Genomic DNA, 288,358 nt, shown 5'->3' with positions numbered 1-288,358 from the left:
GCAGATTGAAACTGAAGAAACTGGAAAAAGGTGGGAATTTAAGGAGATGGGACCTGGATAAACTGAAAGAACCAGAGGTTGTAGAGAGTTTCAGGGAGAGCATAAGGGAACAATTGACAGGAATGGGGGAAAGAAATACAGTAGCAGAAGAATGGGTAGCTCTGAGGGATGAAGTAGTGAAGGCAGCAGAGGAACAAGTAGGTAAAAAGACGAGGGTTAATAGAAATCCTTGGGTAACAGAAGAAATATTGAATTTAATTGATGAAAGGAGAAAATATAAAAATGCAGTAAATGAAGCAGGCAAAAAGGAATACAAACGTCTCAAAAATGAGATCGACAGGAAGTGCAAAATGGCTAAGCAGGGATGGCTAGAGGACAAATGTACGGATGTAGAGGCTTGTCTCACTAGAGGTAAGATAGATACTGCCTACAGGAAAATTAAAGAGACCTTTTGGAGAAAAGAGAACCACTTGTATGAATATCAAGAGCTCAGATGGCAACCCAGTTCTAAGCAAAGAAGGGAAAGCGGAATGGTGGAAGGAGTATACAGAGGGTTAATACAAGGCCGATCTACTTGAGGACAATATTATGGAAATGGAAGAGGATGTAGATGAAGATGAAATGGGAGATAAGATACTGCGTGAAGAGTTTGACAGAGCACTGAAAGATCTGAGTCGAAACAAGGCCCCGGGAGTAGACAACATTCCATTAGAACAACTGATGGCCTTGGGAGAGCCAGTCATGACAAAACTCTACCATCTGGTGAGCAAGATGTATGAGACAGGCGAAATACCCACAGACTTCAAGAGGAATATAATAATTCCAATCCCAAAGAAAGCAGGTGTTGACAGATGTGAAAATTACCGAATTATCAGTTTAATAAGTCATAGCTGCTAAATACTAACGCGAATTCTTTACAGACGAATGGAAAAACTGGTAGAAGCGGACCTCGGGGAAGATCAGTTTGGATTCCGTAGAAATGTTGGAACACATGAGGCAATACTAACCTTACGACTTATCTTAGAAGAAAGATTAAGGAAAGGCAAACCTTCGTTTCTAGCATTTGTAGATTTAGAGAAAGCTTTTGACAATGTTAACTGGAATACTCTCTTTCAAATTCTGAAGGTGGCAGGGGTAACATACAAGGAGCGAAAGGCTATACAATTTGTACAGAAACCAGATGGCAGTTATAAGAGTCGAGGGGGCATGAAAGGGAAGCAGTGGTTGGGAAAGGAGTGAGATAGGGTTGTAGCCTCTCCCCGATGTTATTCAATCTGTATATCGAGCAAGCAGTAAAGGAAACAAAAGAAAAATTTGGAGTAGGTATTAAAATTCATGGAGAAGAAGTAAAAACTTTGAGGTTCGCCGATGACATTGTAATTCTGTCAGAGACAGCAAAGGACTTGGAAGAGCAGTTGAACGGAATGGACAGTGTCTTGAAAGGAGGATATAAGATGAACATCAACAAAAGCAAAACGAGGATAATTGAATGTAGTCGAATTAAGCCGGGTGAAGCTGAGGGGATTAGATTAGGAAATGAGGCACTTAAAGCAGTAATGGAGTTTTGCTATTTAGGGAGTAAAATAACTGATGATGGCCGAAGTAGAGAGGATATAAAATGTAGACTGGCAATGGCAAGGAAATCGTTTCTGAAGAAGAGAAATTTGTTAACATCGAGTATAGATTTAAGTGTCAGGAAGTTGTTTATGAAAGTATTTGTATGGAGTGTAGCCATGTATGGAAGTGAAACATGGACAATAAATAGTTTGGACAAGAAGAGAATAGAAGCTTTCGAAATGTGGTGCTACAGAAGAATGCTGAAGATAAGGTGGGTAGATCACGTAATTAATGAGGAGGTATTGAATAGGATTGGGGAGAAGAGAAGTTTGTGGCACAACTTGACTAGAAGAAGGGATCGGTTGGTAGGACATGTTTTGAGGCATCAAGGGATCACAAATTTATCATTGGAAGGCAGCGTGGAGGGTAAAAATCGTAGAGGGAGACGAAGAGATCAATACAATAAGCAGATTCAGTAGGATGTAGGTTGCAGTAGGTACTGGGAGATGAAGAAGCTTGCACAGGATAGAGTAGCATGGAGAGCTGCATCAAACCAGTCTCAGGACTGAAGACCACAACAACAACAGTTAATACAACCTCAAGATTGAGGAGGATCTTGTTTAATAGGCACCAGAAGGAGAGATTAACTAGGAAGGGTCCCTTAACTGTAAAATAAAGAATGAAATACAGCAAAAGATTGTCCCCCATGTTTAAAATAAGCTTTTTGCTCCGGGAAGAAACTGCAGACTCCTACATCTACATCCATACTCCGCAAGCCACCTGACGTTGTGTGGCGGAGGGTACCTTGAATGCCTCTATTGTTCGCGGAAAGAAGGATTGTCGGTATGCCTCTGTGTGGGCTCTAATCTCTCTGATTTTATCCTCATGGTCTCTTCGCGAGATATACGTAGCAGGGAGCAATAGACTGCTTAACTCCTCGGTGAAGGTATGTTCTCGAAACTTCAACAAAAGCCCGTACCGAGCTACTGAGCGTCTCTCCTGCAGAGTCTTCCACTAGAGTTTATCTATTATCTCCGTAACGCTTTCGCGATTACTAAATAATCCTGTAACGAAGGGCGCTGCTCTCCGTTGGGTCTTCTCTATCTCTTCTATCAACCCTATCTGGTACGGATCCCACACTGCTGAGCAGTATTCAAGCAATGGGAGAACAAGCGTACTGTAACCTACTTCCTTTGTTTTCGGATTGCATTTCCTTAGGATTCTTCCAATGAATCTGTCTGGCATCTGCTTTACCGACGATCAATTTTGTATGATCATTCCATTTTAAATCACTCCTAACGCGTACTCCCAGATAATATATGGAATTAACAGCTTTCTGTTGCTGACCTGCTATATTTTAGCTAAATGATATAGGATGTTTCTTTCTATGTATTCGCAGCACATTACACTTGTCTACATTGAGATTCAATTGCCATCTCCTGCACTATGCGTCAATTCGCTGCAGATCCTCCTGCATTTCAGTACAATTTTCCATTGCTACAATCTCTCGATATACCACAGCACCATCCGCAAAAAGCCTCAGTGAACTTCCGAAGTCATCCACAAGGTCATTTATGTATATTGTGAATAGCAACGGTCCTACGACACTCCCCTGCGGCACACCTGAAATCACTCTTACTTCGGAAGACTTCTCTCCACTGAGAATGACATGCTGCGTTCTGTTATCTAGGAACTCTTCAATCCAATCACACAATTGTTCTGATAGTACATATCCTCTTACTTTGTTCATTAAACGACTGTGGGGAACTATATCGAATGCCTTACGGAAGTCAAGAAACACGGCATCTACGTGGGAACCCGTGTTTATGGCCATCTGAGTCTCGTGGACGAATAGCACGAGCTGGGTTTCACACGATAGTCTTTTTCGAAACCCATGCTGATTCCTACAGAGTAGATTTCTAGTTTCCAGAAAAGTCATTATATTCGAACATAATACGTGTTCCAAAATTCTACAACTGATAGACGTTAGAGGTATAGGTCTATAGTTCCGCACATCTGTTCGACGTCCCTTCTTGAAAACGGGGATGACCTGTGCCCTTTTCCCATCCTTTGAAACGCTAGGCTCTTTTAGAGACCTACGGTACACCGCTGCAAGAAGGGGGGCAAGTTCCTTCGCGTACTCCGTGTAAAATCGAACTGGTATCCCATCAGGTCCAGCGGCCTTTCCTCTTTTGAGCGATTTTAATTGTTTCTCTATCCCTCTGTCGTCTATTTCGATATCTACCATTTTGTCATCTGTGCGACAATCTAGAGAAGGAACTACAGCGGAATCTTCCTCTGTGAAACAGCTTTGGAAAAAGACATTTGGTATTTCGGCCTTTAGGTTGTCATCCTCTGTTTCAGTACCATTTTGGTCACAGAGTGTCTGGACATTTTGTTTTGATCCACCTACCGCTTTGACATAAGACCAAAATTTCTTAGGATTTTCTGCCAAGTCAGTATTTAGAACTTTACTTTCAAATTCATTGAACGCCTCTCCCATGGCCCTCCTCACATTACATTTCGTTTCGCGTAATTTTTGTTTGTCTGTAAAGCTTTGGCTATGTTTATGTTTACTGTGAAGTTCCCTTTGCTTCCGCAGCAGTTTTCTGACTCGGTTGTTGTACCACGGTGTCTCTTTTCCATCTCTTACGATCTTTCTTGGCACATACTCATCTAACGCATATTGTACGATGGTTTTGATCTTTGTCCACTGATCCTCAACACTATCGGCACATAAAACAAAACTTTTGTGTTGAGCGGTCAGGTACTCTGTAATCTGCTTTTTGTCACTTTTGCTAAACAGAAAAATCTTCCTACCTTTCTTAATATTTCTATTTACGGCTGAAATCACCGATGCAGTAACCGCTTTATGATCGCTGATTCCCTGTACTGCGTTAAATGTTTCAAATTGTTCGAGTCTATTTGTCACCAGAAGGTCTAATATGTTATCGCCACGAGTCGGTTCTCTCCGCGTGACTTTTGGCCTCAGTTTACTTTCTGCGCAGTCATAAGCTAGATTTGATGTCGTATTTCCAACAGGTGCTATGATACATTCGTACGAACAACCCGCGAACGACACGTAAGCCGACGCATTTGATTAGCAGTTATCGTTTGATGTCGTGGGGTAGGTGGCGGGTTTACGCTTCCGGAGCGGTGAGCACGGCAGGTGACGAGCGCCGGCGCCCGGGGGCACGTGTCGCGTCGCGGCGCGGCCGCCGGGTGGAGGGGGCGCCGCGCATGCGTAGTGCAGCGCGGCGCCGGCCGGTGGTGGGGGGAGCGGCTAGGCGCGCCGCGGCGCCCCCTCCAGCCGGCGGCCACATGTTGGCGCGGCGCGCACTCCCGCGCGCGACCCCGGCAGCGTCCACGGTTGCGTCGCCTCCGCAAACCGCGACGCCCGCACCGACGCCGACGCCGAAGCCGACGCGGGAACCGACGCCGCCGGAGCAGTGCCGGGCAGACTCGACCTGAGCGGCGGTGCGCGCGCGAGAACCCCGAACACGCGGCGGTCGCATGTGTCGCTAGGTACTGGACGCCTCTTACTGCGCTAGTGTCAGGCAAGGCGTTGCGTGCGCGCGGTGCCCACACTGACGACTCTAACGACACCCACCTCGACATTTCGCGTACGGTGTGTTTATTATTTACTTCTCTTACTCGCACCTGCCCATTGTGCTTTGCGTGCTTTAGACGGCGCACTCTTACGGAACAAAAGCACTCTGAAAACAGCTCTGTACAGTCCCTGTGCGGCAACTCGAAGAACGTTACGGGCTAGGGACTACCACAACTTTACGTCAACTTTCTCTGATACTGTTTCCTCCTGCCAAAAAGTACACTTCTGCAGAGTTCGCTGCTTCAATAAAAGTAAATATCCCGTGTGGCATACTGTTCTGCATTTTCCACCGATATTCCCGGAATGCGAACCTATGAGGACGAAGGTCCGAGGCAAGGCTTTCTGTATTATTATACCACTATGCACTGATGGTTTGTACACGAAATGTTCAACAAACTGCACACATAGTATTCTCTTTCGAGTACTGACACTTCCTCTCCCTCCTCCTAGTCCCAATGAAACAATAATATAAAAGTAAGTCCTTATTTTTCTTACACGCTCTAAGGAATGTCGTGTGTGCATACCATCACCGTGAAGAATTCCACCTTAAATAGATTTCATAATTTTGCGGCATTTAACGTGTCGACACCAAACGCCAGGACGACTTTTTTTGAAAAATCCAGTGATAATATCACCTATCTTTTTATGGTCAATTCGTCAACGTTCAAGATGAAAAGTTAACATTGTTTGTCGGTTAAGACAACAGTCTAGATCGCGATAATATTCTGCTAATGACTGACGTAGAAGTCATCTTCACTAAATCAACACCATCTGGCTGCTGCTGGTGGTACTCATTTCCTGAAGATGACTTCTGCATAAAGTCGAAACCAGTCATATGCAGAATATTATAGCGAGCTACCCTGTCGTCTTAACCCACTTATATCACCAGATCGCTGTTACTCCACTTGGCCATTTGTCCAGACTTATTAAAACTGCAACTAGAGAACTATAATCATTTCTGATATTACACGATGTCCATTGTGTAAAACAGTCTATTTACCACTGATACTAGGTTTACACACTTTCAGCAAGAATTATAACAGACACTTGTAGATGATATTTCGTTAACTGACAGTTTTGCCCTCTTCTACATTTTTTCAGAAACTCAGCGTTCACAGAAACAAAGCAAAGAAATTACCACTTCAGATAGATTTCCCTTACATTATATTCACCCATATCAAATTACAATATCATCGGTGCGACGCTAAACCTGGATTTTCCTTCCTTCCATGTTGCCCTCCGTTACTTCTCCTTTCCCGTAAACGGCAACACGTTGTAGTACTTCGGAAGTAGCGATGTTTACTCAAACAGCAAGCGTTCAGCTCATACGTCTCATACTAATTGTGTTGTGAGGTAACGCAGTTTACACTAGGTAAAACCGTTACATCTCCCGGGTGCTTGTAAACGAAATACAGAGTCCAAAATAATAATAACCGTAACAACATAACATCGTTTCCATTTGGTATTTCACAGGTACAACTGAAGAAATTCACAAGAAGTAAGCATTAAAGAATATATAGGAGGAAATCAGTGTAACACGAAAGTGTGACATATTTGCATAATACTGTAGCATGGTGCTAGTTGGTGACCGTGTGAGGATCCATCGGACGTCAGAAAAAGGTCTTATTATAGTTTACCCCCTATAATAATAATAATTGTTTAAACAATCGCAAAATTCATCTTTGGCTTGAATCGTGAAATCGAAGACAAAAAGTTGTACTGCAGATTAGATTTCACGTAAACCCGCAGATCCTTTAACACGGTTCTCAAGCTACAGGGGGACAGTGGTTATTAAAGTATTGCGGTTTCAAGCAACCTTCTACATAACAACACTTCCAATGTTTCTCATACTTTAGAGGACTGCTTGTTAATATACTTTCCATTCTGTAGGTAGAGAGGAGCGGTAATCCATTGTAGAGGCAGAGGCTTGTCAGTCAAGTAGCAGATGAGTTGTCAGTGGATCTAATTGCCGTTTGGGAATATCTGAAACGTTCCAGCACTTGTCTTACAACAAGCGGAAGCCTCCCAAAAACTTTGCACAATCGGAGGATTGGAACTATTTTTAATTTAATTCTGAAATAATCTGAAAACAAAAGTTAGTGAATGTGTAAGCGTACTCGGCATGTGTGCACAGAGTACAATGTCGAATTTGACATGTGGACCGTACCTGTGTCGCCACCGTTTGATGCCGATACGTGCGAGCATCAAAGCTACATCGAAAGACAACATTTGTTTCTCGTTATTCGCACATCGACATGTGTGAGAACAAGCACCGATTTCGATAACTTAGCTGAAAGCGTAAAGCGACAAATTCGGAGTGTCAGATGGAGGTGTTGAGACAAGCCGCCAGGAATAATATATCGCGAACACTTTCCGTGCAGCGCTTAACAAAAGTTACATTTACGCGGCGGGCGCCGTGCGCAGACAAATAGCTGCGCATTAAAGCGCTGCTATTGCCATTACGCCGGGCCACATGCCACCGCTTTTCTCTACTGTTTGTTTCACGGTTAATGAGCATACAGTAAACACGAGTGCGGAATTTGCCTCTACTACCGCTCTCCTCGTGCCCCTCTTCCTCTGACAGCAGTTTTTCCTCCCACACACGGAGAGACACCCACACGCACGCCCACGCTCTCTCTCTCACACACACAGACACACACACACACACGCACACATATGAACACCTGCGCGCAATACTTTTTCTGCGAGCCGGAGCCCGAAATTTGTTCCGCAGGTGCGCGCGACGCAGATGCCCCTACTGTGTGCGCGGATTTCGCAGGCAGGCCGCGAGACAACGGTTCTTGTTTACCCGGCAGCGTAGTTAGTGCTTTATGAAGGTGGGCAGAATGCGTTCGGAGCGAACGGGTAGTCAGTGACGACGTGCGCTCTGTCTTTTGCTTAGGAGGGTCGCGTAGCGCGTAGCAGGTGATGCGAGGTGCCGACGGCGGGCCACGACCGCGACTCCACGCCGCCGCGATATGATGCTGATGGGGGGAGCGTCTCTGCTGGTCGCCGCGCTGCTACAGCTGCTGCTGCACGCCGCTGGTGAGTACCCTCGCACTCCGCTAACCACTTGCTGCTCGCCGCCCCGTTCGTACTAGCAATGCTCCGGTGCTACACCGTCCACCGTATTGCTAAACTACAATAAATTACGATGCCGTCTGAACCACGCCATCTATCTTGGAAAATTTTTATTCACAATTGTCTCGATGTCGTAAAGTACTTAATGAGTTTCCTAAATAGCCTTGCGACATGGTGTCTATTTGTGAATAAAGCAGACTAGGTATTGGGTGATTCAGATGCCCCTACCGATTTCGTTTTATGCAACCCGCTATTCTACACCTGGCCTTCAAAAACCACGCGCGTTCTCTCGCTCGCTAGTCCTATGAAACAAATTGAATAAGGCCTTTTTGTAGGAACTCTAATACATTTAAATTTCGTACTGGGACACGTTTTCGCTGGTGGCCAAGGTTTTCGAGCTATCCTACATCTACATCATACTCCGCAAGCCACCTAGTGATGTGTGGCGGAGGGCAGTTTTTGTACCACTATCTGAGCCCTCCAACACTGTTGTACTCGGGAATAGCTTCTGGGCAGAGTGACTGTCGGGAAGACTCTGTACTGGCTCTAATTTCTCGAGCTTTCTCATGGTGGTCATTAGAGAAAGCTTCTGACAATGCTGACTGGAATACTCTGTTTCAAATTCTCAAGGTGGCAGGGGTAAAACACAGGGAGCGAAAGACTATTTACAATTTGTACAGAAACCAGATGGCAGTTATAAGAGTCGAGGGGCATGAAAGGGAAGCAGTGGTTGGGAAGGGAGTGAGACAGGTTTGTAGCATATCCCCGATGTTACTCCATCTGTATATTGAGCAAGCAGTAAAGGAAACAAAAGAAAAATTTGGAGTAGGAATTAAAATCCGTGGAGAAGAAATAAAAACTTTGAGGTTCGCCGATGACATTGTAATTTTATCAGAGACATCAAAGGACCTGGAAGAGCAGCTGAACGGAATGGACAGTGTCTTGTAAGGAGAATATAAGATGAACATCAACAATAGCAAAACGAGGATAATGGAATGTAGTCGAATTAAATCGGGTGATGCTGAAGTTATTAGATTAGGAAATGAGACGCTTAAAGTAGTAAATGAGTTCTGCTATTTGGGGAGGAAAATAACTAATGATGGTCGAAGTAGAGAGGATATAAAATGTAGACTGGCAATGACAAGGAAGGCGTTTCTGAAGAAGAGAAATTTGTTAACATTGAGTATAGATTTAGGTGTCAGGAAGTCTTTTCTGAATGTATTCGTATGGAGTGTAGCCACGTATGGAAGTGAAACGTGGACAGTAAATAGTTTAGGCAAAAAGAGAATAGAAGCTTTCGAAATGTGGTGCTACAGAAGGATGCTGAAGATTAGATGGGTAGATCACATAACTAATGAGGAGGTACTGCATACAATTGGGGAGAAGAGAAATTTGTGGCGCAACTTGACTAGAAGAAGGGATCGGTTGGTAGGACATGTTCTGAAGCATCACCAGTTTAGTATTTAGAGCAGCGCGTAGGGTAAAAATCGTAGAGGGAGACCAAGAGATGAATACACTAAACAGATTCAGAAGGATGTAGGTTGCAGTAGGTACTGGGAGATGAAGCTTGCACAGGAAAGAGTGGCATGGAGAGCTGCGTCAAACCCGTCTCTGGACTGAAGACCACAACAACAACTATGTGGGGGGAAATAATATGTTGTCCCACTCTTTGCTGAAAGTGTTCTCTTGAAATTTAAATAGTTAATCTCCGTGATGCACAACGTTCTCCTGTAACCCCTGCGAAAGGAGTTTGTTGAGCATCTCCGTAACGCTGTCGTGGCGGATAAACGATGCACTTGACGGTTGGACCTTCGTTATCTCGTCTATCAGTCCTTCTTGGCAGGGATCCCAGACAGATGATTCGGTCAAACAAGCGCGTTATAACTCACTTCCTTCGTGGATGAGTTACATTTCCATAATACTGTCTGGCGTCTGCTTTTCCCACTATTTTTTTTATGTGGCCATTCCACTTAAGGTCGCTCTGGATAGTTACTCCTAGATATTGTACGGTAGATACAGATTTCAGCGGTTTGTCATCACTAGCACAGCTGTACAGTAGTGGATTTCTTTTCCTCTGTGTGCCTAATATGTAACATTTATTTAGGGTCAACTACCAGAGCCTGCATAATTCATCAGTTCTCTGGAGGTCATTCTGCAATTCGTTACTATCTTCTGGTGTTGCTACTTTGTTATAAACAATGGCATCATCTGTGAACAGCTTTAAAGAGCACCTGGCCTTTTCTTTTATTTCATTTATGTATGTTGTAAACAGTAACGGCCGGCCGGGGTGGCCGAGCGGTTCTAGGCGCTACAGTCTGGAACCGCGCGACCGCTACGGTCGCAGGTTCGAATCCTGCCTCGGGCATGGATGTGTGTGATGTCCTTAGGTTAGTTAGGTTTAAGTAGTTCTAAGTTCTATGGGACTGATGACCTCAGAAGTTAAGTCTCATAGTGCTAAGAGCCATATGAGCCATTTTTTGAAACAGTAACGATACTATCACAAATAATTAACTTTTCATAACTGGGTTTCACAGTCTTATGAAAGACATCATGTTTACATCAGTGACTGCTAAACTTTTTATTTCCACTATTTCGAAATTGCAATAGTGGAAATAAAAACTTTAATTGGCACTGGCGTAAATATGATGTCTTTGAAGAAATATCCTATCAGACTTCCTTCACGTTCTCCAGAAATTACCTTTACATCAGTCGATTTTGTTCCGTTACGAGCAACGTTATTCTGGAGAAACGTACAAAGCTGACCTTCAAACACACCTCCTCCCCCACTCTTATCCTTCACTAGTTATGATTACTAGTATGTTTTTCGTGGCACTCCCTGCTACCACTGTCGAAAAATCCTCAACTACATGAACTATTACCGATATTCGACATTTTCTTGGTCTCTATTGCTTGGGGTATTACTCCACCTGCTTAGTCGGCTGTTTCGGTAGCATTATTAATTGAAACGTGTCCTCCAGCGTAATGAAAGAAAAAACGACTTTTGTAGCCGTTGCGCTATACTAATTACGTTGACAGTTCGATCAAAACTTAATCTTTTCAAGAGCGGGAATGTCGCATTTAGATGGTGAGACAAATACAACGGTTAAATTGTTTATTCTATGCTGTTAAAATTCACATAGTTGTTGGGTAAAATTTAAACAAACGTCAATTTCACACTTTTTAAGAGCTCGACTAATCCGGTGGTGTAATGGCAGTCAATTAAGACCAAAACAGTTCGAATATGAGAACAATTCGTTCAGTCGCAAATTTTTGTAGATTTGTAGGACGGAGTGTCACGAATAATACATCAGAAATCCTGACTGGTGAGGAATACGTGCGGGGGTCGAGGTGCTTCTGAAAGTCATTTTTGTAAGTTTTTCTTCAACAACACGACAACCGTGGCCTCCAGCGAAAACGTATCCCAGTACAAAATTTAACTGCATTACATTTCCTACAAAAACCGTTCATTTTTTCTGAAGGGACAATAGTCTGTGCGTAGCGAGCGAGGAAATATGAAAATGTCATGTGTGGTTTAGAAGGTTAGATACAGAATTGCTTGTTGCATCAAACGACATCGCTAGGGACAACTGAATCACACTGTACATTCGTTTAGTCGTAATAGCAATTTTACTTCTTCCTCTCTTCTGAAATTTTAGTTCCGACTAGTGACCAGTACCGGTTTTACACGAATATTACTGACATGGTTCACCAATTTTGATCACGTTTTGCAAAACCGGTTTCTATGTTTGAGCGATCAAAGAATTAATCTACCAAACCTCTGCTTGCTGTTCGATTCTTGGCTTTCTTCTTCATTTGATACTTTTTCCGTGTGTCTGATAATGTTCTGATAATGGGAATACCTTTCTTTCCTTCATTTGAAGATCGGGAGATGTGATTAATAATCAAATAAGTATATGTAATATATTGTCAATTAGTTTCACCGTGATACATGACGCGCTAGATACGACTTTCTTAGGTGATGATACTCGAACCACCTGCACCGTTAAAGTGATACCATCGAAACGTACCTCTCTTTGTCAGCTGTGTGAGGTTTACTTTTCTCCGAAAAGTGAAGAATTTCATAGCGCGACTTCAAAATCATATGACGTCACAGCAGAGCAGAGTATTACTAGGTAGGGCGGATGCTGTTAAAATTCGTACGTTGGCCCACAACCAGTTGTCCACGTCCGTCTTTCAAGATACGGTTTTATACGCTTGGTACGCATCCAAATTGATATATGATAGATATGCTTTTAGCAACATGGATCAGATATGTTTTCTAGGATAATATACCGGAAAACTTGTCGTCGTTCGTGTGTTGCGCATGGTGCGAGCAATATTTATGTTTTGGCTTTTTCTATGATAAGTTTCACACCACTGATTGTGAGAACGCTCACGAATATACGATCAGTTAGGATTACGCACTAATATACTTTAGATGTATTTTTATACTAGACTATGTATCACTATGAAAATAACTGTCAGTATATATACACTTACTTGATCATTAATCATACTTCTAGATGTTTTAATTCAAAGAAAGGTATTCCCATTATCAGAATACTATCAAATATACAGAAAAAATATCGAACGAAGAAGAAACACATGACCAAGAATCGAGTACGGACCAGTGGTTTGGTAGACCACTGCCCTCACTCTGCCAGACACCTAGAATGATCGGTACAAAAGCTATAGCATGAAAACGTATAAATGTTAATGACTGTAACATTATTAACATTGGACCCGTACTATAGTTAAAATATTTGTTTTTATACGTTCTTTCCATGTACAGCACTGAAAATACGATTTTCCGTCATCAACTTTGATCTCGACTTTTTCAAAAACTAGGAAGCGCCTAGCAAAAAGCCGAAACATCTGCATCTCTGCTTTCAATATAGAACGCTCTTGCAAAACTTGATCAAAAACGGTGACCCAAACTTCAGATGCTCCCCTAGTACGTATCTACGCCCGAACTACTTTTCTGGCGTAGCGGCAGCAAAATAACGTACACAAGCATTCCTCGTTAATCATCCTGTCTATTAGTAAAACCGCATCGTCATCCATATAGTACGTCCTGGGATTACTCTTTACCTAGCGACAGAAAAGCACGCGTGTAATTTTAACTCATCACAGTTCAACCAATTTTCAAGAAATATTTGTAAATTATCTGCACAAATCGTTCTCGTGAATCAGTCTATTTATCCGGGAGAACTATATCAAAATCTCTGCAGCGAAGCTTTTTATAGCTGATGATGGCGCATAAGGCACCGAAACCCATGACACGCTAACGAAGTGCTATGCGATCGAAACAGAAAATTCTCTTATTACTCTCTTATATTTATTATGACTGTTCCGATAAACACGACCAGTTTCGTAAATCGATGGTTTTAGCATAAAAGATCTCGTTGCAAAAACACTTACACAGATGCGGTGTTTAAAAATTTTCGTCCACCAAAAAGAAAATGTAAATACTTAGGCAACTGACATTTTCGTACCGATCTGTTTAATTATACAAGTTTCAACCCTAAAGACGGCGAAAAATTTCTGTAAGTTGTGGATGGAAAAAACGAAATAACCTTTCAACCCCTTCTTCTGCCATTATGTGACTTATAAATCGTTCTTGGCAGTTTCATGGTAACTGGATTATGGTATATATGCGACGAAGGTAGCTGTCAAAAATTTGTATCACATGCGTGTTTTTTTCTGCACTAACAGTGCAGCAGACGTCATTGATCCATGGTCTGTAATAGAAACCGATAGTACACAAAAGGTCGTTTAAAATGCAGGAATGTATGAGATTAATCCAAATTTTGTACATTGAAAGACCCAATCAATAAATTAAAAATTAATTCAAGACATAAAAAGGCTCTCCACAATATGCTAGCGCAGAACCCTCATATTCTTAGAAAACATAATACGGGGACGAAATGGAGAGAAACATACTGAAAGCAAAGTGTGAATATCAAAGAGCGCAAGGCATACGTCGTCTGATGGATGACACGAAATGGAGAAGGAAATTCAACGAAGAGAGCGAACAGGTCCACGGAATTCACTGGCAAAGTTGTGCACTTTTCTCAGTGTTTCCAACAAATTACCCCCCCCCCCCCCCTTGCTTCACTTTCACCATCAGCTTCATCATTCACATGTCTTCAACGACGAATGGTATGTCGGAGATTCCTTTTGACTGGTTGTCTGCCTGGTCTGACTGAAAGATGTCGCAGAGCGTAGCTAGATGTAATAGCATGTAGCTCTCGTTTGTGTAAATTACAATATAGGATATCGTCTGACAATTATGTTCGTCTTTGTTGAATTAGTTGACTCGTTAGAAAAGAATACGTCTCAAACATTTGTGACATTGTTAAGACTGTCTGCTGGGCCAGGAGTCGTACACGGACACTTGCCTTCTGCAGGCATTTTCTTACCAACAGTGCTATACGAGTACTATTTATGGTCCGAATGAAAACATTTTGAAACTTTATCCTGGCGCTTGCAAAGCACGAGAGGAATTAGTGAGGGATTTAAGCTATGAATCGATCCGTAAGACGTGTAGCCGACCGCCAATATTAGTGGTCGCAAATGGTTTCTGTTTCGTCGCTTATCATTAAGCTGTGTTTTACTGCTGTTGTACGATTATTCAGGTTTTCTAAAACTCTTTCTGTTAACGGGAATTGAGACCATGTCTCAAATTTGCTCATTTAAAGGGAAGAAAAAAATTTATGCACTGCAATATTAAGCTCTGCAGGTATTCGGATTAGTGTATTGTGTATATGTTTCATTATGCAAGCTGTATGTAGTTAGAGTTTTTTAATGAGGAGTACGACTTTTTTCTGTTTATAATGACGTTTCAGTTACTGCCAACATCAGATTGAAATTTACCAGTTACAATAAAACCTATGCCTTACAGGGGTGTCGATAGTATAGGTATAATTGAAGCAGGGAATGATCCTTATTTACCAAGTTTTATCTTTGATATCATAACGGTAGTAGACGCAGTTTAAAACAAATAAATAAATGGAATAACGTAGATCACTTCATTGACAAAATAAAAAAAAATCTGCATTGAACTCAGACTCATTTAGGAAAGGTATTCCCTTTATTAATAAAATTGTAAGTACTTCATTACGGACTATAATTCAACACAATAAAATTTCAAATATTCCCTGCTGCTATTTTAGACGACATAATGAAACATAATATTAGGTCGTAAATGAATTTTGTACGATAAATAACAGTCAACAAAACAGCAATTGACTACTATATGAGAGCTATTTATAAAATAACCTCCGTTATTTTCTTAATAAAAGGGAATGAAGTTACAGAATTTGTTGTACAATACCGTGAAAATGCACACACAAATTTATTTTGCTACAGAGTTTCCAGCCATGTTGCGTCATTTGTCACAGTATTTCACGCGCGTTGAAATTACAACTGCGAGTTAAGCCATCCTACGGCGCTGGTTTTGTACAGAAGGGTTTGTGACAAAAGCAACTGAAATCCACCGCGATCGTTGTGAAGTTCACGACGCAGATGTGACTAGTGACTGTGGTTAAGACATTGGTCAAAAATGGGCGATCCAGTGTCCGCGATGAAGGGAAAAGTGGTCGACCGGGTATCGTAAATGCATATCTGATTCCTTTGATTGACGGAAGGGTTACAGGAAACTGCAGATTCACCATCTCGAGTCTTTGCATTCATTTTCCACAGTTTATTCGTATTCTTCTGTACGGAACGAGTATCGTAATTTCGCATCAATTGCAGGCGGCAGAATTCTACGACGACGCAATTTCAAAGCCCATCGAACCCTTCAAGGTATGTATAAATGTGACTGGAAGTTATGTGGAAAAAAAAATAGCCTGTGTAATTTCACAGTATCGTAAAACAAATTCTGTAACTTCAGTCACATTTTTTTAATATTAATAAACGGGCGTTGTCGTATGAATAGCCCTTGTATATAATGTTATAACTGTATCACAAAGACTCTGGGCATTTCCTGCTTAAGTCCATCGTCAAACAAACACTCAGGTTATATTAATACATCACTACAACATTGTTGTAACAAAATTATCGAGACATAGTTTTCTTATAACAATAAAGAAAGAACACGTACTGCAAAATTAGTCGGCATACATTTAGACAGTAGCTTATTTCCTCTCCTTGTTAAGCATATCGCGAGCGAAATTGTTGAAACTGCTTTTCAGAGGAGAGCAGGTGATTACCTCGTCCCCGTGTTCACATGTAGAGCTTACAGTAAAAAAAATGCCACTCCTCCAATGCTATGCTGAAGAATTCGTCACTTCGAATTTCAAAATTTTTCTACCATTACAAAATCATTCCAAGTGTCTTTCATAGATTACATTACAATCTTACAATGTATTTCTACTGACAATATTTCTTATTTGTCATGTTTTCTTTTATTACAGCTTTTCTCATAAACTAATTTTACTAACAGAAGTTTACAAAGTTTTCTAGACTATGCACAACACTAATAATTTCGGAAGATGTAATGTTAATACTAATATTTTATTAGAAGTGTGATATTATGCAACACGTATTTTTCGTAAAGTAAATTAGCAAGCCGCTGCAAATGAATTTAGAAACACCACTACTAGTTTCGTTGTTCTAACATAGCGTCCGCGGCTAACCGACCACTTTCCACTAAGTGAGGCCGGGGTTCTTCCTCAGCTAAGCAACGTAGCTTGACATGGTACCACGGTACGTTAGCTTTTTATGTTTGACCGTGCCTTATTCTGGCATGAATTAGTTTATTTTATGCTTCTGAAGAAGGCTAGATTACTCTCGCTGAAACCTGGGTGAAGACCAGTAACATTTCGCAACTGAGGCGGATCTTTGACATATTAATTTATGACAGTTGCTGACAGGGCTGCAATATGTTAAAAATTCTTATACAAATGTTATTGTTATCTTGATTAAGTGATATTCGACAGCTGAAATGGAAAATGTTTCCAGATGGTATAGGCATTATGCAGTTGCCCCTCGCATATCGCGTCTATCAGGTTGGAATAGACGACTGCGAAAGTAACACGTAGTGTGATGTCCAGTTCTGGCGTCAATAGTGATGGAGCCGGAAGAAACCGTAACGTGAAACCGTTGTCGAGGCCTTGTTTATTTATACAAAAAGCAAAGAAACGCCCATAATCTTACCCTCTTTATCTAGTGTGAATTGTGCCTGTCGTTCATAGTCTCCAGCAGATGCAAATTAATACATTATATGACAACACGAGGAACTGTATGTGAATCCCCATTCCCCCTTCCTTTCCACCGTACTGTTTAAAAAATAAAATCTTAATCTCTCCCTCTTAAAGGATTTGCGCCACCACTTTGTGACTAAGCTTTAAGTATAACTGCTTCAGGAAGTCAGATATTCACATAAAAAATGAAACACTACGAGAAGAGCTGCTGGATGAGTTGCATGATTTCTTCGCATATACATTTAAACATGGTTCTGTAACATTCCAGGTGCATATCACAAGCACAGAAATACATGCTGGACGCTGCAATAAGATTCAGATCAATGGAAATCAATATGATTTTTAAGACTGCATATCTCATATTCGTAATTTGCGTGAAAGTCATAAACGATGGTAAGTGAAATAATCTTGAGCATTGAAATATACTTATATTCTGTAAAATTTGCAATCTGCGAACAATAATTTTCACCATTAGGTTTTTCACGGCCTGTGTGCACTATAAGTATTTTTATGTAAACGCGGTAACTGGTGCTGAATGATTTGCTAACCACAACTTAAAAGAATGTAATCACCACTGTATACGAGTCACACATAATATAAAGAACACAAGAAATCAGAACGATCACTAGCGAATTATTTCGAACAAGAAGAAAATGAAATTATTACCACCCAATAGGAGAAAATAAGGATGGACGGTATAGGTAAATGTTTAAGAGGAGATCTCAATCTTAGCTTGCGGGTTCTTCGAAGTTATGTTACACGAAAGCTTTGTTCGTTTCCTATGGCTAATAAAAGGGATGGAAAAAAAGAGTCTTTCTTGAAACTTCACTTGTTACTTTAGTAGATTATCCATTTCAAGTAATTTGTTGCTGACTCTTTTCTCAACAGTTCCCAAACGGATTAGTTATACTTCAAAAACCCGGAAGTTAGTCATAAGGAAGTATTATTGAAAGTAGTTAATTTTCTCCGAACAGTTTTGTCCGTAAAAACTAATTTCTTGCTAATCTTTTGTACAAAATATTATATTAAAAGTCCTCTACTGTATTTTCAAGCCATAAAAGCATAATGGGTGAATCCATTTTCCATTAATTAAAGGCCAATCCTCTAACACTAAAATACTAAGTCGATTAAATTTCTAACTTCATCACATTAACTTGCATAAATTCTCTCTCATTTTGTGAAAGTAATACACAAGATTTAATATCGATTAAGGTGTTCACTGGAATTCTTCTCCTGTGGAATTCATGTTACAAGAACAGTGCCCATTGCTTAGTGGCATAATAACCGTCACCACACAAATGAATTCGTCCCATCTACCTATTAATTTCATAGTTTAAATAAAATCTGCTGTTAAAAGAGAGTTTAGAAAGTTATTTTAGTAAGGCTGACCTAAATTCCTGCACGTCAGTGATAGGAGATTCTGCTAGTTGTTTTTGAAATCATCGTGCACCAGCAACAACAGTGTATGAGTAAGAAATTGCAAACTACAGTACAAATGTTACATACACCACACTATTGTTTACAAACTTCCTCATTCATTAAAGGATAAAAGTTTTACGAAAAACAGAATGAAACCATCAGGAACAGGTACGGAAATTCGCATCGCTGCCATTATGGAAATGAGGATAACCTTAATATACTATTCTAATATGCGTACTGAATCGTTGTCTACTCATTATTTGAGGCTTGAAAAGCTTAGGTGCATGATTTTCTTGGTAGCAAAACCATAACGAAAAGCTTCTTTTTTCCGGCATTTTTATTATAAAAATTTAACGCATTAAATGTGAAAGGACCACGTAACTACTCCATTCAAACGGGTCATTACTGCAACTCAAATCAGTAAATTTTGGGCTTAACATTCGTTTAAACGTATTTACCTGCTGGTACTAAAATAACAAAATGCATAACACAATCCGAACTGTGTACATTATTTTTAGTACCTGTTCTTAGGAGTGTCCATAAACACATATTACTTTTGCTTTAAAAGGCAATAAATTACTCAAATTTGCTATTAAATTCCCTCGTCTACGATAAGGTTTCTTTTGATAAACATTTACAAACATTGTCTCCTAACTGGAACATTAACAACGGATTTACATGCACTGTGTAACAGTTACTGCTAAACAGACGGTTTAGAACCTCAATTTTTCCACTTTTTTTACGTTTCTTGACCTTAAATCAACATCTTCAACGTACTTCACAATTATAAACTCCACTCTTAAGTCTGAAGGAGCATAGTAACTAATAAGAAACCTCAATGTTCGTAAAGTTTTTTTAATATACTTCTGGAAACTCATTCAGCGGTTCTTTAATGTGTAAATGTCTTAGAAGGCCACTCTCTTAACACCAAAAATATATAAACATTCTAGCGTCACTTCATCAGTACAGCGTGAGAAGGTGACGTTACTTCGTCTTTACAGTGTGAGAAAGTGATTTAAAACGTGTAAGTAAATGATTATCTTCTTCAACACAGGAGTTAACTGACAACTTGGGGGAGTAAGTAGTGGAGTCCAACGACGGTCAGATTAACTTCGAGTGCACAGTAACTCAGTGGTCCTTTTGATTCAGTGTCAGCTGTTTCTTAAAGTATTCAAATTGAAGGTGATCATGTGAATTATTTTTCAACCTTTTGAAAAGGACATATATCTCTTTCTGTCACTAAGGATCAAATTGGGTTGATGTTTCTGTTACGAGTGTCCATGACCTAGGTACCAGAATCAGGAAGGTGGTTTTAATCATTTTAGAATTTATTTACTTTCTGTTCCAGACAAGATAAATACCGAATATAGTAATTATACAAACGATTCTTTGCTGTGTGACCTTAGTTACTCCCTGTAAGTTACGGGAATGCAGTCGGGTGACGTCGTCGACGGCAGTTTTGTCCCGAAAATGGCAGGCTGTGCTCCTGTCGGAATGTCGCCGCTTGTTGACGACGTCACCCAGCTGCATTCACGAAGTTATTTGAAAATTCTTTTACTCCTCCTTGAGAAGAAAAGTTTTCTAGTCCTCTTTCAGTTTCTTGGGATTTTGCAAAATTCCTGGAAGTGTTACGTAACGGATAGCAATGAAGTGCCCAGTTTACGCCCTTAAAGTATCCCGGTGTATATTTTACTGAGAAAGTGAACGAACATGTGTGACATTCTCAGCAAGCATCTGGCAGTCACCGAATTGTATGTGACCGTAATTATTATATTGTATGAAATAAATGGCTTCACCTGATCATCTTCTTTCAGTCACTATGTCACTGAACTAACCACACAAATCTTATCCTGAAAGGTTTTTCACATCACTTTTATTGATGGTCTATACGTTATGAATCTAAAAATAGACAACAGCAGTTTATGACACATGAAAAACATACGCCTGATTGGGTTTATACCCACGTGGGCGACAATATTTTCACCTTACGTCAGGTTTACTCCTTGTAAAAATTCTGCTGTGACTGAGTGATTCAAAAGCGTAAACAAAGTAAGTCCGAGTTATTTGAACAGCATTCCATTGTTATCAGCAATCATGATTCTCTATTCCACAATTTAATGCAGTCATGTCTGAAATAAAAAAACGAAGAAAATGTAACATTCATAAACGCCAAATTTCCATTACGTAGAATTTCTCCACGATGATTATGAGCAGTGTGCTAAAATCCGTGTAACCTGTAACGTGTTGAATAATCAAGGGCATATATAGATAATGTCTATATTTTTACGGAGGTGTAAATATGCACCTCTAGAGTGAAGAAGCAAATGAAGGTTCTAACCACCAAATATGAAGTTTATAGCGTTGTCAGTCAGGAGAGGAGACCTAGAAAAATCAATAATTCCCTATAGATCAAACAACTGATGTTCCTAAACCCGTGAGTTTCCTGGTCCTGTCGCTGCATTCAACTGTTGCTCAGTTTCATTTACCTGGATTTATCACAGAACGCGTTTCACATTACCTTTTAGTTCGGTACATCATTCAAAGCAAATAAACCACTCATGTTTTTAATGGTGCACAGCTAACCACTTAAAGGCGTATAGCTCTGTACTGTTGTATTGGTGTATCATATAGCCTGTGGTTAATTTTACTAAGAAAATAATTTTGTATGGTTTGGTACGAGTAAGCCCGTGAAGTACTTCATGTGTATTGTGTTGCTCACCGTGTCAGAGTCTCATAAATCTGACGTGTGTATGGGAAGTCGTAATGCAATGTCAACATATCCGACGATCAGCCGTGCCGTCCAGCCGTGTTTACAAGACCGTAACGAGGTGACAACTCATCAAATTTTCTGCAGCCGTTTAACAATACGTTCCCGGGGTTGCACCGGTGCCGACGTACTGTGCGTTACAACTAAAGCGGAACGCGCGAAACTCTCATCTGCAACGTCAAGTACGTTCTCAACACTATTCTGCCAGAGTAAAGTAAAAACTGTCAAAGTGTATGTTCCACCGAAACAATATTTAACTTAACCTTGTCTATTAAACATAGAGATCTTGAGTATATGTCGTCACGTCGTATTGTGAAGTAACTGGCAGCGAATGAAACAGATATTTCGGCCGCAACTGTAGTGCCCTTCCTCTAGATCTGCTGAAATTATAGATCCAGAGAAAGCTCAATGAAAGCCCGACGAAAACGTCGGCTTTATTCAGTGACAATATAACACAACAACATGTCTAGAAAATATTTATAATAAGTGGAACAGAGTGAGAAAATTTACGCAGTTACGTAAACTTCACTGTTTCTCGAACTTTGAAATAACGGTTTGTAAGGAGCAACGATAAAAATGTTTTTTCTTTGAGTTAAAATGGAAGAATACTGGAACACTTGAGAAAAAATGTTCGGCAGCGCTGTGACATTCTCATGGTGTTCAATATGGTGTTGGTTAGGGTCAAGTAGTTCTAAGTTTCAGGGGACTGATGGCCTCAGAAGTTAAGTTACATAGCGCTCAGAGCCATTTTTTGAACCTTCATGGATCCAAAGCAACGATTCGGTACACAGTAACATTTTTATCACACAGAACTGTCCTTATTTCTATCTCTTCCAAACAATCTAAAATATTGCGTAAATACACATTTACAGCCAATAAGGACGATATTAATTACGTTAGAGTTAGTAAGTCTTTATTTTCGTCATGAACGTTGTATTTGTACCAGAACTTTCAAAATAACTTTGATATGCAGTGTTTAAACCAAATAAATGCTACACGTTGTAGTTAGAATACCTGCTTTTTGTCACTACAGTAAATGCACGGTTGGTAACATTTTGCTGCAGTGGATTGCGTACGCTACATTTATTAACTACAAATATCTATTCGCACTAAATTGGTCCTAAGGGTTCGCAGATTGGTTGCTCAGCCATTTTATGTTTCCTTACTCCTAATAAATGTCATGCAACTTCACTCCCTTCTGTTTTTAGGGACAGATGTTCACATAATATCCTTCCCTACAACAAGTTTCGATACATGGAGTGCAAAAATTTTCCTCTTTATGCGAAACTTTCAGTGTCTTTTCCAAGGGTGGCCACCTTCGATGATTGTGTTATTTATCACTAATTGTGACAAGATTCACATTACGCATTTCTCTTGACATTCTTACTAATTTCGCACACAAGTGAACAATACATGGCAGCAAACTTTTTCTTTTTTTACTGAAATATCTGTATTTCGTGTCATAAAAATTGTTCGAAGAATAGAAAAAGTTACAGTTAAAATAGAAACGGAAATTAGGTAACAGGATAATGACTTTGAAACGGAGACATATGAACTGAAATTATAGACAAATACAGTTCTAAATTTACTCTCACTTAATAACCATCCATTGCCTGGTTTTTCTCTTCTGTATTTTTCCATGCTGTAAGATCTAGAGAGACACTGCTCCTCCACATTATCTAGCGTCATCTGTCCCCTCCCATTAGATAATTTCATATCTCATGGAATCCTGTAAAGTAACTGCTTACTCTATCTACCGTAATCAGCTATCCTTTACACCCCGTTCACCCTCATTTAATTTTCATTGTAGTTATAATTACGTTTCTCACTATCGCCTGTTAGCTGACCCATTAACTTGTTTTACTATATCTTGTAGTACTTACGATCGTGCACATCTGAATTTCCTGCTGAGTGTCCCTCTATACTTGAATGTGTTTCACGCTAAATGCCCTTGAACAACCTATCAGAAATTACATACAACAAACTGTATTTCACTGCGTTTTCACAGCCTAATTTTAAATATTAGGTATGAATGTAACATGTAACAAGGGCATTATTGACAAATACGTTGGTGAAAGAAGTTTCGATACCAAGAGATTAAAGCTAACTCCGAAATCCCATTATATTTGGAGTCTCATGGAATAACTGATTCTTCTCGCTAGGTTACTCGTAATGAACCGAGAAGAAGAAAATGCTCATTTGAAGGAAAAAGCGGTAACGGTGGAGAGCGTCAAAAATTCGTTTTGAGAAATTCGCTATACACGGTCGTTGTAGGTACAGAATGGTAATGAAGCTCGTAAAAAGAACGTCTTTGTTTAATTATACGTCATGGACATGTGTTATTTTTATGAAACAACACTGCGTAAATTTTTACACATATCTGTGCACCACTTGTTACTCAATGCAGAAAACCCAAGAAGATCGTTTGTTAAAGTGTAAACTTCTAAAACAAAATTTCCGTCAAAATTGTCTGTCACATCGAGGAATCATAAACTTAGTCTTAATCATATTTATTCTCAGAAACACTGCTTCAGAATCAAATAAGGTTTTTTTTTATTTGGAATTTGGTAACATAAATAAAAGTGAAGAAAAGTGTTGAGTAAGTAAGTGCTGATTAAATGTCTTGGATTTTTTTCAACTCAACTATGACTGCACAGGACTACACAGAGGAACAAATCCTTCAAGACGACTGCTTTCGATCATACTGAACCCATTTAATGGCCGAGTTCCTTCAACAGCAAACTTACCGTACGGAATATTGGGTCCGCTTCTCGCTGTGGGTCGTACAGGGAATGATTACGAGTCTCTCTGGACGTGTGTTATTGCTCGCAGTCCACTGGCTCTCGTCGCTCTGAGATTAGCGATGCTAGACGAATGTTGTCCTTACACGTTTCATAATCCCTTTGTTAATAGCAGCACATGTCGCTGGCGTGCTGCACAGACAATTGCACGACATGCTGACGTTACGATTTTCATCATTTTATCACATTGAAAGATGGTCTTATACGCTGGTTAATTTTTAAACATCTGTTAAATGAGGCTGTGATATATTTGTGTTTTCATTTGTTCTTACATACGAATGTAGTATTCTGGAGAGGAATAAGAAATTATTTTACATGAGGGGTGATAAAATTACTCATAGAAACTGTAACAAGTATTAACAAAAGTCGTGTAGAAAACACCGACAGTTCCTATGAATAATCTAGGTTGCTAGCGATTTCGATCATAAACGGCACAGAAACCATCATCTTAGCATTCCAACACATTGACAACCATCTCTTGAGAAATTATCATTTGTGTCAAATTTGTTTCTAAAACGTGATATCTAGTTCAGAGATTTTTATCCTTCGTAAAAACACGAAGCTTTGCGATAATATGTGTATTATCTATGGTGATTGATCTCAGGTCAATCATAAAAAAACGAAGTCTATACGAAGTGTCCTTATCGATAAATAACAATGCTACTAGAAATGTCGTATTTTGCAGCTGATTAGAACGAAATACATTTCAACAATGTCACCGTCGGCATATTTTGGTTATTCTTTCCGGCGAGAACTGATATCTGTTTGTTAAGAGTATTCGGTATAGGTTTTGCCTTTTGTAATGAAACATGAATTAGTAACGTTAACGACATATTCTTAACATGCGCTGGAGATTAGACCCTACAGTATCCATTTCAAAACGAAATTAGCATTTGCGGCATCATGACTTGTTAAATATAAGGATGCTTCCGTGCCGGATCTTGATTGTTTATAACAAAATTAAGGCATTCACCTTAGCAACTCTCAGTGTTTCAACATAACATCCTTAAACAGGTTATGAAAATATTAATTAATTTATAATTGTATTATAGTTATGAAATATCTTAAAAGAACACAAGATTTTATATTTACGTAATTACATTATTTATACTACTTATAATAATTACTTTTAATCATTCTCTCGGCACATAGGTAATTTAAAAATCTGAACAGCGGATGTATTGTCACACGAAATGAACGTCGTGTGTAACACGTCAAGCAGTCATTTAAATATATAAATAGAGGAAAGCGTAAAGATTCCTTCAGAATACAAGAAAACAATTTTAATTTATTTGCTAGCCACTAGTGCACTCCAAGTCCTTTGCGTATGGTATGGAAGGACATTCGGATGAAATTATTAAACTGAAACTAAGAATAAGACCTTGCAGATTAGTTGAATACGCTCGTTTAATACTGTGCTGAGTGCCACTAAATAGGCTGTATATTCGTTGCAAATAATGCGCTACGCCGAACAATAGCTCTCAACACAGCTTTGTTCCAGTATACAGGTTACTTGATGTGTACTTGAACAAGTTTCGACGTAAAATGCGCGCACCCTCCCTACAGGGATCGACTAGAGTAATTGGCAATCTCAGTTTCCAGCTGTTCTCAGTATTACAAATCCTCTTTCACAGGGAATAATTTACAGAAAACGGTACGTGCTCCAGGCGAAGCTGTATGGCGGGTGGGTCTACACGTAGCGTATTCTGCAGGGTAATGCACTGTTTATTTTGTTCTTCAAGTAAAGGTTTTTACCTGGGAGTATATTTCTCGCTGAACTGTGTGAAGGATGCGTGTACAATGCAGGTGACTTTGTTTCTAACAGAAATACAATGAACGAATAAGCAAAAAAAAGTAAGTTGTTACATATTTTATTTCTAAAGTAGCGGTGGTAGGAATTCAAACTGTGGAGACAGTGAATCACTTCCGACGTACCAAAATTCAATATCAACTATTGAGAGCTTTATATGAAGATGGATGAGAGCAGTTTGAGCTTCATTTTCGTAACTCAGAACGATCTTCTCTAACATTTTAGACACATTGACATAAAAGGCAGTTAAAAAACCGAAAATGATACGATTTGTATCAGCTACTGCGTGCATCATGATAATATGGCTCTGAGAACTATGGGACTTAACATCTGAGGTCATCAGTCCCCTAGAACTTAGAACTACTTAAACCTAACTAACCTAAGGACATCACACACATCCATGCCCGAGGCAGGATTCGAACCTGCGGCCGTAGCGGTCGCGCGGTTCCAGACTGTGGCGCCTAGAACCGCTCGGCCATCACGGCCGGCATCATGATAATACTCAATATCGTATGATATTTGGCTATATGGATTTATCATCGTGTGAAGCCCTCCTGCAGCAATCAGAGCATCTAATCCAAGGAGCGGTTAGCTACGTTCCTTCTTGAGATTTATGTAAGACTGGCAAAGAGTCAACACAGGTTACTAGAGGACCACTACCAGCAAGTAACTAGCCAACCGTTTCCGAAATACACGCTGACAAGGGAAGCTGTGGTGTGCGTAAATTCCTCGAGTTAGACTTTCAAATTCCTCACTACATACAGCTGATCACTCTCCAGCTGAAATATGACTGGGTGGGGAGAGGGAGTGGGGGAGGTGGGTATTTTGATACTGCCTCAGCATGTACTCAGTGGACGTCGCACATGAATCCAAGTGATAATCAAACTTGCATACCTGACGTTTCTTGGCTATGCCACTCTACAATACAAGCTGCTTAACCATGGTCAACCTGTTAGTGCCTCATACATACGGACCATAGGGCGGAATGAAGTAGGACTCTTCCGAAATAACTACATATGTCATTCAGGAGAGTATAAATGTTGAAAGGTAGCTGCTTCTTCTTTTCTACTTGCATCTCACTGGCCGTGTGGTAGAGTCATCTGTACTCCCAGACTTGCACAGTGAGTATACTTGAACTTAATAATGTTTACTGGTTCACCAAGAGCATTCTAGTATAATGAACGAAAGCTAATAAAGAAAGCACTCAATACTTGGTGAGGCTCATAAGAAATTACACTACGTTAAACATTTAGATATTGAAATCAAACAGAATGGATGTTGAAACCGCTTGCCAGCTAGGGCCATATCGACGTAAGCTCGAAACGGAATCTTAGTCATCTCTGAGCAAGAGAAATATCTGATCAATTTAATCTCATAACAGAAGAATTTCGAATCAGTGAAATTTTACCTCAATTAATTTAAACCGTAACAGAAGCGCAACTGCTCCATCTTCGATTCTTTTCTGCGGCAGCTGCCGTGTGCTTAGCTGCTAGCAGATATACTAAAGTACGTTAACACAAATATGTCTTTAAGTAAAAGAAAGACGATAAAATGGAAGTAAGAATGGTGTAGTTCTGGGAAGACAGTGGTCTGGAACCAAAATTATAAAAACATCTGGCACTTGCTTTCTTGAGCTTATAATCAAAGAAAATCATTGTTACATTGCGAATTCAAAAAATGTTCAGCTGACATTAATCGAACAAGCACGTTTGTACAGGCTCATTTCGACGACTGTGTGAACTGAAGAATCGCATATCTGGTAATGCAAACGCATGAAGTGTTTGTTGTACTTGCAGAATTACAAAATAATTGGTTACCGGGGTAAGCAAATCTGTCTGCATCACATGCACTTGCACGATCGATCTCTGCAAGCCAAACACCGTAAGTATCTAATGCAGTTTACTGTTTGAACAACATCAAATGGAATAGTTACAGAACTCCCGGGTTACTATGGGTGATGATTCAATACGACTATTGCGAAGCGATACATATCCAATAATAACGCGTTAGAGAAACCAAGTGGCTTGATTTCAAAAACATAAATTAAAATCAGCGTTGAGAAAATGAATTACTACAAGTGTAAACTGAGTTGCACTCTATTTCAAAAATTACGTAAGTTAATCTGACTATTGAGAGATTATCGATTTTGTGTCCACGCGATACTTAATGCACGCTAACGGCGTCAGTCATGTGATCAGAGCAATTGTACCAAACTGTTCGTTGATACCAATGTTCTTTCTGTGACGACTGTGAGAGCAGCAAGCAATGCAAACGTAAACTTTGCCATAGGGCTGCAGACAGATACATGCAACAGGTGCATCCCCAGTTGATCGCAGGAGGACAGAGAGACAGAGATATTTCAAAAACAACGATGGTAATCTCCTGTTGTAAGACATTAGTACGTGAATATCGTAAACGTTCCGACGATGAAAGGTTGCGAAAGATACAGCCACCGTACAAGCTGATGAATTTGTGATGTTCGCACAAAGAAGGTAGGCGCAGTGGAATGCCTTCCATCAGTCCAGTTCACAGCGTACGGTGTTGGAACGTTGGCCCAGACAACTCCATAAGCATTGCAATGAATCAGCGCCGCACATGTGAAAGAAATTATCGCTTGAAATAACAGTTACACCAATTTTTTAATCCCTTCTTAGCTATTAGGGGCAGAAATTATGAAGATTACAAGATGGTAGTTAGGCCGATCTGAATGACAAGGACCCCTTGAGTAACGGGTTGCTGCCGGCCGGGATGACCGAGCGGTTCTAGGCGCTTTAGTCTGGAACCGCGTGACCGCTAAGGGTCGCAGGTTCGATCCTGCCACGGGCATGGATGTGTGTGATGACCTTAGGTTGGTTAGGTTTAAGCAGTTCTAAGTTCTAGGAGATTGATGACCTCAGATGTTAAGTCCCATACTGCTCAGAGGCATTTTTGAAGCAACGGGTTGCATCCCCGAAGCTAGTAGTGAAGAATTGAAGAAAATTTTCTCGAGTTTAGATGCGAAACTGTTATTTCCAGGAAAGTCTTTATGAGGTAAGTGGATAAGATCATTGAGAGTTGCGACTGAAGCTATGATAATTTGACACTATCCTCAAATTCTTGTTATCTCCACCTTCAAATGGATAGTGGGACAGAACCTAATAAATATATGTCAAGCAATGAGTAACACGGTCAGCTGTGGGTCTATATTTATCACTCATTGCTTCACATATGTAATTTCACATTGTTTGATCCAGCAGTGGTTCCTCGCTACGGACGGCGATTTGCCCATTTTTTCTACGTAAGAATAACATCCTTAGGACGAGTGAAAACGTGACAGTATGAAAACCTGTATTTTCGGAACTCCGATCAAAATGCATCCCGCTCCATTTCAGTCACGTGTTAATATTGGACGGTTTAACCTGACGAGGAATACTGGGTATTACTTTTGCGTTTCAACGTCATATACAAATACTTACAACGGGCGAAGAGAGGCAATCGGGTGCGCCCTATCTTTCTGCAGAAATAATTCCTTATTGCCGGTACACCGTTCTACACGTACGGAGAGGCACTAGTCATTAAGGCATTTCTGTCTAAAGCACTCCGTCGGCAGGCCACAAGTGGCCCATTGGGACCGTCCGACCGCCGTATCATCCTCAGATGAGGATGCGGGTAGAAGGGGAGTGTGGTCAGCACTCCGCTCTCCCGGTCGTCATGAAGATTTTCTTTGACCGGAGCCGCTACTATTCGGTCTAGTAGCTTCATCAGGCAGAGTGCACCCCGAAAAATGGCAACAACGTATGGCGGCCCGGATGGTCACCCATCCAATTGCCGGCCACGCCCGACAGCGCTTAACCTCAGTGATCTGACGGGAGCCGGTGTACCCACTGCGGCAAGGCCGGTGCCTCATTTCTGTCAAGGTTCTCCTATCTTCAAACGCTACTGCCGCGACGCCGCTTACTAAGTCTCCTTTTACCATAATTCTCCGACGTAGTGTTATAGGCACTCAACAGTTCCTAAACTACGTAAACAATTCACGAGCGAGTCTGAGCAACGCTCTTAGATTGTTTGAAAACGATGCTGTCGTTCATCATCTAATAAAGTTATCAGAAATTCAAAATCAATCGGGAAATAATTTAGAAGTGATGTCTAAACAATAAAAAGTTTGAGGTCATCCACATGAGTAATAAACGGAATCGTTATAGTTCGATTACACGATATATCACAGAAAAACATAAAAGCTCTCACCAGGGCTTAGAATTACGAACAACTTAAACTCGAACACACAAAAAATGCTGTGGGTAAGGTGATCCAAAGGCTGCATGCGTTAAACTGGCAGAACACTAAGAAGAGCGTCGGCCATGACGTGCCAAACGGGCTGCGACTCGGTATATGTCGGCTTTGCTCGCAACTTCTCTGAAGTATTCGGTACAGCGCTACATTTCATGTAGCATTGCCTTGCGGCATTCTTCGGTCGGCTCAACTGTCTTCAGTTCAGCAGAATCGTGGTGTCAGGGCTGTTTACCCTTCGCTGTTTGCTCGTGGTATGAAGTAATCTCCCAGGCCCAGTGGCTGTTGGCTCAAAAAGCGGCAGTCTAGCGATCTATCACCATAAGACTTTAAAAATGAATTGGCATGACAGAAGTGGAGGATAAAAATTCTCAATGTCTATTATGAGGTATACAGTCGCATAATAGACAGGTACCGCAAATTTGCATAATCGACAGGTACCGATAATTTGCTATGGAACGACATTACAACACCATGCAGAAATAATTTAAAATTTTGGTGTGAACAGCAAATTTTCTGAAGTCACACACATTATTGTACAGTCAGTATTATACAGGTTTCGACTGAACTGAACGAAGAGAATGATGAGTTTCTATACTACTGCAAAGTTCCTTAAGTAGAAGGGCCTGCTTGGAACGAAAAGTAGATGAGCCGGAATGGAGTACACTACTCGCTTTTTATGTGGACGTGGCCGCACATTGCCCACAGTAAGACAATGCAAGGAAAAAAAAACTAACTTTCGATTTGATGGGGATATATTTAAAATGAAAATCGCCTTGTGGAAGGGACAAGTTCTGACAAAAAAACACTATCCAATTCCCTAAGCTCCCTGGTATTAAACAAAACGTGACGTTTGAAGAATTCATTGTGGCCTTGAAATAATTAGAAGAATAGTTTCATAAACGTTTTGAGGACACTGTCGATCTTACAGCTGTTTTAGAGACTGCCAATTCAGTGGAAATTGCCCCTTGTGCATAAGCAGATGGAACTAATTGACTTGCATGGTAACTCCCGTTTAAAAGACAACTTCTTTTACTTGTCCAAGATCTCTACGTTGTTTTCTTGGGAAGAGTTTCAATGTCACCATAATGAGGCTACAAACACGATAAATATTTTGATCAATATATATATGTGGAAGACATTTTTCCTATCGAATTAAATCAATCGCAATTACATTGCAATCTATGTGCAAAAATTATGTAATTTTCTGCGCCTGTCTGTATGGAAACAGGTCGTACCACATAAAAATTGTGTCTTCAGACACACCAGAAGTTATTAAATAATGCTGAAAATTTGTTTTGTTTGGTATCCACGTTGTTGAGAAGTACGATGTCAAGTTGTATGTAGTGCGACTACATAGCCAATTAAACGTAGTGCGGTCGCAATCTGCCCCTCCTCACACTTGACAGCGTGGTTTGGCGGTGGCCGTGTGTCTAGTGGGGTGAGAGACCTATGGCACGTGAACGGAGTCCTGCTGGCGTGCTAAATTCTTGGCCTTCCCTGCCTTAGAAGATGCAACGGGTCCACTAAAGAGACTGCCTACACTAGCCTATACTCTTCTGGAGTAAATCTTTCTAGATTAATGGACCACATCGAAAAAAAATATCAGTGAAAGGTAGCTCGTTCTATACTATTGTGAAATAGGGGAGAGAGTGTTATGAGTATGATACATGAGTTGAGGTGGTTATCATTCAAGCGAAGGCGTTTCTCGTTGCGGCGAGATGGTTTCACGTGAAGTTCAGTCATCAGATTTCTCCTACGATTACGAAAATATTTTGTTGATGTCTACTTACGTAGCGAGAAATGATCATCGTGATAAAATAAGAGAAATCTAAGGGCGCTCTGTTCAAGGATGAAACGGTATACAAATAATTTGACAGTGGTTCGAAGAGCCCAGTGCCAAGCACGAAAGTCTAAAAAGAAGCGCTGGCCGGAGTGGCCGTGCGGTTCTAGGCGCTACAGTTTGGAGCCGAGCGACCGCTACGGTCGCAGGTTCGAATTCTGCCTCGGGCATGGATGTGTGTGATGTCCTTAGGTTAGTTAGGTTTAATTAGTTCTAAGTTCTAGGCGACTGATGACCTCAGAAGTTAAGTCACATAGTGGTCAGAGCCATTTGAACCATTTAAAAAGCAGCGTAGTCATGTAGATTTAGATACCAGTTCCACGTCTAAAAACACAATGCAACAGAATGGTAACCAGCAATAGACGAGTGAAGTGCATGAGTTCCTTATTTTATTCCTAAATCCTGCATTAGATGTCCCAACGGCCATTTTGTTCGTCTAGCAATAGTGTACTTCTTTCTTCATATATTCTTTGTAGTGCTTCTTAATTTCTCAATTTCACAACCCATTCAACTTTTAACTACCTTCGACAGCACTTAATTCCAAATATATCCGTTTTTTCTTCTCCAGATTTCCATTCGTGCTGTGAGGTTTCACACAATATTGTGCTCCAAGAGAACATGTTCAGAAACTTCTTCTTCAGCTTCGTATCAGTGTTTAATGTAACAGTATTTAGGAAGTCCTGTGCCAGTCTACTTCTGATACGTTCGTGCCGTGGCCTTCTTATGTACTCTTTCTTCATCTATTTTCTCCTTTTTTCCACTTCTTTTCCCAATATATTATTACCACAGTCGTCCATCTTCTCTCCACTACCCTCCATCACCATCGTCTTTCATTCGTTTGTCGGTAAGCTATGTTTTCTCAGAAGTGTACTCCTTTCAACATGTCGTCTTTCTTACCTCCGTCTAGGATGATGATGTCGTCTACGAACCTTAACACAGATGTCTGTTCCTCTTCAATTTCCGGAGGGCCGTGAGGTTCTAGGCGCTACATTCTGGAACCGAGCGACCGCTACGGTCGCAGGATCGAATCCTGCCTCGGGCATGGATGTGTGTGATGTCCTTAGGTTAGTTAGGTTTAATTAGTTCTAAGTTCTAGGCGACTGATGACCTCAGAAGTTAAGTCGCATAGTGCTCATAGCCATTTTGAACCCTTCAATTTTTACCATTATTCCGCAAATTCATTTCGTTATCTTCAATTCCTTCTACGACGTTAACTCATGTGGAACTATATTTGTGGTCTAAAATCGACATCAAACAGAAAACACAAAAGTTTTTTAGTGTTCCGTGATGAAATATTCACTCTGGAACTCAAGTCTTTCATAACACTCATCTAAGAAACAAACGGGAAATTTGAAGTTAGTAAATTTTAAAATTAGTTTATGTGTGGTAAAATACATCATACGACATTGCTAGTCGTGGCATGGTATCACCATTGTTACCAATAGCATCAAAGCTGATCTAACCCCTGAACGTTCAAGGTACGTAGTCAGCAGCGAGCATCGTCAATACTGCGTCAGTGTATATATTTTGTTCGAAAACGAAATGCTTACGCTGCCTGATAAAAAGTTTCCGGAAACCTATTGGTTGACATTAATATGGTAAATTAAAAGGATTTATCTTGGTATTTATATGACCAACCGGCCCTTCAGTTTAATGAGAGCGATTAAGCTCAACATATTATAACGTTGCGTAATAAGCTGAACCTAGTTATCGACAAAGATATTTTTGTGATATTAACATAGGATTTTCAGTTTTTTTTTTCATCAGTCTACTGACTGGTTTGTTGCGGCTCGCCACGAATTCCTTCCCTGTGCTAACCTCTTCATCTCAGAGTAGCACTTGCAACCTACGTTCTCAATTATTTGCTTGACGTATTCCAATCTCTGTCTTCCTCTACAGTTTTTGCCCTCTACAGCTCCCTCTAGTACCATGGAAGTCATTCCCTCGTGTCTTAGCAGATGTCCTATCATCCTGTCCCTTCTCCTTATCAGTATTTTACACATATACCTTTCCTCTCCGATTCTGCGTAGAACCTCCTCATTCCTTACCTTATCAGTCCACCAAATTTTCAACATTCGTCTATAGCACCACATCTCAAAAGCTTCGATTCTCTTCTGTTCCGGTTTTCCCACAGTCCATGTTTCACTACCATACAATGCTGTACTCCAGACGTATATCCTCAGAAATTTCTTCGTCAAATTAAGGCTGGTATTTGATATTAGTAGACTTCTTTTTGGCCAGAAATGCCTTTTTTGCCATAGCGAGTCTGCTTTTGATGTCCTCCTTGCTCCGTCCGTCATTGGTTATTTTACTGCCTAGGTAGCAGAATTCCTTAACTTCATTGACTTCGTGACCATCAATCCCGATGTTAAGTTTCTCGCTTTTCTCATTTCTACTACCGCTCATTACCTTCGTCTTTCTCCGATTTGCTCTCAAACCATACTGTGTACTCATTAGACTGTTCATTCCGTTCAGCAGATCATTTAATTCTTCTTCACTTTCACTCAGGATAGCAATGTCATCAGCGAATGGTATCATTGATATCCTTTTACCTTGTATTTTAATTCCACTCCTGAACCTTTCTTTTATTTCCATCATTGCTTCCTCGATGTACAGATTGAAGAGTAGGGGCGAAAGGCTACAGCCTTGTCTTACGCTCGTGTTAATACGAGCACTTCGTTCTTGATCGTCCACTCTTATTATTCCCTCTTGTTGTACATATTGTATATGACCCGTCTCTCCCTATAGCTTACCCCTACTATTTCAGAATCTCGAACAGCTTGCACCATTTTATATTGTCGAACGCTTTTTCCAGGTCGACAAATGCTATGAAAGTGTCTTGATTTTTCTTTAGCCTTGCTTCCATTATTAGCTGTAACGTCAGAATTGCCTCTCTCGTCCCTTTACTTTTCCTAAAGCCAAACTGATCCTCATCTAGCGCATTCTCAATTTTCTTTTCCATTCTTCTGTATATTATTTTTGTAAGCAGCTTCGATGCATGAGCTGTTAAGCTGATTGTGCGATAATTCTCGCACTTGTCAGCTCTTGCCGTCTTCGGAATTGTGTGGATGATGCTTTTCCGAAAGTCAGATGGTATATCGCCAGACTCATATATTCTACACACCAACGTGAATAGTCGTTTTGTTGCCACTTCCCCCAATGATTTTAGAAATTCTGATGGAATGTTATCCATCCCTTCTGCCTTATTTGACCGTAAGTCCTCCAAAGCTCTTTTAAATTCCGATTCTAATACTGGATCCCCTATCTCTTCTAAATCGATTCCTGTTTCTCCTTCTATCACATCAGACAAATCTTCACCCTCATAGAGGCTTTCAATATATTCTTTCTACCTATCTGCTCTCTCCTCTGCATTGAACAGTGGAATTCCCGTTGCACTCTTAATGTTACCACCGTTGCTTTTAATGTAACCAAAGGTTTTTTTGACTTTCCTGTATGCTGAGTCTGTCCTTCCGACAATCATATCTTTTTCGATGTCTTCACATTTTTCCTGCAGCCATATCGTCTTAGCTTCCCTGCACTTCCTATTTATTTCGTTCCTCAGCGACTTGTATTTCTGTATTTCTGATTTTCCCGGAACATGTTTGTACTTCCTCCTTTCATCAATCAACTGAAGTATTTATTCTGTTACCCATGGTTTCTTCGCAGCTACGTTCTTTGTACCTATGTTTTCCTTCCCAACTTCTGTGATGGCCCTTTTTAGAGATGTCCATTCCTCTTCAACTGTACTGCCTACTGCGCTATTCTTTATTACTGTATCTATAGTGTTAGAGAACTTCAAACGTATCTCGTCATTCCTTAGTACTTCCGTATCCCACTTCTTTGCGAATTGATTCTTCCTGACTAATGTCTTGAATTTCAGCCTACTCTTCATCACTACTATATTGTGATCTGAGTCTAGATCTGCTCCTGGGTACGCCTTACAATCCAGTATCTGATTTCGGATTCTCTGTCTGACCATGATGTAATCTAATTGAAATCTTCCCGTATCTCCCGGCCTTTCCCAAGTATACCTCCTCCTTTTGTGATTCTTGAACAGGGTATTCGATATTACTAGCTGAAACTTGTTACAGAACTCAATTAGTCTCTCTCCTCTTTCATTCCTTGTCCCAAGCCCATGTTCTCCTGTAACCTTTTCTTCTACTCCTTCCCCTACAACTGCATTCCAGTCGCCCACGACTATTAGATTTTCGTCCCCCTTTACATACTGCATTACCCTTTCAATATCCTCATACACTTTCTCTATCTGTTCATCTTCAGCTTGCGACGTCGGCATGTATACCTGAACTATCGTTGTCGATGTTGGTCTGCTGTCGATTCTGATTAGAACAACCCGGTCACTGAACTGTTCACACCCTCTGCCCTACCTTCCTATTCATAACGAATCCTACACCTGTTGTACCATTTTCTGCTGCTGTTGATATTACCCGATACTCATCTGACCAGAAATCCTTGTCTTCCTTCCACTTCACTTCACTTCACTGACCCCTACTATATCTATATTGAGCCTTTGCATTTCCCTTTTCAGATTCTCTAGTTTCCCTACCACGTTCAAGCTTCTAACACTCCACGCCCCGACTCGTAGAACGTTTTCCTTTCGTTGATTATTCAATCTTTTTCTCATGGTAACCTCCCCCTTGGTAGTTCCCTCCCGGAGATCCGAATGGGGGACTATTCGGGAATCTTTTGCCAATGGAGAGATCATCAAGACACTTCTTCAATTACAGGCCACAAGTCCTGTGGATACACATTACGTGTCTTTAATGCAGTGGTTTCCATTGCCTTCTGCATCCTCATGTCGTTGATCATTGCTGATTCTTCCGCCTTTCGGGGCAATTTCACACCACTAGGACAAGAGAGTGCCCTGAACCTCTATCCGCTCCTCCGCCCTCTTTGACAAGGCCGTTGGCAGAATGAGGCTGACTTCTTACGCCGCAAGTCTTCGGTCGCCAATGCTGATTATTTATCAAAATTTAGGCAGTGGCGAGAATCGAACCCGGGACCGAAGACGTCTTGATTATGTATCAAAGACGCTACCCCTAGACCACGGGTTATCTTTCAGCTCGTACATTTTAATATTTTAACTACCGAGGTACAGTAGCTTTATTAGCTGGACTGCTGCTAGCACTTTGGAACTCCAAGAGTGATACCTTCCGCCAATTTCGTAGGATACGTACAACCCCCCTTCGAAGTGCTCTATGGTCCCTGTCCAGCAGTAGACGGAGCCTGTCGCCTCTTGGTTTAGCTGCGGTTGCTTCTTGGATTTTCATTCCGCTGTCACAACGGCAACAGTCGGCATGGGTAAGTTTAGAAATGTTTCATTGTCCCTGACGAATCTGTCACAAGAGTAATATCCAATAGCAGACCACGCTAGAGGTCGCTGAGCTCTCCTCACCGATCCATTCTTCCCTTACCGTTTCTTTACTGGTAACACAGCAATCCCTCCTTCCTTTTATGGTTGTAGGTCTGTCATTCATGGCATTTAGTAGTGAGTGACAGGTGTTTGCAGAGCACATGGCTGAACGAGTGGGAGGACCAGACCCATTTATGAATACAATGTAACAATAGCTTTTTTACCATAAGATAGCAGCATAATAACACTTATCCGGTAAAGTTCGTTCAAATAAGATTTGGCAATAAAATGAAAAATCAAAACTGACAAGTTACTGAATTCATAGTTTGGAGCCACCTGTAAATACAGAGAAGCGGCGAAGAAACTGGTATAGTCATGCCTACTCAAAGAGATACGTAAACAGCCAGAATACGGCGCTGCGGTTGGCAACGCCTATATAAGACAACAAGTGTCCGGCGCAGTTTGTTGATCGGTTACTGCTGCTACAATGGCAGGTTATCAAGATTTAACTGAGTTTGAACACGGTGTTATCGTCCGCGTACGAGCGATGGGACACAGCATCTCCGAGGTAGCGATGAAGGGATTTTCCAGTATAACTATTTCACGAGTGTACCGTGAATATCTGGAATCCGTGATAAGATTAAATCTTCGACATCGCTGCAAGAACGGGACCGACGACGACTGATGAGAATCGTTCGGCGTGACAGAAATGCAACCATTCCGCAAATTGCTGCAGATTTCAATGCAGGACCATCAACAAGTGTCAGTGTGAGAACTATTCAACGAAAGATTATCGATATGGGCTTTCGGAGCCCAAGGGCCGCTCGTGTACTCTTGATGAACTAAACATGTACCACCCACTATTTCATAATAAATGGAAAAGACAAGAACTGCACTTAAATGTGAATTTACCTATATATTTTATCCCGTTTTATAGTTTTATCGCATCCATTCTGGTATCTTAACATAAGGTATTGTACGTTATTGATTTTTTGCAATTTAAGTGCAAGACTGATTCTGATTAAAACCATAGGATCACTGACACTATACCACCCCCCCCCCCTCTTTGATCTCTTTTCCAACTCTCAATCCCCCTTCGCTCCATTTTATAATATTATAATATCACAGCTTTATGCCGTTTGCACTTTACATATCCATTGTTCTACACTATTAGTGTTTGAACGAGAATTTTTCCGTGATTAAACGTTCTATAGTTTTAGCACGACCTCTCTTGTTAAACTTGTAACCTCTCCGCAAGAAATATTGATAAATGAAAATAATGTGAAATGGAGCCAAATGTAACCCCCCAACAAAATAATGTTTCATAAAAAATGTGAAATGGAACCATGCATAAACTCCCCAGAAAATTGATAAATGAAAATTGACCAAAAACCCACAATAATATCAATTAAATAATGAACCATGAACGAAATGTAACCTCGTAACAGAAATAATAATATCTGGAAAAATTTTATAAGGACAGCAGCGCTGACCTTCGGCCCTGTATTCTGAATAACAAAAGCAAAATTCTTACCTCAATAAAAACTGCAACTATATCTGCTCTTATTTATCGACACAGCTTCGTGCAATGCTGGCGTATATTTTTTTTTATTTTTAAATTGAAATGAATGCTTTTTCTTCAAAATAGTGGAAAAATTCTTTCAATTGAAATGAATACTTTTCTTTAAAAGAGTTACTTTATAAAAAAAATTATTATTGGGGCATTTTTTGAACAAATTAAATTACAATTAACATACATTATTAAATATGCGCAATGCTGCTTCTTTACCTTCTACAACAATACTTATCCTCCAGAGTGCTGACCAGAGTCGCGACCAGAGCACACAGCCGACGCATGCCGACTCCCGCAGACTACTGTATCCGACTGACTAGTACTGCAGACAGACTCCGACAGTCGACTCGTGCAGGCTAGTGCAGACTCGCAACAAGCAACAACTAACGATAAACTACTCTCTGGTCAGAGATTCTGTCATGCCTCGCCCATCGCCGGCGAAGCATACGCCTTACATAACCCTCCACCGGGGAAGGCAAAAATTTGGCAGCGATGGTGAGTCAATTGGACTTGCCATGAGCAACAAATTTTTCTTAATTAACTAAGTTTACAATCACAGAATATTTACACATATATAAGTGCAGAACATGAAATAAGATATAGTGCACACGCACTGAGTACAGAACATATCAGGCAATGACAAAATGTATACATAATGAGTACAAAATATATTAACAAATGGCAAAAGTGCACATGCACTGTAAAACTCTCTAATATTTTTACAAATGAGTACAAATCATATTGACAAATGATAAAAGTGCACACGCACTGAAGTTCAGAACATATCAAATAAAGACAAAATGTATACACAATGAGTACAAAACATATTAACAAATGGCAAAAGTGCACATGCACTGTAAAACTCTTTAGCACTCTTACAACAAATAAATATAATGAGTACAAATCATATTGACAAATGGCATAGAGTGCACACGCACTGTATATGTCTTTATCATTTTACAAGAATTAGGAAAGGAATGGGAAGGATTGCGTCATGGTTGTAGCACTTTAGGTTGCACGCAGCTGCACTGAAAGTCCATATCTTTCTACAGAAGCACAACACCAAGTGAGACAATCTGAAGCTCTTTTCCTTGAAGTATTAATCAGTGTAGCCAAGACACTGAAATGTCGTAATAATATTCCATGCTATCATTTTGGTAGTACACTAGGTACACCAAACAGTGGGACCATAATAACACCTCCATCGCTCAAGGTGGTGGACAGCATGTCGTGTCAACACCATGTTCTTGTCAAGTAGACCAACGTAGAATTAGTGCAAAAACCAAATATAGTGCTCCATGATCGTGAGGATAGACCGGACAAATGGATATTGCAGTAATTTCTGGTAATTAGGTTAGAAGGTGAAGAAAATCAAGTCACATAGTAGTCTTCATCGAGAATTGCACTAGTCTAACAACTGATTTGAGTAATTGGTGGCACTCATCGCCCAGTTACTGAACATTTCTGATAATGAATGGCATAGTATTAACATAATTCACTTAATTGTAGTAATCATTGGCATAATAGGTCATCTTATTACAGTAATCAGTGGCATTCATTGGCCAGCTACAAAGCATTTTTTTTTTGTATTCTTCAGAAGTCATTATTCAAAATGAGTTAATTATTGGCATAGCATTTATACATAATTAATCTAATTACAGTAATCATTGGCATCATAGGTCATCTTATTACAATAATCAATGGCATTCATTGGCCAGTTACAAAGCATTTTTTTGTATTCTTTAGAAGTCATTATTGAAGTGACATACTATTCAGAGCTGATCAGTATTACTCGGAACTCTCTTAAACTAGTAGCATTATTTGGGACTGGTAATTACTTTGTTTGCTTTTGAGTTATTGCTGCAAATGAAGATGTGTAACGTCATTCGTCATGAGTCAGCTGTAGCAAGGTTATGAAACAAGTAGAGTATATGTGATCACATTCATAAACGACATAAGTTTAATGAACAACTATTTATACCACATTAATTTCATGAATAATTTCTCCTGCAAAATATACAAAATGGATTATGAAACTGAAAGAAGAAACGCATATTATGCTGAAAAGTAATGAACTTCAAATTAACAGGTAGTGAAATGTGTATAAAATTATATATGTTCTCTAGCTGTCCTTTCCAAAACCTTCAGTCATCATACCATGCGATATAAGACATACTGTCAAAACGAACTGCAGCAAATACTTAAATAACTACATAGCATCTCTTAACTAACAGCAAATATATAAACTTCAACATTATTTTCATCTGCAAAGAAAAACGTCATTATCCATATAACCATAACTCCATTATTATCATCACCTGTAAAGAAAAACTTCACTATCCATAGTAGCACATTCTTCATCATTATTCATCACCATTCATTATCATCTGCAAAAAAGTCACTTCATTATTCATTATACAACTATTCCTTATTTCTAGCACATTTCATCACTAAAACTAAGATTTGTAGTTCTGTCTGACAGCCTGCATCAATCGCCTCGTATTCTGAAAGAAAAAATTAGTCAAGACTGGTATCATATGATGTGTATAGTATATTCTTGTTAATGCTTGTTAATTCTGATCCATTTACTCTTCTTCACGAGGTATTGTATCTTCTTTCGGTCATTCCAAAGGTGAAATTCCCATTTCTGTTTAATTTATTTCGTTTACACGTTATTTCTTTCTGAAAATGATAAACAAAGATTAATGTCTTGCATTTAATTCATATACCCATTAGATAAAAGCTGGTTTATAGCAATATAATTGAGCATACAGTATAGCATGACAGAAAACGTAATATGTCAAAAACATCGACAGTGTTCAGAAGCAAAAATGTACACAGTGTATCACAATGTAGCAGCAAAAAAAAAAAAAAAAAAAAAAAATGTAAACTACTCACGATGTTTAGCTATCATAAGGCAAAATGTTAAAGTCAACTGGTGTTTGTTATATCTTAAATATTTCATAGTACATACAAACAAAACAGGAAAAAAATCATACATACATAAAAAATGGAAAATATGCACGGTCTGATGTGTAACGACAACAAAAGCGACCTGCCAACCTTACCTTGCCGGGCACTTGCCAAGAAAAAATACGACAATTATCAGTAAGTAGTCACATAAATACAATTGCATAAGTGGTCATAAAATGTATAAGTTCATCTGGAAAAATATACACGGTCTGATGTGTAACGACAAGAAGAGCGACCCGCTAACCTTACCTTGCCGGGCACTTGCCAAGAAAAAATTACGATAATCATCAGTAGGTGTTCATGTGAATATAATTGCGTAAGCCGTCATAAAAAATTAGGAAATGGCATTACAGTGTGGTAAATCATAAAGTATTTTCATTCAATAAAAGGTTTGATGTTGGATATGTGGTGGTTCCCTTTGGTTTTTCTGGTTCTCAAAGTTTCGACGTGTACTACATTGGGGTGAGGAATGCTGCGAATCCGATATGGACCTGCGTATAGAAGTTCAAATTTACTGCACCTACCTTCTCCTCTATTCGATAAATAGTGTGTACGTACTAATATCTTCTGTCCAATGTGAAAGTCACGGCGTATACAAACCTGTTTTTGCTGTCTTCTCCGGCGCTCTGCGGCGCGTTTGATGTTGTTCAGCGCAATGTCAATTATTTCATGGTGTCGTAGTCGACGAGATGTAGGAAATATTACTAATTCTTTAATTTTGTTAGGTGGTTCAACATTTTTCAGCATAATACACGGAGATAGCATAGTAGATTCATTTGGTATGGAATTAATTACATCTTGGAATGAGAGTATGTGTGTGTCCCAATCAATATGTTTTTTATGGTAGTAAATTCTACACAGTTTAACAATTTCTTTCATTAATCGTCACAAGGGTTCGAAGAAGCATGGTACCTGGATATATAGATCGGAGAAATGTTTCTAGCTCGTAACATACGCGTCCATATAGCAGATCGAAACTGTGGTCCATTGTCGGAAATTACTTTCAACACATGCCTACATGAAATAGAAAATGTTTTACAAATGCTTTCGAAACAATTTTAGCAGTAGCTTTGCGTAACGGAGTGAAGGTAAGAAATTTTGAAGTGAGTTCAACAGCGACAAAGATGTAACAAAAACCCCTATTAGTTCTGGGAATCGGACCAAAAATGTCTACAGCGGCCATATGTCTCAATTTAACAGGTACAATAGGATGTAATGGAGGAAGATGTGAAGTCGTATCTGATTTAGCTTTCTGGCAGATTTTACATGACGCTAAAACTCGTCGTATACGCTTCTCCATGTTGGTAAAATAACAGTTCTGTCTCAGTATAAGAAAACATTTTCTGGCTCCGTAATGTGCATAACTTAAATGGGTATACCAGATTAAATTGTTAACAAGTTCGTCAGGAATGCGTAATAACCAATTGTTGCTGTCAGGATGAGAGCGGCGAAAAAGAATGTCATTGCGCACAGTGTAATGGTTTCTAATGGTAACATTATTCCTATCTTGCCAAAGGTGTTTAATCTCTTTCCATACGTTGTCTTTATTCGGCTCTTGTGCTATGTCTTATAATGACGACGAAATAAATTTTCAAATGCAACTTGTTGAATGTACATGATGCTGAAATTTGCTTTGCAGAAGTTGGTTGCGATGTCTTGCTGATTGTTGCTGAGAGAACGAGATAGTGCATCTGCTACAATATTTTGTGTCCCAGGAATGTGAACAATTGTAAAATTAAATTCCTGCAAATAAAGTTTCCATCTACTTAATCTGTCGTGTGTAAATTTATCCGAAAGTACAAATTGTATCGCTCTGTGGTCTGTGTAAACTGTAGTGTGTCTTCCATAAAGAAAATGCGTAAATCTGGTAAAAGCCCATACAACACATAATGTTTCAAGTTCTGTAACAGAATAATTTCGTTCAGCAGGTGACAGAATGCGGCTCGCAAAGGCGATGTTTTTAATTACTGTAGAACCATCTTCTTCAATTTCCTGAAAAATGTGTACGCCTAAAGCGGTGTTAGAACTGTCGGTGGCAATAGAAAAATTTCTAGTAAGATCTGGGTGCGATAAAAGTGGTGCATTCAACAAGGCTTCTTTCAGGTTCACAAATTCAGAATGTGCTTACCTATCCCAGGACCAAATAGTGTTTTTACCTGTCAATTGACATAATCTAGGGGTGTCTAAAGCAGAGTAATGAATAAATTTACGAAAAAAGTTAACTAAGCCCAAAAAACTGCGTAGTTGTTTCTTCGTCGTAGGAACAGTAATGTCACGTGAAGCTTGAAGTTTTTCTGAGTCAGGCATAATGCCCTTTGCTGAAATTACTTGTCCAAGAAATTTTATAGAAGTTTTACCAAAGTGCGATTTACTGAGATTAACTGTGAGTCCTTGTGCACGAAAAGTTTGCAACAGTCGTTCAAGAATGAGACTGTGTTCAGACCAGTTTGCTTCTGCAATAAGAATGTCGTCTACGTACGTTGTGATTCTGTCTTTAAGTTCTGTCGGAAGTATTGTATTCAAACCGCGAATAAAAGCTGCTGAAGAAATTGTTAAGCCGAACGGTAATTTACAAAATTGATAACAGTCACCAAAACGAAGAAATGTTGTGTACTTTCTGCAGTTCGGATGGAGCTGAATTTGCCAAAATCCCGATTTCAAATCTAATGTGGAATAAATAGCAGTACCATGAAATTTCTGTAGAAGTTTTTCTAGTGTTTGAGGGCGATCTGTTTCATTAATAATAATGTCGTTGATGTGACGCGAATCAAGTACGAGGCGAAGTGAACCATCCTTTTTCTTAACAATGTGGAGCGGGTTTATGTACGGACTAACTGCCGGTTCAATAATTCCTTGGTCAAGCGTAGCTTGCAATTCATTCCTAACTTGTTCTCTGTGAATATACGGAATGGGATAATGTTCGGCTTTAAATGTGTCATGCTGTTTAACTTGAAATTCATACATAAAACCGGAAATAGTACCAGGAACGTTGTCAAAAACTGGAGCTTGCTGTAAAAGAATTTTGCGTAGTTGTGTGCGTTCGTCGTCTGTATTTGCACTGCTCTGTTTAACTTTATCAGAAATCATCTGTATAACGTCCTAGTCGGCTTCGTCTGGAGTATTATAGTTGTGTACGTACGTATCTGTGAACAATGTGGAATTACAGTCTATGTTACGTGATGCAGAAACGACCTCTGTCCGATTAATTGTTTGTTCTTCTGCAGATAAAGAGTGCTGAAATTCTAAAGCTAGTTGTACATTTTCATCCTTCAACATTAAATAGGAGTTTTGAAAGTCAATAATGGCATCGTGTTGTACCAGAAAATTCGTACCTAAAATAATGTCTGTCGTCAATAACGGAATAATCCAAAAATTTGAGTGAAATGTATGACCTGCAATACAAAATGATAAATGTGTCTGTAATTTTACATCTACTCTTTTTACTTTCGTTTTGCCTAATGGTAACGTAGGATAGGTATTCTCTTTGTTACACTCGTTGAAAGTTTCTTCATTTATAACTGACATAGGTGATCCAGAATCGATTACTGCTGAAAATTTCGATGATCCAATTTTAACTTCGATGACAGGGTGTGAAATGGTTCTTTGAACAACTGGTCTTTCCTGCAAACGAGTGTGTCGGATGTCGTCAAAAGTAAAAACATTTTCGTGAACAAGATTCTGTGTATCTGAACTATTGCTTACGTTGCTGGAAGATGCAACCTGTACTGTATCTAGTCAAATTCTATCTGACGTGTTATTATTTTCGGGAGGATGCTGTGGCATTTCAACTATTTGTACTGTTCCGTTATTTCTTCCTGACGTATTACGTTCGGAATGATACCTACTGTCTGGTTCATTCATGATAATATGTTGTTGCGTATCTTCTTGCTGCTGATAAGACCGACTGTTATTAAATGTACGCTGATAATTGTGTTCATTACTTTTACGTCTCTCACGATAGTCATTTCTATACGGCGCATTGCGATAGGAATTGAAATGGTGTGTATTCTGTACGTAGCTATTTCCTTGTTGCTGAGCGTTACTATTTGCTGGGGCCGACGCTATACGTGTACGCGGCGAAACATTAAAGCTTGGTTGACCTTGTGCATTACATTGTTGGTTAGGTATGCTAACCGGTTGGTTTTGTTGCTGTTGCGGAGAAAAACGTCTATTGTTACCAAAATGTGGTTCCCTTGCTGATAATTTTGTCGATACTGATAATTGAAATTTTGTCTGTTATTAAAGTTCTGGTGGTTGTCGTTCCTGAAGCGTCTATTAGCTTTGCTATTGAAATTGTGTGGCTGATCGTAATTGCTGTATGTTTGTTGACCTTGGTTATTATATGAAAAGTTTTTGTTTATAAAGGAATAATCTGATTGCTGCACTTCCAAAAGCTGTAACAGATCTCTGAATGTCGAAATATTTTCTTTTTGCTGATCCGTTAAAAGTGACACTCTTAATGATCATGGTAGTTTAGAAATGCATAATTGAATAAGTGCAGATTCACTATATGGTTCACTTAAGTACTGGTTTTGTTGGACCATGTGTTCAAAAAATTGTGTGACACTGGGAAAATTTGAGTTCTCATAATTCGGTAAACTAATTAATTGATCCTTAATTCCGCGCTGTGTCGTCTTCGACCAGTACGCTGACAGAAAAGCATTCTGAAATTCTTCTACCGAGTAGCATTGTCTCGCGATCGGTCTCGTACGAGTTGCCGATTCGCCTTCTAAAAAACTGCAAATAAGTACAAGTTTGTGCGTTACAGGCCAAGTCGGTGGAAAAGCAAAGCTAAATTGTTGTATCCAATCCAGGGGGTGAATCTGTCTTTTGTCATTTTTAAATACTTTAAATTTTCTCTCGGATAGAAAATGCTTATAATCAAAATTATCGTCTCAGTATGTCTGAACAGGTTCATGATTGTATGAGAATCTATTTGTCTGTGACTGTTCGGAATCCAACTCACGTACTCTGTGTAAATTACCTAAGTTATACTGGCTGTGTGAGTCTGACAAATGTTTGTAAAGTGACGTCTGCTGTGATGTATTAAACGCTGAAACATTTTTCATCTCTGTTACCTCTTGCTGTAAAGTTGTCAATTTTCTGCGTAATGTATTATTAGACGAATCTATCTCACTGATCGTCTGGTGTAAATTTTGGAATTCAGGTGTTTGATTAAACGAAATTGGCGAAGTGTCGTCTGATTTGCTGTCATTATTACTTTCAATAACGTCAATACGACTGGCCAATTCATCATATTTTTCAGTCAGTATTTTTTCCTGATCATCGTTTTTAGTGTCAGAAGCATTAATTTATGTTTGTATTTTGCGTGTGTTTTCGATCAATTTTTTAACATCAGCTTTGATGACATCGGAATCCTGTGGTAGTTCTAATTGTTCGAGTCTGTCGGTCACTGTTTGAAAATCTACTGTGTGTGTATCTGTTTTTGATTTAAGATCGGAAATTTCATCACGCAATTCGGTGTTCAACTGTTTGATGGTATTAATTTCGTCCGATACTGTAGCAATATTGTTGTCTATGTATGTTTTTGCTTTCGCAAACAATTTACGTTTATCTTCCTGTCTCTGTGCGGTAATTGTTTCCATAACTTGTCGCTTTACTTCATTTTGTTCCTGTATAAATATACGGAAACGCATTTCACTGTTTTGTAGGTGCTGATTAAAACGTTCGTCAATTTGACTGTTCTGTTGGTCGAATTTCGCGTCTACTTTTGTATCCAGTGTGCGCGAAAGTTCTGCTGTCATTAATTTAAACTCGACGCGTAACTGTGTTGCTTTTTCAGAGCATTGTTTACCGACTGCACTAATTTCGTCTCTAAGTGTTTCTGTTGTAGCTGTTTGCATATCCCTTAATTCTTGAGCAACAAATCTAATTTCTTCACTACTTTTCCTAGCGCAAGCCTCAATTTCCACACGTAATTATTCTCTAGTATCATGACACTGCGCGGCAACGGCTGTAATCTGTTCACTAAGCTGTCTGGAATTGTTGTCTAATTTTTCATTAAGGTTGTCATGTTTTTCATTAAGTTGTTTGAAATTTTCATTAAGGTTGTCTTGTTTTCCATTAAGCTGTTTGAAATTTTCATTAAGGTTCTCTTGTTTTTCATTAAGTTGTTTGTTCTGTTCACTAATTTGTTTGACATTTTCATTAGTTTGTAGCATTAATGCTATAATTCGATCCATGTCAAAATTAGCTACTGTATTCTTTGTGCTGTTTAATGTCGTACCTGCAATTGTAACGTTTTCTGTAACCATTTGGTTATTTTGTGATTCTTGAAAATGTATGCTAATCAGATGTGCACTGTTAGTCTCTACACCGGAATTAAATAAATCTGACGTACTTGGAGTACACTGTTCATTTTCATTAGAAAAATTTGTCTTGTTCATCACGTAAATTTTGCAAACCGGGTGTGTCATGCTGGGCAGCGCTCACTGCAACAGAACGCCCAGCGTTTTCAATTGTCGTTAGATTAACAGAGGACACAATTAAATTCGTTTGTTCATCACTAGGATAAAAATCATTACAAGTGGTCGGTACGCACTGATTGTCTGTAAATGGAGGATTGTCATCATTACACTGCATGTCGCAAGTACTATCGGTCAAGTTATTTGAGTCGGCTATTTCGCTCATTATACATCGCGATGTACTGTTAACAGTTTTTTGCGGCATCTTTCACTAATCAAAAATTATTCACAAATGAAACAAACACAATGCAAAATGCAACAAACACTATTACCACAAAGAGCAACAAATAGCCGATGATCTGTGGAAGAAAGAGTGACAAATTAGTAAATGCGCTGCGCCAAATGCAAACCACGTTCAAGCAAATAAGAGCAGATATATGACTACTTCTCAGAAGATTCACAAAGAAATACGATCCTGTCCGGATGTCGCCAAGTGTAACCTCCCCAACAAAAATTATTAAATGAAAATTTGAGATGTAGCCAAGCTTAAACTCCCCACAAAAATTAAGGAATGAAAATTGACCATAAACCAACAACAATATTAATGAAATAATGAACCATGAACGAAATGTAACCTCCTAACAGAAATAATAATATCTGGTAAATTTTATAAGGACAGCAGAGCTGACCTTCGGCCCTGTATTCTGAATAACAAAAGCAAAATTCTTACCTCAATAAAAACTGCAACTATATCTGTTCTTATTTATCGACACAGCTTCGTGTAATGCTGGCGTATAATTTTTTTTTATTTTTAAATTGAAATGAATGCTTTTTCTTCAAAATAGTGGAAAAATTCCTTCAATTGAAATGAATACTTTTCTTTAAAAGAGTTACTTTATATAAAAAAAATTATTATTGGGGCATTTTTTTTAACAAATTAAATTACAATTAACGTAAATTATTAAATATGCGCAATGCCGCTTCTTTACCATCTACAACAATACTCATCCTCCAGAGTCCTGACCCGAGTCGCGACCAGAGCACACAGCCGACGCATGCCGACTCCCGCAGACTACTGTATCCGACTGACTAGTACTGCAGACAGACTCCGACAGTCGACTCGCGCAGACTGGCGCAGACTCGCGACAAGCAACAACTAACGATAAACTACTCTCTGGTCAGAGATTCTGTCATGCCTAACCATCGCCGGCGAAGCATAAGCCTTACAAACTCATGACCTATCAACCAACCCCTCCATGCTTCCTTTCCCTGGCCCAATCAGCCTCACTCCACTTCCCCTTCCCCCGTGCCCCCGTACCTCCAACGTACTATTTAAAACACTGACCACAGCTGCAAAACACAGTATTCTGATACGTGGCTCTGAGCAGACAGGACGGCTTCCGAGGCCACTACATAGGTAAATTCTACATTTATGTACAGTTCTTGTATTTCCTACTTATTGTAAAACATGAGATGGTACATATTGGTTTTACTTTGTTTTACATCTGAAGGTGGTCCAGAGAGCTCGAAACATGCAATCTAGTTAAAAATATGCAACTGAGACGTAACAATAAATTAGAATTATCTTATGTATAGGATTTGTTAAAGCAGCAGGTACGGTCAGCATAGAAATGAGCACCTCTACCTGGATGGAAGTGTTACCAGACAGGCGCAAGTACCCCTACGTAGGGATACACGAAAGCAACTATAAAGTATCCTCTGTCAATCGTTACCTGTAATTTCTAGGTTCCCTTATCTTTCCGACAGTGAAGTTCTTTGCTACTTTATTCTCTGAAAGTTAGCTGTGAAATTTCGAAATTCAAATATCCAGTTATATGATAAAGACGAATGTATTTACACTGAAGAGTCAAAGAAACTGCCACACCTGTCTAACATCGTGTAGGGTACCCGCGAGCACGTTGAAGTGATACAACTGACGTGACATAGACTCGACTAACGTCTGAAGTAGAGCCGGAGGCAATTGACACCATGAATCCTGCAGGACTGTCCATAAATCCTTAAGAGGACGAGGGGGTGATCACTTCTGAAGAGCACTTTCCAAGGCATCCCAGATGCGCTCAGTAATGTTCATGTCTGGGGAGTTTGGTAGCCAGAAGAATGTTCCTGGAGCCACTCTGTAGCAATCCAGGACATGTGGGATGTCGCAATGTCCTGCTGGAATTGCCCAAGTCCGTCGGAATGATTCGAGGTAAATGGACACAGATGATCAAACAGGACGCTTACGTACGTGTCACCTGTCAGAGTCGTATCCAGAAGTATCAGGGATCCCGTATCAGGCCTTAGATGTGGCGAGACAATTCATGGCCCATGCATCACGATAACGCATCCTACCTTCATTCCTGTTGGTGCATGATTATTGCACAAAAACGAAAGCACAGTGCTGGCTCATCCGCCATACTCTACAGACCTGTCCCCTTCGGAATATTTTTTATTTCCGAAGTTGAAAACCCCATTGAAAGGACGAAGATTTGCTATGATAGACGAGATAAAAGAAAATTTGCAGACGGGGTTCGCGCGATCCAGCAAGAGATGTACCAAGACTGCTTCAGGAAGTGGAGACAGCGTTGTGGAGGAGAGTATTTTGAAGGAACAATGCGCAACAAGCAAAACTTTAGCGTAGAAAAATTTTGTGAACAATGTTCCGGAATTTTTATACAGACCTCGGATTTATTCTTGGCTACTAAGACAGCCCTACAGTCGAGACAACTTAAATAACAAATATGAACAAAGTACGGGGAAACTGCAGAAGGTTGTCTTTTGAAGGGTAAGGAATGAATGAAACACAATTAAGTAATATTCGGAAACGTATTACTTCCGTACAAGATAGCTGAAGCTGTGCAGAACGTTTCAATACAGACACGCCAGCACAGGGCGGTACTGTTCCCCACTAATGGAAGTGGTACCATTCTTTGGAGCTTATTTGTGCCTCATACGGATCATAGACGTTCCAAGAAGCCACGTAGGTGACGTATTCCTGCGCTTCCTGTTGGACTCATTGTCTCTTCTGCTGGATGAAGGTACGAATGGTCGTGAGGCTGCCCTGTGTTGTTTCGGGCCACTTTCGGAAACGGCAGTGTATTTATTCCGGAATATCATACAGCGTTACTCGTGGTGCTATAAAATGGCCTTTAGTGACGAAACCCTGCGTTTTCATGAGGTCCTGTAGGCTGTATAAGTATAGTCATCTGGACAGACAAAACTTAACATGATGTTCCTAACGCTCTATCATAAGATCCATTAATAATGTATGCAGTGTTGTGTACGATATGTATTTTGATGTTGTTGTGAATAGTAAAACTGCAATAAAAGTAGACGTTAGTGACATGTAGACAGACCTGAAGGCGAATGACATTGGTTCGAGTACTGTAGCTAGTCCTGTTCGAACTTCTCCTCACCGATTTGATTCATACTGACAGGTCCGTAGGGCGCGACTAGGACTTCATCAACCATAATCAGAAAGACACTATTCTCGACCGTTTTCGAGTTGAAAGAAGTTGAAAATTTTAGGTGTGCTTATTTACTTTGTATGTTTCACAAGCTGCGACGTAGTCGCGAATTGAACAGTGGCCCGAATATAGACTAAATTCCATTTACTTTATGTCTGTGTTCACTAATTTTTTCTCGTCAGACTACCGGTTTCGGTCTATAATGACCATCTTCAGATCTGTTTTTGAAACATATCTGAAGATGATCATTACAGACCGAAACCGGTAGTCAGCTGACAAAAATTTGTGACCATAGACGTAAAGTAAAGGAAATTTTTTACTCTGTATGGTCACAAATATTCAAGCAGTCTGGAGTCGAGAGTTGACTGAATGTCACTGCTGATACTTCCTTTCAGTCGCACATAATTGTAACAAAAATTTCTTATGAATGTGCTAATTATCAATATTCAATGATGAACTTGCTATTTACGTAATATTTATCCTGAAAAAAGCTTTTTTCGTAATGAGACTGGATACATTAAAATTATACACACTGAATACTTACAATCAAACATGCAATCAAATTAATGTAGTCACTTTGTTTAAATTATTGTATATACATTTCTCACAAGTACCCGCCAGGTTAGCCGAGAGTGCTAATGCGCTGCTTCCTGGGCTCGGGTACGCGCGGCGGCCCCGGATCAAATCCGCTCGGCGGATTACCGACGAGGGCCGGTGTGCTGACCAGCCTGGATGTGTTTTTCAGGCGGTTTTCCACATCCCGCTAGGTGATACCGGTCTGGTCCCCAGGTCCCGCCTCAGTTACACGATTCGCAGACATTTGAAACCCGTTCGCACTATTTCATGATCTACACTACATGCAGATAGCTGGGGTACACTGATTCCATCCCGGGTATGGGGGTATGGGGTGGTGGCAGGAAGGACATCTGGCCACCCGTTCAAACTAACATTGCCAAATCCGATTGTAACCACGTCCACCCTGCGTCAGTTGCGGGACAAAGGAGTCAGTGATAGATACATTTCTCACAAGTATGTTATTTAACCTACGGACTTTTCAATGCGTATGATTCTTGAATGTGCGTGTTCGGAAACGAGCCTGGTTTACACTTATAAATTGTTCTCGGTCATTACATAATTGAGCGGCATACAATGCATACCAAAGCATATCACCAAGTAATGGTGCAGACGAACAAGTTGTGCATGACTGATAGTATTTTTATTTTCTCTTCTATAGAGGCAATCTCTCTATTCTGTCCGAAGATGCATGGGTAGTTTTGTAGTCGTTTTATAGTTATTTGCCTACATGTAAAAATAAACGTCGCAAGGCTGCTGCAGTGGAGTACATTTTTGAGGGATTACATTAATACCACACTTTGTCAGAATAGTGTGGGAATGAGAAAAAAATACCAGTAGCCAGATTCGATCCATGGAACTGGCGCTGATGATATTAACGGCTTACTCGCTCAGGTGCGGACTTATTGGATGCTAGTGGTCACACGAAGTATTTAAGCGGGTGTAAAATTTTCAAACCCTGTTTTATGTGAAACGGTTGGGCCGAGAGGATATTCGGCGAATGAACTGGCCTGTCCGCTCACCAGACTAATATACCATCAGGACATGTGGGATGCGTTAGAGTGAGGTGTTGCAGCTTATCCACATCCACCAACGACCATCCACAAGCTGTCAATCGCAGTTGCGGAGAAATTTATTGTGGAGAAATGTACCGCCTTCCCACGGCCTTGCGGCAAGTATAGGAGCACATTGCAGAAATGTGCTGCCTTCCGTAATGATCACTAACCAATTGCGAACGATGTCCCGCCTTTTGCAAGTCCAGGAGACCATAATAAATCACGTTGACTTGAGTGTATATGTGGATAAGAGTGTCATTTCTACTCGTCTCATTGAGCATTTGTTTCAGTTACCTTCTGTACAATATTGTAGCCTTTCTCTCTGAGCGCGGTAAAGGTTTTATCGAGCAGTATGACTTGCCAGTGACACATCATGTGGAAGTTACTTACCTCCTTATTTACACATCAGTGCACTAATTGCCTGTGGCACAATGGCCATTTGAGTTTCAATTGGACACCACTTTGGAGATTTACGTGTCCCTCATCTACTACAGCTAACCAACGAGGAAAAGGGAAGCTGCAGTTAAACGTTGAATCCAAACCTTATGTCGTTTCAGTAGCCTTCCCATGTCCCTGACTAGTGAGGCATTGATTAACTGCAGCCACAATTTCCGTGGTCTCTCTGTTTCCAGGCACGCGCTTTACTGTTAAGCAACTAGGCCCGGCTCAAAGGACATCAAATAACTGTTAAAAAATCTATAACAACGAGAACCGAACTTGGAATCTCGAAGTTACGAGATTTACGCTATGCACTTTTTTTTTACAACATCAAACCAATTTTTCACAAAATAGGTATCTTCTAGCATTTTCAGTTCTACAGACTGATGCAAAAGTAACTGTACACACTTCTTTGGTGCAACTGATGGATCAAAATATGTGTAAAGATTTAAACAGAGTTTTGTCTGAAATTCCTTTATTTCAGAGTTTTGCAGCAGAGTAGGGAGCCCGAGTGCTACACGAACAACATAAAATTAATTCTTCTCAGAAAGCAACAACACGAAGGGACTGGACATTTTAACACAACTATGTACTGTACATTTATTTTAGAAAATGTTCAAAATGATGTCCACGTACATGAAGACAGTGATGTGCTCGACGTCTTACCGCTCTAGGAAGTTTGCAGGTTCAGTTCATCTCATTCCAAACAGTTGCACAACCACTTTCACTTCGCTGCTGTGTTTGTGCTACATTCTCAGTTGCAACACCATATACGAGCTCCTTGAGAAGGGCTCAAAAGTAGAAGTAAAACGGGCAAATATCGGGATATATGGCGGGCCAAGGATTTGGTCCAGCGTGACTTATGCACTTACGGAATAAGCAACAGTGAGATACTCCCTTTCCTTCCCACTGAAGTGTGCAGGGGCAACATCGGGCATGAACCGTAGGTTGGTTCTTGTAGCTAGTGGGACACCAGACCACCCAACTCATTTTCCAAAGGCCGTCCCTGCACTCTGCCCGTCAGGCACTATGGAATAACATGCATTTCAGAGTAACTGTTTGTCCAACATACCAAACCAAAGGCTCACTACGAAACGACGTTGATATCGTCGTGTTGTAGTTACACGAGGGTTCTCATACCCATGTTACAAACGTTCACCAAACCCGCACGGATGAAGAGGCTCTCATACATAACTAGCACCCGACGACCGGACTGCGTATCAGTAGCATGACGCTCGAATAAACACTGACAGAAATTCCGACGTCTATGGTAGTCTACAGGTGAAATGGGAGGCATTACGTACTGCGAAGCTGATTGAGGACAGGGGCACGAACACCCATTCCATCCAGCTGAGGCCGACCTCACTGTGGGACACAACGACTGCCATATTCCGCAGAACGCATGTCTCTGTTTGGAAATATTTGCAACTACCGTCGTATTACTGTTCGTGCATTGCCTTCTGCTGCGTCATAAAGGAGGTGCATATCCAGGTATACACCATTTCCGTACCTCATCGTGCCGCATACAGCTATTACAGCCAATGAACTACCGACAAAATGAACATATGTAGTACGTTTAGTGCCGTTACACTACAACAGCGGCATAGAGTACAGCGGACCACATCGAAGTGAAGTAAACAGAGGAATTTCGTGCCAGAGTCAACTGAGCAGTGTAGAGTCGTGTTCAGAGCAACAACAGTCGATGTGTAGGAAACACGACGCGCCAAAAGCCTATACTGGCCCACGAGTAATGCCTACCGCAAATGACATTATGCGTCATTACTGGGAAATAATGAAGTTTGAGGCGAGTTTTAAATGTGATAAATTAAACAGAAGTGGACCCCAGATCATATTCTCCTGTTCCGAATATATGTTATACTAGATTAAATGTTTTGTATTCAGCATCTCTCAAACATCTTCAATTACAGGATGATTCAAAGATACGCAAATATTTTCATATGTTATTCTACAAGTAATAGTAAAGAAAAAAGTTCATACAACCATAGGTCTGCAAATGTTTAGTTACAGAGCTAAGGGTAGTAAAAGATTTCGCCTGAAATTTAGCAACTTCGCTAATCTGAAGCCATCTCATAACTGTACGAGGTTAAAGTGAAGCACACTTTCCATTTATTTTGTTGTTATTGGTACGAGGAATATAATAAAACATGATCCAGACCTGTGCCTGCAGTAGTTTTCCAGAGCATCCAGAGAAGCAAAGATTATTAGACAAGTAAAGTTGTTTACGTTCCATTAAGAATGTAGAAATGCGTATGACATTTTGGCACCGTTTGTGAGTCAAATACCAATCAGCAGTTACACAAACACATTTTAATTACTAATGACGTTCAGTTTATTCGAGATGGTATAAACAACTTACATAACGAGCAACTATGGTCTGTAGCAAATACACACACAACAGTGCTACGCAATTTCCAGCAGCGATTTAGCATAAATGTGTGGTGTGGTATAATCAATACACACTTTATTGGACTATTCATTTTCCCAGGACGTCTAACTGGCGAGAGGCACTTACAATCCCTTCAAGAAGAAAGGCCTGCTTGCTCGAAGATGCTCCATTTTCTGTGCAATTGCAAATCTATTTTCAACATGACGGGGCACCTCCACATTTCACCAACGCCGTTACTACACATTTAAGTGAACGTGTTCCCAGAAATGGATTGGTCGTGGTGCTACACGTCTGTGGCGACCCAGATCGCCCGATTTCACACCAATGAATTTTGTGTATGGGGGTAGATGAAAGACAATTTATGAGGACAAAGTCAATACACGCGAGGCATTACTTGTCGCATTATGAATGCGATAGACGAAATTAAGAACTACTCTGTGGAACTGAAAAGAGCAACAAAATCTTTTCAAACACATGCAACTAAATGCATTGAAGTCGGTGGAGATATTTTTGAACATTTTTTTTAAATTTATTGTGGCACTGTGTGTACACTATATAACTTCCTTAACACTGAGCTTTGTTTTTTTCGGTTTAACATGATTTCATGTATGCTATGGTATTAATAAAAGAAGATTATCTGACACATTCATAAGGTTATAGTTAACGTTATTGCCATCACTTTTACAAAATTAAATTGTATGTTATTTCTGTTGAAAACTTTGTGCAATTGCCTGTAATTTAAACAAAAAATTGGGGCAAGTATTAATAAATTAAAAATTTTACGAAATTACTTCTTTGCCTCTCCGGATCTTCTGGACAACTACTTCAGATACACGTCAGGGACATGTTTTATTAGTTTCACCAGATCAATAACAACAAAATAAACAGAAATCGTGCTTTACTTTAACCTCGTACAGTTATACGATGGCTTCATACTATCGAAGTTGCTAAATTTCTAGGCACTCCAGTCTGGAACCGCGCGACCGCTACGGTCGCAGGTTCGAATCCTGCTTCGGGCATGGATGTGTGTAATGTCTTTACGTTAGTTAAGTTTAAGTAGTTCTAAGTTCTAGGGAACTGATGACCTCAGATGTTGAGTCGCATAGTGCTCAGAGCCATTTGAACCATTTGTTTTGCTAAATTTCAGGCAAAATCTCTTATGAGCCGTAGCTTCGAAACTAAACATTTGCAGTCCTATGTTTATATGAATTTCTTTCCCTAGTTTTACATGTAGAATAACATATGAACATATTTGCATATTTTCGTGAATCACCCTGTATTTGAAGGCGGCTTCTTTCTTTCTTTTTTTTTTTTTTTTTGAGTCTTGTTGAGAATCACGTTGTACCGCATTAATCAACTGATGTGTATGCACTGACCCTTCAAACGCCGTAAAAATGAAGAAAATCGAAACGGGCCTGTCAGTTAGACACCACTGTCAGCACAAGCAGCTGGATGGAGTTGTGTCACAAAGAAGACAGCAGATACCGATCAAGCGGCCGTTCGGCGTGGCAGCGTTCGCCGCCGGTGCGCCGTGCGGCGGGCAGGCAGAGCGCCAGGGGCGATGACGCCTGCGGCCCCATCTCGGCCGACTCTCTCGCTCTCCCGGAACCTCCGCTGGTGCCCTCCCTCGCTGCCACCCCGCCCCCGCACTCGCCTTATGCAACGCAGACCCGATTAGGCTAATTAGTTTGCGCTGCCGTGAAAAGTGAGACGCTGGCCATTACGACGGACTTGAGGGGACGCCTGCCGCGGGCGACTCGCCCGGCCCTCGCAGTTAATTACTTAACCTGCGGCCACCGCTACCGACCGGCGCTGCACACCAATTTAATATTCGGCCCTCTGCGGCGCTGCCTGCTGACCGCGCGGGACACCTCAGCGATTTCCTCCCCCCCCCCCCCCCCGCCCACCCCCTCTTCGCCCTGCCTCGTCCGCTCGCCCCTTCTCCCCCTACGCTTTCTCTGCACTGGTTGACCCCCACCTCTACAGCTGACCAACCTGCCAAACAGCTAAGGCTCATGTCACATTGGAACCGACGTCGACAGAGGTCGTCCGATGACATCGCCCGACAGCTGCGTCCGATTTCCTTCGTCAGTTTTTGGGGCTGTGAAGGAGTTTACGTTATCGAATGAAACAACAAGTTCACTGTTACGAGTCACTGGTTATATATACCCACGACGTGTTTTGAAGGTTCAAACCCCCATCGTCAGATGGATTTACAGGTGCTAGTATGACATGCATGTGTGATTTTTGGGGTAACTTGTGGCGCTATCTTCATTTGTCACAGGTTCCTTTCTCTGTCGTAACATGTCACATCTGAAATGTCGTGTTTTGTAAACAAAGACTGGGCTGGAAACTAGTTGCTTGGAAGCTCCTTGTTTCATCTGGGCATTGAGTTACTGAACAGTTGCATGTCTATTCACCGGTACACAACTCCGCAGCCGTCGCTGACCCCAGTGATCTATGGCCCTGATGCACAACACTTGCCTCGTCACTGCTGTTGAACAGCTCTATTTTGCCAAGTAAACTTAGCCGTTTAGGACGTGCTTCCACACTTGGTCCGAAAAGCAACTGTTCTTCTCTTTTTGGAGGTCGGATAAATCGCTCCGTTTCTGTATTACGATAACGACTACACTTTTCTCCGCGCCCCCAGACACGCTCTATATACACTCCACTGCTAGCGCTGACCCATGCAGTCTGTGAATGGTTATTGCAAATTGACATCTAACTTAGGAGGTGGTTACTCTGATGTGACTGGACCATGTAAAATCCTTATATCGCTGTACGAATGTTCTGTGTCTGTCCATCCATTTCAGCCTCATGTCTATAGCGTCTGTAGTTAATGCAGGACGTCTTCTGCAATACAGGAAAAATCTGTATACGAAATCTTAGGCCTACATTATACTCTCAAAAAATTGTGTATTCAAGTGATAATGATGATGCATGTCAATTATAATGCGTAAATGTACTGTAGTGAATGATCTTTTTAGGGTTGTGGTAGACGGGCATTAGCTGTCTACGAGCTATTATTGCTACTTACTAATGTTTTATAGTCAAAATGATGGTGACTCTGGTATATGAGGAGGTTTTCAATTGTGGTGATATATAGGTGTTACTATTTTTCAGTGCTTTATGTGTACAGAGTATCTTATTCAGAATTTTTTTATCTTTCACACATATGCTTAATAACTGTCATTGAAGGTTAATTGATACTGTCTCTTTTACTGAATTTGGTAGAAGTAGTGCAGATTGTCTACAGTCTTGCTTTTGTATGTCACCACGAAACACCTCGAGCATGTCGAGCATATAGTAGAACGTTTCTTTCTTCACATATATTCGTAAAACTTATTTGGTCATTTCAATAACTGAGGAACGAGTGTACAGCACGTTCATTTCGCCACGTAGATTCCGAGACGTATATAGTGGGACAAACCTTTTCTATTTTTGCTGATGATAAAAGCTGACTTCTTCAATCCAACCAAAATAAATTATGATACACAAATTTCATCAGCATGCGATAATGTTGGGATAGTTCCGTCCATTAGGGAAGTAATAACGAGTTTTTATTCCACCTTTGTGGAATATAAACTGCATTGGTTTCACATTCTCATCGACATTTATAACGAGCAGTGCAGATTCGTTTAATTGAAACAGATTTCGAGGGTCATGTGCCGTCTCTTCTGGCATTCGATATCTTTGCTGACAGTCAGTTTGTACAGCATCCTATAGAGATTCCGGTGTCAGCTGCATTCCAGCTCTTATTTCTTTTTATTTGCACTTTCACACATGTGTGAAGTTCTTGTTTCTTTTTTTTATCTCAAATTGTAAACACTGTTTTTCCGTTTTGAAATTTTTCTAACGCTCTTTAAATGACTACATTGTACTCTTTGCCGGGAACCCATTGCCGACAAGCACGCAATGACGTGAGCATTGCTTTTATTTTGTACGATTTCATTAATTTTCTCAATATATATTCTGTTTGTTGTGCTACAGATCAGTTGTAATTTATTTAATTTTTTCTGTGATTTTCATTTTAATTGGAGAATATTGAACATTCTAACCTTATTAAGTATTAACATTTTTATCATTTGGTGAACTTTTAGTTGTTTTACTCACACAGTTTGTGAAACTCTTTATCAACACGAAGTGTTTATCGAAAGCAGTTATCGTACTCGGTTTTGAATAGTGAGTCTGAATGGATCACAGCAAACTAATCTGAAGTTAATTCATTTACTTGAAGCCTCACGATACTGAGATTATCATGTTTCGTTCAGAATGTTCTCTCGAAAGCTGGTCATACCCTTCGTGGGAGTTTCCTTTTTATTTTATTTTATTTATTTATTGCTGACTATAACTTGATCTGCCCGAAATCGCAGGTAAATTCAAGTAAAGTGAATCTGTGTGGACAAGACTTAAAACAATGGTGACTATTCTGAAGATCATTTCATCAGATGTATATCATTACCATTATTAAAAAGTACTCAAGCAAGTAGCTAAATCTAACTTGAATACTATCTCTTGCGAAATAGGTACTAATGAAATGAAAACAATGTTCATTGTATTAAATGAATTTTTTGAAATGAAATTTTTTTCATTCCTCTCTGACTTAGTGCACAGTGCATCTTAAGTGGAATACAAGACTAGAACATCGCTCCGCAGCATAAAAACCTGCGGTCGAGTAGTCCGGACAAATGATGAGCGGGGAACAAGATATGTCATTATCGGCCACTGCGACGTGTTGATCACAATTGTTGGTGACCGTAGCAGTCATAGTCCAGTCACATCCCAATCGTTAAGTTCTATTTCGTCAACTAAAAACGTCTCGACCTTGATACACAAATCTTGTTGAAGACTTTACGCAAATCGGCACAAACTTCCAAATGCGCATTCACTCTTGTGGTTCACTGAAGTGAAAGTAGCAAATCTGATTCCGGTTTGCTCTGAAACTGAGAGTGTAGGAGTCAGCTTAGTGTTATTCTCCGCACAACTATACTGGTGTGCCATATCCATCGCTTTATTAACCAGAGCAGTTGGAATGCGGATTCCTCAATTACTTTTATTGCTGCTACTAACGCCACAGTCGCTCTGAAATTTTCATTTGGTGAGTCAACGTTTGCTGTAATTAACTTGGTGTGTTTAATATAACTGCGAAATTAGGTTGTAATTAGAAGAAAACAATGTATATTATCGTCATTGTGTGAATTAATGTATGATAAAAGTACCAAAAATAAAAGCTATTGAGTCTTGGCAAATAATTTCGTACTAGAATTTCTACATTAGTCGTATCTCTCAAGCTGATATGCGACTGTAGTAATTACAAGCGTTGTCAAGAATAACGTACACAAAAAACGTACAGAAATCAGTTTATACATAGCACTTAAGAGACCACGTAGCCGTGTAACACAAACTGCTAGTGTTTACTGACCGTCGCAATTGCCTAGAGAAGTGATGGAGTCGTTAGAATAATGGATTTGGAGGGGGATGTGGAGGCGGGGGAGGGGAGATAGAGAGGGGGGAGAGAGAGAGAGGGGGGGAGAGACAGGGAGGAACACGGCTCAGACACCATTCGTCATTCAGATATAGGTTTCTCACAGTCTGCCTGAAAATATTATGGTGAATACGAGGTTCTTTTGAAAATAATGCCTTCTTTTACTTTCTTGATTCCTGTGCTATCCGAGCATACACTCCGCCTTCATTAACGGTATGGTACAACCCTATAGGGGGGGGGGGGGAGAGAGAGAGAGAGAGAGAGAGAGAGAGAGAGAGAGAGAGAGAGAGAGAGAGAGAGGTACCCGTGGTCTAGGGGTTGCGTCTTTATTCACAATCAAAACGTATTCGGCCCCGGATTCGATCCCAGCCACTGCCTAAATTTTGATAAATAATCAGCATTGGCGGCCGAAGACTTCCGGCATAAGAAATCAGCCTCATTCTGCAAACGGCCTTGTCAAAGAGGGCGGAGGAGCGGATAGAGGTTCAGGGCACTCTCTTGTCCTAGGGGTGGGAAATTGCCCCTAAAGGCGGAAGAATCAGCAATGATCAACGACATGAGGATGCAGAAGGCAATGTAAACCACTGCATTAGAGACACGTAACGTGTATCCACAGGACATGTGGCCTGTAATTGAAGAAGTGTCATGATGATCTCTCCATTGGCAAAAGATTCCGGAATAGTCCCCCATTCGGATCTCCGGGAGGGGACTGCCAAGGGGGAGGTTACCATGAGAAAAAGATTGAATAATCTACGAAAGGATAACGTTCTACGAGTCGGGGCGTGGAATGTCAGAAGCTTGAACGTGGTAGGGAAACTAGAAAATCTGAAAAGGGAAATGCAAAGTCTCAATCTAGATATATTAGGGGTCAGTGAAGTGAAGTGGAAGGAAGACAAGGATTTCTGGTCAGATGAGTATCGGGTAATATCAACAGCAGCAGAAAATGGTATAATAGGTGTAGGATTCGTTATGAATAGGAAGGTAGGGCAGAGGGTGTGTTACTGTGAACAGTTCAGTGACCGGGTTGTTCTGATCACAATCGACAGCAGACCAACACCGACAACGATAGTTCAGGTATACATGCCGACGTCGCAAGCTGAAGATGAACATATAGAGAAAGTGTATGAAGATATTGAAAGAGTAATGCAGTATGTAAAGGGGGACGAAAATCTAATAGTCATGGGCGACTGGAATGCAGTTGTAGGGGAAGGAGTAGAAGAAAAGGTTACAGGAGAATATGGGCTTGGGACGAGGAATGAAAGAGGAGAAAGACTAATTGAGTTCTGTAACAAGTTTCAGCTAGTAATAGCGAATAAACTGTTCAAGAATCACAAGAGGAGGAGGTACACTTGGAAAAGGCCGGGAGATACGAGAAGATTTCAATTAGATTACATCATGGTCAGACAGAGATTCCGAAATCATATACTGGATTGTAAGGCGTACCCAGGAGCAGATATAGACTCAGATCACAATACAGTAGTGATGAAGAGTAGGCTGAAGTTCAAGACATTAATCAGGAAGAATCAATACGCAAAGAAGTGGGATACAGAAGTACTAAGGAATGACGAGATACGTTTGAAGGTCTCTAACGCTATAGATACAGCAATAAGGAATAGCGCAGTAGGCAGTACAGTTGAAGGGGAATGGACATCTCTAAAAAGGGCCATCACAGAAGTTGGGAAGGAAAACATAGGTACAAAGAAGTTAGCTGCGAAGAAACCATGGGTAACAGAAGAAATACTTCAGTTGATTGATGAAAGGAGGAAGTACAAACATGTTCCGGGAAAATCAGGAATAAAGAAATACAGGTCGCTGAGAAATGAAATAAATAGGAAGTGCAGGGAAGCTAAGACGAAATGGCTGCAAGAAAAATGTGAAGACATCGAAAAAGATATGATTGTCGGAAGAACAGACTCAGCATACAGGAAAGCCAAAACAACTTTTGGTGACATTAAGAGTGCAACGGGAATTCCACTGTTAAATGCAGAGGAGAGAGCAGATAGGTTGAAAGAATACATTGAAAGCCTCTATGAGGGTAAAGATTTGTCTGATGTGATAGAAGGAGAAACAGGAGTCGATTTAGAAGAGATAGGGGATCCAGTATTGGAATTTAAAAGAGCTTTGGAGGACTTGTAAGTAGGCTGTTTATGTTTTCTTATTGGAAACGTTACGTAGCGCTCTGTATAAAAATCACTGACTGTGCTGTGTGCAGTCTGTGGCTAGTTTGCATTGTTGTCTGCCATTGTTGTGTTGGGCAGCGGCAGCTGGATGTTAACAGCGCGTAGCGTTGCGCAGTTGGAGGTGAGCCGCCGGCAGTGATGGATGTGGGGAGAGAGATGGCGGAGTTTCGAAATTTGTAAGACTGTCATGAACTGCTATATATAATATGACTATTAAGGTAAATACACTGTTTGTTCTCTACTAAAATCTTTCATTTCCTAACTATGCCTATCAGTAGTTAGTGCCTTCCGTAGTTTGAATCTTTTATTTAGCTGGCAGTAGTGGCGCTCGCTGTATTGCAGTAGTTCGAGTAACGAAGATTTTTGTGAGGTAAGTGATTTGTGAAACGTATAGGTTAATATTAGACAGGGCCATTCTTTTGTAGGGATTATTGAAAGTCAGATTGCGTTGCGCTAAAAAAATTGTGTGTCAGTTAAAGCACAGTCTTGTATAATTCTTCAAAAAGCGGACGTTTGAGACTTATGGTCAAATAAGGCAGAAGGGATAGATAACATTCCACCAGAATTTCTAAAATCATTGGGGGAAGTGGCAACAAAACGACTATTCACGTTAGTGTGTAGAATATATGAGTCTGGCGATATACCATCTGACTTACGGAAAAGTGTCATCCACACAATTCCGAAGACGGCAAGAGCTGACAAGTGCGAGTATTATCGCACAATCAGTAACAGCTCATGCATCGAAGCTGCTTACAAGAATAATATACAGAAGAATGGAAAAGAAAATTGAGAATGCGCTAGGTCACGATCAGTTTGGCTTTAGGAAAAGTAAAGGGACGAGAGAGGCAATTCTGACGTTACGGTTAATAATGGAAGCAAGGCTAAAGAAAAATCAAGACACTTTCATAGGATTTGTCGACCTGGAAAAAGCGTTCGACAATATAAAATGGTGCAAGCTGTTCGAGATTCTGAAAAAAGTAGGGGTAAGCTATAGGGAGAGACGGGTCATACACAATATGGACAACAACCAAGAGGGAATAATAAGAGTGGACGATCGAGTACGAAGTGTTCGTATTAAGAAGGATGTAAGACAAGACTGTAGCCTTTCGCCCCTACTCTTCAATCTGTACATCGAGGAAGCAATGATGGAAATAAAAGAAAGGTTAACGAGTGGAATTAAAATACAAGGTGAAAGGATATCAATGATAGATTCGCTGATGACATTGCTATCCTGAGTGAAAGTGAAGAATAATTAAATGATCTGGTGAACGGAATGAACAGTCTAATGAGTACAAAGTATGGTTTGAGAGTAAATCGAAGAAAGACGAAGGTAATGAGAAGTAGTAGAAATGAGAACAGCGAGAAACTTAACATCAGGATTGATTGTCACGAAGTCAATGAAGTTAAGGAATTCTGCTACCCAGGCAGTAAAATAACCAATGACGGACGGAGCAAGGAGGACATCAAAAGCAGACTCGCTATGGGAAAAAAGGCATTTCTGGCCAAGAGAAGTCTACTAATATCAAATACCGGCCTTAATTTGAGGAAGAAATTTCTGAGGATGTACGTCTGGAGTACAGCATTGTATGGTAGTGAGACATGGACTGTGGGAAAACCGGAACAGGAGAGAACAGAAGCATTTGAGATGTGGTGCTATAGACGAATGTTGAAAATTAGGTGAACTGATAAGGTAAGGAATGAGGAGGTTCTAAGCAGAATCGGAGAGGAAAGGAAAATGTGGAAAACACTGATAAGGAGAAGGGACACGATGATAGGACATCTGCTAGGACATGAGGGAATACTTCCATGGTACTAGAGGGAGCTGTAGAGGGCAAAAACTGTATAGGAAGACAGAGATTGGAATACGTCAAGCAAATAATTGAGGACGTAGGTTGCAAGTGCTACTCTGAGATGAAGAAGTTAGCACAGGAAAGGAATTCGTGGCGGGCCGCATCAAACCAGTCAGTAGACTGATGACCAAAAAAAAAACCCTATTTTCCTCTGTAGAGGAAGTAATAAATAAAGTGAAAAAATATTGAGGATAGGAACAAATAGTAGACAAGCTAAATCTCATCCATATTCAGAGTTTTCAACTAGAAAAGCATGACGTAAAATCTTAAAATCCATAAATGAAGCTGTAAAAATCCTCCATACTACGCAAAAGGGAACTGTCAAGAACATCCTTGAAGAAACGGAAATATACTCACATGCACAAAATAAATGCAGAAAATAACCCTATGCATTTACTGAACGAACAAACAGATCTCAAGAACACAAAATATATTGAAAACTTTTTGATATTATAAAGCATGGACCCAGATAAAAGAAACAAACCAGAAATGCTGAGTAACATATATCCATAGTGACAGCATAAACACTGTAAGCTGCTTCTCACATAGAATTCAGTACTCATTCTGTATCGATTATTTTCGTCCCTGTATTTAGTGCCCTAATAGTGGTACTGAGGTCATTCATAAATTTCAGCAATATCCCATATCTGTCTTTTCGTTCGTATAACAAGATTGTCCATCGTGTGTGAACAACGTAAGCGTCATTCTGCCAGGTAAACCGCAGAAAGGCAATTCTATTATGGTGAAGCTGATGTTGATAACTGAGAGATTTGTGTTAATTAAATCAAACTATATAAGAAACGCCACAATCTCTAGTTTTTTAAAATATGTTGTTCTTGTTAAAGTCTTTAGTCCGAAAACAGGTTATTAGAGCGCACTGTTGATATTTGCAACGACGGCCTAGGATTTTAGCTTACATAGACCAGTTTGCACCCTGTTTACTGAGGAGCAAATTTTGCAGAGAGTGCAAGATGATCTTACATCGATGCAAAGAAGTGAGCATGCTGACACTTTTGCATTGTCAGTCCCGCATAAGTAGTTACCACACGACGACGGTAAGTGAAAGTAATTTCATGATGATCTCACTACTGGCAAAAGATTCCTGACTATTCGTATCTCCGGGAGAGGACTACAAAGGGGGAGGTGCCCGTGAGAGAAAGACTGAATAACCAATCAAAGGACAATGTGCTAAGCGTCGGGTCGTGGAATGCCACAAGTTTGAACGTGGTAGAGAAGCTAGAAAATCTGAAGAGGAAATGCTTAGGTCCAGCCTAGAGGCAGTGAGCGTCAGCGAAGTGATACGGAAAGAAAAAAAGGATTTCTCGTCAGACGAGTACAGGGTAACATCAACAGCAGGAGAACATATTATAAAGGAAGTAGGATTCGCTATGAACAGTTCAGTTATAGTGTTGTTCTCATTACATTTGACAGCAAGCCAATACCGACAATAATATTACAGGTATAGACGCCGACGTAGCAGACAGAAGTCGAAGAGACAGAGAAAATGTATGAGGATATTGAAGGGGTAACTGAGTACAAACATGGAGATGAGAATCTAATGGGGGAGGGGGTGAACAAAGGTCTTCATACTGGTTACAATTAAACAAAAACGAAACTGGAATATTTGCACATGAATTTATACACGAATTTCGGAACCAAATATTAGCCAGCTACGTATTTACCATAGTGGTTAAGGCCTGAGATACTCTGGCATGTATCGATGGTTCAGACTAACACAAAACAATGACAATCAGACTACACTCCTCCAGCGAAATTTAATGACAGGATGAAAATCAGAGAACTTCGACTCACTTTTCTAACACAAGTAATGTTGAAAGGAAAAGAACTGAGTGATTCTACAACTTAACAATGGTTCTTATAGATGTATACACAAATTAGACAAGACAGCCCTACTGGGTCATGGCGGGCAGCGGGAAACGACTCCTGTTACCAATAGTGATGGGGGGAAGACGACCCGTTGAGTCTGGCAAACTATCGCACGATAGAGGTCTAACCTTCATATCTCTGACTCCTCGACTAGGCCTCGAACTTTGCTAAAATAGCTCCTGAAGCTAGGCTGGCAATGGACCTACTTTACCCGGTCTTCTCTAGTAACCCGTGTAAGCATCCAAACTGATACACTCATTTTCAGTCAATCATAACTACAGAAAATAAACGCAAACACTGCAAGGGATGTGTAGTAATAAATGAATGAACAAATTGGCCCATCTCTCCTCCAGAAGCAACTAGGCTGTAGAATAATTAACTCCAAATGAAAATCAGTGTGACAAATATGCAGCCTGCATCAGAGAATCTAATCATAATAAAACGGGACACACGGATCCGTTTAATCGTGATTAATGAACGTGGCTTATGTCTAGTTACTCTTGTATCAAAAACTCTTATAATACAGGCATTGTATGTTGTTGCTTGTAAAATTTATCAGAAAAAGAATTACGGAATTGTCGCCAAAGGTCTAGTCATTCACGTTTGTTTTCATTTGTGGTGATTTAAATCCATTTAAAAGTAAAATGAATGAAACAACAAACTGCTGTTCGCGTAACAATGTACAACGGTTGTTTGACCTGGGAATTTACATGTTTATGTGGAATAAAGCTTTAAAACACTGCAAGAGAGTTGGAGAGCCTCTGACTAATTAACTTTACACAAGCAGTTTTCCAGGAATTCATTGCTCCGAGAAAGAGGGAATAAAATGACCAAAACTGAGTTTTGGGCGTACCTGAATTTACTCGCAGTGAAATCAGCACAGTTACATGGTGAATTTTTCTCCCGTTGCGGATATGTGCTACGCACGAAAAACCAATACCAGGGAAAAATTCGGGTTTTGTTCTTAATGACATCCTTTCTGAATGTCCAGGAAAAAATCCATGCATCCTGACATGGAACCACTTTCAGTTGTTGCAGCTTGAGTACGTTTTGTGTAACATCCCATCTATAAAATTTGGCCACAGGTCTCTTGGTTCTGTTTTAGTGTCTATATACTTTGTAATGAAAATTGTGCTGTGTCTTATGTGTCCTCCAAGGGTCTATAATTTTGCAAAGATACGGATTGTATAAGACAGCCCAGAGGGGTGGCTTGTAACTTCTTATGTGACATTACAGTCCACCTATCTCGGTAAGCTCGTTGCTGTCCACTCCCTTTACTGTGCCTTGGTAGACACTCACTCAGCCGAAGAAAAGCACTGTTGAAGAGACACAGACCAAATATCTACCCAACAAAGGCTGTACAACACAAGCTTGAAGGCAGAATCTGTAAGTTCGTAAAATTTAGGACGTTATGGATGCAAAATAACTTGCTTGATAACGTTTAAAGTTCAACTACTTAGTCTTTATTGCCTCCAAAACATGTTGTAATTGGATATCAGGTCCATATCAAGTGCCATACTATTATTGGTGAAAGTTGGTTAAGGTTTTCTTCTAAAAATTCTCCAGATGAAAAAAGCCAAAATTTGCCAATAAGACTCGAATTATTGTAAAATGTCAACTTTCACGGCCGGAAATGTCACAATTAATAAAATATTCCGGGCTATTATGGCGCGTCGAACGGATCTGACCTAAGAAATCAACGTTTTCTTCCCATCTGCGGAGGACGTCTTCAATGGGGATGGTAGCTTCTTCGAATGTCCGATTCGGAGCCTGGTTCACTACTAACTACAGCATATTTCCGCTTCCCTGTGCTTCCGCGCAGTGGCGTGACGTCACATGTTTTGAATACGCGAACGCAGTTGGCCGTTGCCGAAAGCTGTAAGTCGCTGTTACTGTCACCCCATGGTGGAAGACTGCTACGCTGCTTCCTCAGAATTGAAATTCAGATGTGATTCAATTTCAGGACCTCCTCCTTCCTTCTGAAATTCCTTGGTTGTTTTACAATCTCTATGGCCTCTCTGTATAACCTTTCGTGATATCCGCTTGAGGCTGCTAGTACTTGAGTCCTACCGAAATGAGTATGGTGGTCTCCTGACCGCAAAGTACGTTCCGCAGCAGCTGGCCTATCAATCTCCCCTCTTCTCCAATAGTCCTTATGCTCTTTTAGTCGTTTTTTGACCGCTCTTTATGTAGTATTCACGTACACCTACAAACAACTGCACGGACTCCTATAAATTCCAACTTTTTCCAGCGGTTGGCGAGCATCCTTGATTGATTTTAGGTGATCTTGTATCTTCCGGGTGGATTTTAGATTAACGCGATGTTCCTCTTTTTCAAAATTTTCCCTCTGCAGTCACTGGTGTCGTTAGTGAAAGGCAGGAAAACTTTCGATTTCACCGGCGCCTGAGCATCACTATGATTTCTACGCCATGGTCTTAATGCTCTTTTCGCCTGAGCGAACGAATAACCGTTCTTCAACAATGCATTGGTGACGTGTTTTAATTCAGTGTATTTAACAGTCTGTGTGCCTAGGTTTCCGGTAAACCGCGTGGCCCAACCTACCATCTTCTTTCTTGAAAACTAGCCCATCAAAAAAATTTAATCCTCGGCCAGCATACTCCTACACGGTAAACTGATCCTTTGGATTGAGCAAGTTGAGTTGTTGGTGTAAACGACCGACTTCCTCTCTGCCATGCCGCCACAAAACAGGAGTATCATTCACATATCGGAACCAGATATTCAGTTTCTTATTCGCAGTTTTCAACTACTGCTCCTCGAATTTTTCCGTAAACAAGTTCACTATAACTGGGTTTTGAGGGGCTCCCCATAACGATGCCATCAGTCTGTTCACAGAACTCATCGGTCCATTTGAAACACGTTATTGTGAAGCAATATTTAAACAGTTATGCAACATTCAACTGTTCCAACAGTTCACTGAGCCGGTCGATAATGAATAGCGATACCACATCAAAAATAGCTAATATGTCCTCCGGCTGTATCATTTTGCGTTTAATTTACTCATAAATTGTACCGAATTCTTGATATACGAATCCGATCGGCTCACATAAGATCGTAATACTATTGTCAAGAACTTGTCAATCGAATATCTGGGCGAATCAGAAGCAGTCGAGTAGGTGGGCGAAAAAAATGGCTCTGAGCACTATGGGACTCAACTACTGTGGTCATAAGTCCCCTAGAACTTAGAACTACTTAAACCTAACTAACCTAAGGACATCACACACATCCATGCCCGAGGCAGGATTCGAACCTGCGACCGCAGCGGTCGTGCGGTTCCAGACTGTAGCGCCTTTAACCGCTCGGCCACTCCGGCCGGCTAGTAGGTGGGCGAATCAATAGCTCTGACTATAGGCCTTTCAGAAACATGTTCTTTGTGCACCTTGGGCAATCTATAAAGTCTTGGTGGTGGCGCAACTGGATTGAACAGACTTTCCTGAACTCTTCGTTCAATAAAGCACTTCTTTAATAGTCGCGTGACAGCCCTAAGAACTTCAGTGCGGTCTTTACTCAGTTTCCTATATGTCTGTCGATATAATAAGTCGTTAATCTCACTATCACAGTCGTTCACATTCAAAACAACCGCTGCATTTCCCTTGTCAGCGGGCAGAATGACAACACTATCGTCTCCCTTCAGGTGTTTTATGGCATTCCCCTTACCTACAGTTAAATTACATTGTGGAGGCTTTGCACGAGACAATACTCTTACAGCTTTTATATAAATTTCTACAGATGTAACCGTGTCCACACTACGAATGCCTGCTTATACACTTGCTATTATTTTTTCTGTGAGCACAACTGTCGGGCTAACGGCAAAATTTCCTCCCTTGGCAAGCACAGGTCTCTCATCGTCAGATAACGAATGTCCGGATAAATTGATAACCGTGCAGGAAACGTCTAAATGGTGAATCGTCTAATTAGGTTGCAAATTATCGAATATCTTCCTCTGTTAGACATTGCCAACATATGTTTCCTAATGCTATCGTGCAATGTCTGTAAATTCTATACCAGTCACCAACATAAAAATTATTGCTGATAGTAATATGGAGAGATATTAACTTACAGTCTGTGCTTGCCAGGTTCCGACGGGTCTGTTGACAGCTGAAGGGTTGTGGGTGGCTGTACAAAAAGAAAGGTCACAAAACGAGTAGAAGAGCACAAGGGCAACTGCAGAAGAGGGGAGACTGATAGATAAGTTGTTGCGGAACGTGATTTGCAGCAAGGAGACAACCACATTCATTTTGATGGGACACAAGTACTGGCAGCCATAACCATGAAAGGTTATACAGAAAGACTACAGAGATTGTAAAAAATTCCAGGAATTTCAGTAGGAAGGAGGACGGCGTGAACTCTAATGACGTTTGGATTCCGATTCTGAAGAAGAGTTATAACAGTATTACACCATGGAATGATAAGCAATAGCGGATGACAACGGTACACAACTGCCGAATGCGATCGCGTATTCAAAACATGTGACGTCACGCCACTGAGCAGAAGAATGCGGAAGCGGGATTTTGCTGTAGTCAGTAGCGAAACAGGGTGTGAGTCGGACATTCAAAGAAACTACGATCTCCCTTGAATATGTCCTCCGCAGATGGGGACGAAACCTTGGCTTTTAAGCTGAAATCCATTCCAGACTAAGTTACTCGAAATTATCAGATCACTGAAGCGTTAAAAACTGTAGTCGCTTCACATTTATGATAGCTTAAGGGACTGAATGCAATATTTTCTTCATGTTCAGAAAAATATGTGTAGCGCGATTCCACATTCATTTGTACAATAACACCGTTTACAATCGGCTTCTAGAGATACAGAACTGTATCAAAGCACTAGGCAAAGTGCGAGTATTGCTTAACCCCTACTGGCTGACAATTTAGGTAACCAACCAGTACAGCCCCCAACCTCAAATACTCGTGGTAATCTCTACGTCAGACAACAGCATTAGAGAGATTAATTTATAAAAGAAATTCTGCATTTATTAAACTATGTTTTTATTTTCATGAAAGAAAGCATCAGTTACCCACATAAACGAAATACTAATTGATTTAACACCTAACAATGACTGAGGCTGTTTTTATACAAAATTATGCACACTAGGACATACATCCCATGATTCATGACTACTCACGAGCGAGGTGGCGCAGTGGTTAGCACACTGGACTCGCATTCGGAAGGACGACGGTTCAATCCCGCGTCCGGCCATCCTGATTTAGGTTTTCCGTGATTTCCCTAAATCTCTCCAGGCAAATGCCGGGATGGTTCCTTTGAAAGGGCACGGCCGACTTCCTTCCCTAATCCGATGAGACCGATGACCTCGCTGTTTGGTCTCTTCCCCCAAACAACCAACCAACCAACTACTCACGAACATTCCATCCCATATATTAAATACTTCTTGACAAAAGAAAACATCCACACCTTACGTACTCCTTCCATACACTCTCCCACTCTCTCCACAAAATTCTCAGAACAAAACATAATTAAATAATAATTTTGAAACGGTTATTTTTAATGTAATACAAGCAAAGAAAACTATAGAAAATTAAAATGAATGCTTTCAGTTATAGCTTCAACTGTTATTATAAACCCAAGATTTGATGTGTAAGACATCCGCAACTGTGCGGGAGGGGGGGGGGGGAGGGGGGGGCTCATGATAATTAATTTAGAGAGATCAGCTTCAGTTGCAGTAATATTTATGTAAATCAAGGCCAGTTTCGGGGTTTTTGCAATCTCCTCTTTAGCTGTATGAAAATTGACCACCGCTGAGCAGCCGTCGGTAGCAACTCCAACTACTGCTCTGATAATTCAATATATTACAATCCCTATCTCAGTAGAGTAATAACGTTAGACTTATTTTAGTTTTTAGGTAAAATATAAGTACTGTGGAATTGTTCGTTTTGTAAATAAAAATGGTATTTTATTTCTTCCATATGAGTTTCGCCTTCTTCTTTAAGGCATCTTCCGTGCAACCTAGAAAGATACAGTTTTGTTTTGATATGCGACATTTGTTGATTACAAAACAATTCACGTCTTGTTTTTTTTAAGTAAATAAATGATTACTTACAGTTCTTTGTGTTTTTTGTTGGCACCTGTGTTTCCTCTCACATAGTTACATTCCGGAGGCTGCATTATACGAGGGTTATTCCAAAAGTAAGGTCCGATTGATTGCCAAATTGAAACCACAGTGAACATCAGAAATGTTTTACTTGTAACAATTAGCTACACCTTTCAGCTACTTCTCTACGTAGTCGCCGTTCTGACCTAGACTTTTGTCATAGCGTTGTACCAACTTTTCAATAGCCTCATCATAGAAGGCAGCCGCCAGTGCTTTCCGCCAATTCTCCACGCTGGCCTACACCTCGTTGTCTGTGTCAAAATGTTGTCTTCAAAGACAGCGGTTCATGTGACCAGAGATGAAACTCAGGGGGAGACAATTGCGGACTGTATTGTGGGTAATCTAACATTTCCATTTGAAAACGATGCAGGAGCATCTTCATTGCCCCTGCAGAATGCGGCTGAGAATTGTCGTGAAGACGAAACAGCACGACAGTTATGTAATGTTGGCTGCATAGCTTCAGGCGAAATTTCTCACCAGGCCCTCGTACTTGGCGGCAGACACTATTTTCTAGACATCTTTACGCACTCACTGCGAGCTCAGAAATGAGAAGAGCGACGTGATGCTAACTGGGGTTATACTAGAGACACTACCCAACACATCTGTGCAAAGCTTTATCGGATTTTCATAGTCGTTTCCATTTCGCGACCGATCGGACCTTACTTTTGGAATAACCCTCGTAAATTCACTTGCGAAACATATGCACGTTTTCATCTTATAAACTATTTTCTTGAAAATATTTGTATCGTTTGCACCAATTTCTGTGGAGCACTATTAGTCTTCTGTCGCTAGTTATAGAAATTTTTTGAAAATAGTGATTTAAAGTCGTAACTACTCTATGTTCATTTTAGGTTTCTTTCTGTTTTCGGTAAAATATCTACAAATTGTGGCGTAAGGCAAATAGTACTCGACAGCTATCAGCGAAAGCAATATGAAAATTGTGAAGAAAAAAAATTAGTAACAAGAAAGTGTGTTTACAGTTCTAAGAGAAGTTATAGTGCAACCTCCAAATGTGACCAGATGAGGGGAAACGCAGACACCGATCAAAAACGCGAAGAATTGTAAGTGTGAGCTGTTGAGCCGTGCTGCAGCTCGAATTGGTGCTGTTTGAAGATTTCCGCCCTCTATTGGAAGCCAGACGGTATCCTTTAGTTGGCAAGGTTGCGGTTGTTTCTCTTCTTCTCGTCTTGACTGGCGCCACTCGTTTCGCAAGCATTGCCTGTCCGGTAGTGGCAGCAGCGGCGGTTATCAATATGTAGTAACTGTTGCCCTATCTTTGGGGCGACGTTGTTGTTTTTCCGTGTCGTGTGAGTCTGCCAATTTGGTTGGGGACTCAGGAGGAGCCAGGTCCGCACAGTGCGGGAACATGTCGGGTCCACAGGCAGCATGCATGGACTGCCAGATGGAAGCGTTCAAATGGCTCTGAGCACTATGGGACTTAACTTCTATGGTCATCAGTCCCATACAACTTAGAACTACTTAAACCTAACTAACCTAAGAACATCACACACATCCATGCCCGAGGCAGGATTCGAACCTGCGACCATAGCGGTCGCGCGGTTCCAAACTGAAGCGCCTAGAACCGCTCGGCCACCCCGGCCGGCAGATGGAAGGGCTGTGGTCACGAGGGTGCACGACCTCGTCGTAAACCGGATGATAATATTTACAAAAATATCTTCTGTAGGTTGCAATGAATGCAACACACATAACGTGTTTGGCTTCATTGCTGTACCATCATAATATTACTGCAACTGTTCTGAAACTTATACATGAAAATTCAGCAGAAAATTAAATCACATTTTCATTACACCTCACTGACGTAATGTCAATATATTGTCTACTCATCAGCAGGTAAGTATATACTCGTATTTATGTTCTGACTTCTACAAAATATTCTCCACATATGTTCTGTCGTTGCTTTCAACTTCATCAGTAATAAGCGTTGAACAACTAATATACCATACGTAATAGGTACACTATTTTCACAATCAGAGAATGAAAGGCGATGGCAAAAGTTATGATTGAAGAAGAGGTAGTCTGTCACTACGAATCGAATATCAAGTGCCAATGTCAGCAACTCAAGAAGCCTGGTGTTCGTCAAACCCCCAATGTGGAAAAGATCGCTGCCCCCGAGACCAGTTAGTTAGTACTCTGTACATCATTTTGCCATATGTACTTCTTGAGGCCAAAAATGTTTCAAAGCCCTAAGGGTTTAAGTATCTCACAATAGTCCAGCTGACATGCATTAGCATAGGGCTTATCCACAATCCTAAAAGGACTCACATATTATTCGTCTTAGAATTCCTTGGTTTCCACTGTCTGCTTCCTTGATGTCTCCTTAATTTTAAAAAGCACCAAATCGCCAACATAAAAATTTGTGGGAGGCGCCATTGCAACGTGCTTCCGTTTTCTTTTCAAGGCTTTCTTCCTGATATTTGCCTCTGCTATTTTCTTTTTCTGTTCCGTAACAACTTCAGTAAGTAAAAGTTTTCGTAGGTGGCTCTCTACAGCTGTTGAATATTTCGAAAAGTCATGTTTGTGCCACCAGCTGTACAACTGTATGTTTATCCTTTACCAGTTTTGGTTATTACAACCATTTTCCATTGCTCTATACTGTTTTTCTCCTGTGAAGAAGGCGTAATAACTGAAGCCATTAGAGGATAAACATAAGATTTTACAGTTGATGGCCAAAATATTTTTTTTTCAAAAATGTCAGTAACCTTAAGGAATTCATCTAGTTCATACAATAAGTCATTAGATATAAATCCACTCTTGGTGCAAAACTGATGGCTTCATCCTTTAGGTGACTGATCACCTCTTAGAAATATTTGGCCCAAGCTGAGTGTTTCTTGTGACGATATGTTTTCCAAAGGCGATGCAGTTCTTTTATTATTCGTTAGTACATGTTTCCTTGAGGGAAACTGGCAGCTATCTTTAAACGTTCAACATTCCTTTTCCTTAGACACTCTTCAAACGTCTTAGATACAGAGTGTGACCCTTTATCCGACAGTTTTGCTTTTTTCACACGAATGATCACGAAATAGTCCTCCACTTCGCTAACAATTATTTTGGAAGTTCCTCTTTTAATCGGCTAAACCCTAACATATTTAGAGAACCCATTAAGGAATAAAAATACACATTCACAACCCCCTCTTGACGCAGACAACGGTCCGAAAGGTCAATGGTCACTAAATCCAGTCTATTCTGAGATTCTACTGAATAGATCTGCCCCTGTAGAACCGTATTGTTAGCTCTCATATTATGACACTGTTTACAGCTCACAAGATTCCAACTACCTTTGCACTCTCCGCCAGATGTTGCTGAAAATTATCTAAGCATTCAATTTCTCAATGCATTTTTGGGCGCCATAATATCCATACTTTCGATACACTTAGTCTGTTAACAGACCCACATTCTAATCTGGACAACAAATTCGCCAGTTTTAGTTTTTCCTTGTTTCTCCCCCCGAACAGTTTACCATGATGCAATTTATAAAATTCCACTACATTCAGGGAAATTGAATGTTCCAATCTGCTTGTCACTAATCTTGGTTCTGTTTTGTCCTAAGGTTTTTGCAAAACTTTTTCAGCTATCCCTCTTCCTCAGTTTGTATTGTTCTGCTAAAATATGAACCTCTTCAGGCCCTCATAGTGGTTCTGTTATTTCCCGTTCTTATTCTACACTCTGAGACAATGCATCGGTTACTATGTTCTCTGATCCTATGATGTATTTTATTTCTATAGTGAACTTCTGAAAATATAACATGCACCTCATCAGTTTCTCGTATTTTAACTCACAAGTCTGCAAAACTAGTCACTGTAGATAACTACTTAGTTAAATAGTAGTTCATTTAGGAATTTTTGTAGTTCAGGTACGAATGATAGAGCTTCTGTCTTTGCTATGCCATAGTTCTTATCCAACTGTTGCAACGATCTACTGACAAAACCTAATGTTTCTCTTCTCCTTCGTTTTCAGCTTGAAACCATTCCACCCATAAGCCACGCTCACAGCAGCCTGAACCTGGACAAAAGGGCTTCGAAAATCAAGGATGATTCAAAATTTGTTTGCCAATGTTTCCTTAAATTCTTCAAAAGCCCTCTGACGTTCCTCTGCCCATTTACATCTCGCTTTCTTTTCTAATAGTTCCTTCAAACAAGATGCACTGTATAATTTTCCCAGCACAAATTTTCGATAAAACCCAAATAATTTGAACATATCTTTCCATTATTTTCAGCTTGTAGGTGCTCAAAATTCTCTAATGACTTTTAACTCTTTAGGGTCTGACAAACTACCTTCCTCATTGACAATTCATTCCAAGAATTTTATTTCTTTCGTTATAAATTACAACTTCAACTAGATTCTACCCATTTCTTAGCTTCTAAAACTCTATCTACTAACATGCAACGTTCTTCCCACATGGGAGCTGAAATCAACACATTGTCCACAGAGACTCTAATCCTGTTTAACAATTCGTCACCTGTCACTTGGGGCATCAGCCTGACATAAGCCAGACACTGATATTCAAACCAAGTGGCACGCCTTCACATTGATAACACCCTCCCCCTAAAAAGAAAGCTGTGTACTGCCGAGACTCTTCTGCTAATTCATAATTCCAGTAACCATATGTAACATCTGGAGAAATGAAGAATGTTGCACCATGAAATTTCTTTAATAATTCCTCTGTATGTTCAAGCCTATCATTTTCTGGCAATACTATTTTGTTTGAAGCCTTTCCATGTGACACAAAACTGACTTATCTGCCTTTCTCCCAAATCACATTATGGTATCACTATTAACACTAATACCCTTTCCGACATTGGTGCATAGTTCCCACTGTTCCATTTGACCATTTTCTGAATCGAATTCCTTACTGCTCCTTTATGGGCTTTTGCAATAATAAAACGCTTTTTGTAAAAAAATTGTCTTTTATGGTTAGCTAGCACTTATAATATCTAACTAGCTCTGGCTGGTCCGAAAATACTTCGTGGTGTTTAGGTAAAACCGTTTTAGATAATTTTCCTGGATTTCTGTCAAATTCGATGTTTCCTGTAGTTTCCTTCAAATCCTGACTCCACATTTAGCTCTCTGACTAGGAATGGAGTAAATGTAACACCAACTTCAGATTCTGATTCCCTGTTCACGTCACTAATGGTGTTAACATCATCTTCCACCCCGTCTTGTTCGTTTGTCGATTTATCATTAACCGACAGTAATCTTGGACAGCCCATATTCTTTTATCCTTGCATGTTAAACTGAGATTCATCATTTACAAGTATAGAAGTATAGAATCCTTGTATCCTCTTCAGGTTTTACGGAATTATTGTTTTACCCCATATCCACGAGATTTTCTCCACACTCACAAACCAATTAAAGTAAAACACTGCATAGTCGTCAAGGCGAGATGATACCGCGAGTCCGTCCGCCAAGCACTGCCCACGTGTTATAGCATACGGCTCAGTGCTGTCCTGGTCCGCCATCTGCACCTGTTGCCAGTCCCCTGCGTCTCACCGCTGTTAGCTGCTTCAGTCGCTCTCGCCGTGGTTCACTGCCCACTAGCCAGCTGAATCTTGACACGTAGCTGACATTGTTCTCAGCACACCGTATCTGCACCGAGTTAAGCCCTTTTCCTTTCCTTAATGTGCAAAAGTCTATCTGCACACATGTGCTCTTTCTTTTTCGTGTTTCACACTGCTGCTCTTAAAGTTAACACTGACTTGAACTATACTTTTTCTGGACGCTAAATGCGCCATATTCGGCGGGGCCGGGTTATAGCTTCCCATCCCTGTGTGACATTGCAGTCCATCTAGTTCGGTAAGCGTCTTTCTGTACACTCAACTTTGCGTTAGTACGTACTCACTTGGCCGGCCGCTGTGGCCGAGCGGCTCCAGGCGCTTCAATCCAGAACCACGCTGCTGCTACGGTCGCAGGTTCGAATCCTGCCTCGGGCATGGATGTGTGTGATGTCCTTAAGTTAGTTAGGTTTAAGTAGTTCTAAGTCTAGGGGACTGATGACCTCAGATTTAAGTCCCATAGTGCTTAGACTCATTTTGTACTCACTCGGCCGATGAGAATCGGTGTTGAAGAAACACCAACTAAATATCTGCCAAACAAAGACCGCGTAACTCAAACTTGGAGGCAGAATCTGCAAGTTTGTAAAATTTTGGGGGTTCTGGATACTAAATAACTTGCTTGATAACGTTTTAACTTCATCCAATTAGGCTTTATTGCCTCCAAAACATGTTATAATTGGCTATCACGTCCATATTTACTACCGAACTATTATTGGTGCAAGATGAGTATGTTTGTTTTCTTTTCTAAAAGTTCTGCACATGAAAGTAGCCAGAAGTTTTCCTGTCTGGTCCGAATAATTTTTACGCCCTATACAGTTACTGACCCATAGTTATTCCTGAGTTGCTATATCAAGTCGTTCAGTAGTCTTCTTAGAAAGAAGTGCTCGCCCTTGTCTTCGACATGTTCGCGAAACACGCCACGCTGAGTTTTAAGTACGGCGAGAAAGTTCACAAGCAAATAGAGCTGTGCCGAGGTGATCCGGAGCCTTTGGCATAGCTGCCAAAGCTACCGCACTCCTCCCTCCCTCCCCCCCCCCCCCTCTCCCCAGAAAACTCTTTTTCAATAGTTTTTTACACATACTTACAGAATTTCGTAATTATTGGGGTAGGTGTATTACAAATTAAGCGTTAGTAAAAAATATTAATAGCATAATCCGTAAAAGTGAAAAATAGTACACACAATATATTAAGTATCATTGTAGGATATCAGTTACAAATTTTATGATCTTTCTAAAAACTGAAAGGTTTGGTTTATGGCAGCTACTGTATTTTAATATGCTGTATCAGGAATATCAGATTTTATTTGCTCGTAGTAAATTATTAATGTGCATAAATTATTAATTCGAAATAAAATAAAAACGGGTACAATTAAGTGCTCAAAATACATTCCTCCGCAAGAACTGAGTTTTTAATATAATTTCGCTTTCCATTTTTTTACTTTGTGCAACGCAAATTCATTGATTACGGCACTAAAGTCAAATTTAGTGTCTGTGTCATATTCTACCACACGATAACAGAATTTGACCTTGTACTTCACCTGTACTCGACTGTAATTAGTTAATTTGGTGAAAATTCTTTGACTAGATGCTGCAGTCACTAAAATTGCCATAAATGTTCTCAAAGCTATTTCCATAGTCACCTCGTAACCCTCACTTTCACCAAAAAATAAGTAAACGAATAAGTAAATAAAATTAAAAAAAATTTGAAATGCCCAAATGGGGAGCTGTGTCTGTGTTTCATGACCTCTACTAAGTGAGGTTCCAGCGATAAACTTCATACGCCAGCAGTTCACGGATTTAGTTGTTATTGTGAACAGGTCTACGGCGGCGAGACAGGACGTCTTATCAACAAACGTTTTACGGAGGAGGAGCTGCTAGCCATTAAAACTGCAGTAACAGGAAGGATACAAAACAATTACATTTTACTTATTGTTCGCAGTACTGTCGTAAGCATACATGATAATATCTGAAGATCATTTGGGAATATTCTCAGAGCTGCTCTTGTCGCAACAACAATTGCTGGGCGTCGATTCGTATTGACATGCCAGGTAAAGCCAGATCATTCCATGCTTCTTTAAGAAAACACTGAGATGACAAAAGTCAAGGTAAACCTCTTAAAATCTTGTCGGACCTTCATTTGCCTGGCGTAGCGCAGCAATGCGATATGGCATGGACTCCGGACGATGTTGGAAGCTCCCTGCAGAACTATTGAGCCTAACTGCCACCGCAGACGTCCATAAATGCGAAAGTGTTGACAGTGCAGGCTTTTGTGCTAGAACTGACCTCTCGAATTTGTCCCATGAATGATCGATGGGATACATCTCGGACAATCTGGTTGGCCAAATCATTCGCACGAATTGTCCAGAATGTTTGGACATGGAGCACTGTCATCCATAAAAATTCCACCGTTGTTTGGGAACATGAAGTCCATGAATAGCTGCAATTTTTCTCTACGCAGCCGAGCATAACCATTTCCAGTCAATGATCGGTTCAGTTTTGTAAACACAGTACTCACCATTATCGGGCTACCACCACCTGCACTGTGTCTTGTTCACAACTTGGGTCCATGGCCTCGTGGGGTCTGCGCCACTCTCGAACCCTACCATCAGCTCTTACCCACCGAAATCGGGACTCTTCTGACAAGCCCCTGTTTTCCAAAGTCTATGGTCCAAACAATATGATCATGAGCCAGGAGAGGCACCGCAGGCCATGTCGTGTTGTTGGCAAAGGCACTCGCGCAAGTTGTCCGCTGCCGTAGCCCTCTAACGCCAATTTCTTTTGCCTTGTCCTAACGGATATGTTTGTCGTACGGTCAACATTGATTTCTGCGAGTATTTCGCGCGGTGTTGCTTGTCTGTTAGTACTAACAACTCTGTGAAAACACCCCTGCATCGTTAAGCGAAGGCCGTTTGCCACTCCGTTGTCTGCGGTGAGAGATAAAGCCTCAACTTTGATATTCTCGCCACATTCTTGACATTGTGGATCTCGGAATATTAAATTCCCTAACGATTTCCGAAACGAAATGGCTCGTGCCTTTAGCTCCAACTTCCATTCCGCTTACAAAATCTGTTAATTCCTGTGTACGGCAGTAGTCACATCGGAAACACTTTCGCGTCAGTCATCTGAGTACAAATGACAGCTCCGCCAATGTACTGCCCTTTTATACCTTGTGTACGCGATACTACCGCCACCTGTATATGTGCACATTGCTATCCCATAATCTTTTTGTCAATCTTAGAGCCCGTGCCTATGTGTGACAATGAAGAACGTAATCTAGCAAAACTAGTTCATCTCAGAGGCTCCACACATGGATACATCCATACGTCTGTTGTGGTCCTGTATGCAGATCCGGCTTTCTGAAAGGCCAACAGTGTGACAATCTTGTGTCGAATATCGTCACTGAGCAGTCAACTTTGGCCTGTCTGTCTCTTCTATCACGTCGCGGGTCAAAACAATGGCAACCGTGCTGTTCGTGGTGTTCCAGATGTCGTCGCACTGTCCTTCTGGATGCTCTTGTTGCTCCAAGCAAGCCCATTTCCTGACTCAAAATGGCTGTTCGATCCTGTGCTGTCCAGCGAACTACGTCTAAAGGAACGCGCTGAAAACTAATGCCTCCGAAATTTTGTGTGGAAACTCTTAAAACTTTTTAAATCAAACAAACTTTATTAACATTCTACATCTTTATTCCTCATGCCTTCATATTTACTTCTCAACAATCGCAATGGCGACAAACGCATTTCTCCCAACAAGACACCAGTTTGTTGATACCATCACTGTAGAATATTTGACTTTGTTGATGGAGTCACCACCACACCTCTGCTTGCCCCGCTTCATCACTTTTACAGTGGAGTACTCGAAGGTGTTCTTTACGTTTTGGAAAAGAATGACAATGGCATGGGGCCAAGTCGGGGTCATATGGAGCGTGATCGATAACACTGAACCAAAGGCGTCGGATTGTTGCAGATTTGTGTGGTCCGCCGGCCAGAGTGACCGAGCGGTTCTAGGCGCTTCAGTCTGGAACCGCACGACCGCTACGGTCGCAGGTTCGAATCCTGCCTCGGGCATGGACGTGTGTGATCTTAGGTTAGTTAGGTTTAAGTAGTTCTAAGTTCTAGGGGACTGATGACCTTAGATGTTAAGTCCCATAGTGCTCAGAGCCATTTTTTTGTTGGTCCGGTACCGTAATGCTGAAAGTGACGTCAAGCCATGTCTGGATCAAGTCTTCTACGACAACGGAAAACGTCTTTCTCTTAACGATTGTCACCCAAATTCCTGTATCATATCCGTAGCACTCTCTCCCCTATTTCGCGACATTACAAAACAAGCTGCTCTTCTTTGATCTATTTCGATGTCCTCCGTCAATCTTATCTAGTAAGGATGCCACACAGTGCAGCAGTACTCTGTCAGAGGACACACAAGCGTAGAGTAGACAGTCTCTTTAGTAGATTAATTGCATCTTCTGAGTGTTCTGCCAACAAAACGTAATCTTTGGTTGACCTTCCCCACAAGATTTTTTATGTGATCGTTCCAGTTGGCCTTAACTGTGATTCCTAGGTATTTAGTTAAATTGACAGCCCTTTGATTTGTCTGATTTATCGTGACCCGAAATTCAACCGATTCCATTCAGTACTCATGTGGAGAATCTCACACTTTATGTTTTTCAGGGTTTGTTGTCAATTTTCGCACTGCAAGAATATCTTGTTTAAATCATTCTGCAATTAGTGTTATAATGACTTTACTGGATGCTAAACAACAGCATCATCTGCAGAAAATGCAAGATGTCTGTTCACATTGTCCAGATAGATTAGATCTAGCAGGTCTGTAACACTTTCTGGGCGAACACCATACATTACTTCCGTCTCAGTCAATGACTTCCTGTCAGTTACTTGAAAACGTGATCTTTCTGATAGGAAATCACGAATCCAGTCGCACCTCCATTGGCGTACATTGTGATTAAAAGTCGCTTATGCGGAATGGTGTTAGAAGCCTTCTGAAAATTTAGGAATATGTTGTCGACTTGAGACCCCCTGTCGATAGCACTCGTGTGAATAAAAAGTCTGTTGTGTTCAACAAGAACGATATTTTCTGAATCTGTATCTAACATGTGTCAAAGGATAGATTTCTTTGAGGTACCGTATTTGTAATCTAGATGTGGCTTTCTAATTCGACTCTCAGGTGCTAGGTTCAGGAGGCACCAGAGGTACAACATGGCGTTGAGTCTGACTCAGCAGAAGCCATGTATAATATATTCGCAGGAGGTTAGTGGGAGCCCTGCTAACGATAGCAGTAGCACTGCGTAACAATGAACCACATTCCAGAATGAAATTCTCACTGCGCAGTAGAGTATGCGCTGATAAGAAACTTCCTGGCAGATTAAAGCTTTGTGCCGGACCGAGAGTCGAAATAGGTACCTTTGCCTTTACCGTGCAAGTGCTCTACCAATTGAGCTACCCAAGCTCGACTGAAGACTCGTTCTGACAGCTTTATTTCCGCCAGTACCTCATCTCCTATCTTCCATACTTCACAGACGTCCTCCTGCGGAACTTCCTAGATTATCTGTCCTGGAAGAAAGAATATTGCGGAAACGTGGCTTAGCCACATTCTGCGTAATGTTTCCTGAATGAAATTTTCAGTCTGCAGCGAAGTGTTTGCGCAGATAGGAAACTTCCTGGAGCATTAAACGGCGTGCCTGGAACTCAGGACCTCCGCCTTTCGCGGGCAAGTACTCTACAAACTGAACGAACCAAGAACGGCTCATGACCCGTCCTCACAGCTTTACTTCCGCCAGAATCTCGTCTCCTACCTTCTATTCTGCATTTTATAACAACACGGCCCTTTGCTGTTGAATTCGGACCGGCGCTAATACTCGTAGTCGGTCCTCTTCCTTACACGAAGCATAACACGATATTCTCACAAACTAACAACATCCAAATGTGGGCTTCGAGACAACCCTACAATAATCTGTCCTTACATACATAATATAGACAGTACTACACCCACCTAGTTTGTGATGTTGCTCTGAAATGATAACAATTGCATAATCAAGTATGTAGCACAATTCATGCCTTTTTTTGGCATGTGTCATACCGTCTTCGTGGCGTTGAAATTCTTATGACCAGCCGTACATATGACTTGGTCAGCCAGCATACTACATCACTGTGGGAGTACATAGAACAGAGTCACAATTTAAACAAGCCTATGTTATGGCCATGCAAACACTTTCCATCACGTGAAAAATCAGAGAATCTTTTGAGATCGAATAGCAGGCACCTACAGTTAACCGCGAGAAAGGCCGCAAGCTCTGGCGGTCGTGGTTGCTAGTTGTTGTAAGACTCTGGGCCGACCATGATTTCGGAGCTGATCCACCGCACTACTATACCATTGATAACAGAAAGCTCTGACAGGCCTCACGCGCCATCATGGGCTACGTATCAGTACTACATCATGAAGGCAGTTTGCATTGTATTTGGCGACAGCAAGCAACAAAATGGGTCTGAGCACTATGGGACTGAACATCTATGGTCATCAGTCCCCTAGAACTTAGAACTACTTAAACCTAACTAACCTAAGGACAGCATACAACACCCAGTCATCACGAGGCAGAGAAAATCCCTAACCCCGCCGGGAATCGAACCCGGGGTCCCGGGCGTGGGAAGCGAGAACGCTACCGCACGACCACGATCTAGCAAGCAACAAAAATTTTGATAATGTACTCTTAGCAATAAGCGTCCGATATTCCTGAGTCATGATCCCGTCATCTTATGGACACAGTAAAGCAGAACACGTAGTTGTTTTCCAATGGAGTAACCGGGATACAGTAGTACATATATAAACAGTACCCAAGAATCAGTTAATCTCGATGAAAGCTGCAGTAGTATTGGAAAAACTGGTTGTTTTACCACATCGTGGTACAGCCACGCCGAGACAGCGAGAAATTTACTTGTTGCGTGTTAGACAGTGGTCGGCTGGAGTGGACACATAATATGGGCCCATTTTTGTACTTTAGTAATCTCACAAACATCGAAGAAGCACAGACTATGGTGTAACTCTGTTCAAGACTTTGTAGCCATAGACAAGGAACATAAATTTTGTTTGTTAGTTCGACAATTATTAAAAAATCATAATAAAACGTTACAGTAAATAATTTGGAAACCTTAACTTGAAATGTTTTCTGAAGTTTCGTTAGCCAAAGTACTAAAACACAACAAAGAAAGCTACAAGATTTGCAGGTTTGAACAATGAGATTTCAACACACAGTGTGTAGGCCAAGCTTTTCGTACAAATGGACACTAAATTATCCCAGACATATAAAGATGATGAAAATTATGTTCGGGTACAATTCGACCTACGCCACAGAGAGTACTTTGCTTCCTTCTCGGTATTATTTGTAAGACGTTTAGAATAAATCAAGACATCTTTTAGAATATGTTTTACATCGATCCTCTAACAGAAATTAATTTCTGTATCTTATTCCAGTGCTAAATGTTCAAATAACAAACAATCCGTTTCGTTTTTAGGAAGTTCTTGGGATCATTGAAGGCTTTTAGTGAAAGCAGAAAGACTAGACGTAATTGTGTTGTTCAGTAAAAATCTACTGTCTACTAAAATGGATAGAAGAAATGAAAGTCTAAAATGTCTCCTTTTTCTAGTTTAGTGAGCCATTTAAATAATTCTACACATTATTTCTCTTTCCACTGGAAAAAGAACCATATAAAAAATTTAATTTTATATTAACGAGTTAAACATGTCACTCTTCAGCAGCGTAAGTTGTATGTTACAAGTGATGAAAATTACTAGTAAGTAGTTAAATAACAGAAAATTTACCACAAAACTAATTGAAAATTAATAAACATAGTCAGCATCGTTATTTATGCAAACGAAAAGGAAAACAAATTCATTTATGACACGATACAGAAGCATTATTAAATAGCATTGGGATATGACTTGTTAAAGCGGAGGTGTAGCAGAATGTTCTAAGGGACATGGGAATGTAAGTTGCAATCGGAATACAGCTGCCGGCCATATTGTATTGTTAAAACTACCACTTGCGCCAGAAAACGGCTCCCGCAACGAACCTTGCAACCCGTGACCAAGTAACAGCACTGCTAAAAGATGTCTGCAACGTGACCACCGGAAAAGTATATACTGCATGAAAAAAATGCAGCACCATGAACGACTGCATTCTGTGGCATTAAGGTACAATATGTGCTTGCTATAGTTTCACTGATCCATTTGTAAAGGTCTCGGCGATCAGATGGAGCTCTCCCCCCCCCCCCCCCCTCCCCACCCTTCCAAGCACACTCTGTTTTGACTGTGCAGCCAGAAGCTGTACATTTGTAAATTTGTGGTAAGTTCCTATGGGATCAAACAGCTTAGGTCATCGGTCCCTAAGCTTACACATTACTTAAACTAACTTACGCTATGGACAATGCACACACACACACACACACACCCATGCCCGAGGGAGGACTGGAATCCCCGACGGGGAGAGGCCGCGCCGACTGTGACAAGACGCTCAGACCGAGCGGCTACTCCGCGAGGCCCCAGAAGCTGTGCTGAGTTTAGCGGTGAATTACAGCAATCATTATAGCGTACAATCATACCCCATCGACGAGTACGTCCTGCTGTTGAACAGTTTTATCCACATGAACAGGGTCGCATTATGCGACAGGGGGAAGCTGGATGGAAATACAGACGGATTGCTGCAGGCGTAGGGAAAAATGTATCTGTTTTGTGTCGCTGCTTTCATCAGTGATTTGTGGAACATTGCCTCACCTGTAGATCAGGTTGTGGACGTCCGCGTAGTACAGGCACATGCCAAGATCGACGCACTGTAAGAACAGTGGTGACAGACCAGGACGAAATCCAGCAACATGTCGCACTTGATGTGTCGACTGAGACCGTTGAGAACCGTCTGCTTGCGGCAAGATTAATATCAAAAATGGTTCAAATGGCTCTGAGCACTATGGGACTCAACTGCTGAGGTCATTAGTCCCCTAGAACTTAGAACTAGTTAAACCTAACTAACCTAAGGACATCACACAAATCCATGCCCGAGGCAGGACTCGAACCTGCGACCGTAGCGGTCTCGCGGTTCCAGACTGCAGCGCCAGAACCGCGCGGCCACTTCGTCCGGCCAAGATTAATATCACGTGTGCCTCTGGTCAGCCTACGACTAACACCACAATACCGCCAGCCATGGTTGCTTCGGTGCCCGTGAAGTGCTGACTGGAGACTGGAATGGCGAGATGTTACTTTCAAAGGTGAGAGAAGGTTCTGTCTGTATGCAAGTCAAACACGTATATGTGTATGGTGCAGAGCTGGTGAGCTGCCTATTCCGCCCTGGGGGGTGGGGAGGTGGAGGGGGTGGGGGGTGGGGGGGGGGGAAACGGCATTAGTTTCAACACGCGGTCGCATCTGGAGTTTCTGCAGGGTAAAGCAACCAGTATCCTCTGCATTACAAAGGCTGTTATCCACGTGATACTGCCATTTTTTCTACATAAAAGTGATGTGCTTTTCAGCAGGACAAAGCATGTCCAATTTTGAGTGCTTCGAAAAAACGTGCTTTTCGTGGTGTAGAACAAATACTCTGGCCTACAAGCTCAGCAGATCTCTCGACAAGTGAACACTTACGGGACAAGATGGAGTGGTACTCCTGCTCTATTGGCAAGATGCAACAAAAGGCGCAATATGTTTGGTACAATCTAACGTAAGATGCGATTCGGCACCCTTACGATCGTTTCCATGCGAGAATACGCATTTACGTTGCCGCCAGAGTCTGGTACGCAGTGTATTACAGAGAGGCCGAGCGGAGACACATCTGCATGAAGTCAGGATTACAGCTGGTTACCTAAGAAGCGTATTTGACGCTAGCATAACATTGTCGAAGTTCGATTATTTACCAACCATCTTTAAATTCATCTTGTTCGACATTGGCCTTGCAGCCGATAACTCATATAGCTGCATGTTGGGTTCCCGCTGACGGCTGCCGAGGCAGCTCCTCGTCTGCAGGTCTAGGCAAAGAGTGACCGACCTCGATCCGCGCCGCGCTGCTGGCTGGGGTATGATCCAGCAAGAACGGTCTAGCTGCAGGAGTGTGCTCGATCCCACTCCGAATTCTAAATTGACGAATGAAGACCCATCCGCGATGTAGTGTTGTCTGAAGACTGTCAGATTCTCCATCAGTAATGGTAGGCGGCAAACAGTATGAAGTTCATCAGGCGACGACTGTCATCTGAGGTACATCTTCGACTGGTTGGTAGAGTGTTCCGGAGTATCTGCTACATTATCGAAGTCGTGGAACCGAGTGCTGTTACTGTGAACACCATCGATCCCAATGATCAACTCCTTGAGAGCTGGAGTGCTCGAATATTTGAAGGGAGCTAACGTGAGGCTATGACGCAATTCTCGTTTCCTAATGAACCTCATGTGTCCTCCTTATTCTGCTATACTCACTTAACAAGCCTTAATTGTTGTGTAGGTTCTCTCATACCGGTTCTTACGAAATAGGTATAGATTCTTTCGACATCTCTTACGAGATCGGCAAGATACAAAGAAGAGCGGCGCGTTTCGTCACAGGGTTATTTGGAAACCGTGATAGCGTTACGGAGATGTTTAATGAACTCAAGTGGCAGACTCTGCAAGAGAGGCGCTCTGCATCGCGGTGAAGATTGCTCGCCAGGTTTCGAGAGGGTGCGTTTCTGGATGAGGTATCGAATGTATTGCTTCCCCCTACTTATACCTCCCGAGGAGATCACGAATGTAAAATTAGAGAGATTAGAGCGCGCACGGAGGCTTTCAGACAGTCGTTCTTCCCGCGAACCATACGCGACTGGAACAGGAAAGGGAGGTAATGACAGTGGCACGTAAAGTGCCCTCCGCCACACACCGTTGGGTGGCTTGCGGAGTATAAATGTAGATGTAGATGTAGATAACGAATATGCGTGTCACGTTTCCGTTGATTTTCTGTCCTATGCCATTTTCTGCTAAGCTCGTCCTCTCCCTCTCTCCTGCCGTGATGCTGTAACGTGCTACTGCCATTAATTCGACAGAAAAGTGCTGTGATTTTGAGCAGGACAGACGTACGATATACCGCTTATTTCCTGGTTCTGTCTCTATCTCTGTCGTCACCGCACTTTGCTTGTATCAATGATTTTTAATAATTTTACTTAATTGTCAACTTCTTACTGTTATGTGCGGTATCGGTGTTGCTGCGACCGTTTGGGCAACTCTTACTATGATGAGTGTGTTTCATTTGGTATGATTTACATATCATATACTCCTACAATTATGACTACTTATCTACACTACTGGCCATTAAAATTGCTAAATCAAGAAGGAATGTAGATGATAAACGGGTACTCATTGGACAAATATATTGTACTAGAACTGACATGTCATTACATTTGCACGCAATTTGAGTGCATAGATCCTGAGAAATCAGTACCCAGAACAACTACCTCTGGCCGTAATAACGGCCTTGATACGCATGGGCATTGACTCAAACAGACTTGGATGGCGTGTACAGGTACAGCTACCCATGCCGCTTCAACACGATACCACACTTCATCAAGAGTAGTGACGGGCGTATTGTGACGAGACAGTTGCTCGGGCACCATTGACCAAATATTTTCAATTGGTGAGAGATCTGGAGAATGTGCTGGCCAGGGCAGCAGTCGAAAGTTTTCTGTATCCAGACAGGCCCGTACGGGACCTGTAACATGCGGTCGTGTATTATCCTGCTGAAATGTAGGGTTGCGCAGGGATCGAATGAAGGGTAGAGCCACGGGTCATAACACGTCTGAAATGTAACGTCCACTGTTCAAAGTGCCGTCAGTGCGAACATGAGGTGACCGAGACATGTAACCAATGGCACCCCATACCATCACGCCGGTGATTCGCCAGTACAGCGATGACGAATACACGCTTCCAATGTGCGTTCACCGCGATGTCACCAAGCTCGGATGCAAGCATCATGATGCTGTAAACAGAACCTGGATTCATTCGAAAAAATGACGTTTTGCTATTCGTGCACCCAGGTTCTTCGATGGGTACAGCATCGCAGGCGCTCCTGTCTGTGATGCAGCGTCAAGGATAACCACCGCCATGGTCTCCGAGCTGATAGTCCATGCTGCTGCAAACGTCGTCGAACTGTTCGTGTAGATGGTTGTTGTCTTGCAAACGTCCCTATCTGTTGACTCAGAGATCGAGACGTGGCTGCACGATCCGTTACAGCGATGCGGATAAGATGCCTGTCATCTCGACTGCTAGTGATTCGAGGCCGTTGGGATCCAGCACGGCGTTCTGTATTACTCTCCTGAACCCACAGATTCCATATTCTGCTAACAGTCATTGGATCTCGACCAACGCGAGCAGCAACGACGCGATACGATAAACCGCAATCGCGGTAGGCTACAATCCGACCTTCATCAAAGTCGGAAACGTGTTGGTACGCATTTCTCCTCCTTACACGAGGCATCACAACAATGTTTCACCAGGCAACGCCGGTAAACTGCTGTTTGTGTATAAGAAATCGGTTGGAAACTTTCCTCATTTCAGCACGTTGTAGGTTTCGCCACCGGCACCAACCTTGTGTGAATGCTTTGAATAGCTAATCATTTGCATATCACAGCATCTTCTTCCTGTTGGTTAAATTTCGCGTCTGTAGCACGTCATATTCATGGTGTAGCAATTTTAATGGCCACTAGTGTATTTGCCATCTCACTTGTAAATAAAACGACCTTGTACTTGAGAGTTTTCATTTTTTGCCTGCAGTTTATACCTGCTGGGCTGGACACCCATAAATTCGGCAGTGTCAGGCGGCTGCTTTCTGCCAGTTTCTCTTCTCGCTGCTAGTGGATGCTCGCTGCACTGCCGACCGAAACAAACTCCTCCGCCTCGTGCTGTCCTCAGGGACACCAGGCGGCGCCACATCAGGGCAATGACAGCGCAGTGGCTGTGAGCCAAGTGGGAATTTACAATCTGCTGAAAGATCAGACTTCACATAATCACAAGCATCTTACTGAAATTGACTGTCTGTTCCCTAACATTTACCCTGTGGTATGGTGTACTCTGTTTTATGGAAATTTTAACTTTGTGATCAGACGCCCTTCCTTTAGGCACAGTCATCAGTTAAACTACGAGAGGGACTTCACGCTCGCTTTCTATCTATAAATCGTGTGTAGTCTGCTCGAGTGTTCTCGTATTTTAATATTTGCTAAACGGCCATGAGAAACCAACTACTAACCACATTCAGGCTGATTGGTGCACGAGACCAACGGTCGTTAATCCACCATGGAGATTCGATCTCTGTTACGCAGGTTAAATCTCTGAGCGTTAAGCTATAGAAACATATCAGTTTCTATTCAAGTATGTCATCTTTTACACTAGACTGTTACAATAAAACAGTGCTTATTAACCACTGTCGACCGCTACGGTCGCAGGTTCGAATCCTGCCTCGGGCATGGATGGGTGTCATGTCCTTAGGTTAGTTAGGTTTAAGTAGTTCTAAGCTCTAGGGGACTGATGACCTCAGATGTTGAGCCCCATAGTGCTCAGAGCCTTTTTTTTAATCACTGTCAGCTAGTTTGGAGCTCTGCTCAAGTGCCGAGTGATGTGGTACACTACTTGAGAAATTACACTCGCATTTGGGATTCCTGTAAATCGCAAAGGGCAAATTCCGTAATCGTTTCTGTGAAGGGGATGACCGCTTCCCTTAGCCCATTCTTCCCCAATTCGAGCTCGTGTCCGGTCTGTAGTAAATGACGGCTGGAGTTACCCTCTAATTTTTCTAGCTTCCTTTCATTCTCAAGTTCATAATTCTCGTAAGAATGAGCTAAGTTCGATACTAGCTAATGATGTTTCATAAAGTAATATTTTAAAATAACAGCCTGGTAGGGACTGTGTCAGTATTCTCATTTATCGAGGCTGTAGACTACCGCCGTGAGGGATTAGCCTAGCGGTCTAAGGAGCTGCAGTCGACTGTGCGGCTGGTCCCGGCGGAGGTTCCAGTCCCCCCTCGGGCGTGGGTGGGTGTGTTTTTCCTTAGGATAATTTTTTTTTTTTTTTTTTTTTTAGTTTTTAGACTACCACTGCGAAAGCCAACGCTGACGTATTACAGAATCTGTTCAGAAAACACATTGTAACCTCCCAACAGACAAATTCCTTAACCTACCAGTAATGAAATGTGACTAATCTCTCAATAAAATTGTGGCTCACACACAACCTTTCAATAATTAACTGACTGTGAATCTAAATTGGTAAATTTGGACTTCAGCAGTGCTGCGTCATGGCCCTGAAAGATCATTCTGAATAAACTGAAAATTCTTACCTCAATGAAGTTGCCGGATAATGCGTATATATCTACTCTTATAAGAAATTTTTCTGGCACAGCCAACTGCAATGCTGGCCACTAGATTTGTTATGTATAAAAAGAAGCAACTGATTTTTCTTTACGATAATAGGGATGACCATGGATTGGAGAAATTAGTAAATTCTTTAAATTCAGATGAATGGCTGTCAAAAGTTAATTTTATAAGAAAGATTATTATTGATGTAACAATAGTACAAATTTAGTTGTAGCTAATTATATATGCGCGCGGCTTTTACCTTATACTACATCGTTCAGGCACGACCGCCCCAACCGGTAGACTGCGAGCTACCACCTCTACTGCCGACATTGCTCCTACTGCCGCCGACACTGCTCGCTGGTCTGAGATTCTCTTATAGCTTACATATCGACAGGCTGCGCGTGAGCAATCCATCGAAATTACATCTGCTCGAGTGCGCTAGCAATAAATTTCTTAGACATGGACCTCTTATAACATTCTTGGAATAAAATAAGTATTTAGACCTGGAAACCAAAGGCAACAGCAAAAAATGTTCCAAGAATGACGCAGAAAACAACTTACTGTCTCATGCAGCTCCCAGCTTCTAGACAGTCACTTCATATACTGGGTGATCAAAAAGTCAGTATAAATTTGAAAACTTAATAAACCACAGAATAATGTAGATAGAGAGGTAAAAATTGACACACATGCTTGGAATGACATGAGTTTTTATTAGAACAAAAAAAAAAAGAAAAACTAAGTTCACAAAATGTCTGAAAGATCGCGCTGGACAGCCGTGACGGGTGAGAGGTATGCCGAATCACATCATTCCCAGCTTGGCTGATAAACACCTGCTGGAACATACGATGTTTACACAGGATGGCGCTCCATTCCATATTGCTAGACGCGTGAAAGATCTCTTGCGCGCGTCGTTTGGTGATGATCGTGTGCCCAGCCGCCACTTTCGTCATGCTTGGCCTCCGAGGTTCCCAGACCTCAGTCCCTGCGATTATTGGCTTTGGGGTTACCTGAAGTCGCAAGTGTATCGTGATCGACAGACATCCCTAGGGATGCTGAAAGACAGCATCCGACGCCATTGCCTCACCATAACTCCGGACATGCTTTACAGTGCTCTTCACAACATTATTCCTCGACTACAGCTATTGTTGGACATATTGAGCATTTCCCGTAAAGAACATCATCGTTGCTTTGTCCTACTTTGTTATGCTAGTTATTGCTATTCTGATCAGATGAAGCGCCATGTGTCGGACATTTTTTGAACTTCTGCATTTATTTATTTATTTTTGTTCTAATAAAACCCCATGTCATTCCAAGCTTGTGTGTCAATTTGTACCTCTCTATCTACATTATTCCGTGATTTGTTCACTTTTCAAATTTATATTGACTTTTTTATCACCCTGTACTTCCAGAGGAATGGTAGATCCTAACTACCAAGACAGTAACACAATGAAAAGTGAAATTATTCTGTTTATAACTCATTTAAACAGAAATCGAACTTTTTGGGTCTAGGGAAAAGATGTCTGAAGATTACACGTTTTCTTCGTTTACAAGAGAACTGAGAAATGCTAGAAGATGATAGTAATGAGAAAAGAGGAATAAGAGGGACTTTAGGGGACGTATTGAGACGAGGGAGACAATGCAGAGATGTGCATCATCTACGGACTGTCGGGACGGTTCCACTTTTGTTTTCTGGCTGAAACTTTCGAAATCGAGTTTTTTGAAACACAGTGGAGTTGCTGTTATCACTGCTGACGTCCCATGTAACCGTGCTCCCAGATAATAATATATTACCACACTGTTTGAAAACTGTCCCGTTATTATGCTCCATCGGAAACGAAACTCCCGAGACGAATCACAGTATCCAGAAAGTTCGCACGATGTTTAAAAACTAACGACCGTCCGCTCGCAGCGTACGCCCTCTAACTTCTGTCACAAAGTTGCCGCGCGTGACCGTCAACTTGGCGGCGCCGGCGCTAACACAATATTGTGCGCACCGTTCTGCTGCTCCCTCGAGTGCAATATTCCCCCCCCCCCCCCCACAGGAACGTCTTCATCAATAATATCACGTACTATAGCCGCCTTTACGAGCCGTGTAAGCGTTTACAGGGCACTTAGAAGAAATATTGCACGGCTCCTGGCTATTAGCGACGGGATTCTTCTTTTCATGGAGCGCCATCACCCGAGCGGTCTCTCGAACCACGGAGAATGTTTGCGGTAATACATCTTTCATGGGTGTATTTCCTGATGAAACAGACGCGAATAGAGTGTACGGACAGTGATAATGGCACTCCTTGATATGTATACTGTAATCGTAGCAACTGTATTGATTTGAAACGTGTAAAAAACAAAATATCATTGAGAGAGAAAAAAATTCTCTATTTTGTTTTTCAGCCAGTTATCCCACTCGCTTGCTGCAGTTCAGCGTATCAGACATATTGTTGGTGTTTCTATTTCAGTTGAGTTACGTCACTTTTCTCGTGTCTCATTTTTCCTTGTTGATTGATCTCCTAATAAACGACATCAAAAAGCTATCGTTGGCGTTTGTAAATTACGTCACAGATGAGATTATATTTCCTTCTTAGAGGGTCAGTTTAATTTTTATTTATAAATTTTTATAGTGGAACAGCCGACAACAAGTGACATTTCCTGCGAACAAAGGTTATCTCTGACACTGCAGGTGAGCATACAATTCATAAGTTAAGTCGTAATGCTAATTATATACACTGAAGAGCCAAAGAAACTGGTACACCTGCCTAATATCGTGTAGAGCCTCCGCGAGCACTCAGAAAGGCCGCAAAACGACGTGACATGGTTACAAATGGTTCAAATGGCTCTGAGAACTATGGGACTTAACATCTGAGGTCATCAGTCCCCTAGAATTTAGAACTACTTAAACCTAACTAACCTAAGGACATCGCGCATATCCATGTCCGAGGCAGGATTCCAACCTGCGACCGTAGTGGTCGCGCAGTTCCAGAATAAAGCGCTAGAACCGCTCGGCCACAACGGACGGCCGTGGCATGGACTCGACTGATGTCTGAAGTAGTGCTGGAGTGAATTGACACTATGAATTCTGCAGGGCTGTCCATAAATCCGTAAGAGTACGAGAGGGTGGAGCACGGCACGTTGCAAGACATCCCAGATATGCTCAATAATGTTCATGTCAGGGGAGTTTGGAGGCCAGCGGAAGCGTTACTCTGTAGCAATTCTGGACGTGTGGGGTAATGTATTGTCCTGCTGGAATTTCTGTAGTCTATCGGGTTTCATAATGGACTTGAATGGATGCAGGTGATCAGACAGGATGCTTACCTATGTGTCAACAGTCAGAGTCGTATCTAAAGGTATCAACTGCACACATCCCACACCACTGCAGAGCCTTCACCAACTTTAACAGTCCCCTATTAATATGCAGGGTCCGTGGATTCATGAGGTTGTCTCCATACCCGTACACGTCTATCCGCTCGATACAATTTGAAAGGATACTCGTGTGATCAGGCAGCATGTTTCCAAACATCAACAGTCCACTGTCGATGTTGATGGGCTCAGGCGAGGCGTAAAGCTTTGTGCCGTACAGTCATCAAGGGAACACGAGTGGGCCTTCGGCTACGAAAGCCAATTTAGATGATGTTTCGTTGAATGGTTCGCAAGGCGACACTTGTTGATGGGCCAGCATTGAAATCTGCAGCAATTTGCGGAAGGGTTGCACTTCTGTCACGTTGACCAATGCTCTCGTCTTTGGCGCCTTCTTGCAGAATTTTTTCCCGCCGGAGCGATGTCGGAGATTTGATAATTTACCGGATTCCTGATATACACGATACACTCATGAAAAAAATAATCCACAATTCATCGCAACCTCAGAGATGCTGTGTCCCATCACTCGTTCGCCGACTGTAACACCACGTTGAAACTCACTTAAATCTTGATAACTTCCCATTGTAGCAGCCGTAATCGATCTAACAACTGCGCCAGACACTTGTCTTATATAGGCTAAGCCGTATTCTGCCCGTTTACCTATCTCTGAAGCGCCAAAGAAGTTGGTGTAGGCCTGCGTATTCAAATATAGTGTGCCGCCTGCATTGAATATTATCCATCTAGACTATACCTTTTCCACCCCAGTAATTTTTATCCCAACACAGATCAAGAGTGATCTAGCTATAGTTCCGCTTGAGACGCGCTAATGTGAGGACGATAGGTCGTGCTACGTACTTTAGCTTTCTAGTGTTGTTGACCAGTTTCCTTTCATCTACGTTCGCGTTTCGTGTCTCTGTTCGTGATTATTCTTGATCCATCTAGTGTGTTACTTGATGGTCATTAGCTAATAATCGCACGGGTTGATTAGCAAAATGTCTGTCATGTTTCCAAAGAAGAATATCCTGTAATTTGATTACCACAAATCTACAGGTGGTGTGCAACTAAGTTCGCTAGAAATCCTCGATTACAGATGTAGCAGAGATCGCATATGACCAGTTCACACTGCTTATTACGACCTTGAACATGGCAGCTTTATCGTAAAGCTGATGAATCCTGTGTTATTAGACCTCTTATTTGACAAGCACGGAGACAGAACTGAATTTCATCATCGCAGCGGAACTGTAAACGAAGTTTTTCCTTCTGTTTGCAGCACAGAAATTGATTATAAAGTTTTTCGTGTCGTTAACTTCCCTTCTCAAGCAGACAATTGCTCTCTAAAAGACCTACTAAGTAAGTATGTTTAAATTAAAAATGTTAGAAATGATCGCTCGTCTAGTCATCATAAGTTGGAAAATTTTAGTTTCGTGAAGTCGGTAGAAATGGCGGCAAAAGTTAATATTACGTGGCTGAGCATACAAAGTGTTGATTTCATACTCAGACTACGTTTTTATGTGCTTTATACGCATAGAGCCCATCGGTGAGCCAAACGATGTCCCCCGTACGGTGTCTAACTGTTTTTTACCACTGCTCCCTAATCACAGAGGCTGAGTACTAGAACACCTCCTGTCAGCGTAAGATGTCTGCCTGCTCAGCACTGGAGCTGCAACACATTTCAGTGCGGCCCATGGAACATACTCAATTATTGATCTTATAGTTTGGAGCGTGAGTGTCTTAAAACTGATTCAGTTGTAGGTCCGTGGTGATCTTCGTAACAGAAATCATTTTCCTTTCATTATCTCCCAATCCACTCACATATATCTGGAGCATGCTCCACGTTGGCCACTTCAGAAAGCTGACTGGCAGTCTTGCTCCTCCACAGCCACTTTTGCAGCCAGTTGAGGGACAGGTATTGACAAAGTGGTACAGGATACTATTGATACTGTTACTCATGCTGTAGCAGAAACGATACCCTACTCCTCCGGATCATCTTGACGGCTTCTGGTGCCATAGGGGTCTCAAGATACTGCCACAATTATCAGGGAATGCTGCAGGGTACTTCAATGGCACACGTGACATCCCTTTGTGGATAATTTAATAGTATTCAAGAGACTCTGGGTGAAAGTGCAGTTTTTAATAAAGAAGAGGAAGCAGGCATCTTGGGAGCATCACCTATGCAATGCCACATTCAATCATCCCAAGCATGGACTAAACTCCGCTACATTTGTGGCATCCAAGTCAGTGGTAACAATTGCTCTGATCCCGTGGTACTTGCCGAATTTATTACATCACACTTTGCTGAAATGTCTGCTTGCAGCATCGTCTTTGCATGGGCGGCACTAAGTAATTACGGCTAAAGTTTTCCCGTCAATCTGTCTATCTGTTAGTGTAAGTCGTATTAAAATACTTGAAGTAGTTCCTGAGATTAGCTTTCACACACAATCAGAAAGAGGCAACAATTTTAATTTGTAGTATTTATAGACGAAATCTGTCACCTTCGTCAAAACTGTGTTAAAAAGGTCGTTACAGCCATATAAGGAAATTATCCACTGCTGATGTCATAACTGCATGCATCTATCGAATTTAAGACAAATCTGTCCGGAAAAGCATAAAACTCTATCATATTGCTAGGAAGCTAATGAGACATAGGACAGTGTACTCCTAAAAACGCTGCGTGACATATAATAAGAGACGTCGAACGTAGGAAGGAAACAGTTCCGACGACAGCATTACCGAAAGGGGACAGTGGAGTAAGAAGAGCACTCGAGAACCAGCATCAACACGGTTTTAGATAAAAGTTACCAGTGACTTCATGATCAGTTACCAGAATGACAACAAGAAGACGTGTCGTCACTTCACACAAGAATCCCAGACCCCAACCCCCACACACACACTTATCCAGGTCGTAAGACAGTAGATCGATGCCACGCAAGTAAGGAAGACAAACAAGTCAAGGAATTTTTTGACAGTAGATAATAATTATAGTTCCATCCGAACGTCTTCAACATTTTGAGCAGGGCAGCCGTTGTACATAAACGAGAGAAATGTGAAAGTACAGACGGAAGGAAAAGACACCCAAGTTGCACACATGCGAAGTAACAGACGAGCAGCAGGAAGAGGACCTTCGGATGATCTTCCCGTCACCTTCAGCTGTAGAGCGACGTAAGAACAGTACACGAAGTCGTACTTAAGCGCTGCCCTACGTGAAAAAACAAAAACTACTAAATTCACAGAGAGTGAACGTCGTGAAGCTGACTCTGCAGTAGACACTACAATGAAGTGATCCGTGGACCGAGGACATATAATAATCTGGCAGAAATCAAATCAAGCTGATTATGTAATGTGAGCAGGCATAGAAATTTACTATCCCGTAAATCAGTAAAACCACATCCGACATAAAAAAGGCTGTACGACAGCAATTCATATATTAATCAGAAGGAGGCATTATTATCTTACAGGAAGTGATATAAATAACCTGAGACGTACATGGTTATCAAACAGTCGTGAACTTCGAACATAAGGACGGCCATCTTTGTGAGTAGAAGTATTGCAGCCAAGCTTATTGACGAGCTACAATCCGGGAAATGGATCGTATGCAAAATTTACGACTTTACGCGTCTAACCGCTGACGCGGAACGGCGGAACGAACAACCGTCTTTAAAAACGAAATTATGTTTCTAGGACATTATGGGGCAACTTTTGCTCCTGAAATCAGAGACGTCATTCCAATAGTTTTTGTAACCAATATAAATGCAAATTCTTTTTCGTAGTTTTGTATAAAGCATTTAATCATGTCACCCATGAACAAATAATGAGAACAACGGTGAAAGCTTGACTGGAGAGATTGCAATAAAAGTTATTCGGAATATGATCCTTGTCTTTTTCGCTACGGAGAAAGTTACGGACAGCTAACGATATCTTTCGTATTAAATTTGGAATGTATCCCACAAAAATATACACTCCTGGAAATTGAAATAAGAACACCGTGAATTCATTGTCCCAGGAAGGGGAAACTTTATTGACACGTTCCTGGGGTCAGATACATCACATGATCACACTGACAGACCCACAGGCACATAGACACAGGCAACAGAGCATGCACAATGTCGGCACTAGTACAGTGTATATCCACCTTTCGCAGCAATGCAGGCTGCTATTCTCCCATGGAGACGATCGTAGAGATGCTGGATGTAGTCCTGTGGAACGGCTTGCCATGCCATTTCCACCTGGCGCCTCAGTTGGACCAGCGTTCGTGCTGGACGTGCTGACCGCGTGAGACGACGCTCCATCCAGTCCCAAACATGCTCAATGCGGGACAGGTCCGGAGATCTTGATGGCCAGGGTAGTTGACTTACACCTTCTAGAGCACGTTGGGTGGCACGGGATACATGCGGACGTGCATTGTCCTGTTGGAACAGCAAGTTCCCTTGGCGGTCTAGGAATGGTAGAACGATGGGTTCGATGACGGTTTGGATGTACCGTGCACTATTCAGTGTCCCCTCGACGATCACCAGTGGTGTACGGCCAGTGTAGGAGATCGCTCCCCACACCATGATGCCGGGTGTTGGCCCTGTGTGCCACGGTCGTATGCAGTCCTGATTGTGGCGCTCACCTGCACGGCGCCAAACACGCATACGACCATAATTGGCACCAAGGCAGAAGCGACTCTCATCGCTGAAGACGACACGTCTCCATTCGTCCCTCCATTCACGCCTGTCGCGACACCACTGGAGGCGGGCTGCACGATGTTGGGGCGTGAGCGGAAGACGGCCTAACGGTGTGCGGGACCGTAGCCCAGCTTCATGGAGACGGTTGCGAATGGTCCTCGCCGATACCCCAGGAGCAACAGTGTCCCTAATTTGCTGGGAAGTAGCGGTGTGGTCCCCTACGGCACTGCGTAGGATCCTACGGTCTTGGCGTGCATCCGTGCGTCGCTGCGGTCCGGTCCCAGGTCGACGGGCACTTGCACCTTCCGCCGACCACTGGCGACAACATCGATGTACTGTGGAGACCTCACGCCCCACGTGTTGAGAAATTCGGCGGTACGTCCACCCGGCCTCCCGCATGCCCACTATACGCCCTCGCTCGAAGTCCGTCAACTGCACATACGGTTCACGTCCACGCTGTCGCGGCATGCTACCAGTGTTAAAGACTGCGATAGAGCTCCGTATGCCACGGCAAACTGGCTGACACTGATGGCGGCGGTGCACAAATGCTGCGCAGCTAGCGCCATTCGACGGCCAACACCGCGGTTCCTGGTGTGTCCGCTGTGCCGTGCGTGTGATCATTGCTTGTACAGCCCTCTCGCAGTGTCCGGAGCAAGTATGGTGGGTCTGACACACCGGTGTCAATGTGTTCTTTTTTCCATTTCCAGGAGTGTATTGTTAATGGAAAGAGTGAAATTGAATGATTATAGTAATCATTCACGTTGACGGCAGCCGGAGTGTAAGAGTAGCTTGGAATTACAGATTCCTTGTATTAATGATAAAATCGAAACTCCTACCGCATCAAATAAAATTTCATTACCTGAGATTACAGTTTCTAGTAAAATCCAAACCCAGGAATCTTCGTTAAAGAATGGAAAAGCTTAGTGATACTGAACCGTGGAAATACTAAACTGCGATGTAACAAATGATTTGCATGACAACAGCAATAACATACTGACTTCGTAAAAAGAAAATTAGACTGCAGGCTCAATTTTCATCTCACCAAACAGGCCACTTTCAAAGGCTTAATTAGTTGAGAACATGTAAATGGTCCACAGTTAGTACGACATGATCACAGTGGTTACCAATCTAATGAAATAGGTACGTTTCTAATTATTCAGTATGTTACAAAAGAATTAAATACAGGTCCTGTCTGCCCGCTCGTCAGTTCGAGAGACCGAACAAAGAACAAAAGGCAAGTGATGAACCCAGATATGTGGTACATCACTTCTTTATACAGGTGATACACATGCCTTACACCGATTTTGTCATATACACTAGTGATGTACTCTGTGAAGGACAGCTACATTGCTGACTTTAAATAACGATTAGTTACAAACCGCTTGTGCCGCAGGACGTTTCCCTCACTATGCTTCACTTCGTAGTGTCGAAAGGAGCTATTGCTACGACTTCTTAACGAAATGTTATCAGATATTTCAATATCTGTTCTCAGATGTGAAGACGAGATAGCACCGCAACGTAACGCAAGAGATCGAAAATACAAAAGCCTAAATATTACGATATTCAACAAGTGAAGCATACTGTTCGCATAAGCTGTTGAAAATCACAAAACACAAGGAGTCTTCCTACACAGATGCTTTCAAAAGACGATGGCAAAAAATTGGAGAACTGTGAGTCACAAAATGATAAGGGAAATTGTGGAAAATGACTGGCGCAACTTGAACCTAACTGAAAAAATTGGAATTACACTTAAGTCTTCTCCAAAGCATACTATGTCGCTCAGTTCTTTACAATTCCAAAAATGCGTGACAACAGGATAATGTGGCTAACTAGCTGATTCATTTTAAAGGGAAGCGTATTCGAGCTGCCACACAAAACGCTAGCCAAATCGGAGGACGTTTTCTGGGCTCCAACTTGTTCACATCTTGTTTTCCAAGAGAGTAATAAACACTGTTTAAAGAAAAGTGCAGCCAAAATCACAACAAAGCTTTTCCAAACCCTGCGAGCAGCAAGTGTACATCATCCGATCGAAGTAAGCGAAACGAACTACAAGTTGAAACAAATTAGAGAATTCTACCTCAAAAACCTTAGTATATTCTGGAGGAACCATCCGACGAGAGATTTTCCACGTGAATGACAAGAGGCGCAAAAAGTCAATAATAAGAATAAAAGCCACAAGTCACAGACTGTGAGTCAGTGTAGGCAAACATGACCCTTAAAATACATACATGTTATGTCATCATGGCAAAGGGTTGTTCACAAACCAATTTCAAAAAACGATAAACTCCACAAAATAGATCTTAGTGACTCAGGTAAATTCCCCTCATCTGATTTGGTTTAGTCCGTTCTTCACCGTTTCACTTGCTGTCATCATTCGCACAAATAGAAATGGATCAGGAATAGACTTGAACTGCTAACAAGAAGCTTCGGAACCAACTACACGAGATATATCCCAGTAAGGCCTAACATCGAACTGTATCCTACGTGACACTGTAAAGTGTTGTCTAATTATGTCAATTGCGCGGTTAATATCAGAGGGGATGACTACTTCACCAACATCACTATCTACATTCAGATGTTCCACAGGGAAACGAAAAAGGATCGATAACTTATTATAAGTCTTAGGGAACATACGGGATTACAATTGTGAAGTTTGGAATGGGGCCGGCCGCGGGTCCCGAGTGGTTCTATTCGCTTCAGTCCGGACCCGCGCGACTGCTACGTTCGCAGGTACGAATCCTGTCTCGGGCATGGAGGTTTGTGATGTCCTTAGGTTAATTACGTTTAAGTAGTTCTAAGTTCTAGGGACTGATGACCTCAGCTGTTAAGTCCCATAGTGCTCAGAGCCATTTGGAATGGGCTACCTCATTGGAGGACGGAGAGACGGGGAAGAGAAAACACTTTCCTTTAAAAGCGGAAATTTAAATCTCGAAACAGAAGCATTTTATCACTCAAATACGTTATTTTCTACCGTTATGTTTTTTTTCCTTAAATTACTTTGTTTCAGAAAATTCTAACTAATGAAGACACTGTTTTAAAAATGCGTTACCCACTAGTTTGAGGAACTTAACTAATTTGGATTTGCACCTATTTTAGAAGAGAATTTATTTTGTTGAAGGAGGAAATTACAACTTAAGAAATAAATCAGTCTGGAAAATCGAGATTTCAGGACTATGCTTCCATTCGGTTCATTTATAATTATAGCAAGCGAAGACCGACAATGAAAGCAAAATTGGAGAGCGAAGGTTGTACTAAGAGAGGTCGCTCTCGAACCCTGTCCAGGCTTAAATACTGGTTGAAATTCATCAGCAATGGCGGCCCGAGACCTGAGAGTAAGGCATCAGCGGTCTTGTCAGAGAAGTGTGAGTCGCGAACAGAGGTTCGGGGCTCCCTCTTGTCAGTAGCGTGGGAAATTGTTCCTAACGGACGGAAGAATCAACAATGATTGCGGCAAGAGGATGCATACCACTACATTAAGGCCCCATAATGGGCGTTCACAGAACATGTGACCTGTAAATAAGGAAGATGATGATCTCTTCATTAACAAGATATTCCCAATTAGTCTCCCAGTCGGATCTACTGAAAGGACTGCCCAGAGGGAGGTGACCATGAGAAAAAGAATAATCAAGAAAAGTGTAAGAACCTACTATTCGGAGCGTGATAAGTCAGGAGTCTGGATGTGGTGGGGAAGACATAAAATCTGAAAGGGGAAGCAAAATGTCAGTGTCGTGGAGGTCAATGAAGTTTAATGGAAAGAAGATAATTTCTGGTTGGCCAAGTATAGGAAATCATCAACAGAAGCAGAATATGGTGTAATGGGAACAGGATTCGTTATTAATAGGAAAGTAGGACATAGAGTTACTATGAACTGTTTGAGTCATATGCATCGACAGCAAACGCACTCCAGCAACAACAGGGTGTACATACATGGCGACGTAACTAACAGAAGACGTGTTTGAAGACACTGAATGGGTAATAATTTTCGTACAGGGATACAATAAATATAATAATGGTGGGGAATTGGAACACTGTAGTCGGGGACGGAACAGAAGAACTGGGCTCGGCAACAAGAATCAGAGAGTAAACGATCAACTGAATTCTGCAACAAATATCAGCTTGGTATTAGACAATACACTATTCAAAAGGAAGAGGGGGTGGAGACATACGTGGCCTGGAGCCAGGACAAGATTCCGGCTGGATTACGGCGTGATTAGACAGATATTTGCAAAACAGGAAGTGGAATGAATGACGAAACTAGGACTTTATTCTCACCAGAACTGAGAAAGACTAGGCTAAAGTGCAACAAGAACGTCCGGAAGGATTAGTGTGGAAGGAAATGGGATACTGAGCCACTGAGAAATGATGATGCGCGTTTGCAGTAGTCTGAGGCTGTAGAAACTGCGATAGTGGATACCACGCCTGCTCGTTCAGAATTTTTACTGACAAATGTCCGTACAACTTAGTCAACTGCGAGGAAACCTTGGGTAACAGAAGAAAAGCGCTTATCGACGAGAGAAGATATTACAAAAATGTTCGGGAAAGACAGGAATGGAATAAATAGGACGCTTAGAAAGGTTAGGCCGAAATGCTTGCTGGAAAGTGTAGAGAAAACGAAAAAAAATAGTCGTTGGGGAGACTGATTCAGCTTATAGGTAAGTCAAAACAGATATCGGCGAAATTAAAAGCAAAAGCGTCAACATTAAGAGAACAAGAGGAATTCCACAGGTAAACGCAGAAGCAGGTGCAAAGAGTGCTTTCAAGACACGAATGTCGCTGTGGTATACACAAGGGGTCCAGTACTAGCATCCAAGTTTAGGTTGAGACCAAATAAAGCAGAAGGCACAGGTAACATTTCTGCGGAATCTCTAAAATCATTGGAAAGAAGTCGCTACCAAATGAATTTTCAAGTTGGTTAGCAAATTCCATAAAACTGGAGGTATAACTTCAGACTTTCGAAAACATGTCATACAAACAGTCTTGTAGATATCAAGGCCAAATATCTGCGAAAGGTATTGTACATCAGGTTAACAGTTCATCCATCGTAGATGCCGTCAGGAATAATATACAGAAAAACGAAAAAGCATAATTAGGATCTGCTACATGAAGATCAGTCTGGCTTTTGGTAAGGTGAAATGGAAATGAGCGTACGGCATTGTGGGCCGCGAGTCACTCATTCGGGGAAGTTCGGCCGCCGAGGGCAAGTACTTATTGCATTGGACGCCACATTGGGCGACTTGCGCTTTGGAGATGGGGATGAAACGATGATGAGGACAACACAACACCCAGTCCCTGAGCGCAGAAAATCTCCTGCCCCAGCCGGGAATCGAACCCAGGCCTCTTAGGGTGGCATTGCGCGCGCTGGCCACTCAGCTAATGGGGGCGGACTTTGGAAAGGTAAAGGAAGCAGAGGGGCAGTTCTTAAGTCACGCATTTTGAGAGGAAGATTTAGGACAAATCAAGACATGTTCATAGAATTTATCGACCTACAAAAAGAGTTAGACAATGTAAAATGGTGTGAAATGGTGGGATTCGCAGAAAAATTGGTTTGAGCTACTGCGAAAGAAGAATAACAGGCAATATGTACAAAACTAAAAACAAAGTGCACTGAGTTAAAAGTATGCAAGACAGGGATTATGTTTTTAGCCGCTGTTGTTCAGTATATAGATCGAAGAAGCAGTGACGGAAACAAAAGGTTTAAGTGTGAAATCAAAATCCAGGATGAAAGGATATCAGTGATAATCCAGAATTAGATTTTCACTCCGCAGCGGAGTGTGCGCTGATATGAAGCTTCCTGGCAGATTAAAACTGGAAAGGTAGGAGACGAGATACTGGCAGAAGTAAAGCTGTGAGGACCGGGCGTGAGTCGCGCTTCGGTAGCTCAGATGGTAGAGCACTTGCCCGCGAACGGCAAAGGTCCCGAGTTCGAGTCTCGGTCGGGCACACAGTTTTAATCTGCCAGGAAGTTTCATTAGTGATAATATTTGCTAACACAATTGCTGTCTTCAGTGAAAGTGAAGAATAGCTACATGACATGTTGAATGGAATAAACAAACTATTAAACATAGAGTACGCATCCGGATAAACAGAAGGTAATGAGGAGGAGCCTAAGCGTATCGAAATTAGTGATCGAGAAGTGGAAGATGAGAAGAAATTCTGCTACCTTAGAAGTAAAATATCAAATGACGGACGAAGCAAATAGAAAAGAACCAGATGATAATGGTAGACGAAATGGGATAATCGTAAAAAAAAGAACTAAAAAGAACTGACAGTATCACATTTCGGCCTTAATTTTCGGTCAATCATGGATTGTAAGAAAATCGTTAAAGAAGAGAACAGAAGCGTTTGAGACGATGAGTGTTGAAAATTAGGTGGACTGATAAAATACGAAATAATGTTGTCTGCGGAATCAACGAGGAAATAAGCATTTGGAGGGCACTGACAAGGAGGGACAGGTGAAAGGAGATGACCTAAGACACTGGAAACAACTTCCATGGTAGTAGAGGGAGATTTAGAGGGTAAGAACCGTAGGGAACACAGAAACTGGAATATGTCCAACAAATAACTAAGGAAGTATTGGGCAAATGATACTCTGGGAGAAAGAAGTTGGTAAAGGAGAAGAACTCGTGGCAAGCCGCATCAAACGTTCTTTTTCCTTTAGCTGATTTGAATGTCGTTTCTGTTGCTTGTAATGTCATCTGCAGCTACTTTTCTGCTGTTTTCGCGGCCGGCGTAGTGTTTTCAGTGTAAAAGTGCAGAATTTTCCCTTTCTGTCACACGCGCTGCACAACTTTGTAGTCACAAGTGGTAGTCACTTTGCCGAGAATTTCTCGATAGTTGGCTGATATCGTTTCAGTGCCAAACGATAAGAACTTCTTAAGGTAACTGCAGGTGTCTGGAGGACGTCCGTTAGCTACGACTGAAGATTCTGTAGCGTGTTTCCCTGTCCTCAGAGGAATAGACAATATTCAACGAAGTATATTGTACAATAAATCGTAAGAAACATAGCTAATCGATACAATTGATAGGTGATAATTGAACGGACTACAGGGATGTCAGAAACAGCGTGAAAACATTGTAATGTTGTTGCAGGGCGACTCTGTTGAGAAATAACTGTTAAGAAAATCATACGGTATGTAGCGCCATTACCGAGTTCATTAGCATTGAAGCAGAGTATACCGCTTCACACATGACCTTATGGATAAGGAACTGAGCCATAAGTTTCTGATAGGGCTCTGGATGGGTCCTACTGAAAAATATAGTACTGTGTGCCTTGTGTGATCAGTATACGCCAAAATTTTATAATGAGTCGCCAAAAGTTATGGGAAGGCTCTGGATGCTATGATAGTGCATCGCTCCTTAGTGAAACTCCAAGACTGCAGTAAATCGTTGAGGCATGGACTACACAAGATGTTGGAATCGTTCTCGAGAGATATTGATTCACACATCTTGGAGTGCCGTCTGTAATTGGATCCGCAGGTATTGGCATCATCCCATAAACACTCGATTCGTTTACGATTTACTGTTCTAGGGGGAATTCACTGGAATTTTCATCAAGCCACTTCCATCCATCAAAGAACAGTGACATGCAATATCCCGTTAGAACCTGTTTTCATCACCCAGGTAGTGTAATGATAGGATGGTTGATCACATTGATGATCTGCAAGAATACTCACTCCGCCATTTGGTCTCTGCAATCACACTATGCGACTACTATGTAGATGCAATCTTTATGTGGCGCCTGATCCACAGCTTCGCGGAGTATACGCCATGCTCCCAAGCAGCCATGAGTTAGATAATCTTCAACAGGGATTTATCTAATAATTCTACACGTCGTCACTTTCCCGCGGACCATTTAAAATATTTCATGGGCCCATGCCAGTTGAGCTCTGTTTCGAGGTGTCAGAAACAGCTGCTAAAACTTATGCGGGGATTTTGGGTCTTTACACTCCTGGTAAAAATCGATTCCTGATGCACCATATTCCAATCGACAGTGACGCCCTGAATGCCCCTAGGGACATTCGGCCAAACATGTAGTCGTTCCGTGCTGCAGCGATTTACGTTGTTTCTCCCATGTTGAAAACCCACTGTAGACACTGCTGAACACGCAAAAATTGAATTCTGGTGTAATATTCAGTACGGTATGACGAATGAGTCTTGCACCGACTATCACCCTGTTTAAAGGCGGTTAAATCAGGATGTTCTGCCATGTTCGCCTGCCGTATGCTGCTTCTAGCCGGAATATTTGGACATCGGTTAAGGCGCATCTTCGACTGGGACAATCCAGCACATGACTTTTGGCTACGCAGTATATAAGACTCTACCTTAGTATGTTGGGTACATGACCGAACAGCTAATTGCTAATAATAGCTCTCTCCCTGTTGTGGACATCTGTTGCTCATTCATCAGTTCCCGTGAAAGTGTACAGTGCGCTACTTGGGTCTTCCTACAGCGCTATGAACGCCTGTATGCGTCCTCAGCTGCCAACCTCTCACTTTTGCCGACACGTTACTTCAATATCTCGATCAATAAAAAAGTTTATTGGTGTTAATCATACAAAATATGTGCGTCTTTGTGTGTTATCATTTGCAAAAAAGCCTTGTTTCGATGTCGTGAATCGTTATGAGATACGATTGTTATGACAGCATAATTCGCGATGTCCAAAGACGTATTAAAAGGGAGCGTTGTGCGCCACTGCGCGTAGAATGTAAAACCAAATAACTCGAGAACTAGCTAAGGTACGATCCTGCTCTCAATTTTAAATAAAATTTCAGTATCTGATCTACATTTCATTCGCTGCAATGTATGAGCTAAAATCATCTACACGCCAAGTTTAATAATTTCGTTTTCGCCTCAGAAAATTCCTTAAAATTTCGTGCATTATTTTATTTCATTTAATGCAGTGCAATAAATATGACAGATAATGGAAATAAATTCAGTTCTTTATGGAGTGAAGATATGAAACTGTAAGATGTATAAAAATCTAATTTTTTCACCAAATAGTTTACGAAAAATCGTATTAGAAGCATCTCATATCGGCTTAAATGCCGTCTCTCGGCATAGCTATCAGCATTTTGCGAGCAGTACAGCCATAAGAAAACCCACCCTCAGCACGGAATTCAGAGTGCAAGTGTGTATCAGCGAAAGGGATGGTAATACAATTAAAATTAGGAGTATCACATGCAAGTATCGAGTGCACTCGATGTTGAGGGTGATGACGTTCAATCTTCACCATAATTTAGAACATACTAGTACATTTCATTACGCTTTTCCTAAAACGCATCCCTTAAATCTTGTTGCACTGTTGTGAGTTACTCAGCTGAACTTCGAGTGAATTACGTTATCAAGCAACGCTCTAGGTGTCGGCTTAACAGAACGCTTGACAACTAATAAAAAGGAAAGAGAAAAGGAGAGAGCTGAGCAAGAAAATTAACCCCCGCGTAGAGGGCCGGGTGCTCCGTAAATAATCCACAAGTTCACTCCCACCCGGTAGCGGCGCCTGGGAAGCAACTTGCTTGACCTGTATACTTTAACAGCCACACGCGGAGTTGTTTAGCAAACTCTAAAAACTAGTAAATAATGGAGCGCACGCAGCGGCCGCGAGAAGACTCGTAAATACATCACAGTTTAAGGTGGTAGTTGCCCGGCTGGGGAGGGGGTGCTGCTGGAGCGTTGCAGGATGGCGAATAGGGCTGGCGCGGGGGTTGAGGAGAGGTAGTGGGGTGAGACTCATCCACTTTCGTCCCCCTCTGCCACCCCTCACACGGCGGCACAGTATCCTTCCCCCTCCTCACGCCGTTCCTCCTCCCCTCCTTCCATCGCCGCTCCCACCAGCAGCCCACAACCCCTACAACCCTTTAAGCAACAGACTGGGCCACCGCAACGTAATGAGTGTAGGTGTAAAGTAAGGAGATGGTGTGCAGCAGAAGGGAGCTATCAGGATCCTTTTAGCCACAACATATAAAACGGTAATTTATTGCGGGCCGGACCTGGCTACTGGCCGGTTCACTGCTTCCCTCAGCGTATGCACTCGTCGCCGTTCCCTCGGTCTGCGACATTACGTCACCTCTGCTGGAACGGAATGAGCTAAATTACGTGTCCCACTTCGAGACGACGGTTCCACAATTTCTTTCTGCTAGCAGAGGCTTCGCAATTTGAACTACTTCCCCTGTAATCGTTGTCTTGTGTCCTAAAGTGTGACGTTTCCTCTCTTTATCATGGGCCTAATGATAATTTTTATCATATTTCTTTACGGCACGAGCAGGTTTTCCAGAGGCTGTTACCAACCACAAGTTTCCGTCAACTACCTTTAATTATTTAATATTGTAATACTTTTCGAGTAATAACGTCATCTTCAGGCAGAAACAATTAATTTTTTTATTTTTTCCCCTTATGTTAGTGAGTGAAAACCCATGACGTCAAGACCTCAAATGAAATCTCCTCTACTTACACTGATTATTAGTTTCGGCTAAAAGCCTAGCCACCTTCAGTCCATAAAACATTCTTGATTAATGTTGGCCTCATTCCGGCTTCACAGATCTATTTATTTATTTTTTTAAGTAAAAACATCCATACGTGACATATGCATAGTATAGTAACTTCCTCGCTACAGCAACATATGTATGACTGTCTCTGTTACGAAATGATGTAAATATTTTTTGTCTCAGATACTTGCAACGGCATAACGCCTTTGTTTTAGCAACATCGTTCAATTACACTGGTCAAGAGTGACGGAAAGCTGTGAGACCTGAGTTTCTCCTGGAGTATACAACTTGGTCTGCGTAAGGCGGGTGTATATCGCATTCCTTGTAGCTGCGAAGTGGCATATATTGGTCAAACTATCAGGACCGTCGAGGACCGATGTACTAAGCATAAACGGCACACACGATTACAGCAGCCAAGTAGATCTGCTATTGCGAAACATTGCTTGGATACTGGGCACCCCATGTTATATAATAACACCGAGATATTGGCATGCACGTCCAGCTGTTGGGACAGTGTTATTAAGGAGGCAGTTGAGATTAAATTAGCGAGCAACCTCGTTAACAGGGATAGAAGTTTTTGTTTAAACTCTGTTTGGAATCCATCACTCTCCCTTGTCAAAAAACAGAGGGATGGAGTCGATGCTACCTCACCTGCGAGTTCGTAGTCTCACTATCGACATCTCTGGTCATCTTTGGTGGCACTAGTGTTCAGTGTGTGTGTTATCTTTCCTGCATCAGTGAGAGAACTGAGGTTTTAAATTTGCATGTACGTCGCCTGCCCGCTGCAGTTTGCCTTGAAAATGGCGGGGTGTTCTCTCGCCGAAATATCGGCAGTCATTGAAAGTGTTACCTGGCTGAATTCCCGGAAGTTATTTGAAAGAATGACGAAAAGCTGTTCTCAGTTAGGTCATGTATGTGCTAGTCATCTTAATAAAGATTTGAAACATGTGTGAAGCCGTAACGGTACCCATAGTAATCAAGAATGTTTTGTAGTCTGAAGTTGGCTAGACTGTTAGCCGAAACTAGTAATCAGTCCAAGTAAGGAAGGTTTCATGCGTCATTTTGACTTCATAGGCTTTCAATCCATAACATAAATTTAAAAAAATTCAACAAATCGCGTGTCTCCTGGTTGACAGCTCCGGCAAACTTGAAAAACAAGTGCCATGAATACAGATAGAGCTTAAAGTAGTTGTATTGTGTTTGATACGTGCAGCGCCCTGCTCTGTCAGTCCGAAACTTCTGCCCTCTTGTGAGGCAGTTACGTTAACAGAACAGACCACAGCCCACGCCAAGACAAAATACAACTACTCGAATTTCCGTATGAATAGATGTTAAACGTTTTTGTACGGCTGTTTTTTCACAAGTCCGAGGTTGCACCTAGAGAAATGTAGCAATGTTAAATATTTGAATCAGGTTCACAATAAATGCATTCATTCATATGGATTTTATTTTATAGTTTGGTTGGGTTAGTCCCATAATTTTCTGTCCTTTTCCATTTCCTTTCAGTCGTTGTCATGAGGTGTGACTCGGTTGATAAGTGAGTGACTATCAGATTACAGATATGGGTGCAGTGCGCCATCGGTCCAAGGATCTTTTTCTGTGACATGCAGGTCCTTTCGATCTCGATATGATCTGTATACGTGGGAAACGTGAAGGAGGTTCTTAGTCCCCGCTATATTATATGTCCCCTATAACTCTCCGGGTACGTAAATTCAAAGGCTGGGGCAAGGCAATGGCATACAATTTCCAATAGATCATTCCTAGCAAAGTTCTGAGAAGTCAATATAACCTTCGCATTAAGGACAGTTTTACCTTTTACCTAATCATTTCTCATAACTCAAGTTGCTAGTTGTGTTTGGTAGCTCTTGTGTTATATATAGATACTGTCATTAGGAAATTAGGTACAAAATTATAGCACCCATACTTACACCAGAAATATAGTTTACAGCTGTTACTAAAGGCGAGAGTAATAGAAAAATATACAGAGTGTTTTATTATAGTCTGGGACTTGTACTATGGGCTGGGCAGCAATTAATATTAGGGCAGCCGGTACTGACAGGTCGAAAAACTGCGGAGTACTGCCTAAAGTTAAAGAAAGTAGGATAAAGATGAAGACAGATGTAAAATGTCAAAAATAGAAATGACAAAATGAGTTTACTGGAAGAAATGGGAATTTATTTCTCTGCTGGACGAAGAGAAACGACCATAATGTCAATTTTTCGTAGGTAAATTACTGGGTCTACAAAAGTAATTGCTAAAGTAATTTCTTTGAATTAATGAGTATTATAACTAAAGACAAAATTCAAATGCACTTGGACGCTCGTTGCAGTTGTTTGTCACATAAAGTAAATCACTTCGAAACCACTTTCAGCAACAATGAAGCCTTCATAAATTGCTTGCGGTCAAGTGTTAATCCATCTGTGAGACTGAAAAGGTAATAAAGAAATAAAATTTTTCTTTACGAGGATGCTAGAGAGGCACCTACCTATCCAAAAATAAAAGTATCCCTGGCGGTGCAACATCCTACAATAACGGACAAGATGATCAAATAACGATAAACACTTCTTGCACATTTCATGTACGATTTAGAAGTTGTAGGTAGTCTTTCTAATTATTCGTCGGATCACTCAAACAGCACAAACTGAGCAACAAAACAAGACTAATATGCCTGCCGGAAGATAGATTGTCGAATTATTTCGTCTTTCATTGTAAGAATCCTTGTAGGAGTTCCCAGTTTTGACATATCTTGTATATCAGGATAGTGTAAACAGCGCGCCACTGTTTCTTCTAAAACTATTTTATTACTTTAATGCCCCCAATCGTCTCTGTGCATGGCGGTGACAATCACGTTAGTGTTCTGTATCATTAACATACAGAGTGATGCCAACTGCCAATTCTGCTGGTGTAGATGTTATCCACCATCACAATTAAAACAGTGCAACAACATACTGACTGCCGTTACAGTGGTATCATTAGTGCCATTGCGTGAAGAAGCAAGCTACTTGTGACTAGACGCGAATGTTTCATGCAGCATTATTTGAAGAGTCCACAACTAACTAAGATAAATATCAGGGTAAAAGTACTTCTGCTCTTCCCTGTATTACACAAAAAACCTCTGGATTTCCACATACATCGGGAAATATTGACCAATCTGCAGAACGCCGGCAGATGTGCGGACCGACGGACAAACTCAATCACGTACCCTATGAAATCAGAATACGATTTATGGTCGTACTCTGACCAACGATCCAGCTTCTTCAGTAAGTTGTGTGAATATGATAATCGTAGTTTATGTCGTCCGCAGCTCGTGGTCGTGCGGTAGCGTTCTCGCTTCCCACGCCCGGGTTCCCGGGTTCGATTCCCGGCGGGGTCAGGGATTTTCTCAGCCTCGTGATGACTGGGTGTTGTGTGATGTCCTTGGGTTAGTTAGGTTTAAGTAGTTCTAAGTTCTAGCGGACTGATGACCATAGATGTTAAGTCCCATAGTGCTCAGAGCCATTTGTACCATTAGTTTACGTCCTTTCCGTTTATCTTCTGGTTTTTCAACTGTTCTGAGCACTGGACAGTGAGACTGATTTCAGATCCACTTAGGAAGATTCAGTTGTTGAAACTTAGTTGGCTTTTTATAATTCTTAGTACCTTACGTAAGTGATCATATATGATAAGATTTGGTATAAAGTAATACATAAAATATAAAAATTTAATTGCAACTGAAGCTATAAGACGACCGCGGTGGCCGAGCGGTTCTAGGGGCTTTATTCCGGAACCACGCGGCTGCTACGGTCGCAGGTTCGAATCCTGCCTCGGACATGGATGTGTGTGATGTCCTTAGGTTAGTTAGGTTTACGTAGTTCTAAGTCTAGGGGACCGATGACCTCAGATGTTAAGTCCCATAGTGCTTAGAGCCATTTGAACCATTTTGAAGCTGTAAACTTGCGATGTGTTCTCAAATGACATTCTTTACTTACATCTCTTGTTTCTGGTGCTACATGTCTGAGCTCACGACGACTTAGTCTACGAGTCTGTTTTGGCAATCGCTCCATCTCCAGCATATGATACATCTTTAAAGCTTCGCGTGAAGTTCGTTTTGGGTAAACCCATCTCGACATGTACATGTACATCTACATCTACATACATACTTCGCAATCCACCATACGGTGTGTGGCGGAGGGTACCTCGTACCACAACTAGCATCTTCTCTCCCTGTTTCACTCCCAAACAGAACGAGGGAAAAATGACTGCCTATATGCCTCTGTACGATCCCTAATCTTTATCTTGATGTGGAATTCGGCCGCTGGCAGAAATGAAGCTGTGAGTACCGAGCGTGAGTCGTGCTTCGGTAGCTCAGATGGTAGAGCACTTGCCCGCGAATGGCAAAGATCCCGAGTTCGAGTCTCGGTCAGGCACACAGTTTTAATCTCCCAGGAAGTTTCATATCAGCGCACACTCCGCTGCAGAGTGAGAATCTCATTCTGTAAACATCCCCCAGGCTGTGGCTACGCCATGTCTCCGCAGTATCCTTTCTTTCAGGAGTGCTAGTTCTGCAAGTTTCGCAGAAGAGCTTCTGTAAAGTTTGGAAGGTAGAAGACGAGATACTGGCAGAAGTGAAGCTGTGAGTACCTGGCCTGACACGTGCTTCGGTAGCTCAGATGGTAGAGCACTTGCCCGCGAAAGGCAAAGGTCCCGAGTTAGACTCTCGGTGGGGAGCACAGTTTTAATCTGCGAAGAAGTTTCATATCAGCGCACACTCCGCTGCAGAGTGAGAATCTCATTCAGCAGTTGACATGTTTAGCACACGTGTGCCAATGCTGTCATCCGTAGACACAAAAAATGTACTAATCGAATACTCTTTTGAACGTTCTGAATATTGTGGCATCCGAGTTAAGAAGGCGTTATCCAACGAAGGTGCAGGACAGGGAAACAAATTATTCTTCAAGATCAAGAATATGAAAATTCGGACGCCCTATGTCTTAGGATGTTGTTGTTGTGGTCTTCAGTCCTGAGACTGGTTTGATGCAGCTCTCCATGCTAATCTATCCTGTGCAAGCATCTTCATCTCCCAGTACCTACTGCAACCTACATCCTTCTGAATCTACTTAGGTATTCATCTACGACTTTTACCGTCCACGCTGCCCTCAAGTACTAAATTGGTGAACCCTTGACGCCTTAGAACATGTCCTACGAACCGATCCCTTCTTCTAGTCATGTTGTGCCACAAACATCTCTTCTCCCCAATCCTATTCAATACCTCCTCATTAGTTACGTGATCTACTCACCCAATCTTCAACATTCTTCTGTAGCACCGCATTTCGAAAGCTTCTATTCTCTTCTTGTCCAAACTATTTATTTTCCATGTTTCACTTCCATACATGGCTACACTCCATACAAATACTTTCAGAAACGGCTTCCTGACACTTAAAACTTTACTCGATGTTAACAAATTTCTCTTCTTCAGAAACGCTTTCCTTGCCATTGCTAGTCTAAATTTTATATCCTCTCTCCTTCGACCATCCTCAGTTATTTTGCTCCCCATACAGCAAAACTCCTTTACTACTTTAAGTGTCTCATTTCCTACGCTAATTCCTGGAGCACCACCCGATTTAATTCGACTACATTCCATTATCCTCGTTTTGCTTTTGTTGATGTTCATCTTATATCCTCCTTTCAAGACACTGTCCATTCCGTTCAACTGCTCTTCCAAGTCCTTTCTGTCTCTGACAAAATTACAATGTCATCGGCGAACCTCAAAGTTTTAATTTCTTCTCCCTGGATTTTAATATCTACTCCAAATTTTTCTTTTGTTTCCTTTACTGCTTGCTCAATATACATCGGGAGAGGCTACAATCCTGTCTCACTCCCTTCCCAACCACTGCATCCCTTTCATGCCCCTCGACTCTTATAACTGCCACCTGGTTTCTGTACAAATTGTAAATAGCCTTTCGCTCCCTGTATTTTACCCCTGCCACCTTTAGAATTTGAAAGAGAGTATTCCAGTCAACATTGTCAAAAGCTTTCTCTAAGTCTACAAATGCTAGAAACGTAGGTTTGCCTTTCCTTAATCTTTCTTCTAAGATAAGTCGTAAGGTCAGTATTGCCTCACGTCTTCCAACATTTCTACGGAATCCAAACTGATCTTCCCAGAGGTCAGCTTCTACCAGTTTTTCCATTCGTCTGTAAAGAATTCGCGTTAGTATTTTGCAGCCGTTACTTACTAAACTGATTGTTCGGTAATTTTCACATCTGTCAACACTTGCTTTCTTTGGGATTGGAATTATTATATTCTTCTTGAAGTCTGAGGGTATGTCACCTGTCTCATACATCTTGCTCACCAGATGGTAGAGTTTTGTCAGGACTGGCTCTCCCAAGGCTGTCAGTAGTTCTAATGGAATGTTGTCTACTCCCGGGGCCTTGTTTCGACTCAGGTCTTTCAGTGCTCTATTTTGAGACGTTTGTATTCCTTTTTGCGTGCTTCATTTACTGCATTTTTATATTTTCTCCTTTCATCAATTAAATTCAATATTTCTTCTGTTACCCAAGGATTTCTAATAGCCCTCGTCTTTTTACCTACTTGATCCTCTGCTGCCCTCACTACTTCATCCCTCAGAGCTACCCATTCGTCTTCTACTGTATTTCTTTCCCCCATTCCTGTCAATTGTTCCCTTATGCTCTCCCTGAAACGCTGTACAACCTCTGGTTTAGTCAGTTTATCCAGGTCCCATCTCCTTAAATTCCCACCTTTTTGCAATTTCTTCAGTTCTAATCTACAGTTCATAACCAATAGATTGTGGTCAGAGCCCACGTCTGCCCCTGGAAATGTCCTACAATTTAAAACCTGGTTCCTAAATCTCTGTCTTACCATTATATAATCTATCTGATACCTTTTAGTATCTCCAGGATTCTTCCATGTATACAACCTTCTTTTATGATTCTTGACCCAAGTGTTAGCTATGATTAAGTTATGCTCCGTGCAAAATTCTAACAGACGGCTTCCTCTTTCATTTCTTAGCCCCAATCCATATTTACCTACTATGTTTCCTTCTCTCCCTTTTCCTACTGTCGACTTCCAGTCACCCATGACTATTAACGTTTCATCTCCCTTCACTACCTGAATAATTTCTTTTATCTCATCATACGTTTGTTCAATTTCTTCGTCATCTGCAGAGCTAGTTGGCATATAAACTTGTACTATTGTAGTTGGCATGGGCATCGTGTCTATCTTGGCCACTATAATACGCTACTATGCTGTTTGTAGTAGCTTACCCGCACTCCTATTTTTTTATTCATTATTAAACCTACTCCTGCATTACCCCTATTTGATTTTGTATTTATAACCCTGTATTCACCTTACCAAAAGTCTTGTTCCTCCTCCCACCGAACTTCACTAATTCCCACTATGTCTAACTTTAACCTATCCATTTCCCTTTTTAAATTTTCTAACCTACCTGCCCGATTAAGGGATCTGACATTCCACGCTCCGATCCGTAGAATGCCAGTTTTCTTTCTCCTGATAACGACGTCCTCTTGAGTAGTCCCCGCCCGGAGATCCGAATGGGGGACTAGTTTACCTCCGGAATATTTTACCCAAGAGGACGCCATCATCATTTAACCATACAGTAAAGCTGCATGCCCTCGGGAAAAATTACGGCTGTAGTTTCCCCTTGCTTTCAGCCGTTCGCAGTACCACAACAGCAAGGCCGTTTTGGTTAATGTTACAACGCCAGATCAGTTAATCATCCAGACTGTTGCCCCTGCAACTACTGAAAAGGCTACTGCCCCTCTTCCGGAACCACACGTTTGTCTGACCTCTCAACAGATACCCCTCCGTTGTGGTTGCACGGTACGGCTATCTGTATCGTTGAGGCACGCAAGCCTCCCCGCAAACGGCAAGGTCCATGGTTCATGTGGGGAGGATGTCTTAGGTGTGTTTTGCTATTTCCTCACAATATTCCTGGTGATCAATGGTTGAAACACCCAAGCCTTCAGCCGTGGGATCATCTTTCTGTATCATAAATTATCTGAAAGGACTTCCTTATATGTCAAATGAAACTATATGGTTCCAGTGACCTCGAGTCACAAACACCTATGATATATCTATGCAGGATGAAGAGACGAATGAAAATTTGTACCAAGGCCGGGATTCGAACCTGGGTCTCCTTCTCACGAAGCAGATGTGCTAACCACAACGATACTGTCCTCCAAACGTACGTTCTCAGAACTTTCATGCTCAAATTAAGGCCTATGTTTGATATTAGTATACTTCTTTTCGCCAGGAACGCCCTTTTTGCCTCGACAACTTCTTACGTCCTTATTAATCCGTTCATCATGGGTTACAACCCTTCCTTTCATTTTCTCCAAAGCTTATTTCGACTCTTCTGTATGCTCAGTAAGTCCTTCTGATAATCACTTGTTTTTCAATTTCTTCACATTTTTCATTCACCCATTTTGCCTTAGCTTCTCCACACCTTCTATTTATTTCATTCATAACTGACATGATTTCTGTATCCTTGAATTTCCCTCAACATTTTTGTATTTCCCTCTTGCGTCGATCAGATGGAGTACTACTCATGCTACCAATGGTTTCTTCACAGTTACGTTCCTTGTACCTATTTTTTTCTGTCCAGCTACTGGGACTGTCGCTTTTAGAAATGTCCGTCTCTCTTCAGATGGTTCAAATGGCTCTGAACACTATGGGACTTAACTTCTCAGCTCATCAGCCCCCTAGAACTTAGAACTACTTAAACCTAACTAAACTAAGGACATCACACACATCCATGCCCAAGGTAGGATTCGAACCTGCGACCGTAGCGGTCGCGCGGTTCCAGTTGTGGCGCCTAGAACCGGCCCTCTCTCTTCAGCTTAAATGTCTACTCAGCTATTCATTAACGGAGTATTTAGAGACTCAGAGTAAGCGCCTCTAGTTATTTCTTAATAGTTCAGTACCTTAATAGTTTAGTATCTCACTTCTTTCAGCACTGATTCTTCCTGACTGCTCTCTTAAATTATGATCTGCGTCTACATTAGCTCCTGGGTACTCCTTACAATCCAGTATCTGATTTCAGAATCTCTTCCTCACCAACACGTAATCTGGAATCTTCCCGTATCTCCCGGCCTTTTCCAAACTTTCATCCTCCTCTTGTGACTCTTGAACACCTTGTTCTCAATTATTAGCTTAAATTTATTGTATATCTCAATTAGTCTTTTTTCTCTCTCATTCCTACTACCAAGCCCATATTCTTCCGTTGTCCTACCTTCTACTACTTCCCATACAACCGCATTCCAGTCCCCCATGTCAATTACATTTTCATCTCCCTTTACGTACTGCATTACACTTTCAATATCCTCATATAATTTATCTATCTCTTCCGTAACGTCGGCAGATATACCTGTACTAGTGTTGTCTTGTTGGTACGCTGGCGATTCTGATGAAAATAAACCTATCACTGAACTGTTCACAGTAACTCACGCTGTGCGCTGCCTTCCTATTCATAACGAATCCCACTCCTGTTACACCATCCTTCCCTACGCTCGTCTGAACAGGAATCCTTGTTTTCTTCCCCTTTCATATCACTTACCGTCATTATTTCTAGATTGAGCTTTAGCAGATTCTCCAGCTTTCCTGCCAGGTTCCGACATCTGACGTTCCTAGCCCCACTTCGTGAAACGCCACCTTTTCTTTGGTTATTCAGACTTCTCGTATCATGTAAAGTCATCAGATGAACAAAACGAATAGCAAAATGAATTAGATGAGATATCTGTATAGCGTAAAAATGGCAATTGACCCTGAATATAGAAAAGTGTGAAGTTATTCACATTCGATTTTAAAGAACTCCGCTAAATTTCTATTACGTGGTAAGTCACACAAATTCAACTAAATATTTAGGGATTACAATTAAAAATAACCTAAATTGGAACGGTCACATAGATAATGCCAGAGGTTGAAAATATCGCTTCAGTTGTAAAATGGCACCCCATACCAACACGCCGGGTGATACGCCAGTATGGTGATGACGAATACTCGCTTCCAATGCACGTTCACCGCGATGACATCAAACACGGATGCGACCATCATGATGCTGTCAACAGAACATGGATTCGTCCGAAGAAATGATGTTTTGCCATTCGTGCACTCAGGTTCGTCGTTGAGTACACCATCGCAGGCGCTCCTGCCTGTGATGCAGCATCAAGGGTAACCGCAGCCATGGTCTCCGAGCTGATAGTCCATGCTGCTGCAAACGTCGTCCAACTGTTCGTGCAGATGGTTGTTGTCTTGCAAACGTCCCCATCTGTTGACTCAGGGATCGAGACGTGGCTGCACTAACCGTTACAGCCATGCGGATAAGATGCCTGTCATCTCGACTGCTAGTGATACGTGGGCGTTGGGATCCAGCACGGCGTTCCGTATTATCCTCCTGAACCCACCGATTCCATATTCTGCTAGCAGTCTTTGGATCTCGACCAACGAGAGCAGCAATGTCGCGATACGATAAACCGTAAAACCGCAATCGCGATAGGCTACAATCCGACCTTTATCAAAGTCGGAAACGTGATGGTACGCATTTCTCCTCCTTACACGAGGCATCACAACAACGTTTCACCAGGCAACGCCGGTCAACTGCTATTTGTGTGTGAGAAATCGGTGGGGAACTTTCCTCACGTCAGCACGTTATAGGTGTCGCCACCGGCGTCAACCTTGTTTGAATACTCTGAAAAGCTAATCATTTGCATATCACAGCATCTTCTTCCTGTCGGTTAAATTTCGCCTTTGTTGCACGTCATCTTCGTGGTGTAGCAATTTTAATGGCCAGTAACGTAGCTATAATTCTTAGTCCGCAGATGACGTAAATTCTGTAGTAATATTGTTCAGACACAGTCCTCAGTCACCAATAGAAATATATGTACTTATACCCGTTATATCCTGTATATTATGCCATGATTTCCGTCCCGACTCAGCATGTGGCGCCAAGACCGCAGTTGCTTACTGGCATTGCCAGGAGGACGCTGGAGGATGGAGTGACGGAATGTCAGTCTGTTGGGGAATAGCGGTACAGCCCATTCTGGAAACGTAGGCCTGCGGAGCTGAGTGACAGCTGCCGGCTGTTGGGTTGTGGACACCGACAGACCGGAGACAAACACAGCCGGAGGGTGTTTACTGGTGCCCGGGAAGACTGTGCCGAGAATGCATGCATGTGTTTCTGATTAGGGGTATGTACCCTGCCGACAGGATTGCTCAAGGAAGCATTCTAGCATTGCAGTGTGCAGTTAGCTGGAATTCGTGGTCCACCACTGTGGACTGATTAAATTGTATGCTTCTTGTATTTTGGAATTATATGGCTGACTGCCCACTATCACCCCACAGGCGATTGCAAATGCAATATCGGTAGCACATTGACCTTGCCTTCTTTGTCCCGTCTCACTGTTACCGTTTGTGGGAAGACGTTAAGGCCGATTCGTGTTTCTGCCACTAAGACATTATTCTCTAGTTTTGAGATTCATATGACGATGCGTTTCAGAATTGAGATTCAGGCATTTTAAGTGTTTATCGTATTCTCACGGTCTGATACTATTCATATTGGCAATTGACATATGTGTATGCAAGGAATATTTTGAATTTATGTAGAATTTTGGCTTAGGTCAGCATTATGTTGTACCTGGCTGATTGTCTTGTTTTCATTTTGTGTAATTTATGTTTTAATTTTAATATTATTATGCCTCTTACGCCAGGGTTTTAGTGTTAACCTGTTGATTATTCTCTAATTAAAAGATTCGAACAGAATTGAGTTTGAACTCATGAAATGAGACACTTCTAGTAAACGTGCAGGGTGATTTGGTTCCACTATTTGTGAACTACTAGTAATGCTATTCCTCGCACTAAATATTTTTGTATTGTTGTTTTGGAAATTATTATTACTGCATTTTTTGTATTGTTTTGGGAGTTATTATTACTGAATGTTTCTGTATTGTTTGGGAGTTCTTAACCAGTACGTTGTTTGTATTATTGCTCTTTATTAAAATAATTGTTTTAAAGGAATTCTAGTTAATAGTTTAGTTCTCTCTTTTTTTTTTTTGAGTCATCGCTCTTCTGTCTGGTTTGATCCGGTCCGCCACGAATTTCTCTCCTGTGCCAACCTCTTATTTTAGAGTAGTACTTGCAACCTACGATCTCAATTATTTGCTGGATGACTCCAAACTCTGTCTTCCCCGACAGTTTTTGCCCTTTACTACTCCCTCTAGTACCATGAAAGTCATTTCTTTATGTCTTGACAGATGTCCCATCATCCTGTCCCTTCTCCTTGGCCGGCCGGAGTGGCCGAGCGGTTCTAGACGCTACAGTCTGGAACCGCGCGACCGCTACAGTCGCAGGTTCGAATCCTGCCTCGGGCATGGATGTGTGTGGTGTCCTTAGGCTAGTTAGGTTTAAGTAGTTCTAAGTTCTAGGGGACTGATGACCTCAGAAGCTAAGTCCCATAGAGCTCAGAGCCATTTTTGAACCGTCTCCTTGTCCTTGTTTCCAACATATCCTTTCCTCTCCGATTCTGCGCAGAACCTCCTTATTCCTTATCTTACCAGTCTACCTAATTTCCAACATTCGTCTCTAGCACCACATGACAAATGCTTAGATTTTCTTCTGTTCCGGTTTTCCTATAGCACATGTTTCACTTCCGTACTATGCTCTGCTCCAAACGTACAGTCTCAGAAATTACTTCCTTAATTTAAGGCCTATGTTTGATACTGCTAGACTTCTCTTGGTCACGAATGCCCATTTTGCCAGTGTTAGTCCGCTGTCGATGTCCTCCTTGCTCCGATCGTTGAGTCATTTTGCTGCCTAGTTAGCAGATTTCCTGAACTTCATCTAATTCGTGACCATCAATCCTGATAAGTTTTTCGTTGTTCTCATTTCTCATACCTCTCATTACTTTCATCTTTCTTCGATCTACTCTCAGTCCATATTCTGTACTCATAAGGGTATTCATTCCGTTCAGCAGATCATGTAATTCTTCTTCACTTTCACTCAGGATACCAATGTCATCAGTGAATCATATCACTGGTATTCTTTCACGTTGATTTTCAATTCTACTCCTGAACCTTTCTTTCATTTCAATAACAGTGTTATTAATAAACGATATCACTGCTAAAATATTACATTTTGACATCTCCTACCTACTGTTACTCCGCAGCCTATGTTGCTGCAGTGCCAGGTCATCAGCACCAAAATTAAGTAAAACCATGAATTTAATACTAGTGCGGCTAATTGTGTGTGATTGGGACTCCACAACAAGTAGGTATGACCGGAGATAGAACAAGTTCAGATACATAACTCTAGGATAGTAACAGTTAGGTATAGCACAGCCGAGACTGCCACAGGCACCCCCAGGGAACAGAGAAGCTAGTCGACTTAGTTTCTGTGTAACCTCGTTGGATACATTAGAACCGATATGCGAGGATAGCTCTGTCACATTTCAACAGCCACCATCGTAAATCTCGCTACGATTCATGATACTAACGGAAGAGAAAGTAGGGAGCTAAACGAGGCAAATAGAGAGTAATTTTCCCTTGCTTCGCACACGAAATGAATGACCTTCAATACGTATTCTGTAGTGGCTTGTGGTGTGTGTGTGTGTGTGTGTGGGTGGGTGTGTGGGTGTGTGGGTGGGTGTATGTGGGCGCGCGCGCGCGCACGCAAATGTTTCGAAAATCAGCTATTAAAAAATTCTCCATAGCGTGTAAGCTCCTTGTCTATTATTGAAAATCAGATTACCTACAAGAAGTAATTCCGAGCTGTATCCTGAATTAAAATGCCCTGTCTCATTTAATTTTTAGGCCCATGATTTTTTGAAGTAATGTGATCCGATTGCAATACGTATTTAGAAAATATGACCTGGAACAGGAAATATTTGTTTTGTGCTATGTTTTAGAACGGGCAGAGCAAATAGTGAACCAGTTCAGTTGTAGCAAACACCTACATTTACTTGAAAAATGTGTAGGCGAGTCCAATGAATATTGTGTACCGAGACGCTTAGTACAATTCACAAATACAAGGCGAAAAATAAGGACAATTCATATATTGTGACACTTTATATGAAAATTATGAACTACATTTCTGTCACCTCCGTCTTCCGCATCGCTTTTCTTCTTTTGTGAAGAGCTGTGCGCAGAAAGGCGGTACGCACCGATCATTGTGATTGGCGAATAGGTTGAAATAATTCGTAGAACGAATTTCGGATGGAAAGAATTGTATTTGCTGACAGCAAAATACATTCTATGTTGAGTGTAAGTCTGGAAACTGCAAAATGATACTATGCGCAAAAAAGTGATGGAACGGAAATTTAATTCATTTAGAAAATATTTTAGTAAAATATAAAGTAATTTCTTCCAGGACGATATCACACACAATATTAGGTCGCATTAGAAAACGTGGCGCAAGATCTTAAAACACATAAAATCTTGAACCAAAAGAAATTCTAGATATCTCGTACAGTATCCATACATCCTACAAAAATGTATGTATGTTAAACATCTCCGTCTAAACCACTGGGCGATGTCAACCACACTTGGTACAAATACCACTTACTGTCAGGTAACAATCGCTGTGGAGTTAAGAACCATCTACTTATCATAGTTCTGGAGACATGACGTCTTAAACTACATCTACATGGATAGTATGCAAATCACATTTAAGTGTTTGTCAGAGGGTTCATCGGACCATGTTCGCAATTCTCTATTATTCCGATCACATATAGAACGCCTAAAGATCGAACACCTGTATCTTTCCGTACGAAATCTGATTTCCCTTATTTTATCATGGTGATTGTTTCTTCCTATGTAGGTCGGCGTCAAAGATATATTTTTGCATTCGGAGGAGAAAGTTGGTGATTGGAATTTCATGAGCAGCTTCCGCCGCAACGAAAAACACCTTTGTTTTAATGATCTCCATCCCAAATCCTGTATCATTTCTATGACACTCTCTCCAATATTTCGCAATAATACAAAACGTGCTGCCCTTCAGTGAAGTTTTTCGATGTACTCCGTCAATTCTATCTGGTAAGGACCCTACACCACGCAGCAGTATTCTAAAAGAGGACGGACAAGTGTATGTAGGCAGTCTCCTGAGTAGATCTCTTACATTTTCTATGTGTCCTGCCAATAAAACGCAGTCATGGGTTTTCCTTCCCCACAACAATTTCTATGCCCTCCTTCCTGTTAAAGTTGTTCGTAATTGTAATTCTCAGGTATTTAGTTATATTTACGACCTTCAGATTCGACTGATTTATCGTGTAATGGATTCCTTTTAGCACTCATATGGATGACCTCACACTGGTCGTTATTTAGGGTCAATTGCCAATTTTGGCACCTTACAGATATCTTTGCTAAATTGTTCTACAGTTTGTTTTGCTCTTCCGATGACTTTATTAGTCGATCAACGACAGCGTCATCTGCAAACAACCTAAGACGGCTGCTCAGATTGTCTCCCAAATCGTTTATATAGATAAGGAACAGCAAAGCGCCTACAACACTACCTTTGGGAACCCCAGAAATCACTTCTGTTTTACTCGATGACTTTCCGTCAATTGCTACGAACTGTCACCTCTCTGACAGGAAACCACGAATCCAATCACATACCTGAGACGACAATTTCACTACAAGCCGCTTGTGTGGTAATCAAAAGCCTTCCGGAAATCCAGATATACGGAATCAACTAGAAACGCCTTGTCAATAGCACTCAACACTTCATGCGAGTAAAGAGCTAGTTGTGTTTCACAAGAACGATGTTTTCTAAATCCGTGATGAGTGTATCTCAATAGATCGTTTTCTTCGAGGTAATTTGTAATGTTTGAACACAATATATGTTCGAAAATCATCTGTTGCATTTCATTTCTTAGGTAAATACCGTGTGTTAAATATTAACGTAAACCAATTACTTTTGTACTTTCTACGTATTTGTTTGGTTCGTTATCATCACTGCGCAACTGGTGGCTGCCTGGCGACGGAAGCGGCTACGAAACCTTCGCGTGTTGGAAGTGACGTCACGTCAATCACGCACAGTGGCAGCGTGTGTGTGGTCTTCCGGCTGCCTCGCGCTGCCCCCGCCGCCGCCGCCGCCGCCGCCACCGTCATATACTCGTGCGCCTAAACAGCGACGCTCGCCGTGCGCGCCAAGGCGCACGTACGGACATGCCGCCGGCGGCAGCGTCGGCGTCGGCGGCGGCGGCAGCTGGAATATTTAGAGCTCGCCGCGGTCGATACGCTATCGTATTCACAGTTGGCAGGATGCGGACCCTGCGGCGGAAGGGCTGACAAAAAACCGAAAACGAATTCTCCTATTGTCAGGATGGAGGAAAAAAATGTCGAAATGTGTCTGTGAGCTTGAAAGGAAGCCATTACTGGTATTTATTTATTTGCATATCTTCCCTCTGAACAGTCCAGTAGACAGCTCTCTCGTGCGTACGCAGCAGCTTGAAAAGTTTTGAGTTTGCGGTTATCGCGTTAGGATTTATTTTCACTACTGTCAGAGTCGACATGTTAGTTGTGTGAGGAACTCAGAGAGTTGCTACGTGCGTTGCCCCGGTTGATATCTTGTTACGCGCAGATGTTTGGCGTTGCAGACTATTGTTCCACGCTGAGGTTGTGGCGTGGAAACAGGATTCCTGGTTTCTATATCAGCCGTAAAGTAAGTACGGGGTACCCAGTATAGAGGTATACAATAACAGTTGTCTCAGTACTTTTTGGGATTTATAACTTTATTTTTCCAACAAGTATGCAGTAGCTGAAACACATTTATGCACTTTGGTGCAGTTCAACGTGAGCAGATTTCGAAACGGTAATCCATTTCTTGCCATATGTTCATAAGCTTGACTGGTGTTATGGTATCTACTGCGGCGTAGATCCGTTCTCTCAAATGTAACAAACCTCCAACCTTTGTTCTGTAAACACTGTCGCCGGCCGCTGTGGCCGAGAAGTTTGAGGCACTTCAGTCCGGAACCGCGCAGCTGCTACAGTCGCAGGTTCGAATCCGGGCTTGGGCATGGATGTGTGTGATGTCCTGAGGTTAGTTAGGTTTAAGTAGTTCTAAGTCTAGGGGAATGATGACCTCAGATGTTAAGTCCCATAGTGCTTAGAGCCATTTGAACCATTTTTGTAAACACTGTGTTTCATAAAACCCCATGCACTGAAAACTAGAGGAGGTAGATCGGGCGACGGAGGGGACCATAAATTTCAACTCTTCCCCTCCGCTGCTTCTGATCTAAAAATCAGGAAACATCTCGTGGAGAAATGTAGTAATATCTGTATGACTGTCGGGTGGGGGACTACTCTGCTGAAAATGAAGTCGGAGACTTCTGTGGAACTGCATAGTTCCCCAACATTCCGCGAAAGTTGAGCCCTGTCACTGTAGCCTCCATAAAAGAAGTAACTACTCACACCATGCTTATGTGATCGCAACCGCACAATAAGGTTCGGTGTGTCCCTCCCCTGAACAGTCACTTCTCCTGGACTCCAACTTCCCCATATTCGATCGTTATGTCGGTTAACTTTGCAGCAGACGTGGATGGTAGATTCATCACTGAACAGCACTGCATTGATGTAGCCGTTGTCTTCGTGTATGCGATGCAACATTTCAACTTCAAATTCATGCCGTCTGCGGTGTCCTCAGGCTCTATGTCAATCAAAATTTGGAGTTTGTAAGCACGCAAGCAGAGCGTTTGCGCCCAATGCCGTGCACCTTCGAACGTGGGACGGCTAGTTCCCCACTAGCTTGTCTAAAGACCGTACGTGGGTTTTTAGCGAATGCTTCGCGCATGCGTTCCATGGTCTCTTCATTCAAATGCGTTGTACGATGTTTTCCTGCATTTGAATTGAAACTTCCCGTTTCTCGAAGACTTCTAATGAGAAACGGATTTACGTGTGGGAAGACCCACGTTCCATTGTCTTCTGATCTAAAAATCAGGAAAACTTGTTACGGATCTTAGCTCTGCTAACTATAGCACACACTGTACCTTTCGTTGTGTTATCCTCACATTGACTGTCAGGAGTACATCTACCCGCTGCACAGTAAACATTTATGCGCATGCACCATACCGTTCAGCACTGTTCTTGAAAAAGTGAGGTCTTGGAGAGTATCTCTGTCGATTTCGTATTCTTTCCAATTATTTCATTATAAACTTTTGTTTGTGTATACCTATATCACGGAAATCCTGTACTAACTGACTAGAAGGCTATATACAACGCGCTTTTAACTGTGGTTTAACGCTTGAGTTATATTCGTCTCTAATGACTTCCACGCCGATATGGCTTTCATTGCAGAAGTTCTTCCTGTTTGAGACTTATTGAACTTTGCTCTGAGGGCTGAATCTATCGTCAGCGGAGCCGTTTCAATTGGACGGTAACATTGTCTTTGTACATGTGCAATAGGAAAAAAAGTGCGTCAAACTGCAGTCGTGCGCAAGATTTTATTAACTTACGCAACTCTTGAGGATGCGATTCCATTGACACATAGATCTTCTGGGAGCGACGAATCTTGTAAAAGACAGTACTGAATCCATATTTAAAATACTGATTCAAAAGCTTAGGTTTAACTTCCATTCCTTTGATACTAAGCAGACTTGGAAAAAAATAATAATTTTAGCACGTTTGAATAGCCATCGAGTTGGCTAGAAGAGGATCAAGGCAGTCGAAACGTCGGTTTCACAATGCGCTGCCCAACATGCAAAAACTTTTATTCAAAATGAAAATGGCTTTTGAAGCCGAATCACTTCACTTTGAGCATATTTTCATTTAGCATAACTATTGCCAAAAACGCTTAAGTATACTTACACTGAACAGCATAACCGTAGTACGCATGGAATGGCAGAGTACATGAGAAATGCACATGGTGATAACTTACGCTAGTGGAAACAAGAGGTAAATCAATTACTAGAACTGATGAATGAATACGTTGATATACATGAAAAAATATTAACTGCTGGAGCATTCGCAACAGATTATCTCAACTCACTCCAGCAAGTAGAGCGTACATAACATGAAGCAGAAACAGTACAGCGAAATCTTAGTGAAAAAACTAAAAAAACTTAGACCCTCGTAGGTTAAATCATGGAGGAAGGTCAACGTTCCAGTTCAATCTCTGTTGGTTGAGTAGGGTTTAAACCGAATACAGCACATGGAAAGCTGACGTGTTGTATTCCTTCTTTAAAAAGGTATTAACTTATCAGGATCCTACAGTCCCGGTATTTTTTGACGATATACACAAACGAAGCTTCCTCGGTGACCATGACACCAAACCCTGACGGAATTTCTGTTCGATGTTACAATTAATATTCACCTGCAGTAACACCATTACCATTCATGCCGGCCGCGGTGGTCTCGCGGTTCTAGGTGCGCAGTCCGGAACCGCGCGACTGCTACGGTCGCCGGTTCGAATCCTGCCTCCGGCATGGATGTGTGTGATTTCTTTAGGTTAGTTAGGTTTAAGTAGTTCTAAGTTCTAGGGGACTGATGACCACAGCTGTTAAGTCCCATGGTGCTCAGAGCCATTTGAACCATTTTTTTGAACCAATTCATGATTACAGAGAATCTTTTGCGCAAGAAAACACAGGACCAGCAGGAGGCGCTATATAGCACAATTGATAGTAATCATATTGTGCTGCCTCGTATAGGGGCATTCCATCTACGAGTCTGTATAGTGACTGAGTTTTTCCCGTGTCCTTCCAACTTTGTCATGCCGTGACTACTTTGATTCGGAGCAAATAGCTGCCCCCACAGATGTCGTGGGCAACAAGTCGCCAGTGAGAAACTAAACCGAAGGACGGATCATTTGAAGTCGATCACTCAAAATATATGCCGAATGTATAAGTTGCGATTTTTACTGAGTTATAATAGACAATTGGATAGTTTTCTAACATACTCCAGCAACTTTGAACGTTTTGCAGAATGATGACTCCAGTCTGTTTTACGAAACTACATTTTTTTTTTGTGCCATCCGGAAGAGAGTTTGGTGATGACTTTTGTGACGCAACAGGCATGAACCTTCATCAAAGCCCACTTTCATTTTGGTGGGTTCGTCAATAAGCAAAACTGGCGCATTTGGGGGACTGACAATCCGCATTCTGTAATCGAGAACTCTCTTTACTCTCAACGGGTGACTGTATGATGTGCAGTGTCCAGTCATGGAATAATCGGTGCGATATGCCATGATGGCAGCGTGACTACCGAATGTTACGTGAACGTTTTGGAATATGATGTAATCGCCTTATCCAAAGTTACCTTGATTTTGACAAAATGTGGTGCATGCAAGACAAAGCCCGACCCCATCGAAGCAGGAGAGTGTTTGAAGTCCTGGAGGAACACTTTGGGGATCGCATTCTGGCTCTGGGGTACCCAGAGGCCACTGGCATGGGCCTCGATTGGCCGCCATATTCTCCGAACCTGAGCACATGCGCTTCCGTAAAGACAAGTTGTATAACAATAACCCAGAAATCATTGCTGAGCTGAAAACAGCCCTTCGGGAGATCATCGACAGCATCGATGTTCCGGCACTTCAGCGGGTCATGCAGAATTTCGCTATTCGTCTGCGCCACATCATCGCCAATGATGGCAGGCGTATCTAACACGTCATAACCTAATTCCGAATATCTGTAGTGACGTTTACATGTCGAATAAAGTGTGTGCACACGGTAGTTTGTAACTAATATACTTTTCTTCATATAGTTCAACAACTGTCACCCTATATATAGACTGTTACGAGTGACGACCCGGATCCACGAACTATACGTCTTCCATTGTGTTTCCCCTGCGAGTGACCTCCCGGAATGCACTGTGCACAGGCTTTATCGCCAGCTGTGCAAAGATAGCCCCTTTATATTCTGTGGTCATACCATTTCACTGTTCTTTAATTGTGTTAGGATATTTCCAAGATGAATATTTCAATCTGCAGTGGAACGTGCGCTGTTTTGAAACTGTGTGACCAGGGCCCGAACCTGTAACCTTATCTTTCGCGAGTAATTCTCTTACCGACTGAGTCATCAAGGCATTTCTCACGACCACCTTAATACATTCACTTTCTACAGCACCTTTCTCCTGTGTTCCAGACTTAACAGTTCTGATGCCTCGAAAGCAAGTATATTGCGGAGGATTAGATTAGCCATAGGCAAGGGGGGAGGTGGGACTGTTTCCAGAACAAATTTTTCACTGTGTAGTGGAGAGCGCGCAGTTCTGAAACTCTGGCAGACTCACATTGTATTCTAATGGTTTGCGGAGTACGTCAGGGACATGGTGCCTACGTGGTCTCTGAGTTCACTTTCATGTAATGCAAGTAAGCGCACCTGCAACGGTAGAGAGAAAGGTGTTCGTATCTTGAGCCGAACTCCGAGAGTGGTGGGAGACTACTGAGCGCCCGCAGGCCCGAATGGCTTCCTAGAAATTTCGATGCCTCTTGGAGTCTATTGCGTCACTTCTGTCATACGTCTGGCAGGGAATTCTAACTCTCGTTGATGACTGTTACTGTTGTACACATGACGGACTTACAAAGTGTTTTGGCCTTAAGATGGGCCTGATATACATCATGAAAGTTATATTCGTAGTCTATTGAATGGAGAGAAAAATTTTCTGTTAATATTTTAATTACGTTGACACTTACATAAAAGCAAGAAACCTTACAGTGACGATGCTGAGGTTATAGTTACAAGCCAAACTATACAGAAACTGGGGCCTCTGCCCCAGACGACACAACGCGTTCTAAGTTTCAAAAGAATGTACAATTTTCATTTAAGTTTTGCATTTATGTTGTAAGTTCGCTGCTGTGTGGTTCTGTACAAAGTATAGCCCAAATTTACTTCCCACTCTTTAGAAAGTCTCCATATTAAGAAAATTACATACCTATAAATTGTTGTCCATCTTAAGTTCATAGGCTAACCTTTGACAGAAAACAACTTATTTTGAACTGTACTGTAACTATTCTGAATAGAACTTGCCTTTATATTAAACACGCAACTTAAATAAAAAAATTATCTAGCTGTAATCACTTACGTCGTGTCTTGACAAGATCGTTGCAGATTTCTCTGATACATAACAGCAAACAGGAAGCATGCAGCGTCTAAGGTATATTTCTATTCTCAAATTGTTGCATAATACACAGTGCGAAGTTGTAACGCGTAGTGATAAAGCTTCTTTGAACTGTGGTATAGGGAAATGAAATTCCAAGTCAACCATCTGAAATGCCAGATTTAAAGAACATACTACTGGAGCAGCACGTAATAAATCACTCTTCGGACAGCATTTAGATATGGAAAAACATGCAGAAATCAATATAAGGGAAAATCTGAAGATACTGCATGTAACCCAAAAAGGACCTATGATGGATATTCTAGAGAGCCCGGAAATTTTTATTCATAATCAACGGAATCCGAGAGTGATGCTGAATGAAAATTTTTTCGAGCTATTCGAAAATATTATTTGTACACAATGATGCTACTTTTCCTTTTATTATTTTAATACTTTAATTTCTTTAATGGGTACTACAAACGTGTTGTAAACTTTTATCCTATCTTTAGATGTTTTAGGTTATCCTTGATTGTCGATATTTCCATAACCTCAAATAAGTGACAACTTCTCTGTGGATGAAGAAGAGCCGTGATATACCGCTACCATGGCAACTGACGCCGTGACCCGAGCAAAGATAACACCATACGGACACACCAGCTGCTACCATGACGACAGCGTCGTCGCTACACAGACTAGAGGGCGCCTGATATACGCTTTATAATCCATGGCAACGGCGTCCTCACCACAAGGAGTAGAGGGCTTTTTAGTCCTTCCATATTAGCCTTATTAGTAAATTGACTCAAATGTTTTCTACGTGAATGTACGAATAGATATAACACAAGATGACACCAGTTTTTGTGTGTCACAAATTGTTTTACTTTATATTATGGCGCATAATATAACATAATTTTACGAGTTGACTACGGAACATTTGCTGTTATTTTATAACCAACACTATAACTGTAACTCTTTTTAAATGGAATGGTTCCGATTTCTGTTATTTACTGTCACTTAAATTTATGTTAAACCAAGGTGACTAGTAATTACATGATAAATTGTATCATATGCTGTTGATCGTTGCTGGGGGTGTTGCCGTCTGTTCACGTGATCTCAGCACGCTCTTTAAGCCTATACGAAGGGTTAGTCTCGCAGAGTTTCCTGCCGTTATGTAGACAGGAGTGACACCACCAGCAGTCGACAATGGGTAACATATTTTAAATTTACGTAATTTTGTCTGTTGTATAATGGAGTCTTTCTGACGGATATCAATAATTTCACAGTGTAAACGCCCAGAAGATGACCCGTACGTCAGGTTGAAACGGGTTGGGGGTATAATAACAATAATAAATGCGAGTAAGACCGTTTTTGAGTTATTGAATAATCATACTAATCGCTGCTTCATCTCCACAACTATGTTGTCCAAAAATCATTTCAAATAAAGTATGTTTTCAAAAAGACAGAGTAAAATTTCGGGTGACCTATACACACAACATTGGTGTGAGCAGTACTATGCGTAACAAACGAACAATCGTTTGAATGGAGTACAATGTTAAGAGAAAATTTCTGTAAAAACCATGCTGCTTAATCAGTTGATTTATTAATGTATGACTCATGGAGGTAGGTGGTCTTTCTCTCAGCTCTGAACAGGTGAACAAAGTTAACTAACTGAAAACAATCATTCCGACAAACTAGTTGCGCAGTGCTACAGATAATTTTTTAATTTTTTTTAAATTCTTCATATAACTGATACAATCAAGCCAACACAGCACTACTGAACAGGTTCATCACTTACCACACTTCAACTAAGAATGTATCAGACTACGAAGAGGCAAAGACTCAGCCACAACAAAACCAATGATTCTTCAACAGTAACTTACTCTATCTCCGACGTGGGTATCGGTAACTCACAAAAGTCAAAATGAGATACCCATATCACAATATGTTACGTTGCGGAGGGTAATTTATGTACAACTCACTTCCCCCTTTCCTGCTCGAGTCACTGATAAAAATGTCTTCCAGCTCACTATCATAATCTTTTAAAGGAATGCTCGTAGGGGAAGAAACGTATTGTTTGACTCTTCTAGGTACGTAAGCTCATGGAATTGAACAGCATACTAAACCGTGAGGCACAGTTCCTCCCGCCCAATGGGTGCCCCTGGAGTTGATGAACATCTCCTTGACGCTTTCGCGCTTACAAAACGAATCTGTAACGATATGCTCTGCTCTTCTTTAGATCGTCTCTATTTCTCCTATCAGACCTTTCCAGTACTGGCACCAGACTCACGAGGAATATTCCGTTTCGGTCAAACATAATAAGTTAGTCTTTCCTAGGGATTGTTCCAACGAATCCTGTTCTGGCATCTGCCTTTCCTGCGATTTGTTTCAAATGATCGATACATTTTAAACGGTTCTTCAAGCTTATTCCCAGACTTGGGCTATCATTTTATCATACAATAACAGGTCATTCCACCCGTTTATGCGCAATTTATAAGATGCGTTTATGTTAAGGATCTACAGCTAATAAGTGCATCAAGAGTCAATCCTCTGCTGGTCTTTCTGCATTTCGCTACACATTTTTAGCGTTATGATTTCTCTACATACAAGAACTTCATCGACGAACAGGCCCATGGAGTTTCTAACGGTGTTTGCTACCTGATTTGTACTTACACTAACTTTGCAGTACGGCCAAGTTACTTTTTTGTACGTTTGGAGATTTATTTCAATTGGGGTTGACACGTGAACGAAACACACAAATATGCGGTCACATACCGGTACCGTACATTTTAATGAGTCTTGACTTTTTTAGAAGAACTTGAACTCGGTAAGCAGGTTTACCCAAGAGTGTCCATTTTGGTAGTGTTAATTTATTTACAGTTGGTTTCTTCTTAATATAAAAGTGTTAAAGACAGGGTGATTCACGAAGATACGCAAATATTTTAATATGTTTTTCTACAAGTAAAACTAAAGAAAATCATTCATATAAACATAGGTCCTCAAATGTTTAGTTAGGGTGTTACGGCTAATAAAAGATTTTGCCTGAAATTTAGCAACTTCGCCAACATGAAGCCATCGCAAAACCGTACGAGACTAAAGCACGATTTCTGTTTGTTTTGTTGTTATTGATCTGGTGAATCAAACATGTCCCAGACGTGTATCTGCAGTAGTTTTCCAGGACATCCACAGAAGCAAAGAAGTAATTTCGGAAAATTTTAAATTTATTAACGACATGGCCCAATTTGTTTTTTAAATTCCAGACAATTGCACAAAGTTTTCAGCAGAATTTAATTTAGGAAAAATGATGGTAATAACGTTAACTGAAACTGTATGAATGTGTCAGATAATATGCTTTTATTAATACCATAGCACATATGAATTCTTGTTAAACCGGAAAAAACAAAGTTCAGTTGCGAGATACTGGGGCTAGCAGTGTACTTAATACTAAATTCTTCTAGAATCTTCATATGGAAATGATGCTCTTAGCCCCCCCCCCCTTTTCTAACTCCGACTATTGCTGTTGCACATGGATTAAGAAGAAACGCGGACTGACTGTAATCGACCCTGCAAGTGGAGTAGAAAAGAGTTTGGCACCTGCAATGATTTAGTTTGATAGAAATTAATTTGATAAAGGAAAGTTTCATTAACGTAGTGAGAAATGAAAGGGATGCTCTACCGATCAACAGAATAAAATTTCTGACCAAAATAACAATTTGATTTATTATGACTAAATTCTAAATAATAAACAAAACACATGATACATCTACAATGCGTCACATTGGATACTCTAATAAATGCTGTGAAGGTGAAGTTGTCCATAAACTAGATAGTGACATTTATGACCAAGTGGTATGTGAAGCCAATTCCTTGCAACTCAAATCTTAAGAGAAACACCCAGCCAACCCAACATTAATTGCTGCTACAGTAGTGGGAACTCAGACAATGAACACCTAAGACAGAACTACGTTAGAAAAGACGGGAACAGGCGCGCTCTGCTGAGCTCTGATTGTCACATAGCAAAATTCCCTAATCTGCCGGTGCTGCGGACATAAATTACCAAGGACACAATCTGGCATACCGGAGGCGATGGCTGGTGGCTTGGTGGCAATAAGTCGCGAGTATAACCCGAAACAAATTATCCTGGTCTGGTTGTTCCAGACTGAAGACTTCCTAGCAATACAAATGCGCCTGTGAGAGAGACAAAGAATGCTCGCTACACAATCACTGACGGTACAGTGATTGATTTTAACAAGCGAAGTCACACAGTAACTCCGATACAGTCAACTTTACCCAAAACTGTTTTCACTAAGTTCCTGCGAAGTAACGGAATCTCTAGCCCCAGCCGCTCCTTCAGGCCCCTGTGGGCATGTCGCCCCGCTCTCATGACAATGTAAGCGTCTCGGCAGCATCCACTCAACTCCCTCACACCCGTCGGCATAACCGTTTCAAGATCAGCAGAACCCGCCTGACACCGGACCACCCGGGTGGCCAGAGACGCTGAGTGGGAAGTCCGCGTGTGAAGCAATAGCAACTTTTCACCACATGCAATTAGAGAGGAAAATATTCATATCTTCTGAGTTCTCAATACTAGCCTTGTAATGACAATACTCGGCCATACTTCCCCAAATCGAATTACTCAGAGTAAGATATAAATATGAGAGGGGGCAAGTCACTGTGTGCATCTTAAAGGCATGCCACCTCTCACAGTGTTAATGAAGGTGTATAGTGTACACACAGTTCGACAACACATTCAGAATAAATGTTCAAAAATGTCTCCACCGAATTCAATGCATTTAGCTGCACTTGTACGAACAGATCTTGTTGCACGCTTCAGTTTCACAGGGTTGTATCCTTAATGCGAGCAAGTAATGCCTCACGTGTATTGACTGTGTCCTGATAAACTCTGTCTTTCACCAATCCCCAGACGCAAAAATGGAAATCGTGCTTTACTTTAACCTCGTACAGATATGCGACTGTTTCATATTAGCGAAATTGTTAAATTTCAGGCAAAATCCTTTATTGGCCATAACTCCGGAACTAAACGTTTCTGGACTTGGTTTACCTGAACTTTCTTTTGAAATATTTGCCTGTCTCCGTGAATCACCCAATAGTTTATAATGTGATTCACAAGTGAATTACCTGTGAGCTGTTTACTATATCATACGTTTCTACAGTATTGCTATTATTAATCGGCCGTATGGTTACCAAAATATATTTTCCATTTTTATTCCTAAACGCATCTTCCTTTTATGTTGAGGGAATATGGTACTGCAGTAGAACAACTATACCTCGGTGATACTTTGCATATCTCGTAAGAGGTGTCTCTCAAATTTAAGGAAATTCAGCGTATTACTGCCTGGAGTAACCCGGCACTGCAGTTACATTAAATGTTTTACTGTCCCGCTGCTGAGACGAGCGCTAAAAAATTCTTCCTAGTCCAGTGAGCAGTTGGGCACATGCACGCAAACTACTCGTCTGCGTGCCAGAGACCCGACGTCAGGACGCGAGGAGCATTAAGCAGAAGCGCTGCTAATCTACTGGTAGAGAAGTCCACACCGCGGCGCCGGCAAACTGTGGGCGTGGCATGCAAACTGAGGGCAGGGCGCCGCTACGGCGGAAACAACGGAGTCACGGAATAACTTAGCGCGGCGAGCGCCAACTCAAGGCAAGTCGCCCGGAGGGGCAAAGACCAGTCCGCAAACCTCCACCCTCCCCCATCCCCTCCCCCCTCAGCCACTTCCAGCCCACACCCCCCTTTCATTAAACGCAGCTGCAGCAGCTAGCAGGCAAGATCCATTTACCCTGCTGCCTCGGCATGGACTAAGGTGATGGGCAATTTCTCTTTTCTGTGTTCTTTTCCTTGATGGAAAAGATATCTTGGTACTTCATAGCGAAGAGAAGGGCGGAATGTCTGATATGCGGTGTTATTTGGCGAACATAGTGTAGACTGTTGTCTCACAAAAAAATGGTTCAAATGGCTCTTAGCACTATGTGACTTAACTTCTGGAGGTCATCAGTCGCCTGACATCCATGCCCGAGGCAGGAGTCGAACCTGCCACCGTAACGATCGCTCGGCTCCTGACTGTAGCGCCTAGAACCGCACGGCCATTCCGTCCGGCTGTTGTGTCACAAATTCTAACTCTACCATAACTCTGCATACGAGGACGTGCAGAAAACTAATGCTTCCGAATTTTTACGTGGAAATTCTTAAGGCTCTCGAAATAAAACAAACTTTATTAACCTTCTGCGTCTCTATTCTTCGTGTCTACATATTTATTTTTCAACACAGTCACCCTGGCGCCGAACACATTTCTACCGACGAGACACCAGTTTGTTGATATTGTCTCCGTAGAACAGTGATTCCCAACCTTCCTGATGCCATCACCCCTGAAAGCAATCAGATATTACGTAGGATCCCTCGCATGCTACCGCAATCATCATCCATTAGCGTCTAAGTAAACTTTAGAGTAAGAAGAAAGTTAGTTATGTAGGTGTTTGATATTCTGAACTAACGAGACTCTGGTACTGCTTATTTCTAACAACCTTTCTTAATATCATGGTGAAGCAATTCTCAGTGCACCGCGAGTGCTACCTAAAACTTATTCTCAGAAAAGAAAGCTAACTATCCACGTTAGGGATAGGCACTTGTTACAAAAAATGTTTCCACTCGTCTGCCTAGCAGTACTTCCTTCACCCGCTCCCTGCAACCCATTTAAAATCAGCCAAACTTAATGATAAGAAATTACTCTTAATTAGAGACAAGAAGGAGAGATCTGTAACTTCGAAAATTTAATCGCCAAAATCGCACTCAATACTATTTATTCCTGATGACCAGTTTCAAGAGTTAAAACTCATCTTCTCATCTCTAAAAATTGTGTTGTTACACCACCTGTTCCATTCTGACTATTACGCATGTCATGTTGGCCCTATAGCGAAAAGTATGTAGTACATTCCACACAGGTTTATGAAAGTTAAAAACAAGTTTGTCACAAATGAATATGGTACAGTTCTCAACACCTTGTGTAACCAGCCATGTCCAAGATGCATTTTAACTGTATTGATTTTATCTGCGACAAAGCTGTTCGTGTTGTTAACAATCCTGGAGGAATGTGCCACATATCATCCAGTTCGGTCAACATGGCACATGTGATACAGTGATAAGGGTGAAGTTAAGTGTAGCAAGATTTTTGAAGATCAGAAAATGACCGTCTTAACTGCTGAGGATCAAATAATATCGACTGCTATCTTGGATATTAAATGACCCTCAAAGCAAATTAAAATGAGTGGACTACACTTAAGCGTACTGTTTGTCAGTCGCTTGATTACTGGATTCTTTATTTATGAAACGGCAAAATCAGGAAGACTTCAGCCTCCCACCAACAATAATAACAACAAAGTGTAGGATCTACAGCGCTGTAGTAGCCTTTATATCGTTGTATTGCGCTGTCAGTTCATTGTTGGGAAATAAATAATGAAGCAATGTATGGCCTATTGCAGAAACGACCTCTAACTCAGATAAAGCATATCCATGAGATATTTAAACAAATCTGTATGTGTCTCATTGTAATACCTGCGTGGTACAAAGCATGTCCGTAGCGAGTGGACTAAGAGTATCTAAGGAAGAAACTGTTCATACATTTATTTTACAAGCTGTAACCACCAAATGTTGTTACCCGTTAACGCTAGCATATGAAAAGAAAAATGTTATGTTGGTAACATACGTAATCTGTATTATAATCTTACATACTAATGATCTTACAAAATAATTCATTTTTGTGACCAAAACATATTTGACCCATTTTGTTTTTACCCCTCAAAAAATTTCACTTTCTCCTTCAGGGGGTAATTACCCCAGGTTCGGAGCGACTGCTGTATAATATCCGACTTTGTTGACTGGGGTACAACCCCCCCTTCCGCTTGCCCAGCTTCATGGCCAGCAAAGTGAAGCGATCGAAGGTGTTCGTTTTTAAGTTATGGAAATATAAAAATCGGATGGGGCTCAGTCGTAACTGTATGGAGGGTGATTGGTTTCAGTGAACCCAAGGCGTCGGATTGTTGCAGATGTCAGTGTTCATGTATGGTCTGACATTGTCATGCTGACGGTCGAATTCTTTGAATTCGTACTTTCAGTTTTCTGAAGGTCTCTCACGCAGCGACATGGTTACACTACACACAGTCTCGTTGCGCGCTATAATTCGGAGACCTCTAGCGGAGGAGGGTTGGAACTTAGGTCATCAAAGCGGGAAAGTCGACTGAGTAACATGCGTGACACATAAAACATCAACGAATAATGAGAACACAATAAAAATTTCGGAAGTACAAATTTTCAGGACGACCGTGCACATTTCATGACATTTGACAACGTTGAACATTCAAAAGAAAGAACAAACTTCGTTCAGTGAACAGCAGACGGAAAAACGAAATGCTCTTGGTTGTCACTTAAGCATGTTGCAGAAAGTGTGCACTACATAGAAGGTTGATCTTCAGTAGACTTACAGCAGAACTTAAAGAAGGGAGCGATATATCGCAAGTATTCCAATTCAGGTTGAAAGGATTCCTTTGTTGCATTCTCTTGTTATATAGATTAGTATTTGATAACTTTGCTGTGCAATGTTTTATTTATTCGTATACTCCACCACAATACATCCATGTTTCATTACTTCTTTTAATCTTTTATTTATGGATTATCTAAGCAGCATTAATTTGTGGATGAAATTTCTGAGAATGTAGGTTTGGGGCATAGCATTGCATGGTAGTGAATCAGACAGAAAATCTGAACAGAAGAGAATCGAAGCATCTGAGTAGTGGTACTGCAGAAGACTTTTGAAGTTTAGGTGGACTGATAAGATCAAGAATGACTAGGTTCTCCGCAAAATCCACGAAGAAATGAATACGTGCAAAACGCCAATAACAAGAACGGAGCGGATGAATGGACTTAAAATATCGGGGAGGACTATAGAGACTATAGAGTGTAAAACGTGTAGGGGAAGATAGAAATTGGAATAATCCCAGCAAATAACTGAGGACTTAGGGTGTAAGTACCGCATTGAGATGAAGAGATTTGCCCAGGAGACAAATTAGGGGCGGGTCGCATAAAAAAAGTAAAAATTAAAAAAGCATCCGCATTCCGTAAATTACATAGCGACTTGACTCGTTCCATAACCAAGTAATTCTGACTCGCATGCTCCCACGGAACATGATAAATAAATGACGAAATAAAGAAAAAGACTTCCTACATGTGTTTTAAGGAGTATTATATAATCTCTACCTTACCTGGAATGCTCTACGGGAACTGTCGTTAAGCCGGCCGAAGTGGCCGAGCGGTTCTAGGCACTACAGTCTGGAACCGCGCGACCGCTACGGTCGCAAGTTCGAATCCTACCTCGAGCATGGTTGTGTGTGATGTCCTCAGGTTCTGAGTTCTAGGGGACTGATGACCACAGCAGTTAAGTCCCATAGTGCTCCGAGCCATTTGAACTGTCGTTTAGCGCATTCTGCACAAAGTGAAATATAACAGCGGAACCTGATAAACTTTGTAACCGATGCAAGTTGCACAAGCAAATTTGCCTTCGCATCCTACTGGAGTGCGGGAATGCTCCACAGTATGTTGGATTAGAAGGAGTGGAACACAACACTTGGCTTGGAGATAAAATACACAACCACACAGGCTAAAATGATGCAGCACTCTGAAAACTAAAAGGAATCAAAATAAAGGGAAAAGGAACGAATTTAATTTCATAGATTAGGTAACAGATTTCAATTACGGAACGGACGAAAAAGAAGAGAGCATTTACAGAATTTCGTACCCTTAAGAGACGAAAATTTTGAAGAAAAACCAATTCCAAATAATGTATTCAGTTTTTATTTCAGAGACCTACGTAGGGATATATTGGAGATATAGTTACTGATTCCTAATGTTTGGAACTTGAACTACATTAGAAGAAAACGACGAAACAAATTTGTATATTTTCGTTACAAACATACACAACACCTATCCATTTAAATTGAAAAAAAGGAACAAAATTTACATCATCAGAGGCACTGTTTAATTTGCTGAGAATTTAGAAGATTAGTATTAACCTCATACAAGGAGTAAATTGATCATTATTTTCTGAGAACAGTACTCACTTGGACTGTAGGAGACCACTGTAACACAATATGCCTCAGCATGACACCCGTCTCTTTTCCTTAATTTACTTAAAAAACCAATTCACATCATCCATCTTTTCATAAGCAGTAAGTATGCTTTAAAAGGTAGCGCAACATTTATCCACACAAGGGTGTCACTAATGTACGCCATTAAAAATTGACGCCGCTCACTATAGATCCCTATCTTCATTGTATTTTTTTTGCACCAGAAAACATTGTTAATCAAACCGCTCTCTTCTTTATGATAGGAAAAACAGCACGCCAAATCGTTTGTACGATTCTTGCTGCAATCTCACTGCTTGGAAAGGCCACAGTGCAGTGCAGGCCAACAAATATCACTACAGTATGTCAATGATAAAGCAAATACCTCCAGGCATTACTCGAAGACATACAAAAACGTACGTTCTATGGACACAAGCAATAGGTAACTATGTCAAATGTGAGTGTGGTATATCGTAGGACATCGTAAACAGAGATCATAAACCCACGTGATTGCTTTTTATGTTTACCAGTATTCATTAACATAATGCTCAAATTTCAGAGATATAACACATATAGAAGAGAGGAGGGAAGGTTAAAGTCTCGACTATGGATATGTCAATAGAGACGGACAGAACACTCAACCAGGAAAAACAGAGGAAATCATATAGGGAGAGATCGAGACTGTATGGAGGATGTGAAAGGGCTGCTCATGAAACTTACGCAGCGTAGTCCAAACAGACTTGGCAACATGTGGACAGCTACGCTGGGAAGCCCTTAAACATACGCCATACAGTCCCTATATCTTTCAATGCGATTCCCGTCCGAAAGACATTCATGACCTTCGATTTCCTTCGGACGAAAAGATGCACGCCTGAGTACAATTACGGCTACGCAGGTCTCCGCAAACATATTTTCCAGAATGCATTGTCCGTCTTGTGTCACAGTGGAATAAATGTACTAACACCTACGGCTATTACTTTTTAAATAATAAACAGTTTACTTACTTTTGCCGCATCTGTCTCGTTTTAATTCGGTTGGCCCTTATTCTAGATTTAGTAATGAAAAGATTAGAGACTAGTTCTAAATATATAATCCAAACGGTAAAACAGAAATCCATAAAAAATGGAAAGACCATCTTTACAGTATAAATCAAGCGGCAGGCAGGTGTAAGCCAGTCGGAAGAATAAGTATGGGAACACCAAAGAAATTATGCGAATAAATCCGATGAAGCCGGAGCAGGTCACCAAGGCGTAATCCTTGTTGCGGAAAAGATGATGATGATGATGATGATGATGATGATGATGAAGCAGAGTGTATTCCTCAGCTATTGGGTTCTCATAACTGTTTTGTGCAGCTCCACATTCACCATCGAGCCCACAGCGCCCTGCTGGAAGAGCACCTACTCCGACATGACAGATCAAAGCAACGCTCCCCTGCCTTTCAACAGCCGTCTTGCAAATGGCCCATTTAACGGCAGACAATGTATACACATGTAATAGTTACAAAGGGGGAGGAAATCTCTCGGTCTGTTGTAAAGGTGGAATCGAAACAACGGCAGGAATTTTTAATTTTGTTGGCATATTTGGTGCAAGTTTCACGTTTATTTGCGGACTGGTTTTCGTGCTACAACTCTCGTCTTGTCATGTGTGCCGCCATCAAATGTTCCAGTAAGTCTGCTTGTAGGTTCAGTATTAGGCTAATGAACTACACTGGCGCGCAAAACTTTACGATGAAAGCAAGTTTCATGTGATGCGTCACTGTCATGTAACATGGCTGGATGAAACTTGGACCACACATAATAAGAACTGCTATAATATTGCAGAGTACAGAAGATATTGGTGAAAGAAATGAGCAATGAGTCGAAGAGAAAAGACTTATTCAAAGACTATAATCACACTGTAGTCATCGCGATTTATGACAGATCCTTGGATAAGAAAAAAGGTGGCATATGGTTCTTAATAGGATGAGTGATCAATGCGGAAAGCAGTGCATGCCCTGCAACGTTCTACCACGACGGCTACAGAGTTGGTAAGGGGTTCTTGTGGTAGGACGTTCCATTCTTCCATCAACGCAGCTGACGACTGCTGGACTGTCATTTGTGCATATTAACCGGCTGCAGTACGTCGCTCCACAGCATCCCACAATTGCTCGATGGGATATAAGTCAGGGAAAGGGTCAAGCAAACAGGCAGGCCAGTCCATTCGCCGAATGTCATGTCGTTCTAAGAGCCCCCACACCTGTGCTGTTAGCTTTGGTCGCGCATTGTCATCCACAAAAATGAACTCACGCTCGAATACGTCCCTGAAGAGACGCACATAGCGAAAGAATACAGTGTCACAATAGCATTGACTGATGACTGTACCCTGTTCAAAGAGTTAGAGATCAGCTCGCAGATACAACATTAAGTCTTCCAGCAATACAATACCTGTACTATCCATTTTCCTAGGTGAATTACGTATTACTACCCCTCGCCATATGAGGGTACGGCCAGAATCAGTAATCAGTCTTAATTTGTTCTCATCCGAGAACAGAACGCAATCCCAGTCGTCGTTGGTCCAGACCCTACGCTCTTGACACCATCACAAACGGTGGCGCCGATGTCCCGGTGTCAACGAAACATTGGATAGAGAGACCTCCCTATGCAGTCACAGTACCAATGTAGAGCATGTGATTATGTTCGTTGCTGCCCTATTAATTTTCGTTGCAATTGCACCCGCTGTTTGATGTGGGTCCTCTTCACCTGTCACGCAACCTAGCGGTTATCTGCTTCTGTAGCTGGACGTAGTTGACCACGACCCTCTCAATTCGGACAGCAGTACTTGCGGTTTGGAACGCTCCCCATGAACGTGAAACAATCCTATGAATGATACTAAACTCCTGGGCTACTTTTTTCACACTTCGTCCTTGTTCCAATTTCCCGATGGTTCTTCCCCATGTGGAATCTTCCAAACGTTGTCTCCGCGCCATGTTGTAATGAAGAAAATCGCCACCTTACACCGTAACTGCTTGCTGGTTGATTTAGACTGTTTTTTCCTGTCCCTTCAAGAGCGCCGTGTTGCGGACCAGTCCTAGTTGGCTCAATAGTCTCACTGACCGAAAGCCACTAATCAATAAAAACAATACCAATCAGCGTTATATAAGTTTATTTCTAGCAATCAGTTTCGACGTTACACTACCTCATCTTCAGACCTAATGCCGCCTGCATAGGTAACGTGCTCGCATTCCATGCAAGCGGACCCGGGTTCTATTCCCGGCTGGGTTGGAAATTTTCTCCGCTCGGGGACTGGGTGTTGTGTTCTCCTCATCATCATTTCATCCTCATCACCGGCGCACAAGTCGCCCAATGTGGCGTCTACTGAAATAGGACTTGGAATTGGCGATCGAGCTTCCCCAGATGGGGCCTCCTGGCCAATGATGCCATTCGCTCATTTCCATTTTTTTTTTTTCAGGCCTGAACTGTTCCAATACAGTAACCTTCGTGTTACAAATGTAGCAGTGCCTTTAACAGGTCTCGTAATAGCTATTACGGGCATACACTGGTCCAGCACGTATGACCGTAATAGCTATTACTAGACCAGTTAAAGGCACTGCTATATTTGTAACTTGAAGGTTACTGGATTGGAGCAGTTTAGGCATGAAGATGACGTAGTGTAACGTCGAAACTGATTGCCTACAAAAACTTGTATAACGGCGATTGGTATTGTTTTTACTGAACATTGAACAGCCGTAGTCCCATACCCCGCCAGAAGGTAGAGTTACATACATTAAAGCCATTGAACTTCAGTATTCTGTCCACAACTGGCAGACGTCTGGCAACATGCCCCTGCACTTTCATTCATATCTACCATGTGGCCGGCTGGAGTGGCCGTGCGGTTCTAGGCGCTACAGTCTGGAGCCGAGCGACCGCTACGGTCGCAGGTTCGAATCCTGCCTCGGGCATGGATGTGTGTTGTATTTGGGTTAGTTAGGTTAAATTAGTTCTAAGTTCTAGGCGACTGATGACCTCAGAAGTTAAGTCGCATAGTGCTCAGAGCCATTTGAACCATTTTCTACTATGTGATTAATATGTTATGTTACTGAAATGTCAGTGCATGCCCAGGATAAAGGAACAATCAAATGGGCATGGAAAGGTGGAAGTCATGTATCACAAATCATTTGTTAATTCACGCGAGGCACAATATTTAATTGCAGAGATAAATCTTATAATTCAGCTGCCTGACAAAACACATTACCAACGAACTCTCTTATTCCATCTTACCACCATAAATATAGAGCATTGCTCAAACATACATAATATATGTAAACTCATTTATTCACATTTACAGGTAAAGCCGGCCGAAGTGGCCGTGCGATTGTAGGCGCTGCAGTCTGGAACCGCGAGTCCGCTACGGTCGCAGGTTCGAATCCTGCCTCGGGCATGGATGTGTGTGATGTCCTTAGGTTAGTTAGGTTTAACTAGTTTTAAGTTGTAGGGGACTAATGACCTCAGCAGTTGAGTCCCATAGTGCTCAGAGCCATTTGAACCATTTACAGGTAAACAAAACACCAATAGGTTCAATATAAATAAATGAAAAGTAAATTTTGTTTATAGCATAGGCCAAACTTAAATCACATTCCTGAAAACATATTTGGTAAGTCAGAGAAGGCTATCTGGCAAAATAAATAAATAAATAAATAAAAATAAAAATAAACTGAAGTGTGGAAACGTCTGCTATGATGTTTATTGTTTATTGGGAGGCTCATCACAACTGGGTCGAAGAAAAATCTGTGCCTTAACGGGACGAATTAAAGTAACTGTGATTAACAACCCAACTAAACAATGGGAAGTACAAAAGCTAGATAAGGAATGAAGTGAAAGACAACTAGTTCTTTATACTCATGAAGTAATGTGTGCTATCGACAGGGGATGTCAAATTGATTCCACATTTTTTGATTTCCAGAAGTCTTTCAACACCATTCCTCACAAGCGTCTTCTAATCAAACTGCGTGCCTATGGATTTTTTTTTCTTTTTTTTTGTCATCAGCCTAGTGACTGGTTTGATGAGGCCCGCCACAATTCCTTTCCTGTGCTAACCTCTTCATCTCAGAGTAGCACTTGCAACCTACGTCCTCAATTATTTGCTTGACGTATTCCAATCTCTGTCTTCCTCTACAGTTTTTGTCCTCTACAGCTCCCTCTAGTACCATGGAAGTCATTCCCTCATGTCTTAGCAGATGTCCTATCATCCTGTCCCTTCTCCTTATCATTGTTTTCCACATATTCCTATCCTCTCCGAGTCTGCGTAGAACATCCTCATTCCCTACCTTATCAGTGCACCTAATTTTCAACATTCGTCTATAGCATCACATATCAAATGCTTCGATTCTCTTCTGTTCCGGTTTCCCACAGTCCATGGTTCACTACCATACAATGCTGTACTCCAGACGTACATCCTCAGAAATTTCTTCCTCAATTAAGGCCGGTATTTGGTATTAGTAGACTTCTCTTGGGCAGAAATGCCTTTTTTGCCATAGCGAGTCTGCTTTTGATGTCCTCCTTGCTCCGTCCGTCATTGGTTATTTTACTGCCTAGGTAGCAGAATTTCTTAACTTCATTGACTTCGTGACCATCAATCCTGATGTTAAGTTTCTCGCTGTTCTCATTTCTACTACTTCTCATTACCTTCGTCTTTCTCCGATTTACTCTCAAACCATACTTTGTACTCATTAGACTGTTCATTCCGTTCAGCAGATCATTTAATTCTTCTTCACTTTCACTCAGGATAGCAATGTCATCAGCGAATCGTATTATTGATATCCTTTGACCCTGTATTTTAATTCCACTCCTGAACCTTTCTTTTATTTCCATCATTGCTTCCTCGATGTACAGATTGAAGAGTAGGGGCGAAGGGCTACAGCCTTGTCTTACACCCTTCTTAATACGAGCACTTCGTTCTTGATCGTCCACTCTTATTATTCCCTTAGTAATAGATGGAAAGTCATCGAGTAAAACAGATGTAATATCTGGCGTTTCCCAAGGTGTTATAGGCAGTCTGATCTGTACTAACGACATAGGAGACAATGGGGGGAAGCCCTCTTAGATAATTTACCAAAACGAATTGCAAAATGATTTAGATATCTGTGTGGTGCAAAAAGTGGCAGTTGACCCTGAAACACATAAAGTGTGAAGTTATTCTCGTGAGTACTAAAAGAAATGTGCTAAATTTCGATTACGCGATAAGTCACACATTGTGAAGGCTGTAAATTCAACTAAATACGTAGGGATTACAATTACAAGTAACCTAATTTGGACCGATCACATAGATAATGTTGTAGGTAGAGCAAATCAATGACTGCGATTCACTGGCAGAACACTAAGAAGGTACAACACGTCTACTAAAGAGACTGCTTACACCACACTTGACCGCCCTATTCTGCAGTACTGCTGTGTGGTTTGGGATCCGCATCAGGTGGGACTGACGGATGACATCGAAAAAGTTCGAAGAAAGGCAGTTCGTTTTGTATTATTGCGAAATAGGGGATATAGTGCCATAGACATGATACGTGAACTGGAGTGGCAATCATTAAAACAAAGGCGTTTTCCATTGCGACGGGATCTTCTAATAAAATTTCAATCACCAATTTTCTCCTCTGATTGCGAAATCATTCGGTTGGCACCAACCTACATAGGGAGAAATGATCATCACGATAAAATAAGACTAATCTAGGTTCACATAGAAAAAATTAAGTACTCGTTTTTCCCGCGCGCCGTTTGAGAGTGGAACAGTAGAAACTATCTGAAGGTGGTTCACTGAATCCTCTGCCAGACACTTAATTGTGAATAGCAGAGTAATCACGTAGATGTAGATGTAGAAGTACAGGCTACGACTGAGCCGATTTCTTTTGTGGATGTTCTTTGTTGTCTAGCCGACTGAGTTTCTTTTGCTTCATCCAGTCTTCCATTTCATTGTTCATTCCTGTTTCCCCTACTTGAATCTGTAAGCGCAAGTATTCCACTTGGTGGTCCTCAACTCTACAGTGTTAGTCCGTTCTCACAAACTGCGCCAGTCCTCTCAGTGGTACTTACTGTGCAGAGATATATGCATCTGACAGGATACAGCTAGTTAGCTCGTACCTTGACGAACTTTACCGCCTTTGTGGTACAGAGGGTGATCCGAGAGCGGAACGCAGGGCCAGAGCCACACTATTTGGTGGGTAGACAGATCGTCTCTCGCATTACAGTTCCCTCCAGTTATACACACCCAATACATGTGGTAATCTCGTTGAAAGAAGACGTGCCAAAACTAGAAAAATGAAAAAAAAGGTGAAAGAGACGCGAGCAATACGTATGAGAGGCTGGACGCGTTGGAGAAAATACAGAAGGACATCGCAGTAAACGTTCACCAAGCGAAAAAGCATCGAAGTAAACTAGAAAGTAAGTGGCTCAAAATGGCTCCAATGCTCTAAGTACCATGGGACTTAACATCTGAGGTCATCAGTCCCGTAGACTTAGAACTGCTTAAACCTAACTACCCTGTGACGGAGCAACAGCGCGTTTCCGGACTGAAGTTCCAAGAACCGCTCGGCCACAGCGGAGGCAAGTAAGTGGCGAAGATGCAGTCTTAATATATAGATCCTCGAAGCAATTGAATTTTTAATGGCGCGAAATGGACCCCAGCTTCTACCTACGTATTTCAAGAGTACCCATCAGTGCAACTCAGTTTCAAGTGCGCTTGGTTGAAGGCAAGAACTATCGTTACTGTATCTCAAATGAATTGAGCAAAAGGATTTTATACAGTATGATGTAACACGAGAAAAGAACTCCAGTACCGTGAAACGTCCAGCAACCTTGTAAAAGTGGTCCTCAGATGAAAATAGCTACTACTACTACAACTACTACTACTCCTGTTACAAATAAAGCGAAAGACACACGTCAGAATGTCATTTGGAGGCATTACCTGTCACTGCTCTGATAAGAAAGAGTGCGAAAGCAGTAATCTTATACGTATTACATAAATTAGCATAACTGACATGCGATAAACACAAGTCAGCTATAGTAAACCTATCAAAAACTCCTACCTGTTGAAGCATTTCCAAATATTTGAGGGTGTGACGTGAAAAATTACAGTATATTACCTAATGAATTTTATTTATCACTCTGTACACAGTAAAATCATTTTTTCACATCAAGTACGGTACTTAAGTTTTGACACGATGCCGGCCCTCTTGATTTAATAGAAAACAGAGTTTTGAACTGAGCTGTATTAAGAACTGAAGGTCCTTCTTTGACTCCAACAATTTCGTAGCGAGTGAGGCGGTTAGTTATTAGCGTTATTAACGTCAAAAAGAAGAGTCTTCATTAACTTCGCACCGAAATGGCCATCTCAGATGAAGTTAATATCTTAGGCGAAGTATACGACAGTCCTCACAAAATAACACTTAGGCCACACTCTTCGGTGGCCATCCCCAATTAACTACGGTCACGCAAAAAAGAGTGGGGAGCAGGAAACAACAGTACACTGGAGTTCGTGCTATGAGCTGAGTCTTCCGGCAACAAGATGGGGTTTCGCAGATCACGGCTACACTGTCCTACCCCAGTTATTTAAACTGTTTAAGTTATTTCGTCTTACTCCCGACATACAAAACTCATTAGCCGTTGATATACATCCCGTTCCTTTTTCAGCTACTCTCGCTAAAGCTTTCCAACACTCTTGGCTACTGTATTTGAAACTTTCCCAGGGTTCCGAATATCACTCGATACTGCGTTGTTATTGCGAATTATCAAGTAATTCAGAAGTTAATAATCGGATTATTTACGGATGATAGGCGGTGAGTGGAACCCACTTCTGAGAAGTAATTAATGCTTTTACATTTCATGCTCGAATGAGAGGGGGGGTCCATAGCGACTAGTTATTAAGCGTTTTGGTACGCTCAAAAAGTCGCGAAACAACTGTAAACAAATCATTTATAATGATCTTGTTTCCTAAGACTTTTAACACGTCAGAATCTGTTGTTACTCAAAATCTAAATTTCTCATGATCTCGGTACAAGAAATATGTCCCATGATCTTCCACGTTATTATATATTATATATTATTATTATATACCATTAGTTAATCTAAGCTCCCTGCAAAAATTTCCATGGCTGACTGGGACGTTGGGATAGGAGGATAACTAAAGTTTCACTCATAGCATCCATTTTATTTTACATATGTATAAAATAGATATTTCATTCCAAAAATTAGTAACACTCTATATTAACAGACAACTATATTCTTCAGAATAGAAAATCGTTACAAGCAAAATATGAAGCCAAGAAGATTTTAACATCAATGAAATATTGCAATTCACAGACAGTGGCTAATATCTTTAACAGTATATATATTGTAAAAGTTCAGAAAAATTTCCTACAGAGTCTCAACAACATTAAAACAGTTTCCCCAAATGTAATTACAGTAAACTGCCAACACAGATTTTAAAACAAGAAATATATAAATATTATAAAAATGCAAAATAGGAATAACAGTCTTTTCAATCCTGTTATTAAAAAATATAAAACCATATAGTAGAACAATGTTTACAAAAAACAGCAGGCTGGCTGGAAGGTAATTTGATGTCGAAGACTCAGCACCTTTACTTCATACATTCCAGATGTGCTGAACGTCTCTTAACGACCAGCAGGGCTACTAACATCTGTTTTCATGACAAAAATAACACTTGCTTGCAGTATACCTTCGAACAAAAAGCAGTTCGTTTCCTGAAACATGCATACCTTAGACACAGGCTAAGGTAGATAATACATAAACAGGAACTAATAGTAGTGGTTCCTGCGCGACAGTATCTTTTAAGTCTCGACCATATAGGTGACAAAATGTTTTAAGATGAGGCGCAATAGTTCCAAAAAATCACAATAAAGTCCAGGGAGAAGTGCAACACTCCTAATCTCACCACAAAAATATCCATAATGAAACCTCTACCTTAACACAAACCTTAGGTTTAGTTGGTAAGCTTAACAATAGCATTGACAGTACAGTCATAGATTACTGTTTTACTTTACTAGTTTTACACAACAATAAAAAACTGTAATACTGAACAAGACAGGAAGCATGCGTGATATTCGTAACATCGACTTGAACCAACCATCGTAATCCTTGTGCATCTCTCAGCAAGCAGATGTAATTAATATTCAGCTTACGGTATACAGGTAGCATTAATCTTTAGACTAGGGTGCACAAACAACAGCCTGCACAGTAAAATGTCTGTGACGCGTATCCACAACATACCGTCAGACAGCCTCCGAACCCAAGCTGAAACATCATAACATCATCTAGTTCAAAAACCCTCAACAAGCACACATCAGAGCGCCTCCATCGCCGCACTGCTTGTCAAATGTGAATGTTACCTCCCTGTGAACACACGTGTACAGGCAGACTTAGCCGGACGCCATAATATTTGTCTGGAAAGACTTGCTACCACCAGGGAAGCACTCGAACATCACTGCAACACCGTCATATATTAACCAGGAGCCCTTTACCACAGTGCAGTCAAACGCGCTGCTGTCCGATTGTGCAGAAACCATGTGAAATTCCCCTGACAGTCAACAGCCTGCGCCGGCCGAAGTGGCCGTGCGGTTCTAGGCGCTGCAGTCTGGAACCGCGAGACCGCTACGGTCGCAGGTTCGAATCCTGCCTCGGGCATGGATGTGTGTGATGTCCTTAGGTTAGTTAGGTTTAACTAGTTCTAAGTTCTATGGGACTAATGACCTCAGCAGTTGAGTCCCATAGTGCTCAGAGCCGTTTGAACCTTTCAACAGCCTGCTTTCGGCAGCGTTTCCGTCTAAGCGATTTGTAAACACTTGACCGTCCCTCCAATCGGAAAGTCCACCTCCGTTCGCAGCCTGTCCGTCATTTCACACTGTGTAGACACCGTATCAAAAAAGTCACCTGACCTCGCGATATCTTTGACACAGCTGCTGTCGGTTGCAAAAGTGCCAACCATCGGCAGACGAGACATATTTTTTATAAAATGTTCATGTACCGCTGAGGGCTGCTGTGATGCTAAGCAGAAGGGTGGTTCATGTCAACGTAGTGAGCGCTGAGAATGGGTCTGAGGCGAGAATAGAAATACAAAAAAATATGCTGGTGTGGAAATAACTATTTCTGTGAGAAATCAAGCCATGCACTCGGGTCTATTGTAAAGTTTTAAAACAGTTTTATTGTTCATGTGGCGTCTTCTTCCGTGTATAATAATTCGCATTATGACCTGCTGACTTCTAAGTATAAGTAGCCTGTTTAGGTTTTTATGTTGGTAACGCCACGTAGCGCTCTGTATGAAAATCATTGACTGTGCTGCGTGCCGTTTCTGGGTGATTGGCATTGTTGCAATATCCACTGTTGTAGTGTTGGGCAGTTGGATGTGAACAGCGCATAGCGTAGTGCAGTTGGAGGTGAGCCGCCAGCAGTGGTGGATGTTGGAAGACAGATGGCAGAATTTTGAGAGCGGACGATCTGGACGTGTATCCGTCAGAAAAAGGACATTTGTAAGACTGGATGTCATGAACTGATTTATATATTATGACTTTTGAACATTATTAAGGTAAATACTCTGTTTGTTCTCTATCAAAATCTTTCATTTGCTGACTATGCCTATCAGTAGTTAGTGCCTTCAGTAGTTAGAATCTTTTATTTATCTGGCATTATTGGCGCTCGCTGTATTGCAGTAGTTCGAGTAACGAAGATTTTGTGAGGTAAGTGATTCATGAAAGGTATAGGTTATTGTTAGTCAGGGCCATTCTTTTGTAGGGATTATTGAAAGTCAGATTGCGTTGCGCTAAAAATATTTTGTGTCAGTTTAGTGATGATCAGAGTAAGTAAAGAGAGAAATGTCTGAGTACGTTCAGTTTTGCTCAGCTGTTTGAAAATCGAATAACGTAAGAGGTTTACCAGCACAGTAATTCATAATTTTTTCTAAGGGATGTCTCATAAGTAACCAATTTATCTACTCATGCCCTTCGGACTTCTAAGCAACCAATTTATCTACACGTGCCTTGCTGACTTCTAAGCAACCAATTTATCTACGTCTTCCAGTCATTGACTCCAGCCAAGTGCTTTCTGCCATGGTGCCCCAGTGCGGCTCTTTCCTCTTCCGACTGCTTCTGTCTTCACAAAAAGTCAAGCAATAAGTATAATAATTAAAAGTATTCGATTAATATAATTTTCTATGTTCCAGAAGAGTAGGATTAAGATCAAATGTGTAATATCGTCGAGAGTATTTGAAAATTAATTATAAACTTCGATGAGCTACATTTAACATACGGCCACAATATCAGGTATAACATGTGTACAATAGTTGCTCTTTCATATCAGACAAAACTGGGATGTAACACCGTGCCTGTGATATATCCATGCACAATTGTTTAAAATCATACTTAAACCTCCGATAATCGACGATCTACCATGGGAGTGATGATGGAAATAAATATAATTTACACTAGGCATTTATGCTATACGATCTGATTCACATGCCACTGAAGCAATATCGTTCTTAGCACACTCACAACAACGTTCCAAATGTATGTGTACAACAAGGCCCAAGACTTTTCGGATACTGACGGGAACACGCCTTTATGGGGCTAGCTGCTAAGATCCACAGCCCTCGACTCCAAAAACCAGTCCATCTGGTCTGCTGAATCGCTCTAAAAATTGACCAGTCAACAGCCGGTGTTCAGCTCATACAATCTCTCCTTTCCCTCACTCATTTTTCTTAGTCATCAGTCTAGTGACTTGTTGATGCAGCTCGTCACGTATTCCTCTCCTGAGCTATTCTTTTCATCTCAGAGCAGCACTTGCAACCTACATCCTTAATCATTTGCTCAATGTATCCCAATCTGTGTCTTCCTCTATTGTTTTTACCATGTACCGCTTCCTCTAGTATTATGGAAGATATTCTCTGACGTCTTAAGACATATCCTGTCATCCTTTACCCCCCCCCCTCCCCTTCTTATCATTGTTTCCATATATTTTTTCCCTCGTCGATTCCACGGAGATCATCCTCATGACTTATCTCATCAGTACACTTAATTCTCAATATTCTTCTGCCACACCACGCATCAAATGCTACTATTCTCTTCTGTTACGATTTTCCCACAGTCCATGTCTCACAACCATACAATGCCGTGTTTCAAATGTACGTTCTCCTAAATTTATTCCTCAAAATTAATACCTATGTTTGACACTAGTAGACGCCTCTTGGATACGGATGCCTTTTTTTGGCAGTGGTAGTCTGCTTTTGTTGTCCTCCTTGCTCCATCCGTCATGGGTTATTTTGCTGTCTAGGTAGCAGAATTCCATAATTTCAGCTACATCATTATCATCAATCTCTCCATTTTCTCATTTCTGCTACTTCTCATTCCTTCGTCTGTTCGATTTATACTTAGTCCATATTCGGCACTCATTATACTGATCATTCTTCTTCACTTTCATTGACAAGGACAGTGTAATCAGCACATATTAACATTGATATCCTTTGACTTTGAATTTAGTACCACCCTTGAGTCTTTGTCTTATTTTCACCATTATTTCTTCGACGTAAAGATTGAACAATAGGATACAAAGACTACACTCCTATCTTACACTCTTCTGCATGCGTGCACTTTGTTCTTGGTCTCCGGTTTTGTTATTGCTTCTTGGTTTTCGTAGACGTTGGGTATTACCCGCCTTTCCTATAAATTACCCCTAATTTTCTCAATATTTCGAACATTTTGCGCCATTTTATACACTCTAGCTCTTTATCCAGGTCGGCAGATCCAATGAACGTGACTTGATTTCTTTTCACTCTTACTTCCATTATCAACCGCAACATCAAAACTGCCTCTCTCGTTCCTTTACCTTGTATAAAGCCCAAATGATCATCATATAAGACATCCTCAGCTTTCTTTTCCATTCTTGTGCATGCTATTCTTGTCAACAACTTGGATGCATGGGCTCTAACATTCTTCGGAATTGTGTGGGTGACATAATGCCTGTCTCATACATTCTACACACCAACGTGAATAATTACTTTGTTTCCACTTCCTCCGGTGATTTTAGAAGTTCTGATGGATATTTATCGATCCCTTCTGTCTTATTTGATATTAAGTGTACGAGAGCTCTTCTAATATGTAATAATAGATCACTATCTCTTCGCTATGCACTCCCGTTTATTGTTTTGTTACGTCATCATACAAGTCCTTCCCTCATAGAAGTCCTCAATGTACTCCTTCCACGTATCCGCTCTCGCCTCCAAAAGCTACTCTTTTTTCAGTATATGCCGACTGAATGCTTTCAGGTCATGCGGTAAGCTTTCGACTAAAGTCATTACAGACGTGGTACAGTAATAAATGAAAAGCACCAGTTTGCTTTTGTTCTACAATATTGTAGAACAAAAGCAAACTGGTAGTTTTCATTTATTATTATAATGTTGTTCTACCAAGAACCGACGGAAGATTCTGTTAATATGACGTGGTACAAGTTCCGATAGAGAAAACTGTAGGGAAAGAAGGGACCAGTGTCCATTTATATCCGTAGATTTGTCTTAAATTATTTGAATGAAAGTAAAAGAAAGAAAAACTCTCAAAAAACCGTCACAACTTTGTGAAAGGCGTTACAGTTTGTCAAGGCTGTTATCATTCGCACCCAAATCGGATGACAGTGCAGATATCCCCAACCCCAGAATATTTAAATGAGATCGCAGAGCTAGCTGCCATTCCTCACACTCTGTCTTTCCTAGCATGTAATCCCGACTTGCGGGGTCTCCTGATTAACAGTATGTGGCATCTTAATTTGAAGGGGGCCGGATGCCCTTCCTGTCGCCATCCCATATTCCCTGGGAAGGAAATAGTGTACCCCAACTGTCTGCATCTAGTGTAATCCATAGAATAGCGCGAATGTGTTCAGATGTCTGCGAGCCGTGTAACTGAGGCGGAACGTGGGGACCAGCCCGGGATTCACCTAGCGGGATGTGCAAAACCGCCTAAAAACCACATCCAGGTTGGTCGGCACTCCGGCCGTCGTCGTTAATCCGCCGTGAGGATTCGATACGTGGCCGGCGCGCCTGCCCGAGTCCAAGAAGCAGAACGTCAGCGTTCTCGTCTACCCTGGCGGGTCTGCCATTCATCACACTAACTATAAATAATGCGCAGACAATCTTGAGTATTCATCTTGGCTATTAACAGCCGCTTCAGCTGTATTTGATCCTTTATGACTGCCACTACACGTTTCGTGGTGCTAAAAGCCACATCTGTCACCTGAAAATGAGACTTTTAGCACCACGAAGCTCATAGCGGTACAGTAATAAAGGACCACATACAGCTGAAACGATTATTAATACCCAAAGTAGAAAGAATATCTAAGTCATCCTGTATTCTCCTACTGTCACTCAACGACGACATCTTCCCGTGTGCCACAGCATTATCAGCAAGCAGCTGCAGATTGCTGCTCACCATGCCGCCATATGATTTAAGTATACGGAATATAATGGGGCACTCCTGACCAAACCCTTCTCTCTAATGAACCCTCATCGTCGAGGATAGCGCACTGGGTTCTGCTGCTTAAGAAATATTCGAGCCATACACATACCTGGAAACGTTTCCGTATGCAGTCTGCAGTGTCGCTCTGTATAAAGTGCACGATTTATCTCAGTACACCATCCACGAATGGCACGGAAAGGATCCATATTTCTATTGGATGAGAAAGAAAATTCGGAGCGGTCCCTTGAGTCAACTGTCCTGCTATCACCTGTCATTCCTCCCCAAGACGGCTCTCAGACACGGATGCTCGGGAATACTGTGACCGTCCTCACTGGTTCTTGGTATATCGAGTGGCTAAGTGACAGATAGCGGCCACAGAAATTGACGGGAAACGTGTCGTGTGGGAGGAAGGGAGTCTGGAGAGGGTGGATGGGGTGAGGAGGGGGCGGCGCAGAGGAAAGCCTGGCAGATGCCAAGAGGAAGGTCAGAAGAGGCGGCATAAAAAAACAGGAGGAATGTAAGACTCGCAGAAGACAAGAGAAGAGGAGAGAGATGCATGTGAAGTGCCTACTCGAGCCGCGAGTGGCTGAAGCAGCTGCTGAAAGGCGAGGGGAGGGGAGGGGTGGCGGTTCGGCTATGCGGGCGCTTCGGAGGGTGACTGGGGATGTGGAGTGCAGCGCGCGAGAGGGACCGGCTCGGCAGGAGGAAGGAAAGGAAAAGGGGCCCGGAGAATATCAAAAAGAAGACAGGCATGTCTATACGGTGAACCGCACGCGAACGGAGCCGCCCGACCCCACTGCGAAAGAGCATCAGCGTCGGCATCGCAGCACCGGTAGCGGCAGGAACAACAACAACAACCGACGTGCCGCGCGGCGCGCCACGCTTTATAAATCCCAGAACGGGCTGCGCAGGCGCCCCACCCTCCTACCCCCCGTGCGCCGCAGCAAATGGAGTAGTTTTCTCATTTCACGGTTTGCAGTCCTGCGGAGACAAGTGCGGCCCGGGGAATAACCGACTCTGTTCCTGTCCGCCCCACCCGCCCCTCCGCGTCCCTCATTGGGACACAATCTCCCGAAAGCCAAACGCTTCGCCCCACGACCGACTTCTCTCGCCACCGCATCGCCGCAACACGGCGCTCTCTCACGTTGCAGAATTGGGGACGCGCTCCGAAGTGTGCTCTGCGGGTCGGTCGTAACGCCGAACGTAATTCGCCAGGTAAATTACGTGTTGGCTCTGTTCTGCCCCATGGGGTTATACCTAATTTGCCTGGAAATATTTACCTGCCTCCAGTGCGCCCGAACCGTTGTGTAAAGCTATATTTTTTTGACAAACCTCCAGAAGTAGAACTATTCTGATCGATGTTCGCTGTAAAGCGATCTTTTAGTGTTGAAGACTGCTTTGCCAGCGCTATTACTCAGCGTATTTCTTTTGTGCCCTTTATGACTTCGCATTGGTATCAAGTGTGCTATTTTTACACTCGTAATGTGGAAGTCACTGACTAGAGACCTGCCTAGAGAAAGACTGTTTTGAATTTACATCGCGTGTATACTTTAGAACTTAATCAGCACTCTCTCTTAACATGTTCTGTGCTGCTGGTTGCCTACAGCAGGTAAATATTTTTAAAAAGTCATATCTAAGAACGACCATGCACTGTTTACGAAAGAAACCTTTATTAACCACCGATCAATTAATCATCATCAAGTATCATAAAATTATTTACACTACTGGCCATTAATATTGCTACACCAAGAAGAAATGCAGATGATAAACGGGTATTCACTGGACAAATATGTTATACTAGAACTGACATGTGATTACGTTTTCATGCATTTGGGTCCAGAGATCCTGAGAAATCAGTACCAGAACAACCACCTCTGCCCGTAATAACGGCCTTGATACGCCTGGGCATTGAGTCAAACAGATCTTGGATGGCGTGTACAGGTACAGCTGCCCTTGCAGCTTCAACATGATTCCACAGTTCATCAAGAGTAGTGACTGGCGTATTGCGATGAGCCAGTTGCTCGGCCTCCATTGACCAGACGTTTTTAATTGGTGAGAGATCTGGAGAATGTACTGGCCAGGGCAGCAGTCGAACATATTCTGTATCCAGAAAGACCCGTACAAGGCCTGCAAAATGCGGTCGTGCAATATCCTGCTGTAATGTGGGGTTTCGCAGAGATCGGATGAAGGGTAGAGCCACGGGTCGTAACACATCTGAAATGTAACGTCCACTGTTCAAAGTGCCGTCAATGCGAACAAGAGGTGGCCGAGACGTGTAACCAATGACACCCCATACCATCACGCCGGGTGATACGCCAGTATTGCGATGACGAATACCCGCTTCCAATGTGCGTTCACAGCGATGTCGCCAAACACGGATGCGACCATCATGACGCTGTAAACAGAACCTGGACTCATCCGAAAAAATGAAGTTTTGCCATTCGTGCACCCAGGTTCGTCGTTGAGTACACCATCGCAGGCGCTCCTGTCTGTGATGCAGCGTCAAGGGTAACCGCAGCCGTGGTCTTCGAGCTGATAGTCCATGCTGCTGCAAACGTCGTCGAACTGTTCGTGCAGATAGTTGTTGTCTTGCGAACGTCGCCATCTGTTGACTCAGGGATCGAGACGTGGCTGCACGATCCGTTATAGGCATGCGGATAAGATGGCTGTCATCTCGACAGCTAGTGATACGAGGCCATTGGGATTCAGCACGGCGATCCGTATTACCCTCCTGAACCCACCGATTCCATATTCTCCTAACAGTCATTGGATCTCGAAAAAAGCGAACAGCAATGTCCCGATACGATAAACCCCAATCGCGATAGTCTACAATCCGACCTTTATCAAAGTCGGAAACGTGAAGGTACGCATTTCTCCTCCTTACACGAGGCATCACAACAACGTTTCATCACGCAACGCCGGTCAACTGCAGTTTGTGTATGAGAAATCGGTTGGAAACTTTCCTCATGTCAGCACGTTGTAGGTGTCGGTACCGGCGCCAACCTTACGTGACTGCTCTGTAAAGCTAATCATTTGCATATCACAGCATCTTCTTCCTTTCGGTTAAATTTCGCTTCTGGAGCACGTCATCTTCGTGGTGTAGCAATTTTAATGGCCATTAGTGTATATCTGCCTACATGGCACCATTCTAGTTGTGGTGAATAAAAGAATGTCTTGCGTCAGTGAAGCTGGAGTCAATAGTAATGTCCATTAATCTTCATCCTCTACTTCCTGTGACGTTTCTGCTTATGCAGGTCATTCACAGAGTCTCTTCCAGGCTTCTCTTATTTCCCATAGCCTATCATTTAGTATCTCCTCCCACTGCATCCTTCTGCGTTTCACAGCAACCTTCACTTGGTTTCTCAGTCGTGTTTGGGGTCTTCCAACGGGTCTTCGTCCAGATTCTGTCCGTTCTAGCACTTCTCTCGGAAGTATTTCCGGTCTCCACGTTTTAATGTGACCATGCCATTTAAGGATATTACTCTCCATAATTTTTTTAGGGGCTTGATCTGCAAGGTGTTTCGAATTGTTTCAGCACTTATTGTGCCTCTTCTCGTTTTACGCAGGATCCCTTGTAGAAAGCGCCGTTCTGTGGCATGTATTCTGCTCAGATCTTTCTTGTCTAAGTCCAGCATTCTGATCTACTGGTCAAAAGTAGCAGATTTTGAATTAATGCAATGGTAAAATGCACAGATTTATTTAAATAATCTGTCAGAGAGGTCACACCTCGTAGTAATTGACGGAAAGTCATTGAGCAAAACAGAAGTGATTTCTGGCATTCCCCAAGGTAGGTTACTTGATAAATCAGTCAGATATAAAAGCCGTAAATTCAACTAAATACCTAGGAATTACAATTGCGAACAACTTAAACTGGAAGGAACACATAGAAAATGTTGTGGGGAAGGTTAACCAAAGGCTGTGTTTTGTTGGCAGGACACTTATAAAATGTAACAGATGTACTAAGGAGTCTGCCTCCACTAAGCGCTTGTCCGTCCTCTCTTAGAATACCGCAGCGTGGTGTGGGATCATTACCAGAGGGGACTGACAGAGCATCAAAAAATTTCAAAGAAGGGCAGCACATTTTGTATTATCGCAAAATATGGGAGAGAGTGTCACAGAAATGATTCGGGATTTGGGCTGGACTTCATTGAGAGAAAGGCGTTTTTCGTTGTGACGGAATCTTCTCACGAAATTCCAATCGCCAACTTTCTCCTCCGAATGCGAAAATATTTTGTTGACACCGACCTACATATGGAGAAATGATCACCATGATAAAATCAGGGAAATCAGAGCTTGTACAAAAAAATATGGGTGTTCGTTATTTCGGCATGCTATACGAGATTGGAATAATAGAGAATTGTGAAGGTAGTTCGATGAACCCTCTGCCAGACACTTAAATGTGATTTGCAGAGAATCTGTGTAGATGTAGATGTAGATGTAGTCGTCAGTTTCGGTGAAGCAGGACTTGACGCGACAATAATAATGGTGTAATACAGGATGACGCCAATGATTTTATGACAACCGATGGGTGCCACTTGAGGAAGTTAATAATTCATAACGTCTTACTTCATTATCAGCGCTTGGGGTTTCTGAAATTATTCTGAAATTACCTACGATGTCTTCAAATATAACTAGGTTTTAGAATACAAGTGGCGATAAGTGGAGATTAGATCTAAATTCAATTAGTGAGAAGCGGCAGTTTTTGAAATCTAGGCAGAAAGCACTTCCCCCTTCGAAACTCATATTCACGGCAGACAGAAATGAAATCCAGTCAGTTGTATTTTCGAATATAATACAATGAAAAGGATGGAATAGTAGTTCATACTGTTTGTAATTTGAGCCCAGTTAGATGGGAACTAAACGGAAAACTTAATTTTCACATACATTAGTAACAACATTTAATACCAATCAGTGGCCATCCGCAGTCGCACAGCCACAATTATCTCAGCATCAGCTCTTCCGTAGATCCTCGATAGCTGGATTGTTTTTGCCTCTGTTATCTGTACATTCACTCACGTCATTTTCCGCTGTTGATAACGATACACACTGTATTTCATACAGTCAGCATCTCAGAAATCCACTCAACGCGATTTGGATGTGGATATTAGATGAGGAATATATTAAGTAAATCATTTAATTTTAGCTAGTGGTCATTTTTTAAGTTGATTACACACTTCAAGACAAAAAAAGACGCACCACGAAGAAATTATCAAATTGGGACGCTATATGTGATGCACATGTGCAGACAAATAAATGATTCAATTTCAGGATAATTGTGTGATTTATTAAAGAGAACAGCTTTACAAATTGTGCTGCACACGACCCTACTTTGGCCAGTCAGGTCGCTGAATCTTTCCACAGTTGAGAACGTTTGGGGCATTATGGTCGAGATTTTGACGATCTAACGTGCCAGTTAAACAGGATTTGGCACGATATCACTCAGGAGGGCATCCAGCAACTCTGTCAGTCAATTACAACCCGAATAACTTCTTGTATAAGGACTAGAGGTGTACAAACAAGTTATTGACTTTCTCATTAAATCACTCAACTTTCCAGAAACTGTAATCATTTGATTGCCTGTACATGTACATCACATCTACGCATTTCCGTCGCATTGGGATAACTCCTGCGAGGAGCGTAGTTTTTTTGTCTTACAGTGTAAATATGTGGATAAGATACAATCATTGCTGAACTTCCAGAATTTCATTTTCAAGAAGAGACTTAGCTTCGGGGATCATGGAAAAAAAGGTTCTACGACAAGTAAGTTGATCAATGGCACGAAGTGACTTACGAGTAAAAGCGTGTGTCTGGAGGACTAAGTGTCAACTAGTATAATGGTATGGAAACTACATTTAAAGAAAAGGATAGAAATGGAAGCGGGCATTGTGAATTTTCAATAACCTTGTGTACTGCAAAGAACTGCAATCAGGTGTGCAAGAGAGGAAAATCTGAAGTTCCTCAGAATGGAAATGTTTGACGTGGTCCGAATAAGCTAACGTTAAACTATTGCTTTCCGCGAATGTCTCAGTGAAGTCAGCTGAAAATTAGGGTTTAAAACCCAGTCATTGTCATTTTTCTCATTGCGTATGGTCAATAAACGTAAGATGACAATTTTATTTGTCGTCAACACTATATCTCGCATATGTACTTGGAAATATCCATACATTTTTGTAACTCCATCGTTTTCGTGGAGATGGTACAGGGGATGATGATATAAGTAAGGAAACGAACCACCACGACCGCAACATCAGAGAACTTTGTTTCAAACGACTAGTTTAGTCTCACCATTTACGCCATCTTCAAGTCCTCTATAAACCAAAAGATAACTTTCATTCTTTGGCCCATGTATCGTAGAACCCAGTATTATGTGAGTTCTACGATACATGGGCCAAGGAATGAAAGTACTCGATTCGTTTGCAGTGAATCTGAAGATAGCGTAAGTGTTGCGACGAAAGTGTCGTTCGAAATAAATTTCCTTGATGATACGACTATGACGGTTTGTTTTCGTTACTTATCCGTAAATAGGTTCATGTGATGATGACACAGCATGAGAACCCTAGCTCATACAGTCGCCTGGCTCATACTGTAGAACTGTGTTCCTTCAGGAATCTCGCTGAAAATATCAAATTTTACTGTTCAGATATTTAACGATATAATTTGTTACACATACGTGTTTTTCCCAAATAAGGAAAACATTATTCGAACAAATAAGAAACTACTAGGAGCTATAAACTGTTGAAAGAAATAAAGTGTAGAACGTAATAGAATGTAGAAGCCATTCGAATGATCGTAGTTCCCGAACACATAGCCCTTTCTCGTATGCGGAATGGATTACATCTAGGAGTAAAACTAGTGAGTAGTGCTCCGCTGGTATTTCATGACCTTTACAGGTGCTTGGAGCTCATTATCTACTCCAGGCGACGCTCGCCTGAGTGTCGCGAAATATCAGACCAGTCGCTCCGCAGCTGCTGGGAGAACTTCGTTTCACTCTTAACCGTATCGAAGACATTTCTCACTGACGCTTCAGACAGAAACAGCTGGAAACCTATCCTAGCCGTTACCAAGACACACGATGTTGAACGAGGCATAGAGCTAAGCCTTATTCAGTGTTCAGAGAAGTAACTACGGCTTGGAAAAATGAGCGAGGGTGCTTTCCTCTTCGTGTGAGACACCAAAGTTTTAGAGCGCCAGAAAAAAGCCATTACATATATGTAGAATTCGTTCCACTAGATATATCCCTAGGATAACTACTAGCACTCATGAAGCAGAAGATAATTCATCTGACAACATTTTATTTTTTTATTATTTTTTGAGGCATGAGCACTCTGACTAGTCTGATGCGATTCACCACGAATTTCTGTCCTGTGCCAACCTCTTCACCTCAGGGTCCTCAATTATTTGCTGGATGAATTCCAATTTTTGTCTTCCCCTACAGATTTCACCCTCTACAGCTCCCTCTAGTACCACGGTAGCTATTGCCTGAAGTCTTAACAAATATCCTGTCATCTCTTCTTATCAGTGTTTACACATGTTCTTCATTCCTCATCTTATCAGTCAATCTGATTTTGAACATTCTTCTGCAGCACCACTTCTCAAACGCTGAGATTCTCTTATCATCCGATTTTCCAATTGACCATGATTCACTACCTTAGAATTCCGTGCATAAAACACATTCTCAGATGTTTCTTCCTAAAATTAAGGCGTATGTTAAATATTAGTACACTTTTCTTGGCCAGGACTACCCTCTTCGCCAACCTAGTCTGCTTTTTAAGTCCTCCTTGCTTCGTCCTTATGGGTTATTTTACTTCCGAGGTAGCAGAATACCTTAAATTTGATTGGTCACTAATTCCGAAGTTGATTTCCTCGCAATTCTCATTACTTTTATCTTTTTCATATTTACTCTCAGCCCCCATTCTGTACTAATTAGACTGTTAATTGCATAGAACAACTGTTGTAATTCTTCTTTCCTTTCACTGAGGACAGTAATTTCATCGCTGATACATTTTTACCTTGAATATCAATACCAATCGTGAACCTTTCTTTTATTTCCGTCATTGCTCCTTCGGTGTACAGACTGAACAGTAGGGGCATATGACTGCATCCCGGTTGTACACCCCTTTTAATCCGTGCACTATGTTCTTGGTCTTCCAGTCTTATTGTTCTCTCCTGGATCTTGTACATACTGTACATTACCAGGTGTTCCCTTAATTTGTTCCTATTTTTGTGTGAGATTCGCACCATATTACCTCTTCGAACGCATCTTGTAAGTTGAAGAATAGTACGAATGTGCCTTGATTTTTCTTCAGTCTAGTTTCCATTAACAAGCTCGACGTCACGACTGCCACTGTGGTACCTTTACCTGTCCTAAACTCAAGCTGATGGTCATCTAACAAATCCTCACATCTCCTTTCCATTCTTCTGTATATTATTCTCGTCAGCAACCTGGACGCATGAGCTGTTAAGCTGACTGTTGACAGTTCTCGCACTTACCTGCTCTTACTGTCTACGGAATAGCGTCAACGCAATTTTTCCCAAAGTCTGAAGTTTTCGTAGATTGTTCACAACAGTTTGATAGTCGTTTGGTTGTCTCTGATTTCGGAATCTCTGTCTGACCGTGATGTGATCCAACCGGAATATTCCAGTCTCTTCAAACTAACTCCATGTACACCTCTTTATTTCGTGATTCTTCCAGATAATATTAGTCATTATTAGCTGAGATTTATTGATGTTTGTTTGAGCCATCAGTCTTATGACTGTTTTGATTCGGTCCGCCACGAATTCCACTCCTGTGCCAACGTTCTCATCTCAGAGTAACAATTCAACCTACGCCCTCAATTATTTGCTGGTTATCTTACAATCTCTGTTTTCTTCTGCATTTTTACCTTCCACAGCTCCCTCTAGCACCATGGAAGTATTCCCTCATGTCTTAACAGATGTCCTAACATTCTGTCCCTTATTCTGATTAGGGTTTTCTGCATATTTCTTTCCACGCCGATTCTGCGCAGAGCCTTCTCATTCCTTATGTTATCAGACCAGCTAATCTTCAACATTCTTCTGCAATACCACATCTGAAATGCTCAGGTTCTCTTCTTTTCTGGTCTTTCCTCAGTCCATGTGTCACTACTCCATGCCTCACTACCATACAACGGGCGTGCTCCAAACGTACATTCACAGACATTTCTTTCCTTAATCAAGGCCTGTATTTGAGAGTAATAGACTTCTCGTGGCCAGGAATGCCTCTTTTCCAGTGCTAGTCTGCTGTTGATATCCTCCTTGCTCCGACTGTCACAGGTTATTTTGCTGCCTAGTTAAGAGAATTCCTTAATTTCTTCTACTTCGTGATTTCCAATCGTGATGTTAGGTTTCTCGCTGTTCTCATTACCGCTACTTTCTTCAGTTTACTCTCAATCCATATTCTGTTCTCATTAGACTGTTCATTCCATTCAGCAGATCCTGTAATTCTTCTTCACTTCCACTGAGGATAGCAATATCATCAGCGAATCTTATCATTGATATCCTTTCACCTTGAAAGATTACAGATCTCAGTTAGGCTTTCTCCTCTCTTCTCTATATCTTCTATTCGCGACGTTGGCATGCATACCTGATCTATTGTTGTCGGCTTTGGGCAGGCTGTTGTGACCGAGCAGTTCTAGGCGCTTCAGTCCGGAACCGCGCTGTTGCTACAGTCGCAGGTTCGCATCCTGCCTCGGGTATGGATGTGTGTGATGTCCTTAGGTTAGTTAGGTTTGAGCATTTCTAAGTCTAGGGGACTGATGACCTCAGATGTTAAGTACCGTAGTGCTCGGAGCCATTTGACCCATTTTGTCGGCTTTGGTTGGCTGTGTAATCTGATAAGAACAACTCTATAACTGAACCGTTCACTTCAGGCATAAGAAGCCACTCTTGTTCTACAGACAGCTTTCCTATTCATAGTTAATCCTACTTCCGTTTTACCTCTTTCTGCTGCTTTTGTTATTGCCCACATTCTTCTGACTAGAAATCCTTAACCTCTTTCCATTTAACTTCGCTAATCGCGACTTATTTCACTCATAGACATTGTATTCCCCTTTTTAGTTCTTCTAGATTGACTATCACGTTCAATCTTCCGAATTTCCACTCTTCAATTCATAATGTGTCACCTTTTGTTGGTTATTCCGTCTTTTTCTCGTGGTCATCCCCTTCTTGGCATCCAACTACCGGAAGACTTATTCGCAATACTATGTCAGAGGAGGGATCATCATGCCACTATTTCGTTTACAGACCACGTTTCCTGTGGATGTATCTTATGTGTTTTTAACGCAGTCGTTTCATTTGCCTTCCCCATCTTGATGCCGTTGATCATTGCTGATTTCTTGGCCTGTAAGCATCAGTTCCCCTTACAAGGGCAAGAGACATCAGTCCGCTCCTCCGTCCTGTTTGACAAGCTGTCTGTAGAACAAGTGACTTCTTATGCCAGAAGTGACCCTTTGCTGATGATTTTTATTCAGAACGTAAGCAGTGGTTGCGTTAGAATCGGGGACGCAGAACTTTTTCATTATTAGTCAAAGACGCTACCAAAAACGAAGTGTCCTACTATATACAAGAAAGATTTAAAATACCTTTTGAGAGGATCAAATTCCAAATAGCCGCAATGACATTCTTCTGTAGGTGGTAACGTAGGCACACTCAACATGTCGATCAAGTAATCGACTATAATCAGGCCTCACATAAAAAAATACACTTTCACGCACCCAGCTATTACCCTTTTGTTTGGGACAAACTGTCCAAGCATTAAATTTAGTTGTATGGTAGATATCGGAATTGGTAATACACTTCCAAATATCCCGAACTGGGACTTCCTCTGGATTGTTTCCAGCTCACCTGGTATTTGGCTGAAAAGTGGATTATTATGGAAAGGATGAACACCACACTATGTACGGTGGCTGCTCTTCTTGTGATTGAACTACTACTGTAAGTGGAAGCATCAGCTCCTGGCTTAGTAAAACTACGCTTTGTTACAAACAAACTCATAGCATAATAATGAACTGCAGAACGTTGTCTGGCTGCAATAATTAAAGCAAAGCTAAGTGAGCAGCTCGCGCTTACATAAATCGCTCAACTCAAAAATGGCAGGCACAGTATGAGTAATAGAACATAAGGAACGTAACAGCACTCGCAACATCCTAAAAAAAACTATCAAAGTATAATAGCGAACAACTTAAAAGGCGAACAACTTGAAAAGCAGTCAGTACTTACAAAAATGTTCAAAACAAGTCACACAAAGGTGGCCACATAAGATATTTAAAATATAGCCAGGTACTAAACTAACAGTACACCGAGAAACCGAGTGGTAAGAAAAACAGAGGCCGGAAACAGGTAGCCTTAGCATCGATACGGTCAATAGTTGGCTGTCAAAGAGCGGTGCCACTAGGAAAGTATACAAAGAATATGCAGAGTATGTACGACGTGTCAAAGAAAGACATGGAGGAAACACGCAGGAGTAAAACAGTAAAACGTAAATTATATAATGTAAAGTTTGAAAGTTGATAAATACTAAAAAGTCCACACCACTGACTTCAAGCATTATTTTAGCTTTGAAAAATTAAAAAAAAACGGGGGAATTATTATTTAGGGGTGCAACTAGAAGTAATAATCAGACTGTCCTCGGTCCCGGGTTCGCACCTTATCAATGTTAAAATTATAAGCAAAAGTCATCAACAGTGGCGCCGGACGACTTCCGACATAAGTAGTAACCCTAGATCTGCCAACGCCCATGGCATAGAGGCTGCAGGAGCGGACAGAGGTTCAGGACACTCTCTTGTCCAGGGGTCGGAAAAAGCGAGTAAAGGCGGTATAATCAGCAGTGATCAACTGCAAGAGGATGTAGAAGGCAATGAAAACCACTGCATTAAAGACATATAACGTGTATCCAGAGGGCATGTGGCCTGTAATTGGAAAGTGTCATGATGATCTCCCTATTGGCAATGATTTCAGTATAGTCCCCCATTCGGGCCTCCGGGAGGGGACTGTTAAGGGCGAAGTGACCATGAGAAAAAAAATTCAATGATCAACAGAAGGATAACATCCTAAGAGTCGGGGCGTGGAATGTCAGAAGCTTGAACGTGATAGGGAAGATAGAAAACCTGAATAGGGAAATGCAAAGGCTCAGTTAAGATACAATAGGGGTCAATGATGTGAAATGGAAAGAACCCAAGAATTTCTGTTCAGATGAGTGTCGGGTAACATCAACAGTAACAGAAAATGGTATAACAGCAGTAGGATTCGTTATGAATAGGAAGATGGGGCAGAGTGTGTGACTGTGAACAATTCAGTGATAGGGCTGTTCTTATCAGAATCGACAGCAAGCCAACACCGACAACGATAGTTCAGGCATACATGCCAACGTCGCAAGCTAAAGATGAAGAGCTGGAGAAAGTATATGAGGATATTGAAAGGGTAATACAGTACTTAAACAGAGATGAAAATCTAACAATAATTGGGGACTGGAATGCAGTTTTAGGGAAAGCAATATAAGAGTAAAGGTTTTAGGAGAATACGGGCATGGGACAGAAAATGAGAGAGGTGATGACTAATGGAAGTCTGTAATAAATTTCAGCTAGTAATACTGAGTACTCTGTTCAAGAATCACAAGAGGAGAAGATACACTGGAAAAGGCCGGATGATACAGGAAGATTTCAGTTAGATTACATCATGGTCGGGCAGAGATTCGGAATCAGATTCTGGATTACTCAATTCACAATGTGGTAGTGATGAAGAGTAGGCTGAAGTTTAAGAGATTTGTCAGGAAGAATCAACACGCAAAGAAGTGGGATACGGAAGTACTAAGGAATGCAGAGATACCCATGAAGTTCTCTGAGGTTATAGATACTGGTGTAGTGAATAGCTCAGTAGGCAGTTCAGTTGAAGAGGGATGCACATCTCTAAAAAGCACAATCAAAGAACTTGGAAAGTAAAACGAAGATAACTGCAAAGGAATCATGAATAACAGAAGGAAGACCAGTTGATCGACGAAAGACGCAAGTACAAAAATCTGCAGCGAAATTCAGGAATACGAAAGTACCAGTACTTAAGAACGAAATATATGGGAAGTACAGGGAAAATGCGGTGAAATGGCTGCAAGACAAATGTGATGAAATGGTTGTCGTACGGACTGACTCAACATACAGAAAAGTCAAAATAACGTGCCACGATATGATAAGCGAGGGCGGTAAGATTAAGAATGCAATGAGAATTCCGATGTTAATGACAGAGTAGAGACGGACAGGTGGAGAGAGTACCCTGAAGGTTTCTGTGAGGGGGAGGAGTAGCCTGATGACCTGACAGAAGAAAAAAACGCGTGTCGGCAGGGAATTAGAATTTAAAAGAGTTTTGGGCGACCTAAGGTCAAATAACGCTAATGGGATAGAGAACATTCTTTAGGAATTTCTGAAATCATTGTGCGAGAATTTTCCCACAGTCATCTTAACAGCTCATGCACTCACGTTGCCGACAAGAATATTGTTATTGGGGTCCTCAGTCCAAAGACTTATTTGATGCAGCTCTATGCTACTCTATCCTGTGCAAGCCTCTTCATCTCCGAGTAACTACTGTAACCTACGTCCTTTTGAATTTATTTACTGTATTTATCTGTCTCCTGCTACGATTTTTATCCTCCACGCTTCCCTCCAGTACTAATTTGGTAATCTGCTGATACCTCAGAATGTGTCCTACCAACCGATAACTTCTTTAAGTCAAGTTATACCACAAATTTATCTTCTTCCCAATTCTGTTCAGTACCTCTTCATTAGTTAGGTGATCTACCAATCTAATCTTCAGCATTCTTCTGTAGCACCACATTTCGAAAAAGCTTCTATTCTCTTCTTGGCTACACTGGTTATCGCCCATGTTTCACTGCCGTACATGGCTACACTCCATCCGAATACTTTCCGAATGGACTTCCTGTTACTTAAACCAATACTCGATGTTAACAAATTTCCCTTCTTCAGAAACGCTTTTCTTGTCATTGCTGGACTTTCTACTTCGACTATCGTCAGTTATTTTGCTTCCCAAAGAGTAAACCTCATCTACTACTATAAGTGTCTCATTTCCTAATCTAATCCCCTCAGCATCAGCTGATTTAATTCGACAACATTCTATTTCCTCGTTTAGCTTTTGCTGATGTTCATCTCTTGTACTCTTTTCAACGCACTGTTTATTCCGTTCAGCTGCTCATACATGTAATTTACTGTCTCTGACATAATTATAAAGTAACTGACAAACGTCAAAGTTTTTATTTATTCTCTCTGGAATTTTTCCAAATTTTTCTTTTGTTTCCTTTACTGTTTGTTCAATAAACGTATTGAATAACATCGGGGATTGGCGGCAATCCTGTCACACTCCCTTGTCAACCACTGCTTCTCGACCCTAATAACTACCATCTGGTTTCTGTACAAATTGTAAATAGACTTTCATTCCCTGTATTTTACCCCTGCCACCTTTAGAATTTTAAAGAGATTATTCCAGTCAGCACTGTAAAAAGCCTTCTCCTAGTCTACAAATGCTATAAACGTAGGTTTGCCTTTCCTTAACCTATCTTCTATGAGAAGTCATAGGGTCAGTATTCCTGCGTGCATTCCTATATTTCTCCGGAATCCAAACTGACATTCTCTGAGGTCGGCTTCTACCAGTTTTTGCATTCTTCTGCAAAGGGTTCTGTGTTAGTATTTCGCAAGCGTGACTTATAAAACTGATAGTGCGGTAATTTTCACATCTGTCAACACCTGCTTTCTTTGGAATCGAAATTATAATATACTTCTTGAACTCTGAGGGTATTACGACTGTCTCATATATCTTGCTCAACAGATGGAAGAGTTTTCCATGCCTAGCTCTCCCAAGAGTATCAGTAGTTCTAATGGAATGTTGCCTACTCCCGAGGCCTTGTTCCGACCTAAATCTTTCAGTGCTTTGTCAAATTCTTCACGTAGTATAATATTTCCCTTCTCATCTTCGTCTACGTGCTCTTCCCCTTTTGTAACATTGCCCTGACGTACATCTCCCTTGTATAGACCCTCTATATACTCCTCCCACCCCTCTGCTTTCCATTCTTGGCTTAGAACTGGTTTCCCACTGGACTCTTGACATTCATACAGGTGGATCTTTTTCCTTCAAATGTGTCTTTAATTTTCGTGTAGGCAGCATCTACCTTACCCCTAGAGATATATGCTTCTACATCCTTACATTTGTCCTCTAGCCATTCCTGCTTAGCCATTTTGCACTTCCTGTCGATCTCATTTTTTAAACGTTTGTATTACCTTCGCCTGCTTCATTTATTGCAGTTTTACAATTACTCCTTTCATCACTTAAATTCAATATCTCTTGTGTTATCTAATGATTTCTACTAGCCTTCGTCTTTTTACCTGCTTGAACCTTTGCTGCCTTCACTATTTCATCTCTCAAAGCTACCCATTCTTCTTCTACTGTAGTCCTTTTTCCTGTTCTTCTCGATCGTTCCCTAATGCTCCCTCTGAATACAACCTCCGGTTCTTCCATTTTATCCAGGCCACATCTCCTTAAAATCCTATCTTCCTGCAGTTTCTTGAGTTTTAATCTGCAGTCCATAACCAATAAATTGTGGTCAGAGTCCACATCTGCTCATGGAAATGACTTACAGTTTGAGACCTAGTTCCAATATCTCTTTCTAACCGTTATATAATCAATCTGAAATCTTTCGGTGTCTCTGGTTTTCTTCCACAACAATCTTTCATGGTTCTTAAACCATGTGCTAGTTATGACTAAATTATTTTCTGTGCAAAATTCTACGAGGCAACTTCCTCTTTCATTCCTTTTCCCAGTCTGTCCACCTACTACATTGCCTTCTCTAACTTTTCCTACTATCACATTCCAATCTCCCACGACTATTACATTTTTGTCTCCTTTTTTGTAACCAGCTTCGAGCGAAATGACCAGTCAAAGACACTAAACAGTTTTAACTCCACGCGCGTGGATACCATTTCACTTCCGCAATTCATAGAACGTTTAGCACACGAAGTTACTGAAAAGTAGCCGTGGGACACGAACACAACATGAATGATTTAACAGAAAATCTTTCGTACAAGAAGCCGCTTCGGATAACTGCAATAAATAGAGCCTTTTCACCAATACTGCAGATTAGCAGCCACCATATCTAACTCCAGCTAAGCCGTCCAATCACACCCAGCGCCAGCGAACAAGTGTGAATTTCAATGTTATTCCTAAGCGTGTTTGCACAACTACCTGCGCAATGATTGGCTCTTTCGCAACAGTCATACTAAACCCTAATTAAAAATGTTCGTATTTTAAAAAAATAAAAACTGTTAGTGAAAATGAAAACCGAGTTTTGCATCTTAAATGAAGTAAAAAAATTGAGAGCTTTTTAAGTTAACAAGCATCCCACTTTTTACGTAGCTAGAGCAGACAGATCATTTTCCAAACGATACAATGAACCCATGTCAGCTCTTCGGTGAAATGTACATCATTAATCTGCAATGGAAACTTAGCATTCCAGACACTTGAAATACACAGACAACAAGTTTTCCAATGCACTGACCTGCTTAACAGATAGTAAATAAACCAGATTTCTTTCTGTATCAATAATGATTGTCTCTTTATACAACAGTCCCACAAGAAGCGATTGAACAATTTCCTTAGCCCTGGCTCAAAAACAAATACAACTTATCTTACCTCTCATGTTACCTACCCCTTCACTGTCTCCCTTTCTCTCTCTCTCTCTCTTTCTCTCTCTCTCTCTCTGCTTCTTCATCTATACGCTTCTCCATCCCTCTGTCTCTTCCTCTCCCTCCTCTCTCTCCCTCTGTTCACATCCATTGCCCCCTTCTCCCCTTCCCTTTACCCATCACAACACACAGGACGTAATCACTGCAACGTTGCAGGCAATTTCACTCATACAAATCTAAAATAATGCGAAGTTACAATCGGAAAAAGTATAAATTACTTATCAAAAAGTATAAATTACATATCAATAGAAGTAGTAAATTTCTATGATTATTACGTCACTCTGCATATAAATAAGCATGTGAAATTTCGTATTGCATGCACAATGGTATCAAACTGATCTTCTTATCTGTTATCCTCTAAATAATGTTTTAATTTCTTTTTTTTCGTCAGTTATGTAAATAGATGTAACAGTGGATGTAATGCTCCGTCACATCACCGTAGCATATGTTAATACGTATCATTTGACTCATATACACACATAAAAAAATGTTTTTCATCACCCCGGTTTCTAGAACTGCTGAAGACAGACGTTGACATTGGATATTGTATCACAGACACAGTCCCTTTGACTGTTCATAGATGTCACTAAACCCGCCCAAAGATGTAAACAACCGTGCATGAGCATCGCCTATTAGACGGGTGGGATCCGACAGCTGATCAGTTCCAGTTATTACACCAGGAAGGAGGAACACGGCTCGTGTTGGTAGTTCAACCATGCCTCGACGGTCAATACCGCGGTTCGATCTCGTCCACTATGTTACTTTGTGCCAGGAAAGGCTCTCTCAAGGGAATTGTGCAGACGTATCGGGGTGAACGAAAGCGATGTTGTTCGGACATGGAAGAGATACAGAGAGATAGGAACTGTCGATGACATGCCTCGCTCGGGCCGGTCAAGGGCTACTACCGCAGTGGATGACCACTACCTACGGATTATGGCTCGGGGGAACCCTGACAGCAACGACACCACTTGGAATAATGCTTTCGTGCAGCGACAGGACGTGTTAAAACTCAAAATGTGCGCAATAGGCTGCATGATGCGCAACTTCCTTCCCGTTGTTCATGGCGAGGTCCATCTTTGCAACCACGGCACCATGCAGTACGGTACAGAAGGGCCCAACAACATGCCGCTTGGACCGCTCAGAATTGGCATCACATTCCCTTCACCGATGAGTGTCGCATATGCCTTCAACCAGAAAATGGTCGGAGACATATTTAGAGGCAACCAGATCAGGGTGAACGACATAGACACACTGTCCAGCGAGTGCAGCAAGGGCGATGGATGACGTATCAGATGTTAGGCTGATAAGAACAGATACTACACTTTGATCTTAGCCAAAGGAGGTTCCTTGCTGTTTTGGGGTGGCATTATCTGGGACCGACGTATGCCGCTGGTGGTCATGTAAGGCGCCGTAGCAGCTGTACGATACGTGAATGCCATCTTCCGACCAATAGTGCAACCATATCAGCAGACATCGGCAGCATATTGGCGAGTCATTCATGGACGACAATTCGCACCTCCAACGTGCACATCTTGTGAATAACTTCCTTCAGGATAACAACATAGCTCGAATAGAATGGCCAGCATGTTCTCCACACATGAACCCTATCGAACATGCCTGGGATAGATTGAAAAGGGCTGTTTTGGACAACGTGATCCACCAACTACTTTGAGTGGTCTACACCGAATCGCCGTTGAGGAGTGGGACAATCTGGACCAACAGTGCGTTGGTGAACTTTTGGATAGTATGCCACGACGAATACAGGCATGCATCAGTGCAAGAGAAGGTGCTACTGGGTATTAGAGATATCGGTGTGTACAGCAATCTGGACCACCACCTCTGAAGGTCTCGCTATATGGTGGTACAACATGCAATGTGTGGTTTCCATGAGCAATGAAAAGGGAAGAAATGATGTTTATGTTGATCTCTATTCCAGTTTTCCGTGCAGGTTCCGGAACTCTAGGAACTGAGGTGATGCAAAACTTTTTTTCATGTGTGTATTTTTCAAACGTCAATGCAAATGTGGCACTTCTTCACCAATGAAGAAGGCGAAAGACATGTATTCAAAAATCGCCCAGTCCTTGAAAATCAAATTGTTATTCCGACACGCTTTGTACAGAAATTAAAAGTAAAAAATAAAAAGAAATTAGGAATTACGCCAGAATATTATTAACCAGTAATTCGTAACTAAGGAGTTACAGGAACGGTCGTAATGTCTGTTAATAAATCACTGTTTTGCATAGTACGAATTACGGTGGATTTAGGGAGGGGTTGCTGATGGGGGGAGGCAAGGAAATAGGGAGAGAGGATTTATTACATGCAAAGAAGCAAGTCAACCACCAACCACCCAGCGTTGTAATGTTCGCACCTTTGAGGAACCATACATTCAAGTAATTCGCCTCATGCACAATCAAGATTTACGACTTTTAATGACATGCAGATCGAAAGCAATTCAATGAATAATGAGGCTTACTCCATCATTCGCCTTGTACCTGCGCCGCGTGTGAACTGTGGAATTTTATTGCCACTACAGAGCTGAATTGCAGAGTTTACGCATGCAGACCGCTTGTTTGTCACATCCTCTTTGAATACATCTGAAATTCAGATTGGAGTCTGCGACTTTTTCCAAGCTTTTACGCTGGTACTGTTACGATAACCGTCTCTGTTTCGTTGCGAATTTAGCTGAAGGGTCGAATGCGGAAGACCACCGCGAACAGTACTGTTCTTTACAGTCTTCACTGTACGAAAAGGCATTTACTGCCGGTATATTGATTGGATGTATGCTCAGGTGTCAGTTCAGTCTCTAAATGATTCCGTAGTAGAGGTGAAGTACCGACGCGGCTGTAGAAGCTTGAAACGTGCATGTAGCGAATACTATCGTTTCAGAAGCCCAAATCCCGATGCTGTAAAAATTGTGCCGATATCCACACAACTTCATTATTTCAAAGTATAATCATTAGATGATTCATGTATTAACTGGACATTGTGACCCTCAAATCGTCTAGATATATCTAAGACTCCACACTCAGATCAAGATATCGCAGAAACGGTTTCAGCAGATAAAAGTAGGCTACGGTGATACCATTTTTCAATATCTTCAAACCTCTCATCCTAGTTTCGTGGACATTATACCACTCCTCTTTTGTATAAGGCATATTACCGTATGATATGTCGAAATTCACACGATGAGATTCACAATGAAGGTGAGAAATAAGCAGCACAAAATCTGTATGGCATGCATAGTTTCACATTTCTCGGCCTTTTTTTTCTTTTCCTTTATCTTGCAAGATATTTTAGGGCTAACGTAATCGACACAAATATATATACGACTACGCATACCTATAAATAAATAAATAAATATATATATATATATATATATATATATATATATATATATGCGCATGTCTTCCATACTGTTGCACTGGGGAAGACGTGAAGGGGACATTGTAACGAAATATATATATATATATATATATATATATATATATATATATATATCGATTACCTGCATTAGGTAATCGATACAAATATATATACGACTACGCACGGAGAGTTACCTAAAATGGAACGACCACATGGTATATATATGCAAATGACATCAGCCGATTCGACGCAACGATCCTGTTGTATACCTACATAGCCAACACGCTTTCAAACGGCTGGAGCACGGAAATGGTAAGTTTGCGGACATGGAATCATATTCAAATTATTATTTAATCACTCCCCTTTTAAGTCCTCGAGGTTTGTAACGGGGATTTCCTAACCCCTGCAGAGAACTTAATAATGGGATCATGTTGGTTATGGTATTTTTCGTGTTATAAAGGTTATTTCTTATTTGGGTTTAAAGTTTAATTATTTTTGATTGTCTTTAGGTTTATCTGTGGGGGTTATTGTTAGATTTATTTGTTTTCGTCAGGTTGATTTAAAGTCTTTAATTGCTTATTCTTCTGTTGCTCATATAAGAATGGTTATTGGAGGATTGATAACTATGAACATGCTGATCATAGAAATTAAATGGAGCACCTATTTGGACAACTGGTGCGTTTTATCTCAATACTGATATGTCTCTTTCTTGGACACATCGCATATGAATCACTTGAAGAAATAAAGCGGGACCCATGCATAAAAAAATTAGGATTTGACATTAAGCAATTGGAGAGGGAAAAGAAGAAAACAACGTATTAGCAGAGACGCTTGCAATGAGCCTCGTTCTCGTGCCATTTACTGCTCAGCGCAGTGGAAACGTAATAATTTTTTTCCCGACGCCAGCGTCAGTACCGTGAAATATACATCAGGGGCACTCGAGTTTAGGATTTATCGGGCCTACGCCCGCGGCTCGCCAAGAGGCCCAGACGCCTCGGCAGACGTGGCCGTCCCGACCGATTCCAATTCGCGCCTGGGAAGGGAAGCGGAGCGCCAACCCCTACCACCGAGTGCTCGCGAGGAATGGAAAGGGCCAGGAGGGCTGGAGGGCTGCGGCGGCGGGAGGTAGGCGGCCAAGGGGGGGGGGGGGGGGGGGGGACGGCCCGGGGCTCGGGACCGTAGGCGGCTTAGCCTCCGGAACGGAAGGACGGCAGCCCCAGATGATGTTCGGCGAGCGGTGAATGCGGATTAGCGTCCTGGGGGGGTGACGTGGGAAGGCGGCGTAAGCGAGGGGGCGCGGGTGAGGGAAGGTGTCGGGAGAGCTCGCGAGAGAGATTCTGATCAGCTGTGAGATATGTCGGCTGCCGAGATGAAGGAGTCTTCGGTCTCCCTCCGGCAGAGCGACGTGCGAGCCGGGGACCCTCTGCAGCGAGCAGAGCCACGGCCGCGACGCAGCCAGCGCTGACGTTTTGATGGAGTACTCGCGATGCAGCGCGCTGTGTGGTGCCGCGCGATATACGAATGCAGATAGGCCGGCAGCGGGAGACAGCGATCGTCGCGCCGATGCTCCGTCGGAAATAGGTGTTCGTAGCGCAGCTGTACCACGCTCAATATTATGGGATTTTAGATCTCGCCGACAAGAAGCTCATAAAAGACAATCCGATTAGGTATTAGTCATGCTCGCAGATTGCTCTTCCCGTGATTTCTTTTTTAAATAGGTCATATGTGCACTGATACCCATCAACATAGCAACGCTCACTGTTTCCTTAATTACGAGGGGCATTTAATACCTAATGTAACATACCAGGTGACCAAAAAGCCAGTATAAATTTGAAAACTGAATAAATCACGGAATAATGGAGATAGAGAGGTACAAATTCACGTACATGCTTGGAATAACATGGGGTTTTATTAGAACAAAAAAAAAAAAATACAAAAGCTCAAAAAATGTCCGGCAGATGGCGCTTCATCTGATCAGAATTGCAATAATTAGCATAATAAAGTAAGACAAAGCAAATATGTTGTTCTTTACAGAAAATGCTCAATATGTCCACCATCATTCCTCGACAATATCTATAGTCGAGGAATAATGTTGTGAACAACACTGTAAACCATGTCCGGAGTTATAGTGACGCATTGGCGTTGGCTGTTGTCTTTCAGCATCCCTAGAGGTGTCGGTGGATCACGATACACTTGCGCCTTCAGGTAACCCCAAAGCCAATAATCGCACGGACTGAGGTCTGGGGACCTGGGAGGCCAAGCATGACGAAAGTAGCGACTGAGCACACGGTCATCACCAAACGACGTGCGCAAGAGATCTTTCACGCTTCTAGCAATATGCGGTGGAGTGCCATCCTGCATAAACATCGTACGTTCCAGAAGGTGTTTATCAACCAGGCTAGGGATGATGCGATTCTGTAACATATCGGCGTACCTCTCACCCGTCACGGTAGTAGTTACAAAACCAGAATCACGGATTTCCTCGAAGAAAAAGGGCCCGATAACGGTAGATGTAGTAAATCCAACTCATACCGTAACTTTCTCGTCGTGCAATGGAGTTTCCACGACAGTTCTAGGATTATCGGTAGCCCAAATTCTGCAGTTGTGGGCGTTCACAGACCCCCGCAGCATGAAATGAGCTTCGTCGGTCCACAACATGTTACTCAACCAATCATCATCTTCCACCATCTTTTGAAACGATCACACCGCAAATGCCCTCCACTTCACTAAATGGCCAGGTAACAGTTCATGATTCCGATGGATTTTGTACGGATAGCATCGGAGAGTACGCCTCAGTGCCAACCAAACAGTAGTGTATGGAATGCCGGTGCGACGTGCGACTGCAAGAGCGCTGGCGTCCCCCTGCATAGACGAACCCGCTACAGTCTCCATTTCTTCCTGAACTGTCTCAGCAGCATTACGCCTTGTGCTCGGTCGGCCACTACGGGGTCTATCGTCTAAACAACCCATGGCTTCGAACTTCGAAATCATTCTCGCCACTGCTGCATTTGTCAACGGACGTTTACCCGTTCGAATCCCCTTCCTATAGCGATAGGATCGTAACGCTGAACTAGCACATTCCCCATTCTGATAATACAGCTTCACTAAAAGCCCTTTTCCAGGTAACGTCAACATGCTGCGACTGCTGTTGCATCTGATTCTCTCTCTCATTACAGCTCCTTTTATATACGATTGTCATGCGCAGTAACTGACGTTTTGCTGTCCAGCGCCATCTGTCGAACATTTTGTGAACTTTGTTTCTTTTTGTTCTAATAAAACCCCATGTCATTCCAAGCATGTGTGTCAATTTTTACCTCTCTATTCTTCAACATAATCTCCGTTCAATGGCTGGCCGCTGTGGCCGAGCCGTTTTAGGCGCTTCAGTCCGTAACCGCGCTGTTGCTACGGTCCCAGGTTCGAATCCTGCCTCGGGCATGGATGTGTGTGATGTCCTTAGGTTAGTTAGGTTTAAGTAGTTCTAAGTTCTAGGGGATTGATGACCTCAGATGTTAAGTCCCATAGCGCTCAGAGCCATCTGAACCAGCCGTTCAATGTGACGGCCTTTCGTCACCTTACTGGGAGAGTATGTGTGCCACTCTAGTGGTCGGAGCCGACATCTTGCTGCATCAATAACCTCCCCATCATCCACTTCTGCTTTCCGCAGACTGCAACATTTATTGAGCTAAACTGTTAGAAGTCGGAATGGGTGAGATCTGGGCTGTAGGATGGATGAAAGAAAACAGTCCAATGAAGATTTGTAACCTCCTCTCTGGTGTGCAAACTTCTGTGAGGCCTTGCTTTGTCATGGAGAAGGCGAGATTTGTTTGCGTTTTTGTGGTGACGAACACGCTGAACTTGTGTCTTCAATTTCCTGAGGGTATCACGAGACACTTCAGAGATAATCGTTGCTTCATGAGGGAGTACAGCAAACAGAACAGCCCCTTCAGAGATCCAGAAAACCATCGCCATGACTTTACCGATCGAGGGTGCGACTTTGAACCTTTCCTTTGGAGGAGAGGTGATGTGGTGCCACATTAAGGATTGGCGTTTTGTTTCCGACTCGAATGATGAATCCATATTTCAATGCCTGTGAGAATGCTCGACACAAAAATTTTGATAATCAGTCTAGTGATGGACAAGCCATTCCGCACAGATGGCCCTTCGTTTCTCTATGTGGTCTTCTGTCAGGTGGCGAGGAATCCAGCGGGCACACTGTTTGAATATCCTAGTGGTCGATGAGTGTGTCAGCAGTATCAACAGAGACATCTAGCTGTACAGCGAGCTGTTAGTAACCAGTAGATCACCTCGAATGACGTAGAACATTTCAGGAGTCACAGCTGTATGCTGCCGGCCGGCACGTGGGAGGTCTGACTGGTTTGCGCGACCTTGCGGTGACGGCAGACACCTCGCCCAACGACTCAACGTGCTCTTGTTCACTGCCATTTCTCCGTAGACATTCTGCAAGCTCCTACTGATACGTACGCTGCGCTGGTTTTTCGCTGAAAGAAACTCAACTACAGCTCCCTGCTGGAAATGGACCTCCGTCACAGACGCCATTTTGAAGGCTACGTATATAAGGCCCCCACCGACCGGAACTTCTATAAATTGAAGGGCATGAAGAGGGAACATTTGAAGATTCCCCACAACAAATTCCTCTTGTTTCCAACCGAAACTGGCCGGCAAAATAAGTGTTGTATTACCTTTTGATCGTCCCTCGCTGATGGCATTTGTCGCTAATTTATCGCCGAGCGCCAAGTTCTAAATGACTGAGAAAAAGTACATTCACTTCCGCATAAATTATATTATGAGATGTATCTGGACACCTATTACTGGACATTTGTATGGGGCGTTTCCACCATTTGCCTTTACAACGGACTGAACTCTCTTGGAGTCTCCTTCATTGAGATGTCCGAATGTCTGTGGAGGGATGGCACCACACTCTTGCTCAAGAGCCAAACTCAGACAAAACAGTGATGTGGGACACTGGGGTTTAGAGGGAAGTCGATGTTCTAAACCATCCCGAAAGGGTTCCACTAGTTTCAGGCCGGCACCTTGGGTAGGCCAGTACGTTTCAAGAATGTTATTTTTTAGAAACCGTTTCCCCGGAGATGGTGCTATACGACAGGGTGCATTCTCAAATGGCTACAACTAATATCATCTTCGAATTTTTCCTGTACGGTACGCAGTACACGATGCTGTAAATATCTTCAAATCTTTCTGCATTCAGCGTTTTCTGAAGTGCATTAAGGTGACCACTCCCTGACCACGACAACCTCTCCCTTCCCCGCTCAGAAATCTCCTCTGTATATTCACTGTTGACACTACACTACACTACATTCTCTTCCAGGCAATCTCCAAACCAAGAATCTTTCATCAGATTGCCGACGGTATACGGTGATTCGTCCTTCCATAGCACTTGTTTTCAGTCCTTTTTTCTTTTTTTTTAACCACCTTCGGCTACTCTCGGCCGACCCTGTCCTCAGTAATGAGGTCTGCGTGGTCTTGGTGTAGCCGTAGCTGTTTCTACCGTTTTCACTTCATAGTCACTTCACCAGTAGTCGACTTGGGCTGCTTTAGAAGGGCAGCATTGTCTCTGATGGATTTGTTAAACAGGTGACATCCACTGACTGGTGCACGTTCGAAGTCACTGAGCTCTCCTGAACGACACATTACAGCTTCTCTAACAACGATACTCTCCGCCTCTTTTTCACACTTGCGGGTCCACCTCTCGAGACGTCACAGGGGGTATAAGAATGGTAAAATAACCGACTCTCAAAATTACGCATCATCTTTGCTGTTCGAATGGAATACAGTTCCTTGGGTGGAAATATTTGTATTCACAAATCAACACGAATTTGACAGACGTTTCTCACACGGTATCCTGCAAACTATAGACAAGGGCCAAATGGCACATTTCGTAGTTCCGTATTTCCGTAAAGTGCTTAACGCAAAGACACTTCTCAAAATGTTAAGCAAGGTCAGACCATACGGAATAGGTTCACATATGCGTGAATGCGTTGAAAACTTTTTGAGTAACAGAATCCAATAGCATGCCATGGACGGTGGCTAGTCGACGCAGACAAAAATATCATTAGAAGCGCTCCAGGGATGTGATAGGACGAATCTTGCTGTGACTACGGATCTGCTGAACACAGTGAGCAGAAATTTGCAACTTTTTGCAGATGATGTGAAAGTAGACAACCTTAGGGGTGTAAAGGTGGAATTGGACTTTTTTATTTGTTGTAGTAAATTGCAGCTTCCTCTACATGTGAGAGAACATAAGTTAGTGCAGGCGAGCAGAAGAAAAACAATCCTGTAACGCAGGAGATGTTATTATATTGTGCTACTAGACAGAGTCACGAAAATTAGTTGTCTACGAGTAATGTTGCAAAGCGCCCTGAAATGGAACGAATGTGTGAAGCCGGTTGCAAGGGAGTCAACTGGTCGTCTTCGGTTCATCGGGGTAGCTCTAGAAAAGTGTAGGTTATACGTATATCAGGTGAGGAGAATATAAACCGTTTTATTATTATTGAATACTGCTCAATTGTTTAGGATACACACTAGATCGCATAATGGAAGACATCGAAGCAATTCAGAGGAATGCTGTTAGATATGCCACCAGAAAGTTCGTTCAACACTTGAATATTATGTAAATGCACCATCAGTTCAAATGGGAATCCCTGAAGAACCGTTTCCTCGCGCGAAATAGTATTAAGGAAGTTTAGTGAGCCAGCATTCGCAAAAGATAGCAGAACAGTGTTACTAGCACCAATACACATCTCTTCAAAGGACCGCGAAGAGAAATCAGAGCTCGTCGAGAAGCATACCGAAGTTGTACTTCCCTCGCTCCATTACTGAGTGGAACAGGAAAGGGACTAACTAGCAGTGGTACTAAGTACAAGGTCTCTAGCTTGCGAAGCACGTTTGTAGCTGTAGGTGTAGAAGGGTAGTCAGTACCGAAATTTTGCTTCTCGTGCATGTACTGTATAGTAAAGAGAACACGTGAGTAGATTTGTAGATGACTGTGGGGCATACTGTGTGCGAAATGAAATACACAGGGCTACCAACTCTGACAATTATGTTGACTCTAAACAGGTCGGACGTCATGCCGAACCCACACTGCGCAACACAATTAAAGGATCACTTTTTCGAGATTACGTAATTTGTCTTTCTTCGCGACGCCGAAGTTTTAAATTTGGGTCAAAGTTGCCTATAAACTTCCCCTGTAATGGTGTAAAGGCGTGGTGCCTTACGAAATCAACCAAGAATTAAACAGTAAGGTTCCGAAACATGCGAAAAAAAATGAAACAAAACTCAGAAGTTTATGTGACATGTAAGAGGGGTTAAAGGTTCATGTGACGTGCAACGTAGGTTAATGACGTCAAGTTGGCAATATATTTTACCACAATTCGGCCCAGCACCACCGTGGATGTATCACATGATGGGAAGGACGTCACAGTCCTCTTACCCACGATTTCATCCTTAGTTTTGACTCCACTGCGATAGAAGACAGATTGGCGACGCCAAGCGTTGAATCACGCGCTTTCCTTGTGTGCAGCTGAGGAAAACATTTCAGACACACCAAAGCTCAGAATCGACAAGAAAAGGTTTCAGGGGGTAGCAGAAAGGGCACCAGTGAAACCATCCCTTTCCTTGGGGAATTCATTTCTGTACATTTTGGGGGCGAAAACGACAGTTCACAGTGCGATGAACTGTACAATGTTCTTGAAAGTTGTTGAAACTGCAGACACCCCTGTTCCGTTTCAACTTTTCTCTAAGGACATTGTGGGGTCGCGTCCCCAACAAAAGCTATTGCATCGCGACAGTAATTTTTGCTCATGTGTACAGGGTGGGACCAATAGCGACCCTTGAAAACCATTCGATGAAATTCAAACGAAATCCGAAACAGCAGAGTATGCTTGCTTATTTTCAGTCCTTCTGTTTTGCTTCCGCCTACGTCGTGACCACGATATGGACTGGGGACGTGGGAGGGGTGGGTGGGTGGACGGAATGAATGACGATATTAATACATGCGTGAATAAAACGGCACCTGCTCACCTTTATTGAAAATTTTAAAAATATGCCTGTAGACAGACAAGCTGGAAGTGAACCTAGGCACCTACAGGCAGGCACGTGGAATTGGTGACAAGGCGTTGCCTTGCCTGTGTACAGGCGCCTGGTGTTACGTCTGTCACAGACGGCCCCTGACAGGCAGACTACACTCAAGACACCCCCGTTTACCATATAACATAAGGAAGCACTTGGAGGCGCAACCAAGAGGAAAACAATTCTTCAAAATAAACAGAACTTGCTAGAGACTAATGCGAACCTTTTTCTGCAGAGGTTGCCTCACAGACACAGGGAAAGTTGCAGTACTCCGCCTGCTTTATAAGGCCAGCGCAGCAGCAGTATAGCCAGTTCCTCGCCGAGCTAGAGCCAGCTCTGACGGACCTCATCGACGCTCTTAACGAATAGTCGTCTACATTTTATTTGTTTTCTTTGCGTGTATATAGTGATTGTTCGAGAAGTGTAGTTCAGTTTCAATAAACGACATTATACTGAGTGTTCTACAATACTGAGTATTCTTCACCTAGGAATACTTCACATATCGCCATTTTTAAAATTCTGAATAAGTGTGAGCAGGTGCCACCAAGGGAATATCCGGACTACGGGGCCTCTTCACTTTTTTATTGTCACGTCTGTGACCGTGTCACCTCACGCCACCACAACAAAGGAGGGTGCGATGTAGGAAGCCTGAAAATGCAGAAGCACACTTTGCTCCTTTGCATCACGTTCAGACTTCGTCGAATGGTTTTGAGGGGCCCCTAGTTGTTCCGTCCTGTACACGTGAGCAAATATTGCAGTCGCTCTGCGCTCCAAAGGCATACAATCATTTTCAATTAGGATGCAGCTGCTCAGTGTTCTTAAAGACGAGTCGAAACGTCGTTTTAGACAGCAAAATTTATGGGAATCAACGCACAAGGAAAGGGATTGTTTCATTGACGCCTTTTATGAGAGGTACCAAAACCTCTTCGTGTCGAATCTGAGCGGTGTGCTTTCACGCTGGGTTCTCAATTCTGACGTCCATCGCAGAAGTGTCACGAGAGGGGGTGCAGTGTTGGTAACAGGGCGTGTGACGCCCTTCCCTCAGTGTGACACGTCCAGGATATGGCTGGATAGAATTGTGGTGAAATTTGGTGCCAATGTGGCACCATTATGTGCCACCATTACTTAATCTTACACGTCGCATGAAACACTAACCCTCGTAGACTTCACAAGAACTTCTGAGTACTGGTGTCTTTGTTCACATGTGTCGACACCATGTTGTTTAAAGAGTTCTCAAGCTCAAGAGTGACGTCGCAAGGCCCCTCGCTTTTGCGGATTTACAGAAGGAGGTTGTAGGCACCTTTGAGTGAAGTTTCAAGTTTCCCCATCACAGTGAGAGATAATTTCGAAAAAGTATCCTTTATGTTGCGCAGTGTAGCTTGAATAACAATCGCTGATACGTCACGACAGTCGGTCTGAACATTACACTAAAACTGTGTGATTTAGGCCACTACTGGTAAACTGTCTGTCTTATTTTATGTTCTTTTATCTCCTTGACCATATTGTACAAACAAGAAAACGTAGAGCCCCTGTAGTGCTTCTTTGCTTGGAGAATAACCTACATTTACATCTGGACCCCGCTTTAACACGTCAATAATGTGGCGCCCGCTGTCAGATTTGCGGGGCTATTCCGCTCACTGGGCTAATCCACCAGAAATGAGAAATATTGCAACAGTGCGCCAGATCCTCACGGAATCAAGGTCGTTTGGCCATCAGTATGTGCCAGTACCTCTGTTTCACTGCATGTAGCTGTAGTAAGTCTTTTCTGTTACATCATTAGCGGAATAGACAAACAATTTCTATAGGTAAGCGAACTGTGATAGATTATTGCCATGGTTAAAGAGTAGAAGTTAACTGACTAAGGTGTACCATGCACAGTAACATGAAACTTTAAACTCTTTTTGTTATTCGTATAAGAACACGGGTCATGCAGGGAATGTATCAACAGACATCTGATTTGCCGCGTCTTTCGAAATTTCTGTACATGGGGCTATTTCGTCCCATACACCTGGGACTATTTCCGCTCAGTCAAATTATTAGTTTCATTGATGTTTTGTGGTGAAATTCCAGAGAATACTTTTCCTTGGTTTGTTTTCAGATGGCCCGTACACACAAAAGGAAAAAAGCCAACTCCTTCAAGGTCCGAGATGAAACATGAATAACAAGGTTTACAGCCAGCTTCTATGAATAAAGTGCCAGAAATATGCTACATGGTTTCAAGAAGTGTGCGTGGGTGCTAAAGGACGAAAAAGGTTACTTGCGTTGGATGCTTGTGAGTCTGACACTGAAATACATTGGGAGGAATATATCGTGATATGTGCCATCTTCAGAAGTTTGTTTAACACCTTGGTCGTGTAAAGGTATTTCGACCTTTTATATACTGGACTGTATCAACAGTTAATATACCATAATTACATTACACTGACAGTTTGTTTTAAAACAATTTCCGTTCCATTTTATGTGTTACTTACAATTTAAATGAGCAGAATAGCCCGGCTGTACCCTATGTGAACCAGCGGTGATTGTATTGAATGATTGTCACCCCATACCGTCAGGTCAGGTAGTGGGCCATAGGACGAGAACGAATGAATTATGTCAATGTTTCCACGAGAACTTCTGAAAACTGACATGTCCGTCGTGGTTCTGTAGGCAGAAGCGAGTCTCGTCTGAAACTGGATTAACCTGTTTGGAGTGTCCTGTACTCCACTAATTGTTTCTATTCCTTGCCACTGCACCATAAAAGAAAAAAATTACGCACAGTTTTTCAGCTGGGCTAATAAAAAGAAGGAATCGTAAGAAGGACGCCCCAGCACGGCAACTGACTCCACAGAAGTCGGCTGGTATACCGTCGTTGCCCGCGCATTTGGCTGCCTTCGCGCGGGATCGTGTGCGCTCGGCAGATGAGACCGCCCCGGCCGACCACTGCATTTTGACATTTTGATGGAGTGCCCGGCACACGGCTGCTTCTGCATTATAGATAACTGGCCGCTCACTCAAAGCGAGCCACGGACAGAGGACGTGATTCTTCCACGGCGGATGCCCGCAGAATAACGTAGTCCGTGGCGGCTCGTTCGCGTTCTCTGCTGTGGTAAATCAGAGCCGGTCACTCCCCTGCGACTCCGCCCCAGGCGGTTTTAGCCCGTATCATACAGCAGGTGGGGGGGGGGGGGGAGGGGGGCGTGGCCGATAACACGTGTCTGCCCTCCGGGAGGATGCGTTCATTCGTACTCCAGCAAGGATCCGTTGTAGTTCGCTCGAAGAATAAAGCCTTCCTGGTGACTTCCAAGGCACACAGGTCATTCTGCGAGGGACGTTTAATAATCAATGCAAAACAGTTTTTTTTTCTGAAAGCAGGTTCATTTTATTCATGATTCCAAAACACCACATCATTCCCCACTCTTTTGGAAAGAAACCCTATTTTTCGACATAACCTCCGTTATGGCTTTACGCCACCTAACTGGGAGGTCTTTTTCGGGCGTTTATGTGATCATGGGTCCCTTCAGACAGACGCAGGGAATTTGGTGTCTGCAAGAGTGCTTGTTTAGGTATAGCTGTGCTGCAACTCGACTGTTTCCATCTGCTAGGCCGTGCACAAACACCATCTCAGCTTGTTCCAGACATGAATACCGGATCATTCTGCTGCGTACAGTACGCTGCGTCAGTCACACGGACTACAACACAATGAATACAGGGCCTGTTGTCAGAGGAACTACCACGCGTCAGCTCCATCTACCGTGGCAACGATGCATTTTGGGACACGTGTTCATAGGACCTTTCCTCCTCCGTTTCCAGACGGGAATCCGTCTCTGCAATTTATTGGTTTTATTAATGTTCATCGAGTTCAAGCACCGACATATAGATAAAGGGTTAGTAAGGCCTTCGCACGGAAGTTCTTTGATCGCCGTTTATATCTTCCAGCAAATGTCTTCCTTCCTGATTTTTGTCTTCTGTAGTTAAATGACAGTTGTTTCCGAATTTCTTAATGTATGTCCTATAACGGTGTCCCTCCTTCTACACTGCAGCCCATTAAAATTGCTACACCAAGATTAATTTCAGACGATAAACGGGTATTCACTGGACAAATATATTATGTGATTACATTTCCACGCAGTTTAGGTGCATAGATCCTGAGAAATCAGGACCCAGAACAACCACCTCTGGCCGTAATAACGGCCTTGATACGCCTGGGCATTGAGTCGAACAGAGCGTAGATATCGTGCACAGGTACAGCTGCCCATGCAGTTTCAACACGATACCACAGTTCATCAAGAGTAGTGACTGGCGCATTGTGACGAGCCAGTTGCTCGGCCACCATTGACCAGACGTTTTCAATTGGTGGGAGATCTGAAGAATGTGCTGGCTAGGGCAGCTGTCGAACATTTTCTGTATCCATAAAGGCTCGTACAAGACCTGCAACATGCGGTGGTGCATTATCCTGCTGAAATGTAGGGTTTCGCAGGGATCGAATCAAGGGTAGAGCTACGGTTCGTAACACATCTGAAATGTAACGTCCACTGTTCAAAGTGCCGTCAATGCGAACAACAGGTGACCGAGACGTGTAACCCATGGCACCCAATACCATCACGCCAGGTGATACGCCAGTATGGCGATGACGAATACACGCTTCCAATGTGCGTTCACCGCGATGTCGCCAGACACGGATGCGACCATCATGGCGCTGTAAACAGAACCTGTATTCATACGAAACAAATGACGTTTTGCCATTCGTGGACCCAGGTTCGTCGTTGAGTACACCATCGCAGGCGCTCCTGTCTGTGATGCAGCGTCAAGTTTAACCGCAGCCATGGTCTCCGAGCTGATAGTCCATGCTGCTGCAAAAGTCGTCGAACTGTTCGTGCAGATGGTTGTTGTCTTGCAAACGTCCCCATCTGTTGACTCAGGGATCGAGACGTTGGTGTACGATCCGTTACAGCCATGCGGATAAGATGCCTGTTATCTCGACTGCTAGTGATACGAGGCCGTTGGGATCCAGCACGGCGTTCTGTATTGCCCTCCTGAACCCACCGATTCCATATTCTGCTAACAGTCATTGGACCTCGACCAACGCGAGCAGCAATGTCGCGATACTATAAACCGCAATCGCGATAGGCTGCAATCCGACCTTTATCAAAGTCGGAAACGTGATGTTACGCATTTATCCTCCTTACACGTGGCATCACAACAACGTTTCATAAGGCAATGCCGGTCAACTGCTGTTTGTGTATGAGAAATCGGTTGGAAACTTTCCTCATATCTGCAGTTGTAGGTGTCGCCACCGGCGCCAACCTTGTGTGTATGCTCTGAAAAGCTAATCATTTGCATATCTCAGCATCTTCTTCCTGTCGGTTAAATTTTGCGTCTGTAGCACGTCATCTTCGGGGTGTGACAATTTTAATGGTCAATAGTGTACATATTCCTTTCCTCGCCGATTTTGCGTACAAACTCCTCGCTTCCTACCATTATTTCATTAATTTTCAGTATCTTTGTGTATTTTGAAAGGATGATGACTCAAACACTTCGATTCTTCTTCTTCCTTGTTTTCCGACAGACCATGATTCACTTGCACCAATGGTGTCCACCCCAAGCCCGTTTTCAGATACTTCGTTCTCAATTTAAGAACTATATTTGATAGTACAGTAGAATCCTTTTAGGTAGGAATGCTTTTCTTACTTTGCTTGTCTACTTATGACGACGCGCTTTACATATATCTACGTATTAAGAAAATGGTTGTTCCTATGTTCCTACGTATTTCGTCACCGGTAACTTCAATGCCTTGCTCGTTGAAATGCAGGCACGAAGACAGGACTACAGCAGTTACCTAAGTCGAACGTAAGTGGAAGTTGTCGTTTATGAACTATGACAAATACCACCAGGACAAGTAAGACTAGACCAGTCTACTTTACTTCGCTATCTTAAGTACTATTGCCTCCTACACGATTCTGCATTAATTCTCATGCCCCTACCATTTAGATATTTAGTGAGTTATTATTCTAACTACCACTATTCACCCACACAAAGCCCATTCGATATGTTCTGAAGATGATCGATTCCGTTTACGATTCTTTCGCTCGTATTTTGGTAACTAGAACGCCATGCGGTGCTCTTAAATCTTCAAGCAACTTTTTTGTGTCTGTCTGGAATATCCGCTATTGAAAAGTTCCACTGTGCGCACTTATCCCATGGCCTCCGATGCAGGGACAGTTTTCCTGTGCAGTGAAAAAGTTTGTCGATCGTTATACTGTGTCATTCTTGTTAAAACTTGTACGCTAAGTGCGTACTCAGCTACAAGAAGAGATTCCGGTAACGGGATCGAAATGTCGATAAAGTGTTTTTAACGAGAATGACTTTGAATAACAGTCCAAGGACTTCTTATGTACGCCAATGGGCCAGAGGTTCGCTGTGCTGTGCAGTCTTCCTCTCTTCTAAGACGGTTTTATCTGAATGGGGTTGGTAGCTATCTCGATGGCGTTGACATGTGTAAGTTATTATGACGACTAAAGCAGAGGCATGTCTGGAGATCTTATGTAGAAAATTACGAATTTGGTACTTTTGTTTCATTATTTGCATGTTGTAATCAGCAGCAATATTCTGTGAGATTTGGTTAGGCACATTAGACTTTCTTTGCAACAGTGCGCGACACAAACTCTATCTGGTGGTTGTTGGGTAGCCTATTATTACTATAATTATTGTTATTATTATTTTAATAATATGATACTAACTTGTGATAAATAGCGTTATGAAGCGCTACCTCGATTTCACAGGGCTACAAATAAGGGTACACAAGGAAGAGAATTTATGGTGCCATCCTAATAAAAATTGAGAAAATCACTTAACGTATGAGGCAGTCATTATGAACACTTCACACTGTGAAGGGTGTAAACTAGACGTTTTCAGGCTTTTGTTACCTAAATTGCGTCAACAGTAAACTCTATGTTAATTGCAGTGTTCTAGTTTAGGAAACATTATGACACCACACGCTATCCCGTTAGTCACTGTCTTAGGTTCAGCTATTACAAAAAAGTATTAACCATCTGTCGCCGTTTCCTGCTTCCCATTTACCATTGATTCTTGTCCAGTCAGTTCCCATAATGCAGATCTTTACATTGGTTCATCTACGTGCTATTTCCTTATTCAAAGTTATATATGTATGGAGTTATTTAATTTCAGTTCTCTTCTACTTTAAGAATCTTCTTTTACGATAAGTATTTGTCGAAGAAATGGGTACACTATTTGGACGTGCATGACTGATGGTGTGAACAATAAATGATCGACACTGAGAACTGACATCTAATATCTGAAAGAAAAATATCTAAATACTTCAGTGAGTCACGTTTAACTGGCATTGTAAACAATCATAGTCATCTCACTATACAGATCGCTAAATACGAATAATTATTCTAGAATTCTTTCTTTAAATTTTTGTTTATATCTCTATCATTATCGCTATCATTACCTTCATTACTGTGTTGATTTTCAACCCCACTGAGGAAATCATTATTTGAATTTTTGCTGTGCACATTTGGAGTGTACGTTACATACCAGTATTCCACGCATAACCTACCTCTACGAATTTTCTCTTTGTATTTTTTACTTCTTTGACCCGCAAACTCTTCATCTTGTGTCCTTGCTCTGATTGTAGCAAAGTGACTCATCAATCCGTCAATCGCTCATCCACTAGATCTCTCCAGGCGCCTCGTCTGATGGTGTTTCCATTTCATTTGTTTTGCTTTGAAAGCGGTCAGCCTACAATTTGAAAACGCAAATAACAGATCTATCACTTCATTCGGGGTACATAAATACAAGTCACTTACGAACGATGTAAATAGGAAGTCCAGGGAAGCTAAGGCGGAAGGGCTGCATGAAAAATGTGAAGAAATCGAAAAAGAAATGATTGTCGGATGGAATGATTCAGCAAACAGGAAAGACAACACAACTCATAGTGAAATTAAAAGCAAGGGCTGTAACATTAACAATGCAACGAAACTTCCGCTGTTCAGTGCAGAGGAGAGGGCAGATAATTGGAAAGAGAACGCAGAAGGCCGTTATGAGAGAGACGACTTGTCCACTGACGTGACAGAAGAAGAAACAGGAGCCGCCAGGGAGGAGATAGGGGGTCCAGTATTAGAATCAGAATTTTAAAGAAATGCTTTGGGCGACTTAAGGTCAAATAAGGTAGAAGGCATAGATAACATCCAATCAGAATTTTTAAAAGCACTGGGGGAAGTGGCAACAAAACTGCTATTCACGTTGGTAGGTATAATGCATTAGACAGGCGATATACCATCAGACTTTCGAAAAAGTATCATCCACTTAATTTTGAAGATAGAAAGAGCTGACAAGTGGGAGAAATATCACTCAGTGAGCTTAGCAGCTTACGCATTCAAGTTGCTGACAGTAATAATATGCAGAATAATGGAAAAGAAAATTGAGGAACTGTTAGATGACGATCAGGTTGACTTTACCATTCCTGAAGGCACCAGAGAGATAGTTCTGTCGTTGCGATTGGTAATGAAGGAAAGACTGAAGAAAAATCAGGTCAAGTTCCTTGTACCTTATTACCGTTTGCTTGGACAGAACTATAGAATTAATATTCTTTTGTGTTCAGTGTAGATTCAATCTTAAGAGAACGTTCCACATGTTACATAAAAGCTCATTATGCAACTACTTAATTCGCTGCAATGTGCATTCCAGTACTCCTTCGCTTCTCCTGTAATCTCTAATCTCATGTTCTCTGCGAGAGAAAATTACTTAATGTCTAATAAAGTGTAAACAATGATCTGTCTTTCTGGAGTGCACTAATTAAATTTCCGTTGCACAGTTTTCTCCTTAGGATAGGTATCAGGACCAATAGTCAATTAATGTTCATGGAACCTCGGACAATTTGACGCTGAGGGCCAGTTAAGTACGATTAAGCACGGTATTGTGGAAGACATAGGTTTTAATTCCAGAAAGATCTCGTTATTAGGAAGTTGCACCACAAAACAGAGGAGTTCATTTAATGTTGTCAATCGAAAGAATGGAAAGATTCGGAACACCAGTGAGTGACAAAGTCTGAGGCTGTGAATAAAACTTATTTATTATACAAAGTCCCCTAAACCGAATTTCGACATCTTGAATGGGTAAACTGGGCAGTACAGCTGGCTCTTTGGAGATCCCATCCTGCACTTTTCAAAAAACGTAGTGATTACTTCATCTGTAAGGTCCCAGGTCCACGAATATTCCCCTTTCACCCCTTGTCATTAGTTTTATGACGCTCGGTCAGTGCACACATCATGCAAAACCATCATTGTTTTGTCGGGAGAATTGATAGTGGACATTCCGCAAAGTTTTATGGATTCTTAGACGCCAGCAGCCTATACAGCCCCTTTAAACGACTGTCATCCAGCGACCACCAAACCTAATAAATTCACACGTTTTATCACACTCTGCAAAAGCAATAAAATATCTGATGATGGAGTGTGAAAAGTAATCGTCCACTTGAAGAAATGAGAGCGATCAGCCATAAAATATCTGATGACGGAGTGTGAAAAGTAATCTCCCACTTGAAGAAATGAGAGCGATCAGCGACAACAACTACAGAGGTACTATACGGAATTGCTCGTCAACTGTAAACATCACGCATTGCCTTGGTAACTGGATGTTCTTTCATTGCTCCCCAGGAGAAAAATATCTGTGCAATGGATGGAGGTGGTGTGAACCAGGAACTGGATATTTTAAATTAAACCTGACAAGTCAGAAGGAAGAGAAAAATTTGAGTACATAATCAACTCGAAACAAAATATAGCAACAATAGCTACCAGGTTTTTCTGACTTCATTGTATTTCTAACTTATTTTGTCTAGTCTCTTTCAAAACATTCTCATCCGTTGTTCAACATTTTGTCATGTGCATACTTTTTGTTTAATACTGACTTCCTAATACACAATGTTTATGCAAAAACGAGAGATACCGTCCACTTGCCCGTGATTCTAGATTTTGTCGATTGCAACCGACTGTATTTTGTGAACAATTATATTATGCTGAGATAGAATGAAGATTTAAGGATATTTATGTTTCCAGTTGAAGAGTAGTACGAAAAGTAACTGTTTTAGTTGATTTGAGATAGTCTTACGAGTATTTCTCTACATTTTCTAAACAAGATATCTTTTTATTTTGTCCCTCACTTTCGCTTCGTGTACAGTCGACTGTATTATTTTAGTCCGCGGCTAGGCCTTCGCATGACAGTGCAGTTCGTTGAGTATTTTAATACAGACATGTAAGTATAACAATCTTATACATCTAAATTACGTTACCACGACATACCAAATATCTTAGTTAAGGTGACCCGTGGGTGAATAAAACTGCTACAATTACTGACCACTGTGTCCCTACCATTGCTGCTACTGCCAGTAGTACTGCTACATAAGGAAAATGGGGTTCACTTGGCAATGTGTATTTTATTACAGCGTACTTATTTAAATGCAAAGAAAGTAAGTTATACAGTTTTCGAGCCACTTTTAGTTAGTTGTTTGTCACTGATTTGTTTTTGTTTCACTTATTTGTTGCTGGGATGTTAAACGATAGCTGAAAAGATATCTGATCAGCTTTGAAAACATTATAAAATGTATTACACATCGTTCCTTCTATTACGTTTTGCTCGTTTATAAAGGGCAAGGAATTAATGTTTATGTAAGGCAAGTATCAACCATGCAGCAAAGTGTATAAAAAGGACAAGGATGATAACTGCACGTCGAATTTTTTCAGACGTATTTGTTTTTCTTTCCGTATATAACTCTCCGCAGTTTTCAAAGATAAAAAGATTTTCACTGAGTTTCGATAAAATCTGCAGTAACAGTTTCTTCCAGAAACAGGATACTGATGCAACCCATGTTGGTATAAAAAATGATACATACAATATGCTGCCAACGTCATTGGGATAGGGGGAAATCTAGAAGCAGGGAAAGCTATCAAAGTAAGTCCGTATCAGTAAACCTGCTTCTTCAAACTTAGGGCCGTTTTTAGCTCCTTATACTGGGAATATGACAAAATAATTCGTTATGCTAGTGGTATCGAACACAGACAAACTTCGAGAAACAGAACTTTTTAAAAAAAGGTCGAAATAAGGCCTGAGAATCATTCCAATAAAGTTAAATGGTTTTATAATCAATGCATGTGAAAGGAAGTTTTACAGACTCTCAGTCATAATCATTTACTATACTTTTGTATTTACTGGTGTTGTAGGTGAGTGGCTGGACACGAAAATAAATAAACGTAAGGCTGGGAGTGCTTATGGCATAATAAATTTATGTTTCAAAGTAAGTTTTACAATATTACTGCCACATGAAGTCTTCAGTCAACGTACATTCAAATTTTTGGCTACATCAGTGAGTCTTGGACGAGGAAAGCCAAACCTTTACAAAAACCAAGGCTTGCCCACAGTATAATGGAGACTTTTAATGAATCAGGGATTATCTTAGAAATACAATAAGGTGACAAAAGTCATGGATAGCGATATGCACATAATACAGACGGCGGTAGTATCTCGTACTCGAGGTCTAAAAGGCCAGTGCATTGGTGGAACTGTCATTTGTACTCACATGATTCATGTGAGAAGTTTTCGGGCTTGATTATGGCCTCACGTCGATAATTAATAGGATGTGAACGCGGAATGGTAGTTGGAGCTGAACGCATGGAACATTCCATTTCAGAAATCAATAGGTAATTCAACATTCAGAGATCCACTGTGTCAAGAGAATACCAAATTTCAGGCATTACCCCTCACCAGGGACAACATAGTGGCCGACGGCCTTTAATGTACTGCGTTTGCGTATAGGTGACAATGCTAACAGACAAGCAAAAGTGCGTGGAATAACGTAGAAATCAATAACAGACATATGACGAACGTATTCATTAGGGTGGGCCGAGACTCGGCGTTAGTAGGCTTTGGCATCAGCTCGACGAGTGCCTTTGCTAACAGAGCGACATCGCCTGCAGTGCCTCTCCTGGTCTTGTGACCATATCGACTGGACCTTAGACGACTAAAAAACCGACAGAAATTAACAGAATTTGAATGCTGAATGGCAGCTGGAGGTAGGTGTATGGGTCATCGATTTCGGAAATCGTTGGGGAATTCAGTATTCTGAGATCCACAGTGACATCGGTTGGATCCTAGACGACTGGAAATCCATGGCCTGGTCAGATGAGTCCTGACTTCAGTGGGTAAAGGCTGATGGTAGAGTTCAAGCTTGACGCAGGTCCCACAAAGCCAAGTTGTCAACAAGACACAATGCAAACTAGTGATGCCTACTTGCTGGTGTGGGCTGTGTTTACATGCAATAGGATGTGACCGCTAGTCCAACTGAACCCATCATTGATTGAAAATGGTAATATTCGGCTACTTTGAGACCATTTTCAATCATTCGTGGAGGTCATGATCCCAACCGAAGACGACACGTCACTGGGCCACAACTGCTTTGAAGATCCTTTTTCAGTCTGGAACCGCGCGACCGCTACGGTCGCAGGTTGGAATCCTACCTCGGGCATGGATGTGTGTGATGTCCTTAGGTTAGTTAGGTTTAAGTAGTTCTAGGCGACTGATGACTTCAGATGTGGGCCACAATTGTTTTGAAAATCATTGTTCGGTCTGGAACCGCGCGACCGGTGTAGTCGCAGGCTGGAACCCTGCCTTGGGCATGTATGTATGTGATGTCCTTAGGTTAGTTAGGTTTAAGTAGTTCTAGGGCACTGATGACCTCAGATGTTAAGTCCCATAGCGCTCAGAGCCATTTGAACCATTTTTGAAGATCATTGTGAATAGTTCGCGTGGATGACTTCATCACCCAGATCAGCCGACATGAACCTCTTCGACATAATTGAGGGGCAGTTCATGCACAACCCCCCCTGAAACGGCAACACTTTCACAATTACGGATGGCTATAGAGGCAGTATGGCTCAGTGTTTCTACGGTGACTTCCAAAGAGTCCACGCCACATTGAGTTGTTGCACTGCGCCGGGAAAAAGAAAGTCTGAGACGATATTAGGACGTATCCCGTAACTACTGCCACTTCAGTGTAGGTATGGATGGAACATGCAGGCAGGCGAGTTGATGGAAGATACGCCAAGAAAATTATTTGTCGGACTGCGAGAGAAAAGATGGGACTGCCAGACGACTTGATGGAATCTTTATACATAAAAATAGCGTTTAAATGGATACTGCTATGCCCAGAGAAATCTGAACTGCCTCTTTATGAACCAGTGGATATCAAATGGCTGATAAAGATGATCGACATATAAGACGAATGGAGTATTAGACATGAAAAAATTTAGATGCCGAGAGAATATTTGTTCTCAATAATTGCTGAGACTGTCAGCATAGCGGGGGCATCGTCAAGGAGAAAAAAAATTCAGTTCTAAAAAGTTGCTCTAAGTATTGGACACGTATCTGGGGAGACAAATATTACCAAAGGTTCGTTAAGCATTCAGCTGTGTCACACACAAGGATCCTAATTCAGTTAAACATCGAGGTAGAAGGCAGAAATATGATTCAGCATTAAATAAACTCCGCAAACAAGTTGGATACCGGTAAGTTAATGGTACCGTCGGCTGTCGACCGTGTGATATATAGGTGAATATCTTCCCAGCTGCACCAGCAGAAGGTAGCAAAACTTCGAAGCAACAAGTGATGCGTCACTGGAATCAATACACTTGGGTTCTCGTTTTATACTACTGAAGTTTTCTCAGAAGTTCACTGCGCAATATGTGGAGTACTACGCGAAGTTAATTTTCGTCTTCTGCCTTAAACTGTCAACAGTGTTGGAACTACACGTTTATTGCTAGTAATTTTCTCTAGGGACTACTGCAGAACACTGTCGTCTGTTCACAGTTATCCTAATGTGGACAAAATACTTACATAGTCTTTATTGGTATCTTTGATGTATATTTACAGTTAAAAAAACTATAAGTAAATAAAGAATGGAATGAAAATATTGCCACTACTGGAAATTGTGAGAATACGTGAACCCTATGCTCGTTACATTGTCTTATTTATCGATAAAACAATACCTTGCAGTTTTTTATTCACATGGAATGTGCCTTTCAGAGTGTGTAATAAACCGATATGACTCAATTCTATAAAGTTATCTTAAATTATTTAAACATACATGTATCCTCACAACCTAGTAAGACTCGCAGTCTGTAAAAAATGTCAATTAAATACTCGACCCAGATGTTTTAGTATTTGTCTTAATATCTTTGCCATATCAGAGACCAAAGAGACAAGGAAGAACAGCCTTATTTCTTTGTATTTATTTTTTAAAACGGGAGATAATAATTTGTATCTATCAGCTTTCCGTTGACATTTGTATTACGTCATTGCTCCTAGGTAGTACAACATGCTTGATTTATAATCTTTTCCTTACAAAAAATTTTTCTGTTCCTTACAACGCATTTATTTCCTTAGTGTGCTTGTGTGTACTTCAGCTCTGAGACTTCGTTCCGACTGTGTTGCATTTGTAGTAAATGATGCAATCAGTTCTACAGCATGTTCATCGTTTATAGAAGGAAATTATTTCCCAAATGTTAGATCTTAAATGCTAAAGTAAATTGAACATTATTAAACTACAGGGCTTATATACAGGCACTTTGGTTGCACAAAATTTTGTCAATTGTCCACGGTTTGAATTGCACTAGGGCAATCTTCATCAGATTAAAAAGTTACATGGAATACATGTAATCACATCATGGTTTAAAACGTGTGAGCGAAAGTACAGACAGAAATGTCAAACAGAAATGTCATAGGAATAAAAGTCAGAACGTAAACGCATAACACGATAGTCAACCAAATAAAATACTCCGTGGAATATAATGACAACCGCAAGGTCGCTTTGGACCAAGAGCGGCATAACCAGGCACTACCGTCAGACGTTTTAAACCATGGAGTGATAATGTGTACGTAAATTTTTATTCTAATGAAGATTTCCCTAGTGCAATCGAAACCGTGGTCAACTGACAAAATTTTGTGCAACCAAAGTGGCTGTTCATACGTCCTGTAATTAAATAGCGCACGGTTGCTGGACACAGCCGATCAGATGTTTAAAATTTGAGCATTGTTAGTTATATGCCATCCATCTGTTTCTTGGAAATGACAATGTCCTTTCAGAACGTATATTTGATCCTTTGTTCCGAAGCAGAACTTTTAAACTACTGAAAATAGCAAATAATTTTGCGTTGTGACGGTGATCTCATTTATTTTCCCTTACCTTTTAAGATGTGGAAAATTTTACGTTATGACACAGCATGTGATCAGGTCAAATGTTGTCTCACAGGTATCAAGTCGCGTCTCTATTTTGGAAGTTGAATTTTTGAACAAAAATATATTAATTTAATTTTAATAACCAACAGCCTCAGTGGTACCGTTTACCTAGAATTTACCTAGGCTTCAGTCGGGATAACCCAGTACAGCACTCGTGGCTGCCGCATCGCGATCGCGAAGTGGGGCCGAGGCAGTTCCAGATAAGTTTTTACAATCTGACGATAATTTATGGATTTGTAATTTTAGCCTGACGATTTCCACTATGGACAAAGAGTAGTTACTATAATTCTGTCGAAGATTGGGTTATCCCGACGGAAACCTAGGTAAATTCTAGGAAAACGGTGCAGCTGAGGCTGTTTGTTATTAAAATTAAAATTAATATTCATACAGTCGCTGAAAGGGCCGCGAAATGTAGAAAATATTAAAAAAATATATATGAACATCTAAAAAATGAAACTTGACATAAAGGAGAATATGGGTGGGTAGGATGGTTTAGATGCACTACAACAGGTCCTTAGCGCCCAAACGAATACAGTGAGAGCCAAGTGGTAGGAAAAAAAAAAACCAGAAGTAGAAAACTGCAGCATAAATAAAAGTAATAAAATTGCGGCCAATCATGTGCGCACTCATACCTAAGTACTAGAAGAAGGTACCAATGTCAAATTTAAAACTTGGACTAGAAAACGAGAATGGCTGGAGTTAAATCAACATAGCAGATGGACATAGCTGGCTGGTTGCAGGAAGGAAAAGGATGAGCTGCCACTCTGACACACACTAAAACCTCCAACCTATAAACTGAGGCCAGAGACCAGATGCATCAGAAAACCTTAAAACACTGTCCACACTCACCGCGTCATCAACTAGAATATATGTCAAATACCCACCAAGCTTCACTTACACCTTCTCAACACGATAGAAAATGCACTCATTTAAATTATGGCGTTCAGTAATTTACACGCCACAGGTATCACACAGCGGGGTGACATCTCGCCGGAGTAAGAAGCAATATGTAATGGGACAGTGCAAGATTCGAAGGAGTGGAGTGATCGCTTTATTCCACATGAGCGACTAGCAGGAGGAACGCCACGACCTGAGACTTCACCAACCGCAGCTTAACGTTGGTCATTGGCAAGTACTCATCCTCTCACAACTGCATGTACCTGTGACGCAACAAAGGAACGACAGCCTGCTGGGGAACAGCACCCTGTGTCACATCACGTCCGCTACGCCCATACTTCAGGATGGTATGCAGACTGAACTGACGAATCCCGATGACAGTCAGGGAACATGGCATGTGGGAAGCGAATCGAATCCCAATGACAGAGTTAGGGAACGCTACGGAATTGCCAAGCGAATCCCCATGTTAGGAGCCATCAGTGTACACTTCTGTAAAACCCGATGCCCATCTAAAATGGCAACAACAGAGAGTGAAATGTAAAATCTGGGGTGGAACCGTTCCAAAATTCGTCAAGTCTAAACTAAGTCTCGATCTCTGGAGGAGCCAAGGTGGAAAATCAGCTGCAACCCCGAGGCAATATCAGCCACATCCTTTTCTAAACTGAAATTCTGCTTATGAATGACTCATTGACGATAGCGAAAAAGCCTTTCCATTGGAGGCAGAGTAACGGTATGGTACGCAGGTGTGAATGACGTGTTTATATGTCTGACGCCTCATGAGCTGCCGTCGCCTGATATTAAGTGGCGGTTCAACAGCCTAAAAGAATTGGTTCAAATACCTCTGACCATCATGGGACTTAAAGTCTGAGGTCATCAGCCTCCTAGAACTTAGAAATACGTAAACCTAATTAACCTAAGGACATCACACACATCCATGCCCGAGGCAGGATTCGAACCTGCGACCATAGTGGCGCGCGATTCCAGACTGAATCGCCAGAACCGCTCTGCCACTGCGGCCGGCTTCAACAGCCTAATGCAGAGGCTCGGTTTGTGACTTGTTCGGTACACCTCAGTGGTCAGACGAATCCGTCGACTTTACACCATGTCCAACAGCTTTAAATAAGATGGTCTTGTAGACCCATGCACCTTGCTTCAAGCCGAGACCGTACGAATGTTCCCTGAAACTAGGAGAGAAAAGTCCTGTCTCCCCTCCACGAATTGTGGTTAAGGATAAGTGCTTTAAGGCATCGTCTTTTCAGATCCTTAAGGTGTGGTAATCCTGTATGTTTCGAGTCAAATGTGAGTCTAGAAACCTCACTGTGTCTTTAAAATTAAGAACAGAGTCCCTCATCCTCAGTTCAGAAAATTTTCTAAAAGAATGGGAACGATTAAAGACAATGCACAGAAACTTCTGAGATGGAAACTTAAAACTTCTCTTCTCCACCCATTCATGCAACTGTAGAAGAGTTAGTTACAACTGACATATTGTCGTTGCAAGGCTCTAAGAGAAACGAAAGGCAGAGAACTCATCCACAAACAAGGAACACTGAAAGCAAAGATAACTATGCCATAATACTTTGAAAGTAGCTATGGCAAAGGCAGTCACACTTAAAACACTACCTTGAGGCACACCATCTCATGCTCAGACCTATCAGAGCGGACGTCACAGATTCGGTGTCGAAAATAGCGTAGCGAGAGGACCAGCCGAATTAAGATGGGAAGATGTCCATGAAAACCCCATTCGTGGAGTTTCCCGAGAATAAAATGCCTCCAATTAATACCATGGGCCTTCTCGATGTCAAAAAATGTAATCACCAGATGCCGGCGCAGGAAAGCCTGTTGTATAACCACTTTCAGGAAATACGCTAAATGATGGAACGATTCCTCCTGAAAGCGCCTAAGAAGCTGCCTGGAATGTAAGATCCGGACAAGATAGTGACTGACCATTCCCTTCAAGATCTTCCCCATGCAGCTACTGAAATCTTTCCAGGAGTGGCGAAAGTGACCTCACGCCCAAATGACATTAAAAAGGATTTCCTTGATTGTCCCTGTGAGATAACATAGCATATTATAATGGGTGTTGTCGTCACCATGGGATGTGTCTCGAGCCACTGACAACACACATTCCAGCTCCCACATGGAAAATGGGCAGCTACACTCATCAGTCCCACCTGTCCCTCTCAGCAACCACTATGTGGCGCTGGAAATCCGGAGCCTGGAGCGATAGCATTAACAGTGGCCAAGTAGACCGCCATAGTCTGAGCAGTATCTGACAGACTGGTCTGGAGATCTTCACCGTCAAGAGCACTGGTCGATCCGGCGCCTTTGAGCCTTTCCAACCAAAAAGGCTGCAGTTTCTCTGCATTTGGTCAGCACTCGAACGTATGCAGACCCGCCTGCCTGGTTCTCACTGAAGAGGGGAGTAGTCGCTCCAACAAGGGCCACGTGGCTTTTTCAGTTGCCCAGAACACAACGGAATGGATGCCTCATCAGTGTGGTGGATCATTTAAGTAATACAGTGCATCCAATCCTGAACAGTTAACGGTGTTCAATCTTTGTAGGCGGCAGTAGAAGGTCCAGGTAAATCCAGATCAGGAGGTGATCATTAATGTACAAGTCATCGGCGACTCCCTATTGAGGAGTGTGGATAAGGGCTGCAGAGCAGAGCGAGAGATCTATAGCAGAGAACGGCTCTGCTGCAGTGCAAAAGTGCGTGCTTAATCTCATATTTAGCAAATAAGCACATGAGTAAAACAGAAGCCTCTCAATTGCTTTACCACTAGGGCAAGCAGCTGAGGAACCCCAAAGCACATTCTGCGCATTAAAATCACCACAGGGGATCAAGATGTGGGAGAGCTGAGTAAGAAGGACATGGAGAGTCACTCCACCGAATGTGTCAAGTGAGGGCACGTAGAGGGAACATATAGCAACTGATGATGCACTTGCATGGACACTGTGACTGCTTGTAGGATGGTCGTGAGGAAGAGACGCTAGAAGTGGTATGCAGTGTTGATGAAAACAGCCACTCCTCCTTTAGCTAAGGTCGTCTTTTTAGTGAAAAACATAGGCACGTAGTCCAAGGGCGTCAGAAGATTTAAAATGAGTCTGCTGAAGACACATATACGATTTTTTATCCTGAGCCAGTAGACACAGTTCCTCCACATGTTTCCTGAACCCTTGCAAGTTCCACTGAAGTATGGAAGCCGTCTTAACAGGGCGGTTTGCCCCTATCTTTCCCTTTGTCATACCACAGTGGTGGGGAGACTACAGCGAGGAGGAAGAGAGGTTCACTTGAGGGACTCACTTGCTCTCAACGTCTGTACCATCAATGGTACGGTCATCATCAGATCCTCTGGACAGGACTAAGGTTGCACGGTTCTACGGCTTTGGAGCAGATCACTTTGGTCTGTTGGTCTTCACCCACAGCTTGGATTTCTGGGACAGTGACAAGGCTGATACAACATACACACTCTGCTTGATCTCCTTCGATGTCTGTAATGAGAGTTTACTGTCTTGACCGCCATTACATTTGGCAGCTACTAATGTTTCAGCTACATGAAAGCTGGACTGCAGAAGAAGAGGCACAGTGTTGCAGCTGCATTTACAGGCGCAGGTAGATGTGCCCTGGTCAACTGACAGTCTGAATCTTAACACTGATCTCTAAACAAGTTGCTTCAACACTGAGATAAGGAAAATCACAGTATCTGGTTGAATGGCCTTAAATTCCTTCTTCGCATCAGAGTTCGAGATACATTGAATGACGTATCTCCTGAACCCTCTTTTCTATGGCAAAGAAAGGACGGTTCCCACGCTAAACTGGAACACATGGCTGAGGCAGTGTATCTTCCACATGTAGCCCGAACATTACCATTACAATCGTTAGCGGTGTCACTGAAGTGTTGGCACTTGAAGTGGTTCATTGGATTTCGGGCATACGGTCTAAGGCGGAGAAAGTCTTCTGTGATATACTCAAACAACTTGACTTCTGAAGCTCACCATCAACCCTTTTCCATAACAATGTGGACTTCAGTCACCTGTGCGTTTTCCGACTACAGTTCATTGCTATCCATGTCCACTGTGTCACAGAATTTTACAACTCCTTTACCAGTATTTAACCCAGTGTCCATCTCATGGTCTATGGGGTATAATCCAAGTAGCATGGCACTGAACGACCTGTTCACATGGGGAGCCTTACAGTCGCAGGCAGGAGAGTATTATTGCGCAACCATCTAATAGATTTGAGTTGCACTGCAAGTTCCTCCGGAGCCTTATGATTAAAACGAATTTTTCTAAATACTGTCCACACGTTTCGTCACAGCAAGGACATTATCTACCACAGGGCGTGGTTTGTTGCTATTAATACAGTCCCTGGTATTCAGAGATGACCCAGGTGGTGAAGCCACATGAGGTCCCTTAGGAGTTAAGGTATTGATATTGTCCAACTGACCATCCAAATCGCTGGGAGTAGATCTAGGTTGTCCCATGAGCAGCGATGCAAGGAGGTCCATCCAAAGAGCGTTCCGCTTTCCTGGATAAGAAATATACAGCTGAGGTGCGATAGGTTCTCCCAGAGGTTACCAGCTACTAACGGTTCCCCCTGAACAGCCATGCATCTCATCAGTGCGCAGCACACCCTTAGATTGAGCGTTTCTCTTATAGAGGTTTTAGCATTTTCCAGTTAAACCAAGATCCCCACTCCTGCACACAAGCTGGTCGCTGAAATATGTCCAGAGTTTACGGTGTCACAGGACTGGTTGCGTTTTCCACTCCCTAGCTCAGGATCTCCGGGGTCATCAAGCCAGTATTTAGCAGACGAATGCTGGACGGCTGAGAGCCAAAAAGAAACTGAATGAAACCGAGAATAAATAAATTCGAAGTTATAGTTACGAGGTGCGGCTAGAAAAAAACCCGACTGATGCTGGAAAAAACATTTATTTACAGTTTTTTACAATTTCATGTTATCTCCTTCAATGTACTCTCCTCCTCGGTCTCTACACCGCTCCATACGAATTTTCCACTGTTCATAGCAATGCTGCAGATCATTTTCGGTAAGTCCATACATTACTTCCGTCGCTTTTTCTTTTACTGCTTCAACAGTCTCAAATCTATTTCCTTTCAAAGCTGACTTGACTTTAGGGAAAAGAAAAAAGTCACAGGGGGCCAAATCAGGTGAGTAGGGTGGATGATCTAAGATGGGAATGTTGTGTTTTGCCAAAAACGTCTTCACTGACAACGCACTGTGAGCTGGGGCATTGTCTTGGTGAAGGATCCATGACTTTTTTCTCCACAAATCGTTCCGTTTTCTCCGTACTCGCTCACGTAGGGTAGCCAGGACGCTAATGTAGTAATGCTGATTCACTGTTTGTCCCTCTGGTACCCAATCAATGCGCACAATCCCTTTGATGTCAAGAAAAACAATTATCATTGCCTTGAATTTCGATTTTGACATTCGTGCTTTTTTTTGTCGTGGAGAACCAGGAGTTTTCCAATGCATCGATTGGCGTTTAGTTTCTGGATCGTAGGTAGAAAACCACGATTCATCGCAAGTAATAACATTTTGTAAGAAGGTGGGATCTCTTTCAATGTTTCCAGGATGTCAGAACAAATCATTCTTCGGCGTTCCTTCTGTTCAATTGTGAGACACTTTGGAACCATTTTTGAACACACTTTGTTCATGTTGAAACTTTCATGAAGAATCTGCCTAACACTTTCCTTGTCAACTCCTGTTAACTCAGACACTGCTCTGATTGTTAAACGGCGATCTTGTCGAACAAGTTTACCGATTTTTTCAATGTTTGCATCAGTTTTTCCTGACAATGGTCTGCCAGTGCGAGTGTCATCACTGGTGTCTTCGCGGCCATCTTTAAATCGTTTAAACCACTCAAACACTTGTGTTCGCGATAAACAATCATCGCCGTACACTTGTTGTAACATTACAAACGCTTCACTTGCAGATTTTCCTAGTTTGAAACAAAATTTGATGTTAACACGCTGTTCTTTCTGTACACTCCACATTTTCCGACGCACAGACAAAACGTCAACTACTTAAAACAGACGCCACGGGCAGACTGAGTGCAGGAGGCAGATGAAACTCGAGCAGTTGGCGGAGCGAGAGTCACGTGACAGGCCACGCGACTTTCAGCCTTATTGCATTCGTTTTATTGTTTCACCAGTACTAGTCCGGTTTTTTTCTAGCCACACCTCGTATTTTGGTTATATTTTATTCTTCTAAATGAATACTTTCTACCGAAGAGATGCAAGAAGAAGATGCGGTTGGTTGATTTTCCTATACAGATCATAATGGCTGAATATTAAAATCTAGCGATTTCGGAAGCCAAGTGAGGATTATTATTGAACCTTTTTTGTATCATCAGTTTTCTGACCAGTTTCATGTGGTATTCCACAGCTTCCTCTCCGGAGCCAACTTCTTCACCTCAGAGACTTCAGTAATTTGTTTGGTATATGCCTGTCTTCTCCTACAGTTTTAGCCCTCTACGGCTCTCTCTAGTATCCCGGAAGTTGTTCCCTGATATATTAATATATGTCCTGTTTTCTAGTTATTGCTGTCCTTGCCGAATCAGTGGGTGTTTTTTCATTGTCATGCCGCTTAATTATCAGCAATGAAATGTAACACCATGTGTCAAAGGCTTACTTTCTATTTGTTATTATTTTATTACAGTCCGTTCCCAGACGTACATTCTGAAATACTTATTCCTTCAATAGAGATCAATGGTTGATACAAGTGTACGTCGTTCGGCCAGGAATGCCGTTTCTGCCTGAGCTATTTTATCATCTTACATCCTCCTTGCTTCGTCCATTATACTTTAATTTGGTTCCAAGATAAGTGAACTCCTTCATTTCGGCTCCTGCGTGGTTCCCAATTTTGATGTTTGGTTTATCGCTTCCATCACGTGTGTGGGTCCCTATTCCTTTCGTCTTTCTTTAGCTCATTAGACTGTTCATTCCATTCAACATATACCTGTGAATCTTCCTCGGTTTCCCTGAGGAACACAATGTCAACAGATATTTTGGAAGAGTTAGAAACCTTTATACGTCAGTCGCGTGACTCATCTTCAGTGTTGAATGAACAGCTGTCCTCAACACGCCAGTGGTTGTTTAAAATATTTGAGAAAGAAATACCCACCTTCTCCACCTTACTCCGTACATGTATTCATCTGTGCAGTTGGTTGTTAAATCATTCACTTTCGTCGTATTTTATTAATTACTATAAATACAGAAATATTTTTACTTGTGCTTGCACGGCTTTCTCTCAGTCTACTATTATTTTGCTCTGTGTTATTTTAGGCAGATGTATTATTGTTGCTGAGCACACTTATTGATATGTATTTTTCTTGAGAAGCACCTGGCAATTTTGGAATTCTAAGTTGTTTTTTTTTCCACTTCATGCACAGTATATTACTTACCACTTATTTTAACGTTCTTGTTTGTAGTATCTTCCTCACCTTTTCCTGTGACGGGAGGAGATACCTCTCTAATTATAAGTATGTCACATTTTTCTTTTTCTTTATGCGAAAGTAAGATTTGCCTACATACTGCATTTGATATGTTTTCTGGAGGGCTTTAGTCACTGATGTTCTATAAATATAAAAATTTTGCTTATTTATTATTATATTTCGTTCTGTTAAAGCCTAAGCATTTCCAAAGCATTATCATGCCTTCCATACTGCTTTTCATTCCTCCGGCTTCGTCACATTATTTTATGTTTCACCTTTCTCTTGATTTATTTCAGTATCTTTCAATGGTACTAGTTTCATTACCTGGTCCTGTGAGTGAATGTATTCGTGTCGTATGCCAAGACTGTTTTTTTTGTTACGTTCTAATTTCATATACACTCCTGGAAATGGAAAAAAGAACACATTGACACCAGTGTGTCAGACCCACCATACTTGCTCCGGACACTGCGAGAGGGCTGTACAAGCAATGATCACACACACGGCACAGCGGACACACCAGGAACCGCGGTGTTGGCCGTCGAATGGCGCTAGTTGCGCAGCATTTGTGCACCGCCGCCGTCAGTGTCAGCCAGCTTGCCGTGGCATACGGAGCTCCATCGCAGTCTAACACTGGTAGCATGCCGCGACAGCGTGGACGTGAACCGTATGTGCAGTTGATGGACTTTGAGCGAGGGCGTATAGTGGGCATGCGGGAGGCCGGGTGGACGTACCGCCGAATTGCTCAACACGTGGGGCGTGAGGTCTCCACAGTACATCGATGTTGTCGCCAGTGGTCGGCGGAAGGTGCACGTGCCCGTCGACCTGGGACCGGACCGCAGCGACGCACGGATGCACGCCAAGACCGTAGGATCCTACGCAGTGCCGTAGGGGACCGCACCGCCACTTCCCAGCAAATTAGGGACACTGTTGCTCCTGGGGTATCGGCGAGGACCATTCGCAACCGTCTCCATGAAGCTGGGCTACGGTCCCGCACACCGTTAGGCCGTCTTCCGCTCACGCCCCAACATCGTGCAGCCCGCCTACAGTGGTGTCGCGACTGGCGTGAATGGAGGGACGAATGGAGACGTGTCGTCTTCAGCGATGAGAGTCGCTTCTGCCTTGGTGCCAATGATGGTCGTATACGTGTTTGGCGCCGTGCAGGTGAGCGCCACAATCAGGACTGCATACGACCGAGGCACACAGGGCCAACACCCGGCATCATGGTGTGGGGAGCGATCTCCTACACTGGCCGTACACCACTGGTGATCGTCGAGGGGACACTGAATAGTGCACGGTACATCCAAACCGTCATCGAACCCATCGTTCTACCATTCCTAGACCGGCAAGGGAACTTGCTGTTCCAACAGGACAATGCACGTCCGCATGTATCCCGTGCTACCCAACGTGCTCTAGAAGGTGTAAGTCAACTACCCTGGCCAGCAAGATCTCCGGATCTGTCCCCCATTGAGCATGTTTGGGACTGGATGAAGCGTCGTCTTACGCGGTCTGCACGTCCAGCACGAACGCTGGTCCAACTGAGGCGCCAGGTGGAAATGGCATGGCAAGCCGTTCCACAGGACTACATCCAGCATCTCTACGATCGTCTCCATGGGAGAATAGCAGCCTGCATTTCTGCGAAAGGTGGATATACACTGTACTAGTGCCGACATTGTGCATGCTCTGTTGCCTGTGTCTATGTGCCTGTGGTTCTGTCAGTGTGATCATGTGATGTATCTGACCCCAGGAATGTGTCAATAAAGTTTCCCCTTCCTGGGACAATGAATTCACGGTGTTCTTATTTCAATTTCCAGGAGTGTATTTTGTTGTATATCATTATGTGGTATGGCTCACACTTTTTGTCAATACGTCAATTGCGTATCATTTTGATTTTGCATAGCTGATTTGAGTGTTGTTTAACTTTCTTGCCTTGTATACCTTTCTGACAGTTATGTTTTATATTCACCAATTCTTATGTAAATTAATTACAATTCTTCATTCTGTTTTCATCGCTATGCGGCACCACCTATGTATGCTTCACCGTCATCTGGTGGTCTAAATTGTCCACCTAAAAAGCATGATTTAGTTTTGAAATTAGTCTTCCATGACAGCTGGATCAATTACAACGAGATTTTATGCATCTGTGTACCTAGGTGTGTATGGTGTCTACGTCAGCTCTCAATATAACGAAACTTTGTAATGCTTGTACTCTTGTCATGTTGCTCTGTATAAATTTGTATATTTTCTGTGATTTGTATTTTGGCTTCCAGTCTATCTGAACATGGGTATCTCTCGAAAAGCGTCTAATAAAGGCATTGCTGTTTTAACTAGTGGCTTTTCATTCAGCGACCAATTGAGTAATTTTGCAGTACTCATATCAATTTGTAAGAAGTAAGCCAACGGAAAGTGCTTTCGCTTTAAGATTATGAGGGGTGATACAACAGATGAGGTAAATAGCCATTAACGATGCGGGACGAAATTGTCCATGGTGGTTGAATGAACAACTTCTACGACGCAAGAATTACAAAAGTTTGTTACCCTAGGGCCCATCGCCCCGCAGAAAGCAAGAATAAAGTAATTAGCTCTGACTATATCGAAAGAAATTTTCAGTATAAGGCTGTTTCAAAGTGAATTTAATATGACTGTGGAAACCAGAGCAAACTGACCTCTTTTCTGGGAAATGCAGTGAACGCGTTTTTACAGCTTGTATTAGTAGTCAACAAGTACACTTTATATAAAAAAATTACTGAATGACAAGCTAGGTAATTTTAAATAAATAGATCCAGATAGGACTTGGGCGCTAATCGAAATTCGATTAAATTTTTTCATATGCAAAAATTGGAAGGAGCGACCTATGTTTTACTTGGTAAAAAACATTCAGTAGCCAAGGTAGCATAAATTCTTTATTTTTGACAACTGGTTTCGACAGATATAGTGTCATCTTCTGGCCTTCAAAAATTTTTTGTTACAACACGGGTTCATTCTGAGTTAGATCCTAGTCTCATGTTGTCATTATGGAGGGGAAAACATAAGACATTTTACAACGTTTTATCAGAAATATAACGTTTACAAGTAAAAAGCACCTTGTGCACTTGGCTGTATCCGTATACATATTGCTGATACACAACTGTTAATTCTTACAAATCACAAAATAGACTGCACATTTCCTTATCTATTTCCGTTTGCATGAAATGTTTGACATATCGAGAGGTGTATGGTAACAAACGTTTTTTGAAGGCCAGATGATAACAGTTATATGCGTCGAAACAGGTTGTCAAAAATAAAATAAAGAAGAATTAATGCGACTTTGACTACTGAAAGTTTTTATAGAGTGAAAGACGTTATTTTTCTTCTCGCTACTAAAAGCACAACCAGGACAGACAAAGGAATTGTCATGATAAAAGTTTGAGTTATTCTTGGGCACTAGGTCACTTTATTCATAAAACTTACTCTAACGGTACTGTTCGATTTATAGGGCCTGTTTCAATTAATTCGTTGTCTAGAGTGTATCAGAAATTCCTTTACAAATTTATAGGGCTGATTTCTTATTATTATTATTATTATTATTATTTTTTTTGGTCATCAGTCTACTGACTGGTTTGATGCGGCCCGCCACGTATTCATTTCCTGTGCTAACCTCTTCATCTCAGAGTAGCACTTGCAACCTACGTCATCAATTATTTGCTTGACGTATTCCAATCTCTGTCTTCCTCTACAGTTTTTGCCCTCTACAGCTCCCTCTAGTACCATGGAAGTCATTCCCTCATGTCTTAGCAGATGTCCTATCATCCTGTCCCTTCTCCTTATCAGTGTTTTCCACATATTCCTTTCCTCTCCGATTCTGCATAGAACTTCGTCATTCCTTACCTTATCAGTCCACCTAATTTTCAACATTCGTCTATAGCATCACATCTCAAATGCTTCGATTCTCTTCTGTTCCGGTTTTCCCACAGTCCATGTCTCACTACCATACAATGCTGTACTCCACACGTACATCCTCAGAAATTTCTTCCTGAAATGAAAGCCGGTATTTGATATTAGTAGACTTCTCTTGGCCAGAAATGCCATTTTTGCCATAGCGAGTCTGCTTTTGATGTCCTCCTTGCTCCGTCCGTCATTGGTTATTTTACTGCGTAGGTAGCAGAATTCCTTAACTTCATTGACTTCGTGACCATCAATCCTGATGTTAAATTTCTCGCTGTTCTCATTTCTACTACTTCTCATTACCTTCGTCTTTCTCCCATTTACTCTCAAACCATACTGTGTACTCATTACACTGATCATTCCGTACAGCAGGTCATTTAATTCTTCTTCACTTTCACTCAGGATAGAAATGCCTTCAGCGAATCGTATCATTGATATCCTTTCACCTTGTATTTTAATTCCACTCCTGAATCTTTCTTTTATTTCCATCATTGCTTCCTCGATGTACAGATTGAAGAGTAGGGGCGAAAGGCTACAGCCTTGTCTTACACCCTACTTAATACGAGCGCTTCGTTCTTGATCGTCCACGCTTATTGTTCCCTCTTGGTTGTTGTACATATTGTATATGATCCGTCTCTCCCTATAGCTTACCCCTACTTATTTCAGAATCTCGAACAGGTTGCACCATTTTGTATTGTCGAACGCTTTTTCCAGGTCGACAGATACTATGAAAGTATCTTGATTTTTCTTCAGCCTTGCTTCCATTATTAGCCGTAACGTCAGAATTGCCTCTCTCGCCCTTTACTTTTCCTAAAGCCAAACTGATCGTCACCTAGCGCATTCTCAATTTTATTTTCCATTCTTCTGTATATTATTTTTGTAAGCAGCTTCGATGCATGAGCTGTTAAGCTGATTGTGCGATAATTCTCGCACTTGTCAGCTCTTCCCGTCTTCGGAATTGTGTGGAAGATGCTTTTCCGAAAGTCAGATGGTATATCGCCAGACTCATATATTCTACACACCAACGTGAATAGTCGTTTTGTTGCCTCTTCTACCAATGATTTTAGAAATTCTGACGGAATGTTATCCATCCCTTCTGCCTTATTTGACCGTAAGTCCTCCAAAGCTCTTTTAAATTCCGATTCTAATACTGGATCCCCTATCTCTTCTAAATCGATTCCTGTTTCTCCTCCTATCAGATCAGACAATTCTTCACCCTCATAGAGGCTTTCAATGTATTGTTTCCACCTATCTGCTCTCTCCTCTGCATTTAACAGTGGAATTCCCGTTGCACTCTTAATGTTACCACCGTTGCTTTTAATGTCACCAAAGGTTGTTTTGACTTTCCTGTATGCTGAGTCTGTCCTTCCGAGAATCATATCTTTTTCGATGTCTTCACATTTTTCCTGAAGCCATTTCGTCTTAGCTTCCCTGCACTCCCTATTTATTTCATTCCTCAGCGACTTGTATTTCTGTATTCCTGATTTTCCTGGAACATGTTTGTACTTCCTCCTTTCATCAGTCAACTTAAGTATTTCTTCTGTTACCCATGGTTTCTTCGCAGCTACCTTCTTTGTACCTATGTTTTCCTTCCCAACTTCTGTGATGGCCCTTTTTAGAGATGTCCATTCCTCTTCAACTGTACTGCCTACTGTGCTATTCCTTAGTGCCGTATCTGATGTGTCGACAGAAGTGCCGACACAGTGTGATTTGAGGGACCGCAATGCACGCTATAAATACACGAAGGATGGCGTGAGGTCTGAAACAGGATACGTAATGAATGATATAAAGAAAAGTACGTAGCTTTTGGAATACTTAACTTTAATCCATCCTTGTTGTATACATCGTTCTTGATGAGTCATGCTTTATACGATAAGTATCAATTGCTATGTAAGGCTAATGGCGCCTTGCTAGGTCGTAGCCATGGACTTAGCTGAAGGCTATTCTAACTTTCTGCTCGGCAAAGGAGCGAGGCTTCGTCAGTGTAGTCACTAGCAAAGTCGTCCGTACAACTGGGGCGAGTGCTAGTCAGTCTCTCGAGACCTGCCGTGTGGTGGCGCTCGGCCTGCGATCACTAACAGTGGCGACACGCGGGTCGGACATGTACTAATGGACCGCGGCCGATTTAAAGCTACCACCTAGCAAGTGTGGTGTCTGGCGGTGACCCCACAGTATCTATAGCGTTAGAGAATTCCAAACGTATCTCGTCATTCCTTAGTACTTCCGTACCCCACTTCTTTGCGTATTGAGTCTTCCTGACTAATGTCTTGAACCTCAGCCTACTCTTCATCACTACTATATTGTGATATGAGTCTATATCTGCTCCTGGGTACGCCTTACAGTCCAGTATCTGATTTCGGAATCTCTGTCTGACCATGATGTAATCTAATTGAAATCTTCCCGTATCTCCCGGCCTTTCCCAAGTATACCTCCTCCTCTTGTGATTCTTGAACAGGGTATTCGCTATTACTAGCTGAAACTTGTTACAGAACTCAATTAGTCATTCTCCTCTTTCATTCCTTGTCCCAAGCCCATATTCTCCTGTAACCTTTTCTTCTACTCCTTCCCCTACAACTGCATTTCAGTCGCCCATGACTATTAGATTTTTGTCCCCCTTTACATACTGCATTACCCTTTCAATATCCTCATACACTTTCTCTATCTGTTCATCTTCAGCTTGCGACGTCGGCATGTATACCTGAACTATCGTTGTCGGTGTTGGTCTGCTGTCGATTCTGATTAGAACAACCTGGTCACTGAACTGTTCACACCCTCTGCCCTACCTTCCTATTCATAACGAATCCTACACCTGTTGTACCATTTTCTGCTGCTGTTGATATTACCCGATACTCATCTTACCAGAAATCCTTGTCTTCCTTCCACTTCACTTCACTGACCCCTACTATATCTAGATTGAGCCTTTGAATTTCCCTTTTCAGATTTTCTAGTTTCCCTACCACGTTCAAGCTTCTGACATTCCACGCCCCGACTCGTAGAAAGTTATCCTTTCGTTGATTATTCAATCTTTTTCTCATGGTAACCTCCCTTTTGGCAGTCCCCTCCCGGAGATCCGAGTGGGGAACTATTCCGGAATTTTTCGCCAATGGAGAGATCATCATGACACGTGTTCAATTACAGGCCACATGTCCTGTGAATACACGTTACTTGTCTTTAATGTAGTGGTTTCCATTGCCTTCTGCATCCTCATGTCGTTGATCATTGCTGATTCTTCCGCCTTTAGGGTCAATTTCCCACCCCTAGGACAAGAGAGTGCCCTGAACCTCTATCCGCTCCTCCGCCCTCTTTGACAAGGCCGTTGGCAGAATGAGGCTGACTTCTTATGCCGGAAGTCTTCGGTCGCCAATGTTGATTATTTATCAAAATTTAGGTAGTGGCGGGGATCGAACCCGGGACCGAAGACGTTTTGATTATGAATCAAAGACGCTACCCCTATACCACGGGTACAAATCCTTTCTTATATCAAATTAAAAAAAAGAAAGAAAAATAAGTCATATAAACGTACGTTTGGACACTCTTCGTTCTTACTTATCGTGGAAAGCTTACCTCCAACAGGCGTTGAAATAAAAATTCGTATCTGAAGTCTGTAACAAACAACCAGTTTTTTTAGGTAATCAGATCGATGTTTGATGTCCTTCACCAAATGGGACTTGTGTTCCACAATCGCCCGTAGGCAAAGAGGCCATTTGGGATCCGTTTGAGGGAGATCCCTGAGGTCTTAAGCTTCGATGAACTGAGGTATAAATCCAGGGTGCAAGAAGGCAAGTTCCCTCGCTGAGGAAAATGTCCAGGTGTATTTTAGAACTGACAGAATGCAGAAACAGTTGTCTTGGAAAGGTTAGTTAACAGCCACCGACCTTAGTTGTTTGGATTTTTGTCTGTGGATCAATGTAAACTAAATGGTTCATAAAGCAGATATCATTAACGTGTGTATGGTTCACGAATGACTCATGGAATTTCCTCACAACTCAACAGCGTCAGAAGCGCCTGGATGTTTGGGATGGGTAAGGCTATAGTGGTTACTGCAGTCAGTGTTAATGTAACTTGTATAATCGCTATTCCGGTAATGACTGTAATTACCAGGAGAAGTTTCATAGATCTGTTGACTTCTAGCATGCTCTAAGGTGTCCATCATCTAAGAGGTATTTATGGTCTCCTGGTAATGAGAGGGTAATCGAATGCTAATATGACCTGGACAGAGTGAGGGACTTATCTGGCAGCTAAAAAAGCATTTGAATCAAAACTTTTTGACACATTCGCGATTTTTTATTATTTAACTCTTCTTCCCGAGCGCAGTTAGCTCTTTTAGTTGCAATGTGTTGGCACAATAGTATCATGTAGACAAAAGTCCCTGATCCTGAGCCCAAAATCCAGCATATTGGCTAGCCATAGTAAACAGTATATAATTTCATATGGCTGAAGTGTACACATTTAGCAGATAAAATACTCTGGGGGGTGGGATAAACTTTCTTGGGGTGGATGTTTTCATGTGAGGACACTAAAAGAATTTTTTAATTTTTTGTTGGCGGGGGAGGGGGTTGATTTTATCCCTGAGCGGATCATTTCTCCTCTGAACACACTCCCTCCTCCCTCCTAGATGCATGGTAAGTGGTGTAAAAACAAAAAAAGACACAAATTTATATTCTCTAGGTAGTGGGATGCAGCTGCACTCGGATGTATTAGAGTATGGGATGCATCTATAAGAGAAAGTATCCCAGAATGGGGATGCATGTATCATAGTCCTTAATGATTCGTTGTGTCATATTGAACGACATGACAAATGTCATGTTGGATGATATGATGGCATGTGTCGTGTTATCCACGACATCACGTATCTTGTTACTTCATTTGACACGATGCGTTATATTACGTACATGTTCAGTAATACTAACAATAAAAAAGAGCGAATATGTCAAGATGCTTTAATTTAAATGTCTTTGAAACTCCCAATTAAGTGAGAAAGTTAGTTCCCTTCTTTTACATCCCTAACTCTGTTTAGGACGTATTCGCCTTCTTTTGAGCTGCGATAGGAGCATTTACCAGGATACAGATTAGCTGGCTGTTTCTCTAGGAGTTCCTTGCGGGGTGAGGGACTGGTTATGTACGTAAAAAACAGCATTCAATTTGAGTCCATAGATGTATCACGGCACTGCACTGAACGGATATTTGAATGTTGTGCAGGAGCAGTGAAACCAAACTTCTAATTGTTGTTGTTTACAGGTCTCATAACTCTGACTTCAGAGCACTTCTGCTCACGCTAGAGAGGGTTCTTGATTCACTTTGTAGGAAGTACCAGAAATTAGTTATATGTGGTGACTTCAGTATAGATTTTGTATATGTTGGTGCAAGAAAAAGGATGTTGGTAGATATCCTAAATTCACATGATCTGATGCAGACTGTGTTCTTTCCAACTACGGTGCAGGGGAACAGTAGCACAGCCATAGACAATATTTTTATTCATTCATCATTACTAGATGGGCATTCTGTTAGTAAAAGGGTAAAACTAAAAAAGGATCTCGTACTCAAACATATGTCACATATAAATACAAACTAAGTAGGAAAGTTAATCCAACAGCAATAGGGAGTTTTTTAAACCTTGTCAAGGAATAAGAGTAGCATGATGTTTATAATTCCGATAACATAGATGATTAATATAATGCTTTCCTTAACGCATATCTCATGCTTTCTGAGGGCTGCATTCCGTTAGAACGTTCTAAACAGGGCACAAGCAGCAGTAGGCAGCCCTGGTGGCTGACTTGTGGGATAAGGATATCATGTATAACAAAGCGGCAATTATATCAAAATGTCAGAAGTAGTAACAATCAAGCTACAGTAGCCCTTTACAAACAGAACTGTAACGTGCTTAAAAATGACACTAGGAAGGCATAGAGTATGTAGTATTCAAATAGAACAGGTAATTCACAGAATAAAATTAAAACCATATAGTTAGTTGTGAAGGAAGTGTCTGGTCAGCAGCACAAGGTTGACGATATGAAGTCAGTTCGTAGTAAAAATATTTCTGTTACTGATAAATCAGATATATGTGCGATATTTAACAATCATTTTCTGATAATTGCTTGTGAATTAAATAAAAATTTAATTTCTGCAGAGAATCATATAACTTTCTTGGCAAATGCCTTTCCTAGATTGACGTCTGAAATACTCCTCTGTGATACAGACAACGGAAAGATTGAGTCAATAACTAAATCACTGAAGACTAAGGACTCTCATGGATATGATAGTGTCCCCATCAGAATGTTAAAGTACTGTGCTTCACATGTTAGCCCTGTATTTACCCATATCTGTAATTTTTCCTTTAGGAATGGTCTGTTTCCTGAACGATGAAAGTACTCAGTAGTAAAGCCGCTTTATAAAAAGGGAGTAAGGGAGAAAGGGATAATGTTAACAAGTTAAGACCTATTTCTATGCCATCAGTGTTTGCTAAAGTTATTGAAAAGGCTGTTATGAAAGGATAATTGATCATTTTATGTAACACGATTGGCTATCAACAGTACAGTTCGACTTTAGAAGTCGTTTAAGAACTGAAAATGCTATATTATCTTCTCTCTGTGAGGTATTGGATGGGTTAAACAAAAGCTTTCGAGCGCTAGGCAAATTTTTTGATTTAACTAAGGCATTTGATTGTGTTGATCGCAAAATATTGCTCCAGAAGTTGGACCATTACGGAATATGGGGAGTAGCTCACAATCGGGTCACCTCTTACTTTAGTAACAGACAGCAAAAGGTGAATATTCATTATTCACGATGTTCAGAAAGGGTGTGATGTGGGGTCTGAGTGCGGTACGGTCAAGTCAGGAGGGGGGGGGGGGAGGGAGGAGGAGTGCCCCAGGGGTCAGTGTTGGGGCCACTCCTGTTCCTTATTTATGTACGTGGTATGCCCTCTAGTATTACGAGTAACTCTAAAATATTTCCGTTTGCTGATGACACTAACTAGGTAGTAATGGATGTTGTGTGCAACATTGGCTCGGTTTCATGTAGTGCATTACAAGACATAACTCCACAGCTCGTAGAAAATAAACTAACGCTAAATCACAGTAAGACTAAGTTTTTACAATTTCTAACACATAATTCAACAAAATCTGAGGTTTTAATTTCACACAATGGGCATATAGTGAAACTTAATAGTTAAAATTTCTAGGTGTTTAGATCGATAGCAAACTGTCGTGGAAGGTCCACGTTCAGGATCTTGTTCAAAGACTTCATGCTGCAATTTTTGCTATCGAACGGTGTCTGAAGTGAGTGATCGTTCGACAGGAAAATTAGTCTACTTTGCTTATTTTCACTCGCTTATGTCATATGGCATTATATTTTGGGGTAACTCTTCCCATTCTATTTTTGGCTCAGAAACGGGCGGTTCGAGTAGTTAGTGTTGTAAGTTCACGAACTTCTTGTCGACCCCTGTTCAGTCTGAGTATTTTGACACTGGACTCTCTCTCTGTATATTCGTTACTGTCATTTCTTGTTAACAATATCAGCTTATACCCAAGAATAAGCAGCTTTCACTCAGTTAGTACTCGGCAGAAATCAAACCTGCATTTGAATCGGACTTCCTTAACTTTTGTGCAGAAGGGTGTGCAGTATACGGCTGCATCCATTTTGAATAAGCTACCTCTCGAAATCTAAAATCTTAGTAGTAATCCAGGCGCTTTCAAATAGAAACTGGAGAGTTTCCTCGTGGGTCACTCCTGTTATTCTGCCGAAGAGTTCTTTGAAAAATTAAGCTGATTTTTCTTGTATTGTTGATTGCGTTTACTTAAACATATGGATTGATTTTTTTCGGGTTCATAAACATTTTATTTTTATCTGATATTACTTTTATGTTGCAATTTCATGTACTGACACTTTTAATGACCTTGGAGATTTGCTCCTCAATTTGGTCCTATGGAACGTGAAGTGTAAGTAAATGAACTATATGGTAATACTACGTCTAACCCAGGTACAGTATCCAGTCTCCTTGTGTCCTGGCACAGTCTAAGCCTCCTTATTTAGTTAGCTACTATTAATTAAAAGACTAGAGTTGTTATTATCGACCGAGATAAGTACGCAGTATCTGGCGGAAAGAGCTGTTATCGGAAGCGTGAAAAGAGCAAGAGGATGTAGGCTACCCTGGCGGCGCCACCCCACTGCAATCGCCGAGGGTTAAGACTGCGAAGAGGGTAAAGGGGGGTGAGTCCTGCGGAAGGGCTGCCGGTGGCTGAAACACCCGCGGCGCATCCGAGAGGGAACGAAGAGGAAGTTGGAACGCCGGAGCGTGGCGGGAGGTTCGCGCGCGGCGATGGGCGAAGGGAATGGAAATGGATGACCCGGCAGATAGATAGATTAGCCGAAGGAGACGGAGCCAGAAAAACAGAGTTGGAAAAGTAAACTAACCACAATTCGATTCGACGGTGGCGGTGCGGCCTGCGCGGATGGAAGTCGTGGGCAGGGGGCGGCGTGGCGTAGAGGGCTGCGGGAAGACAACGCGCCCTTAATTGCGCCCCGGCCTGGCCTTACGAGCAGGATACGAGGGCCGGCCACGCTACGCTCGGCCGGGCCGAAAACAACCTAATTAATTGCGGCCGCGCCTGCCGAGAAGTCCTTCGATGAGCAGCGCTCTCGTCTTTTGTTTTCCCGTTGTTCGTTCGGGCCGCGCGAGGGCACCTCGTTGTGCACGTGACGGATCCGGATCTGACCGCTTGGCTCCACACTTTGGAGGTGGCCGAAGGAGATGTTGCGCGCTGTTCCCATAGAGTTCGTGCTGTACTGGAACTGTTTGCTATATAACAAAAAAGTGTGGAGATACCCTAGCCGCTCATGCTTATCTACGACGTAGAAAAGTTTGGCTAGTAGAAGCCAGCACGTTAAGATTAGAAGTCGAATCTTCTTTGTGCCCTAGCTCATGTTATAGGATATCTTAAAACGGATTTAATGCATAGACCGTAATTTTCCTACTACCATCAAAGTACGATAACTACTTTTGGTTGCTACCTGCAACCATTTTCACAAGGTTCAAAATGTAAAAAAGCTGTAAATACGCGTTGGGAAGCACCATTAGCTGTAGTTATGCGATGACATTCATTCGTAAATACCAGCACAAGCTATAAACCATAATCTCGCAGGATGGCAGTAATAGAGGGAAATGGCCAGTTGTATCAGTAAAAGTTGCATAGTGAGCATTTCACTTCGTTACTGCAGTCTACAACTTTACTTGCCGCGGTGACGGTTTTGAACTACGTACTGTCGCTGTCTTGGTATTTACAAGTGCATTGCTTTGCATGACTACGGTTATGGGCTTCCCAACGCGTTTTCACCACTTTTTTAGACTTTGAACTATGTGAAGGTGGCTGCAGCTAGCAACAGAAACTAGTTATCAGACCTTAATTGTAATAGGAACATTGTGGTCTGGGCATTAAAAGTATTTTACTTACAAAAACGTTTTTTAATGAATCATATTAAGACATCCGTCTCCTCCTCCCTGACAATGTCAGGCTTACTAATAAAAAGTTTTATTAGACACAATCAGTGGCAGTGTAAAGGTTTTCGCTGTCTGCAGGGGAGTCTCATCGTTGGACGATCGTACAGAAGTGTAAAACGTCAAAGACGACAATTCAGCTTGTTTAATGAACGGCGTCGATACCGTATCTTAGACGACTTTTACCTCACATGAATACCACGTTGACAACGTAACTTACGTAGGTTTAAGTGTGACGATATAAGAGAACAGACATTAATAAGTATACTACATTTTCTACCCTTCATATTGTATACTGTGTCACTTACATTACCTTCGAAAATTACAAGTTCCAGAGAAAGGAAGGAATACAGGCAACCCTCCGACGTCGAGATCATTGAAGACCAAATACAGCCTCATTTTCATATGGTTGGGCCTATGAGACCTTCAAAAAGCCGTACTGGAAATCGTCCGAAATTATTCAAGAAAACTGTAGCAAATTTAATTCACTATTGCCAGAACAGGACTTGACAGTCGCTGCTCCTCAGTTATTACGTGACGTTTTTGCAGGGTCACCTCAATTGGGACACATTATGATCAATAAAGGGTACTATAGGTCTCATTTGGCAACTTAGTAGCAATTCATAGTCACCAACATACTTGAATCAATACACATAACGTAAATGCCTAACTCTGCGTATATATATATATATATATATATATATATATATATATATATATATGTGTGTGTGTGTGTGTGTGTGTGTGTGTGTGTGTGTGTGTAAAAAGGTATTGAGGGGTTTGAAATTTAGAATTCTTAAAACGTTAATTTAATCATTTTCAGCGTATTTTAAAAGAGCAAATACAACATCATATGTGCTGGCAAAAAAAGAAATTAGATATTTAGTTTTTACAATGTTTATCAAAGTTGGGAATAAAATACAGTTACATCAAATGAAAGTTTGGTCTGAAGTTGCCATTAAAAATTAAAGGAATGCGGGATATAGTCTAAAGGTGAAGTAGTTTACTTGTAGTATCATATCTGGACAGCCAGAAGACATATGGCTGGCATTTTCTTTACTGCAGTCTCCAACACAGTACGATGCAGATGTTTCCTGCAGCAGCCGTAGTAGAACGTCATGCGTCTTAACGTCTTATAGTGTTCACCTGGAGTACAGATGTACCAACATCTGAGAAGATGTTGCTGACGGGGAAAGATAGTGAAAAACATTTTCGTATCGTATAAGTGATTAAACGAGCAGATTTGTTGACCTTGAAAATGAGTTTGACAGTATGGTGTGATGCAATATATTGCGAAGCCTCATAAATATGGCATAGTAAAAGATGTGTGATGTGCAAAATGAACCATAACCAAGAGAGAGCACTAGTATTGGAATAATACGAAAAACTACCTTTATGAAAATCCGCATAAGACAAGGATAAATGAGGAGTTAGCGCGTCAAAGTGGACCACTGCAAATGACGTCTCATCTAGTCACATGCAATTTCTGCATGGGCACACGCACTGAAGTCTGTCATCCACTGGTAACGATGGATATGAAGCAATATGTTAACTTACTTACCATGACTGTATGAGAGTGCTGTCATTTCGTATTTCGTATACTGAAACAGCAGCCACTCCATGAAAGCTTATCGGGATTTTCCATAACATTCTTCGCTTGTAAAGTTGTTAAAGCTACTTACATTTAATGATCATTACGATTTTGTACTGCAAAATCTATTTGTGGTAGTCTCTTGGTCGTGATAAATAGCTGCTGATCACTTGACTCCACAGTCACCTGAAGTAAAGTGTATGAAGAATGTAATTGTAATTTGTCATATTCTGGGGCCAATAAAAGGACGCAAATGCTACGAACAGACTAGAGTAACATATCTATACTCGATGAAACTTCGTAGGTTCGCTCGCCTGGGGGAGGAGACCAGACAGCGAGGTCATTAGGGAAGGACGGGGAAGGAAGTCGGCCATGCCCTTTCAAAGGAACCATCCCGGCATTTGCCTGGAGCTCACGGAAAACCTAAATCAAGATGGCCGGACGCGGGATTGAACCGTTGTCCTCCCGAATGCGAGTCCAGTGTGCTAGCCACTGCGTCTCCTCGTTGGGTAAACTTTGTAGGGTGTAGGTCCCGGTAACAAGGATTCTTACGGCTTATGTACAGAGAAACGGTGACATACTTACGCACGCTATAATGTGTATGTGACAAGAATCGTTTATATTGGTTTTTATGTTTTCTGCGATAAACGTAAATGTGTGGGAATGCTGCTAGCGGTATCCCCTTCGGTTTCTTACACATACAAAGTAGGGCTATTTGCTGTGATAATGGAAAGTGATTCATCTATTTCTACGTCTACATGATTACTCTGCAATTCACAAGTAAATGCCTGGAAGCTCCACTCTCGAACGAATTCCATTCTCGAACGAACACTTAAATCTTTGTGTGCGAGCTCTGATTTCTCTTATTTTATTATGATGATAATTTCTCCGTTTGTAGGTGGACGCATGCAAAATATTTTCACACTCTGAGGAGAAAGCTAGCACTTGAATGGATCATCCGGTCTGCCTAGCGCTGTTGGCAAGCGGGGTCCACTCAGCACATGTGAGGCAAACTGTGGAGTTACTTAATTGAGAAGTAGCGGCTCCGGTCTCGTAAACTGACTTGCGGCCGGGAGGGTGGTGCGCTGACCACATGATCCTCCGTACCTGCATCCAATGACGCCTGTGGTTTGTTGATGACACGGCGGCCGGTCGGTACCGCTGGGTCTTCATGGGCTGTTCGGGCGCAGTCTAGGTTTTAGTTTACTTTAGGTGAAAGCTGGTGACTCAAATTTTTTGAGAAGTACCTACCGCATCAAAAAGCGCCTTTGTTTTAATGACTGCAACCCAGTGCGTGTATCATATCCGACGCACTCTCTCTCTCTTATTTCATGATAATACAAAACGAGCTGCGCTTTTTTGAACCTTTTCTATATTTGATGTCAATATTGTCTTATCCAGATCCCATGCCGCACAGAAATACTCCAGAAGACGGTGGACAGGCTTAGGGAACTAACTTTTCCACTTAACTAACAGTATCTTTAGTAAACATGTTACATTTTCTAAGTGTTCTGCCAATAAATTGCAGTCTTTGGTTTTCTTTCTCCACAACATTTTAATGTTACCGTTCGAACTTCAGTTATTCGTGCTTACAACCCCTAAGTATCTACTATTTCCATGATTTATCGTTTAACAGAAATTTAGTGGATTTCTTTTAGTACTCATGTCGACGACATCATCCTTTTCATTATCTGGAGTCAATTGCCACTGTTTTCACCATACATATATCTCGTCTAAATCATTTTGCAATTCGTCTCCATCGTCTCACAAGACTGTAAATGACAGCATCATCTGCAAAAAATCTAAAATGACTGCTGAGACTGTCTCGTAAGTCGTTTGTATATATCAGGAACAGCAAAGGGACTATAACACTTACTTGGGGAACGGCAGATATCACTTCTGCTTTACTCGATGGCGCTCCGTTAGTTATTACGAATTGTGGTCATTCTGACAGGAAATCACGAATATAGTCATATAATTGAGACGATACTCCATAGGCGCGCAGTATGATTAGAAATCGCTTTTGAGGAACGGAGTCAAACGCTTTCTAAAATCTGAAAATGTGGAATCAGTAGGACGTCCCCTGTCAATAGCACGCATTACTACAAGAGAATAAAGAGATAGTTGTGTTTCACAAGCACGACATTTTATGAACCCATGGTGTCTATTTGTCAACAATCATTTTCTTCTAGGTAATTCATAATATTCGAGTACAGTATATGTTCCAGAATCCTACTGCAAATCGACTTTAGTGACTTGGGACTGTAATTCAGCGGATTACTCATATTTCCTTTCTTAGGTACTTGCGTGAATTATGCAACTTTTCACTCTTTGGCTACGGATCTTTCTGCGAGCAAGCGGCTGTATATTTACCTACTGTATCAACATAATCTGAAAGGAGCCTAACTTGTAAACATCTGGATCGCAAGCCTTCCCTTTCGTCAGCGTTTTAAGCTGCTTCACTAGGCCGAAGACATCTGCTTTTAGCTACTCAGGTTGGCAGTTCTTTTGATTCCAATTCTGGAATATTTTCTTCGTCTTCCTTTATGAAGGAATTTCGGAAAATCATGTTTATTAAATCTGCTGCAGTTGAATTGTCATCAATAACATCAGCATTGATCTCGTGCAGTGAAGGTATTGGTCGCGTCTTACTACTGGGTTACTTCACATACGACCAGAATCTCTGGGTTTTCGGTCAGATTTCGAGAGAGAGTTTCGTTTGTGGAAACTATTAAAAGCATCTCGCATTGAAAAAAATTCGAGCTTCAGTAAAACTTTGCCAGTCTTGGGGATTTAACGTTCTTTTAATAACAAACCCCTCTTAACTGTGAGCCAATTTTTGTAAGATTTGCGATGGGTTCACTATTTTATTTTACAGTGCAGACGCTACACAGTTATCACAAACATGGACGTAATACTAATGAGGCATATAGCCAAACACGAGATGATACGAAATGTTTGTAGAAGCAGTTGAGGATGTACTGGATTAAAAGTTAAAATGGTAGATCATTGTCACTATTCTGTGCACCCGTTTCCATTTAAAGCAGAGATAAAAATTCTGAACAGTGTGTGAAACGAAGTTTTTTCAAGGTCTTAGTATTCATAATTGCAGCGTTATCATTCGCGCCCATCTTCCCCGTTACGTTAAAATGAAATACCTGCTCCGCAGAAAAGTGGGCGGGTCGTTATCGCTCTGCGTTTAATTCCGTGAGACTTGAGTCCGAGAGAAGGCACTGTCTGCGAGGAGCCGACTCGGCGAGAACATTGATTTAATGCGTAATTGCGGTGCCTACAATTAAGATACCCGGCAGATACCCGAGAAACCGCTCGCCGCAGGGGTGCCATTGTTACCGCGCAGCGGACAAATGTGTTGTTTTTATCTCAATCTCTTTGTGCGCCGTTATCTGAGTGCAGTGCCCCGCAAGTCGGAACTAGGAGCGCGCTAACGTTGCCGAAGACGATCTCGCACCGTTTCTTCTCCGCCAAAGCAGCCCCCCTTGAGAGGTCATCCTTGTTCACAGACGTGCCAACATATTACTACAACCACCTTTACGGTGTATTATATTGGTCAACCTTCGTAACGAAGTACAACAGCTTTCCTGCGTGGCATGGGTTCAACAAGTCCGCGGTATATTTCCGGAGGTCTGTGGCACGAGATGTCTAAGCATACAGGAGGTGAATATGGGAAAAATCATAAATCCCGTGTGATCAAAAAGTCAGCATAAATTTGAAAACTGTATAAATCATGGAATAATGTAGGTAGAGAGGTAAAAACTGACACACATGCTTGGAATGACATGGGGTTTTATTAGAACCAAAAAAATACAAAAGTTTAGAAAATGTCCGGCAGATGGCGCTTCATCTGATCAAGATAGCAATAATTAGCATAACAAAGTAAGACAAAGCTAAGATGGTGTTCATTCCCAATATATCCACCATGATTCCTCAACAATAGTTGTAGTCGAGGAATAATGTTGTGAACAGCACTGTAAAGCATGTCCGGAGTTATGGTGAGGAACTGGCGTCGGATGTTGTCTTTCAGCATCCTTAGAGATGTCGGTCGACCACGATACACTTGCTACTTCAGGTAACCCCAAAGCCAATAATCGCACGGACTGAGGTCTGGGGACCTGGGACAAGCATGACGAAAGTGGCGGCTGAGCACACGATCATCACCAAACGACGCGCGCTAGAGATTGTTCACGCGTCTAGCTACATGGGGTGGAGCGCCATCCTGCATAAACATCGAATGTTCCAGCAGGTGTTTATCAGTCAGGCTGGGGATGATGCGATGCTGTAACATATCGGCGTATCTCTCACCCGTCACGGTAGGAGTTACAAACCAGAATCACGCATTTCCTCGAAGAAAAAGGCCCGATAACGATAGATGTGGTAAATCCAACCCATACCGTGACTTTCTCGTCGTGCAATGGAGTTTCCAGGACAGTTCTAGGATTTTCGGTAGCCCAAATTTTGCAGTTGTGGGCGTTGACAGACCCTCGGAGCGTGAAATGAGCTTCGTCGGTCCACACTACGTTACTCAACCAATCGTCATCTTCTGCCATCTTTTGAAACGCCCACACCGCAAATGCCCTCCGCTTCACTATATCGCCAGGTAACAGTTCATGATGCCGATGGATTTTGTACGGATAGCATCGGAGGGTACGCCTCAGTGCCAACCAAACAGTAGTGTATGGAATGCCGGTGCGACGTGCGACTGCACGAGTGCTGACTACCCCGTGCATAGACGAACCCGCTACAGTCTCCATTTCGTCCTGAACTGTCTCAGCAGCATTACGCCTTGTGCGCGGTCGGCCACTACGGGGTCTATCGACTAAACAACCCGTGGCTTCGAACTTCGAAATCATTCTCGCCACAGCTGCATTTGTCAACGGACCTTTACCCGTTCGAATCCCCTTCCTATGGCGATAGGATCGTAACGCTGAACTAGCACATTCCCCATTCTGATAATACAGCTTAAATAAAAGCGCCTTTTCAGGTAACGTCAGCATGCTGCAACTGCTGGCGCATCTGTTTCTCTCACTCTTCTTTTATTTCCTTTACTGAGTTTCAATTCCCCCCGAAGGGGGCGGGCTGGCAGCAGCTTAGTATGCTGCTCTACAGCCTACAGGCTTTTATTTTAAAAACGGAAGAAGAAAAGAAATAAGAAAAACAGGCGATAAAACGGTGACGTAAAGTGGAAAATGGCGGAAAAAAATGGTTCAAATGGCTCTGAGCACTATGGGACTTAACATCTGTGGTCATCAGTCCCCTAGTACTTACAACTACTTAAACCTAACTAACTTAAGGACATCACACACATCCACGCCCGAGGCAGGATTCGAACCTGCGACCGTAGCGGTCACGCGGTCCCAGACTGAAGCGCCTAGAACCGCACGGCCACACCGGCTAGCATGGCGGAAAAATGCGGAAAGTTAAAACAGAAAGCAAAAGGGGGTGGCAATGTTAATAAAAGACACAGGAATCAGACAAGTAACGTAGTACACACACAATTAAAAAACACGGCGACAGTCTGGTTTCTGTTCGCAAGAGATAAAAAGCACACACAGCGACAGTATGATGGCCGTTCGCAACACTTCCCAAAAAACACAACACGGAACACTCACTGTAAAACACTCACTGTAAAACACGGCACGAAAAGGGCGGCACAAAGATGACACTTCCGAGCCAAAGACAGATGGCGGGGGGACGGTGGACCTGGGGACCTGGAGGAGGGGGATTCTCTCTCTCATTACAGCTACTTTTATACACGATTGTCATGAGCAGTCACTAACGTTTTGCTATCCAGCGCCATCTGTCGGACATTTTGTGAACTTGTTTTTTTCTTTTTTGTTCTAATAAAACCTCATGTCATTCCAAGCATGTGTGTCAATTTTTACCTCTCTATCTACATTATTCCGTGGTTTAATAAGTTTTCAAATTTATACTGACTTTTTGATCACCTGGTACATTACCACGTCTTATACGGTGTTGGAAACCGTTGGCGTTCAAAACAGCTTCCAATCGTCTCGGAATTGATAAGTACAAGTCCTCTATAGTTTTTAAGATATTCTTATATAATTCTTCCTGCAAAATAGTTCAGGTAACGGTAATGTAGGCAGGTAGCGACCACATACCCATATCTTCAAAGGAGACCACAAACGGTCAGTAATATTGTGACCTGGCGATTGCGGTGGCGAGGAGAGATACGACACTGCGTCCTCATGCTGCTCACAATACTAATTATGGATGATGCTAGAAGTGTGATTAGGGGCCTTGCAGTCTTAGAGCACAGCATCACCATTGGCTAACAAATACTGTACCGACTTGATCAGCCAAAATGCTCGCATAACACTTGGCAGTAATACGACGTTGCGGCCCATGGAACACTACGATATGGCAGTTCAAATCGTCGCCACCCCACAGCTTGTTTCACTCTTGGGAGGAATTTGGAACAGTGAGCAACAAGACTCACCCGAACAAATGATTTTCTGCCGTTGCTACATGTATAGGTTTTACGGCTTCGGTACTACGTTTTGCTCTTACGAACATTTGTACCACTGATTATTGGACTCTCAACTCGTCATGCAGTTCACCGCTTCTGTAGCTTCTGACGTGTTGTTTTGGTGCTGGCAGGTTTCCCGGTTAGATTTTCAGTTCTGCAGTGACGTTTGCAGCTGTCATCCTCCTATATTTCGGCGCATTTCTCATCAGTGACCGTCCGCCACAATAGCTCAACACTTTTGTCCACGTTGTGATATACTGGATTATGTTTTTTCAGCGTGACGTGTATGCGGTATAAATCATTGATACGGTGCCTCTTGAAACACCAAACCCTTGCGCTACGTTCGTTACGGAAGCACCCACGTTCGAATTCACTTACTTCCGGCATAATCCACTCTCGACTACACAGAACACTTTGAAGAAAATAGCTTCGGGTATTAGGCCTCTCTAATATAAAACACAAAAGCAAGTAAATCGTGCCGGCCTGAGTGGCCGAACAGTTCTAGGCGCTAAAGTGTGGAACCGCGTGACCGCTACGGTCGCAGGTTCGAGTCCTGCCTCGGGCATGGATGTGTGTGATGTCCTTAGGCTAGTTAGGTGTAAGTAGGTCTAAGTTCCAGGGGACTGATGACCTCAGAAGTTAAGTTCCATAGTGCTCAGATCCATTTGAATCAAGTAAATCGTCAACATTTCGACCGAATAGGTGATGTGCTCTTCACGTCACAACCGCCCTGAACAGGTCCGCAGGAGTTCGATCGAAACAAAAGCAAATTAAATATAACTCCGTCCCATGTCCGGAGTGCGGGACTTTGGCTGGTCGATTTCCAATAATAAAATACCAACAGCCGTTATTTTGATTTTATTTGTTAGACAATCAGTTTCGGCACTACATTATGCCATCTTCAGGCCTACACATATCGAGTAATGTAGTTACCAACACGAGGATTACTCGATATATGCAGACCTGAAGATGACATAATGTAATGACGATACTGTTTGCCTAACAAATAAAACCAAAATAACGGCTGTTGGTATTTTATTATTTGAAAAGCAAATTAGTTGTTTTTTGTCTTACAATCACAAGGCCTAACAACCAAACTTATTTTGCACAAAATAACATTAGCTGTGGAAGCCTATGAACATACACAGCGTGCGGAAAAACACCTTGGCCACCAAAATTATTTTGCATAAAATAACACTAGCTGTGGAAGCCTATGAACATACACAGGGTGCGGAAAAACACCTTGGCCAAAAGTGTATGATAGTAAGAGAGCATCTAGCGAAGGAATTCGAATATAGGAGCTACGGGGTCGCAGTAGCATATTTTCGGTGCTACATGAACGTAATTTAAATCTGACAGATGGACGAATTTACTCAAAGTGAAAAGTAAGAAACAGAAATATATATATAAAGAAAATTTTTTTGCTAACTAATCGCCACTATGAGAAAAATAAAAACTTAAATCATCACATACACGTGTCTCGTAGTTGCCTGACATACCATGCAGCATTTCTTCCATGTTTCATGTTACAACACGTTATAAAAAGGTCAAAGTAAATGAAAAATTACTATGCTCTTATACAGAGACAAGTTGAAACGTTCCCTTAGAAAAATTAGTGAATTACTGTGCTAGTAAACGTCTTACGTTATTTGGTTTTCAAACAGCTGAGCAAAACTGAACGTACTGAGACATTTCTCTCTTTACTTATTCTGATCATCACTAAACTCACACACAATATTTTTAGCGCAACGCAATCTGACTTCTAATAATCCCTACAAAAGAATGGCCCTGACTAACAATAACCTATACCTTTCATGAATCACTTGCCTCACAAAAATCTTCATTACTCGAACTACTGCAATACAGCGAGCGCCAATACTGCCAACTAAATAAAAGATCTAACTACTGAAGTCACTAACTACTGATAGGCATAGTTAGCAAATGAAAGATTTTGATAAAGAACAAACAATGCATTTACCTTAATAGTGTTCAAAAGTCATAATATATATATCAGTTCATGACATCCAGTCTTACAAATTTACTGTCTCTGATGGACACACGTCCAGATCATCCACTCTCAAAACTCCGCCATCTCTCTACCCACATTCACCACTGCTGGTGGCTCACCAACTGCGCAACGCTACGCGCTGTTAACAGCCAACTGCCCAACACTACAATAGAGAATATTTCAACAAAGCCAACCAGCCACAGACTGCACACAGCACAGCCAGTTACACTCCTGGAAATGGAAAAAAGAACACATTGACACCGGTGTGTCAGGCCCACCATACTTGCTCCGGACACTGCGAGAGGGCTGTACAAGCAATGATCACACGCACGGCACAGCGGACACACCAGGAACCGCGGTGTTGGCCGTCGAATGGCGCTAGCTGCGCAGCATTTGTGCACCGCCGCCGTCAGTGTCAGCCAGTTTGCCGTGGCATACGGAGCTCCATCGCAGTCTTTAACACTGGTAGCATGCCGCGACAGCGTGGACGTGAACCGTATGTGCAGTTGACGGACTTTGAGCGAGGGCGTATAGTGGGCATGCGGGAGGCCGGGTGGACGTACCGCCGAATTGCTCAACACGTGGGGCGTGAGGTCTCCACAGTACATCGTTGTTGTCGCCAGTGGTCGGCGGAAGGTGCACGTGCCCGTCGACCTGGGACCGGACCGCAGCGACGCACGGATGCACGCCAAGACCGTAGGATCCTACGCAGTGCCGTAGGGGACCGCACCGCCACTTCCCAGCAAATTAGGGACACTGTTGCTCCTGGGGTATCGGCGAGGACCATTCGCAACCGTCTCCATGAAGCTGGGCTACGGTCCCGCACACCGTTAGGCCGTCTTCCGCTCACGCCCCAACATCGTGCAGCCCGCCTCCAGTGGTGTCGTGACAGGCGTGAATGGAGGGACGAATGGAGACGTGTCGTCTTCAGCGATGAGAGTCGCTTCTGCCTTGGTGCCAATGATGGTCGTATGCGTGCCGTGCAGGTGAGCGCCACAATCAGGACTGCATACGACCGAGGCACACAGGGCCAACACCCGGCATCATGGTGTGGGGAGCGATCTCCTACACTGGCCGTACACCACTGGTGATCGTCGAGGGGACACTGAATAGTGCACGGTACATCCAAACCGTCATCGAACCCATCGTTCTACCATTCCTAGACCGGCAAGGGAACTTGCTGTTCCAACAGGACAATGCACGTCCGCATGTATCCCGTGTCACCCAACGTGCTCTAGAAGGTGTAAGTCAACTACCATGGCCAGCAAGATCTCCGGATCTGTCCCCCATTGAGCATGTTTGGGACTGGATGAAGCGTCGTCTCACGCGGTCTGCACGTCCAGCACGAACGCTGGTCCAACTGAGGCGCCAGGTGGAAATGGCATGGCAAGCCGTTCCACAGGACTACATCCAGCATCTCTACGATCGTCTCCTGGGAGAATAGCAGCCTGCATTGCTGCGAAAGGTGGATATACACTGTACTAGTGCCGACATTGTGCATGCTCTGTTGCCTGTGTCTATGTGCCTGTGGTTCTGTCAGTGTGATGTATCTGACCCCAGGAATGTGTCAATAAAGTTTCCCCTTCCTGGGACAATGAATTCACGGTGTTCTTATTTAAATTTCCAGGAGTGTATTTTCATTCAGAGCGTTACGTGGCGTTATCAATATAAAAACCTAAACAGCCTACTTACAAAGTCACCACTTAATTAAAATGAGAACGTCGTAGCAAATGTTCAAACTGACCGCCGTTTTAACGCTGACATGTAGAATGTAGTGGCGCTGCAGCGATTGACATGTTTTCTCAAATATACCAGGAGTAATCTGAACCATATCTCCTGCTGCCATAATGTGGACCACCGAGTACTGTTCCTCCTCAGTTGGGATTGCAAACATGCTCTCTTTCACGGTACTCCAGAGGAAAAAAATCCAGCGGCTTCAAGTCTGGTGAACGTGGAGGTCAACGTGTTGGTCTACCGCGTCCGATCCATATGTCAGCAGATGTCTGTCTAGGTGATCTCGGACAGTATGTGCAAATTGTGGACTTGCACCGTCATTTTGGAACCAAAGGTTTATCCTAAGTCTAAGCGGTACATTCTCCAGGAATGTAGGCAATACTTGTTGCAAAAACACAGGATACGTGAGAGTATTCAACCTTTGAGGTAACATATAGGGGACATTGAGCTAGTCATTCAGTATTCCCGCCCACATGTTTACTGTGAATTGCTGTTGATTACCACGGACGTACTTTTCATGAGCATTCTATAGTGCCAAAACCTGGCTGTTGTGCACTCAAAATGTCTTCAGGGTAAAGCAGGTTTCGTCCGTAAACAACACATATTCAAGGAAATGCGGCTGTCGTGCTACTCATTGTGGGAGCCATAAGAAATCGTCCAAATCCACAACTCATATCTTTCATCGCTGGAAAGATGTAGACCAATCTCATGAGCGACATTCCAGATGTACCACCGGTCGACGCCAATTTCATGAACGATTCGCCTGTTACCTGTCGTTGGATGATGCTCTATGCGATGTAATACATATTCGCCAAACCCACCTGTGTGAAAAGTGCGCCTCCGGCATGTCTCACCCTTCTTAGCCGGCAGAGATCCTGTAACACCCCACCCGTCACTTAGCTGGTTTTGGCGTGTGTTCACCCCAACTAAATGACTAACAGATCAACAGAGAGTGCAAAACTGCCACAATATCGGATAACGCAAAAAAGTAATATGGCCCTGTGACTCCTGATTGAACTGCGGTGGCATTGTTGACATTAATTTATCCAGAATTGATCACTTTTAATTAAAAAGGGGTGAACATTGATGTTATATTCAGCTATTGAACACCAGATGCAAATGTTGAACATAAAATTAATTAAGAAAGTGACTTGGGATTTCAACTACTTGATTGAAAACAGATGCAGTCGATTAGCACAAATTTATTTTAACTCCCGACTTTCAATCATCATATTACAAGACTCTCCTATCAGGCAGTGGTAATAAATTGCGTTTGCGTGGAGTAAAGCGCGATAACTCAAAAGTAATTCCTATCGACTGACCCAGGCATAATGCGAAGTGCGAGAAGAATTCTACAATACACGGCCCATGAAACTTTGCCGACGTGATCCAACAAATTAATCAGTGGATGGAGCGGGCGCAATATCACCGAATACAGTGTGGCGGAGCAGTGTCGTTGTGTGGACGTCGGCCAGCCTCATGATGCTGCAAGACTGCCCTCGTCTATTCACTCCTAGCTATCTTGCTCAGTACATAGCTGAACCAAAACTTTCTATCTCCAAGCTCAATCGTTCCATTTGCTAAGTCCTAAACTGCATAGATGCTCACTCTTTCTCAGGCCAGCTGAGTAAAGAACGCCACGTCCGCACTCTAGTCAAGCTGGGAACGGAAGACCTCTACAGAGACTACTCACAGTCCGCTCCATGCCTCAGTTTCTCCTCCAGCAAAATCACTTACATCAATTGCAGTGCAAGTCGCGTTAATTATGCGTCGCTTCCCAGTGCCAACCAATGCCTGCTCAGGGAGGTGAACAAATTCCCACAAAATTTCCCTTCCTCTCAACTTCAATTTTGCTCCTCCCAGGCCACCCATCAAGGTTAGCATCTGCACAATCACCAAGTTTTCTGGAATTCTGACTCCCAGGAGAGTACTTAAAATTCCTTGGTCCTGCATTCCCATCGGAGGCCGGCGTATTTCATTCTGTCACTCTTCACCTGGTTTTCTTCAGAGTCTGCGGACCGTGACTTCAGCATGAAGTTGCTATAGTCACGAACACACATATTTTGACCTCTGTTGACCACTCCACCGTAGCTTTGCGCGGCTTTCTCGCATGTTTCACAGAAAACAGGATGATGGACATTTGTCAAAAGGCATACAAGTTCTCCGTCTGTTTCCCGGTGCACCAGCATGGAGTCGGGGTCAACCACCCACTCACTGTCGCTCATCTTAAGGCGGCTGGAGGCCGCACACTGTTACCGCTTTCTCAGAGCTTGAGCCCCCCTAAGCTGCCGATTGTCGCTTCCCTTAGCTGCTCCCCCAGCGGCCACGGTCAGTTCTGAGTACTTCCCTGGGGTAAACTAGCCTCCAGTAAATCGATGCGTTTCCACAAAGTTTTCATGTCGTGTGAATTACTTTAAAACCATCACCTGACATTAATTATTCCAATACGTCCATACTATACCCTCTACAAGATGCATTGTGCCTTGTCAGTCATTTTTGTTTAGCCCTACTGTTCGCTCAACGTGATCTATAATGACTTCATGTAAGGGGCATAGTTTCCTGCCGTCTTACAATCCTCTCTCTCTCTCGCACGTCAATTGACACTAAAGATTTTTTTTTCTGAGGCAGCCTGCGATGTGGATGACGTTCTTTGTAAATACTACGAGCAGTTCTTCGATTGACATGAGCCGCGCGATAGGTCAAGTGCATGTCACTTAGCTCTTTCCATGCTGCTGCTTCACAACACACACTCACTCTTTGGTACCTGCTTCAGTTGGAACACTGTACCTGCTGAATACTATGAAATTATACATAAAACCAACGTCTGCATTTCGCATCAGTAGCACCTAGCTACTGTGAGTAGAGTGCAGTTTTTTAGATCTGGCAGACACAAACAAGTTTCAAAGACTATGGTTGCACGTAGTGCCGTAAATATGCAACAGCGACCTTTAATTCCTATATTCACCTGAACAAAAGAAGCAAGCTCAAACATTCCGTAATGAAGTAGCGGTGATACTACTGTGTAAATTTATCAGATACACTGGCTGTGACGGTAATGCCTACAGCCACCTTGCACAGGCGCAGGCGTGTCTCCAACGGAGCCGGTCTAGCGCGCGGTATTTATTCTGCTGGCGGTGACGGCGCTTGAGCACGTGTGTACGTGTGTGTGAGTGAGTGTGTGCATCCGTGTGGGCGCGCCGGGACGCTGCTCGTGTGCCGAGCGGTCGGCCAGTAATTAGGGATACGCGCCAGGGACCACGATAGCCGCCGCCGCCACCACCACCACATCTGCTGCCCGTGCTACCCGCGGCGCCGCGGTCTGGAGTCATCAGAAGCCAAACTGCCCCGTTGGTAGCTGATGACCCTGACTGCATGCTCCACTGTTGCAGTTACGCGCGTTACAAGTCCCTACGAGATTACGTTTCGTCGCAAAGCGTTCTGAGAATGAGTAAAATACGCTGAGGCGACAAAAGTCATGGCTCAGCGATAGGCGGCCGCTGTGACCGAGCGGTTCTAGGCGCTTCAGTCAGGAACCGCCCTGCTGCTACGGTCGCATGTTCGAATCCTGCCTCGGGCGTGGATGTGTGCGATGTCCTTAGGTTAGTTAGGTTTATGTAGTTCTAAGTCTAGGGGACTGATGACCTCAGATGTTAAGTCCCATAGTGCTTAGACCGATTTTAGCATAGCGATATGCGCATGTACAGATGGCGGTAGTATGGCGAACACAGCGTATAAAAGGGCAGTGGTTTAGAGGAATTGTCACTTGTACACGGGTGATCCATGTGGAAAGGTTTCCTGCATCATTACACCCGCACGACGCGAATTAACAGACTCTGAATGTGGAATTGTGGTTGGAGCTGTAAGTATGAGACACTCTATTTCGGAAATAGTTAGGGAATTCAATATTCCGAGATCCACAGTGTCCAAAGTGTGCCGAGAATAATAAATTTCAGGTATTACCTCTCACCACAGACAACGCAGTGTCCGACGGCCTTCACTTAACGATGGAGAGCAGCGGCGTTTGCATATAGTTGTCAGTGCCAACAGACGAGCAACGCTGCTAGAAATAACCCCAGAAATCAGTGTGGGATGTACGACGAACGTATCCGTTGGGACAGTGCGGCGGAATGTAGCGTTACTGTGCTATGACAGCAGATGATCGACGCAAGTGCGTTTGCTAACAGCACGACATCGCCTGTAGCAGATGTTCTTGGGTCACGACCATATCGGTTGGGCCCTAGGCAACTGGAAGTTGGGCTGGTCAGGTGTGTCCCTATTTCAGTTGGTAAGAGGTGATGGCAGAGTTCGAGTGTGGCGGGACACCATGAAGCCATGGTCCGAAGTTGTCGACAAGGTACTGTGCATGCTGATGGCGGCCTTATAGTGGTGTGGGCTGTGTTCACATTTCATGGAACCTATCATTGACTGGAAATTATTTTGGCCACAAGACCATTTGTATTTCCCTATGGTCGTCTAGTTCCCAAACAACGATGTAATTTTTGCGGATGACAACGCACCATGTCACCGTGACACATTTTTTTCAGTACTGGTTCGAAGAACATTCTGGACGATTCAGGCGAATGATCTGGCCATCCAGACCGCCAGACATGAACCCACCTAACATTTATGGGACATTGTCAAGAGGTCAGTTCGTGCACCAGCGACACAATTATGGACGGCTATTAAGACAGCACGGCTCAATATTTATGCAGGGGACTTCCAAAATCTTCTCCAGTCCAATCCACGTCGAGTTGCAGCACTATGCAGGTAGAACGCCCGTCACGTTATCAGGAGGTGTCCCATGATTTTTCTCACTTCACTCTGTTCCAGCCTTTCACTCTCTGTGGTTCTGCAAGGCACGTAAAGTAGTTTGTCGATTCTGCGATTATTTGCCGCTCTGAAAAACGTATGTGCTGGTTTCCACGCTCGGCTCTGTTAAGCACGTGTGTTTAGAAAGTGCTATGTTAATACTGGCAGTCACGGATTTCAAAATATTTGTACCAGTTGTCGGTGGCTTAGTATTGGGATGGTAGCTGAGTGCTCAGCGCGACATAATGTCAATCCTAGGGGCCTGGGTCGGAGATTCTCTCCGCTCAGGGATTGGATGTTGTGTTGTCCTAATCATCATCATTTCATCCCCATCGATGCGCAAGTCGCCGAAGTGACGTCAAATCGAAAGACTTGAACCCGGCGAACGGTGTACCCGACGGGAGGCCCTAGTCACACGTAGAAAGTATTGGGATCAAACCAAATTGAATATGACCAATAATGCACTGGTTGTAAGGAACAGCAGCTGCAGAAAACGTAGTATGAATACCATGTACCGCAATGTTCGAGGGTTGCCCAGAAAGTAATGCACCGCATTCTTTCTCAGCCGAAAACCGTACTACGAATGCGAAACGTTACGTATATATTATTTGAAGCCTCTTGAGTGAGGGCTTCAAGTTTCCGTCACTTCCGACAGATAGCGTAGCTGCAGGTCAGTTTCAAAATGGCGTCTGTAGGTGTAGTACGTTACAAGCAAAGTGCCGTCATAGAATTTCTCACTGCAAAGAAAGAAACTGTGGGGAATATTCACAAACGCTTATGCAAAGTCTATGAAGCATCTGCTGTCGACGAAAGTGCAGTTAGTCGCTGGGCACAGAGCGTGAGGTCATCAAAAGGCGGTTGGGCGGAGCTCAACGATTTGCAACGGCCGGGGAGATCATCCACTGCTGTCCCACCTGACACACCTGACCTAGCCCCCTCTGACTTCCACTTGTTTAGGCCATTAAAAGTTGTCATACGTGGAAGACATATTGAGGACGATGAGTAGGTGATACACACAGTGAAGCACTGACTCCACCACCACGACAAAGGTTGGTACCGACGGTACATACACCCTTTTGCTTTGCGCAATGGCATAAAACGAGATGGAGATTACGTGGAGAAATAGGATGTGTAGGTAAAACACCATTCTTTCTTATGTGTAATTCTCATTATGTTCAATAAAGAATTTTTGAAGAAAAAATACTTTCTGGGCAACCCTCGTCCTTCAGCGATAGACGGGATAGCATGAGTTACGGTATAAATAACAAATCACTTGAGGAAGCCGCAACGCACCACGTGCAGTGTATGACACGTTTCTCCTTATGCAATACACAATACGTGTACGAGAATTTAATCACATTAACCACTTGATTTGTGGTGACTCGCTGTCCTAATAACAGAGCGCTTTGGTTTGCGTATATAATTACTTTGGAAGAAATCTTCCCCTCTAATCTAATCGACTTTTGGTAGCGAAAAGTGTAGCCCACACTACTCCAGTAACCGATATGTGCACGAACATCGCGTCCGTAACAGCACTGCAGCTGGATAAAAGGGCTCAACAATCTTCAGTAACAATATATGCTGAAGATTAGCCACGAATGCATGGAGCTCATTTCGAAGATCCGGTGCGGCTTTTGTAGCCACTGTATGAACTACAATGCTGTAGAAGAGAATTACATTATATATGATTCATGTGACACACAAAAATTTCGTAGTGTTCATTTGTGTGTGTGTGTGTGTGTGTGTGTGTGTGTGTGTGTGTGTGTGTGTGTCTGTGTGTGCGTGTAACCATCTGTTTGGAGAGAGGGGAGGAGGTTGGAGAACAGAGGGCAGAGAGAGAGAAAGAGAGAGAGAGAGAGACAGACAGACAGGCATAGGATCATTAAACAAACTGTTTAAATAACGAGGCCGATATTCTTACAAGAGACAATACATATCAAGATGTGACACTAAAATTAATGCCAGCACGTTTACATGAGCGACAGTACGAGCTTACATACTAAGAAATAAGACCAAATAAATTAAAATCAGTTTTGTGTTCACATAGAATATTTGTCACCTAGATAGCATCAGAATTATGGTCTTACAGAATACTCATGTCATCGTTACAATTAACACTTTCATGAGCTATATGACAAAGAAAGTCAAGCACGCAGAAGACGTGACTGGTTGGCAATGTAAATTTGTACACTTATTCACAAACGGAGTGTATCTAAATGATTATAATTACAGATCTCCGTGGCTGGTATAATGGCCCCGAGAGTACTATTCGTAATGTTCGTATTTAATGTACTAATTAGCAGCCCAGGTGGGGTATATAAGGGGCATTAACGTGGATTCAAATCCAAAACTTTGTCTAGGTATTCGTGGATTTCTAACATCACTTCAGACGTATATTACTAAGATTTCTTTAACAATTTAAAGGCTTAGCCGTCTTTTCATCCCTGTTTATGCTCGACAGTGTATGTTATCTACGAAGACTAGGTACAAACAGGACTTTTTTCACTAGTTTCTCTTTTTAAACTTATGCTTCCTAAAGATGTATGTTAAGGTATAAATGATGATGTCAAGCGTCATAAGAACAGAAGACAATCATCACGATGTTGAAGCAATACAATGCTAGGTGATGCAATTTTAATGATATTCATCCCGTCGACGATTAGATTAAGGGAAACTGTTATCTTCTCTGTAAACGAACCGTCCTAGCAATAGTCTAAAGCAATTTAACGAAATCATCGGAAACATAAATGTAAATAATTGGACCGGAACTGAAACCCATTGCTCCCTAGTGCGATTTCAGCGTGTCATCACTTTGCTACCTTTCTTGGACGAATGACAATTTGGCATTAACGAGAAGAGACTAAATGATGGATAACAGAAGATCTGTGTAAAGCCGAGATTATAATATACCCGTCTTGACAAAAAGAGAATAAAAATTTCTCGTTGAGAAACAGACCCGCGTACGTGTGCCAGTTCCGACAAAACCGATGCAGTTTGAGACACGCATGTTGTGTGGCTAAAAGGTTGTTCTACTAATCTGGGTAATCTGCGCTGTTAGGGAAGGCGTGAATTAATGACTTAAGCAGAATATTTTTATATTGTTGAGAAGTTCACACTTTCGCAAAGACCTCGTATTTGGGTCAAACGGCCTCCGTTCACCACGATGGGAAATCACAGTCGATTCGGCCCACCTCTTCTTGCTTCGCCACATAAAATTTGCATGCATAATTACAGTTCTTGGAGCATTTTGACATACAGTGCTGCGGGCACTATCAGGCAGATGTATGTTATTTTCAGACACTTCTACGAAGCTTCCACGTATGAGTCATAGAAATTGCACCTACGCACGGCCTCTTAAAGGCGGCTTTTGCTATGGAAGCCAACTTTGGCTAACTGTGCTTTCACACGCGACGCTGCGAAGGGAAGGATAGGTATACATGTCCCATATTTTTATGATCTAAGAACAGAAAAATGTTTATCATGTTTTGGAACTAATTTTCTTTACCATTAAGTGCAATCATGTTATGCGGTGAATACATTTCCCATATATGTGCAAGCCTTCTGAAGGAATAACAGTAACAATGATAAATCTTATACACCTACACTGACAGTAAAAAATTCTTATTTTCTCTAGTTCTCAAGCTTTACAGAGATAATAAAACCTTCACGTTGATTACAGAAAGGAACTGTGAAACGCGCTGACGTTATAAAAACTTTACCCAAATATGGAACGGATTTGTATAGTTTGAGTTAACTGGACATAGCAAAATAAGGAACTCCCATAAAAGTACAAGCTGTTTCTATTTAATTACTCCTTTGCTCAAAAACGTTGTCTTGCCCCTGTTTAGATAATATACAATTCCCAAGCCGTTTCAAACCACTACTGTCGCAAGTACACAATAGACAGTGGTAAATGGAAGAACAAGCATTTATGACTTTTGTAGCATGTCACTCCGAAAGTGCTCTGTTATATACAATGTCAAGAACAAAAGACAGTTCCAGAAATGACATAGCAATGACACTGCAGACGAAACGTAATGTTAAACAATGAAAATAGTGGCAAGTTTGTTGGAAAATAATACAAGATCGCAAAATATGTAATTACAATTAATTAACAGAGGATTCACGGCTACAGCAGGATTTTAATGTCTAAACAAAATTATATTTCGAATAGTCGGAAAAAATGCGTTAAGTCTTCATACTAATGTTACTGATTTCATGGAACAGTATTCCGTACCCCCAGACAGTTCAGCGGTTAATCTCGATATGTATGTACTAACATTTCAAAATATCATACAGCGGCTTTTATTAAAAATACACTTCCCTTCCCCTATTTATGCACAGTTATATCGCATGAAGAGGAGAGAATAACACTCCTATTTAACTGTTTAGTGTTGAATTATCTGTGTTGTATATGATAATTTTACGACTTACGTCTTACCAACAAACAGTGCTGCCATAGCCAACGGTACATCCGCTTCAATATTATTGAGGGTTTTGCGATATTGTTTGCTCGTTCCAAATGAATAGAATGTAACTGCTACTGAATTCTATGCCTGTCATATCATGATCCGGGATTTGTGCATGGTACCTTTGTCTTTAACTGTATTAGAGACTACAATACTTTGAATGCTTTATCATAGTGAACAGCGATAATGTGAAAACGGATGGCTGAACAAGAGACAATGGAGTGTTACCTTTGATGTCACGGGCACGGATATTCTTAGCTTACCATGTACGTACTGCAGCCTCAGTTTTCGATGTCACGTGTTCCAGCTTCAGCAGATCTTAACCTTTCAATTTTCATTGTTGCCCAGTTAAGACATTTACTCAGCCAGTGAGACGCCAAATTTCCTAACTTGCAGCAACGTTGTCCTACAGGCGTCTGTCATCAGTTTTTGTAATACTGTTTCATTTTATATTTTACTATAATCAAATGATTTCCAAGTATCCCATTTTTTCTCCTTCACATTATAGCACCTTTATGTTTTATTTGCAAGTATCTTTGTACTTTAACTTAAAAAATTCATTTCTGTAAATGAGGCAAATGTTTGGCATTGGGCCCTTTTTTTAACTATGTCATCTTGTGGTATATTATGTAGTCTGTACCTAAACTCTGAAATATCCGTTTAATTCTTAATTTTAGCCTACAAATTATTTAATTTAATCCCTTAGGTATTTCTGGTTTTTGTGGCACTGGTGTTCGACAGTTCCTGATTTACAAGTTTCATCCTACCGTATTCTACATTGGAAAGTGGCGTCACAGGTTTTTGTCTCGTAGTTTCTTCTCTACAGTGAGATTGACAACGTCTCTTGTACTCTTCCTCCTGTGAAGACGTTACTGCTTTGCAGTTTGCTTAGGCACGTTAAACACTGGGAGAGATAAACTACGATATTCTTTGTAATTATTTGGAGATTACTTACTCTAACCACGATTTATAGGTTTTAGTATTTCTAGTTTCGTATTACATAAATCATGAACCACTTATTCAATTCATACGATTCAATTTACCAATTTCGGAAGCTTTCTGTAGACTCAAAGGGTGTAATTACCTACAGTCATGTTAATGAATGCGTACACCTGTACTTCCATACGTAGTGCGCTTTAATTTACTGTTACGTTTATTCTCATTTTTTATTTATCTTTCACATGACAAAGTGTATTATGTTCATCTGATGAGTTAAAAATGTGTTGGAAGACAGTGAGGCCTTTCGGGGTAAATATGAGTGTTCTGTGTTAGGTAAGAACTGTTTACCGGTACCTTTTTAAATCTGGCGGAAATGACATGTAATAATTCAGAGAGCCCTTGCGACTACAACGAAAGTTATTTGTAACCACGGTTGTCAGTAAGTCAACTTTTAATAAGAGTGAAATTCAAGGTCACATTCCTGTAAGTGAGATCAAATACGTGTTAAAGCGGACAGGATTCCTCAAGGAAGGAAAAATGGAATTCTATAATGAACAATGCAGACGATTTGGTGAGGGCAGATGACGACCAAATCCAGTAAGTCTGTATCCGAAGAGTCGAAATTAATAATATTTGACTGTCGGTGGTTTCAGAGAAACATTCTGAGCAGTATCGAACGAACAGAAAGGCTGGAAACGTAATGTTGTGCGCTCCGCTATAACGAGGAAGAAAATTATCTGCTTGACGACATGCTGACTGGAAACGAGAAATGAATTTCCAATGTGAATTTTCACTAGAAGCGTAAACATACGCGAAAGTTTTCTAAATTCCGAAACGGACATAAAAAAACTTCAAAAATAAATAAAGTAATGTACATTATGTGAGAAAGTATATATTTAACCCGAACTTCATACACTCTTCGATGCTTGCTGAACGCACACTACTTCAAGGGAGTTCTAGTGTGTTACAACCTTTGTTTTATTTGTATTTTAAAAAATGGTGATGGGATTTGAATACTGGAAATAGTCTTTCGTAAAAAGTTGACGAAACACAGCTAAGGATTTCAATTTTTATTTATCGCAATACAGTCTTATCCGCTTAGTATCTCTTCCATCTGTCGCGAAATGACGATGTGGTGTAATTATTTTGCTACTACGTTCTGTAGAACAATATTGTATACTTGATTCCGTTCCCCGCGCTAGGACTGAGATTAGTTCACAGATATTTTTCAGTAACTAACCAACTGATGCGGAAGAAACAAACCTAACTGACATTCTCGGTTGATGTCAACATGGCGGTTCACGGCCTCACTCGCCTGCTACAAAATTATTCACTGACTGCATTTAGCTGAGGTTACGTTTTACTGGATGTTTGCACATCGTTGTGCGTCACGTTTTGCGCATGTAACATTCTGTTCTGTCCACAGCCTTCTGAATGCCATTCACTTGTGGCCCGAAGTGTACTAACCGCGCGGAAATAATGGGTTTTAAACAGTTTTTCATTTCGAAACGTACTTGCACGCGCCCACAACAAACGACGCAGTTTTGCGTCATTCATTCCGGTCGAGTTATTTAATTCACTCACAGCTCCGAATTCCACTGGCGATTCACAGCTCATAGTGACATCACTGCTTCTACACCCACAGCTCTAACCGAATATTTCGTCTCGTTATTACGCGTGCTCGCCACAAGTTGACGTATTTTCCGGCAGGAAATGATGGTGACGCTAATTATGTTCCTTTGTTGTGGATAATTTTAGGCGAGGCAAAGTTAGTATTTAATGACGTTGAAATGTGGACGGTCTCTAGTTATAACGGACAATCAAAAAGTTTCCGGTTGAGGGCACTGATGCAGCATATATGGAATGTAGCACGACTCCGACGCGTGTATGTAAGCACGGACATGTAGTGGTGGCGTTTGTGTCTTTCCGACGTGCGTGCGGTAAATGCAGAAACCTGAACTATGGCGACAGTGCCTTGTTGACAATTTGGGTCATGGCTTTTTTGGTGTCTGTACACACGAACCCTACCGTCAGCTCTTATCAACTGAAATCGGAATTCATCGGACCAGGCTACGGTTTTACAGTCGTCTAGGAGCCTATCGATATGGTCACGAGCTCAGGAGGTGCCCCACAGGCGACATTGTGCAGTTAGCAAAGTCACTTGCGTCAGTCGTCTTCTGCCACAGATCACTGATGCCACATTTTTCGGAACTGTCCTAACGGATACGTTCGTCCCACATTCACTTCTGTAGTTATTTCACACAGTGTTGCTTTTCTATTAGCACTGACAACTCTAAACAAACGGCGCTGCTCTCAGTCGTTGAGTGAAAGCCGTCGGCTAGTGTGTTGTCCGTGATGAGAGGTAACGCCAGCAATTGGATATTCTCGAAAAATTCTTGACACTATGTATCTCGGAATATTGAATTCACTAACAATTTTGGAATGGAATGCCCCACACATCTAGCTCCAACTACCATTCGGCGTTGAAAGTCTGTTAATTCCTGTTGCCCGGCCATAATCACGTCGGCAGATTTTGACATGTATCGCATTAGTAGAAGTGCCAACACCACAAATGTAGTGCCCTTTTGTATCTTGTGTACACGATACAACCGCCATCTGTATATATACATATCGCTATCCCATGACTTGTCATGGTAGTGTATAATAGAGGAAAGGCATCTATTGACCATATGAATGCCTACGCAGATCTGTGAAATAATACAGAAAGCTAGCATTTGAGGTATTCTGAATACTGTCATTCTGAATGCTTGCACTTTATATAAACCTACTACCGAGAAGAATATCAGTATCACTTATTCCAGAACGAATCAGCCGTACACATCACAAAACTCCAGACGAAGGCATTTCGTCTAGCAGAATTGCAAATACTTCCAAAAACCACGATACAACCTCAAAAAGAACCTAAAAACAACTCTTGGTGCGAAGCTCTTGTAAACTATATAATGTAGAAAAGGCAGCAAACGTCGGCAGAGGAGCGACCATAAAATTGACTAAGCAAGTTGCCACTTAACTTTGATACCTTCATGATCGTGTGATAATTAAAAATTAAGTAACACTAAAGAAATTGTAAGTAACTACTTAAAACAATTTAATATAAAACAGTGTCATGGCTACTACATACTTTTTTTTAGTTTTATGTTGATCTAGTTCTTACTCCCGGCTGTATCAGCATGTCACTAGTTTCGTTATGTTGAGTGATGGTGACTAAGTAAGCTGCTGTACGCGCAATTGGAAATTTGTGTCAAGGACTGATGTCATCGGTCCCTAGGCTTACGTACTATTTAACCTAACATAAAGTAACTCACGCTAAGGACAACACACACACCCCTGCCCGAGGGAGGACTCGAAACACCGACGGTGGGGGGGGGGGGGGAGGGGAAAGCGATTGGGGGGGGGGGGGGGAGCAGCACGAACCGTGGCAAGATGCCCTAGACCGCACGGCAACCCCGCGCGGTCGTTGTACGTGCAGTAAGATCACTTGCCATCTCGCGTCTCTCTGTTCCGGTAAGCATAGTTCTTGATGTGCGCCTCCCTCCCCCCCCCCCTTCCCCCATCATACACAACTGCCACAATACACGATGTGGTGGCTTGCTTAGTATCACTGTCAATCAATTCGTGCGCAGAGGTACGGGCATATATGCTACAAATTCAGTAGCTTTTTAAAATGGTTAATGTTCATTGATGTAGAAATGATTTTTCCATTCTTTACGGCACCCTTTTTGGGGTCGATTTCTGTTTTCTTTTGCTTTCTTATGTAATGTTCTTCCTCAGCGTACACCAAATTTCACCCAAACGAATCAGCGGTTTAGTCGTGAAAACGTAAGAGACTGTGTTACTTCCGCGCTTAAAATATCATTTTATACCATTATTATCGCCGCGCGGGGTAGCCGTGTAGTCACAGGCGCCTTGCCACGGCTCGTGTGGCTGCCTCCGTCGGAGATTCGAGTCCTCCCTTCGGAATGGGTGTTTGTGTTGTCCTTAGCATAAGTTAGGTTAAGTTAGACTAAGTAGTGTGTAATTCTAGGGACCGATGACCTCAGCAGTTTGGTCAAACAGAACTTACCACACATTTCCAATTTTATCATTATTATCGATTTTACACTGTCAGACCCTGGTGACCGGTGCGGCCCGACGGAAAGTTTAGTGGCAACCACCGAAACTGTTGGAGCACCTAACGTGTTAATTCTGATATGTCTACATATACTGCTGCAGATTTCTTTCACCTCAAATGCAGGAAACGAATTACCACATCACAGTCCACTCTACAAATCATCTGTGTCATCTTGTTTCTCCTCCTCTAGCGGTGAGCTACGTTATTGTGCCCTGAAGATTATCAGTGGGTTCAAGGTTTGTTAAATTATCATGAACTGTTTTAGAATGACGAATAGATTTTGCTAATGGTGACGGCCTAACAGAATGGTGTGATCTCACCGATGGCCAGACATTCGGATGTTGATGCATCAGGAGTTCGGTGTTGGAAAGCCTGGCTAATGCGAAACAGGTTATCTCGAAAAATCTCTCCTCTATTACACCTGGTAAACGCCAAGTCATTCTCATCATAGAACAAGGTGCATCCACATTATTTGCAGCACATCCGGCTGTTACTGACTGAATCTCCTTAAGGAGCGAACGCAGGCATGTGGACTTGCTTTTTAGCAATTCATAGTTACTGCCTGAAATTATGAGCACTTGCCGAGGTTGGCATCATTAGCTTTCGATCTCAGTTACCGATAAAAAATTTCCCCATCAAAACAAATTACGTCTTGTTAAAATGATGGGATAAATCATAATTGCACTAGTCAGTCGTTTGAAGCGCAGATATTCTGGCATTAAAAACACTAGCAATGTGAACAGGAAGGATCGGTCTGCGACGTCCTGGTTTCCGGCGACCACAGTCCAGGCAGCAATTTCATAACATCGGAGTTCAGCAGAGTGAACATTCTAAGGAAACTGGCGTGCGCAATAGTTTCCTGCCGTGGAACACTAACCACGCATACAAGGTGCCGATTCACTATTGCCTGTCTATAATCAATGAGTATAGTAAGTGAAATAACCCTGCGCATAAGAATCCCATCACTACCTCGTTTGGTCACAGACGCCCCGGAATGGTATCGCTTGCTGCTGTAATAGGTCGCAGTAATGCATGGGTGCCACATTCTGGACCTGCACTTTCTGCGTGAGTAACAGAGTTCTATTAAGTCGGACGAAAATTCGGATTCCAATAACTGTGGCTGCTTTCTACTGTAACCTCCCCACAATAATTTTACAAGAAAAAAGAATGACAATACTTAATAGAAATGGGAGCCGAGTGTAACCTCCCCACAATAATTTTACAGGAATGACAATATTATTTAAGAATGCTAATGGTCATTGCTCTATGCGTAACCTGCCCACAATGAAATGTACTGACAATGGGAACAAAAATGTGAAATTCGCATTCTGACTCAAATATAAATTCTTCACCAAAAAATTAAAGTCCATTCAGTGACAAGAAAATTCAATTAAACCGAAACATCGGTCTTTGGCCCTGTGTAAAACAATCAGAATTAAAGTCTTACCTCAGAATAACTGGATGTCAAATTTCTGCTCTTATTTCTGCGCACGGCTTGGAGGAACTGCATTGCAAATAATAATATTCCTTTTTTCTGTGAATTTACTGAAAATTTTCTTCAAAAGAAGTGGAATGAAATGGGAAGTGCAACGAAATCTTTAGTTCAATAAAAAATTAAGTTTTTGAAAAAATGCTTTTGAAATCAAAATTATTATTGGGGGACTTGTTAGAGATTGATTACAATAAATAAGTTTTACATTGTCTAATGATTATATTAATTAACAGTGTACCTCATTCAGCATCTTGACCAGTGTTGCCGACCGCCTACATCACACAACCGCACTGGGCTGCTACTATTGACCGACCGCTCTGCATGACGACTACTAGCGTACTGCACTGCACGACTACACAGAGCTACAGACTCGCAACGACTGCCGACAGAGAACTGCTCTGCATAGCGACAACTAGCGAACTGCTCGCAACACTCGCGCGGACAAGCGCATACTCTCTGGTCACAGATGCTACAATGCCTCGCCATCGCTGCTATGTTACATACGTGTTTCATAACCCTCCACTGGGGGGGCAAAAATTTGGCAGCGATGGTGAGTCATTTGGACTTGCCAAGCGCGGCAAAATTTTTCTTTAATTAACAAAATTCTTCAACTTACAGAATATTTAAACGTTGTGCACACGCACTAAGTACAAAATATATCAGACAAAGACAAAATGTGAGTACAAAACATAGTAGCAAATCAGAAAAAATGCATATACAAATTATTTGACAGATAACAAAGTGCACAGGCACTGAAAAAATTCTTTAGCATATTCAGAACAAATAAACAGACTGGTAAGAAAAAATATCATGATGACAAGCGACACAAGTGTACTCGCACTGGAGTTCAGCGAATCGAAAAATGCATAACCTATGAACATAAATGATGTTACCAAAAAATTTTTTTCTTTATGTGACAAGAATCAGGATAGGAAAGGGAAGGATTGCATCATGGTTGTAGCACTTTAGATTGCACACAGCTGTTCTGAAAGTCCATATCTTTCCACAGAAGTACAACACCAAGTGACACAACTTGAAGTTCTTTTCCCATCAGAATTTATCAGTGTAGCCAAGACACTGAACTGTCGTAGTAATGTTCCATGTTTTCATTTTGGCAGTACATTACGTACACCAAACAGTGGGACCATAATAATGTCTTCATCGCTCACGGTGGTGGACAGCATGTCGTGTCAACACCACGCTCTTACAGGGCACACCAACGTAGAATTAGTGCAAAACCAAAGATAGTGCTCCATGATCACTAGGATAAACAGGACAAATGGACATTGCAATAATTCAGGGTAGTTAGCTCATGAGGTGAAGGACATTATGTCACATACCATTGACAATTACAGTCTTCATTAGTAGTTTGCGGCATTCACAGCCCAGTTATTGAACATTTCTGTACCAAGTATGCAGTATTACAGAAAAATGTTCATTAATTGTTTTACATAGAATCAGTAGCCTTCTTTTCCTGGTTACAAAGTATTATGAAATAATCGCATTCTTTTCAGTTACAGAGTATAATTAAGAATCATTAACCTTCTCCTAATTACAGTTAATTAATCATTTGTCATTCCAATAATACTCATTATCCTTTTCCTAATTACAGTTGATTAATCATTTGTCGTTAATTAATCATTTGTGTAATTACAGTTAATTAATCATTTGTCTAATTATAGTTAATTAATCATCTGTCTAATTACAGTTAATTAATCATTTGTCGTTCCAATAATAATCATTAGCCTTTTCCTAATTACAAAGCATTATTAAACAGTCACATTCCTTTCTGGTTACAAAGTATCAACATTGGAAACAAGAGCTAATCAATGGCATAATTAATAACAATTCGTGGAGTGACATTAATTATTGGCACTCAGTGGCCAGCAAGTATTGAATAGAATCATCATTCAGTATTATTCAGATTATTACGAAGTCATTATTAAAAATCCGTTAATTACAGTCATAGCATTAATAATCATGGGCATTACAAGTACTCATTACAATAAACAGTGTTCCTCCTTCAGTAGTATTCAGATCATTACAAAGTCATTATTAAAATCAGTTAATTACAGTCAAATCATTAATAATCATGGGCATTATAAGTAGTCTCATTACAATAAACAGTGTTCCTCATTCAGTAATATTCCGATCATTACAAAGTCATTATTAAAAATCAGCTAGTTACAATCAAAGCATTAATAATCATGGGCATTATAAGTAGTCTCATTACAATAAACAGTGGCAGTTATTAGCTAGTGACAAAGCATTATCTTAAATATATACTTTTTTTGTCTCATTAAGAAGTCATTACTGAAGCGACATACTATTCAGAGCTAATCAGTAGTATTCAGAATTATCATAAACTAGTGACATTATGTGGGACTGGTAATACCTCTTTTAGCAATGCATTGCGTTGGGATCGATAATTAATTGGTGAGGCATAACACTATTTGCTTTTGACCTATTGCTGCAAATGAGGATAGGTAACGTCATTTGTCATGAGTCAGCTGTAGCAAGGTTATGTAACAAGGCAGTATATGTGATCACATTTATAAATGATAAACACAAATGGGTAAAAATACAAAAAAATGCAAGTACTAGAACAGGTATAATAAGTAACAGGTTTAGTAAGTATCATGAAAAGCTTCTCCTGGAAAAAATACAATATGGATTATTGACCTGAAAGAAGAAACGCACACTATGCTGAAAAGTAGTGAACGTCGAATTAACAGGTAGTGAAATGTGTATAAAATGTGTTCCATAGCTGTCCTTTCCAAAACTTTCGGTCATCCTACTATGCAATGTAACACCTGCTGTCAAAGCAAACTGCAACAAATACTTAAATAACTACGTAGCATAAATACATAACTTCAACATTATCCTCATCTGTAAAGAAAAAAAACTTCATTATCCATATCATCATAACTTCACTATTATCATCATCTGTAAAGAAAAACTTCATTATTCATAACATCATATCCTTCATCATTATTCATCAATATTCATTATCATCTGCAAAACATCACTTCATTACTCATTACACAACTATTCCTTATCTCTAGCATATTTCATCACTAAAACTAAGATGTGTAGTTCTCTCTGACAGCCTGCATCAATCACCTTGTATTCTGAAAGAAAAAATTAGTTAAGACTGCTATTCTGTGATGAGTATAGTATAGTCTTGTTAATGCTTGTTAATCCTGATCCATTTACTCTTCCTCATAAAGTTATTGCATCTCCTTTCGTTTATCCCGTAGGTGAAATTCCCATTTCTGTTGAATTTATTTCTTACATGCATCATTTCTTTCTGAAATTGATGACAGAGATTAATGTCTTGCATTTAAATCATATACCCACTAAATAATGACTGGTTTATGGTAACATACTTAAGCATACAGCATAACATGACAGAAAACGTAATATGTCAAAAACATTGACAGTGTTCAAATGCAAAATGTACAGATAATATTACAATGCAGCAGCAAAAAAAAGGTAAAACGGTCACGATGTTGAGATGTCATAAGGCAAAAAAAAATGTCAAAGTCGACTGGTGTGTGTTATATCTTAACTATTTCACAGTGCATATAAACAAAACTGGAGTACAATCATAAACACAAAAAAGTGGAAAATGTGCACGGTCTGATGTGTAACGACAAGAAAAGCGACCTGCTAACCTTACCTTGCCGGGCACTTGCCAAGAAAAAATACGATAATCATCAGTAATTAGTCACGTGAAATAATTGCATTAGTAAATGGCATCATAGTGTGTTGAATCATACAGTGGTTTCACTCAATAAACGGTTTAATGTTTGAGATATGGTGATTGCCTTTCGATTTTCTAGTTCTCAAAGTTTCGACGTGTACAACATTGGGGTGAGGGATGCTGCGAATCCGATACGGACCTGCGTATAGAAGTTCAAATTTACTGCACTTACCTTTTAATTTGCTGGATAAATAGTGTGTACGTACTAGTATCTTCTGTCCAACGTGAAAGACGCGGCGTGTACAAACCTGTTTTTGCTGTCTTCTCCGGCGCTCTGCGGCACGTTTGATGTTGTTCAGCGCAAAGTCAATTATTTCGTGGTGTCGTAATCGACGAGATGTAGGAAATGTTATTAATTCTTTAATTTTGTTAGGTGGTTCAGCATTTTTCAGTATAACAGACGGAGATAGCATAGTGGATTCATTTGGAATGGAATTAATTACATCTTGGAATGAGAATATGTGTGTGTCCCAATCAATATGTCTTTTGTGGCAGTATATTCGGCACAGTTTACCAATTTCTTTCATTAATCTTTCACAAGGGTTCGAAGAAGCGTGGTACTTGGATATATAGATCGGAGAAATGTTTCTGGCTCGTAACATGCGTGTCCATACGCTACTACGAAATTGTGATCCATTATCAGAAATTACTTTCATTACATGCCCTACATGAGATAGAAAATGTTTTACAAATGCATTTGAAACAGTTTTAGCAGTAGCTTTGCGTAATGGAGTGAAAGTAACAAATTTTGAAGTGAGCTCAACAGCGACAAAGATGTAGCAAAAACCTCTGTTAGTTCTCGGAATCGGACCAAAAATGTCTACTGCGGCCATATGTCTTAATTTAACAGGTATAATGGGATATAAAGGAGGAATGTGTGAAGTGGTGTCTGATTTAGCTTTCTGGCAAATTTTACAAGACGCTAAAACTCGTCGTATACGTTTTTCCATGTTGGTAAAATAACAGTTCTGTCTCAGTATAAGAAAACATTTTCGTGCTCCGTAATGTACGTAGCTTAAATGAGTGTACCAAATTAATTTGTTGACCAGTTCGTCAGGTATGCATAATAACCAATTGTTGCTGTCAGGATGAGAGCGGCGAAACAGAACGTCATTGCGTACAGTGTAGTGGTTCCTAATCGTAACATTATTCTTATCTTGCCAAAGGTGTTTAATTTCTTTCCACACATTGTCTTTATTTTGCTCCTTTGCTATGTCCTGTAATGACGATGAAATAAAGTTTTCAAACGCAACTTGCTGAATGTACATGACACTGAAATTTGTTTTGCAGAAGTTGGTTGCTACGTCTTGCTGATTGTTGCCGAGAGAACGCGATAGTGCGTCTGCTATAACATTTTGTGTGCCGGGAATGTGGACAATCGTAAAATTAAATTCTTGTAAATATAGTTTCCATCTGCTTAACCTGTCGTGAGTGAGTTTAGCCGAAAGTAAAAATTGTATCGCTCTGTGATCTGTGTAAACTGTGGTATGTCTGCCATAAAGAAAGTGCCTAAATCTCGTAAAAGCCCATACAACACATAATGTTTCAAGTTCTGTAACGGAGTAATTTCGTTCAGCAGGTGACAGAATGCGACTTGCAAATGCGATGTTTTTAATAACTGTTGAACCATCTTCTTCAATTTCCTGGAAAATATGTACGCCTAAAGCGGTGTTAGAACTGTCGGTGGCAATGGAAAAATTTCTAGTAAGATCTGGGTGCGATAAAAGTGGTGCATTCAACAAAGCATGTTTCAAATAACATTCTCGTGAGCAGAATTCTGTGTGTCAAAAGTAATGTTTGCGTTACTGTAATATGCAATCTGTGCTGTATCTGGTTAAAATCTATCGTATGTGTTATTATTTACGGGAGAATGTTGTGGCATATCCACTATATGAACTGTTCTGTTATTTCTTACTGACGTATTACGCTATCGATGACACCTATTGTCTGGATCATTCATGATAATATGTTGTTGTTGATGTTGCTGCTCATAAGATCGACTGTTATTAAATGTACGCTGAAAATTGTGCTCATCCTTTTTACGTCTGTCATGATAGTAATTTCTATACGGCGCATTGCGATGCGAGTTGAAATAGTGTGATGTCTGTACGTAGTTATTTCTTTGTTGCCGCGCGTTACTATTTGTTGGATCTTGGGCTATATGCGCACGCGGCGGAACATTAAAGCCTGGTTGACCTTGTGGACTGCATTGTTGGTTACGTAGGCTAAGCGGCTGACTTTCATGCTATTGTAGTGAAAAACATCTATTGTTACAAAAATATGGTTCCGATTGCTCAAAATTTTACACATACTGATGATTACGATTTTATCTGTTATTAAAATTACGGCGGTAGTTGTCATTACGGGAGTGCCTACTGAAAATTGTCACATTCGGTAAAAGATTTGTCATATCGGGTTTTCATTACAGTGTTTCTTAATTCTAGGTAGAGCGATAGTTAAAGAGCAGTTTTGATAGATATAAAGGATAGTAGAAGAGAAGGCAGCAGTGCAGAAAACTAAAGATGAAACAGCACTACTACAGCTCGGGGCCCTATGCTCGCTACGGCACATATTCATTAAAGCGTAATGAATCCCCTGAGGTCAATTACGCACTGCAAATAAATTTCAGCTTTTGCGTTGCACGCAATAGCGGTAAAAATCCAAAAGTAAATCGCTGTATTCTTGCTAATTCCAGTTTCTGCATAATACGTAATGCTGATGAAAATACAAAAATAAATTGTCGCATCTGGTTCAAAGCTAGTTTCTGCATTACAAGCAACAGCGGTGAAGGTACAGAAATAAATTGTCGTATACAGCTCAAAGCGTGCACCTGTGCTCTGTCATTATTAAATTCTTTACACTTTCTTGCGGATAAAAACTGCTCGTAATCTACGTTCTCGTCATTGAATTTGACAACACGTTCGGGTTTGTGTGTGAATCTGTTCGTCTGTGTCATTTCGTACTTCAAGTTACATAGCTTTCCATATTTTAAGTCGCGTAGCTTTTCGGATTTTAATTCGCGTAGTCTCTGTAAATTGTTCACATTATACACGCTGCGTAAGTCTGACAAATATTCGCAACATTGCGGGTTCTGTGACGTATTGGTGACTGAAATAATTGTTAATTCTGTTACTTTAATACTTTCGTCAATCTGGTTGTTGTGTCGTTCACTTTTCTCGTCAACTTCCGTATTCGGAGTGTATGAAACTTCCACTGACTCTAAATTAACTTCGTCGCGAATCTGTACTTCGTTTTTAGGACATTCTTCAGTGACTGCATTAATTTCGTGTATCAGTGTTTCGTTTGCTGAACATTGTTCAGTGACTGCAATAATCTCGTCTTTATGTGATTCGGTTGTGCCTACACGTGTGCTACTGAATTCTTGTGCAACAGTGCCAACTTCTTCATTACTGTTATTAGCACAAGCCTGAGTATCCTCACGTAATTGTTCTTTATTGTCCTGGCATTGCACGGTAATAGCTGTATTCTCTTCACTAACTTGTCTGCTCCGTTCGTTAAGGTTGTCTTGTTTCTCGTTCGTCAGTTTGAAACTTTCATTAATTGTTTCGCTAAGTTGTTTGTAATGGTTGTCGACACTTTCATTAAGTTGTTGTTTGAGTTTTTTGTTAGCTTGTTTGATATCTTCCCTAAGTTGTCTAAAATTTTCATTTTGTTGTTTGAACATTTGTTGCAAAAATGCTATAATTTGAGCTTCAGTAGCATTACCTGCTCTATTCTCTGTACTGTTTGACGGTGTATCTGCCATTATCACGTTCTGTGTGACCATTTGGTCATTCTGTAATTTACAAAAAGGTTTGTCAGTCGGATGTACAGTGTCTGACACTATTTCGGAATTATATAAATCCGTCCTACTTTGGGTATCCTGTTCATTTTCATTAAAAATATTTGTCTGTTCGTCACGTGAATTTTCTAAATCGGGTGTGTTAAGCTCGGCAGCACTCATTACAATAGACCGTTCTGCGTCATCAATTGTCGTCAAATTAACAGACGAGACAATTGAATTCGTTTGTTCATTATCACGGTAAAGGTCATCACTAGTGGTTGGAATGCACTGATTGTTAGTGAACGCAGGATTGTCATCATTACACTGCGTATCATATGTCCTATCGGTAAAGTTGTTTGAGTCGGTAATTTCATTCATAATACCTCGCGATACACTATTCACAGTCTTTCGCGGCATTTTTACAATAGTCAAAAATTTTCACAAAATAAATAAGCACAATGCAAAAGCAACACACAAATACAACAAAGCAACAAATTGCCGTTGACCTGTAGAAAGAAAGTCACAAGTTAATAAAAGCGTTGCGCCAAATCCTAATTATGTCTAAGCAAATAAGAGCAGATATCTGACTGTTGCTCAAAAGACTCTCAACGAAATACGATCCTGGACTGGGTGTCGCCAAGTGTAACCTCCCCACAATAATTTTACAAGAAAAAAGAATGACAATACTTAATAGAAATGGGAGCCGAGTGTAACCTCCCCACAATAATTATACAGGAATGACAATATTATTTAAGAATGCTAATGGTCATTGCTCTATGCGTAACCTGCCCACAATGAAATGTACTGACAATGGGAACAAAAATGTGAAATTCGCATTCTGACTCAAATATAAATTCTTCACCAAAAAATTAAAGTCCATTCAGTGACAAGAAAATTCAATTAAACCGAAACATCGGTCTTTGGCCCTGTGTAAAACAATCAGAATTAAAGTCTTACCTCAGAATAACTGGATGTCAAATTTCTGCTCTTATTTCTGCGCACGGCTTGGAGGAACTGCATTGCAAATAATAATATTCCTTTTTTCTGTGAATTTACTGAAAATTTTCTTCAAAAGAAGTGGAATGAAATGGGAAGTGCAACGAAATCTTTAGTTCAATAAAAAATTAAGTTTTTGAAAAAATGCTTTTGAAATCAAAATTATTATTGGGGGACTTGTTAGAGATTGATTACAATAAATAAGTTTTACATTGTCTAATGATTATATTAATTAACAGTGTACCTCATTCAGCATCTTGACCAGTGTTGCCGACCGCCTACATCACACAACCGCACTGGGCTGCTACTATTGACCGACCGCTCTGCATGACGACTACTAGCGTACTGCACTGCACGACTACACAGAGCTACAGACTCGCAACGACTGCCGACAGAGAACTGCTCTGCATAGCGACAACTAGCGAACTGCTCGCAACACTCGCGCGTACAAGCGCATACTCTCTGGTCACAGATGCTACAATGCCTCGCCATCGCTGCTATGTTACATACGTGTTTCACTACGCGTGTGTCCAAAAGGATTATGTTTACTTCGTGTTCCTAAAGAATTTCTCAGAGCTTGATAAATATTCTGTATTTAGAGAATGAGACCCAATAAATTTCTATTAGACGAAGAATTTAATCAAATACTACTTAGCTACAAATGCAGTTTCAAAATGTTTTCTAATATTCTTAAATATGAAGTTTTAAAATGTTGGACTATTGATTTTAATTGGATCCAGTAACCGAAGTAGCAAACTGAAATTTATCCCAGCAAATTAAGATTTAGCTGGTTCACAAACGAATGTATCCTACCTTATACACTGAAGCGCCAAAGAAACTGTTATAGGTATGTGTATTCAAATAGACAGATACGTAAACAATCAGAATACGGTGCTGCGGTCGGCAACGCCTATGTAAGACAACAAGTGTCTGGCGTAGTTGTTAGATCGGTTATTGCTGCTACATTGGCAGGTTATCAAGATTTAAGTGAGTTTGAACGTGGTGTTATAGTCGTTGCACGAACGATGGGACACAGCGATGAAGAGGGAATTTCCTCGTACGACCATATCACGAGTGTACCGTGAATATCAGGAATCCGGTAAAACATGGACTCTCCGACATCGCTGCAGCCGGAAAAAGATCCTGCAAGAACGGCATCAACGAGAACTGAAGAAAATCGTTCAACGTGACAGAACTGCAACCCTTCCGCAAATTTCTGCAGATTTTAATGCTGGTCCATGAACAAGTATCAACATGCGAACCATACAACGAAACATCTTTGATATGGGTTTTCGGAGCCGAAGACTCACTCGTGTGCTCTTGATGACTGCACAACACAAAGCTTGATGCCTCGCCTGGTCCCGTCAACACCGACATTGGAGTGTTGATGACTGGAAACATGTTGCCTGGTCGGACGAGTCTCGATTCAAATTGTATCGAGCGGATGGGCGTGTACGAGTACAGAGACAACCTTACGTATCCACGGACCCTGCATACCAGCAGGGGCTATTCAGGCTGGTGGAGGCTCTGTAATTGCGTGGGGCGTGTGTAGTTGGAGTGATACGTCTAGACACGACACTTAAAGGTGACACGTACATATGAATCCTATCTGATCACTTACATCCATTCATGTCCATTGTGCATTCCGACGAACTTGGGCAATTCCAGGAGGACAATGAGACACCTCACACATCCAGAACTGCTACTGAGTGGTTCCAGGAACACTCTTCTAAGTTTAAACACCTCCGCTGGCCACCGAACTCTTCAACCAAGAGCATTACTGAGCATGTCTGGGTTGCCTTGCAACGCGCTGTTCACATGAGATTTCCACCCCCTCGTACTCTTAGGGATTTATGGACGGCCCTGCGGGATTCATGGTTTCAGTTCGCTCGATCACTACTTCAGACCTTAGTCGAGTCCATGTCATGTCATGTTGTGGCACTTCTGCGTGCTCGCGGGTACCGTAAACGATATTAGACATGTGTACCAGTTTCTCTGACTCTTCAGTGTGAATGTTTATATAATAATTTATTACGCAAGATAGCTAAATAACTACGTTGATGACATAACAGGTTTCAGCAATTTATTATCAACTTCAGATATAATTAATGCTTTAACAGCTATGTCACGATGTATAAAAGGAATCAAGTGTTGCATTGTGAACACATAAACTAGTCAGTGAAATATAGCCACACAGTAAGAGAGACCCTCTGTTTTAATGTGTGATTCACGTATTTAGTATCACTTCATGGTGTTCAGAGTGCATAATTTCAATTACTTTGTACGCCATGACGAAGCTTAAAGATTGCAATAAATTGCCCAAACCATTTTCATGGATATTCTACTTATTTAGTGATCTTGACGTAATAAATTATTTCAAGGCTCTAAAGTATACATGAAATGTGATAATGAAATAATTTTCATTATTTTGTCTAAGGTTTCTATTATTGTATTCTTGATGGTGTATGGTCCAGTTGGTCCGAAGTTCAGTTCATACCACATCATACAGACAGTTTCTATAGCACAGACAGCGTCAGAAATTTTGGAACGAACCACCGCTGTGCTCAGCGCGACGTTATGGCATGTACTGATAATGTTTCGTAGCATTTTCTGTGTCGGAGGTGACAAGTTTCTTTTCATGCTCCCAACACCATCTCCCTCCTGCCTTCTCTTCGCAACAACAACATTCCCTTCGGGACACTAATTCTGCTGCTATCCCACCACTCGTGCGCACATGGCACGTTAACCCTGTCCGAAGTGACTTCACTCACAGTCTGATGACTAAAAGCACGAGCATGGTGGAATCACATGTACAAGTTACTGATAATGATTTGGGTCGTCTTGTGCTTCATAGATGGTACATGATAATATTAATGTATACTATTACATCTGTATTAATGTGTATTTATCATGGTTCAAATGGCTCTGAGCACTATGGGACTCAACTGCTGTGGTCATTAGTCCCCTAGAACTGAGAACTACTTAAACCTAACAAACCTAAGGACATCACACACACCCATGCCCGAGGCAGGATTCGAACCTGCGACCGTAGCAGCAGCGCAGCTCCGGACTGGAGCGCCTAGAACCGCACGGCCACCGCGGCCGGCATTTATCATGTCACAGCTGGTTTCCTTCAATGAACATCAACATGTGATGCTGCAACAAATTCTCACCGAGCCGATGCCTCGACTCAAGATGTATAATCGCATTACATAACGTTTAAGGCTCGTTCAAGAACATGGCGAGCGAGTTTTTCTGTCTGGCAGAAGTAAAGGGAACATAGAGTGCAGAGAACGTGCCACGCTATACACACTACATCGTCTAGTGTGCACGGCGTGCAACGTCCCATAGATTGAAATTCAGAATGTTTCCCATTCCCTTGAAATAAGGTGTAGGCCAAAAATGTAGAGCAAAATTATCCAGTTCTAACGTATGATGCGAACGACTTCAAAATAAATTTCGGACACCACGGCCGGCGACTTCAAACATTGCTTCAACGTTGTCCAGTGTGGCTTCTTATAATCTGCTGACGAACTCCAAGTTCACTACTGGACTGAAATGTCGACATTTTTGCCATCGTGCAACGCTCACTGGTTTTTTGTTTATAATAGCGAATATGTCTTGCTATTGACAGTTCCATCATGGAGCGCTGTGATGGCCTGGGGCCTTCTCCAGTAAATTTTCGTAATGATCCCGGTGTAGAAATTAATTACGAAAATTATTTGTTCAGGGAAGAAACAAAGAACGCTTTCTTTTCTTGTCCATTACCAATCTGAAAAGTGGCCAGTTGGGATTTAGAAGCATTTCGAGTGTCTGTTGTAGCCTTGGGTTAAGGTATTTAACTTGATCTAAGCTGTTAACTCTCGTAGGGGGATCCAATCTGCACTGACAAACACAATCCAGCGGCTTTAATAAGAACGTAACAAAACTGCGATGGTAGTTTTGTCGAAATGTATAAAGGAATGTTTGCACGTTACGGAAAGGCTCTTCTTACTTTTCAGTCGACCATTACAGCCATCAGACATGTCTTACGTTTGTAGCAGCATAATGTTCCAGATTTTTGTCTTCGACTTTTCGATAGTATATTGTAACGAAAAGCTTCACTAATTGTTGTGAGAAGATAAGTCGGTAAAATGATTAGCTTGTATGGAACAATGGTGACGTTTCATAGAAAATACTAAATCTTCTACAAAGGTCAACTGGCATCATAGCCAACTCATTTTCTCCGGCGCATCCAGAGACCGCTGGGAAATTTTCCGTAGCATGACGCCAACCTGAGGATTCCCCTGGGAGCTAGTACTAGTTTGTAGTCTTGGAATGTATGTGGGACGTGCATCTAACTTGTCATCAAATGACTGATTTTATATGTCGGAAATTTTCTACAGGCACTGATCTTTGACCTTCTGGGGCAGAATTGTGATACTTATAGATCATATCAATTAAATAACACAGGATTTAATCATCATATTTTTTGTATTGCGCAAAACTTCTAAAAAGCTATATGATACATGTCCAACTAGTTAGAACGATTCAATAAATCGTAAGAGAGACAAAATACAAAATTTGTGTCAGTTTCTAGTAACCAACCATGAAAATATAAGCACAAATGTAGGTCGTTTATTAGTATACAAGGTGTGTAATCAACTCAATATGAGATACTATGGCCCTCAACTCTTCTCGAAAAAAGTGTGTTATTTACAATTAAACGTGTCGTTTTCGTGATCATTAAAAAAAGGAAACAAGAAACATTAACATCTCATTAAATACGGTAAATTTTTTATATTTATTTCTTAGGTTATAGATAATACTCTTTAGTACCAGCGAAGAGAGAAAAAATATTTGTTTTTATGAGACACTTCTATAAATTACAATTAAAAAAACGAATATGAATCGAACACAGGAAAACGCACAGTCAGAGCAAGTTACGGACGTAAATGATAGCGGAGTTTGTACGAAAACGGTCCTGTGATGTAGGGTAACTCGGGGTGAGTTGGACCACTGGGTGAGACGGACCAGTGGTGTATTTCATGAATGTCCCGCTAGAGAGCAGCACCGTTCACTTGTGCGTAAGCTCTTTGTTGAACGAACGTCGTGCAAAAGTGTTGTTGTCATTATCGTCTTAGTTCAGGAGAAATATCACATTTTCTCTTTTGGTAAGTTGAAAAGTTTTATCATGCAGTTACGTTCTTTTAGTATTACGGCACAGTTTGCACAGTATTCCTGCAGTTTTATTACTAAAAGCTTGACAAATGTCGCATGTACCTAACCTAAAATGGCCCCCAAGCTCTAAAACTGCAGACTGAAATCGGGTTGGTCCATCACTCCCAGACAATCGGTATAGATGGACCATGCATTTTAATTAGGGAGAGATGGACCACAATTAAATATATCTTAAGTGACCATGGAAATTACATTAATTACATTTAAAAACTGATCGAATAACATGTTTTTGCATAGTTGGTATTTTTCTCTTTCAGAAAAATGCCAACTAATTACAAAAGGACCAGATCTTGTGAGCGAGGCAAACGGACCGAAGATGGATTGATGAAGGCCATACATGCTGTGCAGGATAATGTCATGGATGTCAATGATGCAGCTAAAACTTTTGGTATACCTAAATCTACATTGAAAAGAAGACTGCAGTCAAAAAATTATTCTAATGGTAGTATGCGACCTCAGCCTTTACTGGGTATTGAGAATGAGCGAAAAGTCTTTGCTCACATTAAGAAACTTCAAGAGCAAGCTTTTGTACCATGTAGAGATTCGGTAAGGAGTATGGCATTTGAATTAGCTGAACGGTTAAATATACAACATACTTTCTATAAGGAATTAAAAAAGGCTGGTTACGACTGGCTCCATTTCTTTCTTAGACGTAATCCCAATATACCTGTAAGAAGAGCGGAAGATATGTCTGCTGCTCGAGCCAAAGGGATGAATAAAGACACTCTGAAAGAGTATTTCCAGCTTCTTGCAATTGCCAAGCGCGAAAACGAATGGTTTATCAAACCAGGCAACGTCTTCAATATGGATGAAACTGGGCTGTGGCTGAACAACAAACCTAGTAGTGTTTTAGCAATTAAAGATTCAAGAAACCTTCCATCAGTCACGTCTGGCGAGAAAGATAATCTCTGTTCTATGTTGTGTCATTGGCGAAGGAACATTTCTTCCACCCTTTTCCATAATGAAGGGGAAAAACCTAAGGCAGGAATTTATGGATGGAATGCCACCTGGTGCATTTGTAAGAATGTCTGAAAATCTGCATACGTAAACAGTCCTATTTTCCTGGATTGGCTGAAAAACCATTTCAGTCCCAGATAACTAGCAGTAAAAGTACTGTTAATACATGATGAACACACGTCTCACACAAGCTGTTTGGAAACTTAAGAGTTTGCAGAGGAACAAGGGATTATTTTAATGAGTGTACCTCCACATACATCCCACTGGTTGCAACCGTTGGATCGAACGGTTTTCAAATCACTGAAAAACTATCTTTACAAAGTTTGCAACAATTCATTGTTAAATAATACAGGAAGGAAAATAAACCGTCTTCAGTTTGGAAAACTACTAAATTCAGCATGGGCTAAATCAGCCACCGTTTAAAATGGTACAAGTGGCTTCAAGGCATGCGGAATATTCCACTGAGTATGTCTGCAATCCCCGACTATGCTCTTCTGTCGGAAGTTGAGTCAGTGCCAACAAATATAGGAGCTGAATCTAGCACTCAAGCCAACCAACGAGTTCACAGCTCATCAACAAACCTAGCAACCCCAAGCACGTCAAAAGAGCTGAGTTCCTTCACCGACACAACTTCAAGCACCACTCCTATGAAATCCGAGACTTCCAAGATTACCACATCAAAACTAACCACTCCGATATCTAAGCAAACACCGACAAAGCTTTTTGAAGAAATATCACCTGTTCCTTCTATTGACAAAACACCGAATTTCAAGAGGAACACAACAACTGTCTCCAAAGTGCTACACTCTGCTGAAAATATTAAAAGTGTAAATGGAAAGAGGGATGAGGAAAGAAAGGCGACAGAAAAAAGGGAACCAAAACTACCAACAAAGCAGAGCACTAGGGAGGAGAAAAAGAGACCCAAGAAAAGTCAAAAGAAAATGCTGCAAACAGCCCACCATGTTCATCAGATGCAGAAAGCTGCAACACTGAAGAAGCATGCCTTGAAGCCACTTGTACCATTTTAGACGGTGGCTGATTTAGCCCATGCTTCGACGAATGGAATGAAGATGAATGAGTGGGGTGTGGTGAAATCTATTACGAAACCAACAAAAAAGACGATTAGATTCAGTGTATATCCTGTTCAAGGAAGTCACATGAAAGTTGTTCATCATTTGCTAATAAGTGTAATAGCTGCGGTGGGAGAAAAATATCCTAAAGTTTGCACAAAATCTACGAATAAATGGAAATCAAGTGTTCGCTCACTATTTACAAAAACAAACTGATAAAATTGTTTTGGTCTGAAATGTCTTACTGTATTCATTACTACATATTCCAATAAAAGTATGTGATTTCCATTCACTCTTTTCTTCATGTGTAGCAATTATTTACTTGGTCCATCTCTCCCACTGTACTGGTCCATCTCACCCATACACCTACGGGTGAGATGGACCGCTGATGTATATTTTTATTTCGTTGTGTGACTTGCACTTTGAGTGGGAGGGCCTCAATAACGTACTGTATGTAAGTTTATATGACAATCTATAGGAAAATGCTGCCACAAGTTAAAAAAAATTAAAAACCGATGAATTTCACCCTAAAGAAGAAAAGTGGTCCAACTCTCCCTGAGTTACCCTAAGTGACGTCAGGGCAGTAATACTGTTGCAGCTTGAACTAACAACTGTAAAGGACAGTTGGGCATTAAGCCGGTCAGCTGGTCAGCTGCGAGAAGGTAGTGTGTCGTCGTTCTGGAACAGATCGTAATGGAGCACAAACTGAACATCTCTAAATCAAATATTCAAGACATTCTCCAGACTATTTTGAAGATGTGAATTATGTGCGAAAGTTTGTCCCATAGACGCCTATCGCCACTTGACTGAAATAAAAATCGCCAACCATTCTTTTCTGCAAAAATCTTCACTGTCATTATGAATAGGAACCAACCAAAAAACGACAAAGCGCACAGTGGATCTCTTGCAGTTTGCCCAGACCGAGGAAGATGGCAATGTGACCCTCGAGTTCCACAGTGTCCGAAAGAAGAATTTTCCTGACAGTTCCACGTGGTTGTAAGAACGTTTTGTGTGTTGTATCCAAGTGAAGCGAAAGTATGTAGAACATATGAAGTAATAACACCATCATCTCTACTTTTCTGTATCTTTTCTTAATTCCGTCTCTAAATTCTTTGGATTCACTGGGTACAATCTGTATGTATTTGTGAAAGTTTTGATTGGTTTCATCTGAACTATCTTTATCTTGATCATCACCCTACATTATTTGCCTCTTGTCCGCCTGAGCTTCAACAACAAATGAGGAAACATGCCAAAATTAAAGGATAAAAATAAAATCATAAAATTAGTTCAAGAGTTTTCATACAGGGTGGCTATAATTACAATTTCGCTACTTGACAGGCCGTTGGACAATGAAACTTTGTGGAAAAATATGAAGAACAAGCGGAAGACGAATAACGATTAACCCATTAAACGCAACACATAAAATGGTAGCATTTGATGAATGCGTAACATATTTACGTTCTAGGTTCCAAACGTTGCTGAATGTGACGACAATCTGCATACAAGGCAGCCTGGATCCTCGCAGGAGAGTGCTCTGTTGCTGCCCCAAATACCTCATGTGGGATGTGGGCTACCTCCCTCGCTATGCTCATCTTCAACCCCAAACGTATGTTAAGGTTTCGATGAAAACCTGTCCTTCTGATAACCGCAGGGCCAGAAACCACACAGGTTCGAAGATGGTGATCCTGGTGTCAATGAAATTAGGAACCAATGGCTAATGATTCGGTTTTCTCCAAAGGTGAAATGGAGTAACCGAGTGACTTCATTAACAATGTGACGTTCAGCTCCATCGTGCATCAAAACTATTGAGTCCAAATAACTTATCTCCCGTAGCACGGTGATCACGTATCGGAAAAGCAGGTCACAGTAACGTGTGACGTTTACGCTTCATGCCTTGGTCGTTGCCGTGTGCGCTCCTCAACGAAAAATGAACCACTCATTAACTGTGCCGTGAAGCCACGCCATATAGTGACGCGTTCACTTGCAATGGAACTCCGTTCGCGGTGACAATTGCAAATACCAAGAAAGGTTTTGCATCACCGCTGTTCCGAGAGTTCCGGAACCTGTACAGAAAATTGAAATAGAGGTCAACACAAACATCATTTCTGGCCTTTTATTGCTCATGAAAACCACACATTGCATGCTGTACTACCATATAGCGACACCTTCATAGGTGGTAGTCCAGATTGCTGTAGACACCGGTATTGCTAATACCCAGTAGCACGTCCTCTTGCATTGATGCATGCCTGTATTCGAAGTGGCATACTATCCAAAAGTTCACCAACGCACTGTTGGTCCAGATTGTCCCACTCCTCAACGGCGTTTCGGCACAGATCCCTCAGAGTGATTGGGGGTCACGTCGTCCATAAACAGCCTTTTCAATCTATCCCAGGCATGTTCGATAGGTTTCATGTCTGGAGAACATGCTGGCCACTCTAGTCGAGCGATGTCGTTATCCTGAAGGAAATCATTCACAAAATGTGCACGATGGGGGCGTCAATTGCCGTTTATGAAGACGAATGCCTCGCCAATACGCAGCCGGTATGGTTGCACTATCAGTCGGAGGATTGCATTCACGTATCGCACAGCCGTTACGGCGCCTTCCACGACCACCAGCGTGGTACGTCTGCCCCGCATAATGCCACCCCAAAGCAGCAGGGAACCTCCACCTTGCTGCACTCGCTGGACAGTGTGTCTACGGCGTTCAGGCTGACAGGGTTGCCTCCAAACACGTCACCGACAATTGTTTGGTTGAAAGCATATGCGACCCTCATCGGTGAAGAGAACGTGATGCCAATCCTGAGCGTTCCATTCGGCATGTTTTTGCGCCCATCTGCACCGCGCTTCATGGTCTCGTGGTTGCAAAGATAGACCTCGCCATGGACGTCGGGAGTGAAGATGCGCGTCATGCAGCCTATTGCTCACTGTTTGAGTCGTTGCACGACGTCCTGTGGCTGCACGAATGGCATTATTCAACATGATGGCGTTGCTGTCAGGGTTCCTCCGAAGCATAATCCGTAGGTAGCGGTCATCCACTGCAGTAGTAGCCCTAGGGGGAGCAAGGCATGTCATCTACAGTTCCTGTCTCTCTGTATCTCCTCCATGTCCGAACAACTTCGCTTTCGTTCACTCCGAGACGCCTGCACACTTCCCTTGTCAAGAGCCTTTCCTGGCACATAGTAACATTGCGGACGCGATCGAACCGCGTTATTGACCGTCTAGGCATGGTTGAACTATAGACGACTCGGCCTGTGCACCTTATTCCTGGTGGAATGACTGGAACTGATCGGCTGTCGGACCCCATCCGTCTATTAGCCGCTGCTCATGCATGGTTGTTTACATCTTTGGAAGGGTTTAATAACATCTCTGAACAGTCAAAGGGACTGTGTCTGTGACACAGTATCCACAGCCAACGTCTATCTTCAGGATATCTGGGAACCGGTGTGATGCAAAACTTTTTTTGATGTGTGTATTATAGTTTACTGCCCCAGTGAGTATAAAGTGTACTCCATCACTCCGCAAAATTTTCTGAGGCCACATATCGTCAACTTCAATCCTAGCAAGAAAGGTACGAGCAAAATCTACTGGAACGTCTGCGACACGTGGCCAAAGTTGTTGAGTAATGCTAGGTTACATTTCACAGTTGCTCGCAGCGCTTTTCGAAGTTGGGCCATGGAGTGTCCAGCAGTCGTGACACATCTCTTGCACTGCTTTATGATCGCATATTGCGTCCAGCATTCTGAGCCACGGCGGCAATAACTTCTTAAACAGTTTGTGGTGCAGTTAGCCGTTGGCTCTTCCAGGAGCAGTCCTCAAACCTCGAATCATCTTTCTTGTTTGTTCTCCTTTCTCTGTTGGGTTATTATGTTTGATATAACATTACTTGCCCCCTGTATTGAGAAGATAATGAAATGAAAAGAGGCATATTATTTTATCTTACGTTCTGTAGTGTTAGATGTTAAGTCTTGCGTGTCATGCGTCATCTTGTGTATCCACTAGGAATTTATGAAACAGGTTAAGAAATAAATTTTAAAATTGAAAACGGATTTACACTGGCGCTACCCCAAGCCTCTTTCTATACCCGCAGTTTGCACTCCACCGGATTATGAAATATGTAAGAGCGTTCTTGATGGGTACAGCCAGTGACCGTAAAACTGAGTGGCCGTTATTAAGCAGAACTTGCTGTATAAAACGAGTGGCAAAAGTTACGGAACGGTAGTCTCTCTTCGAGGGGGGTTGTGTTTGACGCCTGAATGTTGCAACTTATGGCGCGAGAGTAGACACGATATACCGGGCTACTACAAATGATTGAAGCGATTTCATAAATTCACTGTAGCTCCATTCATTGACATGTGGTCACGACACACTACAGATACGTAGAAAAACTCATAAAGTTTTGTTCGGCTGAAGCCGCACTTCAGGTTTCTGCCGCCAGAGCGGTCGAGAGCGCAGTGAGACAAAATGGCAACAGGAGCCGAGAAAGCGTATGTCGTGCTTGAAATGCACTCACATCAGTCAATCATAACAGTGCAACGACACTTCAGGACGAAGTTTAACAAAGATCCACCAACTGCTAACTCCATTCTGTGATTGTATGCGCAGTTTAAAGCTTCTGGATGCCTCTGTAAGGGGAAATCAACAGGTCGGCCTGCAGTGAGCGAAGAAACGGTTGAACGCTTGCGGGCAAGTTTCCGCGGAAGTCGACGAATAAAGCAAGCAGGGAGCTAAACGTACCACAGCCGACGGTTTGGAAAATCTTACGGAAAAGGCTAAAGCAGAAGCCTTACCGTTTACCATTGCTACAAGCCCTGACACCCGATGACAAAGTCAAACGCTTTGAATTTTCGGCGCGGTTGCAACAGCTCATGGAAGAGGCTGCGTTCAGTGCGAAACTTGTTTTCAGTGATGAAGCAACATTTTTCCTTAATGGTGAAGTGAACAGACACAATGTGCGAATCTGGGCGGTAGAGAATCCTCACGCATTCGTGCAGCAAATTCGCAATTCACCAAAAGTTAACGTGTTTTGTGCAATCTCACGGTTTAAAGTTTACGGCCCCTTTTTCTTCTTCGAAAAAAACTTTACAGGACACGTGTATCTGGACATGCTGGAAAATTGGCTCATGCCACAACTGGAGACCGACAGCGTCAACTTCATCTTTCAACAGGATGGTGCTCCACCGCACTTCCATCATGATGTTTGGCATTTCTTAAACAGGAGATTGGAAAACCGATGGATCGGTCGTGGTGGAGATCATGATCAGCAATTCATGTCATGGCCTCCACGCTCTCCCGACTTAACCCCATGCAATTTCTTTCTGTGGGGTTATGTGAAAGATTCAGTGTTTAAACACCAAGAAACGTGCCATAACTGCGAGCTCGCATCAACGATGCTTTCGAACTCATTGATGGGGACATGCTGCGCCGAGTGTGGGAGAAACTTGATTACCGGCTTGATGTCTGCCGAATCACTAAAGAGGCACATATCGAACATTTGTGAATGCCTAAAAAAATTTTTGAGTTTTTGTATGTGGGTGCAAAGCATTGTGAAAATATCTCAAATAATAAAGTTATTGTAGAGCTGTGAAATCGCTTCAATCATTTGTAATAACCCTGTATGTGCAGTCTGTTACAGACAGGTGTGTGGTGAATATCACAGCAGGTTAGGTGCTGTGATGATTGGTGAAGACGCAAGGGTCTTCGAAGTCAAAGTGACTAGGGTTAATATTCAGTAATGAAGAGACAAGGTTTGTGGCAGGACTTCACGTCATCTCTGTAGAGCCATAAGGGGGGGGGGGGGGGGGCGGGCTGGAAGCACTGTACGTTACATGGGTCAGTACCCTTCCAAAAATATTCCAGTACATTATAGGATCCATGCCTTTATGTGTTACTGCAGCATTGAGGGACCTTAGAGATGTATCTCGCTGTTACCTTCATATTCAGTACCTTCCCGAGACTTTTGGCCACTCATTGTGTTGCTTAATGCAAAAAACAATTCACAAGTTCACGAATTTCACTGAAGGACGTACCGCAAAACATGTTTGCGTTGGTAATTGTCGGCTTACTCTCTCTGGACCATTATATCTTAACTCGACATATTTATTGTCCTCCATCATCCATGGTAGTTTGTGCCGTTGTCTCGAAAACATTATGATCAGTTACGTTTCGAACGAAGTTTCTTACCGCACAATCTAAACTGGGTTCACGATTTTCACTTTTTTACGACAATGTGCAGTTTCCTGTTTGTGAAGATGTTCTTATTCCATTGAGAAACGTGTTTAGATACACGCAAAGAGACGATTTTGAAATTATGTCGATTTCATTGATATATTTATTTTTCGGGTCACTCCCATGATAACAAATTTATCTTCGCTCTTTTCATTTCGACGTTTCACCTATTCTAGAAAACGTTCTGTGAAAGGTGCTCTCACTTGAGCACGTACTTACGCCCAGTCTAGACCACTGGTTTAATAACATTGGTTGTGTAAACCTTCATTGGAGCTGTTATCTTTAGTGGGAAACCTACGACCTGCAGTGGGAATTCACAGAAAATTTGTACGGACTATTCGTGGGTTAGGTGCACACTTTTTCATAGTCCTGTTCTTGATTTGCATCCATTACAATTGAAAGAATCCTTAATCTGTTGTTCAGTTCATGTACAGAAAAATCTAATGATGTAATGTGATTAACAAGGGGAGTATGGTTCAGATGAAACCCATGCAAACAAACTCATTCCTAAAGTTAATGCAACAAGAATCATTATTTAACTAAAAACAAATATATACCTCTTTACCCTGATATCAAAGAGCTAGATCTCTAATGCAACAAAATTATGTCAATAAAAGATATACCACATTTCCATCGAAAATTGTTATTCTGTTTCCTAATGATAACCCTCGGAATGGAGGTAGCCGTCCGCAAATCTATAACTTCTGGATAACACGTTCCTTGCATTAACCATTTGACGAGTGTGAAAAGAGGCAATTTGTGTAGTTTGCCGTGAAAACTAGTTAGTCGTTAAGTTATGGAAGATTAATTTATGCAAACGGTCTACTGATCGTGTAGTTTAGGACTTCATACCAAATGTAACATCTGAGGTCTGTCATACTGAACCACTGCCGAACGACCAATCGAAGGTCTGCTGCCGGTTTTAACGGAGCAGCTCTAGTACATACTTTTTTTTCTACTTTACTCCCTCTGTTCTAAAAGCCACACTACGATGTCTCGTTCTGCAGAACCCGGCAGCATTACATCGGCGTATAATTAAAACCGCTTAAATATCACCCAGTGGGCAGGCGGCTGAGCAAAGTGGTCGCGCATGCGCGGAAGATAATTGGAACGCATCGCGCAGTCACTGTTCCCGTGGGGGCTCTTCCTGTTCGACGGGTCTGTCGATCTCTCAGCAGGCGCGGCCACTCGTATTGGAAACTATCAGCCCACAAAGTCCTCATGCTCACGGTTTGTACCCAAAACACAAAAAAAGAATCGAATTTTTTCAGCCCTAAATTAGAGTGCTAAACATCGGATCGGGTAACAACAGGTTACTGTGTTACGGAGATAGCTGCTAAGAAGTTTTTGGAGGTGCTTGGACATAGCCTTGTTGTGTGATAGCCAATCGGGTGGAGAGTTTAATATAACTGTATGACACATTCAGAGACAACTGTCGTAAGCGTAGTATTGTATATAGTGGGAAATATTAGGAAAAACAATTCCACAATGTTCGAATACAGCGTTAGTAATGTGTTACTTGACACAGTTACGTCGATTAAATGTCTAACCGTAACGCTGCAAAGCAATATGAAATGTGACTGGGAATGTGAGGACTGCTGTGAGGAAGGTGAATGGCCGACTTTGGCTTATGGTAAGAGTTTCAGGAAAGTATTGTTCATTTGTAAAGGGGACCGCATTTAGAACACTAGTGCGACCTGTTCTTCAGCATTGCTCGATTACTTGGGATCAAGGCAGACTGCTAGGTTCGATCAACACGCAAGTAGTACGGAGATACTTCGTGAACTCAGACGAATCCCCGGGGAGAAGGCAGCATTCTTTTCGACGTGTTCTGTTGAAAAAATTTAGAGAACCGGCTTTTGATGCTGACTGCAGAATGATCCTACTGCCACCAATGTAGTTTCACGTAACCACCAGGAACTTAAAATGAGGTAAATGGGAGTTCGTATACAGGCACATAGACAGTAGTTTGCCGGGCGGTGTGGCCGAGCGGTTCTAGGCGCTGCAGTCTGGAACCGCGTGACCGCTACGGTCGCAGGTTCGAATCCTGCCTCGGGCATGGATGTGTGTGATGTCCTCAGGTTAGTTAGGTTTAAGTAGTTCTAAGTTCTGGGGGACTGATGACCTCAGATGTTAAGTCCCATAGAGCTCAGACCCATTTGAACCATACACAGTAGTTTTTTCCTCGCTCTGGTTGTGAGTGGAACAGGAAGGGAAATCGCTATTAGAGGTACAATGTATCCTTCGCCACACACCGTACTGTGGCTTTAGAAGTATGTACACAGATCCAGAAGTTAGTATAACAGCCAAACCGTACATGTAATTGGTTAATATTTAGTACATAACTTAAGTGAAGACTGAGTGAAACTTCTCTGCCAAGCTAAAACGTTTTTTACAGCATTAATGCTTATTTAATGATCCTTTTTTGTGCGTATTGGGATGGAATGTGCAAACATAACATTCTGTTTTCCATAAGCATCATGCATGAGGTGTATGCAAAAATTAACTAGGCTTTTTAGTAAAAATTTAATTTATTCGTTTACATAATTGAAAAAATTTTGCTTTAGATGTTTTACACATATACAGCGCTTTTTCCAATTTCTGAATAGCTTCTGGAACTCGAACTTTAGTATAGCTTTTAGTTCTCTAAAAGGCGAGTTTTTAATTTCATCTATGCTTCTAAGAGGACTGCCTTTTGGTTTTTTTCTTTTTTCCTTTGAAAAGAAAATAAAGCCACATTGAGCCATGTCTCATGAAAATGGAGACTGCGGTGTCATTACTGTAGGATTTTGGCCGAAACTTCACGAACTAGCAACGAAGTATGAGTAAATACATTTTCCGATACGGCTATCAATTCAGAGATATTCTTCGAACACCTTTACCACGCAAGAATGAAAAAATGTCACTGTAATCAGACTAATTCAACACGCGAGATTATTAAATCATCATTACTTTTTCAACATACCTCATTTACGACGAGTTTATGTGTACCAGCACACTTTGAAGTGTTAGCCTCACATTAAAAATATAGTGAAAAGTGAGACATGATTAAAAACAGTGCAATAACGTGTTAAAGAAACAACAGATGCTCAGCCACTGCAGCAGCTTGTTGACATGCAAAGATACATCGCCACCATAGCATTACGGAAAACATTCACATGAAAACATGTCTTGGACAAAAAATACAATAGAATTTTTTGTTTTAGTTTCTATGTAGGTAGGCATATGTTTTATACCTAATGAAAAAGATTACAAATCAACAAATTGGCGGTGGTCAACTTAACAGCAGAGTAAATAATATTAATGATTATTTGTATGCCTTGCTGCCCGTGAGGGTGAACTAAAGGCTCAAAATAGGTTGCTACCAATTTAATTTATTTCAATGCCGCTCAATATCTGCGCTTTTCCTTTGCCGCTCCCACCCTCCTCCCTCATATATCCATCATCGATGGGGCATTGGTCTTTAGTAAAATGGTAGGTGCCAAGTGTACTAGTGTGCTGTTCGCGTTACTTTACAGCAATTTACTATTCCTCCTTGAGAATTTTGACTTTTCATAACTCTAGATTAACAGGATACAATTTTAAGACTTTTACATATTTTCGAACTATGTTATCTGTATCTCCAGGTACAATTTTTAAACGAATTTAAATTTCAAATATTTTTAGCTTATTCTCTAACGAAAAACTTATTCGTCAACCCTCTGCTTACCAGAAAATCTGTATAGCATTGTTTGCCTGTCGGGCCTCTAAAGTCTGAGTTGTTTAAATTGACCTGAACTGACACTGTTTTCACTACTTAGGATGCGAACGAATTTTGAAGTACAAATACTTTTAAAATAATTTTTTTTTCTTCTTTAAGCTCACATTTTAAAAACAAAATGTTTACACTCATACAGACAATAGCAGAACTTTCCGAGCATACAGGTTTGGCGCACCCTTAACATATAATCTGACTTTTCCTATCTTTCTTCTCTATACAACATGCACATCTTCTCCTTTTCGTAGCTAGCCTTCGTGGATCGAGTGCCACTAATAAATTCATTGACTTACTTAATCCTGCTGGCTGCTTTCCCAAATTGATGATGCACGTCCAACATCTCATCTTTTTATATGTATATGAAGATGGTATCTGATCTTGCAGCTCTAGAAGAATGAAATTATAATGAAATCCAGACCATTAGATACTTACAGGCGTTGATAAATATCAACGGGGATAGTGGAAAATATGTACCCCGAGTGGGGCTGGAACCCAGCATCTCTTGCTTATAAGGCAAACTCTCTATCCAACTAAGCCACCGAGGATACAGAATATGGTGTGAAAGTAGTGACCTATCTCCGGCACGCTCCCCACAAGACCAAATTTCCAACTTCCTGCCCACGCACAACATTTGTAATGCCCCTGCCCACTGTACTCATTACTCTCGACAGTTATTCTACCGATTCCCGTTTTGAGCAATGAGCACTGAAGAAGATCATTGGGAGGTAAGCCTTATCTGTATAAAGATGGTATCTGTTCTTGTGGACATGTCTGAAAGAACAGATACCATCTTCATATATATAAGGCTTACCGGCCAATAATCTACTTCAGTGCGGATGCACTCGCATTGCTCAAACTCTTGCGGGAATCGGTAGAATGACTGCCGCAAGTAATGAGTAGAGCGGGCAGGGGTACTAGAAACGTTGTGCGTGGACAGGTTGGAAATGTGGGTCTCACGGGGAGCGAACCAGAGCAAGTCCCCGCAGTCGCCCTATCCTGCATGCCCTAGTTGGCTCAGTCTGATAGGGCGTCTGCCATGTAAGCAGGAGGTTCCAGCCGGGCCTTACGTTTTCAACTGTTCCCGTTGGTATTTATCAACGCCTGTAACCAGCTAATGGTCTGGACTTCATTATAATTTCATTTTTCTATTGGCAGCCGGAATCATCCAAATTATTTATACATCCATTACACTTACATCAATGATGTTGAAGAAAACCACCAATGGCCAGCGCCTTGTTTTTCTGTTCACACTGTAGCATCGCGTCTTCTGTTCCATGATGTCAACGCCGCCCTTCGTGGCACTGTGTGTCGTTGGAACTTTAGGCTTCTTTACTTGTGATGATGGCACATTTGGTTTGTCATGAAGAGCGCCAAGGACGAAACGAAGTTGTTTTTCTTAGGAACATAGCAGGCTGTCATCACATCTTGTTGAAAACCAAATAATGTAAATTATACTTCACGTCCTTTAGGTATAATAAAATCGGCAGTAAGTATCTTTTCGGATAGAATCATATATTTTGACAGCAATTAATGAGTTAACCCGAGAGACTAAAGAAACTATCACAGTTGATGTTACGTCCAGAATTTTGAATTTCAGTCACCAGGGTTTTCACAACATTCGCTCCGTCGCACAGTTCTGGTTTCTTCTCGTTTCCCAAATGCACTTCCATCATTCAGCAGTAGCTTCTTGCACTGTAACAAAGTGCTCAGAGTTTTATTCGTTATGCACCAGGTTTTGATGGGATGTATGGTCAAAATGGACAGCCACCTCGAGTTGTGTGTATTGTTCATCCATGGTCATGCACCACGCTGGAATGTAAGCATTCATAAGGGTAATTTCCGACATGTCAAGAACTTCACTAATTGGTTCCGGTTTGTCACTTGACCTTTGTTCACGTCGGGCTGCATCGCTGTCAAGGTGCAACACCCTCAGAATAGCACGGAAGCAATTGTGAAACATAATTGCACTGAACGGTGGTCGGTCATTCTTGGTTGGCCATTCTCAGCACTCAAAAGCTGACTAGTATCTTCATTTCTTGACTTCTAAACTCCAATCAGGATCAGAACGTCAAGAAACTATTTCACTTCATGCATAGCTATATCCAACGGGTTCTCATAAACAACATACACACCTTGTCGATGTGAGGTATAGGAAAGAACAACAAAAACCAAGATTCTTCATTATCACAGTTCCTAATCGAATAAGCTGTAGGTTCTGAGCATATTTCAATAAATTATTTTGCTCCGCCTACCAGAAAATCCCGCTGGAGGAGCTGTAGCCGATATTTCATTCCCAATGCGAAAAAACAGTAAGTCACACTAAACAGAATTTGCACTAAATTGTTCTTCTCCATCTTCGTAGGGCTTTCTTCATGATCGTCACTTCGTGTAGCCCTGAGTTTTCAGCGAGATCTACCTCATTATCATCGTTACTGGAAGATTGTCAGAATCAGAAGACTGCCTTAACAATTGTCCTATCTCCTCATCTGATAGTCCACTTCTCCGTAACATTTTCAGTTTGTAGAACAGGCAATTGTTACAAAATAATGCACCAAAATACACATGTGCTTGTCACAAGAAGGACCTCTGAACACTGATAGAATGGCAGCTCGAGTCAACAATGGCAAAATATGTTAAAAGACGCTGCGCAGAGAGACATCGTGTTGTTGAAAAATTGCTTCTAACCGCGTGCGAGACCCGTATGGGAGAAAACGTGCACCCACACTCTTAGTACGAAGCAGTAGGTACATTTCACTAAAATGAAATGTGTAGTTACTAATAAAGAAGATACTAAGCGTCACGGACGGGCCCCTAATGCCCAATGTTAGGAAAAGGATTAAAGTTACGTTTTATTTAATTTTTAGATCTGAAAATGGTCAATACATGTGAAAGAAACTGGTTATGAAGTGTGACTCTTTGCTGCCGAGACTTTCATAGTAAACGTCTTTAAGAATTTAAACAGCTGCGGAATCTCTCCTGATAGTATGTCACAAATTATTATAATACATTAATGTCATACATTGTGACCTGTTGATATGTACTTGTTTCATCCATGCTGTATCTTGTGAACTCTATAGCCATTAATGGTAGTCGGGAAATGCCGCAACTAGCAACAAATGCTTTTCAAATGTTTTACTCTAGTGCCATAACTGGTTCTGGGCTACCATGCCTATCGTCGGATGGCTAATACTTTCATGTACATAGATGTTTTAAACAACAGCACGTCATGCGCTCCCACACTGCACAGGAATATTGGAATATCAACTGCCACTTATAAGCAATTGTGGCCGAGCGGTTCTAGGCGCTACATTCTGGAACCGCGCGACCGCTACGGTCGCAGGTTCGAATCCTGCCTCGGGCATGGATGTGTGTGATGTCCTTAGGTTAGTTAGGTTTAAGTAGTACTAAAATCTAGGGGACTGATGACCTCAGCAGTTAAGTCCCATGGTGCTCAGAGCCATTTGAACCATTTATAAGCAATTTCATTACTAAAAACATGCTAAAGTGCTTTGCATTTATTTGGATATAACGCGAAATAACTGCATTCGCTTATATAAGTTCCAGCACACGACGATTTGTTTTGTTGTGATCCATGTCCTTTACCAGGTCGATGAATGGGCTAGGGTCTACAAAAATCATGAATTTACAAAATTACTTCTGACCATTGTAACAGCTTTTATCTTGGACAGACCGTCAGAAGCTTCAGTACATCGTGAATAAATGGATGTTGTTACAATAAGAAATTAAATAAATCTGCATTAGAGTCTCGCGTGAATCAATATGGACACTCTCTTTTAAACATTAATGTCAACAGGCATATATTACATACCGCTAACAAAGGCAAGAAAATGGACCTCTTACAGGAATTAGAAGTATATATTCGTACCCTCAGTTCACCCCCGCACATTATAAATGAGCAGCTGGTGCTACCCAATAATCTGTTTGTAAATAATTTCCTTGGGCTCTTCACAAAAACAACAATTGGACTCCTAACGCTCACAACATTAAAAAAACATGTTGTTTAAGATATTAGTATGAAATTGTATAAATACAAATTATAAGATGAACAAATGTATTGCTGTCATCCCATCCCCCAAATTTTTAATTTTGCATCTCCTGCAACTAAACTGCAATGCAAATCAAATACCTGTACATATAAATATACATATTCGTATATGTCTAATTTGTAATATGCAATCACTTATCTTTAAAGTATTTTATCGCCGGCCGTGGTGGCCGAGCGGTTCTAGGCGCGGGCATGGTTGTGTGTGATGTCCTTAGGTTAGTTAGGTTTAAGTAGTTCTAAGTTCTTGGGGACTGATGACCTCAGATGTTAAGTCCCATAATGCTAAGAGCCATTTGAACCACTTTTTGACTTACGTAAAACATATTACAACAGTTAATTATGTTCAGGACAGTTAAAAACCTATTTTACAAAACGCTGGAAGACGATACTTGTTCAGACTCGTCCTCATATTTATCAAAGAATGGGAGCTATTACGACCTAAGTAAAAATAATTTGAAACAGCAGTCTAATTAATAGTTGCGCTTACGACATTCACTTCAGGTTTCGCTATTTAGTTTCCTGTGCTTCAGAACTTGCACCGTCATAAATCTTATACCCTCATTTTGCAGCACCCTGCATTCGACAAGAGGGTAGAGGAGAGCGCACATTTAATCCTTGGGAGACCGCTTTATATTCCGACTCCTTTCTCAGGAAATCTTACACACTCTCCGCTTCCTCCGCTTGCGGTGGCTCCACCACATTCCCCCAATCAGAAGAGTAGGCCCGCAGTGTGAGCGTCAAAAGGAAGAATCGGTCCTGGACGCGGCGAGAACAAAAGTAGGGAGGTTTCCTCTGTCTTGCGAATAACGCCCGCCTGCCGAAGACAGAGGGGTGTGGCCCAGAGAGCCAAGATCCCTCGGAGGGCAGAAGGCGGCGGACTTGAAAGGCTGCCAATCTGCGGGATGCAGTGGAGGGGGGCGGTGGGGAGGGGTTGGGAGGTGCTAATTGATGAGTGGCACCCCAGTGCGCTGCCGCCCCCCGCTGCCGCCCGCTGCCATCCCTTTGTTGATGAGCGTTTGATAGGAAATTGAACGGATTTCCCTAACGACTGCCCTGCTCTGGGCCTCCTGTCTGCCGGAGAAGCGCGTCTTGTCTGCTGATGCCGACTGCCGGGATAAGCGGGCGACCTGCTACAAAGGGTAATTAGCGATGAACCCAGACGTTTCAATTAAGACCATCTGCATTTAGTTGGCCGGCTCAAGTGTTCGCTACTCGAGTCGCAGGAAATAATGTAGCCAAGTCCATCTGAATGCTTCCAGCACGCCTACGAAAATCCACCTGAATTTATACATCGTGTCACCATAGTGCCGATGAAGTTTTAGTGATGCAGAATAGGAAATACATTAGTTTAGATAGCGAATGAAAATCTGTTATATGGCGTCTACCGATCGAAAACGAGGATACGCAATTGGTTCTCTTATGAAGCAGTAACCTGATTACTACGGATGAACGGTCATCTTTAAAAACGGCGTCGCAGAGAAGAGAGGAATGTACATACAAGGAAACATACAGAAGTTCAGCTGATCGGCGCAAGAGAATAGTATAAAAAGTTTCACGGGAAGACAGGAATATTTCTATGCAAGTCACTTAGGAATGAAATAAATAAGAAGTGTGGAAAATCAAGGCGAAATGATTGCAGGAAAAGTGTAAAGAAACTGAAAAGGAAGAGGTCGTTGGAAAGACTAATTGAGCGTACAGAAAATACAAAAATTCAAAACAGCATCAGGTGAAATTAAAACTGAGGATTTCATCGTTAAGACTGCAATGGGAATTCAGGAGCTTGAGGAAGGAGTGCATCGAACGCCTCAACGTTGGACGGGACTTACATGATGACGTTACTGAAAAATAAATGACAGTCGTAAAGCAAGACACAGATGATCCGATATTAGAGCCAGTATTTAATGGAGCTTTCAGAGAGCTGCGATCGTTTAAGACACAGGGAATAAATAATATTTATTCGGAATCTCTAAAGTCATTTTCGAGAGTGGCAACTAAATGACCAATCAAGCTGGTTTGTAGAAAATATGAGACTGAAGGCATACCATCAGACTTTTGGAAAAAAGTTAATAATACAGTTCCGTCAAATGTAAGGGCAGATATGTGCGGGAGCTACCGCATAAACAGCTTCATACCTCTCTACACAAGTTTCCGCAAAGGTAAGCCTTCATGAACGTGAAATGGTAGAATATTTTCGAAATTATGAGAAAAATAGGGGTAATATATAGGGAATCACGAGTAATATCTAATAAGCACACGTAACGAGAGGTAACAATGAGAATGGAAGAAAAACGATGAGAATGGAAGACCAAGAAAGAAATTCTTGGATTAAAAGTGGAACATAATGTGGATGACATCTTTCGCCTCTATCGTTCGCTCTACACATCGAATAAGCAATGAGAAAGAGAAAAGAGCGGTTTAAGAGTTGGATTAAAATTCAGATTGAATGGATGAGATTCGCTGACAAGATTGCTATTCCCGGCGAAAGTGAAGAAGAATTAGAGGCCTGGTTCAATGGAATAAACAGGCTATTGAGCACACACAATGGATCAAGAGTAAACCAAAAAAGAAATGAAAAGTAGCAGAAATGATATTACCAATGAATTTAACGTCAAATTCGGGAGCCACAAAGAAGATGTAGTTACGGAATTCTCATGTCTTGGTAGCAAGGTAACACCTGCAGAACGCAGCAAAGAGGGCAAAAAACGAATCTGCACCGGCAAAAATGACGTTCCTGTGCTAAGGGACTGTGTTAGTATCAGACATAGGCCTTAATTCGAGGACAAAATTTATGAGAGTGTGCTTTTGGAAGACTGCTTAGTATGGAAGTCAGGCACGGACTACAGGAAAACCGTAAAAGAAGACAACAGACGCGTTAGAGATGTGGTGGTGTTGCAAGTTAAGTGGACCGACAAAATAGGAAACAATGAGGTGCTCCACAGAAGAGGCAGGGAGAGGAACATATGGAAAACAATGACAGGCAGAAGTTACAGGATGATATGAAGTGTGTTAAGACCTCATGCAATAACTACGTGAAGAATCTGTGAAGGGTAATAACTGCAGGGGAAGACAGATATTGCAGTATGTAATGTAAGTGGCCTACTAAATTGTCTGAGGTTTCGTTTCATTGAGAACAACATTTGTTTACACTATTCGTTTATTTACCTACCTCTGATTTGGCAGTGGATTAACGCATGAGATTCTCGTTTACTATTCTTTGTTTTTAGTATAGATGGATTTCCCTACCGAGACAAAAAAAATCTTTAATAGTTTTATTGTTTGATATAAAGTTTATACATTCCGTGAGTTTTGGTTTTTATACTCAGCCCTGATATAAGTTATAGCAGTAGAGAGCTTTTTGCAAAGGAGGGATGCTTCAGTTACGAGAGACACGTCCTGCCCCTCAGGACTCGCTGTAAGCTGTGCTAGGGCCGCACTTGACATTAAATTAGTCCTCCGTGGCAATAGTGGCTAGTTTCGCGTTCTATGCAGGCGACCGAAGTCCAGGAGGAATGAGTAATCCTTTTTCGACGCTGTGGCGAGATGTCAGACAGCAGTTAGGCTATATACTTTACGGATATTGTGTCGGTTCTTTCGGACATGTCAGAAAGAACATATGGTGACCTGCAGCCGTTTAGAACGAAATTAGAATTATATGAATACCTTCAGCTGCTAACGGGTGTTGATATATATAAACGGGGAGAGGTGAAAATGTGTGCCCCGACCGGGACTCGAACCCGGGATCTCCTGCTTACATTGCAGACGCTCTACCCATCTTTTTTTTTTTTTTTTAAAATCTCATTTTGTTCGTTTTCGTTCGTTTCTATGCTCGTGGCGGATGTCGAAAGACACCCGTTTCAGTTCGTCGTTGAACAATTAACTCAGTTTTTTTATTACAGAGGGCAGCTAACCCTCTGACTGAACACGCTGAGCTACCGTGCCGGCGTGATGATGAAATGATGAGGACAGCACAAACACCCAATCATCTCGAGGCAGGTGAATCCATCTGAGCCACTGAAGGCACACAGGATAACGCGACTGCAGGGACTATCTCGCGCACGCCTCCCGCGAGACCCACATTCTCACCTTTTATGTCCACACACTACATTCGTAGTGTCCCACCACAACACACTCATTACTCGTGGAAGACATTCATACCAAGTCCCGTAAAAGTTCGGGGAATATGTGTGCATCCGCACAAAAGAAGAAGGTCATGGCCGGTGTCGCCAGAACTATATATTTAAATGAATATGGTGTCTGTTCTTTCGGACATGAAACTAACGTTAGCATTCTTCATTTTTCCTCTACTGCAGTACTTGTTCTCCATTTTTAAAGATTTACTTTATTTACGGTATTGACAGAAGCCCTGAGAAACGCGATCGTCATGTATGCTTCACAACGTAAGAGCAAATGTAAGTTTTCTTTCTAATGGTTCCTAGATTCTTCTTTGGTGTTTTTATTTCTAGCTGAGCGTGATAGAACGATATCCCAAACTATTTATACTTTCCTTTGTTCTTTGTAGTAAAAAATTTCAGCATGTCTCAAAAAAGAAACGCTTCAGTAACAATAATTTTCCCAATCAAGTATGTTTTTCTTCAAAATATCAAAAATGGTTCAAATGGCTCTGAGCACTATGGGACTTAACATCTGAGGTCATCAGGCTCCTAGAACCTAGAACTAATTAAACCTAACTAACCTAAGGACAACACACACATCCATGCCCGAAGCAGGATTCGAACCTGCGACCGTAGCAGCAGCGTGGTTCCGGGCTGAAGCGCCTAGAACCGCTCGGCCACAACGGCCGGCTTCAAAATATTCTCGGGGACATTAACTGGCATGATCGTCTCTTTTGTAATTCCAATCTTTACGACGATACGAACAGCAGTACTTCTTTTTTAAGTATTGTCCTGTAGTCTTCCATTCGGTAATGCACTTCCTCGTGCCAGGGCTGATCAAAAATGTGTCGCAGTGAAGTACCCTGGAAGATCGTGCTAAGTAGAGCGTGTGCCTGTACGACAGATATGGGTAACAAGGAGATCATCAAAAGGGAAGAAGATTAACATGTTAATAAAAGTGTGACACAAAATTGTCTTTGACTCGCCTGTAGTTGCCCACAGTGCAGGCACCCGGAATGACGTAACTCGTTCACTTGCTGGAGTTGACAGTAAACAAATGGAAACACAACGAAAAGGCACACCGGTGATTCGGGCAGCCGTATTCAGTTGAAAGCTTGTGTGAGTACAGTTCACGCCGGAGAAAATGAGGTAGAAAAGCTATTCATCTACGGAAAATGTAAGTTAAGAACTGTAAATAAAGAAACAACACTGTAGTTACTGTTCTGCTACAG

Source organism: Schistocerca serialis, chromosome 4 (genome assembly GCF_023864345.2).
Source record: "Schistocerca serialis cubense isolate TAMUIC-IGC-003099 chromosome 4, iqSchSeri2.2, whole genome shotgun sequence".
NCBI lineage: Eukaryota > Metazoa > Arthropoda > Insecta > Orthoptera > Acrididae > Schistocerca > Schistocerca serialis.
This window is presented reverse-complemented; position numbering follows the sequence as displayed.